This window comes from Metopolophium dirhodum, chromosome 5, assembly GCF_019925205.1.
Source record: "Metopolophium dirhodum isolate CAU chromosome 5, ASM1992520v1, whole genome shotgun sequence".
Taxonomy (NCBI): Eukaryota; Metazoa; Arthropoda; class Insecta; order Hemiptera; family Aphididae; genus Metopolophium; species Metopolophium dirhodum.
The window spans coordinates 9,287,669-9,576,026 of NC_083564.1; the positions used below are offsets into that span (position 1 = coordinate 9,287,669).

General features: G+C 29.5%; 6 protein-coding genes, 1 non-coding gene and 1 pseudogene across 19 annotated transcripts in view; 5 read left to right on the forward strand and 3 right to left on the reverse strand.

Moving 5' to 3' along the window:
• The first annotated feature begins 797 nt into the window (after positions 1 to 797).
• LOC132944173 (uncharacterized) lies at positions 798 to 4,309 on the forward strand. The gene is made up of 3 exons (XM_061013391.1): positions 798 to 919; positions 2,157 to 2,195; positions 3,136 to 4,309. The coding sequence occupies exons 1-3, from the start codon at positions 875 to 877 to the stop codon at positions 3,925 to 3,927; spliced, it is 876 nt and encodes a 291-aa protein (XP_060869374.1). The 5' UTR covers positions 798 to 874; the 3' UTR covers positions 3,928 to 4,309.
• Positions 4,310 to 4,433: 124 nt separating this feature from the next.
• LOC132944170 (tetratricopeptide repeat protein 21B-like) lies at positions 4,434 to 14,425 on the reverse strand. 6 transcript variants are annotated; one of them, XM_061013388.1, is made up of 18 exons: positions 13,935 to 14,425; positions 13,727 to 13,839; positions 11,319 to 11,818; positions 10,990 to 11,241; positions 10,702 to 10,920; positions 10,225 to 10,587; positions 9,745 to 10,158; positions 9,485 to 9,650; positions 9,166 to 9,413; positions 8,773 to 8,913; positions 8,389 to 8,524; positions 8,191 to 8,306; positions 6,524 to 6,763; positions 5,964 to 6,018; positions 5,575 to 5,900; positions 5,377 to 5,513; positions 5,030 to 5,307; positions 4,434 to 4,965 (listed from the first exon to the last, which is right to left on the reverse strand). In XM_061013388.1, the coding sequence occupies exons 3-18, from the start codon at positions 11,559 to 11,561 to the stop codon at positions 4,754 to 4,756; spliced, it is 3,546 nt and encodes a 1,181-aa protein (XP_060869371.1). In that variant the 5' UTR covers positions 11,562 to 11,818; positions 13,727 to 13,839; positions 13,935 to 14,425; the 3' UTR covers positions 4,434 to 4,753. The 6 variants fall into 6 exon arrangements, with proteins under 6 accessions (XP_060869371.1, XP_060869368.1, XP_060869369.1 ...); XM_061013385.1 differs by having other exon boundaries at positions 4,435 to 4,965; positions 5,575 to 6,018; positions 13,935 to 14,061; positions 14,164 to 14,424; XM_061013386.1 differs by having other exon boundaries at positions 4,435 to 4,965; positions 5,575 to 6,018; positions 11,319 to 11,589; positions 11,649 to 11,818; positions 13,935 to 14,424.
• Positions 14,426 to 14,524: 99 nt separating this feature from the next.
• LOC132944172 (multiple inositol polyphosphate phosphatase 1-like) lies at positions 14,525 to 20,269 on the forward strand. Its single transcript, XM_061013390.1, has 9 exons — positions 14,525 to 15,044; positions 15,186 to 15,314; positions 17,028 to 17,197; positions 17,262 to 17,387; positions 18,186 to 18,336; positions 18,406 to 18,506; positions 19,378 to 19,487; positions 19,557 to 19,754; positions 19,837 to 20,269. Exons 1-9 carry the CDS (start codon positions 14,885 to 14,887, stop codon positions 19,994 to 19,996), a joined length of 1,305 nt encoding a protein of 434 aa, XP_060869373.1. The 5' UTR covers positions 14,525 to 14,884; the 3' UTR covers positions 19,997 to 20,269.
• Positions 20,270 to 46,033: 25,764 nt separating this feature from the next.
• Positions 46,034 to 176,598, forward strand: LOC132944469 (lachesin-like). Of its 2 annotated transcripts, XM_061013831.1 has the most exons (8): positions 46,034 to 46,171; positions 74,377 to 74,486; positions 112,493 to 112,700; positions 117,820 to 117,981; positions 123,810 to 123,938; positions 128,935 to 129,225; positions 134,089 to 134,154; positions 176,246 to 176,598. In XM_061013831.1, exons 1-8 carry the CDS (start codon positions 46,099 to 46,101, stop codon positions 176,311 to 176,313), a joined length of 1,107 nt encoding a protein of 368 aa, XP_060869814.1. In that variant the 5' UTR covers positions 46,034 to 46,098; the 3' UTR covers positions 176,314 to 176,598. The 2 variants fall into 2 exon arrangements, with proteins under 2 accessions (XP_060869814.1, XP_060869815.1); XM_061013832.1 differs by lacking the exons at positions 46,034 to 46,171; positions 74,377 to 74,486 and adding an exon at positions 90,743 to 90,885.
• A 13-nt stretch (positions 176,599 to 176,611) lies between these two features.
• Positions 176,612 to 228,466, reverse strand: LOC132944468 (cyclin-dependent kinase 14). Of its 2 annotated transcripts, none has more exons than XM_061013829.1 (11): positions 228,124 to 228,466; positions 217,409 to 217,495; positions 195,407 to 195,559; positions 184,465 to 184,661; positions 183,981 to 184,072; positions 181,357 to 181,531; positions 180,048 to 180,234; positions 179,727 to 179,941; positions 179,497 to 179,664; positions 178,650 to 178,740; positions 176,612 to 178,585 (listed from the first exon to the last, which is right to left on the reverse strand). In XM_061013829.1, exons 1-11 carry the CDS (start codon positions 228,170 to 228,172, stop codon positions 178,518 to 178,520), a joined length of 1,482 nt encoding a protein of 493 aa, XP_060869812.1. In that variant the 5' UTR covers positions 228,173 to 228,466; the 3' UTR covers positions 176,612 to 178,517. The 2 variants fall into 2 exon arrangements, with proteins under 2 accessions (XP_060869812.1, XP_060869813.1); XM_061013830.1 differs by lacking the exon at positions 228,124 to 228,466 and adding an exon at positions 217,738 to 218,012 and having other exon boundaries at positions 176,613 to 178,585.
• An 11,581-nt stretch (positions 228,467 to 240,047) lies between these two features.
• LOC132944805 (uncharacterized) lies at positions 240,048 to 240,759 on the forward strand (annotated as a pseudogene).
• A 22,197-nt stretch (positions 240,760 to 262,956) lies between these two features.
• Positions 262,957 to 288,358, reverse strand: part of LOC132944692 (collagen alpha-1(XVIII) chain) — a 246,168-nt gene continuing 220,766 nt past the window's right edge. For 5 of the 6 annotated variants that reach the window (XM_061014166.1, XM_061014170.1, XM_061014168.1 and 2 more), the window contains 23 exons: positions 284,291 to 284,446; positions 281,632 to 281,677; positions 280,075 to 280,137; positions 279,838 to 279,926; positions 279,667 to 279,696; positions 279,400 to 279,487; positions 278,046 to 278,116; positions 274,711 to 274,747; positions 273,767 to 273,847; positions 273,339 to 273,407; positions 272,625 to 272,725; positions 271,833 to 271,938; positions 271,260 to 271,295; positions 271,096 to 271,148; positions 270,156 to 270,215; positions 269,986 to 270,072; positions 269,828 to 269,903; positions 269,679 to 269,746; positions 269,442 to 269,534; positions 269,234 to 269,353; positions 268,401 to 268,415; positions 267,780 to 268,090; positions 262,957 to 263,415 (listed from right to left, as the gene is read on the reverse strand). In XM_061014166.1, coding sequence (XP_060870149.1) covers positions 263,085 to 263,415; positions 267,780 to 268,090; positions 268,401 to 268,415; positions 269,234 to 269,353; positions 269,442 to 269,534; positions 269,679 to 269,746; positions 269,828 to 269,903; positions 269,986 to 270,072; positions 270,156 to 270,215; positions 271,096 to 271,148; positions 271,260 to 271,295; positions 271,833 to 271,938; positions 272,625 to 272,725; positions 273,339 to 273,407; positions 273,767 to 273,847; positions 274,711 to 274,747; positions 278,046 to 278,116; positions 279,400 to 279,487; positions 279,667 to 279,696; positions 279,838 to 279,926; positions 280,075 to 280,137; positions 281,632 to 281,677; positions 284,291 to 284,446 — 2,187 coding nt within the window. In that variant the 3' untranslated portion in view covers positions 262,957 to 263,084. The remainder of the gene's footprint in view (positions 263,416 to 267,779; positions 268,091 to 268,400; positions 268,416 to 269,233; positions 269,354 to 269,441; positions 269,535 to 269,678; positions 269,747 to 269,827; positions 269,904 to 269,985; positions 270,073 to 270,155; positions 270,216 to 271,095; positions 271,149 to 271,259; positions 271,296 to 271,832; positions 271,939 to 272,624; positions 272,726 to 273,338; positions 273,408 to 273,766; positions 273,848 to 274,710; positions 274,748 to 278,045; positions 278,117 to 279,399; positions 279,488 to 279,666; positions 279,697 to 279,837; positions 279,927 to 280,074; positions 280,138 to 281,631; positions 281,678 to 284,290; positions 284,447 to 288,358) is intronic. The other variant, XM_061014167.1, reaches the window with a different exon arrangement.
• Trnaf-gaa (transfer RNA phenylalanine (anticodon GAA)) lies at positions 276,324 to 276,396 on the forward strand. Its single transcript has one exon. It is a non-coding gene; the product is annotated as a tRNA-Phe (tRNA).

The window sequence follows — 288,358 nt, forward strand, 5'->3', positions numbered from 1 at the left end:
CCCATTATTTTTATAAAATGAAACCGGTTTATTTCACTTGTGGTATCTCCCTATACTTAAGCCAATGTTTTTAAATAAAGTCTATTTGTTGACGTTCTGGAGCCAGTTGTAATGATAGATACCACTTACGTGACTAAAACATAATATTACTTCGTATTAATCACTAACCACTATTTCACAATAATTATTAATAATATTATTATACTAGGTAGGTATATTGTATAATTATCGTTGAACAAAAATGAAGTTCTGATCGGTCAAATATTATTTTATCGCGGGGCGACGACCAGCAACGCCGTAGAATGTAAAATATTTAATATACCCATCCAAATATCGAAATATATAATTATCGATGGTGTGTGAATTTATAGATATTATGAATTATTTGTTTCCATTTGTGCATATTGCATACATTTATAATAATAATGATGATAGTTTACATATATTCCTATTTATATTATACACACCTATCACAATGGTCGAAACTCATAAATTGAGAGGTGCTCTGCATGATACTAACATTTTTCGTGGGGTACCTAATAGGTAAAATTTACGAAAATTGATCCCCCCTTACAAACATGGCCAAATAACGCCACTTTAATTAGGTATGTGAAACAAATATTACACATTTTTCATTATATTTTACAATAGGTTATTTGTTGTTATTGTGTATGTGTAAGCTATAGTGTGCAATTATGTAAACTACAACAAAACAATTTAGCAGACTTCAATTACGATAAACACGTGCTCTGTTGTATAATAGCGATAACTTTATGTTTTAGACATGATATATAAAGGACACACAAAGAATAAAATAGGTAGGTAAACAATTTATTTAGGAAACATAGGTAGTTTTTAGTTTTCCTGGTTAAAAATGAAAACTTTATTCCTACTATGCACGGCTGTAACAATTTTACAGGTTTGTTATTATTTAGAATTATTTTTTTAAGATACATAATACTAGATATGTTAATAATTGTTAACTACATACAATTACATTTTTTTTTTTTTTTACTATTATTATTATTTAGGTACTAATACCTAATTTAATGACAAATTATTTTTAATTATTTATTTACAATAAGGTTTGTAATTAGGACATTTTTACTAGTTTAGTATTTCACTATTACTTTTCTGTACAATAGGTATCTATCTCATTATTTTTTTTTCACACATTTAAGAATACCGAACAATTATAAGGTCGTATCTTTTGATTCTGAGTGGAGCGATAAATTTATTAGTTTAACAATATGTTTGATTTTATTAGTTTTACACTTTCAAACGGTTTTTTGGGAGAAAATTAGATCTAGTTGTTACTAAGAGAGAGTCGCAATGGTACAATATTCTTAGTACTTTTCAGTTTTTTTGAGAAAAACAAAAAAATAATTCGGGAAAGTGGGAATTTTTAATCAAAAATAGTTTTAGTTGATTTTATTTATGTTGCAATAGTAATTCAAAAATGAATAGCAGTAATTATTTTAATTTATAACCAAATATTCTCATAGGTACACATTTTCTAGACATTAAACATTTTTTTTAATGTTTTGGTTCTTTTTTGCTATTTATGAATATTTGAATTTTTCAAATTTTAGTAGTTTATTTTAGCGCATACAAAACCTGAAAAATTAATACCTACCTACCTACAAAGTTCTAAATACGGTGGTTAGTGAAACCTAAAAATCTAAAAACTTCATAAGTATGCACAATTGGTTATAGGTACCTCGTACACATTTCAAGTTCAAATAATTTTGACGAGGTTGGACATTTTTAATTATTTTTTTATTTCGAAAATCCTATACAATATTTTTGTAATATGAGGTAGGTACTTACAATGACTTTAAGCGATGCAAATTTTCAGAGTGAAATGTTTTATGATGTTTAAATTCTGTCTCAAGTCTACTGTCGCCTGAGAATTTAAATTTATTTCCAATGATATAATATACCTAGCGTATTATTTCTTGTAATTGATGAAACAACTGACATGTGTGACTGCACAGAGTCCATAACAAGTACACCGAACTATTGTAATATATGCTTATTTCGAAAACAATAATTATTTATCTGATATTATAAATTAAAAAATATTTATAATATTATAATAATCATGCATAATATATTGTAATAAATACTAAACTAAATAAATAAATATGTTTCAGGTTTTAGATGTATCCATCACGGGAGTTACAGCAGCCGGGGTAATTATAAATTATAAAAATAAAATTGCTAAGACTGAAGACATCATTGTGTTCACTTAATAAACAATTTTAAAATGTAGGTACCAGCTATTATAGTTTATTTGGTTGAGCAATTTTATCCAATACGCCATATTAGGTATTTATTATAGTCTATAGAAGAAAGAAGAAAAATCGTGAGTTAGTGCAAACAGTTTTAAGTTGAAGGAAGGAGAACTCATAAATAAATATGTTTCACTTTGTAATTTTATTAGGACTTCAATAATTACCACCTATACAAATTGAGCAAGGATAAACATAAAGTTGGTCTTGCCGATAATAACATGATTCAACTTCATATTTTGTAGTTCATAATTCACATATCTTTATCCGGAATTTCATCACAAATATCTGAAGGAAATGTAGGTACCAATACCTGCTAAAACCAATAATCAACCTACCTATGTCTCTAAAATGCAACCACTGGCAATTTCTCTTAAATATCTATATTTGTGTTCATTAAGTAAAACCCATAAAATGTCTTTATTTTTAATTTATTTTATAAAATTAATTTTTGGTATACCTACTAACTCGAATGCTTATTAAGTGCTAGGTAACAAATAACAATATTATAATGTTATAGGTGAGTTAGTAGGTAGATACCAAAGACTATGTTATTATCGTAATGCAGATAACACATATTTTATCACAGAAATATGTGGGTGTTTTGGCGTTTTTGTACGACACGGTTTATGTTTTGCTTAGGTACTTACCTGTCTTATTTTGGTGCTTATGTCTTCCACCGCTCATTTTGAGATGCTTTCTGTTAGAAAGATATGATAATAGTATAATATAATATTTCAATGTGTAATAAATTGAGTAATATTATTGTGTTATTGTCATTAAGTAAATGAACTAGAATTAATAGGTATAATATTACCGTTATTTTTTTTTTTTAATTTAGACCCCAAATCCATTAAAAACGCCAGACGGAGCTAATAATCCAAATGCAGGGAAATTAAGGATGACGATTAGAGGATTAAAAAAACCAGATCCGACTCCAAATAATACTAAACCCGCAGATGTTCCAGTCGATAACGATCCTGGAACAAATCCGAACGACGATGATTCGGCGGAAGCTGAGCCACCAAAGACCTTCAGAGAATCGGGTAAAAGAGTTGTAAACACTTTGAAGAAGATGGCCACCAATAGGGGAGTCGGTTTCTTAAACGGTTTCACTGGATTTCTGAAAAGAACCGGCGGCGCATTCAACTTTTTTGGAAATTTTTTACGAGACCGGGCAAAGAATGTGAAGGACGTGGCTAAGGAAAATTTAGAGATGGTATCGAGTTTCAGTGACAGTACAACAAGAGGAGCTAAACATTTACTCAACAGTGGTAGAGTTATCGGTACACAGGTAGGAAAAGAAATGTATTCCTCGTTGCAAAAATCGACAAGGTTGGGTATAAATGTAACGAAATTAGGAGGAGCTGCTGCGGGCACACCGCTGTCTATTGCCGGAGACGTAGTGGACACCACCAAACGGATTGTCAAAATTCCAAGTAGAGTATCGAAAATAGTTACCGGCGTAATAAACCCGGCTTTAAATTTTGTGGGACCGGACAGCGGTGAAGAACAACCCGAAGAAGAAGAAGAAGAAGAAGAAGAAAAAAAAGAAGATCCACCCAAAGCCCCGGTTAAAACACCACCGACCCCATCAAAACTAACAGTTAAAAAACCATCAAGATCATCATAACGGTTAAGTTTATGAGTTGATACATAATAATTGTATTGATATTTGTAAAAATGATATGGATATGATATATAAAAGTACATACCGTCTAATTGGACGGCGAGCAGGTTAAAAGGGAATAGGTAACTCAAAATCGCTAACTACTTTTTAGGAGACGAAAAAAATTTCTCATTTTTATACTATTGTCGATTGCATTGACTGGAAAGACTTACATTTTTGATTTAAAATAAGAAAATTCCAAAAACCAAATATTTTGATTATAAAATCTACGTAGAACATTTTATTCTACGAGATACAGTAACAATCTAAATTTACTTATTCCCTTTTACACGCTCACTGTTCAATAATAATTTTGTAGTGTTAAAATAAATTCATAATATAATTATGTAATGACTTATAAATTATTTGAAACATAGGTAATAAACTACCTATAATACTTAACTATTCTATAACTCTCCGTCACGGCTATAAATCTATAGCCATGTTGTCTAGACTCTTGAGACTATTAAGTCTTAACAGTTCTATATTTTTAATTGGGTCAACAAAATAAATAAAATATTTTAAGTTTGTAATTAATGATTTGCATTGTGCAATATCAAGTTATCAACATGTTTTTCTGTCAATGTGTGTTTGTATAATTCGTACAAGATCAATACATGAAAATCAAATAAGAAAAGGTGACAAAAACATATAATTTATCAAAGATACAGTTATTTTGAAAATTACTACATTTCTATTATACAATTTGGTGATTTTTTTAAATTAATTTGATTTGAGTGAAAAATTAACATAGTAAAATAGATTAACTTTTAAGTTTTAACACAATTACTTATCGTGATCTTAATGATAGTCTTGCTTTGTCCATTATATCTTTTTTCAACTTAACTTGGTCTGGACTTGAAGGGTTTAAATCAAAGCATATTTCAACAGATTTTGTGAATAGTTTTAATTTATACAAATTTACAGCTAGCTTGTATCCAATTTTAAAATACTTTTGTCCACTTAATGCCCAAGCACGTTCATAATAATCCACAGCATCGTCTACATTTGAGTAAAATGTTTTGGAAATTAAATGTGCTTATAATTACAAAATATATTAATATACCATATTTCTGTTCCTTTTCTGCCACAGCACTTAAAAGTTCTAGACCTTTGATTGAGGATTTATTATAGACGAGAACTTTATTAACCAATTCCACACATATGTTGGTCTTGCCGGACTGAAAATATAATTCTGCCATAAGTAACCAACTGCGTTCCAAATACTCAGCCTCTTCAAATTGCCAGGTAGCTTTCAATGCAATTCTTTTTAAAATTGTCTTAGCTCTTTGTGCTTGTTTTTGATAAACAAAAGCCATTGCCAACCCTAACGAAGCAGAAATTCTGCAAATGCAAAAACATTTTGTGAAAACAGTTTCAGGGGATAAAATAATAAATAGCACAATGTATTACTTGCACGATTCTTGTGACAATTCATTAAAAACATTTATTGCTTTTTCTACAGATTGTTTTTCTTTGGACTCTAATAATACATAAGTGGACAACAGCGTATAATTTTTTTGTTCTTCTGGTGTATTAGGTTTCATCTCCTGGAAATAAATATGACATATTAATATTGCATAACTACTCATATTATATTTTTGTTCATACTGTTATCAACTTATTGGCCAGGTTTAAATTTAATGTCGCTTCATCTAAACAAATCTGAACCATGTTGTGCAGTGCTTGCTGTCCCCATTCAGCATCGTTTTTGGCCAAATTGAAATGCTTCATTGCATCATTGATGTTTGATGCGTACCAGTAATACAAACCACAACAGAAATGATACCCAGCTTGGGCAGTATTATTGTGTGCGACTGCCATAGATGTTTTTACTTCTTCCAAACAATCAGTTCTACGACAAACTTCTATCAGCCGAGCTAATGCTGCCCAATTGGTAGGTTGCTTTTCCAAAAGTTTATAAAAATGTTTTTTAGCTGTTACAAAATCACATCGTCTAAATGACAAATCGGCTACGATCAACAGTGCTAAATCGTTACTTGTATCTTTAAGCAGTGAAGAACATATCATTTCACATGAATTCCAATCATTCATCTGCAGATTAAAATTTAATCAAACATAATTTTTTTTAGATAAATAGATACTACTTTAGAAATAACTATGATTTCTTAGATCTATTTCTAAAATATTATAATCAATAATGTATACAAGACAGATTTTTGTATTTTGTAAGTCTATTCAAATATTTTTGATAACTTGGGTTTGAAATGCACCTGTCTTGTAATATATTACTTTACATTTTATTATATAATTATTTTAGATAAAGCTAATTAAGAGAACACCATACCCGCATGCGTTGTCTACGTCTTACAAATGAACAACATAGCAAAAACTGTTTTGCGCGGGAAAGAACCGAGAAGGCTACAATCATAACTAAGAAACGAGATTTTCACCACATAAAAAGGAGAACTTTGGCTGTGCAACATTGTTTTTATTTTTTTTAAAACAGTAAAAACTGTTTTCATGTAAGACGGAGACAACACATGCGGGTGTAGCATCCTCTTAATACATAAATGATATATTTTTAATTTAAACTTACTTGCATGTACAACTTGGCTAAACTTATCTTTAATGAACTTGCCTCATCACTGTCTACAATTACATGCACAAGTGCTTGTTTGTACAAAGAAACAGCAAGATCATTTCGATTTAACTTATGAGCAATCTCACCACTATGTCTCAATATTTTTAATCTGGTGCTCAACTCTTGGTTTTCTAAGTAAGAACACTGTTTTAACAAATCAAGTGCTTCATCTAATTTACCTTTTTTTTCCAAAGCCTGTAAATACACACAATATTATACATAATTAAAAAATATAATATGTACATTGTACATTGTACAACATCAAAAACCAGTAGGCATATAATAAAATCTCAATTAACACACTACTTGAAAAATTATAGTTCTTTGAACACTGAAATTTAATTAAAAAGATGGATTTATAATAGATACCCAATGTTTGACTTTTTCAATTTGGACACCAACTACATTCCTCAATGTTTTTAATAAATATTAGGCAATTATAAAGTAATAAAAATATAAAAATAATTATTACAGTGAGTACCGCTTAATGTGATCACATTGGTTCAGGCCATTTTGATTATATTAACCAGTTGACTCAATAAAGCATCTTTCTCCAATGTAATATTTGGTTTGGAATTTTTATTTTTAATTCCAATAAATGGTTGATTCTATAAACCAGTGATCACATTAAAGTTTTTTATTTCATAATTCATGAATAAAGAATAATTTATAAAATATTAAAACATAATTTTTCTTTATAGTTTGATGAATTGGTAAACAGTCTATAATCAACCTAACACATTGTCTGCCACTAAGAGATTTCACTGTGTTTTAAGAGGGCGGCCTACCCGCATGTGTTGTCTCCGTCTTACCTCTTACGTATGACATACAGTGTAACAGAAAAAAAAAATGATGCTATTTAAACGTTTGACAACATTTGTTAAAATTATATGATAAGTAAATAATTTAAGAAATACACTCATCTTAGCAAATTCCCAAAAATAATATTTTAAAAAATTCTAAAAAATAAACTAATTGACTTGGATAAATGTTTTTTCCATCAAAATTATTCTTATAATCAGATACAACATTTGGCTATTTTGAATTTATCCAAAAAAATTTAAATTATGATTTAAATTTTTTAAATTTTTTTATACATGTAACGCAAGTGAGTATAAATACTATACATTATATGTATATATAAAAAAAACATTTTAATATTGATTAGATCATAGTTATTTATAAGTTGTTTCATCTGTCGGGTCTTCCTGTTACACTCTGTATGCAATTTTTATTCACCAGTTTCAATAGTGTGCTGTTAGTTTCTATATTTGAGTGAATTGACCTATTATCAAACTTTTAGGTAAGAACATTATCTGTGTTCTTGGTTAGGTATTCTACAATATTTTACCTTTTAAGTGTGTTTTGAGTATGTAAAATATTAATATTTGAAAATTCTCACAATTCACTTAAAAATTAAAATATCAGAAAATACCTATGCGAGAATACAGAAAACGTTCTTACCTAAAAGTTTGATAATAGGTCAATTCACTCTTATATCAAAACTAACAGCATATTATTGAAACTAGTGAACAAAAATTGTCAATGTTGTACGTATGTAGAAGGAGACAACACAAGCGGGTACAACATCATCTTAATAATAATAGTTAAAAAAAACATACATTTGCCATGGGAATAACTTTAACTTCTAATGGGAGCGGATTTAAAACTTTAATTGCCATATCACACTGATTCAATTTGATCAAAAGATTTGCCATCTCCAATGCACCATCATTACCTATGAAAACCAAAACATAAATATTTTGAATGCATACTTAAATAAGTTAATTCAATTTATAATATCTTTGAGTTTAAAGTACCTGATTTATTGTAGTATTTGATGGCTTCATCATATTGATGTGCTGCAACTAATACTTGGGCAACTTTTAAGAACATTGATGGTTCATTCTTTAAACTCAATGCATTCTTGATTACTCTAATAGCCTCATCGGGTTCCTATTATAGTAATTTTTATTTTTATAATTAAAACAAACGAAACAATAGGATAAATATTAATACGACACTACATCTGCATGCATTGTCTCCATCTTACAAACGTATAACATAGCAAAATGTATATTCTAAATAATCTTTTTAACTCTGTTATATTTAATATCAGAAGGAATTACATAACACATAAGACAACAAATTCAGGTAATCCCCAATCATAAATAAAATATAGTAAAAATTATCTTTATAATTACCTGGATTTTTAAATATGCATTTGCTAGTTCAATCATATTATCAACAGTAGGAAATGAATCAACTAAATTTTTAAAGCATTCGGCATACTCAAATGGATCTTGATTTGTCTTCATAACAATATCGGCTTTCATTTTTTGGGCCTAATATTTAAATAATTTAATTAAAGAAAGGCTTACTTAAATAAAATGTACTATAAGTAAACGGACTAGGCTTTTTGGATATAAATACAAGGGAACACACAATTTGGTACATAATACATACTGTATAGTATAGTATATTACCAAATATATAGAGATAAATTGTATATACTGATACTATACAGCGCCATTTATAACTACAATTAATCTAGTTTCATTAATATAATATACTTGAATATAAATTTAAAAACATACTTTGATAAAGACTTCTTGATCAGATTTTATAGAATTTAATATTTTTAAAGCACTTTTAGTATCATTTTTGTAAATGAAAATTTTTGCTTCAGATATTTTAATTTCTCCTTCATAATTTGTATCTTTTAAATATTCATATGCATTATTCACAATTTTTATTGCTTTATCGATTTTGTTTTCAATACAATAGCATTCACTTAGTGTAATAAACAAAGAAGCTAAATTGTTGTGTCCAAGTTCATGTCCATCTAAAATATAAAACAATTTACTGTTGATTTTATTTATCATCTTAGTTCTTGGGCCCAATAAAATATATTACTCGACAAGTTATTCAAAGAATTTTCTAAAGCTTGAATGCAATCATTATTCCTTTCAAAATGTTTATGAACAAGTCCATTTAATAGATTATATAAAGGCCACTTGCTAATCGATAAGTTATAGCTAAGACCTAAATCTAAGCTTTTAGAAGCATTTGCAAAATGACCCTTAGAAAAATAATATAATTTAACAATTAATTTTTGAATACACACACACACACAAATATAATAGTAATAAAAATAACCAAAAATAACAATTTACCTGCTTTATCAAGAGATTAGCAATCATAAGATGTGCTTCTGAATTTGTAGGATCTAGTTCTAATACTTTTTCTAGTGACTTATGAGCTTTTTTTATGTTTTGAATATTTCCAAGCATTAACCAACAATTGATAAGTCCAGGGCAAACATTTAAAATCTTTTCTAAGGTAATTTCTTTATAAATACGATCAGACAAGTGTTTCAAAAAAGTCATTATCATATTTGGATTAAGTTTTATCAAGTATTCTGGGCCAAATGACAAGTGAGTGATAGAATCAAATTGCTTCTCAACTGCTAATTTTATTAAAGTTGATTTCACTTCATTATTTTCTGCAAAATATGCATTTATGAAAATAAGTTCACTTGATTTTAATTCTCCTCTAATTTCGTTTAACAATTCAATTTGTTTTTCAACCTAAAAATAACATAAATTATTTGTTTTAACTATGATAAACTGTTATACAACATAGAAAACATTTACTTGAACATTTATGTCGTTCATTTCAATCTGACATAAAATTATCCCTTCTATTGCTTTAGGAATAGGTTCTGCATTAGATAAATCACTATATAGTTGTATTGCTTCCTTATATTGTCCAGATAAATATATTTGATATGCAAGTTCTAGCTTATTATTGACACTTGGTTCCAAATCAATAGTAATTTGCATAGCACGAATACACTCGTTGATAATGGTTTTATGTTGACCACAAGTTCGAGATAAAGCTGAAGACCACTGGACAAATAAATTTGGGCTTGGTTCTGATTTTTCAATAGTTTTGAAAAACTCGTTAGGTATTTCTTCATATTTCCCAGAAACAGCTATGTTATATAAAATTTTCGCCTAAAAATAATTAAAAGTAGTTATATTAACTATATAAGTATCATTACAAATAAAATAATAGGTATAAAGTTGTATTATATTGTTGCTAAAGTGTGTTAAAATATTTTAACTAACCATTATAGCTAATGGACAGTCTGAATTTATGCCTAATATACGATCAGCAGTTTCAACAACATCAGACCATTTTGGTACACTCATGTAAAGATTTAACTTCTCAATAAAAGATGGTAGAAAGTCAGGTAGTTTAACAATGAGTTGATTTAACATCTGAATAGCTTCAGTAATTTCTAAAGTTGCAGCTTCACCAAGATACGCTCCAATCGAATCATTGTTCTAAAATATTTAAATATTTATATTGATAAATAAATATTAAATATAACTTGCATTTAAAAAACAACTCACCTGTGATTGAACAGCTTTAAAGCAGTTTCTAGCGCTTTTAAGATTGTTGCCTTTAAGTTCCAACCAACCTTTAATTAAATATCCATCAACTGAACTTGGAAACTTGGCTAAAAGCTGGGCAACATAAGTTTTGGATTTTTCTAGACAATCACAGAGCATCATCACATTTGCAGCATGAAACAGTATAGCTTCTGAAGGACTGTATTCTATGACAGTAAGTTCTAAAATATTTATTGTGTTGGTATCAGGATCCTGTAGTATCAAAAAATATGTAACAAAACTAATATAGTTAGTAATTTAAATATAAAGTAATTTAAAAAAATAAATACTTCAAATTGTTTATGGGCATAGATCATAACCAGCGTAGAAGCTAATCCAATATCAACACTTTTGACTAAGGCATCAAGTATGGTCAGTCCTTTTGACAGTTTATTTTGAAGCACAAATGATAGACCATAGTAAAGTTGATAAACTGAACTATTTAGATTAATTTGTATAGCTTTGGATCCAGATAGTTGTGCACTATAGTAATATTTTGTTCTAAGGTAATACTGTATGAGTTCAAAATCCATTTTAGTTTATTTTGGACACATTGGATACCTGTTTTAGTATACAAACTACCAAATAAACAATACTTGATACATCTACGACTATAGTACTTTAATTATAATGGAATATATTAATATTTTTAAAATGTTAGTTTGTCAATTTTAGGTAACTTCTTAATGATATTCATTTTTCCATTTGGATATAGTTTCAGACTTTTTATCAAGAAAGGACAGTATATAGCAGTTTGTATATTATGTTTGATCAAGTAATCAATAACTTCCTAAAAAAAAAAAATAAAGAGCATTAGAAAAATAAGTTTTGGACACGGTTGTCGGTTATTATTATTTGGCAGTAAGTACATCATAACAATATTTAATACCTAAAAATATTATATTTAGTTTTAATCAAACTAACACCTAGTATCCAGTGTATAAAATGTTTTATTTATTAATATAAAAATGATTGTATGCACTTTATTTTGTCTATAATATTTTTACTATAGGTACATTAAGTACAGTATCAGTATAACTTTGATGTTTCTTTTTTAAAACCTGGCATTGTAACAAAACCATTTAAAGGTTGAAAAATAAAATATTTGTAATATTTTTCTTTTTAACTATTATATCATTACTACATGGTCAGCACTGTAGGCGGAAAAAAGCCCAGAAATATAAATATAAATGTGAACATATGTATACTCTACTCCTAATTAGTAATTACCATGTACCTATAACAAAATATAATTACTAATTAGGAGTAGAGTATACACGTGTTCATATTTATATTTATATTTCTGTGATTTTTTTCCGTGGGCTTTTTTTCCGCGATTTGGCCAGCATAAAACCCCTTTTTATCAGGAGACAAAACAGTGTGCTAAAATAAAAGGACAAAATCGAAAAATACCAATACATGAAGATAGAATTGTAAATACGAGGCTTAAGTCTCAAAAACCGTTCTTCCTAAGAGCTCGGATCATCACCGAGGCGAGGGAAAAAACCCCAGATGCGTGGCTGGCTAAATGGCAGAGAGAGAGACCCGGAGGCATCCAAGTAGATAATGTGCACACTCAAGTTTTAAGCACAGACTTCTCTAGGAAAATCTGGGTTAGACTCAACAAAATATGCACAAGACAATGTAGATACAATAAATGTATGCATAAATGGAAGTTCAGAGAGAGTCCAGAATGCGACTGTGGTGCAAGCAGTCAATGTAACATCTAATTCTGGATCGCCAATTAAGAAGATACGATGGTGATCTGGAGAACTTCATCAAAGTGAACGCCAAAGGAAGTGGCCTGGTTAGATTCTTTGGATGTAGTTATCTAAACTAATTTAATTTAACTTAATTTAATGTGATACTTATTGATATTTGTTCTGTTTTGCTTTGCTTATAATATATCTTAAAATGTTTATCTATATTAGTTATAATAATAATAACAATAATTAAATTTAACCTGTAATCTAATAAGAAAATATTTTAGTGCCACCACCCATTGTAAAGTCATGCGAATAAATAAATAAATTACTACATTGGTACTACATATTATTATACACAATTCCTTTTTAACTTTTCTCCTAAACTTAACCCATTGCACAAGTCAAATTAACTATACATTTATAATCTGTTAATCCAGTGACATAGCCAGGAAGGGGTTAAAAGTACTGCCTACCCCCAAAATTACAGGAAAATTAAAAAATGTTTTCAGTGTCTTGTGAACGTATTACATAAGATGTAACTATGAATTAAAATTGTAATTTGTAAGGTTGCTGCAAGTCTAAAATGTTGTATATTTACGGGCAATGAAACCAGAGTACCAAACTTATGAAGGATCCTAGTTAAGCTTCTACTATATAACATATTGTCATCCCCCTCCAGAAAAATCCAGGACACACCACTGTGTTAAGCCTATTTACAGTTATTATGTTCAGTCTGTCCTCTATAATCAATATCCTCGTCTATATCAATGTAAAACAAATAAGAAGTAACAACAATTTACTAAGGTTAAAATTATTATGTGCCATAACCTAATCTGCCTATGCTTCCAATATATTATTTTCCAATAAATCAGATATATCCATGGTAATATGATATAATACATACTTAATACTTATAGTCTAAAGTTATTACTTTCAGTTTTACCAGAAAAAAATAATAAACCAGATGCCAACAATACATTGTGTATACATACTTGAAAAATTAAAAATCCAAGTTGATGACCTCTATGTTCTAAAGGTACTTCAGTATGATATAAAACAAATAAACCATCAATTATTTTGTATTGGATTTTTATAACAAAATTTCCTGTAAAATGGAAAATATACATAGGTATATAGGTATTGGAAAATGCAGGCTTAACTATGTAATACTATGTTTAAGACAAACATTAATCACGTTACCTTTGGCATGCACAATTTCGTGCTTGAAAGTCGTATTTTTTACATCATGTAAAAGTTTACTTTTCATAGCATATTGAGAACTTTTGAAAACAAAGCGATTCATGATAATAAGTGCATGTTTTCAAGTCTAGGTGCAAAATGCAAATAAATTTGTGAAATGTTGATGTGTGGCCCATCAATCTTTTACTAGGTAACAATTAATGATTGTCAAGTTAATTAACATACGTACGTGATAAAATGGCATAGACCTATAAAGACCTTCTTTTATAGATCTATGTAAAAAGGGAATAACCCTGGGGCAAAACTAGTCTTTGGTTTTTAATTATTGAATCAAACCCTAAAAAATAAAAATATAAATTATTTTAAAAGTAGTAACTAATAATTATTATCCAAAACCGAAGTCAGCTTTATACTTTTAAAGTCGTATTTTAATACTTTTAAAGTATTTAAAAATCACAGTACACACAACATAATCTAAAGCCGTGATCGCGATCACGAAGGTCGTTGTTATCACATCTTATCATCAATATTTATTATTATTTATTTTTTTTTTACATATAAAATATAAATATTACATGATTACACGATTTAAGATATTATTTAAGATAGTGGTAAACTAGTAAATACTAAATAGTAAATAATATGTTATATTATGACATTATGTAGCAGTTGTAGTAGAGCGGTCTTCTTCTGTAACTTTTTCATTTGACTCCTATAATAAGTATAACAGTATACTATAAAAAATATAAAAATCTTACATTTAGTTACAGCGTATAGAGTACATCAATAAAAAGTGTAGGTGATCTATCTTTCAAAATATATTTTACATAATATAATATTGGTTTTGTATATGCTATATATATATATATATAGTTGTATATGGTTATACTATAATTGTTTTATCCATTATTTACTCTTAAGACTAGACACCTGTGGATATTGTTCACATAATGTTAGTTCTAGTCACAGCAATATTGTGCAGTTGTATTGGCCATATACATAGTGAAGATCAGTGTAATGGTTTGTACAGTGATTATTCTCATCATTTATCATCAAAAACTCCGTATAGATATGTAGCCAACCATAATACAGAACCGGTCAACTTCGAAGGTGAGTATTTTACTTGTGCAATAATTATATCTAATATATAAGCATTTTATTGCAGTTTGTCATGCAACAAACATATCATATATTTAATGCAAGTGTTATGTTTCTCTATGTTTTGTTTAATTTTATTTTTACTACTTTTAGGTTGTAAGGCATGGAAAATTTGGCTTGTTCAAAGACATGGTACAAGGACACCTGGCAAAGAATTAGATCAGTTTGTCAAAAACAGATTACCAGAAATTCAAAAAGACATTGTAAACAATTTGATTGAGTGTAGGTATATAATTATAATAATATATTTAGTACCGAGGTAGGAGTGCTTTGATTTCAACATATATTATCTTATCTTTTAGCAAATTGGATCAAGATGGTACTTTAGAAAGGTCATTTTTTGATTTTTTCAATAGTTTTTTAACGCCACGGAAAAATCCACCAAAATACCCTATTGCTAAGCTTATTACGGCTCTATATATATATATATCACAATAGAAACTATAAAATTTTAAAATAAACGCTAAAAACGGGATTTTATCAATATCGCGTATCGTTATTTTCCGTAATTTTGAAAAAGTTCATCAAGGATTTAAAAAAAAACAAGGTTCCATGTAAATAGGTAAATAAATTACTTTATTCTCAATAATATTATCAATTATATATCATAGGCTGAGTGACCGTCTTCGCTCAGAATCGTTTTTCTTATACAATGATATCATATTATTGAATTCAAATTTAACACCATCCGTTACAGTAACCCACTTATAACCAGTGCTCGAATTGGAGGGGTGTGCAGGGGGACAGAGCTCCCCTACTATTTTTTTTTACTTGGACGGGGGGACGGTACAAACTCATGTCCGAGATTATTTTTATTAAAATGTAGATTTCAATTGATGTAAATTATATAACAAGTTTTACTATTGTTCATAACAAAATTATTTTTTATATTAGTTTATTAATTAATTATATCTAATATCACCCTGTGTTGTGTCTATATAGTCAGTAGTTCACAGATCATAGATCATATACAACAGTCAACAATACAAGTATATTATCTAAGGCACATATACTGATGTGTGCTAGTATACCATCTTAAATTGTGTTCCGAATGAAATGTTATCAGTTATGGTTATCATTAATCAATGTTTAACCCCCACGGGTCTGTGTTGAGTAATTGTGCCCTTGGAACGCAGTTTTTAAATCGTTGGATTGAGCTCCTCTACTTAATTTTTCCCAATATGAGTACTGTTTATAACCCTCTGTACAGCAGAGCAACACCCACCTTTTTTATATTTTGATTTATTAGCAAGTTACGAGTTACAATTTTAAAATGGTCATAACTTGCTTCAAAATTAAAATATCCAAAAAAAACCTACGCTACACCCTTAAGAATATTCTTATCATTAAATTTAAAATCAATTCACTTGAATATTAAAAATAACAGAGTAAAATGAATTTTTCTTAACATAAAATATAATATGTTATGTGTTAGTAAGACAGAATTGACATATGTGAGTACAATGTCGTCTTAATATAGGTAACTCTTTACTATCAATATTTTATACTTGCATTTTCATTAATTTATCAAAACGTAGTCCAAACTTAAGTGCTTATGATGAAATAACCATTTTTATTTTTATGTTTATCTTTATTCAGAATCTACAAATTAGTGCAACATGATTGAATACATACTTTATTTTTCCTGTGTAAACTGTGTTTCTATAATATGTCATAAAAGTCAAAGTATAATGTACTAAACATACTAATGTCTACATAATTTATGAATTAATCTTTATTCTTTGGTTACATAACATAATGCATGTATCTATAAGTATATATTTAAACTAAAAGATTAGATTATTCTATAGTTTGTACATAGCATAGCCTTAATATAAAATGACTTGACTTGATAAATGATGATCATGGAGTTTAGTATAAATGTAAGTAATATGTATATTGTATATAGTACACTTGAATTGTGATTTTATTCAGGCAAATTATGCAATGAAGATGAAATAAAATTATGGACGTCTCATGAAGAAATAGATGATCAAAAACGATTAACCAGAGAAGGAGAAGACGAACTTTTAGCGCTTGCTGAACGTATGCAACTTAGATTTCCTAATTTATTAAATCAACCATATGAAAGTACAAACTTTTTGGTAAAGTATTGCTATTATATGACTATTTTTTATTTTAGAACTTTAAATTAACTTTTTAGTATAGTTTAGATTTACTGATACTCAAAGGACTAGAGTAAGTGCTAAACAATTTGCAACAGGATTGTTTGGACGAAATGACGTTAAGAAAGTATTATTTGATGAACCATTAGCTAAAGATCCATTATTAAGGGTAAGTAAATTATAAAATTATTTTCTACATCCTTTTAAACTTAAAATATAATATAATGTATTATCTAATAGGTATTTTAATTGATATTGAAATTCATTAATATTTAGAGATACAATCGATAATTACTATTTTTATAATATTAACTCATATTTTATCATTAGAATATTATGAATTTATCATTTTTAAATAATCTTAATCTTAATTAAGTATTATTATTTTCATATTTATATTGTTTAAAAACAATTTGTTCGACTATTGAACATTAGGTACGTAACAATTATATTGGGGTAAAAAAATTGAATTACCCAATGTGTGTGACGATTTAATAAGAAAAGCTACTTAAAAATATTGAATCAATTTAAACTATTACGGTCATTCTTTGCTCAGAATTGTTTTTCAAATTAAAATATTTATTATCATTGTATCTTTATTTTAAATCATAAGTTAAGATACCTATATAAATTATGAAATATAATATTGTATTTAATAATATTAACTATAACAGCAATCAAAATACCTCGTCAAAATGTGTAGTTATAACTTAAGGTAACCTAACCAGGTATCTAAGGTATATTTGAGTTTAATGTATGAATCATAACATAATAACATACCAACTAAAGTGCCCAACCAATTTCTTATTTAAATATGCCTTAAGTTATAACTAGATATTTTGACTATTTTTTTTGATTGCTGTTATAGTTAATATTATTTTATACAATATTATATTATTATTGTGTTAGTAAAAATTTATTTTTTTAAAAATAAACACTAAAAATATATCTATTTAATTATTTTTAGTTCTATAAAGTTTGCCAAAAATGGAGAAAAGACGTTAAAAAATCCTCTTCGGCATCAGCTGAATACCAACAACTTGTTGAATCTCAATTAACTAATGTTACATTAAAAAGTTTATCTTCAAGACTTGGACTTGGTTACACGTTAACATTTAGTTAGTATATTATATACTCATTAGTTCCATAGTTTATGGAAATAAAATAAACGTAATTATTTATTTAAGAGGATGCCAAGAATATATATACTTACTGTGCTTTTGAAACTGCTTGGGAGAAAAATAAAGTTTCACCATGGTGTTCAATTTTTAATAAATCTGATTTTATGGTAACTAATTTTAAATATATAAATTTAATTAGTTTTTGTTTCAATAGTATACACTAGGGGTGTTCAACCTGAGGCCTACATTTGGCCCGCGGTACATTTTAATGTGGCCCTCATGTAAATTGCTAATTTATATTATGAGAAAATAATGAACTAAAACATATTAAACCTTGAATTAATATGTAGTGAAACTTCCATTTAACGAAATTTTAAATTTTAAATGAAGTTGATAAAGGAGTTAAAAAAAAAGATGTTGCCGAAAAATATGGTATTCCGACAAGTTCGCTTTTGACCATATTTAAAAATCGCAAAAACATAGTTTTTAATATTTGTTAATAATTCTTTTAAAAAATGAATATACCAAGAGTGAGAATTGGTTAAACATTTCAGACAAACACCTTGAAAGTTGCTTAAGGATTGCCACAACTTCGATCCGGATATTGATTCACTACTTTTACAGAAAAGCAATTTCTAATTTCACATCAGTTTTATTATTATTTAAAAATGTTTTTCGTCTTTTAATTGTGAATAAAATAAATATATTTCTTTCTCTTGTTATTATAAATAAAATGTAATATTGTAAAAACATATGTTGCCAATGACAACTTCTACACGCTCAATATGGCCTAGCATTCCCAAAAGGTTGGACACTCCTATTTAGTATAGGTACTGAATGATTATTTTAACAGTAAATGGTAATCAAATAATGAAAAGTATTAGCTTTTTAGAACATCTAAGATACACCTAACTTTAAATTATAAACTATAAATTATAATTAAACTTACTTTAACCTAACTAATAAGTTAATACTTTTCAAAATATATATTATTTTCTGTTAAAAGATTATCCATGTAATGATAGTTGTAATTTTTAGCTTTTCGAGTATAGTGAAGATTTGAAGCATTATTTGATAGATGGTTATGCTTATGAGTTATCATACAAACAAGCTTGTGTCTTATTAAAAAATGCAATTGAATATTTTGAGTAAGCAATTTTTACAGCTAGTAATAATTAAAATATGTGTACTCTAATTCATTTAATTTGTATTTATAGTGATCAAGATCTAAATAGCAAAAATGGTATTTTCTATTTCACCCATTCAGGAACAATTTTGAAAATGCTCGGATTGTTAGGTCTTTATAAAGACGAACATAAGTTAAAACATGACAACTATTTTGAAATGGAGAATCGGCTGTGGAGAACTTCGAAAATTGATCCTTTTGGTTCAAACATTGCATTTGTTTTATATAAGTACTGGATTTATTCATTTATTGAATTTATAATTAGTGAACATATTATGTTTAATATACCACTGTATTTTTGTTATTTTTAGGTGTAATAATAATGATACTAAGATACTAACATTACACCAAGAACGAATTGTCCATATTAATGGTTGCAAAGATAACCTTTGCTCATATGAACAATTTAAACAACTGTTTGCTACGGAACTTCAAAACTGTAATTTTGAGGAAATGTGTAATATTGACTAGATTGTTTAATATTTAAGCATACATAAAATTATTTTATATATGTAAAAATTATTTTTTTTAGTTGCCATAGGTTATTTTTATATTATTAACTATATCACAACAAAATAATACTACCAATTATTTTGTTGGGATACAAAGATTTGAAGAAAAATGTTTACAATTTTATTTTTGTATTTATTTTCTGAATTATTATATTATATTATTGTATTCTGTTTTAATTAAAATTTAAATGTAATGAAAATATATCATAATTATTTTAAATTACAATACAAATTATTTCTCAGTAATAGCATACCTTTAACAACAAATCCACAATGCTGAGTCAAAATTTTATATTTTAAATGCTTAAGAAATGTGTTATAAAAAGTGGTATGAAAAGTTGTGTCTAAAGTATGTACTGAGTATACTCAAGTCAATAATGGAGTTTTATTAGATAGGTAGACCGTAGACGACTAGGTTTGGTGCTCCTCAGCGTAGTTATACATTGCTTTATGCCTTTATCTATTGTACTCTTTTGAACGGTGATTCTGTAATCTGGTGTATGTTGTTAGGGGCGTACACAGATATTTTCAATGATAAGGATTACATTAAAAATATTATAAAAATATTTTTCAAATTGTTTTAATTTTTAAATTTCTATACCTTATAGAAATTAAATTACCAATGGGTTGATCACCCAGGGGGCCTATCGATTCCGCCAATGTAGCATCGATTCCGCCAGTATCGACTCCACCAGTTCAGGTAGTCTAAAAACAACCTATCGATTCCGCCACCTACCAATTTTTACCTCAACCTGGCAACTGCTGCTGTCAACCTATTTCTATTATAAAAATAATAATATATCTAAAAAATAATTCGATAATTCATTTAAATATTAAGAATAAATTAATAATCAGTATAATAATTAATACAATACAATATATTATATAAAAAATAATACAATACAGTTAAATAAATAAAATGTTATGATAATAATAATATAGGTATCTACAAAATAATTCAATAATTCATTTAAATATAAATTAATTTAGTCAAATATAGTTTTAAGTTACACTTTTTATTAACACATTTCCACTTATACGCACATAAATATTTCACAAAGTTTGTTTTAAAAAATTTTTCATTTTGATAAATAACTAAGTTATTTTCCCGTTCACCAGCTACGATTTCGAAATTCATTATTATGAAGTATAATGACACGAGGATAAATCGAGACTAACCAGATTAGTGTTGGACAATACTATTAGAGTCGTTTTTCGCATCATTACGCGTATACAAGTCATCAATTAGCGATAACATTTTTATACAGGTATTTCATATAATATTTATAATATAGCTAAATAAATTAAATTAAACTAAAATTTTTGTTCGGGAAGATTATTTTTTCTCTGGCGGAATCGATAGGTTGTTTTTAGACTACCTGCATTGGCGGAATCGATGTTGGCGGAATCGATAAACCTTATCCCCAAGTATAAAAAGGTCTGGCGGAATCGATGAAACCCCGATCACCCAAATATCGTTTCAATGTTACTCAATGCTAATGGGTAGGTAGTTATTACATGGTATCACAATTACACAGGTAATGTAAAATAAAGACCTGACAGTGTGTCTTACTGTCTTCCTAGTTTGGTTATAAATGTTATAATAATGTCCAATGTATAACCTGCAGAGAAGCTCTAACCGTCAAACACGGTTACAAAATGTCATATAGTATCATATAATGTAATATTAATATTGTAAGCAGCGTAAGCCAATAACCTTAGTTGTTAAGCCTTTAAAGAAATAAAAAAAAAAAATGCAGAACCGTTTGTTGCAGTCAATTCAGATAGATACATAATAGTAGGTACCTGGTACCTATAAAACTACAACGGGCTATACTTATGTTACTACCCACTCAAAGTTTCAGCCTAAGGGGTTTGTCCCTAACTACACGAGTCATTTAGACATGGCGTTAGAAATTAAATAAAACATTCACGAAAGCAGAAGGAATTAGTAGCCATCGCCCACCTAGTTAGTCACTCATCTTTGTAAATAATTGTCCACTGATGCATCTTGACCTGGGTTATTTATTCCTTTGACATTTCGTAAAGTTTTGAATTTCTCGCGTGCGGACCTTAAAGCAGACCCGTCAACTTCTGTCCTTTAATTACACACGAAAATGGGGTTGTGACGAATTCATGGTCGGAATTGGGTAGGTACTTAATAAAAGACATACAATATGGGTCGGAGCACGCCGTTTGGATATTTCAACATTGTATTATATTGTACTCTTCAATTAAATATTGTTATTTAATTTTAAACGACAATATACGTATAAGATATAGAAATTAAGTTATCGGTATACCTACGTGGTACCTCCTATATTGTGTAAATATCTAGTTCATTTTCGAATACATGTGTAATTAAAATTGAGTTATTAAGACGTGTCTTATATTTAAATATTTTACACTGCGATCTTCTCTATACATATGGTGTTCTACACGCTAGGACGAAAAATTTGTTGGAATTTTACGATAATCATAAAATTAGGTACCTATACTTAGTTGATAGCAACGATATATACCTATTAGGTACCTATTATTCCATAGGCATTAGGTGTAAGGTGGGTTAGGGGCATGGACCAATATTGCGCTTCATATATTATGTTAGGGCCAGTGTAGTTATTACGCCTCTTATATCTTCGGTTAGTGTACCAATATTGCGCTGTGTTCAATTTGCTTACCTTCAAATATGAAAATATTGTTTTTCGACTAATTCCATAAACATCAGCATAAACAATCTACACGCTAAAATGCTTGAAAATTAAAAACGTATTTATTGATTACTGGTTATAATATATTTTATAACAGTATCGGGAATTTTATGAATTTAGAATGTTTAAAATCAGCATGTTATTATTATTGTAAAAAAGTTTAAACTTATTATTGTAAATAGGTTATAATATATAAATTACTTTATTCACAATAATATCATCAAATATACTTGGTGATATCATAGGCTGACTGACCGTTTTCGCTCAGAATCGTTTTCTTATACAATGATATTATATCATTGAATTCAAATTTAACACCATCCATTACAGTGACCCACTTGTAACCTACTGTACAGCAGAACGACATCCACTTACCCACTTTTTTTATATTCACTTACCGATCACATTAAAAGATAAAATTTAAATAAAAAATTATACATATCATCGTCCGAAAACAAAATAAACAACCAATCACGGGTGGAGCTGTGACGGGTCGGCTGGTACTATATATAATCGATATTCGATATTATGATACAAATAACAAATTACAATGATGAATGATTATTTTTTTTTTTTTATGTTTTAATATAATAAACAATAATAAGTATGTATTTATCGAGAAAACGTTGGATTTTTAAACGTACCACTTATACGTCCACAACCCAAACGGATATAGTTAAATAGAAATATATCTGATCATGTCAAAATATTGATGTGAAAACTCAGTTTTACTTTTACAGTAAAGATTCATAAACTAGATTAATGTGTACTACAGTAATTTGTAATTCAGTACAGCGGTAATATTTTAAGAGGCATTAGGGAATACTAGCGTCTTTCAGTATTTTTTTTCGTGTTTAGTAAATTGATTATTTATGTTCCAGAAAAAACGAAGCTGTGTTTATTTTTCCTCTGTCTTTATTATTTATTTTTTTTTTGTTAATTAAATGAAAATAAATCAAGTACAATAATCTCAAGTATCACTAGTCTCGGACCTCAGTACAATAATAGGTAGGTATTAAAAAATGTTTATGATTTTATTAGAATAAAAATTATTATGTACCTACTTTGATAATATGCCTTATATACAGGGTAATTTTTTAAACATGCTCACCCTCATTTTATCCCTCGGGGGGATCGGCGGCGGACAGTTTTTAAGGAGTTCGAATTGAGCAATTTTTTAATTGCATGCATGCGGTTCTTGTAAATTAATGCGTAGTAAGTGTCAAGTGATCATTATAGAGTGTGTGACTATTGTAAAAGAAATATAGCGGAGCGTTCCCGCGAGCGTATGTACAAGTCACCGTCTCGGTGTTGCGCGTGAACGGTAAACAATTTATGCTCATATTTTTAATGTATTTTGTTTCATTTCGTGGGCTCAGAATCAAAAGGTGCTATAAAAAAATATCAAATTGTTCAGGAGAATCAAAATGTGCTGTTTAGATTACTATCAAATAACTAATGTGTACATTTGATCGATTTAGCACCTTTAGGTTCTGGATAACTCTTAAAATAATGGACCTACATGGTTGGACGTGAGCTTGGATTATAGAGCATTGGTCTTTAAGCCTCTTTGTATCAAAAAGTGGATTTTCAGAAAAATCGATTTAGCCCCTTGTGGTTCTGAGCCCACGTCATTCTACCGATCGACCTAATGATGCGATTATTTTCCAAAAAACTTATATGAACTCGTTATGATGTCTTCTTAAGATAGGCCAGTCCACATATTAAGATTTCTGATTTAAATATTCCAAATAATAAACGTTTGATAATATTCTGAAATTTCAAAATATTCAAGCTAAATGTATAGATGTTGGGGGGGGGGAGGAAATTAAGAAAAAACGAGAAAACCAGGAAATTGTACGAGAAATCAGCTGTTTTTGAAGAAAATAATTTTGTTTTTTTTGTCTTCAATTTTCACATAATATTCATATTAGCGTTTTAAATACAAGACATGTTCAACATATTTTCGCTCTTTTTTGGGTTATTTATAGATATTTTCAATTTTTTAGTTTATTTTCGATTCATATGTACTTAGGTACCTTAAAAAATTGAAACTTTAATAGGTACAAAATTTCTCTTAAGAAGTTTTTCATACCCAAATTGAAAAATATCAAAAATAAAAACTCACAATTTTAGATTCTGAGCGAAGCGATGAATGTATTGATTTTACAGTGATGTGTATTTTTTTTTTTATTTTTTTTTTATTTTTGTGTCTGTCATCACCTTTTAGGACAGTAAAAGTGCTTGGATTTTCTTCAACAGTAACTTTTCTGACAGGTAAGTGAATTTAGTTGGTACTTTGGGGGGTCAGTGGTTTCTCAGTAGTTTTTAAAAGCGACGTGAAAAACAAAAGAAAAATTAAGGAAAAACGGGAATTTTTACGCAAAATCTGTTTTCGAGAAAATCGATTTTGGTTTTTGGTGTAACTCTAAAACAAATGACCGTAGGTACATGCAATTTTGACTGAATGTTTATATTAGCATTTTCTATACACCATAAAATTTTGAAAATATTTTGACTCTTTTTGAGCTGTTTACGGACATTGTCAGTTTTCAATTTTTTTAGTTTTTTTTTCTATAAATATCAATAAAATTTTATTTGTTGGGTAAAAAAGCGTGAAAATTTAATATAAGGCTCCTGATATATCGTTCTAATAGCAGTTGAAAAATATTAAAAATACATAGGCACAGTTTTTTTTTATAAGCATTTAAAGTTCAAATTTTGACAAAATTTATCAACTTTATAATTTAATAATTATTTTGTAGTTAAAAATTGAAAACAACGTAAATACTAAATAGGTTATATTATATAAATTACTGAATTCACAATAATATCATCAAATATACTTGGTGATATCATAGGCTGACTGATCGTTTTCGCTCAGAATCGTTTTTCTTATACAATGATATTATATCATTGAATTCAAATTTAACACCATCCATTACAGTGACCCACTTGTAACCTACTGTACAGCAGAGCGACATCCACTTATCCACCTTTTTTCTTATACGTATTACAATATTTATAATTTTTGTAGAAATTCATCAAAATCAAGAAAATTTGTAAATTATACATTTATTTTCAATTCAACATTTTGGTAAAATCGCAGGATTATTAACAAGAAAAATCATTTCAGTTCTTATTTTGTTGTAATTCAAAAAACCTTATTCGTAAGGTCTTGAAAATTGTCACCGTTACGTACTCAGGTATATTATTATTTAGTTCACACATTGACATTTCAAAAGTAATTAGATAATTTTGTAATTATTTATACCTACGCTGGTCGCATCAACCACGGTACACCTACCACCGTCTACGGTACCTATGTCAATATAGACTATTATAAGGAAATAACAGCTAGTAATATTATATGAAATAACATTAAAATAATTATTATATAGTACATACTAATTACTAGGTACCTAAATGCTGTGTTCTGCTGTCTTGAACCAACCGCATAGTAATAGAGAAATAAATTACTAATATCAATATAGGCAGGTAATGTCTTTTAAACGTCTTTGAAACGTCTTTTAAATTTATTTTCCATATTAATTATTATAATATTAAACTGCAAAATAATTACTTGCTTATATTAATTATTTTAAGAGAAATATTGGAATAATGTTATGGAACGCCGTTACTCATTATTCGGTGTGATTATATAAATTAGAAATAATATATATAAAAAATTGTTTCTTTTAACTTAACATACCTGCCTATTATAGTTATACTTTTTTGAGAAACAACGAGATTTAGTTTATTAATGGTACACAATTAAATTGGTATTATATATTTTGGTAAAAAAATTAATAATGCCTACCTACCTATAATGAGGTATATATAATACCATTGTATTTTATTACAACTATGGTATAACAATCTCTGCAGGGCTCTGATTTAAAAAATAATTTTTTTAAATTTAATTTTAGCATACCTGTAAGTATAAATTATTGTTTGTAAACACACACATAGTACATTTATAACTTGGACATGGGTAATACACTAATATATAATTAGGATAATAAGCAAAATAGTATGTGATATTGCTATTCAAGACAGAAGAGGGAAGATAGTTAAATTATATATTTGTATCTATATTCTATATAATTATCAGTCATACATCATTTTAGATTCTGAGCGGAGCGATGAATGTATTGATTTTACAATAATGTGTGTTTTTTTTTTTATTTTTGTGTCTGAGAACACCTTTTAAAGCAGTAAAAATGCTTCGATTTTCTTCAACAGTACCTTTTCTGGTAGGAAAGTAAATCTAGATGGTACTTTGGGAGGTCAAAAGTAAAAATTTCCCAATAGTTTTCACGAGCGACAAGATAAACAAAAGAAAAATTAAGGAAAAGCGGGAATTTTTACACAAAATTTATTTTTCACAAAATTGAATTTGGTTTTTGGGGTAACTTTAAAACAAATGACCGTAGATACTTGAAATTTTCACTGGTTGTTTATATTTGCATTTTCTATACACTATAACATTTTCAAAATATTTTGATTTATTTTGAACTGTTTAGGGACATTTTCATATTCCATTTTTTTTTAGTTTTTTTTCTAAAGACTTCAATAAAATTTTATTTGTTGGCTAAAAAAGCTTGAAAATTTAATAGAAAGCTCCTAGTACATTGTTTCAAAGGCAGATGAAAAATATTTAAAATCCTTAGTCACAGTTTTTTTTTCTAAGCATTCAAACTTCATAAATTGACAAACTATGGAAAAATCATGAAAATTAGCAAATTATTTTGAGTTAAAAATTTGTAAAAATTTTTCTTTTTAAATCTAAGATTTTAAAATGTAATACAAGATTCTTCATAAGTTTTTCTACCTTTATCAAAAAAAAAATGTCTATAAGAAAGTCAAATTAAATTTTTATGAGCGTTTGAAATTCAAATGTTTACAACATTGGATATTCACTCGATTTCTCATGTAGCGATTTCCTTATTTTGTTGTAATTCAAAAACGAACAAATTTAGATACTTGAAAATTTCACTGAATGTTTATATTAGCATTTTCTATACACCATACAATTTTGAAAATATTTTGAATCATTTTGAGCTGTTAACAGACATTTTCAGTTTTTAATTTTTTTAGTTTTTTTTTCAATAAATATCAATAAAGTTTTATCTGTTGGGCCAAAAAGTGTAAAAATTTAATACAAGGCTCCTGATATATTAATACAATATCAGTTGAAAAATATTAAAAATACATGGGCACACATTTTTTTTATAAGCATTTAAACTTTTTAAAGATCGAATTTTGACAACATTTATCAAATTTATAATTTAATAATTATTTTGTAGTTAAAAATTTATAAAATGTTCAACTTTTATAGCTAAAGATTGTTAATTGAACACAAGGCTCTTAGGCTCCACGTAAATAGGTTATATATAAATTACTTTATTCACAATAATATCATTAAATATACTTGGTAATATCATAGGCTGACTGACGGTTTTCGCTCAGAATCGTTTTTCTCATACAATAATATTATATCATTGAATTCAAATTTAACATCATCCATTACAGTAATCCACTTGTAACCTACTGTACAGCAAAGCGACATCCACTTCCCCACCTTTTTTATGTTTTACTTTTACACTTTTACAGTTCATAATATAGTTTGTGGTAATATAGTGTAATATAATTTGAACCGTCGTATACTCGTATGTTGTTAAAATCCCAGCAAACAGTTTTAATGAAATTCATTAACACGTTATCAACAATAGACTATTGTAACTATTCAAGATAGGAGAGTAGACGTTAATTAAATAATAAATTATACCTATATATTATTAGTCATAAGTAGCTACATGCCATTTTCGTGTCTTAGGTTTTAACTTATACAGTTATAATAATTAAGACTTATAAATATTCTGTATAATAATAATGTTGTGTAATGTATAATTTGAATCGTCGTATGTTGTTCAAATCCAAGCATAGAATTTAAATGAATTTCGTTAACACGATATTATTATCTGAAATTTATAGTGTCTAAATAAATTATTACCTTTTTGTTTTTCGTGGTATCGAGGACCGCGTAGAAGGAACCAAGTTTGCCAATACTTCTCCTCCGGCCCAAAATAAATTATTACTTAGCTATTACAATATGATTGAACGTTTAGTAATGGTCTTAGAAACAGGCAAGGTTTTTTGTTTTTTTAACATTTGTTTTTATGTCAACAAATAACAATTCGTATCTAAGTTGAACAGTTTTATGTGAATAATATCGTTGTAAATGGCTCAGCGGGAGCGTGAATTTTGTACAATATACTTACGTACACGGCAAACAAGGTGATATTAGTACGATAGCTGATATGATATCATTAGGCGAATGTAGTCAATATTGTTAGAATATCTAAGAGTTTATAAAAACGCATGATCTACATCGTATTATAATATTATTATTGATGATCTATGTCAAATGGCAATAATCATCCAGGTATACTTCAATGGTAAACTTTTATTACCTATTAATTATTATTATTATTTTTTTTGTATTTTTTTTTTATATTTACAATCTGTAGTAATAAATACAATAAGTAGTAATTGTTGAGCTGTAATAGTTTTAAAATTGAAGCTATTAAGTAAAAAAAAAAAAAATACAATAAGTAAATGTGATCACGGTGAGAGAAAAAACTGTCAAGAAGAACGTTAGCAGAGGAAATATCCAGTGACATTAACTTGAAAAAAAGAAATAAGCCAAATGATTAAAAGACAATAAGTCCTAACGCAGATTCTATGGCCAGGAATCAGGTCATTACCTGATCAGGACATCGTGGAACGTTTAATAAGTAGGAACAAAATTAATATATTATTATATTATTAATTATTATACGCTAAGTATAAGTCCACAACTATTGGTAGGCATGGCTATATTGTCTTTCGTTATTTCTTCAGTATACCATACATTTTCATTTTAATATATTTAATTGGCTACAGAATGTATTAACCCATAACTTAACATTTTTTTTTTGATCACAACGTCCTATGACATCAGACGAGTTTTCTTTCACAATGGACCGTTTCACTTTACACAAGTTTCGGCTAGTGGCGGACATATTTTTTTAAAAACTCAATTTAACTATTTTTGTATTTTTTTTAATGCAATCATGATATAAATAATAAATCCTTGCACAAATTATTGAAATAAAAATTATGTTATATTAGGTTAAATATTTGTATTTAGATGAATTGTTTATAATATATATTTATTCTGTTTTTATTGATCCCAAAAACATGAGCATATAATAATTATAAGGAGATTAATCATTAGTTAAAAGTTGTATTTGAAATTTAAATTAATTTTAAGCTAAATAGATTAAGTTTCAAATGCTATAAATTGAATTCGACACATAACAGTAAACAAATATATAGATAGGTACTTAAGATCCCATAACATGTTAAAACCTAAATATTAACTTATTAATTCTTTATAAGCTATTATGCAATGTGTTTAAATTCGTTAAACAAAATAGAACTCAATAAATAAATAAATTTTCAAATGTATTTTAAACTTAAAAATTAAAGTTACGATTGTTAAATAAACACAAACTTAAATGCAAACAAACGGATTCAATTTTAAATCTGTCACATCAGTACTTCCTACAATATAGTGAAAACTGTCTAAGGCCGACGTATCGTATTGGTTTTTATTTTATTTTTTTTGAAGATAATATGTAAAACTTTGGTATTTAATTTAAAAAAAAAATCGATCGATATAACTATTGAATAACTCTACCTATTATTTATCTGTAATACGTATATAACACAACTTGAACGTCATATAATTGATATAATATGCAAATTAAAACATAAATAATAAATGATTATTAGTTAGGTATACCTAACGTGACCATACGTCCCGCTTTGGGCGGGACAGTCCCGCTTTCGAGCTAAGTGTCCCGCTGTCCCCAAAGAACCTAAAAATGTCCCGCTTTAAGAAAAGTTGACTTGTGGTAAGTATTTATTGAACACAAATCACAATCATACATTATTTATACATTTATAAATGTTTCAGCTATTAAAAAATTATTTTCTGAGCATTGATAAATGCCCGAATATACTGAAAGAATTTTTTGAAAATCCCAGCTCTGAATTATGGTTGTATTTTATGCACGCACAATCAGCTACTTTTCATCAAGCTGTATTAAAGATCGAGGGCCAAAACGTGTCTGCAATAGATGCCGCAAATGAAATTAATCAACTTCAAAATAATTTAGATCAAAAACAAAATTCATGCTATCTTCCCCACGCCACCCGTAATATAATTGTAAAATTACAAGAAACTGGTGATATAAATAAAGAAAACGTAAAAACTGCAGCGTCTAATTTTTATAAAACAAGCAAAGAATATTTGGAGCAGTGGTGTCAGTTCAACGAAGAAGTAAAACAATTTGAATGGGCAAATCTGAGAAAGGTTCCCTCGTGGGAAGATGTACAAAAAGTGATGGACTTACTTATTGAACAGAAATTTATTAGTAGCAGTCAAGACACAGGAGTGTTTGACGAGTTTTCACTAATTTCTAAGTACATAACAGCTCAAAAAATATACGACTAGAACACCGGGAATATACTTACTGAAAATCGTTGGGTGGAAGTATTTACGCACTTTAATGCTAATGATCTCTCACACGTGAATTTGTCTATAATTGTTAAATACATTTTGTGTCTGCCAGGCAGTAACGCTCCAGTTGAAAGAGTGTTCTCTCTTATGAATAAAATATGGAGCAGTCAAAAAACTCAGTTGGGAGTCGGTATATTAAAAGCCATTCATAACAAAGGGTAACATCAAAAAATCATGTCAAGAGTTCCATTCTTACATAAAAACCAAACAGGCTACTTTGAAGCAGATTTGTGGATCCGACAAATATAAACCAGCCGAATAATATACCCTATTATTTATTTTTACATTATTATTATTATTATACTTATTAATATATTAGTTCCGTTTTTCTGTTGCCATTTTTTATACAAATAGTTTATGTTTTTTTCCAATAAAAAAATTGTTATTTTTTGCAAAATGATGTTGTTTTCTTATTTAAATGTACAGGTGTCCCGCTTTGAAGAAAAAAAAATATGGTCACGTTAGGTATACCGTATAATGTATAATCATTTTCAGCTATGATTTTGATTACTGAACAAATCGATAATATTCCAACAACTGTCTACGTAATTTAATAGAAACCCATCATTGTCAACGAAATACATTTATTATTTACACTTAAAAGTTAAAACTTTTTGGTTGTACGGTATTTTTTTAATAATGAATGTATGAAGGTAGGTAGCTATTATTAAAAAGTTTATATAATTGTATGTGATATTTAAAAGGTCTAATCTGACGTTTATTTAATCGATAAATCATAATAATTTAATTCAACATTTTATACTTTGTAATCACTTATGATCTGCTTTTAAAAATAATAAATTAACTACAAAGGTTTTGTTAACAATGAAACATATTATGATCCTCCATTTTTAATATACCTACTCAAATTATTATTTTCTAACTTTAAATTTTAAAATTTACATTGTGTGTGATATTAATATTACATAAAATCATCCATGGAATATCAAACGCGTATTAAAACGCACTTCTCTTGAAATGCCGTTCTTCATTGTCATGTAGAATATTAGTTCTCACAGTGAAAATCCTTTGATAAAAGGCCCCCAGACATTTGGTTTCTGATTAACTTGCATAGCTACCACAAAGACTTTAGGTACATGGTTTTAATTATCATATACAAATAAACCGATACACCGCTTTGATAAAAACAAAAAAAAAACAGTGTTCACATTTTGCATTTTAATTATAAACAAAATAGGCGTATGATTATATTTGATGGAATTCTATAATGTTAATTATTTTATAAATTCGTTACTATAAATATATGGTTCGAAAATCAGATGGATATTCTGATTTCCCCAATTTTTTATACCTAGGCACGCAGAATACAATTTTAACTTAAAAATACGATTATATGTATATATTTTTAAGTTCAATAAAGAAAAAAATAAAAAAAAAAATAAACAATAATAAAATTATATTAATTTAAAAAAATTAGGTTTGGTATATCATATTGATTTTGATTTTTGAATCTTCTGATATTTTTGATACCCAAGCATTAAGTTAAATTATATATAAATACCCTCTAAAACTTAATTATAAGTAAATAAACTACGTTATTACTATCATCTCTTGTCTGATATTTAATTTATCAACCATAAGTCTATATAATATAAACGACAATGTTTGTATAAAATTCATTGTTTGTTCAATAAAAATTAAATTTGTTTTGTTTTAAATTTATTTAATTGAGTTTATGTTATAATATTTAGAATTGAGTAAATGATTATTGTGCATTAATGAACTACCTATTAATAAAAATATACATATTTATTGTTTTTGAAATATAATAATATGCACACTAATTTAGGTAATGAAGAATTATAATTTTAATCTATTAAAAATCTAATTTTTTAAACACATACCTAACTTGTTTGATTGCAAAATTAAAATTGCTTAATACACTTAAAATATTAAGGGACCTATTAAATATTTTTTTTAATAATGCCCCAATTGTTAAGGGGCGTCAGTAAAACGTCCCGTGTCGTGAAATAATTTGTATGTTTTATGGTAATTACGTTCCTGTATTCTTATTTAACTTTAATATAATATTTACATGAATAGGGTTAAGTAAAGCGTTGAGTTGTTCCGATCAGACTTAAGTAAGTGGACCGGAACAGTCGGTGATGCTTAAGTGTAGTCGGGCCGAGGCCGGACTCTAATTACAAGTTGTGGGGCATAATAGACGATGCGTACAATCGAGGGATCAGAGATTGACCGTCGCCGGTACAAGTTTAATTAAGCGGTACTCCGGCGGCGAGTCGAATCCGGTCCCGGTCAACTTGAATAAGTGCCGTGGGTACAGTGAGTTCGCGAAAAAAGGTAATCTTGAATGACGGCAGCGTCGGTATGATTATCGTTCTCGGGGTTCGGCCTGCAGTCGTCAGAATTGAGCCCTTGAGTCTCTGTTAGTCCGAGCGGTTGATGGGCGGTGAGTTGGTCGCCGGGGAGTTCCGCCGGTCGGTGATGACCCGTGTCACGCCGGACAGACGATCGGTCGCTTTCTCGGGGCTCCGGTCATCGGTGGCTGCGCTTCCGCGGTCTGTCGTTCGCTGGTCTCCAGCCGTCCAATCTGGGGTGATTCGTCGGTCGGGAACTGCGGGTGTCGCACCGTATAGATACGTAAGTCACCGAACACTCAGAAGAGAGCGCCGTATGGTCTTCGGTGTAGGCAATCCTCCGTCACTGCAATAACAGTAGTAAGCCGGGTGAGTCCGAGTTCGTTGTCGGCGGCGTCGTCTGCCGTTCGGTGCTGCTGGTAGCTGTAATCGTAACGGCGGCGTCGCTTCGTCGATTTTCGTTGCTTGCTATTTCTTCAGGTTTCTTCCTTTTCACCTTTCAATTCGGTCCGTTGTGTATGGATGATTGAAGTCTGAATGAGTGTGAAAGTGTTGAGAAGAAAAAGGTTGATTTATCGGCTTTGCTTTTTTGCTTTGCTTTGGGAGGGGTGGCTATGCCGTTTACTATTCCAGGCTTGTGCCTCTACTAGTGGATGGATTTTGGGGTTGATTGGTAGGTTCAGTTATGTTAGTCAGTCCAATTTAATGGGTATGGTTTGAGTAAACGTTTGGTGGTTGGAGGGGAGTGGGTTTTACCTAAGAGGCGGATATGATCGTATTCGGAAAAAGAGTTTTTGTAGAACATTGTTTTTGATTGAGAGCAAATGGAATTTTGAATAGATTTGAAGTTGGCTGATTTTAAAAGGGCCGAGTTTCTAACGATAGTGGGCATACCAGTTATCGTGCGTATGCCGATGTTTTGGACGGATTCAATACGTCTCCAATGGGAGGGGCCGATAAAGGGTGCCCAGGAAGAGCCAGCATATGTAAGTATAGGGGTCACGTAGAGTTTAAGTATGTTAAGTTTTGTTTTCAGCGGAACGGGACTAGTACGGTTAAGTAAGGGGTAAAGCATACCACGGACGCGGGTAGCTTTTTTGGTTACGTCTTGAATGTGTTGGTTGAATGTAAGTTTACGTCCAATCGTGACGCCTAAGTATTTGGCCTGTTTTGACCAGTTAACGGGTTGGTTATCGATGGTTAGAGGTGGAATGTGGGTTGTATTAGAACGCCCGAAGAGGACTCCTACTGTTTTGGTCGGGTTTATTTTGATTCGCCACCTGTGGAACCAGTTGGACGCGAGGTTGAGTTGGTGTTGTAGTTGTATGGTTGCACGTTTGGGGTTTTTGTTACTAGTAAAGAACATCGTGTCGTCAGCGAAGAGTGAGAGGTTGGCTTTAGGGGTCGTTGGAATGTCGTTAATGTACGTCAAGTATAGCGTCGGTGAGAGACAGGAGCCCTGAGGGACTCCTGCGAGTACGTGTCTGGTAGTAGAGAAGGAGTGTTCGATTTTAGTGGTAAAAGTACGGTCGGTGAGAAAGGATTGGATGATTTTTACGATTTCTAACGAGATGTTGAGTTTGGAGAGTTTGTAGAGTAGGCCTTCGTGCCAGACGCGGTCGAAGGCTTTCTCCACGTCGAGGAAGACGGAAGCAGTGTTTAAGTCGTTGTTAAAGTTTTCGCTCAGTTGGTGGGTGAGTTTGGTCAGTTGTAGTGTGGTCGAGTGTTCGGGTCTGAAGGCGAACTGTTCGGGACGGATTTTGTTTTTGAGTTTGTCTTGTAGGTGGGTGAGGATGAGTCGTTCGTAAATTTTGGACAGGGAGGAGAGGAGGGCGATTGGTCTATAGTTTTCGGGTTGTTTATGGTCTTTGCCAGGTTTGGGAATGGAGATGATGACTGCTTTTTTCCAGGCAAGGGGAAAGTAGCAGATTCTGAAGGCGCTGTTGATGATCCGAGTAAGGGACAGTATAACGTTGTTCGGTAGGAATTTAAGAGCCGTGTTGGTGATGAGGTCGTCACCTGGGGCTTTCTTTTTGCGAAGGTTGCGAATTATGTCTTGTATCTGGCCGGGAGTGGTAAAGAGGTTAGATCGGGTGATGTCAAGGCCTTGTAGGTACTGGGAGTGAGCGTTTACGTCTGGTAAGTCGGGGCCGGGGTTTGTTTGAAATTGACGTTCGAGCGAGTCGGCTATCAGCTCTGCTCGTTCGTTGGCCGGAAAAACTAGGCCGTCGGGGCCGGTTAGTGGGTGAGATGCTGGACGTTTGTGTAAGAGACATTTGTTGAGTTTGTATATTGAACCGTCTTGGTGGTCTAGTGAGTTAAGAAAGATGTCCCATTGGTCAGTATTGTGCGTTGCGAGTAAGGTACGTATGAGAGATATTTTGGCGTTTAATTGTCGTTTAATTGTCGGGTCGCGGTTTATTTGCCATTCGCGGCGTATACGGTTTTTGTCTTGTATTTCCAGTTTAATGTAGTCTGGTACTACAGTGGACGGGTGTTTGCGTGTCGGTACGTATACGCTGGATTCAACCGCTTGTTGGATATGTTTTGTGAGGTTTTCGATTGCCAGGTCGATAGACTCGCGGTCGTTGGTCGGTTGAGTGGTTGAGTTCGGTAAGTTCGTGAGAGTTGTCGTGTATTTTTTCCAGTTAATAAACCGATTCGTAACCGGTGGAGAAGAAGAGATCGGAGTGCAGAGTGTATCTAGAAGAATGGGGTTGTGGTCGGAAGATAGTTCGTTGAGGTTAGTGATTTGGGTTTGATAGGGTAGTCGTACGAGGGCGATGTCGAGTATGTCAGGTCTGTATCGTGTGCATGTCGGGAAATGTGTGGGAGAAGAGGGAGCAGTTACAGAGTAGTCCGATTGTTGTGCGTGGTCAAAGAGGACACGGCCGGCAGCGTTAGTCGTGTGGCTATACCACAGCGGATGTTTGGCGTTGAAATCGCCTGCCGAAATTTGCCATTCGGCACTCTTTGTCAAAAGGTCGAGGTCGTTTGTCGTTAGTAGGGTTCCGGGTGGTTTGTATACGGCTGAAATAAGTACTTCGTGGCCGTTGAGTTGTACGAGGATGGAAGAGGTTTGGATGGTTGTGTTTAGAGTAACTGGTTGGTGAACGATACGTCGGTTGACGAGAACGGCCGTGCCTCCGTGGGCGGGCGAGCCCCGCACGGGCGGCAGGTCGTTCCTGTACGTAAAAAAGTTGGGAATGTGAAGTCTGGCCGAGGGTTTTAGGTGGGTTTCGTTAAGTAGGATTATGTCGGTTTTCAGTTTTAGTGCTAAAGAGCGCAGTTCGTCAAGTTTGTGGTTAATGCCGTTTGAGTTCCAAAATAGAATTTTTAAGTTATCCATTTTGGGGGGATAGTATGGTTAAGAATGATTGTATTGCTGTTTGTATCAGGGTTTTGGGGTCCTGGTTGTTTACTATGGCTGTTAAGAGGTTGGTCAGGAGGTTTAAAATGAGGGACAGGTTAATTTGTGGGGCTTCGGGACTGGTCGGTTTTGGTGGTGGTGGGGGCGCTTGGCCGGTGGTGGCTGCAGCGTACGAGCGGGTTTGGGGTTTTATTGTAGTTGTTTGTGGGGGCGGGGGTGGTGTAAAAGATTGAGTTGTCGGTGGCAGGGTTTGAGGTTTGGTTGTTGGTGGTGCGATTTTGGGTTTTATCGTCAAGAGATGTGGGCATCCGCGGAAATTAGCCGTATGAGGCCCGCCGCAATTGCAGCATGTCGGGGTTTGGTCGGGAGTTTTTTGGCATTCAGATGCCAAGTGATTTCCTGCGCACTTGACGCATCTGGGTGGGTGGCCACAGTTACGGGAACCGTGTCCAAAACGTTGGCACGAAAAACATTGTGCCGGGCCGGAAGGTTTAAGGGCTTCTACCGAAATCGTAAGATAAAATAGGGAGTTGAGAAGGAAGATATCCTTGGCGTTCGGGGTTGCCGCAATGTGTACGAGGCACATGGGCATCGGTTTTTCGGGAGTACCGAAACGGCGGATGTATTTTGTTTGGAAGTTTAGGGTTTCTAGTTCGGATTTTAGATCGTCAGTGGTGATGTCGATCGGTATGCCCTTTAGAACGACCTTAAGGGAACGATCTTCAGGGAGGCTGAAGGTATGGAATTCAGTTTTGCTGTCAACTAGGACTTTCTGAATTTGTCGGAAGTGGGTGGGGTCGGTAGTTTGGACGGTTATTTGTCCATTGGATGTGGTTTTGGCTGTAATTGCCGATGGAGTGAAGTTCGGAAGTTTGTAAATGGTTGGTGCGATTTTTCGCCAGGACGCAGAGTTTAAGATTAAGGGGGGTGGCCTGATTTGCTTGGGTTTGGCTGATGTCGGGGTTTGTTGTTCGGATGTTTTGGCTGGTGGAGGTTTAGTAGTCGGGGCGGAGTGTTGGGCGGATTTGTTTGATTCGGTGTCGGAAGAGGAGCAGTTTGACGACATTGATATTGATGAGTCGGTCGACGGAGTCGGAGAGGGTGGGGAATCCCTCTGTGGACCTTTTAGGAAGGTGGACGGTGGGGATGGTGAGGCACGTGGACGTCCCTTCTTGGAACTCCCGGGTGTTTGCGCGGGGCCCTTCCGCTTGTTAGCTGTTTTGCCCATGGCAAGACCGTAACAAACTCAGGGTTTAACACTGTAGCTCTGAAAAGAGCGATTTTCTGGTGGTGTGACGGGTGGGTTTTAGGGGGGTTTGGTTTGGTCAGGGATGGGATTCTGCGGCAATGAGAGGGCGCGGCCCCTCGACAGATAAACGGTGGGAGGTGGATACCCGTCGCTTTCGCGACGGCTTACCTTGGGCGCTGGTGCCCTGTCGGAGTAGCGGTGAAAACGGCTGTTTTGAGTTGAAGGTTCGTGGTGTGAACCGTGGGCGCTGGAGCCCTGTTGAAGCAGTAAGAACGGCTGTTTTGTGGTTGAAGGTTCGTGGTGTGAACCGTGGGCGCTGTTGCCCTGTTGAAGCGTTGAGAACGGCTGGCTGTAGAGTAGTTGGCAGAGGACGTCTTGCTCGGATGTGAACTGAACGTTGACTGTTGATTTATCGCTTTGCTTTGCTTTGCTTTGAAAGGGATGGCTATGCCGTTTACTATTCCAGGCTTGTGCCTCTACTAGTGGATGGAAATTAAGAAGAAATGGTTAGATTTATTGGTCTGCCCAAGAGAGTGGGTAGGGTTTCAATTTACGTTTAGTATTTGGGGGAGGGTGTGTTTTACCTAGAAGTCGGATGTAAGTATGATTCGAGAAAGAATTTTTGTAGAACATTGATTTGGTTTGGGAACGAATGGAGTTTTGAATAGATTTGAAATTTGTCGATTTTAGAAGGACCGAATTTTTAACGATGGTGGGTAAACCCGTTATCGTGCGAATGCCGATGTTTTGAACAGATTCGATACGTCTCCAATGTGAGGGACCGATGAAAGGAGCCCAAGAGGGGCCAGCATATGAAAGAATTGGAGAGACGTAGAGTTTTAGAATATTGAGCTTTGAAGATTTTGGGACAGGGCTAGAACGGTTGAGAATGGGGTAAAGAATTCCGCGGACGCGAGTGGCTTTTTTGGTGATGTCTTGAACGTGTTTGTCGAAGGTGAGTTTGCGTCCTATTGTAACGCCGAGGTATTTGGCATGATTGGACCAAGTCACTGGATGGTTGTCGAGTAGTAGTGGTGGGATGTGAGTAGTATTGGAACGTCCGAAAAGAATACCTATTGTTTTGGTAGGGTTTATTTTGATTTTCCAGCGATGAAACCATGTGGTAGCTAGGTTGAGTTGGTGTTGTAATTGTATGGCTGCGCGTTTCGGGTTTTTGTCGAAAGTAAAGAACATAGTGTCGTCAGCGAATAGTGAGAGGTGAGCTTTAGGAGTTGTTGGTATGTCGTTAATGTAAGTCAAGTAGAGAGTAGGTGAAAGGCAGGATCCTTGAGGGACGCCTGCGAGTATGTGTCTGGTGGACGAGAATGAGTCTTCGATTTTTGTGACAAAAGTGCGGTCAGTGAGAAAGGATTCGATGATTTTAACGATTTCAGTCGAGATGTTGAGTTGGGACAGTTTGTAGAGGAGGCCGACGTGCCAGACCCGGTCGAAGGCTTTTTCCACGTCAAGGAAAATGGAGGCGGTGTTAACGTTTTTGTTAAAGTTCTGACTAAGTTGGTGAGTAAGTTTGGTCAGTTGTAGAGTGGTAGAGTGTTCAGGTCTGAAAGCAAATTGTTCTGGGCGGATTTTGTCTCGAAGATTGGTTTGAAGGTGAGAGAGGATGATTCGTTCGTAAATTTTTGATATTGAGGAGAGTAGAGCGATGGGTCGGTAATTTTCGGGAAGTTTGTGATCTTTACCCGGCTTAGGGATGGAAATTATTACTGCTTTTTTCCAAGCACGTGGAAAGTAGCAAATTCTGAGGGAGCAATTTATAACTTGTGTTAAGGAAAGTAGAATGTTATTCGGTAGAAATTTAAGAGCAGTGTTGGTGATGAGATCGACACCAGGGGCTTTCTTTTTGCGGAGGTTGTTTATGATTTTTTGGATTGTGCCAGGGGTGGTGAATAAATTAGATTTGGTGATACTTATGTTTCGAAGTAAGTTGGAGTGGGCAGAAACTTCTGGAAGGTCGGGACCAGGGTTTGGTTGGAATTGGAGTTCGAGAGAGTCAGCTATCAGCTCGGCTCGATCGATGGCCGGAAAAACTAGACCGTTGGGGCCGGTGAGAGGGTGGGATGCAGGACGTTTGTGGAGGAGACATTTGTTTAGTTTGTATATAGAGCCGTCCTGATGGTCAAGAGAATTAAGAAAAATGTCCCACTGGTCAGTTTTGTGAGTTTCGAGTAAAGTTCTGATTAGTGAGATTTTGGCGTTAAGTTGACGTTTGGTAGTCGGGTCACGGTTTCTTTGCCATTGACGGCGTAATTGGTTTTTTTCCGTTATTTCAAGTTTTATGTAGTCAGGTAGTAAAAAGGAAGAGTTTTTGTGTTTAGGGGTAAATACGCTAGCTTCGATCGCGTGTTGAATGTTTTTGGTGAGAGTATCAATTGCCAAGTCGATCGACTCACTGTTGATGGTCGGTCGTTCAGTTGGGTTTGGTAAGTTGGATAGGATTGTCTTGTATTTTGTCCAGTTAATGAAGCGGATAGTCGTTGGAGGGGACGATGATACCGGAGTACACAAGGTCTCCAGAAGGATAGGGTTGTGGTCAGAAGATAGCTCGTTGAGGTTGTCGATTTGAGTAGGATAAGGTAGTCGAACGAGTGCTATGTCAAGTATGTCAGGTCTGTATCTAGCGTTTGTCGGGAAGTGTGTGGGGGATGAGGGAGCAGTAATGGTATAGTCCGATTGTTGAACGTGGTCGAAAAGTACGCGACCGGCAGCGTTTGTCGAGTGGCTATACCAGAGAGGGTGTTTGGCGTTGTAGTCACCTGCAGAGATTTGCCATTCGGCACTTTGGGTCAACAAGTCCAAGTCGTGAGACGTGAGTGTTGCACCTGGTGGTTTGTATACCGCTGATACAAGGACTTCGTGGCCGTTTAGTTGGATGAGGACAGAAGAGGTTTGAATGAGTGTGTTAAGAGTTATAGGTTGGTGAATGATGCGTCGGTGGATTAGAACAGCCGTGCCGCCGTGAGCAGGCGAGCCGCGGACGGGCGGCAGGTCATTCCTGTATGTGAAGAAATTTGGAATGTGAAGTTGGGTAGAAGGAGATAGACGGGTTTCGTTTAGTAGGATTATGTCAGTTTTCAGTAGGAGAGCGAGGGAGCGTAGTTCGTTGAGTTTGTTTTTGATACCGTTGGAGTTCCAAAATAGGATTTTTAAGTTATTCATTTTGGGGTGAGAGAATGGACAGGAATGTTTTAATTGTAGTTTCTATGAGTGATTTTGGATCTTGATTGTTAGATAGTGCAGTCAGTAGGTTGGTGAGCAGGTTGAGAATAATTGGTAAGTTAAATTGTGGGACTGGAGAAACTAGAGAAGTGTTCGCTGATTTAGAAGTTGCTGCAGAGTAAGTGATTGTAGAGTTTTGCTGGTGGGGAGGTGGTGGTGGAGGAGAGGTCGGGATTGGCTGTGAGACTTGTTGTTGGGCGGACTTTTGGTTCGGTGGTGGAGATACTTGCTGTTTTTGGGCCAAGAAGTGGGGGCAGCCTCGAAAGTTTGCCGTGTGCGGACCGCCACAGTTGCAGCAAGTCGGAGCAAGTTCAGGGGTTTTGGGGCAGACGTTGGCAGCGTGGTTACCAGCGCATTTAACACACCGTGGCGGGTGACCACAGTTACGGGAACCATGGCCAAAGCGTTGGCACGAGAAGCACTGGGCTGGGCCGGAGGGTTTAAGGGGTTCGACCGAGATTTCTAAGTAGAACAAGTTAGTGAGGAGAAATATATCCTTGGCAGTCGGGTTGGCAGCGATATGCACGAGACATATAGGCATTGGTTTGTCTGGGGTTCCAAAGCGGCGGACGAATTTAACGGAAAAACCCAGGGACTCAAGTTCGTCCTTGAGTTCATCAGAGGTTATGTCATTGGGTATTCCCTTCAGAACTACCTTAAGGGATCGTTCTTCGGGGAGTGAAAAGGTGTGGAATTCGATACTAAGTTTCAGTAGGGTTTTTTGGATTAGCCGGAAAAGGGTCGCATCGGCGGCCTTTAAGGTCACCCGTTCGCCGGAGGCCTTGGCCGACAGAGAGCTTGGTTGCAAGTTGGGGAGTGCGTAAATGGTGGGCGCGACCTTACGCCAGGAAACGGAGCTCAGGATTATGGGAGGTGGTCTGGGGATTGTTGGAGATTTGTACGGTGATTGGGTTGTTGGGACGGGGTTGGTTGATGCAGGAAGTAATGTATCTGTAGATAGTACGGAGTTTAGTGAGGAATGAGAGTGTTGAGTCGAGATGCTTGAGTCAGAAAAGGAGTCTAGAGTTTCGGAGCCAGAAGTTCCTGACGGAGTTGGAGAGGGGGGAGCAGAACGTTGACGTGATATTTTAAGTAAGTGGTTGGTAGGAGGGTTTCCCCCTTTGCGTTTTTTGCCCATGTTTGATAGGCGTGGGTGTGTGTGTTAAAGGGAGGGGATGGGATGCTGTGGCTATGTGAGGGCGCGGCCCCACGACAGCTAAAACGGAGGGACGTCGCTTCCGCGACGGCTTACTTGTGGGCGCTGGTGCCCTGTTGGAGAGCGGTGAAAACGGCTGTTTGAGTTGAAGGTTCGTGGTGTGAACCGTGGGCGCTGGAGCCCTGTTGAAGCAGTGAGAACGGCTGTTTTGAGGTTGTAGGTTCGTGGTGTGAACCGTGGGCGCTGTTGCCCTGTTGAAGCGGTGTGAACGGCTGGCTGTAGAGTAGTTGGCAGAGGACGTCTTGCTCGGATGTGAACTGAACGTTGAATGATGCTGTAATGATAGTGATGATGTTGATTTATCGGTGGCGGGACACCGGTATATAATCACGTCACCGTACCGACTAGTAAACCTCCTGTTTTGGTTGGTTCGGTCGGCGTCCGTTTGTGCTCTTATATCCGGTGATATCTCCCCTTCTCCTGTTCCGATCCGATCGCGGGTGGTGCCTATGGATAGGTATTTATCTCCCCTATTCGATGTTGCCACCTCCGACCATGTCTTCTTCTCGTTCTTCCCCTCTTTCCCTTTCGGCTGTACTGACTCCCTTACCCTCTCGATTGCGTCGCCTCTACTTTCCCTGGTGGGTTTGGTGGTATCCCTGGATAGGTTTTCTCCTTCCCTATCCATTTATACCACCCTTGTTGCCGTATGCCATGATTTTAAGTGTATTTTATTCGTTTGACCAATCTCAGCCTGTGATTGGTCGAAACTGTTTTATCTTGGTTGTTGGTCCTGAAAAGAACCGTTTTCGTGTTGTGTGTGGCAAAGTTCCGTAACACAATAAAAAAAATTTTTATAAATAATAATTATAATAATATTAAATTATAATAACTCCAAAATACACGGTAAAAAAAACAGTAGTCGACTATAATACTGGGTTACTGTTCATATTATTATGATAATTATTATTATTTACCTGATAATTAATTAGTATAAAAAAGTCAATACATTTTCATAATTTACTATTGGCAACAAAACAATAATATGTATAATAAATAAAAGAATAAGTATAATAATATAAATTGTTTTTTTTTTTTATTAGTCTACATTCTACAGCATCGGAAACTGGCTATTAGAATTTTGTGGGAAGATTAAGGACTTTGTGGGGAGGGGGTACAGTTGGTTTTGTACAATACATGTGCACGTGGGGCGAGGATTCGTCTTTAAAAACCCAGGTGGTCACCCATCCTGGAGGTAGTGACACCTGTCAATACTTGACCACAGCACAGATTAGCAACTGCAGCCAACCACCACGCCACACCAGGCCCCAATAATATTATTATTGTTCATGATTGGGCGTCTTGAATAGGCAAAAGTGGTGCATGTCTGTGTAGGTGAATACAATTATTAAATACTAGACAAGTATTATAAAATGATTAATAATTAAATATTTTTTAAATCGTATTAAAACTGTATAACATGTTCTCGCGTATAATTTTACTGCAGGTAAAATATTAGAAGAAAATATATAAGATATGTCTGATAATTATCTTCCAGCATATTAAATTGGTTTTACTTATTCGTTTTTATTCAAATTTCAACAAGTTGAATAATGAAGTTTGACACTTGTAAAATTGTCGAATATTTAACGACATTAACATCTGTGTTGATTTTGGGAAAATAAAATAATTATTTACTCGTAATGTCCAATAATTACTATTTAGTATAAAATAACTATATTTATTTTGTTTTTCAATATATTTAAAATTATTAAAATCTATTTATTTAAATAATTCGTAATTTTTCGAACACTAGGTCAAATGAAATACTTGTTACTTGTTAGATAATACTTTCCTATTTTATTCGTTAAATATACATACATTTAATATTCACATCTAAATGTGTTTTTCTAGAAAAAAATGGGAAAACTGCTGGCCTTTTTTTTTATTTCTAATGAGAGTACTGTCTGGGTCTTGATCTTACTGCGATATCAAGTTAAACCTGTAAAAATAAGACCAACTTTGGTCATCACAAAAAAAATCATAAAATCAGTAAAATTATTGACGTTAGCCTAGATAGTATCTTTCTGCAACATACCGTATAATGTAAATATATAAGTACTTATTTAATATGTTGTAATATAATTACATCGTATATACACTTAAAATAGTACATAACGTCATAAAAAAGTATCAATTTAAAAATTGGTTCAAATATTAACATAATAATATAATATAATACATTTATAAAATGATTTGGAGGAGGATAAAAAACGAGAACTTGTTAACACATCGCGCTCGTTAAATACTTTATAGTCAGCGTCGGTGTCATTTTATACAGATCGATTGCGAATTCCGGTGATTCTAACAATTCATCTTAGAGCGATCGCATTCGTCGTGTCATTCGCATATAATAACTACAGGCAATACCAGACTTTATTTAACTTGTATAGTTGTATGTGACAACTAACGATGAATACTTTTGAAGAAATAAGATCGATCGTTTTTTATTTAAAAATTAATATCTAAAATTAAAAATACATTATATGTATAACAATTTACACAATTTACAATATATGCTTAACAATTTTCTGTAAAAGGAATATTCTCATCTGAAAAACAGAAGTTTGTATAGTCACAGACACTACTTAAGTACCTAATTGAGAATATGGTATTTGGTATCTACCAACCTATAAATAACAATTCCTAAAATCGGATTTCGAAGGAATCCTTAGGTAATTAAAGAAATTATAGGGGTAATCATGCATGGTAAACCATTATTATATACAACTTATTGATAAAAACAAATTTTATTTAAAAGTGGAAAGTTATTTATACAGGTCGTAATTTGAAAAGGGGGATGCAAAAGTTTAAAAAAAAAAATGTGCGTATACCCAAATTTTAAAAGTCTTATTGATTATTACGACATTGTAATAATTAGGAGGGGCACTCATAGATATTTTTTTAAAAGAAAAAAAACTCCTCCCCTAGTATACCATAAATTCAACCGATGAATTGCATAATACATGACATAATATTCTTCTTCTTCGTCGTCGATATAACAATAATAATAAAAATAAAGAAATGTCGACTTGGGAAATCGCACGCGGCGTCTCGCTCGTATAAATATTACCTACCTACGCCGAACGGGACCGTCATCCGGACGGACGGACGTCTCTCGCACGCCGACCGCGGTGGGCGTGTCCCGACACGTTTTCGGTCCGCAGACGTTCGACTGCGGCGCGCCGGCCGAAACCCGTGTCCGCGCGCGTGCGCACAGCGACCGTCTGTCTTACCTGTAAACGCCACAGCCGCCGCCGCCGCCGGTGTCAGCACGCGGTTGACGACAGTGTCGCGCGCGCCGACCATGCCGTACCACCGAATCGCGTGCATCGCGTTCGTAGCCGCCGCCGTCGCGATCGTCTCGCAAATGTCATCAGGTACGTCCGCTGCACCAAAGTCGTTGGGCACCTCCCCCCCAAACTTTATAAATGAAACATTTTTTTTTCAAGCTATTACATAGGTATGCGTTTAACGGTCCACGTATCAGCGGGCGGGCGGGCGGTGTGGGGATTTTTGGAATTTATCTTTTGAGTTTTCCGTTGGACGCGTACCTATTATTATAGTTTTGTGTATATTTATATTATTATTATATTACGTATTATAGATACTCGTCGAGCGCTAAGCCAACAATTATTATTTTTTCATCGGGTATAAAATTATAATAATAATTAATAATATGATGAATACAACTGGAGTAAGTTTATTATGATAGTGTTATATTATGAGATCGTACGGAAAAAACACGTTTGTGAAAACGAACTATTCGAGGAGTAAAAATAAAATAACAATAATAAACAAATACAATATTTTGTTATTATATAGTAATATATTTATATATACGCGCACGACAATTGACAATTTCGTCATCGCGTTGTATACGCCGTTTTGTACGTTTCGTTTGTCGTATACCATACTTATATTATTAATTATACCAACTTACCTATATAATAGTAATATGTGGTCCTCATGTAATATAAACCAATCTGGCAAACGTTTTATAATAAATATACCATTAAAATACTAATGTAATATACTCGCGTATATCGTATATTATTATAAAAAAACTGAACCCGTCAGCTGCGTTTTGTTTTTTCAGTAAATGACATCGTATATTCTGTCGAAAACAACAGCAAATCTTTCTGAAAAAAACAAAATAAAAAATAAAAAAAATTAAAGAAGTGTATTTATGTATTTAATTGAAAATGTCTTTGCCGGTAGAAAAGTTCTTACATAGAAAATAGTATATACGGCGATATATGTTTAAACTTCTCCTCCCAAACTATTACTCTGTTTTGGAGAACTAACATTTTTCATTGTTCAGAGAAAACGGTTCAGTGTCAAGAAAGTAAACCGACAAGTGACTTATTAAAGTACATAAATTTTAGTTATTATGTTTTGCCATAATAATTAACGTTAGTTTCATAAATCTTATTTTAAAAGTTGGACAATCTTAGAATATATTATATTATTAAAGTAAGGCTTAATCACTATCATTTTAAAATCTTTGGAAGCATCCACACAAACAATATGATATACAATTTAGAATTAAATATTATAATCATTCATCTAATTATTATTACTATTTTATAATAGTATTCAACTGTATGACCGTTATACTTTTAAGTCTAAAACATTAATTAAATTTAGTTATAAGAATAATATACAACATTATACATATACAAATTAATTAAGTAGGCATATAATCTAAATCACATTATTAAGCATATTTTTCTACAATATGTTTTGAAAGGCTTTTTATTTTGTCATGGTAATATAATTTTTAAATATAAATCTTCTTTATGTAGAATATTATAATAAGTTAAAACAAATTTCATCTCAAGGATAATAAGTTTGATTTTCTTATGGGTACTTGCTTAAAATACGTACAGTTGATTCATAGTTAAAATCAAACAATGTTTGTTTTTTTTTAAATTTAAGCCTAATTCCAGGATTTATTTTTCGATTCTTTATATGATTTAAAACGATTAACTAATTATTCGACCATTAGATATCGTAAGATTAGTCACATGATATTGTAGCTTAAGGCGCTCGGTGCCGATGCAGTTTTATCCTCAAAAATACACTCTGCGGGAATAATGATACTGCCTTGTAGAATTAACCAAATTTCAAAATTTTTATTTTTATTGCTAGATAGAAATATTCTACAGCCCTCATCAATCTCTGTTTTCAATATTTTATTCTCAAACTTTATAATATGTCTAAAAAAAAATACAAGATAAAAAGCATTTTTTTACAAATTTTTAATACAATTATTTGAAATTAAATACAAAATCAGATATCGATGCGGGCTGTAGGAAGTCTTCTTCTCTCAGATAAAAAAATAGTCATTAAATTCCGACAATTCTACAAAGCTTGAGAGTTATTCCCGTAAAGTCATTTTTTTCGATATAATACCCCCTATCAACCCCCTAAATAGGTATTGGTTAGTAGATTAGTGGAAAAGTCTTATAATTGAGGTGGCAACTAAAATATAAAATTTAATTTTCAAATTTTATAGAATTGTGGAAAATTTGAAAACCAGGCACCGGGACCCTTAAGTAATATATAAATATAAATAAAAATATATTTGGTTAATATAAATCTTTTTTAAATGACTTATTTTTTAAACACTATATTTTACGAGTAAATATATGAAATTGTTTGCGCTTATTTAAATGTATGTACTACAGACTGAAATATAACTGTAATATTTTGGATTTCTTGAAAAAAAATTCAAAGATTCTTTTAATTTAATAATAACAGTACATAGGTACCAGTTAAAAATAAATATCGTATTTTTTTTATTAATGAAACATAAAAATACTTTGTACATTTTTAGTAGGTAACACATTATATTTTTTCATATACCTAGCTTTATAACTTATTTATAATCTTTTAAAAATTCATTTAATCATTGTAGATTTAGATCATTTTTTAGATTTTAATTTATGAAGTTTCGAGATCAAAATAATGATGACAATCTAACGTTAACTAAATCTATGATTCATTCATTGTTTTTTTAATATTATTGTGTCATATAATATAATTATGTCACGGCAACTTTTTAATTTGAAAAATTGTGCAATAAAATTGAGCATATTTATGTAGGATATTTAAAAATTTAATGGTATGATACTCAACAGTTAAAATTAAACTATAATTATTAAAGTATAGTAGTATAATATTAAAAGAATATAACATCAAAAGATTCAACTGAAATATGTAAATTGTCAATATAAATTAAAACTATTTTAAAATAGAATGGCAATTAGGTATAATTAAATACATTATAACTTATAACAGTTTTTTTAAAAATTTTTTTCTGAAATAAGTGTAATCTATTCGTGTAAACCAAAAATATGCTGAAATAGTATTTACTCGAATACACTATAGTATAGGTAACTTAATATATTATATTATATAACTGTATTATATAGGCTGGTGGTAACTTTTTAGTTTTTGTTAACTAAAAATTTCATAAAACGTCGTAAATGCACAACATATTTATTACTAATTGTTTGAAATAAATCAGTTTTATGCGATTGATGTTAAGAGTATTGTGTATAACGGTCACCATTAAGTGTTGGTTAAATACAAATGCGTATATTTAAATGTGCATAATTTCATTATTATAAATGTGTACGATTAAAATCTGGGTGATTGTAAAAATTAAATGTAATAAATTATTTTTAATAAACAGTTTTTTACACATAAAAATAATAATACAATTACATTACTCTACCATACACAGAATTCCTAGTGTAGAATTAATTAGGTATTCAAACATATTATTAACGCTTGAGGTGTTGAGGATAACTTAAGTTTAAATACCAACAGATTTCAGTAGGTACAACTTTTTTCCTTTAGCTGGCCAAAATAGCCTTTGTGTAGTATTGTATTTATGGAGATATAATATAGTAGAGAATAAAATATTATATTAGTTATCGTTATATTAATATTAAAGTGTACTAAATGCATGTAGGTACGTTTTTTAGTTAAAAAATAAATAGGTATGAATTCAGTTATTCGTATTGTGAATAAAAATCAATCAGTATTAGAGTTTTTTCTGCGAGTAAGTACCAATTTAATTAATTCAAAAATATTTATTGAGTTATTCAAAAACCAATTGTCTGGGTTTTTGTTATATTTGATTATTAACATAATTATAATAATAATAATAATATTTCAAACAAGTAAAACGTTCATTACAGTATATATTGTATAATTTAAGCAAGCAAATTATGTATTTTTTTTATTCTGCGCTATTTGGATACCAGACCAATTGTACCAATCAAGCTCTCAACGACGAGATTAAAGCATGAAAAAAGTGTTATTTTTATTAAATGCTCGATACAAATGTTTGTGTGTGTATTATACGCCTGTTGACGGTGTGTCAGTGTGTATGTATGGCGTATGCATTAAGTATCTCATGCACGTATAGGTTAATATATGGTGACAGAAGCGCATAAAAATGGCAATTTCAGAGTGCGGTCGTAGACGCAGGCAATAACCGGCCTATTATAGGTAGTGTAGCTCAAGTCGTTAAAATATTAGCATTTTATCTTCCGCACACGCATAATTGTTTTTGACCTACGACTGTAACAATTGGTAAAAAACAAAACCATTTTCAACGTGTCTCTCACGCCGCCCTCGCGCTTATGCGCCGACGATGCGACGGCGGGGATACGATCGAAAAAGAACCAACCCGTAAAAAAAAAAACCGAACGCCAACGAAAAAACATTAAAAGTTCACTTTAACGGTCGACACTTACTGCAGCGGTATTATATGGGCCATTTTGTAACCAGGCGAGCTCGACCAAACTGACAAGCATTGACTAGAAAAAAATAATATAAAAAATGATACGACTATAATGAGAGGTTTTCAGTTTTGATATTTTGGCTGTGTGATTTACTGACCATACAAGATTATTGTCTTTTATTATGAAATTGTTATATTATATCTCGCAGTTAAAATATTATTATTTTTTTTTTCAATTAATCGAGAAACCGTCTTATAAATGTTATGTATATACACGAGGTTATAGTAATTGTACAAGAAATATTATTTTAGTACATTTTAATACACGACAAATTGTAAATTCCTAATAATGATGACAAGATAATAAAATGATAAAAGGTGTTATTATTATCGGATGGAAATAGTGGACAGTGAAAGATTATTTAATTACGTAGTTAAGAGGTTAGAGGACGTCACACCCGCATGTGTTGTCTCCACATTACAAGTGGGTAACATAGCAGCATAGTTTGGCTCCGTTAATTTTAAATTTGAGTGATTCGTCCTATTATGAAAATTGATGGTAAGAACATTATTATATGTGTTCGTATGTTGTTTTTTTTGCGATAGTTCAATTTTTTACCAAGTTATGCGTTAATAATATAGTGTAAATTAAAAATGCTCATAACTCACTTAAAAACTGAATAATCGTAAAAAACCAACATACGAACACAGCTGATAGTGTTCCTACCATCAAGTTTCATATAATAGATCTAATTTTTAAACTAACGGAGCTAAGCGTGATCTGCTGTAAATTTGCTATGTAACGCAGTTGTAAGACGGAGACAACACACGCGGGTGTGGGGCGTCCTCTTACTAAGAGTAGGCTAATGATGGACATAACGACTTCACCTAACCTAGTTTTTCGAGAACTTCAGAGTTTGTATTTTCAGGTTGAACTGCGATGGGTGATGCATTGTAATGTTGTGATATCGGCGTATGATTGTTTATATTTTTGATTAGTGCTCGGAGCGGAGAGTCATTTTGTGGCATTACTGCGAACGTACGGGTTGAACGAATGTTGTATTTGATCGCTTCATGTCTTATGCTAGTTGAGATGAGGTTTTTGTAAAAAAAAAGGCATCCATTACACGAGGCTGCATACAGCCCCACAAATATACAGCGCACTTGGCGGGATCCGATGGCTGTTTTGTGCAATCGCTTGAGAAATGACCCTCCTCGCGCATTTAACCCAACGCGGGAAACAACGACAGTAATTCTTGGTGAGATAGTAATAAGCCTGGCAATCAATGCACTTTGAAGGAAAGCGTTTTTACTTCGGCAGTTCAATTTTTATTTTCATGTGGAGCAGTAGATTTAAATTAAGAATGTCATCGTCATTTAAATAATATTTTGAACATTAAAAAAAATATTTACAATAATATTATGTATCTATATGATATTGAAAGTTGGCTGTAATTATTATTATCAACCTCTAAGAGCCAATTAGTGTATACGTTTTTATCCCCTATAATTAGTTTATTTTGCACTTTTCAGTTACCTATACATTATTATAATATAAAAATTAAATTACACAGGTGTTATAATAATATCAGTATAGCACGAATCGTTTATAATGTAGGTATCTAAACTTGTATTTTAAATTATCCGCAGTGGCGCAACTAGGGCTGAAATGTTGGGGGGGGGGGGGCTGTAGCCCCCACCTGAAATTACATGAAAAGTAACCCGTATACACCCCCATTATGTTCGCTTAAAAATATAAGAAATCATACAAACAAAATCAATTATTTATTTACTCAAGTATTTAATTATACCTTATTTTTTAATATTTATATTATAATTTTCAAACATTAACAATAATATTTTTTGCTTAATACCTTTATATTATAATATATTATAATATATCCCCGAAAAAAAATATTACGTTTTCTAATAATATTTTAACGATATGTAAATAATAATAATTATTAATAGAAGTAGATTTTACAAGTTTTATTTAATATTGATAGATACAACATTTAAAAGATTATAAAATAAAAATATTTCGAATGATCGATACATCAAATAAAATAAATTATTATTAAACAAATAGTTAATGAATATAGGTACCTAATCAGTAATATTTTAAAAGAACTATTAACATAATATGTTGTTTCACATCGTGATATAAAACAAAACAATATTATTGTTCATTTTTTAATATTATTTATTATATAGTAATTTTTTTGATGAAAAGTATACCTATATTATATAAGTATAATAATATATTTGTAATTAAATATTAATAATGTAATAATTACACTAATTACTTTTTAAAAATGCCATGTGGTTGTCAGTAATATTGTAGTCTGGGGGTTATTTTTCCTAGGGTCGGAAATTTTTTCAGGGGATTTTTATTCCGCCATTACCTATCTCTATGTTATAGTTCAGTGCATAGGTATTCTGTAAAATTATGTGTAATAATCTTACCAAATATAAAATAATTTATATCATACCGACATAAATTGTTTCCATAAAACGAATACAAGCATACAGCTTATGATATTTACCATATATATCATAGGCAACATAAATAAAAATAGTTTAAATTAAAATTAAAAAAATTAAATAATTACATTTTTTCCAAAAAAAAAATAAGAAATAGGTACGGTTTAATTTTTAAAGATTTGTTTATATTTTATGAAAGAATTAAATAATTTATTTTGAGGGGGCTATTACAAGTTTTGGGGGGAGCTAAACCCAGCTAAACCATCTACATATCAATTTTAATATGCCCTGAAATTTTTATCGAAATCGGTTTGGTGGATCTTGAGTTATAGAATTTATTCAAAATGTACACGTCTTATTTTTTTATATAATATAGATTATAGATGTACCGTTCCTACTTTATGCATACGGTTTTTCGCAAACTACCTATCTACGAAATATTTCTATAGTATAAATATTTATTCACTTTGTTGGATCGTAATATAGTATGACAGACTACAATTAAAATAGAGTTATGTACGTGTGGAGGAGGATGACATAAAAAAAACATTATTTTTGTATTTTTTTTTATTCAAGGTTTAACACTTATGTTTTATAAGTAGGTATTGGTTAAAATAAAAGCTTTTTGGATATTAGCTCAAGAAGTTAGTTTTCATAAAAGAATATACGTTTTACTTATAATTTTTTTTTTCTATAGTATATAAGACTTAAAACAGCTTTTAAATATTTTAATTCCGGGTATTTAGTAAATAAGTATTATGGAGTAACCGTGTTTCAAATACTCGTAATTCTACTACTGCTCGGTTGGAATGGCCGTTAAGTAAAACATTCTAACCGTGTACTATTACGTGCTGCCAGCACGGCTGGTATGTTGACAAACATCTTGAAACTTTTGTCAAGAGGGTTAAAAGGGCGGTCATTTATATTTACCTTTTACACTACTATTTGACTGTACAATTACATCGTCGGACATCTAAGGCCTTGATTACGCTATTTATAAAACACATTCAATTGTTTTAACAATATTTTACAAATATATTTTTAAATTGGCATTAACGTGTGTGGTAAATATCGAATATCAGACATTGTAATAATTAATCAAAGTGACTTTTATGTTATTATACTATTTATATTACAATAATTATTTACGATATTTTTGAATTATCAACTTGGATAATTATGATAACATTTACCATTTAATGATAAAAATAAAAGTAACAACAATAGTAATTATGATAATCATGATTTTATATATTATATTATAACTTACCTGTCAAGTAAAATGTAGTAAAAAGCATATGCACATTACGTACCTTTTTCAAAGTAGAAAAATTCTACAATAGTATAAAAAAATGTTTTAATATTCATACAACTGTAGTCTGGTGCACTTATGACATACAATTTTGGACACCTATTTTTTATTTTTATTTTTAATTATGTTAATGGTTTTAGGAATAAAAGTACTTCTACGAGCTGCTTGGTCTTAATTTTTTGTATTATTGCAAAGAAAGGATTTGGATTTTAGTTAAAAGACAAAGCTATCCTACAAATATTTTATTAAATTTAATTTTTAAAAAAGGAATATTTTAAATTCTAGCTTTGGACGATTTGCTTTAATTAATAAGGAAACAACATACCTAATTAAAAAGTGTTAGCATTTAAGAATGCAGATTGTCTATTTAATAATATATTATGTAAATGAGTGTCATAAAATAGTTTGTAAATAAATCAATTTAAAAAACAATATAACATTCAATTTTATTTAAATGCTAATTAAAATAAATATAATATGATACATTACCGACTAATATATTATAAGTTCAGATTTTTAATTAAAAATGTATTTTTAATTAAGGTGATTCAAAGAAAGCTGGATGAGTAATTGAGTTAAGATGACTAAATTAAATTTTAAGATCCTTTGATGAATATGGTTATAATTTTCATAACTTCCAAATGAATAAAAATACGAGAAATACTGCAAAAAAGCCAGTCTGTAAGACAAAAAAAGTTTTTAAAATACTTATAAAACTTCAAAGGATAAATATATTTTTTTACATGGGTCAATATTAATCATCGATATAATAAAGGAGTCTTTTAAATTTTTTAAACGGAAAAAAAAAATTGTTAAAGATAGTTTCTTCATCAATATAGGCACTTAATTACTTTTGCTGTAAATTAAACGCCTAATTAAAACCCGTCGACATAAAACCGGTGTCAAATTAAAAAAGAACAATTATTTTTAAATTTGTTTTAATTTATTATAATATACATACATAATAAATATTTCATAATATTATTTTTAGTACTAAAAAGCTAATAAGAATTCCAAATACCTAATTAAAAGTAAAAAAAAACTGAATTGTAATAGAGCAAAATATAGATGATACCTATTTATGTAATAATTATGTAACTGAACGATTTATTAATATATTTTTACTAGCTTCTAACCAAATTTAATGGTACCTAATTCAGTTATATATTATATAGTAACTATTTTCTTAATTATAAACTATAACAATGTCATTAAACAAAATAAAACATGGTTTAAAATATCCTTTTCAATATAATTATTTGATTAATCTGTTTCTGTCAAATTATATTTGATTGTTTAACTATTAGCATTGAACAACTAAACACCCACGTGTTTTTTAGTTTTAGGATAAAATATTAAACTGGTAAATTAATTTTTTAACACACTATTTGCATAATATTTTTGTGAAGTTTATTTATGCAAAATACACAGTTTATTAAGAAATCTTAACTATGTTTGATATTTTGATTATTCTTATCTTATAAAACTAAATAATATACATTTTACCGGTTTCAGTTTAAAACCATTTTATTTTTGTAAACACATACATATCAAATTGTATTTTTATAGTGTTTTTAAAAAGATAATCGATACATTTTCTAATTAAGCAGCGACGCGTTGGTGTTACAAACAATTTACTGCTTTTGCATTTAGCTATACAAGGGAAACCATGGAAAAGTCTAATGTGTAAAACATACACCTTAAGTCAAATCATATTATGTGATTCCAGTTATTTTAGACAGATTTTAAACCAAATTGTTATTTCCTGCACACGGTTTAATTAAATTTGATATTTGTAGAAAGAAAATAATCGAACAATTTTTATTATTTAGGTAAATTGATTAAAAACTGTCAAGTAGGAAACCGCTCTGCTGTATAGTTGTAGGTTTTTAATGTCGTACTCATCGAGTATAGGTCACTGCAATGGATGTATAATTCAATGATAGATCATTGTCTACGATGAAAAACGTTTCTATGCGCAGACGATAATAATAATAATTTATTGGTAACCATGGTTACCAAACGTTTACATTAAAAATAATATTAAAATTTAAACAAATTATAATTACAGACTGTTTTAAAAAGCAATAGAATTTTTTTTTAATTTTGATCTCTCAGAGCTCAAACTAGACCAGAAAAAACTTCCAAAGTGAAAACGAATTCTATAAAAAGTGCCTTCAGACGTACACAAAAAAAAACGCATTGTATGATCAATGCATTCATTGCTTCTCTCAGAATAATAAAATACCTAATAATATAATATATTATTGTATTTTCTTTTTTTAAATATATACCATTTCCGGTTTTTTTTTTATAGCAGCTACATATTAATAACAATGCATTCACCAATCATGTACAAATAATTATTCATTACAGTAAATAGGTATTATATTTAAACCACAATGTGTATTGTATCTTATTTAAGAAGAATCCAACCTAACCCAGACATAGAATATTTGTCTTTTATGCAAATGGATACATATAATCATTTAACATTGTATAATGTACAAATTGTACAATATTCATTTAGGTAGTATATTATTCTTCTGTAATGCTCATCCATTATCATTCAAAACTAATTGATAGATAATACCTACTTTATAATATAACTTAAACGCATATGAGTATTTATTATTTTTTGTTCGCTGTTGATCTTGAGTTATGATACAAAAGAAAATTGAACAAACTAATTATGAAACGTGTCTAACCTATAAAATGTAAATACGTAATAGGTTAGGTGTACCTAAGTACCTAACTAATATTAACAATGTTTTAGTAAGTAGCAACAGTGCAACACATTTACATTTTATTTTGCAAGGATAAACTACATCGAGTTTTATAAGTTATAACAACCATGGATAGTAACATTTTTTTTATTTTTAAATTATATTAACTGTACTATCTGTGCTAGATTACCTCAAAAAACAAATATGATATTTATCTAATATATACAACAATACTAACGAATAATATGAGGAGCGAAGCTATCCAGTGATACTACCCAGAGTGTTTTTATATATTATTTTAGTTTGAAATTATTTTGACATAGTATGTTCAAATACACTTATTTAAACATTTAATTGGTCAACCTATAAAATAATAAACATAAATAAAATAAATAATAAACAGATAAAGTCATAAGATAGTCAAAGTTTTTGTCACATCATATACATAAAACTCGTATATTATATAGGTCTTGGGAAAAAAAAAACACCAAATTTTAACATTTTATTCATTCGTGTGTATTGTTATTTGTCCAGATAAGTTCTATTCCTACATAGATAACGAAACGAAAACTATACATTACTTGTGACTTTTAGACCGAACAAGATTGCTAGTGGATCGAACCCTTAACAAGGCCGCAATAAAAATAAATCCATATAGGTAGATAGGCGAATAGAAGAATAAAACAAAAAAAAAACATTCAGAAAAATAAAGACACAGTTTATAACGATAAGGACAAGTCTCCTGGGATGCGTAAAACTATAGTATCGCAGCTTATATAAAAAATTTCAGCAATATCAATCCGGTGAAAATTCACTACTCACCAAATTAAATCGTCTTGTTATTTAATAAATGGTTATGCAAATCAAGTCAAATTTTAAAATTTTTTTTTTTAAACTTATTTAACAAAGTGTAAATAATAATAATACATAGGTAGGTAATATAATAATATCAAATCTAAATCTAAACTCATTTAACAACATAAATATTATTCAAATTTTCTTATAGGTAGGTATAATGCTGTTTTCATTATAGTACACACCTACATAACTATTATTACTATTACCTATATTATAAGTTATTTTGGGTTAATGTGTCGGGCATGTGCTTAATCATCTTAATATTTGCTTGTACATTTTGCGGTTTTGAAAAATATATATTTATTTGATAGTAATTCATTTTTCTAGATGCGACGTAATCAATCTTCTCTTAATTTTATTTTGTTTGACGGTTTCCAACTATGACAAAATTAATCTCCGTCTACAATTCCATACTCTCGTACCTAATCCTCAAATATGTTTATTTTTATTTTTGATCTGTAACTTAACTAGTGTTACGAAAATTTGTATATTAAAAAATGTATGTTTCGAATTGACTGAGAATTATAATTATAATTCTTAAACACGTTAATTATTGTTATTATTATTATTACTAGGTATGGATTTTTTTTGGATAGTTTATATTATCTTTCATGTAACTACCCTATAGACATGGTCACCAGACATACTTATTTTATAAGGACAGTACTTTTTTTTGAAGACATGTCCTATTGTCCTAAATAAATTGCTGAAATACACCAAAAAGTACTTATTTTAAATGATGTAACAATCCAAATAGAATTTTTTTTTTTTTTTTTTTTTTTTTTTTTTTTTTTTTTTTTAAATAAGCCAATTATTAAATTCATAACATTTTTGACACCTTTGATTTGTATAGGAAAAATAAAATGCATCCTTATCAATGTTTTACAAAAACGTGTGATCGTCAGAGTGGAGGCACTGTTATAACAACGCTGCGGCATGATATTATTTATTATCTATGGCGGCAAGGCTTTCTTGTTATCTTGATTTACGGTAATGCTTATTGCTTATAATGATTACAATTAATCAAATAAAATATTAAAATGAAGTAAAATTATTTTTCGAAATGGCTGTGTATGGTAGGAAGTGTAATTTTAATAGTGATCTACAAACATAATAAGTCAACTTCAAATTCAACTAGCATTGTTTATTGTGAAATATGTAAATGTGAAATCAATAGATCGAATAGCGATCGCAGTAATATTAATACATGGGGGACGAGGTGGCCGAGTGGTCTAACGCGACGGATTCGGCACAGCCGGTCCGAGTTCGATCCTCGACCACTGGGCGGCATTTTTCTCCGTGCAAGTCACGGTGTCCGGAGAACAAGTGCCGCCATCCCCCCACCCCGGGGCACGGCAGAAACCTACGGGTGCCCCATTAGAAATTCTGCCAAACACAACACACACGTGTACCAACCTACCCAATATAAAACCTACCAAACCTACCCAATATAAAACCTACAGTGCCCTCCCCACACCCAATGGCCTATGTTGCCGCGGGTTACCCAATAAAAAAAAAAAAAAAAAAAAAATATTAATACACATTTAACAAAAAAAAAAAATATATTGGCTCTAAAGGCTGCTTCATCGATTGGAAAGGTAATTAACGACTTTAAATATAATACTTATTAGTTATTCTTCAGACAATTTACTTATTACAAAAAATAAATATGTAATAATATGTAAAAAATACTTAAGTTTTTGAATTTTTTTTTATGACGAAATGTGTTATGGAGTGTTTAATAAGTTGTTATGTACTAATAATACTGTATAATAAGTTTAAATGAACTTAAAGAAATGCATAGATCTCAAAATTGTTTTGTTATGAAAGTCACACGGTTTAAGTCAAATAATAAATAGGAAATTTTTTTAATTAATAGTAAGATTACAAATTTATGTTATGCTATGTCAGTTATGTTTCAAAATGAATAAAGGTAGTTTAATTTGTATTGTATTTTATAATCTATATAATATAATATAATAATAATATGTTATATTGTAAAACCTTTGGGCTTTGTACTTTTTTTTTTTTTAAATATCTGGTCACTATACCTAAATATATTTTATATTAGGCGAGTTGTACGACACAGACGACTATCACATGTTAACTATCATTATAGTTATAAGTATATTATATAAAAAAAAACTGACGACTATTAAGAATGACAATGGTTTTTCCAAGTAGGTGCATAGTTAGCGAAGTGTGTTTCATTACCTAATGTACGGCGTTGGAAGTGACTCTGTCAGAAATTTTCTGGTTTTAAACCATAATAAGTTTAAACAGTTTTTTTTTTAAGACCTGTTGTCTCAATTATTTACTGTACGATTTTCTAACACACGAATTCGTTGTGCAAACCATTGAGTGTCTTGATCTTTTATTTTTCTTTCTAAGAACGATTAATAACTTATACATTTAAAACTATTTTATGTGTGCTTTCTTTTGGAATCTAAAATAATAAATAACGGCGTTAATAATCGAACTTGTAGGTTTCTCGAACGTTTTCCTAGTTGGTCTCGGAAAATCGAAAATACCCAGAAACGCAGTAACCGGCCAGCTGCTAGTCGCAGGTCATACACTTTGATTTCACTAGTTTGCTGGAATACCATTGTAGTGGAAACGTTCGTTATCACTTTTTATTATCAGGTTGTAAATAGCTAGCGCGAAATGGTCTAGAGGTTACTAATGCAGTCGTTTTATTTACTTTTCCATTTCTTGGACCGCCTTCAATTTACCATTTCATACTCTCTTATTTTTCACGTCTGCGAAATTAATACGTTTTTTTCCTTATCTTTGTCGTTACAAAAATCGACGGGGCGTATGTGCGACAATGAAATGGTCTTAATCCAATATAAGGAGAGAACGATTGGGGGGGGGGGAGGGGGGGGGGGGAGACTGGGAGAGACAATAAGGGGAACAGGCGCAGAGGTATTATCGGGTATACCTATCGGAAAACTGAGCTCGTTATTTAATACGATTGAAAACGGTCCGGGAAAGGCAGCAGGCGAGAATAGACTGCCTAAAAGATAATCGAAAAACGAATGGTCAACATTCGTTAAGCGACCCGGGGGATTTCGTAATTCGGTGTGATGTTATATGGTTGTCATATTTTACCGATGTTTGTTTCCTATCACTCGATTATCGATTATAATGTTTTTTGCATCATATAAAATGCGATCGTTTGAATATTACGATAGTCGAAAACCAATTCAATTTTTTCATCAGTTATTCCATCTAGTTCATGGTAGGTAAAAAGATTATATTATAAGTTTGGAAACGTTTAAGTTTGAAGTAAGTACATACTCTATTCATCTATACGAAAATGGCTAAATAACTTAAAGCTTTTATAATACAATATGTTTTGTGGTAAGTACGACATATATTGTATTATAAATTTTAATAGTATACATAACAACTTAGAGGAAATATAACTCACTCAAATAAGTATTTATATTTTTTTTATGTAAATGTTAAATAAGTTTCAAAATGAACATAACTTTTATAGCACCAGACTAATTTTTAGAGTAACACGTTTTTAATATAGACAAAATTATTAATCAAAATTTATATGACATCATGTAAAATAGAATTTGTTTAAATGTTAAAAGATAAAAAAATACTTTAACTTTAATAGTATGCAGGAAGAAATTTAAAACTAAAAACATAGCAATAAATCAACTTAAAAATAAAATATTATTGTAAGGAATATCAGTATTACACAACGGTACACTACATCATAGTTATTATTGTTAATTAAAGAATACGTCAAAAGAAAATGTATTCAAAATGTAAAAATAAAAACATATCTTTTACCGTCCAATATATTTTTTTGTTTGGACATAAGCTACTAATAATTCATATTGACGCAGTGTTTAACACAGTCCAGTATTTATGACGATAAAATAAATGTGTTCACTTAATACTTATCATAATAAACTTTGAATAATCTCTAAAAACTGGTGCTTACCTAAATCATTAATCCATAAAATATATTAAAATTAAACAAATTTTAAATGTAAACTAAATGCTACTAAAGAACAAAATATTTAGGTTGTACAATAGTTTACATGTATTATAAAATTTTATTAACAATGAAATACTACTAACGATATACATTTTATTTTATTTAATTTTTATGTTGGTACCTAGGTATTGTTTTTTAGCTACAATGAACTCATTTTAATGATGAAACTATTGACTTTATATTACTTTTAATTACGTGAGCTGTAAAACTTAGTTACATTTGTTAACATGTATGAATATAACTAGTTAAATAATTAAAAATAAGAACTTTTTAAACTTGACCACTGATCTGAAATAATAATATAACTTTTAACAAAAAAAAAAGAAGATATAATTAATATGTTTTATGAAAAAATCTTCCCCTCTTTTTATGACGTACTCATCTAGTTAGTAGGAGGTACCTATTACAATTTGTTTGTTCATAATTTCTTGAGCCAACAATGAAGGTCAATCATAGTCATTCGCAGATTTTCGTTATATTCGTAATTCTTTGCATTTCTAAAGTTTTCAAAACATTGGTAAATCTCTAATAGTATGAAGATAATTATTGTCAAAATTTACTATGATAGTTGATTCTATTGGATGTTTTATACTATCGAATCAGATTTGAAAACTCGAAGAAAGTCCAACATTTCAAAATTCAAGAGATATTAGGACAATAGACAATATGGTTATGATTATTTATTTGTTTCAGGTGGGAATATTTTGTTTGTTTAAACAAATATAAAGAATATTTTTTTAAGGATTTACTGTTTGTTTCTTATAAGTTTATAACCAATGAACATGGATGTAAACCTTTGTTTGGATTATTGTATATGTATATTAGGTACTTAAGTAGCGTTATTGGTTAATAATAATATGGCTTTGGTTCAATAAAATGAGTTATAAAACAAATGTGAAAATAACTAAAAAACATGTTTATAATAATTATTATACTGTAGCCATTTTATAAACCATTATAATAATACCAATCAATTCGGTTATGATTGAATAAGACGTGCGATTAAAAATGGATTCGTCTCCTAACCTATAACCTAACCTTTTACGATAATTATTGTCTTTATGTCAACGGATTTCCAGATGCCGCCGTCGCAGCAGAAAGGCGCGTCGTGGGGACGTTGGCTCTGTGACAAAGGCTATAAAGTATTAATTCTGCGTTAGTAGTGACCACACAGAGGGCAGTTTGGTATTACTATAAACACAATTTTCGTCGATTAATAATCACTTGGACACAAAACGATAGATGACAGGAATCCGCCGATGACGCCGCCTATCTGAGCGTCAAAACGTTGTTAACGGTACAATAACCATAGTGATGAGCTATAATAATAACAACATTATGAAGGCCTCGTGCACGCAAAACCGATCTACGGATTATACTACTCTCTCGTTGCCGCCGTAAACCCTTTTCATTATTGGGTTTCGTATCGTTTCACATCGATTGCGGACTGGCCACCCGACAAGCATACAAACACGGTCCATTGTGATTGAAACCTTTGTTTCTATTTTGTCAGCGCATGTTTTAAAACTCCATTCCCCACTAGTATTTACCTAGCTATTATCGGTACCCACTCATATATTATATTATATTATTATAAGCCTTCCAATCAAAGGACGCGACTCGAAAAACCGTAGACGGGTTTATTTCAATAAAGGTAACCTACCACCTAACGCCATAAAAATAAAAATAGTAATAAATAAAACGGTAACCGACTATTTTGTTATAAACGACATAGGTATTATAATATAGGTATATATAGGTATCACGCATATGATATTATTAAAATTAAAAAAAAAAATTCGGGTATCTCGTATATAATAATTAATAATGATCATTAATTTGATTTTTTTTTATTATTATTCAGAGTGATTAATATTGTAATACTATACTCGTACCACAAAATGTATTTTAATCGATTCACTTAAGTATATAATATATTATGTATAACGCGTTTGTAAAATTCGAATTTCGGTTTACCATTCGCGTAGATCATTCATAGTATAATTTCAGACTATAATATTCATTTACAGTAGACCGTACATTGTATGTACGTACTATAAGATATGTCTACTTGTCTGCAAACGCATGGTGTAATTTTCCAGTTTAGGAATCTTTAGGTCTCCTCATCGAATGTTTCAAGACACGAAATGATTTCATAATTGATTGTTTAGTTATTATATAATTTTGTAATTAAAAGTGTACACGACAAGAATTATTATATGGAAACTCTAAATTAATAAAATAATAAATTAAAAAGTGGGTGAGATGGGTTAAGCTGAGGGAACTGTCTGTTGAATATCTGTCCTGTTTTAAATATTATGATGCGCCGATCCATGCAATATCGAAAGAAGTTATTTAAAGTACAAAGTGTGCTATAAGATGAATTTAAAATCATAGATACATTTTTTGTAAAACTTCAGGCATGAATATATAATTATTTTTACAAAATACTATTAATACTAGGTATTGACAATTATTGAAAAATTATGTTTTTTTTTAAATGTATGCATGTGGAATTGCAAATTTTACGTTTTTTTCTACGTAATATATAAATCCGGGATCTAGGTTAATAATATATTTAATGTTGAAATTAATAATAATCTATGTCAGAGTTAATTGTTTTTTTCTAAATATAGAAAGTAAATCACTGAAATTGATTATGGCATTTTATTACAATTACTATAGTTATAGTTGAGAAATTAATAAAAAAAATAATATTTTTTATGATATTTCAATACAGTAATACACATTGTATGTACTGCAGTTATAATATTCAATCAAATTGAAATTCTAACACATATTTTTGTTCAATTGGAAATAATAACAATAAAATATGATTTAACTAAAACTGCTTAAAATTGAAATGGTTGATGTTATTATTTAATACAACGTTTACTCGCTCATACCAATGTTTTAATGACAAATAAACATATTACCATTGATATCCATTAATTAATTATTGAGTTGATGTCAATACAATATGATAATTTGCATACCCTTAATTAAAATAATATATAGGTAAGTATAGTGTACATCGTAATAATTCCATTCATTCATACATTCGTGAATAATTTACACATAATATTAATGTATACATAAAAGGGGCTCTAATAAAATTAGGAATTTTTTGTGAAAGATATTTTTATATAGGTTCCAACCACATAATTATGGTTTTTTATTTTACAGATAGTTATAAAAATGTATAATTAATATCATAATTATGTATTATAATAATACAAATATTTATTATATTTGTGTGCTTTTTTTTTTTTTTGAAAATAAAGGTTTTACCAGATATGCCATTAGCATAAAGTAAAATATATTATACTATTCTAAAAATCACGTGTCTTAGGATACGTTTTGTACTTCTATAATATTTTAACTCGGTGTTATTCATTACAAGGCCCATTTTACAAGTTAAGTGTGACCCCCACACTAAAACTAAATTGTATATTCTAAAGTGTGGAAATAAACGTTCATCAACGTCAAAATATCATCAAATAAAATAAAATAAATATACAATTATATAATAAGAATATTGTTATTATATTACATTATTAAATGTAATGATTTTTATAAATAATTGTACAGTTATTGTGTAATTTTTTTTTATTATTATTATATACCAGCAAGTACCTAGTTTAAAAAAATAATAATATTTGGCCCTATCCGAAATCATAGCGAGGACCGCTAATCGTCCAATACATGGAAACATCATATAATCTGTATGAGTCTTGTGTTGTTTCAACTCTGACAAAACATTTTCTCTATCCTTTATCGAGTCACTAACATAAAATTTTCTTTCCTTAGTACTTTCGTTTTTTTTATTGTTTTTTATTTCCTTTTGCTTTTACCTTCCTGTTTTTTTTTTTTATCAAAGTTACACCTTAAAGTATAAATTTCTAACAAACAAGTCTATCTTTCAATTTCATTTTGCAATCCAAATATTTTGCGAACGATAAACGTTTTTATATACCAAATTTAACGTATTATTATATTTATATACGAATAATAAATGTGATAATTTTGCAATATTATATTATAAATCATTTATTATATAATGACTGATCAATAACTTATTATTTAGATTGATTAAATGTTTAAATGTGTGATTAATGTTAAATGATTGAATCGCTTATATGTTGTTATTTTTTTGGTTGCTTATAATTCAAAGTATGCGAAATGTAGAGCTGTAGTTTTTTTTATCACAGGATTAGTAATTAATAATGTTACGAATTTTATCTTGATATGGAACGTTTATGATTATGATGTTATGAATCACTTATTATGTGGCGGTTGAAGAATATTTTACATATTCGTTAGGATTCATCATGTCTGTAGTTAGGTTTAAGTTTAATAAAAAAAATATAAAAGATGACTTAATTTAAAAATTTTATTTATTTATATCAATGCAACAATATATTTAATATTATAATATACTTCTAAGACGTGTGTAAACTAAACCTATCTTCAAATAATATTTATAAAAAGTTCAACTATGGACTTTTGCTTTCTATCAATATTTGTCAATGTGATAGACATTTACAACAATCATGTAAGTAATATTAAATACGAAGTACGAAAAATATTAAAATGGTAGGTAGTGTTTGAATATTTTATAACATATTATACCATTTTTATTATTATTATTGTGAATTATGTATTTTTGATCTATATATTATTCATTATACTAATATAACACAGTAAGTAAAGGCGTAGCCAAATAACATTCTTTTTTTTTGAGAGGGGGGAGGGGTACAGTTTTTAATATTTGATGTAAATGTTAGAGTTATTAAAATAGAAATTATTTGCGTTTTTTGTTTATTATCAATACTTTTGTCTGAAAATATATTATCATAATATCTATCGACTTTATTAATAATACCAATAATATTTCTAAGAGAGGTTTAACCCATTTCCCTACAATCAAAACAAATAAAACGTCATTGACAGTAAGGCATTTGATGATATGAACTAATTGACAAATAATGAATTCATGACACATTAAAGCGTCCCCACTTATACCTAATACATAAATATTGTGACAAAATTGGACTCAATATATTAGTTTATAAGTTGATCCCGTAGGGTTGTACAATAAATACCTACTAAGATTATATTAATTGATGTCTCTACTGCTACTCGACTATACATAAGCAAAAAATCGTTAAAATATTTTACTCATTTTGTAAAGTTCCGTCTTGCGCATCACCTGTTACAATATTTTAGATTGAAAACCTATCGTTTCGTTGTTAATTTTATTTTGGAAACTCAAACAGAAGATGTTCCTTCAGAAAATTAGTATCTACTAAACCATTCTAGTGGAACATCCATTTGAAATTATAGATATTGTAAACTTCAAACCGTTTGATTTATAATTAAGAGCATTCTAATCATAGTTGAGTCTGAAAGTATGGAAGGTGGTATGAGTTAGTTTACTATAATTAATAATACATACTCCACGAATATCGATCTACAGGGTGATTCACCAAGCATGTTCACCCCAATTTTTTCTTTTGATATTGAACTTTCAATTTCTTGAAAATTGTTGTACTATTTAAAAAGTGTCTTGTGGCGATACAAGCTTCTGGTTTTCAAATTAGAATCATCATTTTTACTGTAAATTATTTAGTGAATAATTGTTTTGAAGATTTTGATGTATCCAATTCACAATTCCAACGATTCTCAATTATTAAAATATTTGTTCTATGGAAAATAGTCCTTAAAAATGGTTTTACAAAAATATAAAATAGATGTTGTATTAGATCTAGTATTTTTTCTACTTGAACCATTTTTACAAATTATTAATGGTGATGGATAAATCATTGATCACATTTTGAAATCACTATAGTCCCCATATCTTAGAGGCCCATTAGGGCATATAATTGTCCTTAATACACAAAGTTAAATAACTCAAAAACTACTAATACGAATTTAAAAAAAATACTCTTTAAAAACTATAATATCTATATTAAATATAGGTAATAGGTAGTAAATCATTCTAGTAATATTATAGTATTCTGGTAGTAAACATAAGGATGCTAGACACTTATATTTATTAAAGTCATTATATTATGTGGTCAAAACCATTAATAATATTGATTAATTGACTGATTGCAATATATTTTTTGATTATTTGATATTTTGATATTTCAAACGAAATTGAATGTAAAATAATATTATTATACGGTTTGATAAATATTTTATTTAAATCTGTATTGGTACCGATAATACTAAAGGCCCTATTTTTACGTACGCATCAATATACGCGAATCTTCAGTTATATCAATATTAGTTTCATATTAATTATTCATTCTTACATCATTATTATTTTGAATGCTAATAAATACCTGCATTTTCAATGTGTGTATTTTTTTTTTTTAATTAATCATATAACCTTGTACTTTTTTTTCATTTTATGTACTTGTGTTACATTTTTTTACTTTTTCTAAAAATTTCCCTTGCACTATAATTCTTGGAAATTAAAAATAATATTGCTATAGTAAGCCGAAAAGCTACTTACTAGAACAAAGAAACAATTTTTACTTTCAACTGGATGAATTCATGAAAAAATTTTTTATACCTACTCATAAGTTATGTTACAAGTTTCTGCTATGTTTAATTATTAATTTTTATATATAACGAGTCTGAATAAAATAATTTATAATTATATACCTATACGATGAAAAAACGTGAGACTTATATTATGTCATTTGTTTAATTTCCGTATTAAACATAACTATTTAATAATATAATATAACAGTATAATATTATTTTGAAAAAAAGTTGTAAAACGTATCGATACTTTTGTGACGTCATATAGAATTAATTTATTTGTGGTTTAAATAAATAATATACTAAAATCGTTTAAAAAATCATAAGTCTTATTTAATTAATATTAATTTCTTTATTTTATTGTTGCTCTGTACGCAAATAATAATAACATGATAGTTTAAATAAAACATTCGTCGTTATTCTTTTCAAATAAAAGTTAAGTCTTACTATTCTTACTGTAATTTTAAGGGCTTCCACAAAGATTGCCGAAAATAATTCATTAAATAAAGAATTTATAGATGTATTGATGTTTACACTCTCTGTGTAAGATTGAAATTATTTAAACATTTTTGTGTCCAGGTGAGGAATACATTTCATTGGCGTTGAATATTGGATCGACATTTTATAGAACAAACAGCATCGTATAAAATATGTGCTCCGAATGTATAAATTGTTGAATAATAAAATTTATTGTACCAAAATCTTGAACAAAATATTGCTTTTAATGTTTTATGTTTCTCGTTGTATGTACCCATGATCTAGTTTATTTTTATGTTCAATCTCGCAAACAAAATTATAGTTTTAATGTTCTCGTAAATAATTTCATTGTTATCTTGCAATAACTCATGTGTTATTGACTTATACATGCTTAACTGCATTATTTACGTATTACTAGCTAATTGGAATATATTATTCGTTGTCACATTATCAGTAATTAAATTTAACAAAGAAACATAATGTGCATAACAATTTATTATTGACATTACCAATAACATGCACTTACATGTGTTATAACTTTAATTATTATTTATAACAGTCAAACTTGTAAAAGCCTTTTAAAAAACATAAAATGGGTATTATTATTTCTTTTAAAGTAATATATTATAACTTTATGATCATATTTTAACAGTTTTGAAAGACGGAAGTTTTAAAAATAAAATTACAAATTCCTTTACTATAACAGGATGTTGGTTCGTGGTAAACCTAATTTCAACTTAAAACTAACTTCAACCTAACTCAACTAGCTGGAAATATGGTACACGAAAATGTAAAGTATAACTAATAAACCAGAGCAAATCAACGCATGTTACAAACATTTTTAAGCAGATTGACTATCCTTAAATTATCTCATTTTTGATATTTTAACATTTTGATTAATGTTTAAAAAAAAAAACCAAAACTTAACCTTGGTATTCACTTTGATCTATTTCTCAATCCATCACGATCATATTACCCTTATAACCCTTATACAAATAAGTAATTAGACAACAATTTCACTTAATAATTTAATTCCAGTTCAAAAATTATTAGCGTGGACACAACTTACACAGTATAAACCGCCAAATCTAAAATCCGTTAAAGTTTAAATTTAAGTAAAAGTCCAAAACAATAATCTAGGTACACCACTAAAGCTATATTTATCGATTTTATAGCCACTATACTTATTTTTATAAAAAAAATCTTTAAATTAAAAGAAACGAATTTGTATTATGTTTGTTTGGTTAGTACAGTATTTATGGTTTGAAAATATTAAAATAGTTTTTAATTTATTTGTAGATAATAATATAGTTACTAGGTTATATATCTGGAATTTAATATTTATGCTAGGTATATCATTATAATATAGGTAGATAAGATAGTAATAATTTCGGTCGATAGGTATATATTTAAATAATTGTACGTAACGAATAAAATTAGAAGAATTTTGTTTTATTTTTGGCACAATAAATTAATCGTTAAAAAACTAATCACAATAATATATAGTTAGTTAGAAAATTATTTAAGATAAAGTTTAAATTGTATGCGTATAGTAAATAGAATATTCCCAACTGTAAATATTTAGTTTAGCCAATGAGTATCGAATGAAATATTTCAATCATTATAGTTCTACATTCAAGTTGTAATGTAAACAAAGGGGTCTAAAAATGATGATATTATACACGGTTGAGTTTTTCAAGTACAATATCATAATAAAAACTGCGTTTACACAGCACCTAAATTGCACGTTAATTTCTATTAAATTTTGTTTGTAAACAATGGTCTAAATTATATTCCATGAACCTACTAGTTTGATAAATCGTTTTAGCTTAAACCTACTAATGTACCATTGGAAGAAATAATAAATTATCGAAATTATAATGTTCTATAATAGGTATGTAATAGAATAATAGATTGTCAATTTCTCGGTTTACCGTATCAATTACAATATTTCTGTACAGTGAAACCGTTTTTAACGGACACCCATTAATAGCGGACACGTTTTAATATCCCTATGGTGATCGCTATAGAGAGGTTTCACTGTACACTCATACGTACCTACATAATATATATTTAAAACAATACCTACCTATATAATATATTTTTTCGAGTAACATAAATGTTAAATTATATTCTTTAATATCAGTTCAATTTGCTTTAGTTAGAACACAATTTAATATACCTACTATAAACTGTACAGGGAAATTAATTAGTTTAAAACTTGATAACACGATTCACGGGGAAACCCTAATGCGACTACGGGAAAGTTTAAACTTTTGCAGTAATTATTTTCGTCACAGTATAATTTTTATATATTTTAATAAAATTGAAATATTAACGTGCATTATTTTTAACAGACATGAGTTTTTTTTTCGGTTGTCAGCGAGACGGTACGATGTGCGGCACTGTGGCCGGCCGTGAGGGTGTGTGACTGCATCCCCATGGTCACAAATTACTGATGGAAACGAGACTTATTTCGAGGTGTAAAAAAGTCGTGATCGCAGTTATGGTCGTCTCAACGTTTATCGTCGTGGCTTCTGCCACGCGAGCTATTACCGCACGATGTTTTTGAGGAAATAAGGAAGTAAAAGCAAGAAAAGAGCATCCAGTGGAACCAGATGGTTTTTATACGTCAGATCGTTTATTCTCATTACAAGCGGCCATTTCGTTGATCAACCGTCTCTCCCTCTATCTTTATCTACATCTCACCCGACTCACCCTCTGAAGTTCTCCACATCCCCACTTCGCGGGGTACGCCATCTGTATTTCCCCCGGTATCGCCGCCCGTCTTCCTCCCCGTCTCACCCTCTCTCTTTCTTACTATCCCTCTCCCTCTCTCTCTCTTTTGTACCACCGGTGTCTGTACTTACCGAATTCCCGTGCACACATCCATCGGTGGGCGGTGAAGGGAACCCGGTCCCGTTAACCCGGTGGAACGTCGGTAGCCAAAAAACAGGTGGGCGGCGAAACGGGTGAAGTCATATCGTCCCGCCTGCAGTTCCGAATAATAGTCATATAGAAACTTATTTACGGGCCCATAAAAACTGCATTAACCAAAGAGCTATGAGCCGACGGCGGCGGTTGTGGCGTTAAGCCCAGAACGAACTACATAGAAGATCGACTGCAGAACTGTTTGCTGATATATCATTTAATATACATAGACTACCACCGATAATCGTAAACACGTCGTTTCGTAACTCATAATTGTTTTTACTGTGCACGGCGAATACTATTGTAATCATGTTCAGCGTGTTAATCCTGTCATGTACTCATTGTGTGTGTATGGGCGGTAGAGTGTTTGAAGCCGTCACCGATCTACGTGTATGAACGCGTTTCCAAACCAGCCTCATCGATATTATAAGTAAAGGTGTTTTGAACCTAAAAACATCCCTTGAGAAATCCAAATAGAGTGAAACGCTGTTTCACGATTGAATGCTGGTATATAGATCTTTGTGACATTTTCCCCTCCGAGGTTACATTAAAACGGTTTTTGATTTTTCGTTTGAATAACAAAATTGAAGAGTTGAGTTGACATATACCTTATACGTTTTCTGATAGTCGTGGAACAACTTTTAGATACTTCTGATATTTAATTTAATTCGTTTCATGTTTAAATATTTAAATAAGAAAAAAAATAGTCTGTATTGGTATTAAAAACTCAAAAGTTTTCAACTTAATATTTTATTTAGACGTTCAATATTAAAATGTCTAGTTCTAATGTCTAACGTGTATAATTATTATATTTATTACGTTGTCCAACAAAATAAATTAGTTATGACGAGTCAAACTATTTATAGACAATTGAACTTAACATAAAAAATCAATACATCATTTGGAAACTGAAATCAGAAATCTAGTGGAGCACATTAAAATATATTTCTGCACATTCGAGTCACGGTCGGGGTAAACTTACTCCGGAATCATAATGCTTACTGTACATATTAATCCGTTAGAAGATATTACAATAATTAGGTACCCATTGTGCCTAATTCGTTTCTTCTTTCGGCTCGATATAATATTATTTACTACCTAGCTGGTCCGTCGGGTATTTGTGTTTCAAAGCAGTTTTTGTCCGTCGTTACCCGTCTGTTTGTTGATTCGTTGGCGTAATTTATAGAGGAGAGTTGGCGGAGTGAACGGTAATTTGGAATATTTATCTGGTGGGCGGCGTTTAAAACAGCACTGTGCGTGTCTAGAATTAAACGACAGCGAGTGCATCTACATCCCGCATACTTGACAATTAAGTTATACAACTGGATATCGTGCATAATATTATAACGTGGATAATATACGAGTACGGTCTTCATCATCATCGAGCGCGATGAGGTTATTATTCTACGTGTATATGTGTTTAAAATATAATTTCATGGTACATTTCTGATAAACTATATATTATAATAATCTGTAGTGATTTGGACAGATTTGATGTGATTCAAGTTACACACGAGGTCTGACAAAAAATATATTTTTTTCGTATCATTTTGTACGCATAATATTCGATTGATTAATCAAATTTCAATTCATCGGGTAAAAGTTGTATGTAAAAGCGCATACATTTGAATAATTTTCATCTCCGGTTTAGTAAAGAATAGCAAATTGTTCTGTGACTTGTGTACTTTGTACGGTGTAAATATTTGAAAATAATTGAAAATAATTGTTTTATACACTCAAAAGACAGAGTTTACCTTGTTTTGAACAGACGTGTCATTGTTTTTTAATGTAATTAAATTATATAATATAGGAATCGTCTAGATTTATTTTATAGTTTTTAATTCAAACATAAAATAAATCATTATCATTGTGAAAGACGTGTTACAGGTACTTATTTGTTAATTAAAATATAACGAATTTTGTGACCGATTTAGTGAAGAGTATAATAATATAATATTATTATTATGTATGTTTTATTGTTCATTATATAATAAAACATAGTTATGTAACACAGTTAATTTATAAACATATCTTGGAAAATGTTTAACCAACATTGACGTAATCTGGCATGAAAATGTGATGATTTTCATTTAAACGAATGTATTTTCATTATAAAAATAAAATAATATACTCAAGTTATAAACCGATTTAGTTTTATTTAGCATTAAATAGGTTTAATTAAAAATAATAAACCAACATAACAACATTTTGGATTACTAAAATGTAATACTCGAACGTCATGTATTCTACTCGAAATCGATTTCGAAACCATAGGGAAGATACGTAGGTAATTTATTAAAAATTGATAGATTTAAAAAAAAAATAAACATCTGTCTGTTGCATTTTTTTTGTTATTTATGGTCAATTACTTATTTACAATTGTTGCGCAAATAAATTACTACCGCATTACGTATGTGTGCGAATAAATATATAATTTTTTATATTTTTTTATGTTACAGTTTTATCGGTGTTGGAACCCGAGTTCGCAGAGCCTATTCCAAACGCTACGATACCCGTGGGAAGGGACGTCTCGCTGCCTTGTGTCGTCAGCAATTTGGGAAATTACAAAGTATTTGAATCTTATTTACAATTGATTTTCGTTCTTTGTACTTTTGTTTCGTTCGCTTTTCATCTGACATGATAGCAACAGCTTTAACTGCTGGTGTTTAGTTTAGTTTTTAACAAGTAAAAGGAGAGCCATAGTTTTTATGTGTTGGCTCAAGTATCACGAGAGGTACTGACACAAAAAATATGAAAAAATAAAAGTAGTATAAAATACAATTTTTGTGGCGTGAAATGCGATCCGGAGGTCTTTACTCCTCTTTAATTCACATCTGGATGAATGTCACTGAAGGCTTACGTTTAAATCCAATAAACCGAAAATAAGATAGTTCAACAGCTTATTCGAAGGATAAAAAATATACAATGTCAGTTGTTACACTATATGTTATAATCGATAACATTATAATACAATATAATAATATATTATTATTTTAAAATAACTTGATGTTAAATGTATAATAACTATTGTACTGCGATATAAGCTCAACTCTCATTAGTCATCACTCATTAATTATGTATATAATAATTTTAACTTTTGTCGGTTGATTCTAAGAATTTTAATAACAATATTTCAGTTATTATATAAACTATATATTTTGTTACGCTTTACGACATTAATAAAATTGTACTGTATTTCTCAGTATGTGGACGAGTGTATATAGTTATATTTTTACATTAAAGTATATGTACTTATATAAAATTCAAATTAACAGTCGTATTTTCAAAATATATTATGTTCAACATAATACAAACTTATATTTTGATTTGTCATAATTATTTTCGTTAATATTACAAAGTGAAACAATCAATATCGCTAAAGGACATAATATTATTATATTTTTGTATTCCTTGTACAAAAGAAAAAGTATGTATGCATCTAAGTAAATTGGACTGCCAACAAACTACCTATTCCCAAAGACGACAGACTACAAAATATAATTATTTGTATTGCGTAGCGTATACCATCTTGTAAGTTAAGACAGATGTCGGGTCTGCGATTCTTTTATATTATTATAGAACTCTTAATTCGCAATGCTTTCCTGAGTGTGTATAAAATGTTGAAAGTGAGCACTTTCCGGAACCTTTGTCTGGCTTCTTGAGACATCATAGTTTAGCGATATCCTTTATAAATAGAATAAGAAAAGCGATGTAAATAATAATAACATATCATTTCTATAAACCTGCCGATATAACGATGAATGAAAACGCAAAATTAACTTTGCCCTTATAATATCATCAGTGAAACCAGAGTTCAACCCATGTTTTTTCTCATTTATACATAATAATATTAAATACTAATATTATATAATATTATTAATCTTAGGCGTGTGTGGCTTGGCAATTAAATGAATGAACAATAGTTGAACCCAGGCATTTAATCGATGAACGATAGTCGGTATAGTCAATATACTACACATAATGTTATTTGTGCTTAAAATGACTAAGGAATTACTTCTTAATTATCTTCCAATGGATAGAATACTGATTTATTGATATTTGCCTTGTCTATAGGTACCTAACCTAGCATAAATTAGTCGAACGATCCCAAAAGTGCCCTCGGGGTTCTTTAGTCAAAAGTGAACATAAATTGACCATCACCGCTGTGGTCCCGATCCTCATTCGTATAAAATCATTCACTCATATATTTGGAAATATCAATGGGTAGGATAAACGGATAAACGATTTATTTCCCTCGAATTGGTTTAATAAAATATAACTAAATAATTGCTAACAAAAATAACTAGATATCCTTACGTTGTAAAATACAAAAACGAATTTATTTACCTAAGTTATGCATATTATACATTTTTTCTATACTTATTATTTTATTTTATAACAAATGAGAATTTTATAAACTAATATTTAATTTACTAATCATTAAATTATCAAATTTTGAAATATTTCATTTGAAACGTAATATTAAATTTAAATTTTAAATTATATACCTAATACCATTCTATTAAATAATTACAAAAAAAAAATAAATATAAATTCAACAATATTAGTAAAAATATTTTGTATTGATAAATACAAATATAAATATATTTATTGATGAATTTAAAAAAAAAATTGTAATATTAATGCATTTATTTAAAAAAAAATAATTATATGGTTCTAAAAGTTTGATTTTATTTGAAATTTATATATCATAATATTCTATAATTACAAAAATATATTTTATGTGTGTGTTTTTGACATCATGTTAATAGTAGCGAGTAGAAACTAGAAACTAGAGTGATAATAATTTGAATCCATAACTAAATGTGGCATATTCCGCAGTCGCTTTTCAAACGTAACTGTTGGCCAAACCTTTGAATGATGCTCATAATAATAATTCTAATTATTGAATAATGGCTTTTACGTCCCTGTCTAATGGAAGTTTGACAATCAGTATTATAAGCCTCTGTTATCGAAATAATTGATTTAAGGTCAGTAAAATTATATTCTAGAGTAATTAACAGACAGTATATATTCTAACATGGACAAAACAAGATAATTATTTAATTCAATTCAATTAAGGTGTAAAATATACCTATGAATAAATTAATTTAAAAGGACTTGTTGATAATTAATTACTCATATGTATAATATTATTAAAATAAATAACTTTTTTATAATTTTTCCAATTTTTAGTAAAAGAAAATTTAATATATATGCTCTATGCGTATTTCAATTATATTATTATATTTAAGAGCCAAAGGGAACGTTGTATATACTGACGATTTTATGCCATTTTGTGTTTAATAAGACATATTATATGGTGTAGGTACCCATACCTATACGTTTTTCAATATATTGCAACACAAAACGCAAATGACATTTTCAACTTAAATTGTTATAAATTATTATTTTACACCGCGCAATACACATTGTATACACAAATTTTACAAATGGGTTTTTCGTATTGTAGACATTCAGCTGACATTTACCATCTATTTTGCAATAGATAGATAGATAACTATCTAATTATATGAGTGCCTGCACGTGTTCTAATTTATATTTACGAGTGCTAAGAACCGTAGAAATACGTAGAAACTTTGTCTTTGAATGTTTCAATTCAATTTTTAAAATTACAATTTGTAATACAATGTGTTACCTTCAATAGAGTTACCGAAATAGTGTTAGCATTACTTTGCACACTGATTTGGATAAACAGGATTTATAATTATTTTTTTGTTTATGAGTTTCCATCTTTTTTACGTCAAAATTGTACACAGTGTGAAGAATTTTTCAATCTCAACCGATCAACTGTGTACATTTTTTGAGTTTCCAAACCGATAACGGATGGAATTTATATTTCTCGCTGCCTGTCACTAACAATGTTATTAATAATATATTTTATTGGGTAAAATTTTATTATATAATAGATGTAACTATTTTTCAACCAACGCACATTGGCTTAGAGAGCGGCACTGTCGATATTTCAGTTGTTAGATATTATACAAAATCGGTTCATTATATACCTACACGAATCATTTTGAACATTTTGAATGGCTAATTCAAGTATGTATATTAGACAAATTAAAATTCTGAAAATATTTTACGTATTTTTAAGATTGTATAATTATCTACGTGGTAAAACAGATTTAAACACTTACTATCGCAAAAACCCTTAAGTGTCTCCAATGGGAGGCTTCTTATCTCCTGTTCACTCAAGCCATGTATCCTCCATCACATACGCTTATTGTAAAATAATAATTACAGATCATGTATTTAATAATAAATGTTAAAAAAAAAATCTATCGCAAAAAAACATTGCTTATAGTTCAGACACCCATCATGTACAATACAACACGTTTTTAAATTACTAAACTGTTATTGTTGAAAATATTCCAAAGTAATTTTTGCTAGTTGGCAGTCACTCTCAAAACTGGACATTTTGGATCGAGTATTACACTTGTCAATTCATTGATATTTTATTCATCGAAAATGGTTTTCTACTTAAAACGAAAGACGGACCGAGTTTGGTTACTTGAACTTCAGTGGAAACTAGTTTGACCCAATTTCTCTGCATGAATACCATTTACCAAAGTCAATGTCAATAATATTCTAGAATACTTCAAAGAGCATAATATACTGATATAACGTAACTATAATGCAAACAATACATACCGATTTGTAGTTCATCATACTATTATTTTTACAGTAAGTTTATTGTTTAAAGATTTTTATATATTGTGTACTCGTAAAAAAAGATAAAATAAGTTTATGTTTAGCATTTGAACGATTGATATGAAACTTTGGTTAAATAATAAATATTCTAATACTTTTAATACTAACCTCAATATGCATGTTTGCATGATTAAAATCATTTTCCTCTAATAGATAAAAGTTAACTTAGAACTATTAATAACGAATTGAAAATTTCTTAGTTTTACACAGTACTTAATTCGTTTATTACCTGAATTAATATAATACTCGTTAAGAGGGCCGTAAATTAAGTTATCATTTTTTTTTCAATTATCATTAATTGTTATAAGAAGTCAAGTCGAGTCCCTCTTATTTTTAAACTAACGGAGCTAAATGTGATCTGCTGAACGTATAATTTGGTATGTTATGCGTTTGTAAGACAGTGAGAACGCATGTGGGTGTAGTGCCCTTTTAATAGTAGTAAGTAGGTAGTTTATCACATTGGTCAACCATGTACAATGTAAGAATGTACATTATATAATATAATAATATACTAACAATATGAAGTAAAGGTTTCATATCGTATCCAATATGAAAGTTGATAGAAACACAGTTAATTTATAGTCATTGTTATTATAATATAATAAAAAGTTGTTGACACCGTTGGTTACACTTTATGAAGTGTTGTCACTTTTAAATTCATATATTTTATAATGTTTCACTTTATATACGTATATTAATTAGTTTAATTTACATTTTAATGATTGATGCCATTTCCAAGCTACTTACCTATTTGGTTTATTAAATATTTAATTATCAAGGAAGATTTAATTTTGATCAATTACTCTTTTATTAATTTTGTAGAACAAACAAAATAACTATTATATGTATAATAGTATAATATATTATATTATGTATTGTCATATTTGAATGAATTATTATTAAGCCGAGTCACTGTAAATCGTGGATTCGAGTAAACAAAAAACGTAGTTGTTATAATAAAGAGGCCAATGTTTTTGTTATAAAAATTAAGTTGCCGAAAAATGTCTTTAGTTCAGGGTCAACTTTGTACGTTTATAGGTATAATACTTCAGCATAGAAGTAGTCCTATTCTAATTATAAATGTATATTAAATAATATTATTTGTTATGTATATTCGCAGTGATCATGACCTCATAATTTTATAGTATAGTCTATAATTTATTATACAGTTACGATTAAAAATCATACGAAAATAGAATGTAGTAGGTGCATTTTTTACATTTTAGACTCGGGAAATGTTTCCTAAAACAACATGTAAGTCATAACTATGGATTTCTTATTCAAGCGAAATATAAATAATAATGAGAAAAATTCACACTTCAAACAATAATAATGCGTACAGAAACAATGAATGTAATACGTATTATTATATAGTAGTGAGCATTGTATAAAAAGTGAATATTTGAACGTTTCCATATTTATGTATGTTATGGACATTTTGTCACGATTTAAGCTGAAAATTTGTTTAAATCTGTTAGGATACAAAAATAGAGAACTAAAATCACATTAGCTTTGACAAAACATGAGAAAGCCATTAGTCGTGCACCAGCGCCACACACGCATTTAGTGTAAGTAGGTACACAGCATTGTGCATGTACAATGTTATATGCAATTTCTCTTGCCTCGCTTATTTCCATCGTCAATCCACATCATTTCGTTTTATAATTGCAACGTACCTAAGAGTCGGTAAGTTATTGTATTTATAGGACAAAACAGTATTTATGCGAAACGACGGAAGAACTTGCTTACTTACGGAGAGAGCCGTCTTGCATTTAATATTTTCGTTGTAAAATGTTAAGCTAAATAGGCAGCTTATGCGTCCATACTTTATTATAGTTGTCCATTTGTACCCGTTTGTACGTATGGTTTGCACAGGATTAAAATATATATACTCTTTGAATAAGTCCACTACGTACTTGTGACCCTGTGGATATTATAAAATTCTGTTTGATTGGATGAACTAAGGATTTTATTTTGTGAAAACGTTTCTTTTACGTTTCGAGGAGCTAATAACCTGTTTTGTTCGATACGCACGATGTTTCTGAGCCCTAGACAATATCTACCTGCACACGATTTATCCTTAATATATATTATATATTATGGCTGGTCAGACGCATTACTTGATTTTTAGTACATCAGCGTCGTGTTCTTCGTTAAGTTTTATAATAAATAATGTAAATTGAAAACCAATTTTAAATGTTTTTAAATTAGCGCGAATACCTAACCGCATAATTTTTTTTAAATGGAAACTTCAGTAATATTGCGGAGCATGTGATTCACGTTCGACTATTGAGTGCTGTTGACATATTTCAAGTTATTTATAATATTCCAGGAAATTCGTAGTAAACTGTTATAGCAGTTTAACTGTAAACAACAATTTGTGTTTATATTTTTTGTTTTATGCTAATAGTTACATTGAAATGTATAGTACGATCGTACTAAGTACCTCACTAAATAGAAAATTTAATTAAATTAACTTTTAAAATAATTTATTATATTTTTTTTTATATGTGCGTACCCACTGTATAAAGAAAAACATACTATTAATTAATTAATTCTTCAATAAAAATGAAAAACGCTAGAATATAATATTATTATTTATTTTCGAAGTACTTTTTGACGTGCTCGTTTAATAACTAATATACTGTATTTTTCAATCATATATTACGAATAAAGATATTTATGATATTTATGATAGTTACAATCAATACAAATATAATGCATGTAGATAATTTAAAATTTGAATAATCAATATATGGGACCCCGAAATCATTAGTTACTATTGTATTCCAAGTATCCATGTAATAATATAATATTATAGTCACAAAGCAATTACAAAATATTATAAGTTCATAAGATTTAACTTGCACACAGGGTTGAGTAAAAAAATGTCCACATCGTAGTAACCACCGTTACCTCTATAGAAACGTAGAGCTATTATAATTTTCCCTGTAGATAATATACAATCTGTAGGTGTAGAATAAGTAAATAAGTTACGACTGTTGTGAGTTATAATATAGTAGTACCTACCTATTATACATATTATTATAATATCAGCGTGAACGGTTTGAGTAAGAAGCCATCCATTGTAGAGCGACACTTGGTTGTGATACCTATTGTAAGTTTGAAATTGAAATACCAACCTACGTTAAAAGTTAAGGTAAATATTACGCACTGAAAATTGTATATTATTAATCGTTATAACGTTTTAAATTTATAGGTATAGACCGTGTGATTTATTTTTCATAAAAATATCATAATATAATCATTCATATATTTTGTCTTGTATTTCGGATCATAATTTTTTTTTATAATTATTATTATTATTATTATTATTGTTAAATAAGGCCTTGAAGACTGTGGCCATTAGCTGTATTGGATTAACACGAACTGAATTAATACGTTCACATTTTATCCTATAATATATTACGTTGTGTACATAATATAGAGATTACAATCGGTTAATGAAATTAACCTTAACAAAAGGTTATCGTTCATTTTACGTTGTCCGGATGAAGGGCTTCTGACAGGATGTCAGATATTCCAGATCGAAGCATATTGGATAACAGTGTTTAATGAATAGCTGACATTTATTGAAGTCTGATCATTCCTATTATAATCATTAATAATCAATTATTATGCCTATAGTAGATACGATATTATGAACCATATTGCCGACTCGATATCGATGTCATTAATTGTCTCGCGACTTTCCTTTCTGAAAGATTCAGATCGAACGAATATCAAGTCATTTCTGACGTCAACACCTACCTACTCGTGTTAATTATACACGTACCATGTGACATTATGCCGGAGCTCTAAAACGAGTTTAGGAGCACTCATATCATCTACTCTTTGGGGGTTTAAAGGTAAAAGAAAATACGTTTAACTTGCTAAAACCAAATTAATATTATATGTGATATTATACACACCCTTGGGAATAATCGTCGAAAGATATCGATGTGTATATTTTATGTCGACTATCCACAGCGTCCAGACAGAGAACTGGACGACAGAGCCTCTCCGCAATATCCAAGAAACCGCAATATTATATAAGTATCCACTATCCACCGACCTATTCCGATTAGGAAATATTGAAATATTATAATTCGCGTTTGACGTATTGGAGTAATTATACCGGTGTGCATTGTTTTTCCACACACGTGTATACCTGGTATACAGTCGTATAGTTTATGTTATGCACGTCATATGGGCGATATTACTGCGGTATATACCAGCTATACCTAGCTACATAGGCAATAATATACTCGTTCGCGGACGGGACGACGCCGCCGCCGCGACGTCTGCCGCGCGTTAACGTCGTCGCGAGTGCAAACCAACAATAATATAATATATTTCTGAGTGCTCGTTTGACGGGCCCGGGACTGCGGTTACGGTTCAGCAGTTAACAAACGTTTTGTTCTCGGTATATAGTACAAACCGTATTTCTATCGTGTTTTGCCGTACGGAATTACACAGCACACGGACGTTTCCACCGTGTCCGTCCGTGTCCGTGACCGAGCCGCCGCCACTGCAGATAATGTAACGGTGATAAATCGTCGTCGGATAATATATTTAACGTGTTTGTGTGTGTGTGTGTGTGTGCATAATATATATATATATATGTTTATCCACGCGCATGTGTGTGGGTCCGGGTGGGTGCGGGTGTATGTGCGGGTGTTTTTCGCGAGTCAAATTATCGAGTTCCCCGTTGTACGGGTGTGTGTGTGTGTACCTAAACGTGTAACTGCAGTACACGTGTAAACGGGATCACAATATACGCTTGTATACACGAATGTGGGTGAGCGCATGTGTACCTATATACATATATGTGTGTGTGTGTGAGTTAGTTTCCGGTGGGATGATAATAATAATGTATAGGGGTGACTGGGCGCGGTGTGGGTGGTGGCGAGTGGGCTGGAGTGGAGCTCACGCAAGGTGTTTCAACGGGTTAATGAGTATTTATGGATTATCGTCCGAATTAACCGCGCGCCGTGCAGTTTATGTTTTGCACAAATGTGCGCCTCCCCCCCAATGTCCGATAATCCCCGCGTACAAGGGTCACGGCGCGACACGGACTTGCGGAGCCGATGTCGGAATTACACGCGCGGTCGCAAGTGTCCAGGGACGAACCGCGGTTTTTATACCACGGTCGACCGGCGTGTATTACACGCAGCTGTATTGCACGACCGCCGCGCAAGAAACGCTCGTCGTCGTGCGGCCGTATCGGGTACACGCGCGATACTATATAATAAAATTATTATTATTATTATTATTACAATAACAGTATTATTATTGTTGTTGTTGTTGTTGTTGGAGCGGATCTGCAGGTCACCGTCAACAGAATAATAATAATATGCATAAAGAGGTACTCGTATCATGCGAGTCGTATGGTATTATAATATTATAGGACGACAATAGTCGAAGTTAATTGAACTTAACTTGGCACAGTTCATTATTTTCTTTGACTTGTCCACCTTTGACCTAGCGTGTCTTTTTTAAAACATTTCCAACAGTAATCATATGTATATTATAATATAATAATGTGTGTTATGCTATAACAGTGACAACCGTGAAGTCTATTAACAATACATTATCGCATGGTAGTTTCGATGACTGATTATTTATTCAAGGCGCAAAACCCTTTCGAAAATCGGGAAATTCAATAAAGTTTTGAGCACTGTTTAAGGGACTAAGTCATATCATTATGGGTATTTATTTGTAATTATGATAATGTACAGAATATGTCATAACAAAATCTGTGAACCATCAATTTAAAATAACTTAAGTAGTATGTGGTTACTGTGATTATAGTCTATGGAAAATAATCCAACAATGTAATATTATGAATAATTTAATATTGGACCAAAATACGAACAAAATATAAATGGTATTAATTATTGGCCTGCAATAGTCGTAAATAAATAAATGGCTTGCCACGTGAAAGGGATTCGTATCGTTGTTACCATCTTAATAATTAATAGCGGCGAATGAAATTTAAAATACATATTATTTTCTTAACGATTCTCATTATTTGTGTAATGAACTGAGAAATCGTTATCAAAAATATGATCGTATTATTGCTCAACTGCAGTATTGTACCCAATAAATTATTTTTAAAAAAACCAAAATACTGTAATAGTTATACAGTATGGACGACACTTATAATATGACTCACGGATTCAGTCGTTTGTAAGACACAAAATCTACCGGAACGAATAGTATCTATATAAATTAATTGTTTCGTATATTTCTTTTTTTATTGGTCTTACGACGCGATTAAAATGCTGACACAAAGTATAGTTGGGTGTTGAAAATATATTTTTTTTTTTTTTTGTATAAATCGTTAATATATTATTATACGGTATCAATTGTAATTAATATGCACGTTTCGTAATAATAACAACAACAACAATAATTACAAAACGTGTTTTAGTACGGTACATAACGCGACAGATGATTTATTTTAGCCGTATTATAATAGGTAGGTCAAGTCGTTTTTGCGCACCTTCCGACATCATATTCCGTCGGAATATATTATATTACTCGATCACTGATAAACGTGGTGAAAAATGGACAATATTATGAATTTTCGGGTTAAGCCACCGGACGCTTTACACTACAGTTTCTGACAAGATTATCATGATCATCATAATCATGATGATGATCATCATCATCATTATTAGGCATTACGCGCGTGGTCGGCAATATTATTAGTCAAACGCCACCGCCACCGCCACCACGACAGACGTCAGACGTCGAAACGGGTTGATTATAATATGATAGTAATAATATGGAAGCGGGGGGCGAATGGGTGTAGAGTGGTCTGAACGGCCATCACCCAACCGAAATGTTTATTGCGCGGTGGGTAACCCATATCGCGTGATTGTAAGCTTACCATGGTCCCCTCGATCGCCCACGGCACGACAACGCCTCGCCGACTTTTGGCGTACCTACATCATATTATTATCACGAGCTCTTGATGACTGAGTTGGGGTCACGTATTAAATTATTGTTTTCTGTCTCGAGAAAATCGTCTCTTACTGGCTGGCTATACCATCTCATACCGGCTATATCACACTTATCACCGAATTGGCCACAAGTGCAACGTCTCCATATTATTATTTATAGCATTCGGTCTGCAGATGTGCAACCGACGTCGTCGATTGGTCGTGGCAACCAGTGGATACGAGAGCGATGTTGCCGTCGTTTTTATCGTTAGTAATACAATATGTAGTTATTATTATATTTGATCAAAGTCAAAAATAGCATTGTTTAACATTTTATTATGCGTCAAACCAACAAATTATTTATCAACACTTTTTTTTAATGTTATAATATCAGTTAATATCAAGTATGTTATCATTACCAATCAATTATCAACATTAATTAATAATTTATTCAACCATAGAAGATTTCGGAATGATTAATATTATCCTCTAAAAAAACACATTGTTGTTAATATACCTATTAAAATATACAAACGTAATTAAGAAGTGCGATCTCCTATCTCACACTGTGAAACAAAATATGGTTTAAAACCATAGAATGTGTACATCAAGAAATTAATTAGTGAGATGGTGCCGTAAAAAGAAACATCAAAACACTTTAAGAAGCTTATTAATAATCATATGTGTTTAAATATTACTGCGCTCTAAGTGAACATCGTTGAGTACACAAAAACGAAAATCATACGAGGAAATTGTATAAGATCCTTAAATAAAATTACCAGATTAGCAAATTAAGTTTATGGATATTATAAACACCATAGAACATTATGAACTAATGTGTATTTAGTTTATATTAATTATGTATATAATTCTCATAATATTCGTATCATGCAATATTTTAAACAGAAAAAGATATCTAAAAAATACAAATCTAAACAGGACACAATATCTTTGATTGTGATAATATTATATTGTTGCTTTTAGATCGATAGGTATATTATTTAAGTTTGTGAATAAATAAGCTATTAACTGTTAAGCTATTATGTTTTTGTACACAACTAATCAACGAGTACCTACTAAATGTTAACATAATATTTATAAATGGTATTTTATTAGAATTTAAAGGTATAAAAAATACATTATGTGGTTTTTCAATACCTAGTGATAATAAAGATTCCGTCGTTACTTATACCAGCTGTAATATTTAAAATCTATCATGGATAATATCACACATTCGAAGAAATGTAATTAACCGTAATATGAACCAATGAAAAAAAAAATTACATTCAATTTTATAACACGGCGCATTGTGTATGCAATATTAATGCATAACGGTCGTGTAACAAAAAATTATGAACGCATTTTTTCTTTGTAACGCTTCTCACTTTCTTGATTGAAAATTTATTATTATTATGAACACGCCATTTTTTTTTCTCAAACTTTTTACAATTGGTGATTTTCATTTGGGAATACATGCAAAAGTCGTAGAACTAATCGGAAACTTTCTTTATAATATGTAAAATCAATTCAATAAGTTCGGAACGATTCTTCACTGATTTCACCTTTTGGTTTTTCGATGTTTACGTCCATATCGTACCATAATGGGACTTGAGATTTCTCGAAGACAAAACGGAACGAATTATTTTCCACTTGGACGCCCATTTATGTGCCGGTTGCTGTCTCTCATAATGTGCTTTGGTTTAACTATTGAGTAGGTTATTGACGTGTACCTAACCATATTATACATTATGCTCGGAATGCGTACTTTCGACTAACGAACAGAATTGTGTTCTGCGCTGCATATACATTGTTCTTCAAGTATTCCTACAAAAAAACTAATAGTCAGCTGCGTCTGAGCTCAAAGCACGGTAGCTTAGTGAATTTTTTTTCTGTACTTAAAACAAATAACTGCTACCTGCGGTTCCTACGAAAATGAATTACTTTTCTTTTTTTTATTATTTTTAAAACTGTTTTAGTTTTGAGTAGCATATTATATTATTATTATTTTTGGTATCCGTTACATTATTATGATCATTATGCTATATTCGTATATTATATTATTTCCACGAAAACAGTGTTTACAAGCTGACTCAACTACTGCATTTCACACTGTTGAAATATCAAATACAAAATATTAATCAATTTTGTGTCATAAATTTATTAACGAAATATTTTATTTTATATGTTATGGTCCATGATGTAGTTTTATAATTATGCTGTAGGTATACTTTGCAACCGAATGAATCGTAATTAGCGTGTTATTCATTAAAATTTATGATACACAATATCAAACATTAATTTAACGATAAATCAAAACGTACAATTTATTATTTGTGGACTAAGAGGTAAAGCAATAAGTTATAATTATACCTAAAGCACACATCAAATAAATTTTAAAATTAAATATTGCCTCATTGACGTTATACCTCATATTGCACCATAATTTTACCTACAACAGTCATATTATAATGTTTTTTCATATTTAGCATATCAATAATATAAATTATGAGTGATTCTAATATTATGTCCAAACCACAACTTACTTACTTTCATAACTATCATCTATAAATTTGCTTGTAATTTTTAGTTTTAGATTTTGAGAATGTATTGATTTTACAATGATGTGTGTTTTTTATTTTTTATTTTTGTGTCTGTCACCACCGTTTGGGGCAGTAAAATTGATTTTCTTCAACAGGATATTGTTCGATGGTAAATTGGTGTGTTCGGTGTGTAATTGGTGCATTCGGGAGGTCAAATTTTAAAATTTCCAATAGTTTTCAAATACGCCACTCACATTTGCACTCTCTATTTTTTACCATTATCATTTTTTATGTAGTATACTCTTTTAAATAAATTACAACATGCATTTTTAATTTAATATTCTCTAACGTAATATTATTGAATTATTCTAAGTATTCGATTCATAAAAATCTAATTTTGGACAAGTAGCTTATTACCTTGTTCCTAAAACTTATAAATATTTTAATTTTTTAAAAAATGTTGTCTTTAATGACTTAAAATGGTGTAAAAAAAACGTTCAAAGTTTATGAAATAATTAGTGTCTTACGTTATACTCGTATTGAATCCGTTACAAATATTTTATTTATATTGATATTACCCTCTATAGTGGGATCTATCCAATAATATAATATATATGTATAATATACATCATAATATATTTTTTAGCTAATATTATTATAGAATATACATAATACTGATAATAATACAATCGGAATGAGCGCCACTGAGTGAGATTGACAAGGATTCTAAATGACAAAACTATATTCTAAAATAGAACATTCTAGAGAAAAATATAAAATTACTAAGTAAATTGGAAAAATCCAAATCCACGGAAAGCTTTATTACACATCATTTTTCTCGGAAAATCGCAGTGTTTTTGGTTTTTTCGATGTACTTTGTTGATAAAGTTTTTTGTTCATTGATCAAAAAGCTTAAAAATTCAATAATATCAAATAAAAATCAAATAAATTACATAAAAATAATAACGTTTATTAGTGTAAATACTAAATGTACACAAGCTTACGGCAATATAGCCATATTTATAATTTATAGGTTTCATCTTTTTACATAAACATTTCTTTTGGTTCAGGGTTAGAATTCTGACCACAGTAACTTCAGCTCATCTCAAGCGATTAAAAGGAGTTAAGCGGAGGGCAAAGTAACTGCAGACCACGACGTGGTGCAAAACACGGCGAAGAGCCAAAGGCAGCACGGTGCACGAAACAGCTGTAAACAAGTGGACGCAAAATGGCTGACGGGGGAACGCCAAAAACGGTTAACAAAACAGCGTCCAGCCGGACACAAAAGAGCAAACTCGGGACAAATGAGCACGGTAGCGTATTACACAGGCGCAATAGAGGCGAGAGGGGAGATGGCAAAAGGATGCAGTGACGTTTAAAAGCCACTGCCCAAACGCCTCTCACAAAACGTTACATAATTTATACTTGGTGGTCTATGTCGGGAACACCGCGACAAAACATTCGACGGTTACTGTCGTGTCCGTTGCTGCAGCATCTCCACATCCGCCTCGGGTAACCATGTCCAGCAGTTTTATCGATCCATTTTCTGACTCGGCATAACCGATTAACTGCGTTGTCGTGTTTGGTATCGAACTTAACTGCTGGAATCGACCGGCTGAACTGGTGGCAAAGTCGACGAGACGGGTAACAGCGACTCGATGTTGCTAGCTCCTACAGCGACAGGTGTCTTTAATTCGCTGTTAGTCGATTCGGCCGACGGTGAATCCTTCAAAACTTGCATTTCCGTGGAAGCGACGGACAGAATCGCTTCTGGTGTATCGCACACGGAATTTGTTTCGAATGCCATGTTAGGTATCGATTTGTATGGACTTTGCGCTTTCAAACTCTTGATATCGTTGCATTTCACAGCTATTGGACGATTTCCCCGGAGATCACCAAATACTTGCGCTATTAAAACGGTTGTGGACTGAGGGGCCTCGCCAGCGGAAATTGACAGCAACCACATGTTAGGCAACGATATTTGTATTGTCTGTGTAGCTTCAAACTGGTAAGAACACTCTCTTCCAACTCTTTAGGCCGATTTTTCCCGGAGGTCTTCTAAAACGCCTGAATCATGATTTTTGTTGCGGACTGTATATTAACATCGGACGAACTCCTCACGGCTTCGATAATCGACATAAAGTTGATCTGATATAGAATAGAAGCACGGTCAATATATTATACACAAATTAGGTACGTAATAATTTTTTCATTCTATTATAATTAATTATAAGTAATGTTCGTTGTAACAAATATGAAATACTGAAAACAGACTGATATGCAAATACGAATTATAATAGTATATTGTGTGGCAAGGGTGGGAAGTGAGCTATTTCGCCGTATTTCGCCCAAGACTGAAATTGCCTTCCCGCACGAGCCACACATACTATTTTTTGTCACGCCTCTACATTCATTGATAACGGCAAAGGTAATGCAGGGTTCTATGCAACAACTAAACTATAATTCTACGACAAAAGAAACGATTTAGTTTTATTTATTTTAAGCGTCGCTCATGGAGGTTATAATATGATTATAAGATGTAACCAAAAGTTTATGTTTTGTAAGGACCGTGGTATAGATTTCAGTTTCTGTTTGTGCAGGGTATACTCGTGTGAAGTGTACGTGCAGCACTTTTGGGGATTTCCACTTTACCACCCTGCACTATTAAGGTTTCCCACTTAACCGCCCGTTGGATGGAAAAAGGACGCTTTCCAACGCTATCGAAAACCAATCTTTCGGTTAGGTTAGTAATTTTTAGTAATTTTTTTTATTGTTTTAATTTTAATTTTTAATTTTTAAATTTTTTTTTAATAATTAATTTTTTAATTTTCAAAGCAACAAGATTATTATAGTTTTTTTGAAAAATGTTTAGTGGGAACTATTATATTTTTAAAAGAATAAATAAAAAAAAATTATTTTGTGTTACAAGTATGCGCGGGGGAAGTGAAACTACTTTCCCTGTTGATCGTATGAGTTGTGTGTAATAAAACCTTAAACGGCATATTAATTGTACTTATTCGGTGTGTGTATACCATTTTTTCCATAAATAATAACCATCAGTAATATAGTGACACACATATAACCTACTGTACAGCAGAGCGCCATCCACTTACCAAACTTTTTATTATTTATTCTTTGATTGAATTTGTTCTACTTGTTTACAACTTTAAAAGTTTGCAAATAAAACATTAAAGTTATAAGTACATTATGAAGCAATAATAACACTGACAATACATATCAACTGTTAAATATTTAAATCGCATGACATTGAGTATTATTATTGATAATAATTGTTATTATTATTGATTATTGATAATATTTGAAGTATTTTTTTTAAATTGTAATAAGTACTTAAATTAATGAAATTTAAGAAATTATAATATTGTTCTCAAGATTAATAATAAATATCATTAAAGTATAGTACATTTTTATTTGACTTAATTAATGACTATATGTTTAATTTAAGTCGTTTTCAATTTTACAGAGCCATCGAATTGTTCATTTTTTGCACATTCATATAGAAAAACTGTTACATAACTTATTTTTTTTTAATTTTGTCGAAGCTCAAGTTGTTTTATTCTTATTTATTTTTTTATATGTTCAAAGTAATTCTATATGGACGAATTAAATGAGGTATGAATAAGTCAACACACTTATAAAATTAATTATAATTTTTTCTCTGTATCAATAAAATGTGTACCTATATAATAGTACTCTTGAATCTGCATTCAAATAACACTGAAAGAATCTCAATTTCAGTTAAACCTTTGGATCATAATAATATCTATCTGACAATAAATCTGAAATCGTACTTTAATTTATTTGAAAATTACATGTATCGTAGTCTTGGTACCAACTTATCCATCTATTATTACTATTCAATATTCTACATAGATTCTGATGCATTCAATTTAAAACTTTAATAATTATTTTAATACCTTCCTAATGGAAATAACTCAAAATTAAGCATTTAAAACTTACACAACTAATATCAAATTTGTATAAAACAAGAAAACGAAAAACGTTATTAATTACACGATATTATAATACTAGTACCTATAATAATATACAATAAATAATAATTGTGTCTGTGGTATACATATTTTAATTATAATTACTATTGCATATTTTGAATGATATTTATTAGTCAACTTAATCAGTTGGAGATAAAAACAGCAATACCTCTACTGTGCATAATATTTGTACATCATAATTTATTTAGATTGATAGATTTTATTAACATATAATTTATCACTTGATAACCAATTATTGCCCATTTAAAAAATAGCTTTACCGTTATTATTAAAAACGACGCATGAAACTTTCAAAACTGATAACAAATTATATTGTTTACTATGGTTACTATATTTTATTCTACAGCCAAACCGATATAATTATATGTATATTGTGAAACAAAATATGTAGAACAACTTTAAAATTTGAAACAAAATAAATACTTTGGAAAGTTTTAAAATAGTGAAAATTAAAAAGTATTAATAAACTTGAATTATTCTCAAAATATATTAAGATACATTAAATATTCAACATTTTACTAGTAATACTAAATTTGATATCATCTATAACAAATAAGTAGTTTTTAATTATTGAAAAAAAAATGTATTTATTTATTAATTTATTAGTTTATTTATATTTATCGGTGTTTATATTATTCGATTAGGTTCTACTTGAATTTTAAATTAAAAATCATTAATATTATGTGTGTTTTATCTTTTAATAGTTAGTTTTAGTACCTGTTATTTTAAGTTGAAATTAATATTACTCAATGCGTATATTCTTCTATTTTAAAATACACGATGTAACAGAACGCCCTGAAAAATGAAAATGGAAAATTGAGAATAGTTCAACTTAAAAAAAAAATAAATATGAAAATTGTATGAATACTAAAAAGTTTAAGATTAACTTATTTCTAAAAATTGTCTTAAATAACATTTTGAAAAAAGTCTCTATTTGTTACATTTCAAATTAATTTACACCAAAAAAGTATTCATATTTTAAAAAATTTCATGAAATACATTTTTACAATAAAATTGTACAAAAAATTTGATTTTTAAATTGGCCATTTTTGTTTTTTCTTAAAGTTCTTAAAAATGTGCAGTATTAAAAAATTAAAATTAAAACTATTATAAAGTACTTGTAGCGCAAGCGTCTATAACTTATATATATACAGGATGATTTTTTTAAACATTATCACCCCTATGTTTAATAGTACATTAATTAAAATACTTATTTTTAGAGTTTTTAAATATACATAAAGACCTTATTATCAAGTTCCTGATATTTTTTATACTACTTAAGGAATGTTTTTTTTTTTTATTGGGTAACCCGCGGCAACATAGGCCATTGGGTGTGGGGGAGGGCACTCTAGGTTTTTAAATTGGGTAGGTTGGTACACGTGTGTGTTGTGTTTTGGCAGAATTTCTAATGGGGCACCCGTAGGTTTCTGCCATGCCCCGGGTGAGGGGATGGCGGCACTTGTTCTCCGGACACCGTGACTGCCCGAAGAAAAATGCCGCCCACGTCCGAGGTATCGAACTCGGGTCGGCTGCGTCGCAGCCGAAGCCTTAGACCGCTCGGCCACTCCGTCCCCCCTACTTAAGGAGTGTCCCGTGGCGACGCAAACGTCTATTTTTCAAATTAGAACCCACTTTTTTTACTGATAATTATTTAGCGGGTAATTTTCTTGAAAATTATGATGTATTTAAATTAAAATTCTAATAGTAGATTCTGAGTTATAAAAATGTTTGCAATAAGGATAATAAACCTTAAATATGGTTTTACAAAAATATAAGCTTTATGCAATATTTGATGTAGTATTCATTATACTTGATCGTTTTTACAAACTGTCTATATTAATAGATCAGTAGTAATAACTAAAATTCTAAAATCATCTAAGCACCCAAATCTACTTTACCCATTTTACTATAGACATATAATATTATCCTTAATATATAAAGTTATACAACTCAAAAACTACTAGTTTGAATTTTGATTTAGATTCGACATAATTCTCAAAAAAAATATCTGCTGAATAATTAAAAGTGAAAGAGGGGCGTTCCTATTTGAAAAAAACAGAAGTTTGTATTGTCACTGGATCATATTTAAGTGGTACAAAAAATCTCAAGCATTCAAAAATATAGTCTTCGAGTTTATTTAAAAATTCCAAAAAATCATAATTTGAATATGTGTATAATTTAAGCATACAAATAAGCTGAACGTGCTTAAAAAATCACCATGCACCTATAAAAAAAAATATTTAGAAATATGAATAATGATTAGAACAAAAGTTATTTCATTCGTCAGGTCATTGTGTTACACCTTGTTTATTCCAAAAATCTAAACACACTCCATCCATTTTGGAAGAAATTAATAGTGAATTTAATTTAAGTGCAACGTTTTTAAAATTCCTAGATCCTGACGTATTTTGCAAAACAATGTCATGAATGATAATTTGGTAGGTTTGGTGTATACTATTATGTGCTGTTTGTCGTCAAAGTTCGTTAAACTCCGGCGGGTTCTCATACAACCCCTATTGAGATTATTTAATTTGAATTTAATTTTTATTTCTCTAGGTACTCATTCTCTTCGACCTGTATAATTAACTAAGTTTATGAACTTTGGTCGACTACCGTTATCTGGGAGTCGCATTTACTTTGCCAATAAAATGTCTCGCGGCGTGTAATTTCATCGTCTTATCTCAAACCATGCACTATTTAACCGAGAGCACCGAGAAATCAGATAAAAGTTATCCCTTGATTTTTTTTTTTATAAATACCTTAAGACTTAACTGTTTTATATGGTTTCTGTTAATTGTTAGATGTGAATTATAGGTGTCACTAAAATAAAATATAATATTAAATAATATCTGATAAGAAATTGTTATCAAATTACTGTATGAATAGAAAAAAAAACAAAATCTTAATAATTTATCAATATAATATTATTAAAGCAATAACCATCTGTCAATAGAAATATTTTAATTTTTAATAATAATATGTGATATAAAAAGTTATAATATTACGTTTAAACGATCACAATTTGTATTTAAACCAAATGTATTATTCGTTTAAAATGTATAAACAGAACTGAACATTTTTGTAATGAGTATTTCAGCATTATCTTCCTGTTATGAAAATCATATAATATTGGATTACTTTATAGTTGAATGTTGATATGCAGATAAGAGAATAAGACTTAATCTATTGGACCTTGAGCCAATTTAATATCAAATGTGTCATAAATTTACGGAACTCATCTGCGTTGTTCATTTTACTTTTGGAGTGTAACCAACAAAAAAAAAATGTTAGTTTCATAAGAAAATATAATTTTTATATTTTATAATTGGATATATTTTTTGTAATAGAGAAGTGATCTATAAGTTTCTATACTCATCATGGATGCTATCAATAAAATATACTTCCAACGACAATATATTTGGATACGACGGAAACATAAGAATGGTATAAATTATGATTGATTGGTATAGGTAATCAATCATAATATTTATAACATTATTATTTTATTATTTTATTAATAACATCCGATCAATATATAATTTCAAATTGTACTTGTTTAATACTTCAAATGCAGTTTCCAAGTTTATTCGATCATTATAAATGTACAATAAAAATGCATAGTTGTTTTATAGTTAAATAGTTAACACTTTCATTTTTCAAACTGTTTTAAAAGTTTAATTATTTATACACATAAACGTTGAACTCTCGATTATCCACGGAATAGGGTTGCACGGTATGCATTGATAAGTGGATTCTCACGTTGGAATGTAAAAGCTTGACAAAAAATTGTTCGCCTTCCGATTTCAAAACCCCTGTGCGGGACGGGGCATTATCGTCGACAATACAACTTTCTGGAGTAAGGTAACTTTGTATCTCCGTAGGATACTCCTCAAGTTTGACTAAGAAATCTCAAGAATTTGGTCTTAAAATATATTTAAAAATTCCATAAATCCAATTTTGAATAACTGCATTATTGAAAAATCAAATGAGGACGACCGTGCACGATGAATCATCCTGTATACATAATTTTTAAAGTTCAGTTAAATATCACGAATCACTTTATGAAAAAAATTTAAGTTTAGTCTACAGTTTTGTGTATTGTAGACACATAAATACTGCCAAATTGTTATATTGTAACTATGTGCATTATTGCTCAAAATTACATAAAATTATCATTTGGCACAAAACATATTAAATAATTACACATTTTAAAATCAACACATGGACATTCTGATAAATCATAAATATAATTGATTGCATCAATAATGTAATTATTACAATTTATAAAACATAAATAATATTATGTAAAAAATAACAACAGTTTTATGAAAAAACATTGCCTGACATATACTGTTCGGTTTTAATTTTTAAACATGGATCCAATTATGTCTGGACTTAGGGTACCTAACTTATTCATTTTTGAATCCTTACTTAAGAAACTCTGTTGGTATGACAGTACACCTTTTATGAAACTGCGTTCATTTTTCGTGAAGTCTACAAGGATATTGATATTGCCGATTGTGTTAAATATAAAAAAAAAAATAAAAATACTAAACCATAGAATGTGACACTTTTATAGTTTTATAACTTGATAGAGTTAAGAGGTGATCGATATTAAAGTTATGAAACTTTAACAATTACGTCATATAAAAAATCCATTCAGGAGACACGATTACATCATAACCAATAAAAGGTTTCAAATTATAGACAAACATATTTTATTTAACTCACACCTATTTTTTATCGTCTGCTGTAAAGTGAAACATTTCCTAAAAACAAAAATAAATTTATGTTTTTTAATAATCGTTTTGATGTTATAATCAGACGTATCAAACATGGAAATAGTAGGTACTTACTATATGCAATTTAAAAAAATGCAAATACTAGGTATATAACCTTACGTTTTTAAACATCAGTGCCGCCGGTCACAAGGACGTACGTACGTGACTGTATAATCGTTTTAATTATTTTCCATTGGCCGATACGAGCAGGCGATCCGTTATCTCGATACGCGGATCCACATCGAGACGGATGATGATGAATCGCTTTTCATGTCAACGTGACGACGGACGGACGGACTCGGGTGACCGCGGTATGATATAGGTACACGTCCTATATATTATCATCGTTATCGGCGACGATGGTGGTGAGGTGTGCTGCGTCCGTGTATAGTGCGTTATCGCGGTGGACTTTCCGGTGATTAATTGCAGTTCCGCCCGAGCACCGGAGGGACGGCAAAAACGAGCGGTCGTGTTTGTCAGAAGGAAATCTACTCGAACAAGTGGTTTTTTCCTGCCGGCCGCGGGGGTCCTAGTCCGCGACCGCCGCGGTTTACCCGCCCGGAATGATGATATGCAACAGTTGGCGGGCGCGGGGAAAACCGCCGCCCGGCGACGCTATCACAACTGTAGCTACTGCTGCCGAAACCCACCTCCAACGAGCGCAATAAATATCGTTACGCTGATCGATTCGCTGTCGCTGAACCGTTTGCATCGATAATATTATGACATTGCCGGCGGGGGGGTGGTCGACTGAACGGGTCAAAGGCTCGCTCGCGAAGATCTCGGCCCGGACGCTTGAATACGTCGACCTACAGTTCTTCAGACCATGTGTGACGACGGTACCATTTACCGTGTGTCCTTAAAAATAGGATGCACTCACTACACTCGCAATAATGTATGCTCTGTCCAGGATAAAAATACCCAAATTCGTGCACGCATACTAATTACTGAGCCGCTGTCATTTAACTTTATTCCACGGTAATGGTATGAACTATGAGCGAAATATACTGTTTATATTATACAGTATTTGCTGATCTTATACCTAAGTTAAGTGCCGAGTGGCTCGGTTGTCGGTATTTATCCGCGAATTATCCTGAATAGAGTATAGTTCATAATATATTATTACTCGGTAACCTATACATATATTTTTTGAATTCTGTTTGAGGGACATGAAATTATTATAAGGATAGACTATATGGACTGTTGGATCATACATTTATATAACTTACAATTGTGTTAAGCTCTTGTACTTTGCGCAAGCGCAACGGCTTTTTTCGTGTAGGTACCCTGTTTTTGCGGACACGTGGTATAGGTATTACGTAAGTTTTTTTTTTAATTTGATTACATCATTCTGTAAACACATATAATTGAGTGGGTAATACATATTAATAATAACATGAAAAGCTGTCACCTATAATTGGCGGTGATAACTGCCGAGGTCCTCGAAATCGTTATTATTATTTCACGACGTCTCAGTCGTATTTTTAGATTACGTATTTTGTTACCACCTCATCTTCTACAAATTCCATTCCAAAGTAGGTATATCATTATAATTTTTTTTTTTTTGTCAATGTAAACCACATATTCCCAACTTTCCTCTCGAAACGCCGCTGTTATAAATACATAACAATATGTACGCGGCTTGTGTTGGGTTTCGAGCGCGGTCGCGACTCGTCTGAATTATTTCTGACCGCGTTTTGTACGCCGTCGTGACTTTGGTCTTTTCGACGGTAAATGGGCCGAACTCGCGTCGACGGCGGCGACGACGACGACGACGACGACGACGTCGGTTGTTATTAATTACGATCGAACGGCTGTGGCATCGGCGGTGGCAGCGGTGGCGGTGGCGGGGACGACGGGTGGCGGACGCGCGAGCAGGGGCGTGGTTAATTTGCGACGGAAAACTCCGTGTAATTAACAACCGCAACCACGCTCGTTAATTCACATTACCGGAACAATCGCATAAAATTTATGCCCAACGATCGACGGTTAGCGACCGACCCTTGCCGACGACCCGTTTTCACTTCCGCCACATTAAGACGGAACGCGCATAATTTCCAAGCTCCACACATTATTATTGCGATTATAATTATAATTACGTTCGCATGTGCGTGCGTGTGTGTGTGTGTGTGTGCGTGTGCGTGTGTGTGTATGTGTGCGCGCGTTGCCATCTAAAACGGTCGCCGCCGCAGCGGTGCACGAATAATAATAATAATAATAATAATATATATAGTAGGTGCGTCGAAAAGCCCATGGCGCCGTGCGACCCTGCCGTGGGTGTCATTGTTACACCGCTCTTTCCGAGTTAATTCGCGGAAGTGCATTCGACTGGGTCGCAATAATAATAATTCACTCGGCAGTCCCGGAAGAAAGCTGCAGACGCGAATGCATTTGTCCTGCACCCTCCACAGCCCGTCATCCACATAACGCCCCGCTGCTGCTGCTGCACCTTGTACGCAGTGTTGCACGGTTCCGCGAAATGGATCGACTGCGATGTATAGGTACGTTGCGCCGAGCCACTGACTTTTCCGCCGCTTTTACCGGTCCGTCGTATAGAATATTATAATATGAAATATTTCCTCAAAACTCTACTCAGTGGCAGATCGACTGACGACGTAACGTGGCAGGGGGAACGACCGGTTTAATATAATATAAAGACATCCAGAGAGAGTCGTTGGACCCTATAGTTATAATAATTACTGTAGCCGGCAGGGGTTGATATTATGTTGGTATCAGAATCTTAAGTATATTTAAATAACTAGGAGTCCATTTCAATTATGGTCAAGTCTTATTGTCTACTAAACACTTCTAAATAATAATACTCACAAATATGTTATAAATATTACGTTCTATCATACTATGTCACTGCATCGTAGTCGTACGGATTTCGATATTTGTAGTGTATTGAGGTCTAGCTAAGGCGCACATAATAATACACAGTTCTTATTATATACTTCGGTGTTAGGTAACATATTTATATTTATAATTGTTACAATGACTCGGCGGTAAATTTGTTCGGTGAAAACCGTTTATTGCACAAACAACGATTTATTAATAGTATTATTATTATTACGAGACGGTAGGAGATTATCGTTCGTGATGCGATGCTAATATGCCGTAAGGTTCGTGTGAACAGTCCCGATATATCTAACTTGACCTAACCTTTATCCGTACCCTGCAAGTAATCACGAAAATATACTGATTAAACCTGTCATATTATTGTACTTAGTATTTTACCTCAGTTTTTCGTCACAATAATATAATATTTCATTTGGCGCAGGTACATAATAATATTATAGTGTTTATCAACAAATTGCGCATTCGATTATTTGATTACACTCGAGTTTTCCGCACTCGTTTATTTATTAGGCCTTAGGATAGTTCACAGTTCCGGCTGCTGATCGCATTAGAAACGAGGGGAAATGTCGCCGTTAAATTATCACGGGCTGGCCTATGTGCGGCATGATCATTGATCACTTTATACAATTATGGCCGTGTGCATAGAAAGTGCACAATATTATACTAGCAGTCGGTGGAGGCGTCGTGAAAAGCTATTTTCCGAAGCGACCGCTTCAAGTAAAAGTGGGGCGGGTATGTTGACGAAAGACTGGCTTATAATTACACGAATAATTTATGCACTTTTATGAACTGCGTTCGGTGGTGGGGTTGATGTGGGGTTGGTTAGCCATCAACATTAATACCGTGGTAACAATAATTGGCGGGCGATGGGTATATACTTATTTAAAATAGTCGCTTCGTAGGAAAAAAAGAAAAGTCCACGCCACCACTTCAGTTGTACTTTGCAGTGTGCGATGCCGATTTCGACAAACAATACACACAAGTTTCGCATCCCAATGGCTGGCACCAAGTCCAGAACCTGCAGCCTCTAAGTCCAGATCGCTGGGACGTGTTGTCGTCACCGTGTGATTCGTCCACCTTACGAAGTCGATATATAATCACGAGGCAGGCGAACCCCTGTAGTTGCGATACTGTGTATTCCTCTGTTAAAAAATTACAAACCTAAAATACGTTCTACATATTTTGGTCGGGGATGGCAGACATCAAATAAAAGATGTTATTTATCATCGGTATATTATAATACAAACAATGACAGATATCCGTGTTAAAAAAACACAAAAATAAATCATTGATTTAAAATAAACATGGTTGTACATGATTTGAGACTGAGAAAATTGTACTATACTTTTAAAATGACTTAACATTGATATAAAATAAATAAAATAATATGACATTCTACTTAATGCGTTTATAAAATGATATATTATATATTATATTGTACAAAATCTATAAACTAATGTGTATAGCTATCCAAGATAACGTTGTTCATAACAATTGTTTTTGTGTATAGGTACCAAACGTGTTAATGACAATTTTCTTTATATTACGTTTATAATTATTATACTTTGGTGTCCTGATCTCCGATTCCTATGTCTACTAAGATCGATACATATTACAAAACAACAATAGATATTATGTGAACAACATTTTAAAGGAAAAAACTTTGTATTTGGTATATGGCCGTCATTACTACCGATCAACTTTCCCTGACTTTTTCAAACGATGTTACCTACAGCGATTTAAAGCTACGACTTTGAAAATAAATGATGGAAAAGTAAAATTTGATCTTCAATAAGTAAATGGTTTCAAATAAATTTGAAAAATAGGTGTTAAATAATAAATATAATAAATACGATTTATAACATTTAAGTTTGAACATAAGATAATTTACTGTATATTATAAGTATATGTAAATCTATATATAAGTAGTACTATAATATAAGTATTAGATACATCAAATTAACTTTTTTCCCTAAATTTATATTTTCTAATCTACATTGATTTTCTATTATAATAATATAAATTCTAGTGAAATAGAAGTAAATTATTATAATTTATAATAATAATATACAAATTCAATTTATCTGATGTAAGCAATGCTTAAGATTTTTTTTGAATTTGTACAATTTGCTCATCAAAATAAATCAAACTTTATTTTAGATTATCAAACTATTCGGTTATACATTTTATGTATTTGGTTCACAGTTAAATCCGAATTGGAACTATATGTCTATATCAACACTAGTGTTCATTAATGAACGCCACACACTTGTTGAAAGGGTGAACCCATCCCACCAACATAATGTTAAACATGATCAGTGGTGGTCAAATTATTTTGTCGTTGGAGGGGGGGGGGAAGGGTGGATGCAGCTGATTTTCAACATGCTCTATTTGATTAATAAAAATATAATTCAAGGTTATAAGATCTTAGACATTGAAAAATAGGTCATAGGGGGACCTATTGGGGGCTTTAAACGGGGAGTTTGGCCACCACTGAACATGATATTGCAAAGGTCTACACGATATTCAAAATGTAACTAAATATTTTTTAATTAAAAACCATTATGGTTACTTTTATGACAGTAATACCACACTCTAAAAAGAAAATGTTTCTATTTATCTATTAAATGACTTTTTTTAATGGCAGACTTATTTCGCACAGGGCTAGACACATGATACTACACAAGAATAGTCAATATGAATGTAACGCGGCCCCGATGATTGAATGCTGGTTGATCGTGGCCCGGTCGTAGTGTAGGTTTGGATTGAGGTGATAAAAAACACAACACAAACACTTTACGTATGTCACTATAAGTATTACATTATAATATCACAACTAAATAATACATTGGTGCCGCTCGGGTGATTAGTTTTGCGTCGGACAGATGTGCTATCGGTCCGACGGTCCGATGAAAAATGTCCGACCGTACGTCTTACGCGACACCGTTCCCCGTCCCACCTTGCCATGACCGTGTCGTTGGGTTACCATGGTCGTGCCTGTGAGAGAGTCGACCGGGTCGCGCTAGTCGCGTAGTGGTGGTTGGATATAAGGTAGACAGGCCGCTATAGTGCTTGTACTAGTTGTACATTGTGTACTTGCTACAGATGCGAACCGCGTCCAATGCAGTCTCAACTCCATTGCTATTTGTTTATTGGTTTGATTTACCCATTTTTAATAACATGTACCAACTTTTAACTCAGAACAAAAAAAAATGTATTGATGATAAGTAGCTGATAATAATTATAATAATTTTTTATTGCCTAGTTGTATAGCTTTGAATAATTTAAAACAATTCGAATCTAATTAATATAAAAATAAGACATTAATAATTCAAATATTTATAGAGTAAAATCTAAAAAAAAATAAGATTGATTTAATTGCTGTACGTAGGACATATTATACATACTAAAGTGAAAAGTGTGCATTGATGCATGCACCTAACGTGAAGTTTTTGCATATCGTGCACATTTATCGTGCCGGGCATCTTTATGAATGACAAAGTAAAATTGTTGAGCAGACGTTAGTTACACTGTAAATGTGTTTCGAAATACTAGTCCAATACATTTAATCGTTTTTCATACTACTGACAATGTCATCCAGTTCATTATTATTCATTTAAACAGTCATGGTTGTCAAAACGTACTCTTAATGACACAGTTCAATATATAGATGGTAGCTATTTTATACTTTATAATAAAAATACTTACGAATCAATCGATGCCATCTATACATAATATTATACACCATCAATATCGTTCAAAATTCAAATGATTTCCTACGTTTTCATTAAATTCGTAACAATATTATGGTAATAAATATTGTTGTTGTATTTTTATTTTTTTCCGTGGTTAGCAGAACAAAAAAAAAGTAGCTACCGTGAATTTATGAAAATATAACTATTAGGATTATAATATGATGATCAATGATCATTGAGTCATCAATTTATTCGAATATCGTTTACCATTTTGAAATGTTTACACTCCAATAGTGCAAAATTTGTGTGCGTTATACGTCAATGTTCATTTTACGTTTGTTTTTTAAATTTTTTGTGACTTACTATTTTAACATATTATAACGATAATTTTTAAATTTTGGAAATTTAGAAATTAGTTTATTTTAACAACATTGTCTGCATAACCTCAGTTTTGATTTGTAAGAAAAGTAAGTATATACAATATTAGTATGTTAGCTATCTGGTAAATTAGTCTGAATGGTCCTAACTATTAAGCGTTGTCGTGAAATGATTTTTATAATTCCATAATGAAGAATCTTATGAAAGCAAAGTAACAGAGCCAAAAACCGTCATCGCGGTTTTTACTCTGTACAAAATTGATCTTAATTTATTTGTTTAGTTATAATATTACGTATAATAGAAATCTCCTGATCTTAAAACTCCATTTATTACCTACATTGAATTATTTTGGAATTAAAACCAAAATTTTCCAGATGACGTGTGATGTGACTTGATTTATGAAATAAATGTATTTTAAATATATTATGTAGTATTCAAAAATAAATAACATTTAAGTTTGAACATAAGATAATTTACTGTATATTATAAGTATATGTAAATCTATATATAAGTAGTACTATAATATAAGTATTAGATACATCAAATTAACTTTTTTCCCTAAATTTATATTTTCTAATCTACATTGATTTTCTATTATAATAATATAAATTCTAGTGAAATAGAAGTAAATTATTATAATTTATAATAATAATATACAAATTCAATTTATCTGATGTAAGCAATGCTTAAGATTTTTTTTGAATTTGTACAATTTGCTCATCAAAATAAATCAAACTTTATTTTAGATTATCAAACTATTCGGTTATACATTTTATGTATTTGGTTCACAGTTAAATCCGAATTGGAACTATATGTCTATATCAACACTAGTGTTCATTAATGAACGCCACACACTTGTTGAAAGGGTGAACCCATCCCACCAACATAATGTTAAACATGATCAGTGGTGGTCAAATTATTTTGTCGTTGGAGGGGGGGGGGGAAGGGTGGATGCAGCTGATTTTCAACATGCTCTATTTGATTAATAAAAATATAATTCAAGGTTATAAGATCTTAGACATTGAAAAATAGGTCATAGGGGGACCTATTGGGGGCTTTAAACGGGGAGTTTGGCCACCACTGAACATGATATTGCAAAGGTCTACACGATATTCAAAATGTAACTAAATATTTTTTAATTAAAAACCATTATGGTTACTTTTATGACAGTAATACCACACTCTAAAAAGAAAATGTTTCTATTTATCTATTAAATGACTTTTTTTAATGGCAGACTTATTTCGCACAGGGCTAGACACATGATACTACACAAGAATAGTCAATATGAATGTAACGCGGCCCCGATGATTGAATGCTGGTTGATCGTGGCCCGGTCGTAGTGTAGGTTTGGATTGAGGTGATAAAAAACACAACACAAACACTTTACGTATGTCACTATAAGTATTACATTATAATATCACAACTAAATAATACATTGGTGCCGCTCGGGTGATTAGTTTTGCGTCGGACAGATGTGCTATCGGTCCGACGGTCCGATGAAAAATGTCCGACCGTACGTCTTACGCGACACCGTTCCCCGTCCCACCTTGCCATGACCGTGTCGTTGGGTTACCATGGTCGTGCCTGTGAGAGAGTCGACCGGGTCGCGCTAGTCGCGTAGTGGTGGTTGGATATAAGGTAGACAGGCCGCTATAGTGCTTGTACTAGTTGTACATTGTGTACTTGCTACAGATGCGAACCGCGTCCAATGCAGTCTCAACTCCATTGCTATTTGTTTATTGGTTTGATTTACCCATTTTTAATAACATGTACCAACTTTTAACTCAGAACAAAAAAAAATGTATTGATGATAAGTAGCTGATAATAATTATAATAATTTTTTATTGCCTAGTTGTATAGCTTTGAATAATTTAAAACAATTCGAATCTAATTAATATAAAAATAAGACATTAATAATTCAAATATTTATAGAGTAAAATCTAAAAAAAAATAAGATTGATTTAATTGCTGTACGTAGGACATATTATACATACTAAAGTGAAAAGTGTGCATTGATGCATGCACCTAACGTGAAGTTTTTGCATATCGTGCACATTTATCGTGCACATTTATCGTGCCGGGCATCTTTATGAATGACAAAGTAAAATTGTTGAGCAGACGTTAGTTACACTGTAAATGTGTTTCGAAATACTAGTCCAATACATTTAATCGTTTTTCATACTACTGACAATGTCATCCAGTTCATTATTATTCATTTAAACAGTCATGGTTGTCAAAACGTACTCTTAATGACACAGTTCAATATATAGATGGTAGCTATTTTATACTTTATAATAAAAATACTTACGAATCAATCGATGCCATCTATACATAATATTATACACCATCAATATCGTTCAAAATTCAAATGATTTCCTACGTTTTCATTAAATTCGTAACAATATTATGGTAATAAATATTGTTGTTGTATTTTTATTTTTTTCCGTGGTTAGCAGAACAAAAAAAAAGTAGCTACCGTGAATTTATGAAAATATAACTATTAGGATTATAATATGATGATCAATGATCATTGAGTCATCAATTTATTCGAATATCGTTTACCATTTTGAAATGTTTACACTCCAATAGTGCAAAATTTGTGTGCGTTATACGTCAATGTTCATTTTACGTTTGTTTTTTAAATTTTTTGTGACTTACTATTTTAACATATTATAACGATAATTTTTAAATTTTGGAAATTTAGAAATTAGTTTATTTTAACAACATTGTCTGCATAACCTCAGTTTTGATTTGTAAGAAAAGTAAGTATATACAATATTAGTATGTTAGCTATCTGGTAAATTAGTCTGAATGGTCCTAACTATTAAGCGTTGTCGTGAAATGATTTTTATAATTCCATAATGAAGAATCTTATGAAAGCAAAGTAACAGAGCCAAAAACCGTCATCGCGGTTTTTACTCTGTACAAAATTGATCTTAATTTATTTGTTTAGTTATAATATTACGTATAATAGAAATCTCCTGATCTTAAAACTCCATTTATTACCTACATTGAATTATTTTGGAATTAAAACCAAAATTTTCCAGATGACGTGTGATGTGACTTGATTTATGAAATAAATGTATTTTAAATATATTATGTAGTATTCAAAAATAAATAAATATCAGCTAATACAAGTATCAACGTATAATAGGTAAACAGAACAGTTCAACACGTCATATGAATTAAATATATTATGCAAAGTATCGTGAAAGGTGCAATGACAAATCGGAAATTTATGACTAAAGTATACCTTTAATTGATGAAATATATTTCTTTATAGATTAGCAGTTAATAATACTCGTGCCCAGGATTTGAGAAAACCAAACGTTTATCAAATTTTTTTAAAGTTTAAAAAATGAAAACGAAAAATAATTACTTCCAATGGTAGGAAAGTTTTATTTGTTTTATAAAATGTCTGTACCTTTGAGCGATTTTTCACTAGTAGTTTATTACAAAAAAGATTTATTTTAACTGGAAATAGAGGATTGTTTTTGTAAATTATAGAACATAGCTCTCATATAGTGTTATTCTTTATTTTAAACATTTAAATTAAGCTAAAAAAATGATTGTTTGAACAACATTTTCATCATATCATTGATTAATTCTATTAGGTTATGATTACATTTTTACTAAATTTTTTTTTTAATTCTATAGGCAGCTCATTTATTAAAATAAATATACGAATATAAAAAATGTAAATATTTTAAGAATAAATGTCAATAAATACTGAATGTATATAAATATTTACAATAACTAATATTATTGCTCCGAGCAGTTTTTATTTATTTCATTTTATTTAATTTTAATCTATTTTTTTTCTCGATAAAACGGAATATAGGTACCTATGCGTTTGCTATATTATAATTGCGTGTAATATTTATTTCAACATTTTTTCATTCTTATTTAAAAGTGCACGATAAGCGATTTCAATGGATTGCACCGCAGTGTACCAAATCCAAAAATATAAACAGCAGCTGATATCATAATATAAACCATGTCTAGGTTATTCTATTTTCCGTGGACATTGAAAAAAAAATAAAAACGAAAGACGTTTTCTGCGTTACAGGCGAACACAGGTAACTTGGCATGAGTCTAAGAGTTCTCATCCCGAATAGGTTTTGACTTGTGTGTGTGTGAAATATGCCATGAACGATTCCTATTATACTTCTGGGTATGACCGGGTTTGCAGGCTTAAGGTTGGTTAAGCGTGAATTGGAGGCTCCGATAGCAAAACGAAGGGGAATTACCGACCCGAGCAGGAGGAGTGATAGAGGGTCGGGTGCTTTTGTCCGGGGCCAAATTAATTTAAGACACATTTCTGGATTATTCACTTGCAGAAAACCATCGACCTCGCGTCCTGCGCTGGCTGCTGCGAATCGCTTCAGATTGGATTGGACAACAGACGAGCCTAATGGACACTTAAAAGTGGAAAAGCTTATCTGCAACACACCACTCGTGACTTCCCTGAATCCTGTTGGCCCAACGTATCGCGTTTAATTAACGTACATTTTCATAACTCGTTCAAATGTAAATTTATTTTCTAAGACGATGCACACCAATAAGTATTAACGATATCACGGGCACCGTGATTGTCACAGGTATATTATATTATGCACTCCATGCTCAGCGACTCCGTGTTGGACAGTAAAAATATACGACATTGTCAGTTAATTCAAAGATTTCCCGGATTTCATTTTATTCTTCTGCGATTTCCATTGAAATTAACTGTAATATTATATTATAAACGAATTTCCGATTCGTATTAAACGCGATTACATCTAGACATTTACGTTTTAAATGATAGTAATAATAATAATAATATAATGTTGGTAACTATTCGTATTTTTTATTAACGTTATAGTCAAGACGTTATCCACACTATACGTTAATTTTTTATTCAAAGAAACTTATTTCAATATTATTATAGCTCATAATAGGAAGGCAATTATTCCAGGACAGAATAATTTAATAAAGTTTATCCCATGATATAGTTTATACACTATTACCGAGTTCGTGGACAATTGTATGGAAAAGCGCAACAGTAGTCATTTAAATGATTCTCCATTGTAACAATTCAATTTTATCAGATTAGTGATTACACGACCGTAAAGCAAATTTAATGGTCAGATATTTCATCATTGAAAAGTAACATAATTCATTATCATAACAAAATCTGAAAGTTATGATAATCAACTACAATCTAATTGTTTGCATATCTAATATTATGTTTAATGAAAAGCATACTATACCGGTTAACTAAACAAAACAATATTTTATGCTACGGTGCATTATAATATTGTACTGTGGACTGAGGACTTTCAACAATAGGTGTAATTAAAAATATTTTATGTACCTATTTAATTATTAATAAGTAGTCTTATGTAAAAATTTATAAGTACTAAAAGGCTACAACGTATATCATGCTGGTACGCATTTGACACATACATTATAAACTTCTTGAAGCTTGAAGTTGTTATAATTAATGTAAAATAGCTATTACTTGGAAGAAAATAATGCGTTGATTATTGATGTTGCATCATAAATGTATAAAGCAGTAATATTCGGGGCATAAGCGAGTTAAAAATCATCATCGACTCTAATGTCTACGTAGGTTACCTATAGGTTAGGTTAATGCTATCGACTATATAGTTATAATTTAAATCACTAGGTATAATGCTATGAAGTATTAAAGTGAGGGAATTTTTATTTTTTAAACCGTTCGCCGATAGGTAATACACTTAAACGTCGTTTTAATTTCTTTCTATTTTCTAATGACGTCAGCGAAATGATTTCGAGGCGGTCAGAGTTATATTAAAACCCACCGACCGACCGGCCGGAGACGTCGACTTCCGGTAGAATTTCAATTGTTGAGCACGACAGCAGACGTAGGTATATGTCAATGTAATTTCAATCACATGCAACGTTCAAATCGTTCAATAACCTATATATATATATATTTTGTCCAGAACGAACTACCTGCAGCAGTTTATTGGTAATAGACTAGATAGACTTGAGTATTACACTGTTGTACCTACCCAAATAGTGTATACACTGACGGTCGGACTGTTATTTAAAAACTTACGATGGCCCGTGGAAAATTAAATGAGGTTTCTCGGTGGTCGTATACGGAAAAGTATTTCCCGATCGTTCACATATTATTATGTTTCGTTGTACACTTGTACCTTGTACGTATTCTTTCATCCTCACATTGTTATTATACTCGAATAGAATATAACCGCGTGTTTGAGACCAATTTATTATTCGAAATTATACGATATCATTGAATATATATTTTTGCATGTACAATATTCGAAGACGAGAAAATATTTTTTTTTTTTATCAAATTTATATTTAATCACGATATCCATATATCACATTATATATCGTTTATTCCATAAACATACATTTCTATTCATTTCCATAATGAGATTCAATGTTCGTATAATATTACCGCGGAATATGTCAATGTGAACTCACAGTACCTATACATGGAAATATATTGAATAATAATGAATTTGGGTCCGAAGCTCTACAGAAATTATTCATTATAAAAGGTTGAGTCCTGTGTAAATAAAGTTCTATAATCTAACTTAACATCGGTGTTAAACTTAAATTTTGAAAATTTTTACAATCGTATTATTACATGCCGTTATCGTGAAATTGTTTTAATTTTAAATATAGGTCTTACCTGCTATTCACTTCCAGCAGCTATCCATGGTGTATGCTCGATGTGTTTTTTGTAAATCTGTTTGCGTGTAAGAATTTTGAAAAGCATTGGCAACTAATTTATCATTTTAGTATCTAATATTGTAATTTTTATACGCATTTTCAAGTTTTTTTTTAAAAATGTTCTATAATCTTATATAATAATTGATGTTTTTTTTTATGGAACAACATTTCATAGGACTTAAATTTATAAGACTTGGTTTCTTTTGTAACTTGATGTATTAAATAAATAGATTTTATATAGGACTCGAAACATTACCAAGATTAATAATGATAATAGGTATAGAATGTGCGTCTGGACATTATGCACATTTGGATACAGTGGATTCGAGGTAAAGTGCGATTGATAATAATTAACTGATCTTTACCATATAATATTTTGTGCCACGAGGTGTGGGCATAATTGTTCCGAGGTTGGAATTCGGTCTGAAAATTGGTGCGTTCATTTGTGTTCTATACAGTTTCAATTAAAACTATTATCCTTAGGTACTATTGTGTTTCATGAAAAAAATTACAATACATTAAGATTATAACGTCTAAGAAAATATGTTGACCCAGTATAAATATTTAAAATAACCCATCATTTTAACCAACAGATTTTTTATTTTTTTTATTATTTCTTATTTTTAATAAAAAATGTTTTAAAAAAAGTGGGAAATGGTTTTTTCCACTGAAGGTCTTCGCTTCGTTAATAAAAGTAATTATCCAACATCCTTTTGCTCTTTTACTTCGCTATTAGTACCCGTGAACATAATCAATTAAAAGATAGAGAAACATTTTTTTTTTTTGGGAGAGTATAGAAAGGGGAAGGTGTGCAAATTAAATTGCCGCAGGCAGGAGGTTTCTGCATAGCCTGTAATAATAATAATAAGAAAAAAAACAACAGCAACATTTCGGCAAGAAACAAATTATCTCTAAGGTATACTTAAAATTAAATTTTATTTATTACAAAGAGTTGTGCCTTTGTATAAGATTATAAGCATCTGGAAATTAAAAAAAATATATATATATATATTAATAAGCAAACACTTTTTGTGCACCCAAAATGAACATCCTCTGGTTTTAATACTTGAGTTCAAAAAGTGTAAAATAACATGGTAGATTTTAGTATTGATATATTATGTTTTTACTATTTACGAAAAATATTATTAAAACAGATTTTCCAAAAATGAAAAATCTCGAGAAAATTAATTTTACCGACGTTGTTTCTAAAAGCAGTAAATTGAATACCTATGTAACATCTTCCTCTGCTTTTATAATAGTTGCGTTGTTGTATCACAGGTACGCTTTGAAGAGCCGATGGGATTTAGAATCCTTCAAATCCTATAATAAAATACAAATGATACTATGTCCAATGTATGGAATAAGTAATATAATATTATATTGATAAACTAAATCGCATTGTACACGGATACATTGCAATTGCTGCTGTACTTGCCCTAACTATATAGTTATGGAAACGTTATTTATTTCATTGAGTATCTACAACGTATACAATCAACCTATTCCGTGGGTTAATAGGATATTATGTTTAGGATAAAATTGACCATGATATTATTATATTATTATATATTTTGTATGTAAACGAAATTTAATATCATAGTTTATTGTACTTTGAATAACGATTACTAAAAGTAACTCTCGATAAATAAATACACGTTTTTCAGTTGAATCAGCTGATCACATAATATATAAATAATTTTATAGAATTACAGAAAATTAAAAAAAAAACGATTACCAGGCCTCTTAACATAATTTTTTATACCTCCTACTTTACTTTCGGTATATTGGTATAATACGCATGATACCAGTGTAGACTTATTTACACAACTACCTCCATCTTACGTCGTGATACATATTATGATGACTTACAGGTCGCCTGGATCCACATCGATCGGAAGATGATACTCGCAGTGCACAAACATGTCATCGCCCGAATACCCAGATTCAGCATGTCTCATGATGGCCAGAAGACGTGGATGCTGAACATCAACGGCGTGAGAGCGTCGGACAAGGGTATTTACATGTGCCAAGTTAACACCGACCCCATGATCAGTCAAGTCGGTTATCTTCAGGTGGTCGGTGAGTGCGGATATACGTAAATAATAATATTATAGTGGCGTAGGAATACCGAACAATTATTTTTTATTCGTTAAAATGTCACGGTTCTATACCTAACAATTATAATAATATTATCTGTCCGGGAGCAAAAAAAAAAAATCGACGGCCAGTATAATCATATTTTACTTTATTTTTCCACCTTACCGATCATGGTCAACTTTTCGTCAAGCCAATATTATTATTAATGCACATCGGATATTTGATTATTATTTTTTTATTATTATTATTGTTATACTTTAATCCCTAAGAAAAACATTCTAATTTTTTAACAGCCGAGTGGCCTAAGAGATTCGCTTAACAGCGATACTAAACCTGAATATTTTGTTTTGTATTCACGGGAGACCATCGATTGCATTTAAAAAAAATCATCATCATATCAGAACTCATAACAATATAACCGTGCCCGCAAGTTTAGGCTATATTGCCTACTACGCGCATATACATAATTTAATATACTTTTGGTAATGAGGATTGCGGGGGAATGGAGATAAAATTTAATTAAAAAAATCCCCAGAACTGGCTTAAAATTCCGGTCTAATTTTTTCCCACCTGCACCGGACTGTCCGGCAAAGCCGATTATAATATTTTAGAACAGCAAATCCCATTTTTTTCTCTTATATAGTTTTCACTATATCATTCAGCGGCGTTTGAACGAAAATAGTTTTAAAAAAACTCAACTAAAAATACACGAGCTCTTTGGATGGATTATGCACTTCAATGTAATCCAATGACTCCACTTTATTTCTCTATAATACTAAAAAAAAGTTAAACAAGTTTTTTATCCTCAGATTTATTTACGAATAAACGTTATAATATCTTGAACCGTAATAGTAAAGATTAGCTATATAATATCTTTGTTGATATCGCCTAAAAGCAAAAATAAAAACTCAAATACAATAAATTATTTGAGTATAGAACTATATATAATGTTGTTAAAGCTAGAATCATAGATGGTTCTAAGATATTCGACAAGAAAAAATAAAACTTACCGGTAAACATGAATTGTTATAATGAATTAACTATATCTAATTTAAAAATAACAGGATTAAAAATGTTCATTAGTCATTACTATTATCCGCACGAAAATATTTTGTTTCAATTTCTAAAATATTTAAAAAGAAGAATGCGTAAAATCTGTTAAAAATATTTAAATATACATTTATTTTTGAGTTTGAAATAGGGTTATCTCAATTTGTTAGACATGACAAAGCCGATGATTAAAGTGGGCTAGACACGTGTGGTGATGCGAGAAACAAATTTTGCGCATAATTATTGTGCACTTATGGTACCTATAGTTCCAAGCATAAAACAATTGGTTTAACAATTGAGTAAAAAAAAAATACTGATAAGAAATTTGAGTTTACTAATTTTTAAAATGCACGAATAAGCGTTGTATTCATATTTATTCAACCAAATATTTATCACGATCGCGTATTCAAATTATACATATAAAACAATAAAACATAATTTATTTTTAATACAGTTAACTTTTAACGCAATATGATTTTAATGTACTAACTATAAAAGCCTACCTACTTGAAGTTATAATATTTTTATTTAATTGTATTGAATATAAAATATTTTACTTTTAAAATAAACCACAAATATGTGTAGTTGAATTATAAGACATGAAAAAGTGATAAATGCTTCAGAAAAACATAATAAAGATTGACTTGTTGTGCAATAAAGGTAATTGAGTTAATTATAAAACAAAAGATAAATATTTCAAACCAATTAAACTTTAGACGCTAAACAAGTAAGCCAAGCAACTTAAAATGTATGTAATTAATTTTAATAAACTGTTTACGTTTCTTTATTTAATTTATTTTAATAAGAACACAAAAAAATAGTTGATTAACCAGCTGTTAAACCAAAAAACAATATGAAATTTATCAAAACTACTTAATTTTAATATAATTTTTAGTTATGCATTATACTGGTATCTATATAGAAAAATATATACCCATAATAATTAAAATACAAGTGAGTTTAGACTTTGGATTTCACGTTATTCAATGTCTGATTACACATTTTGTATTCCTTCGAACGTTTTGTAGTTTCTTATTCTTTAATAACAATGAATTGATAATTCACAATACTTATAATCGGCTATAGTTATTATAAATTCGACTAAAAATGTATTTGCATCTATTTTTGGATTATCTGAAACGATGCTTCCATGCTGCAAATTCCACAATATTTATAATTAAAAACAAATAATCTCATTTATTACTAGTCAAGTGTTTTTTTTTTTTTATGTTATTATTTTCAACTTAAATATATCACATTTATTTCATTGAAAATATGGAACTTTTGTTATTATTGACCAAAATATCGTTATAAAAGCTTCAAATTCCACTGCAAAATGTTTGGCCGTTAAATGTCAAAACTATCTCGAAAACATATCGACTTTATTTAGACGAAAAATAACTTTAGCGAACAGAATGATAATATTTATTATTACATTCTATTCTTATAAAACTGACATTTCTAAGAGAAGATTATATACGCTCTTCTCGATTCTCCTCTGACATTGTTATTCGTTCGTATGGCATTCTAAAAAATCACAATAAATGCTACATTTCGTGCATTATTTAAATGTACCTACCCAAAATTCTTTGAAATCTATGCTAGTTATGCGAAATCAACTGCGCCGTGGTCCTTTGTCTATATGATATTAAAGACAATTATTTCTTTATGGAATTTAAATTATCAAAATCCGCACAAGCTTTGATGTTTGAATCGTCTCTGTTCATAATTATTTAAATTTAAACCTATCCGTGCGTTTGTTATATTTTGATCACTACAGTTTTCATATTGGTACCTACCTAATCAAAACAATGATAGTATACATTTAAATTATCATCAAACAAATTATTATTAATATTCATGTCATTAACTACTCATTATAAAACGTGTCTGTAATAATTTATATTATACGGAACATTATTACCGTTAAATATTGTAATAAATATAACATAATAAAATGTATAGTTTTTATATAAGCTCCATATATGAGAAGTTTTTAAATCGATGGAAGAAAATAACGATTACGTCTGTACTGAATATTATTATAAATGTTTTACTCGGTCACAGATGATTTTTCATGTTCAACACTTTCAACAAAAAAAAAAAAAAGCCATCCGAAATGTTTATAATTTGTTTCGTATGATAATAATGTTCTATACTTATCCTTATTTTTTTTCAAACTTTATAATTTGGTATTTCACATTAATTGCATTATAAACTACATTGCAAAAATACTTTTTGAAAATATCTTACATATTTCTATAAAACGCAATGCATTTTAGATATATTACGCAAAATTTCGTTATTTAGAGAAAAAAATATTATAAGTTGGATGATACATAACTTAAAAATATATGTTGTATAAGAAATATGACATATTATACTCATTCAAATATAATATTTTAAATGGGTAAAAAAAAGCTGTTAGTGTACCTATTAATTTTAAAAAGAAAATAAAAAACTGCAAAATAGTTCTCAAGTTTAAAAAATGTTCAGTATACTAATATTATAAAAATCTATATAAAATATGTAAAATAATATATATGCTGAGAAATATTATATTATCTTGAAATAATTTTGTAGCTTCCTCCATCTAAACTTACCACAAATATTCGAAACCATTAAGTTTCATGCTCTAATAATTATAAACAATAAAAGTTTGAACTTGGGAATATTCGAAATTTCAAATAATTTGAGTACCCATAATCTTAATAACCCGAACAATCGTATATCCCGATTTATGAATCCAGATAAATTGAATAAATTTTATAAAAATTGAATACTGTTGCCGTATCACACTAGTCTTAACCACAGTCCACAAGTAATAAATAATGAAAAACCGCATATTGGATTTCATATAAACTTTTACCGACATAAATAATGATTTTACTACAATACTGGACGTTTCAATAAAGGAGCATAAATGTATTATTGACTTACGTTTTCTAGACTGTCAAATACCTGACATAAGCCTATTGTTTATGATTTGTGACTTTCTTTGCTACGAAGCGTCCAATATATTTCTTATTTAAAACCGTGCGTGATTTTTCATCCTTTCTATTTAAACAAAAAAACAAATGGATTTATTTAAATGACATGTTTCAAAACTAAACCGTAAATGCATGCCCATAGGTAGGTGGGCATAACGTTTCTAACTTCGGTAAGTCCTATAATATTACACATTGGATAGTAATATAATGATTGGAATATGTGTCACACAATTTAAACAAGTTTCAGTAGTTTGATAACTCCCATAGTTTTTTGTTCAAAGTATGTTATAAACAGTTGTATTTGTTTAGGATAAAAATATTATTTATTTTATGCTCGGTTTTAAGGACAACAAAAATCCAAAAATACAAAGAACGGTTAAAAATACAAAATCAATATTGGCGGACGTTTAGGGATTATTTTTTAACGTAACAAAAAGTCATAGGACAAATTAAATTATGAATTGTTAACTTCAATTAACTAAATAATATAACTAAACTTATAGAATGTGTGATATTTGATGGCATTTATTTGTTGTTAAAACTGAGGATTTATAAGCTATTGTTTAATTCTAAATTAATATTAGAGAATATATGAATCTACTCTTTTTTATTCTTTTAATATTTTATCATAAAATAATAAGATCTTCGTTAGAATTTTGTAATACGTGGATACATGATATTTTGAAGAAAAAAAACGACGCAATTTATAAAGACAAGTAAAGTGTATATAATATAATTATGATGTATTTAGGTACTATAATTTCGATAAGCGGAAAATACTTCGTTTGATCCTTCTTAAATATTAATACGAGAAATTATAAATAATATCTATTTAATATTATATTATAAATAATCGGTTAGTCAGGTGGTTTTCTGTTTTGTTTTTTTCATTTTACCTCTTGTGCACTATAACATACGCGTTACTATACTATTCAGCGCCCGAAGCGCGAGTAATGTGAGAAGAGTTCCTATACTCCTATAATTGTATATACTGTGCAAATTTTTTTCCAATCATATTGATAAGAATTAATAGAGCAAGTTAATCAATTACATGTTGACAGTGCCACCAAACATTGTGGATGATGAAAGTTCCACTTCATCCGTAGCTGTGAGAGAAGGTCTCAATATATCACTTACGTGCAAAGCAAAAGGTAATCCGGAACCAAGAATTGTGTGGAAAAGAGAAAATGGATTCAACATAACAGTGGACAGAAGGAAAAAAGGTAAGAAGAAAAAAAACAGTACACATATTTAGATAGTATAATTTTCACGATTTAAACGTTGACTTCTGTAAATAAAAACTATTATTTATTTAATATTTACACATCGATAATTTGTATTAATTATTTATTTATATTTATTATTTGACTCCGCCATTGTTTGATCGAATTCGTCTAAAAGGTTTCTGTTGTTGACACTTTGCCTCCTCACATATTGCCTAAACACAAAGTCAACACATAGTTAAATAGTGTAAGGGTGAGTTTACTAAGTAATTAATTAAATATAATATAGGTTGATCCATTTACAGTTGTAAGGCACTCATTATTTTCAAAAACAATTCAATTTTTTCAAAATATTTTCTTTTCCATAGTTTATAAGTCGTTTAAAAACAACGGTATTCTAAAAAAATATATATTTTTTCTCTATTTTATTCATTAATATTAATACAATTGTTTAATTTTATTTAACGATAACATGATTGTTTAATTCCATATTTTAAAGAAAATTATTTTTTGAAGTAGGTATTTTGATATTTATATACATTGTATATGAATTATAAGTAAATATTTATAGTTCTGATAAACGGAGTGGAGTGGTACAGAGATTTCACTTGGTCCACTACTCCGCTCGTCTATATAAATGTAAATAATGTAACTAATAAACTACTTTCTGAAATTTGATTTTTCCCGATCGACATTTGAAACAGCAACTAGCACACCCTTATTAATATAATATTTTATTATTATAATATTCTATATACAAGCATGTGTATCTTTATGCATAAGACACAATATTGTAGTATTTATGTGACATTACAATACGTTACATAACATAGTATTTGAGACAGAAACTGGAACCGTATAGAAATTGACCGGTTTTGGACCGAAACCTTTTGAAAATCTTGGGACCGAAAACGGACCGGAACCCTAAAATACATTTTTTAAGAACCGAAACCTATATTTTGATATAAAGGTTAATTTGGTTTTTTTTCGGTTCCAAAATCAAATAGATATTTTATCTATAGTATCTAAAGTTAGTTACCTAACACTACTTATTAGTAATAACATATAATTATAAGATCATAGATCTATAAAAGTTTATCAATGCTAAGAAATAAGAATATTATTATGTGTACAACATGAATTGTCATAAAACAAATTCCAAAAATCCAAATTCTAATTTCCATGTAATATATAACAAGCCCGGTACCTACCTGCGTTCAATTATTTTTGAATCGCAAATCGTAATACGCAATAACTAATGTAGAATTTCTAAAAATAATAACAATTTGTACGTTTATAAGTGTTTCAGAGTAAGTTGTCCTATAATTGTTCCCTAAATAATATGCCTGCATGGCTGCAGTTATAATATTAAATACCTAATGTGGGCATCGTCTATTAGTTAAAAATTTGAATATTGTTAACTAATAAAATAGATAGGTATAGTGGATACCTAGTTATGTTTTAAATAAATATAGTTTAAATATAGTTTAATTATAGTTTAGGTTTTGCTAGTCGTATACAATATACGTATTATATGCCAGTAATGTTTTTTTTTAAATCTTACATTGTTTAGAATTCAATGGTATTCCGTAAACAGTCAGTAAATTATTGAATATAATAGTATATCTTTTATAGTTTTAGTGTTAATGGTATTATATTAACTAAACTCTGGAATGGGTACACTTAATTACAAATAATACCTTCCGGCTGCCATTAAATAGAGGTATGTTAATTTTTTTCTACATCACTTAATTGATAAAAAGCAAAAGTCAAACATAAAGAGTTAAAACCGGTATTAATCAAAACCAAAACCGAAACCGAAATTTTATATTTTTGAAAACCAAAACCAGAATCGAAACAGAAATTTTGGATTTTTGAGAACCAAAACCTAAACCCAAACCGATAAAATCATTATGGTTCCAGCCCCTAACTTGAGAAATAATTAATATGTTTACTTCGAGCTGTTTTTAATATGTGAAGTTTCCGTCTTATACTTCGGTATTTGCTGATTACATTCGCCATACCCTGTATCATTATTTCGTCTTGACGAAGTGAATCTTGACTGGTCAGTATTTTCAGAATTATTTGATATTTCTATGAGTTCTTCTTTTGGCATGTTTAGTAATACTAATATGTACCGTAAAAGTTGAACATCTACTTGAGTTTTTTTCAACGATATGTTGTCCATTGTTGATGGTGGAGCTTTTAAAACTTTTCAATGAACCTGCTCTACATGAACAACGATATTTGGTTAAATCGTATTTGACGTACCAATATCGATGTCAAAATAATTTAAAACTATTAAAAATAATGTTATATATACTATAACTTATTACCTACAGTAAGGAATACGTCATATTTTATCAACAATATGTTATACATCGTTCAGATCACTTAGATACGTTATATCTTTGTTTTAAAATACATGGATATTACCATTGATTATGAATACTAAATAATATCAGTATTCATAATCAATGATATTATTGCCTATGTCATGTTACATTTATAAATATTATTATGTGTAGTTACTATATGCATAATATAGATTAAGTTATAAAAATTAATAAAGCAAATAACCAAAGGTCCACAAATATTTTGATGCTGTTAAAAATGATGAGCGATCCTTTACTTGTAGGTACTTCTCCAAATACTAAAACAGTAATGATGTGGTCATTTTTATTTGCACATTTATTTTTATATTCTAATAAATTTGTTTCAGTAGGTATTAAGTATGACGTGATAGTTTATAATATTTATTTTGACGTTTTTGACATTATTTTTGTATAATAGCTTTTTAATTTACACACCACGCGTCATAATATTATTATTTTACTTTTAACGAAAATTGTAGCGAAATTGCATACACAAAGCGCCGTCTTAAAATATTATTATATTAAGATGATAATTTCAGCTCACTACTTGTGTACCAACTCATACGAAATATAGGACATTTTCGTTCACCAGAACCAATCATGTGTTGCAAGTTTTAATACAAGAGTGGATTTTAGTAGCTATAAACTTGGAGTTGGGGACACTAGCAGTGTTTTCATAATATTTTGATTCAATATCTAAGTTATGTGTGTGGAAGTTATTCTAAAAAAGCTCATATTTCGCAGAAAAATAAAAATATCTCAAAAAATATAAAGTTCAAACAAATATATTGTTCTTAAATTTAAGTCTGATGACAGATTAATTCACATTAATGTCCAAGGTAACAACATATGACTGGTTCTTATGAACGCAAATTTGATATGCTGCACGGGCCATGTCCAGAGAGAGAAAGCAAATAGTGTGCCGAGATGATCGCTTTAATATTATTGAAACAACAACTTGGTTCTCACTTTTCAATATTCCAAAGAAATAGATAAGTATTGACAGAAATCTTCTTTTGGATTTATTTTCAAACACCGTTTCATTTGGTGTCTGCGTTGATGGGTTTTTGTGGTTGGCTAGGTTCTTCAACTATGCCAATGATTAGGTGTCTATCAATGTTGTGTGTATCTTTCGTTCAACTCGTACATTATGTTGGTATACAAAATTGTATTTTGATTGTTTGAGTAAACACTATTTATAACAACTAAGCAACACAAAGTTATTTAATGCTAAGTACTCTAAATGCTTACGATTAATTATTAATTTACCAAAGAACGTCACAATTTAATGTATTGTATTTTATTGTCGAACTCCCGTTGAATAGAGGTTTTACTTCTAAAACGTCGTCCCTAATCGACGATTATTTACCTTTAGTGTCACTCCAGGGCAGTTGGTTAGGCATTCATTTTTCCGTGTCGTTTCTTAGTAAAGTCTTTTATGTGAAAAATTATATTATACTCCAAGGAATGCAAAAAAAAAGAGAGTCTCCGTCGAAAGTGAGATTTTACGATGAAAGTTTATCAACGTATTTTTTTTTCTGTATATTTTGCTAATGGACGCTGAAAAAGTTAAGTTTTGCGATGCGGTTAATCGCTGATATACTCGGTTTGTATATACATACACGCACATAGTAGTATATATAATACAATAACAACAAATCATAAAAAAAATAACTACAAAGTTTAAGTCATGTGATGTAACATTAAGTGTTCCCTGAAGGTAAAGTTTATGGGATTAGTTTACAAGTAGGTTGATGTAAAATAAGTGCAAGGGATACGCGGTTGTGCGGTTTTCCTACATATAAAATTAGATTACGAATCCGTAGAATTGAATTGTCTCCGACAGTTTCAATCGGCGTGACAGCTTCGTGATTGGTTTGGATGTTAGAAAGATAAATCAATTTTTTGGATGCACTTCATTGGCCCCACACGTAGCACCGATGAATTAATGAGATCAACAGAGTAAGGTTTCTGCCGAAATACCCGTTTAACAATTTCATTCTTGTTAACTGTCAAGACAAAATAAATTGACATGTTATCGATACAATATTTACAAACAAACATCACACGCGTACGCACTACGTAAGTTATTTTCAATATTATGCTCGTAAATGTTCAACTGAACAATTAAAGGTCGAAAAACCGTCATATTTTCATAGCTAACACAAAATTATTCCATTTACAAGCTGCGTGTCTTAAGGTTAAGACTATTAGAAGTACTTACAGTATTTACATTTTTTTTTTGTATATTATTATACCAACTCTTCTATATCCGATGATATAATTTTCTTTTTCTTTCTCATTTAAAAAAAAACCATTCGGTAAAACAAGCGTAAGAAATAAAACTAATAAAATTGTTTGTTTATATTATTTCCCTCCATAATTCGGTTAATTCGAGAGTGTTCATTTAGATAAGTAGTGCATCGCGTAGCCAAAATGTAAATTAAAGTCGTCATACTAACATAATTTGGATTAGTTATTTCATTTCTACTTCAAATATTTTACACAGTCACTTTATTCAAAGACATTATATTTAAATGAATATAATGTTTGGTCGAATGAAGTAGTTCACTTGACTTATATAATATAGCTTTGACCTACAATGACACACTTAGAAAATTATATTTTCATTAGACTTATTACTTATTTGTTACTAATAACAAAGCATTCCACATAAAGTTTTTAAACAACAACACTATTATCTGTTTGATTTCTTCCTTGCTTTTAAAAATAGTATTTAATTATAATATAATATTATATGTTACGAAAATCTTATGAACTAAAAATGTTTCACTGCTGTCTCATAAGTATTATATATGGTCGTTTTTAGTTTTAAAATAAGAGCTGCTATTTGTTAAACCATTAATATAATAATTCTGATTGATATATTTTGATGTACGTACATTATAGTATAAAAATCTTTAACTTTTATACAACTCAAAACGTCGTTATAATATCCATGCATCAAGTATTTTTTGAAAGTATTTGCACGTATTTTATGTGAGTAAAAAAACATAATATTATAGGTATCACTGTATCAGAGATAATAATTAAAGTTAACACTTTAGAATGTTAGACGCAAATGTATATACATATTTTATGGCGGGTTTTATAGTGCAACAGTTTATACTTGCGGGTCCTAATAATATAGTAATAGTAATAATAATAATAATAGTTATGACATAATAGGCGTCCTCTTTGTATTGTATAGTACACACATGATACTATATTTTACAAGACTGAAGCAATATTATTTATTAAAACCACTATCTTCCGGGACAATAATGCCTGCGTCTGGTGCAGGGGTACGCAGCCCACAGAAATTACATTTAGATAATTGAACACATAAATATTTAGAAACGACACTCTTAACTTTTGCTCTTATCGTAATAATCATGTTTTGTGATAATATTAATAACATTTTTTTACCGTTTACGCATATTTTTTTTACAGTCGAAAAGCAGCACGGCAATGTCCTGAACCTGACCAAAGTCAGCAGAGCTGACATGGGATCTTATTTGTGCATCGCATCTAATGGCATTCCTCCGTCGGTCAGCAAAAGAATCGTTCTCGACATTGAATGTAAGCGCGTGTTCAGACGACTTTCGTAATTATTTTTTAAACTTTGTAACAGTTATTGTAATATTATTGAAAACTGTAGATAATTAGTTATTTTATTAATTCAGTCCATCGAGGTTTCGTCTTGGTGCGCTCTGTTATAAAATATTATCGTTTGGATTATTGTACTGTTGGACATGAGGCCCTTTAAATAATTAATATACATTTAATCAAATAAGTAAATTAGTATCCGAGTATCAAAATTATGATAAATTACGACAAAACTGGTCGGTATAATGCAACACTTGTAATAATTATATAAATAATAATTATTCCGTCGATAAAAATCTGGTTCAATATTGATGTTCCGTTTTTAATTTTGAAATGGCATCGCCGTGGCGTCCGAATAGAACACTGGATTGATTATTAATTATATTTTAATATAATGGAATGCATTAATAAGTTGGTACCTACGTTGAATATTATTAAAATATGTTTGTTATTAATAATAACTCAAAAGATTGTATCAATACCTCCTAATCACCAATCAAAGGTAGAATTTTGTATTATTTATTTTCTTAACAATATACACTTCTGTACATATTTTATACAATATAATGCAAAATTAATACCAGTAATATAAGAGCGCATACCAGTAGAAATTAATTTCGAAGACGAGAAACATGCAAGACTTGATGGGTTTGTAATTTATTAAATATAACGCACACGAGCGCGCGTAAAATATATTATAACGTCCTTGACTGTTCAAAATATTATTCAATACTTTGTGAACAAAACTAATAGTATCTTTGCGTTTTATTTTCACATCCAAGGTGAACAACAAAAAGATTTTATAATATTATCCTAAAAAAAATCCCACTCCAGAATACTGTTTTTCGTTTTTCTTTTTTTTTTATATAGGCAATAAACTGAATATTTCACGAGTATTCCGATTTAAGCTTTCCACGAAACCAATTTTTTTTCTTACTTTTTCGTAAGATATCATAACACTGTACGCATATACCTGACCTATCTAATATTCAGCAGTTAAATAATTAATTAAAATAGAACTTTGAACATTTTCCCGGTGAACGGTTTCATTAGTTATTGCGCATTTGCGCGTTTATCTTGGTTTTTATTATCAATGATAAAAACGCTACTTGAAAACAATATTAATACGTTAGAGGCTGAACGATTAACGAAGCGTGTCGTGCAAACAAATTAATAATATTCGTATAATAATATTATTAATACAATATTATCATTTATTATTGGGTAGCACACGCGTGCGACCCGAGAGCTACACATTCGATTGGTTTTGCCGACCGTAGAATATCAGCTATTATTTTAATAATAATAATATATAGTATCCAAACACCGAATCCGAAATAATTCTCGCCGATCGCGGTTACACAATGTCGGTGGCTGTCGAACAATGGCAGTGGGAAAAAAAGACAATAATAATACGCTGCAAGTCGACAAGCCGGAAGCAATAACGACATCATCGGTGTCTTTGTGTCTCGCCAACGCACGAGACTGCAGACGGGGCGCCGAGGGGGTAGGGGGATGAAAATATCTACACGGACTCTTTCGGGCAAAACGTGGTCCGCCATTGTTGTATCCGACGAGAGCGAATCTCGTCATCGGGAGCTGCCAAATCGGGGACGGGGACGTGTAATAATAACGATAACAATAATCATTGCAACACTATACATTATGGAGCCTGTTATTATTATTATTATTATTATTATTGTTTTTATTTTGTTCGCCGCGCCGCCGGTTTGCCTCCCGCGCGTGCCTCGTAGTGTGTATAGTCGTAACAACGACGAATTCGGACCGCGAGAAAATTGAAACCCTCTCCGGGAAAACTTTTAGCTTGTCCGTGTAACCTCAATTAAAACGCACACATCGGCTCCGTATATTATACACGTGTGTGCGACGCCGGTTTTAATGAACTGCCTGTCTGTCTGGTGGGTGCGAAGTCACGCGAACGTTAGACGGGTGTAATAATAAACATCTTGTACACATTGTGTGTGTGTGTGTGTGTGTGTATGTGTGTGTGTGTGTGTGTGTGTGTAGGTGGGTGTATCACACCATCGTTGTTGCGTACGCACAGACCCCATGTATATAAACGATTGCACGCGACTAATGGTGATGTGTTTCCAACGAGTATTGGCATAAATTTGTTTTGCAAAAATTCCACCGCCGTTTGTCTGGTGGGTACCGAACGACGTCGAAATACATCCATTTCGCAAATCACTCCAAAAAGGATATTTCACAACGAGCGAATATTATGTTATTTAAATTTCTGACCATTTTTACAATGATTTCGAAACAATATATGAAATTGAAATCAACACGTATTATTACTATATGGTTGAAACAAACTCTATTACTATAGTTTTGAATAGTAAATAATGTAAAACTACAGTCAAGTCAATAAACCGAGAGCGACAACTGTTGATTGTTTATGTTTCTTTTTAATTATTATTATTATTTAAGTCATTTATTGTATAATAACCTACATTATAGTTACAAATAAAATACCGATGGAAAATAAATATGTTGTCAACAATAAATTATGAGTATTATAATTTTGTTTAATAATCTCGTAAAAATAATATTAAATTCTACGTGGTACCTAACAGTTAACAGTTAGAAAAGTGGTAATTTTTAATTAAACTAATAAACTAATTAATCAATTTAAAATAAATGTATACAAACTTACAAATACATGGTAAGACTATAAACTCAAAAGTTAAAACAGTTTTGTGGAATACAACTCTTACGAATTCAATACTTCATTATTTAATTTGCAACATCGAAAAAAAATACCTACCAATGTTATTTTTTCTAGAACTGTAGAATATTATTTTTAAAACTTATTAATTTGGTGTAAATTCACAGTACGTTGTTAAATTATGATAAATATAAAAATGAAGAATTCACTTTAAAAACTTTTCTTGTTTCCAACAAAAAATAAAAATATAACAAAAAAAAAAAAAAATGGAAAATTTAAGGCGTGACACAGTTTGGCATAAATGCATAAATATATCATAATGTTCGGAAGTTTCACAGTGATAATATTTTACAATACCTAACAAATGATAGAAAGTATACACCGTATTATAATTGATGGTAATAATTTTCGAAAGATGAAAAATAAATCAATACCTAGAAAAAAAAATAATATGAAAGTGGTTTTATTAGTTATTTTGCATCGTTACAAATAATTACAATATTATAATAATTTTGACATATTATTATATTATTAGATTAAGATCCAGTTTGATCCAGGAATAATAGAAAATGTATAAAATATATATTTTCTATAAAATTAAATTCCAAAACTGATGTTGTCCAAGTGTTGAGCTAAACCCACCTGTGTCTCGTTAATTCGTGAATCTATAGCTATTTTTTGGAACTTGACAACTTTTCTCTGCGAAGCGATTTTAAATTTGAATATTTTGTTGATTCCAAAGTATGTTTGCATTTTATCTCTTTATTACTTCTAACTAGATTATTCATTGTAATTGCCTTCAGCCTTGTATATTTTGATACAAACGAAAAATCAATAAATTAAATTTCAATTGTATGTGATCAACTCGATATTTATAACCCTTCGTTTTAGTAATTAAAAAATTCGGATTCGTAACGACTTATATCAAAGGTGTTATAGGTACCTATCATAATTTATTATGCAGTATTTAAAATAATCTTAATCGAATTTTACCGAATATTATATAATATTATTGAACAACATCAACCGGTGAGCTACAAATTATATGCCACACCCATAATTTAATACCAATTAACTTCCATAAACGCAACACTTGCAAATGGCACGAAATTAGTCATAGGTCACGTGAAAACTTTTAGTTCACGCATTTGATTATTATTCCCCAAGTTTCGAAAATTAATTTTACACGCTTTTAAGAAAATATTCGTTTTTGATTTAAATATTAAACGACGAAGAGTTAACCGAATTCTAGTGACAATTTAATTATCAATGAAGAGATAATATGCATATCATATTAAGATCGTTAAAAAATGAAATAATTATTGTACCTGTAAATAACTTATGCTAAGGGTACCTAGTTGGCTTTATCAACTAAGAAAGTAATTTTGTGCAATCTATATTATTATAATAAAAAAGGAAATAAGAATAAATATTTTTTTCGATTTAAATGAATCTCATGATCATAATATTGTATAATTATAATACAATATGAGTTTGATTTAAACGAATAAATACAATGATATCTTTATTTTAATTATACTGTGGTTTTTGTATAATTGTACCCTGTGGTTTATATAATATGTATTATATAATATTATATTGGACTGAATTAACTTTATAACTAATTAATAACCAATGCTAAAGTGATTTACAGAAGATGACGTCTGGCGTTTTGTTCGTCATCATTTTGACTTTTGGGTTTACATTTAGCTACTACACCATATGAACTTTTCAATTTTTGAAATACCTCGTCTCAAGGGGACTAAACTATACGATCAACGTTAATGTATTTATTTGGGTTGGTTTTGCTTTTATTATATTCATTGAAGAAGTTTACTGACCACTTTGTGAAATTGCTGCAGTATTTTTTGACGACTATTGGAATTTATTGACGTATATAGGGTGATTTGCCAAGCGTGCTCACGACCGTGTTTTCATTTAATAATTTATTTATTCTAATTCTAAGTCTTCCCTCTCGCTCCTCTAAACTTTCTATGAATGACTCTCCACAGCAACTCAGCGAAATGTGAAACCTTATCAAACCTAAACCCCGTATCCTCATTAAATACATCAAATTTTCACCACAGCACGCCTACCTGTTGTCCCCTTTTAACTCTTCAAACATTCTCTTCCATGCTCAACGTATTTTCTCCAAAACATTATTTTCCCTATTTTATCCTTCCTTGGCCAATATATTATAACTTTATCAGGATGAACTTTGTACTCTCTTTTTTTCACACGAAATCGTACTTTTATTTCATTTTACTAATATATTTTCAGTTTCTCCAACGTTGGTGGTGCCAAATCAATTAGTCGGGGCCCCGTTGGGCACTGACGTAACCATCGACTGTCTGACTGAAGCATATCCTCGACCAATAAGCTTTTGGTCCTTCCAAGAATCCAGAAATATGATATTTTCTGGGTCAAAGTATCACATAGTAACCAACGAAAATGGGTACAAGGCACACATGAAGCTAACTATACGATCTCTGAGTCCAGAAGATTATGGAAGTTATAGATGTGTCACAAAAAACTCGTTGGGTGAAGCCGAAGGATCCATGCGAATTTATGGTAAGATTATTTTTGTGTATATCTTCATAAATAGTCATAATAATATATTAGTATAGGTATTTTGTATGCTTTTTAAATGTACCTAATGTATTATCGTTTTATACTTGTGTACTTACAAAAAAAAAAAACACACACACACACACATCAGTACAATAGATTTATGAACCTAATACTTATTATAGTTTTTATGGTAGATCTGCATAAAATAATACTATAGAAGTTCGTATCTTATTTTAAGCACAATTCCTCAAACATAAATTACTTAAATCGATCAATACATCATTTCGACTACACATGACAACTGCTGCACAACAAAGTGAAATATATTGAAAAAAAAATTACGGTCAAATCAAACGTACCTAGCTATACTAAAACGTCCATGAACTACGTTTCGTATTTATAAACTAGATTAGTAAGATTATAAACTTAATTATTTTGTTTCTGTCGTAAATTACGTAGTTAAAAACATTAATATTGTAGAATTTTTTTAAAAATTTTAAATGTTAAATTTTTTTATTACCTACCTACTTGTATTGACTTTTATTCAGATTGAGATAATTTATTATCATTTATTATCTTACAGTCAAATGTTCAATTTTATTTATTACATCAGTCGATCCTTTTTCTTCTTGGAATTCAAGTCTTGTGGTTATTGCATTGTTCGCAATTGAAATATTTATCCTGGAAATAACAATTTTTATTGAGCCGTTGAAGATGAAACCATAAATAATTATTATTCCGTGTAACTGTTTTCCATTTGCCTGCCGTGAGCCGATGAACTACATTTATAGTTGATACGAGAAAATCTATATTAAAATTATTGTATTGTTTGTATTTATTTGAATGTTATTGCAGTTTTTTAATTTCTCTCTCGTTGTTCAATATTATTATTTTCAATATCTAATATTATCATATTTTTAAACATCTAATATTTTGCTGTTTTTCTTCGTCTTTTTACTCGATTAACCATTATGATATTGGATTGCGTTTTTTTGGAAAAATAAAAAAAGCGTTCGCTGAATGTGGTCGTTATACAGTTGTAAACAATAATTACTTAGTCGCCCATGCTCCAAAATAAACAACGCATACATTGAATCAAATACTATATGACTTGTATGACTAATCACAAATCGAAAGACCAAATTAAACAACTTGGACTACAATCGATTACCACTCGACTACATTACGTTTACATTTGGGTAAAAAACGTTTACGCTTTTCCGTTGATTCGTGTCAAATATTATGCCACAGACCTCGTTTGAAAACTACGTGAATGGCCTACTGGGAATGTTCGATTGCGATACGATTCACCAAATAATATATATAGGTACCTACATAAATATTATCATCTATTTGGCATCGTTTGACTGTGTGAGACTAGATTTACGGTGTCCTGGGTAATTGCTAATTCGTTACAAGTTCATTGAAGTTATCGTCGAGTTACCGATTTTATATCGTATTGTAATTTTGAACAATGTGAAAGGTATAATAATATTATAGTGTAGTGAAAATAAAATTAAGAGTTAAATCCCTTTGAAGTATTGAAACTTCATAACTTATACCTACACATATACCACAAATACTGTATTAATCATAGTGAGATATGCGAATAATTAAACCATGGTTATAATTATAGTTACATGGAATAGTCTAACATTATGTAGCTTTAAAATGTATTATAAAGGTATAATACATAATATAATATTATATGCCGGGTCACATAAAAAAAATGTATTAAATAAATGGTTCACTAAAATGTAATGGACCAACCGCGAACCACTAAATCATATACAAGTGACAAAGTGGCACACTAAATTGATTCATCAAAATATGTCTAGCGATATTCCTCATACGACCCGGCATAAGTGTGTTATTATAATTTTAAAACAACACGCATGTCATAAAAAAATCACATAAAAATTCACTATTATTTTTATACACAATGCGTATAATACAAACTTAAACCTAAAAGAAACCGACAAAAAAAAAATAAAATGTTATAAAACATACATGATGTTTTTGAAGTGATATAAAAACACAGTGCGATTCACATTCGTATTCAACAAAGAGCACATCAATTTTTAAACTTTCTATATCAGTTTCGAACTACAAAAGAAACATTTATATATTGTATAAATATAGTATCTAAGAGTTTATGACATAAGTTCTAATAAATTTTGTACCCTCATGCATTTAAATGACAGTCTTCGTAGAATTTCAAACTTGGGATGAGTAAAAAAATATCAATTTCAGATTAAAATCTATCGTTTCTAGAAGTTAATTCAAAATGTCTCATTACTTAAAAGACGTCAACAGTAATATGTTAAAAATAATTGTACGGATTGGCAACATTAAATATTATGGTATAAAAAATTACCAAGTCAGGAGCGTTGTACGAACTTCACAATTGTAAAAAAATAACTGTGAAATACCCATCAGTGTAATATTTATATTTTACAACTTAAGAAAATAATGAATAAAAACTTGTAAAAATCCAAAACACACTTCACAATTTAAAATTATTTGTACACAATTTAATTGATTTTGAAAATAAAATAAATATAAGCCAAACACCAATAAAATTCTCAGAAGTTTTTGTTTGAATAAATTGTTTTTATATTGGTGTTTGGTGAATCATAAGTAAAAAGTCAATATAGTATATATTGAAAGTTTTAACGCTTAAATAGATTACAAACTTTTTGTAAATATAATTGAAAAATATAATTTTTAATAAATGTTAAAATAGCAAATTAATAAGATTTTGTGATTTTTTTTAAACATATTATACTCATTTAAATTTTTTATTATGAATTATAAATATTATTTTGTGTTATTTGTATAATCATGCCTATATTATTATAAAGCATATTATGTTTATTCTAACAATATTGAAGTAAATATATTTAAAAATTCGTTTTCTCCTTACAATATTAGATTATTTTAATATACCTACCTGTGAACTTCTGCGATTATTCTCAAAATTAAAATTTAATGGATTATCAAAAAACAATTTATGTTTACTTTTTGACCAACATTTCAAAAGGCCTCTCTTCGCATTAAAACTTCTTCGAATGATAAAGTTTCAAAATACAATTATTAATTTTTAATTGGGTCTAAAAACGGTGATTTCCATCTGAATATCGTCGGCAATTAAATTAATATTAATATAACTTACCTCTTAATTGAGTAGGTAATTTACAGGAAAAATTTGGCGATCTTCGTAAACTTTATCGACGTGGTCTGAATTTATTTTATCATTCTTAATACCGTTTTTATTCAATTGGAGGTAAGCTATTGGTTTTTATTGGGATTTCCGTGAACTGAATATGATTATTTCTTATTTTACTTTCGATTAGTTAAAAGTTCGTAATTTTCTAATTGGTGTAAATCGTCCCGTTTATCTAGGCCCCCATCTGACGTCACAGGTAATGGGTTACCAAAATATATTTAAAAATCAGCGGGACCACTCGCAACAATATATTAATATGAAAATAACCAATTTTTAGCTATAAATGCTACTATTAATTAGCAAATAATAAATATCATGATGAAATAACCAATACATTTAATGTTGATTTGCCATGATAAAATATATCTTCTACGCTGGAGTTAAAATGTTTAAATCATATTTCATAATAACATTTAAGTTTGTATTCCATTACAATTAAACAGGATCGTTTATTCAATACAATATAGTGTTCGGACCCCTAATTTTGTGAAATCGTAACGGTTGCCGATGGCCAAGATGGACAAGTTATAAACGTTGAGTATAACTGATCATTAATAGAAGAAGTACGACTACGTTTATTCATATTTATGTTTATAGCTATGGTCTTCTTTAGTTGTTTTATAGACAAACAATAATTATTATATTATCGTATATGAAAATAACGTTAGGTAAATGTATTGCACTTTTATTATGTTTATGTCAATTGATAATTATTACCTGCATTGTACAACTACGTCGCGTCATGTAGATAAATTTCAGTTGTTTTATGCTTATTTTAAAATTACTGCAAAATATATTTATACATTTTTCAGAGACCCCAGAGAAACAACAACACATCTCCATATTTTGGAGAAAATTAGTTTTTGGTTGCATATTATTATTAAGGAAAAAAACTGCGCTGTTTGGTGCGACAACCTAACAAATTCGATTGTTAAATACAAAGATATCATAAAAAGGAGATGTCTGGTTTTTATTTCATAGAACTCGGAGATGTCTTCTTGTTGCACTAAAATAATTTATTCAGTACAAGTATGGAGTAAAATAAAGTATATAATATATATATTATGTACTGCATAATAATTTCTTAGTGCAACAACAAGTCATCTGCAAATTTTATTTTCGGATTTTGAGATCATACAAATTTAATTTTGACAATTCGTCACTGGCTACTACTTATACAAATCATTGCAAATAGATATATGTAATATCTAAATATCATATTTGATGTTAGTTTTTAAAATATTTTTAAGTACTTCATTAAAAATTGTATTAATTGGAGATGTCTTGTTGTTGCTCTCTGGTCTTGATTTATTATACTATATTAAATAATATATATTTTATAATTTCTACATTTATTTTAATATTAATATTATAATATACCTACGTCCTGTAAATACGTATATTCTGACCTTGTGATGATGTTCAATAAATAAACCCAATAAACATTTCAAAACAAATATTTAGTAGGTATCGCTAATCATAATATGTATACTTGATTAAAAAATTATATTAATACATCTTAAAAAATATCACAATTTTGAATTTACATCAATTATTATTGCTCATTAAATTTGAAAATCGTTAATTATTATTTTCGTAACTATAATATCGTTCTGTATAATTATTGTTTTCAGAAATTCCTAGACCATTTCAAAATCCAAAAAGTACGTCAGGATTACTGAACGGAGCAGCACATATCGGTAAGCCATTTCATTGAAATAATAAATTCTTTTGAATTTTTTTTTACACTCGGTTGAATTAGTTATTAAGGAGTTTATAGCCATTTTTATAGTTTTTAACGCTTCGACCTGAAGAGGTATATAAACAACCAAACGCGGAAAATATCTGCAGTTATCGTGCTAAGTGTGTACACGGTTTTTGAACGTGTAGAAAACTGCAGCAATTATTATATAATTTATGATGTATATTGTATACTGCGTCATTATGAACCACTTTGTTTAAAATATATATTTATTGGGCGTTGAAGCAATCATAGTTCTATAATATATTTTGTGTAGATCTCTGCGCCCGTACCCTGTTCAAACGTGTTTGATTGCTTTTAATATTGCCATATTTAACGACATAAATTGGAAAAATATGTACAATATATGCTTACACAATAATATACTATTTTTATATATATTATGTATTATACTATATATTATAAATATTATAATGTGCCTACTGATTCCAGTGCATTGCGAATCGGGTAGGCACTATAAATTATTCTAAACTCGGGAAATCTGCGACGACCTGTGCACTGTTAACTGCTTCTCACAAATTTGAATGGCCGAAATAGTATTATTACATGTGTCCAAGTGTATAGAGCCACTACAACACATCCATTTAACCATACATCAGAGAATCGCATTAATAATCGTACGGTTAACGTAGGTAATGGCGTAATGGCAATCCCCCCCCCCCCCCCCCACCCAAATGGTCTATTACAATAATAATAATAATATGAGTTAAGAGATTTTGTAGGCGTCGTCCTTTCCTCTCGAGAATTACATTATTATCGACATTAATCAATTCGATAATAAGCTGCTGTGTTTGATTAATTGATTAGTTTTGTATAGTATATTATATAGTTCTATCGATGCACTTACTAAATAAACTGACCTACTGCCGTAGACATACCTGCTGATTTTTACTTGTTCTTACATCAGTGAGTCATATAAAATAAATATATAATGTAAAACTAATTATTTTGATAAACTTCTACTGACAGTGGTGCGAATTATAAACATAAAATTTACGACGGGATAACGCCAATGAGTTTGAGTACACTGATTCAAAGTTCGAATCGATCAACACCGTGCTTGGTTAAATAGGTTTTATCTTCGTTTATAATTATTTGCTTAACTGTTGTTTTTCCCGTGATGTACTTGCAGTTGTTACGTGGTTATGCAAAAAGCTGAACAATTCAAAACACAACCTATCCTGGGTGCCGGCATCAGCCTTTGACCAATAAAATATATGGTTCGAGGCCCTAAACGTGCACTCAAAAGAATATATTATTATAAAAAATCAGACCATCGCCGTTGTTTCGCTTGTAATAATATATTAATACGGATATTATTAAACATACATTTTTATGGTGAAATCCGTCTTGGCTCTATAGTGTTCTAAAGGCACTGGAAATATACAAGTTAATATTAAATTTTATCAAGTTAAAATCATTCACATTTATATAGACATATTTTATTTTTTTATCGACGGCTCTAGGAAATAGCTTTTTACGATTGTAAATAGTTTTTAACTTTAACCGTTTTTAAAACGTGATCAATAATATAATATTATGTTTGGAAAAAAGAAACAATATTTATCGTAAAATGTACCCAATGAAATACCTACATACTTTCCGTATGATCACTTCAACATTATATTCATTATAATATGAGCATATTTTAAATACTGAGCGGAGTGAGGAATGTAATCGTCTCGCAATGATGTGTGCATTTTTTTTTTTTGTGAATGTCTGGTGTAACGAGGAAAAATTTACTTCTGTCTTCAACGTTGAGGCTGATCTCTGGTAGTCTGGTAACGAATTTTTATATCCTGTTTGGTACTTTTGGGAGTGGAGGTTCAAGGGTAGGTAAGAAATGCGCACGCAATACTTTTCTCAATAACTGGAGGAAAAAACAACAAAAAATAGTGGGTAAACCGGAATATCTGCAATACACCCGTTTTCGAAGAAACCGTCTTTTTAAAAAAAATTTTTTTTCAATATTTTAAAGGGAGTTAGAAGCTTGAAACTTCCACCAATAATTATTTTATATTTTTTGTTTTTATTGATACGATATTTTTGGCTATCAGTCAATAAGTTTTAAAACAAAATAAAATGTTGCCCATCGGTTGTTTATTATAGCGACTAAAAAAAAAATATCGAAAAATATAAATAAGTTAATATATTATTTTATTTTATTTCGTAGGCCTTTGAAATTGAAATTACCAAAAATGTACAAGCTATGAAATTCGTAGTTAAAAATTTATAACATTTTCGGTTTCAATAGCTCAAAAGCTTGAAAAGCTTTTAGAATAAATGTTGCATATTATATTTCCAAAACTTTCATAACATTATTTCGATTTTTACCATAATTTCACGACGTAATCTGTAGGTTGTTTTCATATAGTACGCATATGTTGCGTCTTGCAAGTAAGTGTTTCAGACGTCAGTATAATATTATGTGTAATTGCTCAAAATCGTCTTCGGACAACTTACAACTTAACATTGATGGTGTTTCTTAAAAAAAAAAACACACAAAAAACGTCCTTATTGCTGTATGACACGCGTGTTTTATCTGAAGAGACAGGATCACGTGTAGTTTTATTTGGAATTTACGGACACAAAAATAATGGCTGAGTTCCGTGTAAAATTTAAATGTGATTTATACCCGTGTGTAAAGTGTGCACCACATTTCACTGTTATTCGAAACAAGAGCTAGTCGCATATAATGTGTTCATCTCGATGTAATAGAATGTCGACGTTATCATACATAAAATACCTTTTACAAATTGATGGATCAAAAATTTATGTGACATTATACATGCTAAAAAAAAATTATAATTAAAAAAAGAGGTACCTAGGCAATTGAAAAAAAAACCATTTTAAACACATACTAATGGATTAATCAATAAATTCATTCCAATCAATAGTAAATTGTGAATGATTTCATCAGTATATTATATTTATTTTAAATATTAAAAATATTAATGATACAAATAATATTACATAATATATAACTATATCGATAGGAAAAAAATGAAAAAAAAAAGATTAGACTAACAAAATACTAATACAATTGTTCAAATATAACAATTTTTTATAACGATAGTAATTATTCTTTTACATAAATAACTGTTCTGTTGCGTAACCACTTGTATTTATATAAATAATTCGATTTCAATATTACTTCATTTGATTGAAAATAAAAATTGAATAAAAATATTGCATTATTATTATTGTAATAATTTAAAAAAATATTTTCCACCGCTGAGATAACTACAGAAATTAATTTAAAACCTAGTACCTACAAGTAAACGCCGTAGTATTGTGTTAAATAATAATAATAAAGTAAACCCGAGAGATGATACGTAAACAGTATAATATACGATCGATTTCTTCGAAGAAAAACCAGTGAAAGATGTGATGTATTTTTCTGAATTTGAAGAACAACCTCGAAATGGAATAAATTACACGATGAGACTGATATCGTATCGAGAGAGATGAAGAAAAAAATCTCTTTTGGTTGTGGATTTCGATATAAATACACAGCGCACAATACACCCATTATACAGGGTGATTCATCAATTCATCATACATGCTTACGAACCCCATATTTTCCTTTAATAATTAATTCAAATTCTGAATTTTGCAATTGTTTTGTATGTATTCTAAAGAAAACATATTTTTGATTATTTCGATTTTTTACTTACTTATACATTAAAAAGTGTCCTGAAACGACACAAACTTCTTTATTTTAAAATATAAATAATCATTTGTTACGTAAATTGTTGAGCAGATGAATATTTTGAACATTTGGATGTGTGTAAATCTAAATTCGAACGAGACGTTTTCGAGTTATTACTTTTTAAAATGTATATACCAAGGATAATTTATAATATACCTTAAAAATGGTTGTATACAAACAAAATACCAACGTTTTTAAATTATCATGGCCCCCTAATCTTCTAATCATACAATAATTGAACTATTACCTAGGGACATCCTTCTTACCTAAAGACATTAAATACGGAACTCAAAAACTAGTCGTTCGAATTTCATTTTAGAAAATTCAAAGTATTCGAAATAGCTGTGTCATCTGTTTAAACATTTTTCCGGAAAAAATGGTGTTTCTTATTTCCAAAAAACATGTCAGTATCACCATAAGAAACTCTTTTCAAATCATACTCGCCAACGGTACAATAAACCAAGTATTTTAAAATACGGCCTTTGAGTGTAATTAAAAATTCAAAAAATCGGAATTTGATTAAATTAAATAAAAAAATGGCGGGGGCACAAGCTTAGCGAATCGCCTCGTGTAATACACCGTACAACTACCTGCCAAATACCTACTTGGTATCACTATAATATTATTATACGCGTACTCACATCCGTGTTATTACATAACCGAAGCGTTTCTAAAACACAACACACTTTTATTATGTATTGTGTACGTCACCGATCTCGTTTAAGTGATTTTTTCGGTCCTAGCTGGCTGGGAGCAGGCAACGATTTTATTTTCAGACTTCCCGGGAAAGGTGTACGTAACTTAACTCGTAATATAATAGGTTTAGAGGAAAAATTTGGCTGCGCCGCCGTTTTCCCGTACCCGAAGAACTATACAACGGTGAGACGCGACTTGTCGGCCGACATCTAATGCACCGCTCCCGACCAAAGTCGGTCCGTCCGACCCTCACGAACAGCTTTATCTCGTTTTCGCCACCGACCATGTCAAAGAAAAAACCACTGACAATCGCATATTTCATTACATAGTATATATTATAGTATGACATCGCCCGTGATGTACCTGCACCGCGATAGTTTTTGTCCATAAATCATATATTCGTATTTATCGTAGGTACCTATACTTTTATTAATTTAACCGAACTTTGATAATAATAAATTATTTTATTACGGCACAACGCTGATTGATTTATTTATCCGTCTCCCGTGTATACTCCCGAGACTTAAAATCGATCTAGGCTCGATTTTTGAAAAAAAAAAATATTGCCAACTCGACGTGAGCGCATTAAAGCAGAATTGCGAATAACTTTCAAGCTTTAAGAGGAAGCTTTACTCGCACGTGTCGTATTTTGCAGTAACCGCGTATTACATTGACGCACGACATAGCAAATTTGCGTTTGTTTTGTTTTGTTGTTTTCAATTTATTATAAAGTTGAAAGTTGAGAATATCGTCTTGGGAACCTATATCGTGAGCTATTAACGATTTATTAATTTTAAAGAGAGTTATAATAATTTATAAGTCATAATTATATGTAAAATATTACAGTTTTAAAATGCTCGTGTGATTAAATTTTAAAACAGAGAAATTCACCCTTGCGTTAAAATGAATGGCACAAAACGAATTCTGCTGAACGTAAATTTTGTTGGTGAAGAAGCAGCGGATACCTTCAGAAGTAAAAAAAAGCAATCCAATGATATTATTATGTACATACAGTTTTTAAAAACAAATCTGAAATATTTTAACAATGCCATCACGTATAACTCATTATATTTTTTTCAAAGCAAATATAAACTTTCAAAGTAATTCCGTCCAAACTAGTTATGAACATTTTGACGGGAATATCAAGTATCATGTAGCATCGTAATTAAAAAAAAAAAAATAGGTAGACCAAGCCAATATCAAGTACGTATCATGGGGTCGCGGTCTTTTTCGAGGAAGGCAGATGAATAATTTTTGCCTGTTTTTGATGAGAGACGGACAAAATGGGGCTCTTTGCGGTTATGTACAAACCATTGAAAATAATGGGCCCCATATTCTCAAAAGCTTATCTCTAAATTTCCGTTCGATAATCGTTGATGTTCTATCCATTCCTTTATTATCTATATCGTTCATATGATATAATGTGATCAGAATAATATTATATTCATAAATATATGACAATATTAATATCAATCGCGTAAATCACTTATATTTTAAATTTTCTGACAGAAAAACCACGCACAGCTATTTCCATATTATTGTTCATTTCTACTTGTACTATTATATAATTATATAATATTGTACGTGTTTTTATCATATTTACATCATAATATATTACGTCTGTCTTTCTCTCTGTCTGTCTGTCTGTCTGTCTCTCTCTCTCTCTCTCTCTCTCTCGAAAAAAACGATAAAATATCATCTATAATATGCAAACCATAGACTCGAAAACTGGCGGCCGCCCGCGGACTTGCGTGGGTATACATTGTATAATATGGCATCGTATATTGTGCACAACAATAATAATATGGCGCGCCGCTGATTTGCATAAGTCACGCGTTTGCTAGTCGCTGTCGCGGAGACTACCGCTGTGTGACATCATCCTGTATACGGCTGCGGGATAATATTATACGCTTGCGATGTGCTCGATGTCGACGTGATATTAATATATAATGTGTCAGTGAAATGTATACACCTATATTGCAATATATCGTACATATAGGTACCGCAAACACCGGGACGATCGGTGCGGTGCATCTGACGGCGATGTTTCCGGCAAAGGGCTGAAGATTGCGTTTTATCGCGACGCACACGCGACAGCAGCAAAATGGAGATGGACCCGACGATATAATATGTCAATACACCACCCGTACGGCATACTCATTCGTGTGTGTGTGTGTGTGTGTGTGCGTGTGTGTGTGAAAAGCAGGTATTTAAGTATATTATTACGATCGATGGTTGGTTACGGTCGATGATATAGTGATACTATAATACACGAATAGTGGCCACTATATATGTTATTATCGTGTGATGGCAATAATAATAATAATAATAATAATAATAATGACGAGCGCACACTTATATATTGCGATATTCTATAGTGTCGGCGACGGCTAGAACTATTGTGCGCAATTGCGCATCGAGACGATTACAAGATATTATCATTAAAGCGATAGTAACTCTGCGGCCGTTTCCCGCCGCAACGGTGAATAACGGCTTTCCGTTAAAGTGTTTTTTAACTTAACTCGCGTTAAAAGCGGCTATGTAGCAGCATATATATATACATGCATATATATATAATATATTATGTACAAACCGATAAACTGCACTAACCCTTTTAACGTAAGGGCATTAAAGGTCGAGTACAAAACTAAAAAAATCTACTACACACATTTCACTGAGCTGTCCTCTGCACCTCGTACAACACGCGATAGGTGTGTGAGCGTGTGACATATTGTGCTCGGAAACGTTCTAATTTTAAGACGATATCAATCAATATTCCGATATCTACCTATCCCTAAGCCGCGACTCGATTTGTTTGCTTTGCCTTAGGAAATACGCGTCTGTGTATGTATTTTCGTATCTCCGAAAACCCACTTTGTTCATTACCAATAAAAAGTTGTTTGTTTATCATAGTGTTTTATATGGTTTTAACACAGTCCGATGAATGGTCCGGGAACACGTTATAGATTCTTGATAGTTGATTAAACGTTAACTATAATTTATAATATGTTATTGAGTCGATTTACACTAAACCGTCGTACCTATAACACGTCATAGATTATCGATATTATGTTGATTATAATATTATGTGTTGAAAGTTGAACCGATTTACACTAAACCGTTGCACCGTTGCCTTATGAAAATACAAAACTATTCGATTTGATTTTAAAGTAACTAGTCGCAGTTTCACGTCATTACAAAATACGTGTTACTCAAAGTATTCGTCTGAAAACCAATATCGATTAATCATTATAATATTGTAATAGGTAATAGACTAAAATATAAACCAATATTCGTGAGTTTTGTATTGGCGTTGTCGCTTTACACAGTGAAACGAATAAAATAGTTTTAAATCAATGATATACCAGCGTATAAGATCAATAATTTTCTATTTCGGTTAATACCGCGGTGTTAATATTCGATATAATATTCGTTTTAAATTTCAATGATTTGAACCGCGTTTTAATTTTTTTTATGAACGCGCAAAAAATATTATTATTTTTACGGCGTACAATCATAATAATATAGCGGCTGACGAACAGGTTGTGATTAGCGAAATAAAACAGTTAGATTTAGGCATAATAATATTATAGTAGGTACCTACGTCAGTTTACACCAGGCGAAAAAATAACGATTAATCGTAATTAAACGCGTAACCGAATGATAAATTAATACATTTAAATCAACGATCTGTACAATTAATAATAATAATAATAATAATAATAATCATTACCGGCTATTAGCGGGGTAAAAAACATGTAGGTATATATAATACAAACATATTTTATTATAATCGTGTATTCTCGCGGGAGAACATTAGCGAAACAAATTCTTCTTTTCCGGCTCGTTCGCACACCATTAAGGCCCATCACCGCAAAAACAACACGAGGACGACCATTTACTTCCTCCTCCGCTCGTTATTAATTTCTTCGCCGGTCTCGCGCCGCCCGACAATCTGAGGTCCGCCGTCGTTGTTTTGGTTTTCTTAATGGCACTCCGAGAGGAGCAGTCCCAGTAAAACGCCTCCCTAATTAAACGATTTTGCACCCGCCAAATGTGCTCTGCCCCCGCCCAGCCGACCCGCCGTCATATTTAGGGGCGCGACGCCGTCCCAGCTGGGCTTTGCTCTTTGCGAGCGCACACGTAGGATCGGAAGGAATCGAATGTCGACCGTAACAAGACGATATAGCAACGTAATAATATTATGTGTAATATATCTCGCCCCCCGACAGTAGAAAATTATTGCGAACAATACGTTAATATTTTCTCGTTACGGACTCACCCACATTAATAATTGACAACAAGCCCATCAATCGCTGCGAGTAAAGTTTTCAAAATTCTATTTTTAATTTTTTTTTTTTTCTGTCTACAAAATGGCAATATTTTTTGACGAACGACCGACATGGTTTAAGACTTCGTACGAAGGTTAGGAAGGTTAGACCAACCTTCCGTACGTATACCGGACATCGTACGGGTCCGGTTTGATAACGACGGAAAACGTTGCGAGACAAATGACGCAGAGATTAACCCTTGCAGGTGTTTTAGGACTCGGGTGTAGGAAGGATTTATACTTGAAGAGTTCAGACTGCAATTTAAATACCTATCTACTCGATTTGTTCGTACTTGACCATCAAATATTTATGTTTTTTTTCGTACACATGCTTATAATATGTATACTGTTTTTAATATTTAGTCAAATATTTTAAAGCCATAGAAAAATGAAAAATGTAACGGTTTTAAATACACCGTAAAAAATAAATACTTAAAACCTTTAAACTTACCCAATAACCGGCTGGAAAAAGGATTTCATTGAACAAAGTCTTCGTTCATAAAAAAGCTTTTAAGCCTCCAAGCCAATACTGTATTTTCACATATATATATAACGTGTGTATTTGAAGTGTATATGGTTATCCGTGATGTCTTTATTTTTTTTTAAATAACGATGATAACTTACTGTATTTTTTATAAGCATGATTCTCTAATAATAAAGACTGTGCTAGAAAATCATGATGGATGTATTGTTCAGTATATTAATTTTAATCAATAGCTATTAAATATTGTATTAATTTTAATTTTAAGCATTTATGATACCCAATAATATTACTATTAAATATTTGATTTTCATTAAAATCATTAATAGTTCAGTAATTAGAATTTTACTAAATAGACAAGGCAATAAGATTGCGATACCCGCGAGATGTGATATAGCTTATTACTGTAAAAATTACTATCATAATGATAATAATTAATAATTTGTACATTTGATTATGTACCTATAACTCGGGTATAGACTATAAATATTGATCATTAAAATCATAAAATGGTGACGAAAATTCATAAATAGGTATTTATTAATTCATAACTGTTATAACATGACTATAATATATATAAAATGCTGTACAATGTATTGAATAAATATCAAATATTTACGCAGATAAATTATTTTCAATGCAAATCAAGTTAATAATAATAATAGGTAGGCGAACCAATGATTGTTTAATACCCTTTGAAATGATTGAAAAAACACTAAATAACAATATCATTCAATCCATAACGTTTAATATTTAAAAGATACATTTTTTTTTATTTGTGTATTCCAAGGTGTATTCAAATTTACAAAAAAAATCAGATTATTAATCAAACATTACATTTTATGTATGTCAAGTGGCCTAAGAGTTCCTTTCTACGAAATCGGAACGAAAAGCAATTCACTTACCGTTATTTCTAGTATCACTATCTATAATATTATTGTTGACATAGTTACTGTGGTGGGAAATGTTATTAAAATCGATTATGCACAATAAGTAATAGTGACATATTATTATTAATTTTTTTTTGATTTTTGACATGTTTTCATAAAAGTGAAAACTTTATTTATTTTATTGCACACTTTTCTACATAAATTAGGCACAATATTATTCAATTTTTATTCAAGCTACACTTTACATAAAACTGAATATATTTTATAAATAAGAAAACAAAACAAAATAAAAGTAACTTTGTTTTTTTATTACTTTATGTTATTCATAAATAGCGAAAAAAAATAATATTACAAGCACACAGTGTTAATATTCCAATAAAATTTTATTTTTTGTGTATACCTAACTCAATTAACAAACGCGTTATACGTGAATTATATTGATAAAAACAGATACCTAGAAATACATAGATTTTACCTCAAGGACCTATTGGAATTTTCTATACAACGTATATTTTTCTTTATAATAATTACATAATATATGTACATATATATATTATTTTCTTCGTAATATTATTTTGATCTTATAAATTCTTTCTATAAATTAAAATATCGACCATACAATGACGGAAAAAGAGCAATCGATGCCAATACGATATAGATTATAATATATACTATTAATCGTAAAATTATAGTGCTGTCGACAATTCAAAATCTTTGACGAGATATTATAACGTTTCCTAGTTTTACTGTATGTTCATAGTATGAATAATTATGCGTGCGTTATTATAATATTATCTCTCTGAATTTTGGTTATTTTTTTTTTTTTTATCGTCAATAAGTTTTGTGAAGTGTCGTCATTCACGACCGTTTATTTTGTACTTTAACACTGTATCTAATATATATAAATGTAAATAAACAAACCAATACAAACAATTAAATTCCCGCGTAAAATCATTACAAACAATAATAGACGTATATTAGCGTATGTATACAGTAGTACACATATGTCATATATTATATATTTTGTACATAATTATATGTCGTAAAGAGGACGCCACACCCGCGTGTGTTGTCTCCGTCTTACAAGTGCGTGACGTGGTAAATTTACGTACAGATCACGTTTATCTCTTTTAGTTTAAGAATTATTAGAGTGAATCAACCTAATATCGAATTTAATAGTAAGAACATTTTCCATGTTTGTATGTTGGATTTTCACGATTATTCAGTTTTTGAATGAGTTATGAGCATTTTTAATTTCCGTTATATACGCATTACTTGCGAAAAAATTTAACGTATCTACTATTATTGCACATGAATAAGCAATACACGTGTAACAAGCAATTATAATTGGTACCTACCTTTTTTGTTGGTAAATCAATAACTTTCCGAATTTATTTCCATGTACCGTGAATGTAACCATGCTGTTGATATAAATTTGGAGAAAACTACGCACTGATAAATATTGAGCCTTGGATCACATAATATTATACAGTTCATAAATATTTACATACATATTCGATGTTTGCTTTTGTATTTGCTTGTAGGGTTTTCAAAACAAATTAACATTTTAAAATAGGTGTTTGGCTGTATTTTCTGAATCAGTCTACAAAATTTTAAAAAAACTTAAGCTAAAATGTTAAAACCGTAGGTGCATTATCGCAGACACTGTGTGATGGGGACTCGTCTCACTTCGCTAAACTCGGTGCAAGATGAGTAGATGGTGAATAATAATTTATTATCATTTGTACAGCAATGATAGATATTCGGACCAAATGACATCTGCACCCTTACTAAAAACTTTACCAAGTGAGATTTCTTGAGAATTATTTGATCATCGTTGTCGGGAGTTTATCCTTACGCTGAAAAATCAAAACGATTTACTTTGAAAACTGGACTTCTTATGGATGCAGTCAAAAGTAATTTCATCATAATGTACTCACATATTTGGAGCACAGAATAATGTCCATTGAAAATCATTTTTTTCGCGGCGATTACGGTAATGTATTAATTTACTGACTTAGTGGTTTCAACCGGAATTCAAAAATTATATATCTACTTAAAGCATCGGTGTCGACAAACCGGTGTGGACGTACATTTTATGGGCGGTAATATTATCGAGATTTCTTGGTTATTCGATAATTTAAAGCTTTCAGTGGACGCTTTATAGATGACCATTGTCGGGAAACGCGTTTCTCGGTATAATATTATATTTTCAACGCTTTTTTGCCTGCGCCGACCGCCGACGTACTATTATCGGTGCAAATAAAAACGATCTGCGACGAATAATTTTAACAGAAAGGAAATTGATGTTAAGAAATTAATTGAAATAAAAAAAACACGCATACACACACACACACACAAAGCCTGCGCATTTACCAGGAAATTTACTTCTGGTAACTTTTCAACCCCATCGACCGATTTATTTTTTTATTTAAATAATTCAAAGCAAGCCTTTATCTAAACCCGCAGTACGATAAATCACGGGTTTTTTTTTCTTTACACACATAGAGGTACCTACACACATTATATATAAATATATATATAGGTATAGTAGGTACGCGTGTGTGTATATAAATATACATATTATGCATATCCTTATCGACCTGTCATCGCGGAATCCTTTCGCCGTCCCGGATCAATATATATCTGTGATAATATATTATTATATACGGCCGCGATTGATTTGCAACGGACGAATGCGCTTTCGTGTCTTCGGCGTTGGCACCGGGTTTGTTCGAGTCCGATGCCGGCAATCATTTAGCGCCACTAAGGATGTCGACTGCGATCCTGGCAAACCGGCGGCGGCAGCGGCGGCGTGGCACATAATTGCGCAGCGTGTTGCGTCCTGCGTCCTGTTACCGATAATTATTATTACTATCATTATTATTATTATTATTATCATCTTTATACAAAGGCAGAGATAGCTATAGCTATATTACAATAGGTAATATGTGTATTATATTATTATTATTGTATACGGTGTTAATATTATAATAATATCATCATCGGCTCCTGTGTGGGGGCGCCTTCCCCCGGGCTCGCGACGATCTAATGATTCGCGCTGTCAATTACAATTATTATTAAACACTATACTGTGGGTACCATAATGCCTATATATAGTAATATTATTGTATCGTATTATGATTATTATAGCCCGCAACCGCGAAATGTTTGAAACAACGCTGCAGATATACGGCTGCTGATAGACACATACTTCGTATAAATTATGATAATATAATAATAGTCGTTATCGACATCAAACGAACATTATATTATTGACAACGCGCCACCGTCGATGACATGGCCGCCATAGCTGTTACAACACTACAATAACAACAATATTATCATATATTATTTGTTTGATTTCGTAATAAAACGTCACGACGATGATAATAATAATAATAATAATGTTATACCTACCCCCATAATACTTTATGACCAACCCGCGTGAATGTGCGTGAGGTATCATGTGAACCACTCGAACTGTAACTAATAAGTTGGTTTATCATAATATTTATAAAACGTAATATATCGTTATTTTCATTGTTAGGATATTATTATTATAAAAACCCTATTGGAAATCTAACGTTTACGTTTCATCCATTCCAGCTCTCAAAATGTAAAAAATATTTCATAGCCGCCATTCTAGATATTTGCCGAGGTTTGGACGCGCGTGTGATACCGGGTGTATATTATATATTTAATTAATTCGATCCTGCCTCTTTCGTATTATTTAATCATCAACTGATCTATGATCTATGTAACCCGGATAGGTTACTAACAATCTATACCTAACTAAACGCACTTCTATACCTCACGTATCATTGTCACACGCAGCTCCAAGCTCTAAGCTGGTGACTGAGGTACCTCAAGGGGCGATCACGGCTCTTTTAGTTTCTACTCCTCTAGTCCTCTGATTATGCAACTTTTAATAAAAATTAGGACTTCTGCCAAAATATGATTTTCAATAATTTAATCAAAAACCCTTTGTCTAATCATACGCCCCTTTATTATGTCACGAATCATAATATCCACGCTTATGTGTATTGCTAACTGTAAACAAGAGACAGCCATCCATTTATATCGCTCCACACTCCTAAAATCCAAATCCAATTGGAGCGAGATGTATATGTTAGCTAGCTAGAACTACGACCCTCATATGCATGATAAACCTCCTAGTTTTCCGAAAATAAAATAGTGCTGCGACTTATTAATAAACGACTCTTTTTTTTTATGTAAAAAAAATGTAAAAAAATTACAAAAAGTAAGTTATTGTAAGTTGTAATAATAACGTAGAAATAAGATAAATGTATGGCGACTCCTGTCGATAGTTATATTAATATAGTAAAATTAGAGTGGTAAAATTACGCTATTACCTTCCTCCAGGTGTTCGGGGGGCTCTCGAGATCGTGTATTCGAGAATTAGATCAAATACACCGTACAATATAATTTTATGGAAAAAGGCACATAGAATGTATTAACTGCAATCAACATAAAATATTATATTATATGCCTTACCTGATTCGCAGTTGTTTGTAGATAATATCGTAGGGGTTTGAGGTTTTAGATGAAACAAAGTAATACTCCAAATACACAAATTGAATTAAAGAACGCACTGATTATTGCTCGCATAAGGAGTCGCTATATAATAATAGTTGTCGCTCGTTGAAATCGGTTTTTTTTGAGACTTGAGAGGTTGTTACTCTGGTGGTTGGTGCTCATGCACTGGTTTAAGGGACGACGCGAGGATGCTGACCAGAGAGTGGTGGGCGGCTTTATCAAAAAGTTATCGTGAGCCTGGGAACTAGATTATTCTTTGGCCTCAGCATAAAATAAAGTCACACACATCCTACGTAATACCGTTATAAGTTCGTGCCGACATCTTAATTGTCGTTGTTAATGGTTTTATTTGATGCGACCGATTTCTACAAACTACAGTCTGGCCGTTGTTTATTATTCTGTAAAATTTTAGTTTATTATAATGGTGTGTGAGCATATCATTACAAAGTACAAACAAAATTTTTTATTTGTTATTGCGTTAAAAGAAAAAGTTTACGGGATGGCAAGATTTATTAGTATTGATATTCTTCGACAGTCATTCTCGTCGTAGTTTTAATAACCGTACTCGGTTATAGTTCAAACACGTGATAGTCATATTGTTATCGTCGGGGGTATATCATAGAGTAATATTACTCTACGGGGTATATAATAGGCAAATGTTTTTTGTGATGATTTCTAGTTGGAATATCTACACGAACAATGGTTTGAGAAGTCTTTGCCGGTCTCTAAACAGTTCTATATCAGTAGATGGTGTTATATTGTAAAATGGTGAAAAATATTTTTAATTAAGTACCTACGTCACTGCAGGTACCATTCATTGCCTTGCCTCGCTTGAAAATCTCGTCTTTTGTGTGCATATCCTTTTAATATCAGATTTTATCTGAAAACTTTTTTTTTATTTATCTCACTTACTTAATTTATATTTGGTCACTGTGGGTGTTGTACTGTTGTGTCTTAAATAAGTTATGTTGCTTCATTATATTATTATACGAGACTCTTTATCGACAAGCTTATATACTATGAAATAACCAATAACACAACTGCAGTTACAATACAAAAAACTAATAATAATAAAATACTTAATACTTTATATTTTAGTCCGCTACGATGTGACACCTCATTCGATTGTATTGTAATTACACACGTCATATTATTTGCCAAAACCCCGCTAATTCTTCGACATTGACAAATATTGAATTTCAAGCTTTCTGCGTCACGTGACTTCGTTATTCACTGTTTGGACCTTATATCCTGTTACACAAATGATGAGCTCACGATTTGACCTGGATATAAGTTATTAGATGTCAGTCCCAATCAGAGATTAATTCCATATATTAAGATATTGTAATTTGGGTCTTGTTACTAAAATGTACTTTCAAACTGAACCTAAAACCATAATAATACTATAATATTGGCTCAATAATGTGTAGAAACCCAGTAATCTGTACAGTACCTACTATAGCGCTTACAAGTTACAACACTGCCATCAAAATATATCTGATCAATCATCATCGAAATTCAGGACATAAAAACGAAAGTATGAAATGGACTCCCTTGTATATAGCGGACACCTCTCTCGAATGGGCAGTACCTATTGTTAAAATGTCCGGACAAAAAGATAAGTATTCCAATTTAGTACCTAGGCACAGTGGTGGATCCAGGGCTTAATTTTGAGAGGAGCATGGGGGGCGGGGCCAAAGTACAAAAAGTTCCAAAATAGGCTACAAAATTGGCTAAACATAGTTTAAAACAAAGGAAAACTACGGTGATTGGGGGGGGGGGCAAATGCTCCTTTTGCCCTCCCGCTGGATTCACCACTGTCTTGGTAGAAGCCTGTCTATAACGGACACTTTTGGTGGTCACGTGACTGTTTCTTATAATATACCGGTTTCACGCTGTACCTAATACGTCAATATTACGAACCGATAAAATATTCCTGCAGTTGATTATAATTTTATAATTTAAAAATGTAATTAATTTACAATTAATAAGTCGGTTCACTCTAATATAAAAATCTATAGAGTAAAATGGGTTCTCCTGCTCTTAAAACTAATTGGTTTTATTATTGATCATAAAAATGGATTTATATTTTTAAATCAACGGTCATATACGTTTGAAACTCGTAGACGGGTTGGGCTGTATTATTTAGGTTATGTATTACGGTATTATACGTCATTTGAGTTAGCCACCAGCTGACTATACGGCCATAATATTATGTAAACAATAAACATACGTCACGATACATAATATTATATTGCAATGTTCACCGAAATATCACGGTGCGCTAGATTTACGATCGTACTCGCGCTGCGATCTCCTCAAATCGTTCCTGGGAATAATGATTATAATACGGTAATCCGTATGTTGAGCTTAGTTTCCGATGATTAACAGCTGGCCGACCGATAAATAAATAAAACACCATTAGGATTTAACGGTTCCATGCGCCGGTATAATGTATAGCACTGTGCCCCGAAACGGAATTCCCGCGGGGCTAAAAGAACGCGACTTGTACCGACAAACGTCCAAAATCCAAGTCACCGCATCTCGTGATTGTATTTCTTCCTCTCCAATAACCGTTTCTTTTCGGGCCCAATCCGAATGACTCCGATTTATTACGACCGACCGGCCACGGCCACACCGCGACGCCAGTGTTATCGAGTTTATAATAGGTATAGGTACACGGCCACAATAAGGAATATTCAAGAAGTTTTATATTTTGAAATTTTTACGAGTAAGCGAAGTCATTGCACACTCTGTACAATAATATTTAGGCATCAAAAAATGATTTGGTTTTCGTTGTTTTTGTTGTTAATGTTCGATAGGACGTCCATGGGTGGATTGAGGGACTATTCCCACAAAAACAGACGGTATTTTATTTGTGTGGGGTCGAATCCCCCACGGCTCACACTGATGTTAAAAATATTAAACCTCCCCTTCCCCTGAAATGTAATGGGTTTTGACCATGCCATCACAAAGAAGATTTTTTTGTCTCTGTCCGTCGTACGCACAACACACTGCAGCTGGAATCGTATTTCTCGCATAATACTAAGGCCGTGGTCAAAGAGCCAATTAAAATATCTAAACATAAAATCATCAATCAATGCTAAACTGAGTCGACGCCTTGTCACTGTGTCGATTGGTTTTTCTATATTTTAACTTTACGATAAGTTTAAAGGTAGACTGTATTATAGTGAGGTTTATTTTTAATTTGTATACTTACGGGTTAAAAGTATCGGTACGTAGGCAATTAAAAAAAATATGAACATGACGCTGTGGATTCTAAGTATCAAAAAGAGCTAATGCTCGACCCAGCTGATTATAATATTATTATGTGCTAAATTTATTGAACATCGATACATTTGATATCATGTTAATTCAATCTGACCCAGAAACCACAGTGTTCAAAAGTAAAATAAATTCGATTTATAACACGAATACTATTATAGCTATAATATGGAAATAAAGGTAGGAAACTATGTAATTAAATCGGAAACAATATTTTAACGAAAAAATATTGTACGTACAACTTTAGTTATACACGTGGTATAAGGCAAAAAAAAATCATTAATTAAACTTCACCACGACCACGAATCACGACTTTCAATCGTTAATACCGCGACTGTGTTATTATTTCATTGGCCCCACGATGGTATATTACTTGAGAAGTCGCTGTTCTGCCGAAGTACTCGCCTCGATAATTAAACGTTATACAGGTGGATTCACAAAGGTCACATGATTTGCAAATTATAATAATAAGTATTTATTTATCGACATTTTATAGTTTTAAAAAACTGTTGAAGTATAATATCTAATTTATAACAAATACCTTCTACTTTAAAGACTAAGTATTTCGCGTGTATTTTATATATCTCATGTAGAACTATTCCCCCCCCCCCCCATATATTATATCCAATGCCTATAGGTGTAAATTTACCAGAGGTTCTGAAACTTTGGTACGCATACCTCCCACTGGTGGTAATCAGAAGTCTACGTAACGGCACGGGAAATAATGTAAATTTTAATGTGCTCACATAATTCCGCCGTCAAACGACGAAAAGAAAAATATTAATTTTTTGTTAAATTCATAACCGTTAGAACCTGTATCCAATAGATAGGCACAGACGTATATTAAACATTATTATAATATTTCACTGATATTGTTTTATCATTATAGTTTTGGTCTACGTCGTTAGTGGTACGCCATTTATCCATAATAGACATATTATGTGGTATTGAGGTCCTAAATAATTTATTATGTGAAAAAAAATTCTGTAGTCTATTCATTTGTAATTTCAATTCATATAGTTTAATAACTCAGAAATCAGAATGCACTCGTCCAAATTACGATTTTGAAACATCGATTCGTTCAAAAAAAAAAAAAAATCATTTATTTAACAACAGTTTAATTCACAGTGAAAATAAACGGTTATCGTTGGAAAACTAACTCGCGTGTCATCAGGGGACGTTGTGGCGTTAAAAAAAATCTAAGTATCCAAAAATCATAATTTAAATAAGATCATAATTAAAGGACGACACGAGGGCGAGCATGTGCTCGGCGAATCATATTTCGGGATTAATGATCCACTCGCAGTTGTTATTGCAACGTGACCGTCCGCCAGTCACGTACCAAAATAATAATATAATATACCTACAACAGCAGCACCATAACGAAACGTCCGACGTAAACACACGACTTCAAATAATATATATATTTGTGTTAAAACGATTAAAAACTCTTTGGCCATTAGAGCGTCGAGTGGCACGCAATAATTATTAAGTGGTTTGCACAACAATAACGGGGCTTGCATAAAAAGAAAGATTATTGTCGACCACTAAAAATAAAAAAACCGTTGTTTTGCGCGCGAACGAGGATTTTTTTTTTCACCATCACGTACGTATCATTATCCAACAACGAAATCACTCGCCGTCTTCAAAAGACTTTGTCAGGTAGGTATTTGCGTCTGTTTTTTTTTTTTATGTTTTCCTTTGTTTGTAAAGGACCAAAATGTTTGTTGGGTGGGCAGAATAATAAAAGATCAAAACGCAGGAAGGTTTTCAGTTAAAATCGGGAAAAACGGGATTTTTGGACTTTTTTCCCAGTGCGATCCAAAAAATATGGAAAAATTAGAGAATTCCAAAACAATTAATTTCCAATAAAACGTGGAAGTTTCAGAAAATTAATAAAATGGACCTGAGAAAATTAAAAAGTTTTATTCACGCTCAAACGAGTTTAAAAGTATGAAAAAACACAATTAAAAAAATTATACTTGTATACCTAACGAATATACAATAAATTCCTACAACTCGTCAGCGCCCTTTCCAATTTTTTAACCTGAAAATCGACGACTCGCTTGCGCACAACGAGACATTCACACACAAGTATATATCGTCACGGACTGCAGTACCTACAAATTATGAAATATTTGATTGCAATATTATATATTATCATCATTTTGGATTTTCCGTACCTAACTACTTTTAGTACAGTTTCAGTAGTTATGGTTTAGTACAGTGAAGTACTAGTGTTTTGACGATGTAAACTCTTTAATATGGACGTAGACATTTCTAATATTTTTGAAATTTGGCAAGGAAAACAATGTTTTAATATCGATAGTTATAAATTTAGTGAATATCGTGTTATAATGAGAGGATATTAAAATTTTAGACTATATTTATATTTACTATATACTGTAACGATATCATGACGATTTATGTAATATCCACACACTCACACATTTATAATCATGCCCGTTAATCATGCCCGTAATAGTCCTCAGCCTGTTGAAGTGAGAAGGAAAATGTGTGCGCAAACGAGTTCTGATACTAGGGATATCGTCACAGGTAGCCAAAATATTTGTGCGCAATCGAATTGTGCTTTTTTGCGCCAACGAGCTGTAAAAAAGGTAAATGTGCGCAAACGAGATGTACCTCTATAAATTATGCAGTTTTCTAATACAATTAAAAGCGCGTATACATTAACAAATTGAACATTACGACTACGCATTCTTATCACACCTAGTTATTTTTTAGGTTCCAAACCATTTTTCATAGACTCCTATTTTCAATTTCATCTTCTAAACATAATGCAAAATATTCTTTTTTTTTCAAATCCATATAGTTATAGCAATGGAACACGCAGCCACCAGCAAAGAAATCCTCGCAAATTATAGCGCTATACTTCGCGCGCATCAACTCTTGAAATATAATTTTAACACCGCTAACCATTAAACAAAATATATACCACTTCCAATTTGCAACCAACTCTAAAAGCACGAAGTACGTTTTCTGATCATCGAATAGCGGACGTCAAAGTGTTTTTTTTTAAGCAATTCGTATTAATTAGCATCCGATTGAAGTGTAAATATAATGCATCTCACAGCGGTCTGTTGTATAGTAAACTAGAAAGTGGTTCGGTGATATTTTGTTATCTCCATCGACATTTGCAAAATGTGAAACGCGAAATCAATAATACTAAGAACAAAGAAACACACTTTATTCGTTATTAATCATAGGTATAGGTATAGCTGCAATAGTATTGTGGTGCTTATAAAATGCTTGTACAAGGCTTATTAACGTTTTTTTTTTTTTTAAAATGATCTAAGTAAACAAGTGTTAGTATAGGTATTATGTAAATCAAGTTTTGGCAACTAAAATGCATGTCTTAAAATGGTTTTCAAAAAAATGTTGTATTCATTTATTTATCATCAATTCCTACGAAACATATAATATTAATTAGTGCTATATAATATGCTATTGATCATTGGACATTAATAACGATTTTATTCAAAATTTTAATACAACAATATAATTTTAAAACTTACAAAATTACAATGAAACCAGTTTTTTCTTTTTTTAAGGTAATTTACACAGTTTAAGGTACCCGTAGATGTACAACTTTCATCCAATCGATCCACTTGTGTGGGAAATATTGATATAATAATATGTTTACAATGGATCGGTACCACCATATTATAAAATATTCGTATAGATACCTACACCCATGTCGTTTTCACGATTTTTCGTGTAAATTAAAATGCAAATCATTACTTCTCGCAGAAGCGAGACGTGAAATATAGACATAGTCATGACACAATTCTGTTGATTATATTTTATATATAATATAATATTGTATACACTATATAGCATTGCTGTTGTTAAACGACTAAATAGTTTTACCGTGACTTTCATAATGGTTGTGCGCTATGGTGGGTGGATTAATGCAAAGTTTCACAGACTGTCAAAGTAAATGTATAAATATCTAAGTTAGAGACGGATTATTAAAACTGTCCGTCGAAGTTCAGAATAGCGATCTCAAATTTCATCACCGGAAATAGTCTACCGGAATATTTTTAGTTTTTAATTGAAAGTTTGTGATGAAGATACGCGCGTTTACCATAACCGTTTGGGTGTTTGCTGGCCAAATTTATCGTTATACACTGATATTATAGTGTCATACATTAAAGTATTAAACGTGCACTTGAAACGGTTGATACATTTACGCGGAAACGTTGCGATTTCAGATTTTTGATTGCCATCACAATATTATTAGATTGAAAATACAACGTACGATAAAAAGTATTGTATTATCATAATATTATTTTATATGAAATATGACAGTAATCGAAAGCAAGACGTATATAACGATATCGCTTGCTGTATTTTCTATCTGGGGTTGATGGGCCCGTCGGGATTCCCACGGTTTCCTATTACGGGCAATTCCTTCCCGAATGCGTATAATAATAATATATTCGATTACAATATTATTATACAATGATGTTAATAATTTTGAGAATTTCTCGGAGTATTTGTTTTTGAGCATCGTAATTCAGTCGTTTCCATAATAATAATAATAACGGCAGTAGAATGTGAACCTGCATACAAATTCACAATATTATGTTAAAATATCAAACTGTTCTGTGCGCTATTTTTATCCTTTTGAAACCGAGTGGGTCATATGTTTAACAGCCCGTGTATGTGTGTGCGCCATCGTAACCCAATAGAGCGAAACGGCCGGACCGAGTTTAGTGAAACAAACGTCGAACGATACCTCTTAATCCCTCAGTCCGGAGGGGGGGGGGGGGGGGGGGGTGACACTCTCCGCGGGTACGATGACACGCGAATACCCGGAAAACCCGGAAGTATAGGTGCGATTTGATGGCGTGCGAAATGATTTTTTATCGGAGTAATCCACATAAACAATTGAAAAGTCGCAACTATAATAAAAATACCTATTCCGCCGAGTGGAGAAAAAACCACAAGTAATTCGGTGAAAATCCGAGGGAAGTTTTTATTTTGAATTACCTATTCAATTATGACTGAAAAAACGGCTACTACGAAGCGTATATTGTACATAATAATATTTTAATATTATAATATTAGAGTCATCGGTCATCGGCACTAACGCGTTAATCATTGCAGCTTGGTAAACGTAGCAAACGACCGTATATACGAAATATTTAAAAAATTTCAATTATTAAACTGTTAAATTAAATTTAAAAATATTCATAAAGTGTGCTTCAACATTTAAACATCAAAATAATCCTACGTGGATTCTTGATTCCTGAATAATATTCTTACTCATAAATATAGTTATTTTTGATAATAGATCAATATTCGCATTAAATATTAATACCAAAAACAAAACGGGGTAAAACGGATTCTTCTGTACTTAAAATGTGCTGTGTTATGTATAGTGTACACATACAGGTACGACTACCTCGTACTATAGTAATATTATTAATAACAGCTAAACAATGATAAAAATATTTTAATACGATTATGAAGTACTTAAGTTACAGAATTTAATGTTTGAAAACACCACGAATAATATGTCGTTTATAGACGAATATATCAGTAGTATACTTATCCCGTCATTGAAATTCTGTGCTCGATTCCGAAATTGTTGATTCTATATAAGCAGGACCGGATTGGTTAGGCGAGCTACTGAGAAAATCTCGGTGGGTTGCTTAAAGTTTGGGCCAGTTGTGTGAGTGTGAGTGAAAATAAATTCATGTTCAAAATACGATTGGCCACTTATAAGCTCGTAATAATTATAGACGTAATTATGATCCACTGAATATGTAAAAGGGCCGCTTAGAAGTGAAAATCTCGATGGGCCGATACATACCAATATGGCCCTGTATATAAGCATGATTTAATTTATTCGTTTACCAAACTCAATAAGTAGGTACCCAGCAATCGGAAATGATTTAAAATAATAATCTGTAATCGGGACTCGATTCTGTAGAATTTTTTTTTTTGTTTAATACTTTAATAAAGTACCTAAGTACAGTAATTAATGCTCTCGCGTAAAATTTAGATAATATTATGTAGTAAATTTGCCCACTTGGAGTTTGGTTTAATTTATATATTATGATATATTAGAAAATAAAATTAATATACATTCTGTAAAAGGAGAGAGAGAGAGTAAGAGAGAGAGAGAGATAGAGAGAGAGAATTTAGTTAATAAATATATTTCAGAACAATGCGCTATTAAAGTCATTCGTTATTTGAACTTTGTTACAACACTCAATACATATATTTTTTTAGTTATATTAGTGAAACTATAAAATTTAAAAAAAACAGTTTTGATTGTTATTAATTTGCATTTTCCAACAATGATTGGAAAAAAAAACACAAATCCAAAATAATAAGTAAAGGTCGTGGAACAATTATTATAATGTTTATTTGCGCAGTGAAGTGTTAATTTTGATTTTAGATCAATATTTATTTTTATTGTGTTTTTAGTATGTTATTATTGTTTTAGAACTGCGATCCGTCACATTGAATGGCAAATATTGAAACAATAATATCGCAGCTTACCTAACTGTACAGTAGTTTTTGAAGCTTATATATTATATAGCCGCTTTAGTAGTAATTTTTAATCGTGTTATTACAACTGATAAAATAAATATGATGTTGTTTTAGGATTCACTGTAGGGAACCTAATGGATAATTTAACGCCGTCGGAATATTATTCTCTCCACGGTCGGTTCGAATATTATCGTCAACGATGTCTTAATGAGTTATAAATTGGTGCTCAATTCCACAACAGATCCGTCGATATAATTTAATATCTTGTTAGTCGTTATATACTTATACCTATATGGCTATAGGTAGTTTACCGTCTCGTCGCTGTTACACAACTTACATTATCATACGGTATTGCAGCAAACCAACCGTGATGGGATTTCAAAACTTCTCTAAATTATCTTCCGGAGGACTTAACGGAGCGTCCAAAGTTGCGGTGCTCCTTTCGTATTCGTTTATGGCGTTTACGCACCGAAATCCACGAGCATAGTTGTTGTTTCAATACGAAAATCGCACGAGTAAACAATAATATATACCACCCACCTGCGGCCTGCAATCGCGTATTTTATATTTGATACCTGCCTGCAGCTATCCTCGTCCATCATAATATATTTTCACGTTTTATATACCTTCTAAACATTATGGTAAAATCGTAATATCGATATCATTCTGTTTTATATTTTGATATATTATATTGCCACGCGCGAGTCTAAAAACAAACATCGCATCGCGATAAAAAATAATTTGTAATGCCATTATTGTGTTTACAAAACATTATACATAGTTTGGTGTTTGGATACAGCGAGGGCATGGGGCGCGAACTGCGAATCTCTCGTCGTGCTGCAACGCGTCGATTTGATTCGCAATTACAAGTTTTGACTTTTGTTCATAACTCAATGTCAAACATATATACGGAATAGGTACTCAAAGTAAAACTTAAAATTTCATTCTACGCGTATCGATCGAAAATTCCACATCCCACACAAACACTATATATATTGCACATCACAATAATAATGTTATATTATAATACATTATATGATTTTGTAAAAAAAAAGTAGCTTTTTCAACGTTTCGCCGAAGACCGTTTACTTTCTGAGGATTTAATAAAAATGTTGACTTTACAAACGGTGTAGTTTTGGTGAAATGGTTATTAAAAACAATTTGTATTTTTAAAAAACAAAAAAAAACACCAACGATAATATAATTACGAACTGGTAGATTTCAAAGGTTCGAAATCGCGACACGACGAGCCTTCCACATATTTTTTCGCATTTCTATTTAATGCCTAACCTGCATCAACAATAATAACTACAACTTAACTGCGGAAATGTCGCGTGTAAACAATAGCGAAAACGTTTCCTATTTTTATTTTTTAAATCACTTAAACCCTGGAAAACTTTCTTCGCGAACGCAGGACAATTATTTATATTACGTTCTGTATTCCGTGAAAGTGGTATAGTAAATTCGAATTATACGAATTTCGTATCAAACATTCAAAGTTCAAACTTGCACAGTCGTACGGCGCGAAAAGCTATGATTAATATCTTTTACATTATCGTGATATCGAGTTTAAAATACCGAGAGCTATTATAATATGCGATACCCACCTATATTATATAATATGGGTGCTGCCCACATAATATTATGTACATAGTAATTTATACGTAGACTGTCAAAATATATGTTTTTGATTCTATTTCCATACCAATTTGAAAATAATATAATCGTTCCGATACGGTAAAGAAAAATAAAACTCACAATAGGTTCAGAACGCGCGTCATGTACACCGTCAGCAGTCGTAAATATGATATCATTATTATGTGCCACTGTAGCTCGTAAATTTTTAAAAGCGATCGAACGGATTAAATATTAAATTTGAACACATCGTGTCGTCAATAATATTGAACGTAATGTTGTAATTTATTATGTGATGAGATTTCAAATAAACGAAAAAAAAATGTCAAAAGAGAGAAATAATAATTATTATTACGACCCCGACGGCTATAAGTTCCTGCGAGTAGATCTCTCTTGTTTTTGCGTGTTTCGGCTAAATACATTAGATACCTACCAAGTTATATAAATTATTTTTTACAGCTTACGGAATGACCAATTTGAAACGCCAACTATACACTTACATTCTTGTAATTCGTTTTTAAAATAAACGGCTTACCTCAAAGTGCTTATTATGTCCTGTTTTGTCGCACAAACATAATATTCTATACCAGTGTTACCCTACTCTCATAGTTGTTATATCGTGCAGACTATAGTTTTTTCTCTTCGTGATCGCCATGTTCGGTCCTGTAAAAAATCATAAGAAATACACTCCATAATATAGTCTTGTCGGCTACTATCAATGGCGCAACTATAGGGGGTGCAAAACGGTCTTTAGCACCCTCAAGTTATAATTTAGCACCCCTTGTTTTTTAACTTCCAACTATCATTATTATATTGAAATTTGAAATGCCAAACATTTTACGTTTTTAAAATACTATAGCACCCCACGTCTACTAGAGGTCTAGTTGCGCCCATGGCTACTATATTATAATATTATCGAGTGCATATGTGAGCCCGCAGAGCACAGTATTACCACTGATTTTATAATAGGCTATAATGCATTTGAATCGTACCGGATCAAGAGCACAGCGCCGCTGCCGAGTGTGCGAACAGTAGTTATACGCGGGGCCTTTGCCGGGGAATATCGGATCGCAAAAAAGGAAAAACGAATAAAAAAAAATAAATAAATAAAACTTAAACGACTAAGCAGTTTTTATTTTACGCTTTCGAGTATCCACGGCTTTTTTTGTCGCTGCTCGAAAAACTCGACTGTAACTCTCTGCGCGTGTGTTTATGTAATGACACATCATACAACATACCTGCAGCATATATTTTGTGTATATATATATTATGTAACATATATATTATATATATATATGAATTATATTATATATAACGCGAGTTTGCGCTCCATTATAATGACGTCATTTTCCTAATGTTTTTGTCGTTTGAAACTGTGCGCACGATTTCGGAAACTTATGGCAATGCACAACACCTGATGTACCCTCTGGAAATGGGTTTCCGAGACCGATCGAACGAACATAAATGTGAAAAACATACTGATTTATGTGAAACGCACTTATTGAAAATAATATAATACAAACATTGTTTTCATACTTACCGCGAGTAAACACGGTTACGCCATCTTATTTCCAATTCGGTTCGAGACTGCGGCAGCGTTTTTTTTATACGCGCGCGTGTATGTAATATTATTGTCGTGTCGTGTTATTTTGTGCAGACAAATTAATTTAAATTCGCGCGACGTAAACCGATATTGTTATTATTGTTCTATCGTGATCCGAATTTCTATCCGTATAATATAGCGCGTAAAAATATATGACAACCAATTATTATGTAACAATACGATAATACGCGCAGCAGCACGGTCTTATTAAATACAATATATATTATCATGTTTTTATAACGACAGAATTCCGTTAATAATATACTGTAAGGACGGGGTGGGTATAATATATACTACGGCGTATTGAAATATCATGTTCGTAAAAAAAAAAAAAAACACAAAAGATATGCGTACGAACATATTATAATATCATAATAATTCTATGGATACGGATTTTAATAATAGGCACCTACGGTGAACAATATGTGTTCGTCGTACATACGTATAATAATTCATATACGGAACGGGAAACAGAGTTTTACAACTCGGAGCAGCTATATGTGCTCGGGCGTGTAAGGTACCTACCTAAAGGTTTTATTACTCAATTTAGTAGCCATTATTTTCAATTTGATTTAAACATACGGGCAGAGGAGTGAAAAGTTTTAGCCTCTAACCTCGAGGATTTACTCGGGAGACTAATTCGAGTGGAGACCGGCTGTGCTAAATTATGGGGTACTTAGACGTTCTAATATCGTATTGTGTACATGCACACACGTCCAAAATTAAACTCCACATTAAAACATAATATCGCGTATTTAAATTATGACGCACGGTGCAGGGTGGCGATGTTTATCATCGAGCCAGCCAGTTATCGCGAGATTAAAACCGATTTCCCGTTGTATCGTGCGTTATTATTATTATAGTGTTATATTATTATTATTATTATTATTATTATTATTTTGTAATACGCTTTCGAACCTTTATCATGTGTAAGCGCGTATGAAACACCACACTTAAAATATATATATATATGGTAGCCGACCGTGATTTAAGTGCTTCGCCCTAAGTATATTATATAATACGTTATTACGCATGTATATAATGCAGGCCAGGAACTTGTATATTATAATATTATAACGCGTAACGGCGTCGTTGACATTCGATTTTTGAATGTGATAGACCGTTCCGAGAAACTCGAATTACCACCCTGCAGTGGGTGCAGTTTACAAAGACTCTTTGTGAGGTCCCCGTTCAAAAAAACAACGTACAGTTTTATAATAATACGCCTGTACGGTATATGCCCCGCATAGTTCGTATAATATGTACGAAACGAGGCTCCCGTACGAGCTACCTCTGTACAGGTACTGACTCCGTCCAATACATATTAATAATGTAAGCCTATGAAAAAATAATTTTACATCAAACGATCGGCGTCCATTCCGATTACCGACTTCTTCGGTCGGTTAAAAGAAAACGGCAACAGCAACAGCTCTTCAAAATCAGTGGTGCTAACCCTCGATGACGCGTCTGAAATCATTAGTTTAAAGAAAGAAGGAATTTAAAAAAAAAAAAAATCATATCTACACACACTTTATTGATTTAAATGATATTGTTATATGAATCGTATACGAGATTATATGGTAAATTCCGTGCACAATCATATAATATCATGCGCCCGCACTTGGTAAAAATGAAAATACATTTTTTTATGAATTATTTCTCATCTTTCCCCCCACAAATATAGGTCTAAGAACGCCACGGGATAACTATATTGTCCGATATCTATTATACCTGCAACGATCATTGATGGTTATTATTTTTGTTTAAAATTCGTAGTCTACAGGGTCACGGGAATGGCTGCAATGTAATATTATAACTGAGATTAAAAATGTGATCGTTTTTAGTCATTGTAAAACACGTGTAAACACGATACAAGATATTATGTCATTTGTACGCACAAAAATGGTTCTATAAAAACAAAAAGAATAATAAAATATGTTTCAGAAATAATAATTTATTATAACAATACATAATATCATACGTCCAAATGCTTAAATACACTTAAGTCGCAGGGATCACTTAGTAAGAAAAAAAAATTTGTATTTCAAGAAAATGAATTCTCTCCCATTATGATTATAATTTATAATGTTCTACACCAACAATACATTCAATTAAATTTATGAACCTATAGACACAAAACACGGTTGGTGCGTCATAATTTATTCTGCAAGATAAACATGGCCATTTAATTTTGTTCGATGAACCACGCGTAAAAATGAATACCCTTTTTATGTTTTAGTTTTTAACGAAGTAGGTGCACAAGTTATGTTTGGAAAGTTTTCGTCAAAATGTTGAAAAGTTCGAACTCGGAAGGTTGAATTGAAAAGCAATTAAAAAATAATAATAATAATATATAAAAAAAAAATGGAAAAAATAAATACATCGTTACTAGTGGACGTAGGCTGCGGGTACAACTTTTAAAGTTAAATAAATTCAAAAACGCGTGTCTTGTACAACTCTTATTGTTCCGTGATTTTTTCCATACCGGAATTCTAATATAATTCACCGTAGGTACGTTCCCGTCTAAAATAATAATATTATTAGGTATAGTATTACATATTATAATAATGTACATTACTTTTGATTGTTTTTTATATTATTTTTTTTCCAAAAAAAGACACATTTATTTATTTTTCACGCCTGCGTTGATTGAAATATAAATAAGGCATTAAAAAAAAAAAAAAATGGTTACGTTTTGCCGCCTTTTCTTATTTAATAAACTATAATGGCGATATTCTTTTCAAATATAATTTTACGTATACACAAACTCAGTTGCCCAGAATGATTGCTAATTCAAGCGTATTATTATTTCTTTTTTCTCTCTCTCTCTCGCCTCACCACCACGTACAATTGTGTACGGAAAAAACCAATTTACTGCAGCACAAAATACGCGCAAAACTCTTTTTGATTTTGTTGTTTATATATTCTATTCTATACTGCAGTGAGAATTCTATCGATTGGCAAATTATAATAATTTTACTGTATTTTTATGCGCGCGGTATATCATGTACCTTTGTTTTTGCGTATGTAAACTCAATCGTTACTCAAAACAATAAATCCTGAATTTTAAAAAAAAAATAAAACGAAGAGAGAGAGAAACGGAACGCGTGTGCAGTTTGAAAAACGACTTTGTAAACGAGTACCTACGTCATGCGTCGTAAATACAAATATATGTCAACATTTTGATGTGCCACAGAACTCCGATGTAATCGGTAGATGGGTTTATGTATTATAAGTGCATGCGATAATATGACATTAATGCATTTTTACAACTAATATATTATTCTGTTTATTTCCCTGGATAAAAGGTAAAACAATAATTACTTAATAATGAAGATTGATGTATAGCTTTAATTGTATAAGTACATAGATTGTTTAATTCCAATCGTCATCTTAAAACGATGGTATTATATAGTATTAAAAAAATATGATCATATTTTTTAGGTTAGGTTAGGTTTTTTATACCCGTATACAATATTATTTGGTGACTTTGTCATTTTTTTCTGCGGCCTTAAGAAAGTTAGTTGAAAACAAAATGTGTAGGTGTTATATTTATTTTTATCGTGAATTTGGTAAGCTATAAATTCTATTTCTAAAACTTTTGTGAAATATTATTTTTACTATGAATTTATTTTAGATTGCATTTGAATGGGAACGGTTTTAACTTTTAACTGTAATGTAGAGTATTTGAAATTTTATTTTTGAATAACTGATAGATTTCCTGACATAAATATGGTATTTGGCAAATAAGAAAAAAAAACCGTTCGATTTATTTGTCCGACAACTATATTATAAGGTTACTTATAATGATACTTTATGGAAATAGTAAACTATATACAATAAATCCAATAACAGCTAGTTTAATGGCGGAGTAATGAATTATTATTTTCGTGATATAAATCAAACATTATTAAAATATTTCAAAGCCAGTTAAACCTCGAAAACGTTAAACTGAATCATACAATTTGCAAAAAGTCCTTTGCGGCCTTCAATAATAATTATCATGCTCTCGGCGAGAAGATCTTTTCTGCCGAATAGGGCGCATAGAATAAAATCTATCCAGAGGGTGGGGCGAGAAGTGAAAAAAGGTTAGAAACCATTCATGATATACAATATAATACGTATAAACTATGCAGAGGTCTAAAAGCAGATATTATATCGACGGTCGACGACTAAACGTATTTTACGTAGTTATACGCATCATTGTCGTTGCATACAATCAATCGTTAAAATTTAACACATTTAACGAGTAGGTACCTATCCGAAACCACTACAGCGCACAGAGTCACCGTAGCGTTAAGCATAGCCAATTAAATTATGGTCCACAAAAATATAGTTTGACGAATCGATATTAGCGTATTGTACGTGCCTGTATGATGCAATCGTTTAGTTTCTTGATTTAAAAAAAAATTATACAATACCATCACATAATATATTATGCACCCATGCAGTGCCGAGCACATTGTAATTTCTTCGTAAAAGCCGCTATAGTTCATCGCCATTATCGTTAAATTGATTCGGAAAAAAGTATATGGATTTAAAACGTCAGATACTCAAGTATTTATTTATAGCCAAATAACGAGAACTTGTTTTTGTTTTCTAAATGCTAATTATTATATTATCGGGTCGTTGTCGTCCTCATCACATTGCGTATTCTCAAACGTAAATGGTAAAAATATTTAAAAAGTGTGATTAAGTGATTCCACGTGATCGTTTGGAAAAAAATTGTAACAAGAAAATAAATGAGACTTTGTATACCTGCCGTACCTACGTGTATGACATACCCAATATCATAATAATACTGACTAATCGTTGATTGCCTACACCAATTTTTCGAGGTTTTTATAGTAATTGCAGTCTATTGGACAATAAAATATAAATAAATATTATGTCTGTAGTTTTATAAAACATAAAAATAATATTGTCAATTTCGAATAAAACACATCGCTATATAATTATGTACATTTCTACAGTCGTAATGATGCCAATAATTATTGGTTATGTTAATTTTTCAATTTTAACTGTAAATAGCTCATTGTTATATCGACGAGCGCCGAACGAAAAATCTACCGATGTCAGTTGTAGTAAGTTGTCCGCTCGGAATCGTTTCAGAATCCGATAGCTTCTATCACATCGGTTGAAAATGTAGTCCGCTACATGCTATCCTGCACTATTATCAGCACTACCTGCCCTGCGCTGATACGATGGGATCGGACGAGTCAGCCGGACACATTAAACCGAATATTATATTCCGAGTCGAGTCGTTCTTTTTGGACCATAAGCTAACCTCGCCGTTGCATCAATGCAGATCGTCGTGCGACTTGCAAAATCGCCCACGGTCCACGTCCCCCGTTATACATATGACATATGGGACGTAACTATTCGGTAATGGACGCCTTTGTCCGTCGACTTCGTTTTTGATACGACCCCTTATGTCTAGTATATTATGAATTATATATTATATCATAATATGCATATACATAACGCAATTTTCGACCGAACGTTTTCGCATACGCTAGGAGCGCAGCGTACAATATATTATTATACTCACCTGCCTAGCCCTATATAATATATATCCATAAACACATACTATCGTGTGTAAAATATGACATATATATATATAGAAACAAATGTTCGCATACAAGTCATATTAATGTATACACCTCTCGCCTTGTATCGCTGTTCGCTGCTCCATTATCTGCTGCTGCGTATACATTTCATAATTCGTATACTGTGCGCCGTGTGTATGGTTCCAGTGCAGGTTCCACCGTCGACCGTATATATTATGATACATAATTGGTCCATAATATAATATCTAATGGTATACCATTATGCAATTACCGCGGGTCATTGTGACGTACAACGCAGTAAATTATATAATAGGTGACATATTGTTATTATTATTATTATTATTATTATTATGTTAATACGATTTTAATACGCCTCGAGGTCGGTGTTTTAATATAATAGTATAACGTTGACATAGGTACCTATTATAGCTGTGCCGGGTAAGTCATTCGTACGGCGTATACAGTGTGAAACGCGATTCTGGTGTGTATATTGTTACACCGGCTGATTCACCGAGCACGCTCATTCCCTTTTATCCTCTGGTAGGTACACCGGTCCTTATCACCTGTGGTCTGCAGCCCCCCCGAGGGTCCGCGACACTCATGTCGGGGGTCCGCGGAACCCTGGACGCATGACAGACGTCGATAAATGACACGAGTGCGTCACTACAATACTGTTGGATTACTACTATTTTTTCATGTACACATAATAATAATATATCTCATTATATAAGAGATATACCTATATTTTATCTTTGCCATACCGATGACGAGATAATATCATAATGAAATTCGATACAGTTAAGTATTTACAGTGTTGGATACCAGGTGTAGATTCTACACCAAATAATTTTATTATTAATATTAAAAACTAATAAATACATTTTATTTATTAGTATTTTCCTTGTTCATACGAAATTTACAAGCGTACAGCGCTGTAAGCGGCAGTCGTATATTTACTGCCACTTAGTGCAGTTGATCGTACTCAATTATACTTGTATACTACATTTTTATAAAAAATCAAGTGTAATAAAAATAATCATAAATGTGTATGTTTTGTTATGTCTACTTGTGTAATTTTTTAATATAAAATAATTATTATAATTTTGGTTATGATAACATGAAATGTCTTGAAAAAAAGGTACCTATTCGAAAAAAATTGAAAGGATGGTCCGTGATTTCTAAAAATCTTTCATCGTGATCTACAAAAGGTTAAGAACCGCTCCTCTAGTATATGTATACTTAAACATTTCAAAAATCAGAATTTACATGATTGCGTTATTAAATACCATATTTTCAAATACCTACTTAATTGTTATATAATATTACAGAGTCTAATATCTTGTTATTATTAATTTATTAAAATTGTATTATTTGTAAAAACCATCTGAATATAATAAGAACTCTAAACTAGTAAAATATAACTATTAAACTTTATAATAAAATATTATCCAATTATCCTTAGTACAAAATGTTTAATACTCGGAAACTAATCGTTTAGATTTCGATTTAGATTCATCGACGTTTTCAAAACATTCATATGATATACAGTATTAAAGTGAAAAAGGTGGTTCCCATTAAACAAAAAAAAGTTTGTGTTAGGCATCTAATACAGGACACTCCTTAAACGGTAAATATAATATATAAAAGTATTTGAAAATATGGTATTTCTGTACACATTTACTTAAAAATTCTAAATATTAGAATTTAAATAAACGCATTTTAATTATTAAAGGATAAATGCGACGGCGAACAATAGCTTCATGAGACATCCTATAAAATATAATATATACGTAGGAACCTAGCTATTGCGATTATACTATCGGCCACCCGATTTCGGTGCAAGAATGTTCATTCCGTAGGTACAATACACCTGCAGCTCAGCGAGCAGAAAGTCGGTTGACAAGTAAACATTTTTGAATCCCGCTAAGCCGCATTACTCACGGGACTGATGGAAAAAAGGTCACCGTTTTGTCGACCGTCGTTTTTAATTAATTTTTACACCCGGGCGGCGTGCGCCTTTTAATTTACAAAAATAAATTCAGCACGCGCATCTCTTAATTGTTATTATGATAATTTAAAAAGTGCAATTCTATATTTGAAGAGAATAGGTCACTAAATAATATATTATACCTAACCTACCTATACTGTAGTGAGTATGCCGACTGGATCCTCCTCGCCGAGTGGCCTGTGTCTGATGGCTGTCAGGGCATTACTATACAGGTATCAGATAGATATGTAAGTCGAAATTGAAATATCTACACCTGGAAATGTTAAATCATAGTTGGTAGTTGTGTACAGTATTATTGATATAATGTTATTTTTTTCACCATTTACGATACTATAGAAATAAAAGTATAAATTACTTTATTCCTAGTTGCATATATAAGATCTCCTAAACCAGCTAAAAGGTCGAGTGTGCTAAAACTGTATATGATCAGAGGTGGGAAAGTTAATGAAAATAATCAACTGTTGGCAAGTTAAGTTATTCAAGTTAAAAGTTAACAAAAAAAATTAACTAGATAAGTTGAAAGTTAAAATAAAAAATAAAATTGACCTAACTCAGTTAAAAAAAAAACAATTAGATTATTGTAATATATAATTATGAAATAAATTACCAAAATCGAAAAAGAGTCAACAAATCAGTATTGTCTAGTCGTCTAGTTGGTTCCACGCGACACGTAAAGAAAATTAACTCAACTGCTCGAAAATGATACAAGTATTATAATAAATTGTAAAATGTTAAGTTACAACAATACAAATGTTAACTGAATAAGTTAATAAGTTAAAAATAAAAATAATTAACTTCTTAAGTTAAAAAGTTAAAAAAAATTAAAAACTAACTTTAAGTTTTTAACAAGTTGATGCCCACCTATGTATGATTTATATGATATATTACCAAGTTTTACTTGTATTATATTATACGTTTATGCACAGTTACACTGTTACTGCGCACGCTTAATTTTTTGCACCTACACATTTTTTTTTTATTATTAAATAAAACTGTTAATTCTCTACAATGACATCCAACTTCGCGGCATATGAACACGATTTGCACTTTTTTTTCGTTCTGTTATTGACACTATTATAATATTATACTGATTGGTAATTATTAATTATTGTTGACGTTTATCAAAGAATTATTATTAAAAAATAAAATAAATTATATGTCGTTGTAAAGAACATTTTACAACAAATGACTGTAGAGGCTTGAAATTGTCACAAAATGTTCATATTAGAGTTTACTAGACACGGTATATATTTTGAAAACATATTCAAAATTTTATTTTATAAGCGTTTTAAGTCCAAATACTGACTATTACTACTGACTTTTAAATAAAAAGTAATGGTTTTAGTTATTTCATTATAATTTTAAAAATATTAATCGCAACGACTCGACACTTTTTACTCCCCTACTATTTTTATTTTTTTTTCCGTACTTCTACTATTTTTTTTACTTGGACGGGGGAACGGTACAAACTAATGTTTGAAATAATTTTTAAAAAATGTAGATTTCAATTGATGTCAATTATATAACATACAATATTATAATTATAAATTATATAACAACTTTTACTATTTTTTATCATTTATCGGTGTTTTTGAATTTTTAAATTTTAAATTTTTTCTATACTTATCAAAATACGTGGTTTCTTTTGAACCAAAAACAATATTTATTAATTTTGTTATCTATTAAGTATATTGAATAAACAGGTAGATTATTATAAATTTTTTTCTGCTGTAACAATGTAAGATGTAGATATTGCTGTCAAAATATATTATACCTATTTTGAATTATTCAAAATGTATGTAAGGCAGAAGCGTGAGGGGGTGTGACAAGGCCCCCCACGGGTCTGTGTTGAGTAATTGCGCCCTTGGAACGCAGTTTTTAAATCGTTGGATTGAGCTCCTCTACTTAATTTTTCCCAATTCAAGCACTGGTTGCAGATTGTTCTCTCAATCTCTGCAAGCATAAAAAAAAATGTACGTTTCATTTAAGTATATTTTAATAATAATATTTGAGTCGAGTTTTGAATTATGTGGATCGGATTATTTTTTCATTACGTATAGCCGTAGGTAAAACTTATACGTTTGTAGGATTCATTGCAGGTAAACGCGAACCCTTTCAGACTATTTTGCATAAAAAAAAATGTATTAGATACCTACGACCACGGGATTAGCGCTGATTAATGCCGACGAACGTTCGAGATGTTCGACCGGACTACCGTTAGTAAAATGTAGTTAAAAATTAAAAATTCCAGTCCTACTTTTCATAGTTATTGGGGGAAAAAAATATATAAATAGGGAGAAACGGAAATTTTTATGCTAAATTAGTTTCCGACTACATAAATATACTTATTTTGTCGTAATTCAAACACTTATAACTGTGGGTGTATAGATACTTGACATTTTAAACAAATGTTTATATTATGAACGTTTTTTGTACATACATGGTATGATTTTCAAAATATGACTCTTTATAACTATTTTTTAGTTTTTTTTTGTTTTTAAATAAATGTTGATAAAAAAAAAACGAATAACCATAGCGATAGGTACTTAGGTATTTTTCACCAAATGTTTGTATAGCTTGTAATATTTCTATACATCGGGGCGGTCGGGTAATTTGAAAAATATTTTTACTCATTTTGAGCCAATTTGAAGTTTTTGATTTATTTTTTGTAAATATTGATAAAAAAAACGTCTGTCAGCCAAAAAGCTTGGAAATTGAATACAAGGTTCCTCACAAGTCGTTTAAAAATATTAATGATAGGCACATATAGTGACTTCCTCAGTTACGAGGTAATTGGGTTATGACCTATCTACTTTCACAGTTTATATTTTATTGAAAATAGATATATACTCCTTACAAAATAGTATACTTAAAAGTTATAATATTATTATAGAGCTCAAAATCGTGCAAGAACATTTTTTCGTATACGTTAATAGTTTTTGAAATACCTACATAATGATAATGATTTGCCTACATTAGATTAATGGTGCACATGCAGGCATAATGCTCACAAGTCCATATCGTATATTGTGCGCAGTGTTATAAGACTTGCGTATTGGAAATTGGGCATTGCGAGAATTTATTCATATAATATTATTTATAATGATTATGCCCATACAATATATAATATATCATGTAGGTATATCATATTATTCATATAACATTCACAATACGTTTTGTTTTTATACACTCCCGTGACATGTATTTAAATATATATATATACATATACATAGGTATTGTTTCCGTTATTGAAAATTACCATATACCATGGAATAAATAAAAACACCAGCCAATTTATTATGTGTAGCTGCTGCAGGTACCTATTTATGGCTGTATGTATATATTTTATTGGGCGCGATATAAAAAGCCCATGATATGATTATAATAATTAAATGAAAACCAAACGATGAGTAAATATAAAAGGTTAAAAAAAATCGTTTTATTGGAAAACGCTTTATTTGATTTCACCCGTTTAATTACCTTTCATTAATTATTATTGTATTTGCATAAATTTATTTACGTTTTTTTTTTATTTTTGTTCTGGCGGCCTGACAAATAGGTAGTGAACGACAACAGGTTTTGATTGAATTCTCTAAATTTACAAATGATAATTAGTCGGTTCGATATAATATAAACCCACCACCATTAAAGTTATAAATTTATGACGTCAATGATATTATATAAATTCATACAGGGCTAACGTTTAAACTTAAAATGGCGATCATAAAAATGTTGCCTGATATGTATTTTTAAAATTTTTAAATTGTTATAAAAACAACTTATGAGGATAGATGAACTTTGAAATCAATCGTCAATATTTTTTAAGCAAGAAACAAAAATGGTATCAAAACAAATTTCAACAATGTAAAATGTTTATTACATCGCTTAAAAGAACAAATATATCATTAAAATTATAGTCAGATGATAATAATATATAATGTAACATAATATTAGGTATATATGTTATTAGGTATCCATACGGTCTCAACTATTCATAAATCCGTTTTAAACCAAAAATAAAAATACCTATACAATTATTATAACAATAAATAATTCAGTTGTTATTTTATTTTTGTATTTCCTAGGTATTTGAGGATATTGCTATGATATTACTTATGAATTATCTTGTACAATGTAACTATAACCTAACTAGGTATAGGTGATCATTATTGACTTTAAAAAAAAGTAGCCATATTTCAAGAGCCTCCCCCCCACACCATTACCACCAAAATTAAGTTTTAAAAAGTTATAGGTGTGTCTACTGTAAACTGCAGTGTCAATTTTAGAAACACTCATAAAGCCATAAAGGTATAATTGTTTATTATGATAGCCGATAGATATACCAATTACCTACAGGTATATCTATAGCCTATATAGATACATTGATTCTATAGCAGCAGGAAAGTACCTTACAATAAATTATTCGATATGGAAAAAAAGATTATGATGAAAACAATCCAATATTATCAAAAATAAAATGGTAACTATCTATATGATTTATGAGGATTATAAAACATTTACCTATACTTTTTTTTATAGGAAAAAAGAAAAACAATCTACACACACATGTTCAATCAGTTATTATTATTATATCAAAATACATGCACAAAAAATGTGGATAGCTTTAGCTTGATAGGGGAAGTCACCCATTGATGGTACTTATACTCCGCGTATACCTAAGTACTAGTTTAGAGCATATAATCAAGATGTAGAGGAGGGAATATAATTTTGTGTTTATTTTGCCAGAGTAATAATTCACGGTTTCAGTTTTCTTTTAATCTGGGCACATCTAGGATAATATAGGGCCGGATTGGTGTGTATCGGCCCATTGAGATTTGCACTTCTAAGCGACCCATTTACGTATTCACTGGTAAATTACATCTAAAATTGTTAAACGCTTATAGGTGGCTAATCGTATTTTAAATATAAATTTATTTTCACCCACATTCACATGACCGGCCCAAACTTTAGGCCCACCGAGATTTTCTTAGTAGCATTGGACGAACGTCTTAGTTTAGCCGAGCCCCAGATTTGAATACCTACCGTAAGATCAGAGTAACGTGACTGTTGTGTTGAAATGCTTTCATTTATTTTGATCAATACCAGCTTTTGCACAAAGATTAAATGAGGCTTACGTGATATTGCAAATTCTGTGTGAAGCTGTAGTATTAACTTTGTGTGTGGATAATATGACTACAGTCATAACAACTGTAGCTAATAATGTTTCAGGAGTTCGAGGTATGTCTGATGTTGTAAAGAATGGGTGCTGGATCACAACCTTGAGGGGGCGCAGCAGCGATGTGTAGGGGTGCAGAGGAAGATTTGCTTTTTTTAACAGTATATCTTCTATTTTCTAAGAATGCTTTTAGAATTACAAATAATTGAGCAGACATGATTTTTTTAAATTTTAAATACCTACATCATTGTTAAAAATAAAACCGGTAAGAAATAGGATACAAGGTAAATATTTGTATATACAAATATATTTTTACTTTAGTATCATAGGTCCTTACCTAACAATATTATAAATATTACAATTTATTATCTTTTACTTTCATATTATGTTACATTGAATTAGCATTTTATACAATAATTGAAACTATTACATTTTTGTAAATCTATTACTAAATATTGACATTAGGATTTAAAGTGTAAGCGGGTATTAAAATAATATACATTTACCTAATTATTTTTTAATAATATCATATTATTGACTGTTAGAATGGCGCAATTCGCAAATTTAAACTATATTTCAAATAATTTTTCTTATGAATTTGTAGAGTACCTACCTAATAGCTACCTACTTAAAATACTTTGAAATTAAATTGTTGGTGTACCTACTATAACGAACTCTATACCATAATAATATAATATATAGGAAAAGTAATCGTAATATGCGCAGCAATGCAATGTAAATAATATTAAGTATAGGTATTATTAGCTTTTTATTTGTGGAGCCACAATATTGTAACATTATTATTTTATTGTAATCACAAAAAGACTTAGGTAGTACCTAGGTACATTATATGTTATAATGGTAATATACAGACAATTGTATTATACATTGTAACGACAAACTAATGCCAAGTAACTTTTATATAACTTTGAGATAAGCTTCTGGTGATGGCCGGACACTATCAATGTGCCCTAGTATATAATATAAGGGTAATACCTACCCTTATATATATATGATATATATATAAAGTCCCTTGCATAGTCTGGCCTCTGGAGTCGATTATTTGGTATCCATGTCTCTTCACGCGTCATTCCAGTTCTGAGTGGAGCGATGAATGTATTTTTTTTTTATTAGATAAGTTTCAATGAGCCCATAAGGAGATGCACTATCATTAAAAAAAAAAGCTATACCAAGCTATAAACTCCGAGCAAAACCACATTCTTAGGAATCGATCCATAATGACTAAATATTTTTGGTTATACTTATACCTAAAATATCTAATTAGTAATAACTAACATTCCGGTCATAGGCTTAGTCTAGGGTAAATTCTTGGGAGGGGGGGGCAAACTAGGGTAAAACCATAAATCTATAAGGTAAAATGACGCTTTTGCCCACACAGTTAAATATCTGAGGGGGCTGTTGACCCTTCTTGCCCCCCACCCACAGATTACGCTTATGATTCCGGTGTTTAAAATCACAAAAAAACTATTGACGTGACTATGTAATAACTAATAACCAAGATTTAAATTGCTATTCTTATTATTATTTGTTACAGAACTGAACAAAAAACATTTGTTCTTACTGCTGTTCGCATACATATTGACTTCTTGGCCATTTACATGATTCCGGCGAGCTGTCAGTGGCAACATGGATCTCCAACTCATATGACGTGTGATGAATTACCATTTGTACATATAAAGTGGCACAATTAGTTTTACTTGTGTGTTAGGCGTTTAATAAAATACAAATGTTTAGCAAGTAGTAAATAAAAGAAAACTTGATATTTGTTTTAAGAAATTTGTTGTTTTTATAATTTATAATTTAATTCTTTTTTTTTACACTTAATGAGTCGTTCTACAATATAAAGTCTTTAAACAAATATAATATATAAACAAACTATATAAATGACAAAGTTAAGATAATAATTCTATTTACACCCGTTTTTTTTTTAACAGTCCTAAAATAAATAAATAATAATAATAAAAATCATCATAATATAATAATAATAATAATAATAATAATTGTCACATAGAATCGCAATATTACATTAATAATAATAAATATAATATTATTATTATGACAATACATTCAAATATAGACAAAACAGTAGTTCAATGGGCGGGAGAATGATACGGGAAGGACATTATAAACATTTTTTTTTTTGTTATTTTTTTTTTTTTTGGAAATAAAATACACAAATTTTACTAAACTGTTACAATTGTTAACATATAACACAATGATTTACAATCACAGTTGAAATCCACATAATATATTGCCTTAAATGTTTCACAAAAGAATACTGCGTACAAAATATGTTTTATAGAAAAAAAATACTAAAATACGCGACTTTATCATTCACAATAAGTTAATTGACTTCATTAGTGACAAAAATTGGTTATCTCACTAGCGTGTGCAAAATTTGGGACACAGTGAAATATCTATTATATAAAGGTGTTATCATTTATAATCTATTAATTCGTTAATATAATATTTAGCCGCTAATATATTTGCTACCTATTAAGAGAGACAATGAAATTAGATTGAAAAAAAATATATTTATATAATTTATTGTATGAACTAAGAATTACTATGTACCTAAGAAGGTTGAGTTACAGAATTTTAAATTAAAAAATTAAAAATGTTGAGTGTACCACCATAAGAAAAATAAAAATGTTATGATTTTTAAAACTATAAAAAAAATTACAATAAAATATAATTGTACATCAATATATTTTGATTAAATCAACATTTTGATTTAATTCTAGTATTTCTTAACTCAACCTTTGTATACATTTTACTTGAATACAAAATAAATATTAAAAAAAAAGAAAAAAAAGAAAAGAGTCATATTATAATATACACGTAAGTAGGTATATATGTATAAATATATGTAAAATGCATAAAGTTAATACAATGTGCTTATAAACACAACCATTAATATAAATGAACGTACACGGATTGGTACCTATTATTAAATAGTTTAACAATAACATAAAATCTGATGTCAATAATCAGTCATCTTGGAAATTTTGTTTATAGTAATCGGCTAAATAAAGTGTGTTTAGAGGAATATTTTGCTTTGACGGACCCATTGGACGGCAAGCGACAAATGTAAAATAAACTATCCAAAAACAAATATAATCGTATAGGAAAATTTTATAATTGGCGCAACTTTAGGAATGTTTTTCAAACACAATAATATCATATTTACTGGACGTTCAAGGGACGGCAAAGCGAATGTGGGGAGAGTATTTAAGTTATTTTGTTCAGTTTAAATTTAATATTTAATATTATAGATACAAATATATGTATGTGTAAGTATACATAATATATGTAACTAGATTGTTATACAGTTGACCCCCACTTTGTTGAGCAATTTCATTTGCCTTAAATACTAATATTTTAGTAGTGAAAACTGCATAAGTAGTAAACACAGAAGAATTATTACCACCCTAAAAATATATATCTTATATTATATTATTTCATCTTTGTTCTGTTTTTTTTTTCATATTTTTAATAAGTTTATAATTGTAATATAACCGATTGTATTTTTTTTTTAGTTTTTTTTTTTTTTTTAATATTTAAATATTTTCATTCTAGAAGCCCTTTACAACACTGATATACTAACATTTATAAGTATGAATATAGGAAATATAAAATAATCATCATCACAGCAAAATGGCTCAATAGCCGAGACGCGTAGAGCCCCGATTGGGCCGCACAACTCAATGTTTCTGGTAAACAACTATACTTATATATAATATTATTATTTTAATTTTATTGAGCTAATAATTAGTAATAACTTCATAATTACTAAAAAAAAACACTTAACACTTGAACGTAGTTCTTGATTCATGACTCAGATGAACGCCCTTCACACTGAAAATAGACACCTCTGAAAATACCAAAATACCATTAGTCAAAATTAATATTTAAAATCTCCTCAATATTTTACTTACCATCTGGAAGATCATATATGGCTTTGGGAAGTGATTGAAAATATTTATGCCTAAGACCAGATGGAGCATTGATACGTAAATCTGGATTAAGCTGAAAAAAATAATATATTTTTATAAGCATTAAATTTAATATATATTAAATAAAAAAAAAAAAAAAAATTATGGTATATGTGTACTTCAACACTATTAGTAACAATTCAAACTAAATGCATATTAAATATCTTTAATTAATATAATTAGTTATAATATTAATTATATCAAAATTTAATAATAGCAATTGTGTATATACAATATGCTTAAAATTTACATAGAATAAAAAAATATTTGATGTTTATAAAATTATTTATAAAAATCATTAAAACAAACATTAAATTTGATGCACAAAAATTGAAATAAATATTAACATTTATCAAATTTTTAATATTGGGATAAGTACTTTTTATAAGAAAATTAAATTAGTTATTTGAGTATGTATTTGGATGTATATTTTAATTCAATTAGTATATTATGAAAAAAAAAAAATGTTTATATAAAAATTATGTTTGATATTTTTAATTGTATGTATGTACTTATTCATTAAAAGTTACCAAATTAAAATAATTTTTCATTGTAAATTAATTTAAAAATTTGTGTGAAGATAATATTATGTAATATGACATTTTCAATTGATTTACTTGTAATAAATAATGATGAAAAAACAAAATTTCTTTTGCTACTTATATAATATAAATATAATGCAGTTATATATTTACATATAATATAAATTTATTAAATATATTGTCTATTGATAAACTATACATAAATGTACAATACAGATATAAGATTAATATTCAGTATGAATTAGTACTTGAAGTAATGACGTAGCCAAGTTCTCGCCTTCGGCAATGTCATACAACCTAGGAAACACATGACCAAGCTTTTGATGTGGATACATAAATATTTTTCCTCTTCCTTCTTTGTAACCTTTTAGATGTGTGCAACCTTCCCAATGTTCTTCTGTAGGCGTGCCCAAAATCTATGAAACATAGTTAAAACCGTTAAAAGTTAATAAGCATACATCAATAATTGTATACTAACCTTAAATATTTTATCCAATTGATCATATGTATCTCGTACTCCAGGGAATGTGGGCACACCAGTAATCATCTCAATGAATATACATCCAACACCCCACATATCTAAGGACGTTGAATAGTCAGTAGACCCAAGCAAGACATCAGGTGGTCTATACCACAATGTCACTACTTCATGTGAGTATGTATGACTTGGTACTGATTTAGCACGAGCCAATCCTAAACAAAAACAACAACAACAACATTAATAATACACATTTTTTACATAATCAGAAGTGTATAGTATAATTATTATTATTACGTAATTAATTATTACTACTCATACCAAAATCAGCTAATTTAAGTTCTCCTATCTCGCTGATGAGCAAATTCTGAGGCTTGACATCTCTGTGGAGCACACGGCGTTGATGTATATATGCTAAGCCTCTGAATAATTGAAACATGAATAGTCGTACATTTGAATAGTCAAGACCTCCTGAATGTCTTTCCATGTATTGTGACAAATCGGTATGCTAAAATAATAAACACAAATTTAATGAGTTTCATTATTGTATCTAATTTTTCACTGTTTCTGTTTTGTCCATTCATCATATTATACTCAGATATTATTTAGAAATAATTAAGATTTATTATAAAATGTCTTAATATTATTTGTATTGTTTAAATTTTTAAGTTAAAAATGAGGGTGTAAAATTTTTTTTTTATTAAAACTTTAGTCATACAAATGTTGTATTAACTATGATCACAAAATGCCTGGATTTAAAATACAACTTAATCTAGACTATGGTATTAAAATGTGATAAATTCTGCATTTAAATAATTGATTATGAAATATATTTTCAAGATATAAATAAGACATACGAATAATAAATAATAATGTATTTGAATAACTCTATAATTGTATGGTGTCATTAAAAATAATACATGTTGTAGAAAAATTAAATATTAAATACAAATCATAATTCATTGTTTTACATTGAAGGCAAGGTTTATGACTCATAAGCATCTATAGTATAATGAATGCATTACGAGCTATCAGCTGAATGTAATCAAATTAAATGAACATTTATTATAGAAGGAATTTTATTTATTTTTTTAGCTCCAGAGCCTGTTATAGACATCATTTAATAGTAATTAAGCATATTATAAATAGAATGCTATTATTTTCGAAATGTTCACATGCATAGAATGTAAAATGTTAACTTCTGCTACCATAGATGTTTAAGTTATTTCTATTCACATAAATCATAAATATTAACAGTAGGATACTTGGTTTGAAATATAAACAAACAACCTAATATTTTTTTTTTATGTGTAAATACTATTTAGGGTATAAATACAATTTTATCACCAATATGTTCTGAATACATTACTGTACTTAAGTTTAAAGATATTATAATATCTATATTATATTAGTATTAAAATATTATTAAGTGATTAATCAAAATAATAAGGATAAAGGATAATAATATAATAAGGACAAGTCAGTGTTAAAAGAAACGAGTTTTTTGAAATATTATCTAATATAAAATAATAATAGTATTAAATAACAGATTGTTACTATAAAAATATAGGTTTAGATTACCTAAAATCAAATATGTGTATTGTAAAAATATAATATGCGGAAGACTTACCACGTATTCAAAAACGAATGTAAGTGTTTCGCGTGTATGCACAATGTCATGTAAAGTGACCACGTTGTTGTGCTTCAGTTCTTTCAACAACGAAGCTTCACGAATTGCCGTGAAAGGTGCACCTTCCTCTTCCTGTAGTCTTATCTCTTTTAAAGCAACAACTTGATTGGTCAAACTAGAGAAAAACAATTTAAAGGATCAGTTATGAATTATTGTTGTCAAGACAGTGGAACAATATAGAATAACAATATAGAATAACAACATAAGTAAGTAATGAACAAACACATACAACATACCTACTAGTATTATTATACATATTATATTTATTGCATCCTAATAAGTAGATATGTAATAACAAATTCCATAAGATTGGAACATGAACGTTTGTCTATTTCTTAAATTTTCATCAAAGCGCAAAAACCAGGTACACAATATTTCTTTGAGGGTAAAAAAATGTGATACCAAATAACTCCGTAGACTTATTTTAATTATTTTAACTCTTGGTAACCTCTATTTACAAAATTGGTAAGACGTAAAGGCTATATTAAGAACCATAAGAATGTTCTGTGAATGTTTCTTCAAATATTACTCATGAACCTTTAATATTCGTACACAATATACATATGTATTCAATCACGGAAAAGACCATTTGTTTACAAACTACCTGCCATTATAACTTTTTAAACATGATTTAAAATTTGAAGTATACTGACTAAATATAGTTTTGCTAAATACCGTACCTTTAATAGTTATTTTATTATGTTAAAGCTGTTGAAAGCTGGTCATTTTTTCGTGCATTTAGACGGGGTTAGGTGAATTGGCTCCACGATAATTTGGGTACATTTTGAAAGCAGTATGTTGAGTCCCAGATAAAAAAAAGTAATAGGTAAGTTCAGCCCCAGCTATAAACCTACTAACCTACCTGTTTGGCCAGATCATTCAAGTTTTTTCCAAGAACATAATATTATAATAACCACATAATATATTTTAATTTATACCATTTATTCAATGTATACCTAGAACATAATATTTTATACCATATATTTATTTAGAACATAATATTATGTAATATAAAATAATATAATATAACTATAAAATTTTACTTCAAATAAATATGATTAGATATTAAAAAAAATGGAATGAACATACTAACATTTTATTTTCGGGACTCAATTGACCTAGTACCTTTTTTTTCCGGGACTCAATTCACTTATAACCTTTTTTTACCGAAACACAATTTACCGAGATAAGGTCATTTGGGACCCAATATACCAATCCCGATTTAGACCAATAGGATGATAAAAATTCACCCAATACCAAAAGTCCGATTTTAATTTTGAAAACATATTTGAATTTCTTATCCTCTTTTCTAGGTTATGTAGGAAATAGATTTTCGATTTTTCTTTTCAGTAACATTAAAGTAAAGGTGAATTTTGTAACATATAATTCATTTAGTACTATACTAATTAAACAATACAAACAATTGAAAATCCATTTCGTACATAACCTAGTAAATAGAATGGGAAATTCAAATGTTTTCAAAATTAAAATCGGGCTTTTGGTACTGGGTGAATATTTTGGTGACTTTCATGTTGAAACTTTTTTGATTGCAAAATGTAGTGACGTGTGACTGCGCGTTTGTCCGTTACTAATTTCCAAGAATTATAGCTGTAACTTATCTTTAATTACATAAAGCGTTTGGGGAACTCACGCATACTAATGATCAGTCACTACCACAATTTGTTTTTTCTTAGATACTATCTTAAATCGTGGTCACTACACACACAGTCACACATAACTCACGATGTATATAAAATATTGCCTAAATACGACCCCTTAAAAATGGTTCGCTTTCAACAGCCTTAATATAATAAATCTAAAAATGTTTGATGAGTAATTTTCAGTATCTGATAGGTAAACAATTACATTTCATTCAAATTATAAACTATAAAAAACAACATGTTTTACGGTTTAAAGAAGTTGTAAAATACATTAATACCTTAAAAACAATAACTTAAATTATGTTATTATCATAAATATTATAAGTACCAATATTATTGAACTAATTAATAATTATAATATCTATTTGCAAAAGTAAATATTTAAAAATGTGTGAATATTATTTAATCATTTTATCATAAAAATTATAAAATTTATACCTACACATAGGGATGTAAGCTTGAAAATTTTCATTTAAAATTTTTTTTTTCACTGAAATTTTCAAATTTTGATTTCTATGTTTATTTTAAAAATAATTTATTTTGTAATAAGTAATTATAATGAAAATTAAATTAAGTAGACTAATGTTATTTGTACCCTTAAATTGTCTAAAGCCTACAGAGGTACTGAGGTACCTAATATAAAATGTTAGGCTTGATGTTATAAACTTACTTGGCAGCCATTAATTATAAAATTTTCAAAATTTTCAACTTTTTGATAATTTTCATGAAAATTTACATCACTCTTACACATAATTAATTCTAAACAACGATATTTGATGCACAAAACCATTTTTAATTCTTCTCAAACGTACAATAAAGTTTTTAGTTTTTACTGAATAAAAATAAATCTATAAATATATTTACTATAAAGGTACCATTATTTAGTTCATTTGTTGTACTTACTTACTGTACCCCTTAAACACGGTAGCATAGGAACCTTCACCAAGCGGGTCTAATTTTATGTACGCCTCTGATTTTCCAAATGGAGAATCTCCCTGTATAAAAAAAAAACAAAAGTTAAAAAATTCAAGATACTTTGCATGAAAAACAATATACTATACATTTTATGGGGGAGGTTACGTCTGAAAGCGATTTTAATAATATTTCTCGGGTATAGTGAAAGTCAAAGTTACGTGTCATATTTTAAAGAGAAAAAAGAAAACAAGATTCAATAGGGGAAAATAACGAGGTATAAAAAGGTTTAACATTTCTTGGCCGCTTAAAGCTATATTATAATGAATGGAGTTATAAATGTCATTAGTGTTTAAAACAAAACTGGATTTCATTTTATTTTTTTACTAAGGGTGGAGGATGGATTAAAGTACTTTACTTTCAACACGCATAAATATATATATACCTATTAAGTCAAAGTTAAGTAAATACTAACCCCAAATGCCGAATACCGTTTGGTTCGTCTGTGGTTGGGTTGGTTTAGGAACACTTCAGATTTAGGCCTAGGAGGTTTCTTAGGTCTTAGTATGACACGTGTCTCCTCGCATATAGCTTCGTCCAACAGCTTTGAATCAGACGACACGGATAACTGTCGTTTAACTCGTTCTTGATCACCAAGACCAGAACTCCAGTCTAAAAATATAAATATTAAATTAATAATAATCGTTCCTGACTTTTTATTTTGTAATGAAATTACATTAATTTAGTATTTACTTAACATTTCACTACCTATATTATACTTCATTTGTCTAATCACTCTAATATATTATATTATAATGACTATATGATTATTTTTTATTTAATAAAATATACTAGTTACGGTGACTTCCCTTACAGTAAAACATGTTATATAACCGAATGTCTTAGATACGACTATACGAGAAGGAAGACAGGAAGCTTTTAACCTAGATCACACAATAACTGATCATCTTCCTTAGGCATAACATTTAAAAACTAAATATATTATTGTAAACCATGTATAGACTATAGGTTTATTATATATATGGGCGAATAAAAGTTCCTACACGAGAGTAGTAGGTAAACAATTATATACGTTAGATCCTACACGATGGAAAAAGGTACATATGTAAGTTACACGGTAAAAACCAGGTACGTATGTTAGTTCATACACGGCGGAAAAGGTTTAATATATATATATATATATATATATAGAATTAAATATGTATATACGAATTTAAAAAATAAATATATGATATAAAATATAATAAAAATCGTTATAATGCATTTTCACAAATAAATATAATATAATAGGTATGATGATTATATTTATTTGTGACAATGCGCTATAACGATTTTTATTATATTTTTTAATCATTATATATTTTTTTTAAATTCGTTTATACATATTTAACCTTTTCTGCCGTGTAGGAACTTAGTATTCCCCATATATATATAAACAAAATAATATAAGATAATTATTAATAATTTACATACGCTGTTTTATTTCTGATGTATGTAATAATAACATATCTTAAATTAAACACTTACATAATTACATAACAAATTAAAAGTTATGATAATTTGAATAATAAATAATTTTAAATTTGGGTAAATACTAAATACTATACTTTAAAACATATATTATAATTATTAAAAAGATCAATATCTATACAAGTTTAAAAGTAAGAACTGAGTAAGTATAATAAATCGAATGTTGAATATTTTTCGATAGAAATTGAGAAGTTTCCATGAAACTTTCATTATAAATATCGATGATTTGTTGATTGTTCGTGTATAACAAAAAGTTTTAGTAAATATTGTTATTGACATTTTCAGAATAAAAGAGAAAAGCTAATATTTTTTGCTAAACATTTTAGTGCAAGTTCAAAAATAAATTTGAAGCTTTATAAGTCAAAAAGTTCATAGACAAATTGTTAAAATTGTTATCACAGAATTTTGATTTTCGTAAACTAACTAATAAAATATTGTCGTAGTAATCGGTAGGTTTATAATATTAGCTATATACTGAAAGTTATAAATTATGTCATTTGAACACGCGTTATCACGGAATACGGATGTCAAATGCCATCCGGACCGGACGAATGACTATAAATTAGGACACCCTACATAGTATAATATGATAATATATTAAAGCAAACAGGTCAAAGAATTTCCCCTCCTGCTAAAAAAAAACAAATCAAAAACCCAAACTAGAAAAATGGTATTATTGATATTTTCAACAATTTTGTACAACCACTACGTCACGCTGGGGAAACAAAAACGAAATAAAAGTAACCTAATATTGATACTTACATAACATAGTTTATATTCATAACACATTTTAACACACCCCATTTGTATCGACGTATTTTTTACAATGTAATATAAACATAATATATTGTATTGTATACGAAAGTAGAAATACAAATAAACAATTCAAAACCACGCATCTTAATATGACTATAGACTATAGTATTAATAATAGAAGAAAATACTATCCCAAGTACGGGATTTTTGAACAGCGTATAATTTTAAACACAAAATGAAAAAACAATTTCATACCTATAGTTGACACTTGACAGCGGAATACACTTTTCATTCACAAATCATCACATATATGAGGGGAGGGAATACTGAAGTATATACCTATATTGCACATACAGTGACAGCTCGTAGTGTTTTAAGAGACATAAATAAAAAAATCATTAACAGCGCAACCAATGCAAATGACGTCGGAATGATATTATTAGTAGGAATTAACGCAGAGGGCACATCCGGCAACTGGCTTTGATGGGCGTTTGTCATCCAAACGTCTAAATTGCACTCCATGTACGCTTTTGTCATGTTGCCAAAGTCGAGTAAATGAATCCCTCACCTCTCCTCTCATTCGGTTTTAAACACACACGCACACCCATACAAATGCAATACCCGGAGCTAGGGGACAAATTACTTCACCTGATGAAATCTGTTCGTTGACCCTTTTATAGATTACACGACGTTCAGGAAATTAAAATCCCCCGTGTATACAACCGAACCGAACCGAACCAAACAGTTTATAACTAGATCTTTTTTCACTATATATTATATAATAATAATTTTTTTTCTACATAAACTGCTCTAACAAGTAACCATCCATAAAGTAACTTACCTATTCATAACGCCGGGAACGTCAAAGTTAATATAAAATATAACGAAAAATCATCCTTGTTTGTGAGAATAATTTCTTTTGAAATCCTCTCTCTGTAAAAACAATGATTTTGTACACTTACGGTTTGTTTTGTTTTTTAGTTAAGTGCAAAGAGGGGTTCGGAGGTGTATTGCGTATGATAATAGCCTGGCAAGTGCTCTGAAGATGACAGGCCGGAACTATTATTCAAGAGAACGTTTTTATTTGTAAAGCACGACAGAACGGTGGTGGAGGGTTGAGGGTCTTTAATAAGAGAAAATGTCCAAGGGAAACTCTGCCACACGAAATATGACGCGAGGTTTATATTATTTATAACAGGAGAGATTTAGAAACAAATGCCAGCATAAACGACTAGATGGGTTTATTCTGTTTTAAGAAATTCAGAAACAATAGCTTTCAGTATATCATATTATATTTACACAAAATACAAATTCAAAATCCATAAATCGAGTTGTTAGTATAATAAAAAAATATAGTAAGTGTCTAACTAATTAATTTTAGGTAATTTTATACTTAAGTAAATAGTTATAATTATTTATTTTAAGTATCCTTTTTTTAAACGATACATTTAATTAACAAGCTAACTATATTATATGATGTAAACTATTACCCGTTGTATTACCTAAGAGTTTTACATTTTTTTTTCACAACCCAGTCACTTGATATTTCATACACATCTCAAATTTTAACGATGTCTATTAACATTGTTTATAATTAAAGGTTATGTGTAATACACTATTAAAATGTCTATACTTAATCATTTGTTTTCCTTAAAAATATTTTAATAATATTAAACAATGTATAAATGCCAACAACGTATAGTTCGATTTATACAATTACTAATAAAGGTTTTTAATTAAAACAAATTAAGTATTGTATGAACTGAACTTTTAGTACGAAGTTCATTTTTGTTTTCGTGACAATAAAGGAGATAATAAATAAATTAACTTGATTTTGTACAGTTTGATTTTATGTTAATTATATACTTTAAATTGGATATATGATTAAAACTATTCAAAATATAGGTACGTTGTAAATCGTCAATAAAAGTTAACCGTTATACCTAGTGTCCTAGTTAAATGTATTTTTAATTATATGAAAAAAATATAAAAACAATTTAAGTGTACGAATGAACATTGCTATCAAGATTTAGAAATTTAAACCATCAAAAATAATTATTGTAGTTTAGTTTGATAAAAATGTAGTATTCCTCGATCAAAGAAAACAATTTTAGTTATATTAATGATTTAAAAACAAAAAATCCTCTATACAAGCCACCTGCATTAGGTTTAACCTTTATTAGCATTTTAGATATACATAACTTATAGCAATAAAAATAAAACTTTGGATCTTTTTCTACCTACCAAAAAGGGTGCGACCAAATAAAAGATCAACCCCTTAGGGAAATCTTTGTTGGTTACATTAAAAAAAAAGATAGAATATGTTTTTATAAGACATTTTTTTGATATCAATCGCTATAATATAAAACTTTTTTTATAATACTTTTTGCTACAGAAGTATTTTTTTCAAAAATCTTTCGACAATAAATTAATAAATAATTTAAGATATAACATAAATCACAAGGAGAGATTCTTTAACATATTAAAAATTATAAATCGCAGCTCAAGCAATAACTGTGACGATAAATTGATGATATAATAATGTATGCACTATGCACAATACCTATACAAACAAATTAATTTTTTGATCGAATGAATTACCACAAGTTCACACTGTATTGTAATGCTAAAAATTCTCAAATGTATAGAATAATCTCAACGAAATAGTTACCATAGTAATTTCTTTTACACAAATATTAATAACCAAAATATACATACACGAATAACAATTAAATACAAGGAATTTAAAAAAAAATATAGATCACAAACGGTTTTAAATGATTAAAAGATTAAGGGTATTATAATTAGTTAAATATAGGTACATTATAATTATTACATTATCATATTTTTTTTTTTATAATAATTTTAATGTATTTTTTAGTAGTTAATATGTATAGGTATTAGGTATACATATTTTTTAATGCACGAAATATCATTTATTAAATAATTTTTATAATAGAGCACTATTATAATGTGTAAAGAGTTCATTTGCATTAAATTCTATTTTTTTGCATGTAATGAATGAATTAGAATTAATGCATAATATAATAACTATAAATAAATAAATATATGATTTATTAATATTGTATTGTAATGTTAAAATTAATTAATTAATTAACCATACAATATGCAATACTTGGTATTAAATACATTTTTTGTTGCCAAAATATAGAATAACCTAATCTAAAGTTTCATTTTAATTGTAAAAAAATTAAAATATTTTAGAATAATAGATACTGTACTGAGCACCATATCCATTTGACGACAACACAGATAATAATCAAATAATGAACTTTCGTATTAAAAGACTAATTATGTTAAGGGTGGAAACTTGATTCAAACAAGTTTAGTAAAATTTGAATTTAAATTAAAACGAGTATAACAAGAACTGTAATTAAGCTAAGAAGAAAAGGCTCACTTATGTAAAATTATATGTTCCTAAAATTCTGACGACAGATTTTATGCTTATATACTCTAAAATGTTAATATCACTACAAATGATTTTGTATAAATAATAACTATACTTAAGTTAGTCACTACAAAATCAAATCAAAAAAAAAAATTCATTTGTATATAAAAAAAAAAAGATTAAAAGCAGATTTCCAACATAATAATTGATAACATATTAAAGTAATATTATTTTAATATTTAAATGATTATACAAAATCGTCATAACTTGTACAAACGCTTAAATGTATTGTTAAAGAGTAAAAAAAAGATTAAATATTACTTCAGTCGGTGGATTAAACAAAATACTGTTAATTTAATTAAAAGTTATGGTCACCTTAAATGTTGAACACACATAGTGCAGAGCTATTGATTTAAATATAATTTTCATCAGCTTTGCGTTTTGCTCTTTTTAAACAGTGAGAGGGGTTCTTCCATTATGTTCATAATATACGAGCCAGACGTGGTGGAATATATATGTATAATACATATATGCATGTAAATATGCACTTTATTTACAGTGAACGCTATAATGCACAGGCTAACCCCTTTATGGTTATATGCTTTCTGATTAAGCTGCTTGTTTAATTGTATGAAAATATTTTTTTCCTGGCTGTTTTTGCTGATATCTTTTTCATAATAAATTGGATAAAATATTATACAATACAAATTTTAAGAAGCACTAGATCTTCGTTACTACGTGGATTCGGGATTTTATTTAACGAATGTGTATTTTTTTTTAGTACAACCATTTTACTTATAGTCAGGGGAAAACTGTGGAAAATGTACTAGCCCATAAATAAGTGCTCGTTAGAACCTGTATTTTGCAACAGTATACATTGAACACTGAACTTTAGTAGGAATTGTAAGCGGCGCGCGGCGTGTGTAAATGAACAATAGAACGTGACGTACATATAACATTTAGAGTCGAGGTTCACGTAGTCCTAATTTAAAAATATATGGATATACAATTGGCAGATTTTTATTTTTTTCAAAATGACTTGTTAACTTTTATTATGACAAGAATTTCGTATTTTAAACCTACAATAACAAGTTGGTGTTAACATAATGTTATGTTCACTAATCTACTTTTATAAAGTAAGTCTTGACTTCTAAGATCCAATTATATATATATTTAACGACTATGGCATACACACACAAATAAACAAAAATATGTATATCACACTTAGCACACAGAGTCAACACTTGAAAACTCGAGCACTCTTTTGGCCTTTGCATTTGTTTCTGGATTTACGAAGTTCGTTTAGGAGATAATTATATCCTTGGAAAGTTCTTAGAAATGAAGAATAATTATTAACATCATCAAATTACTTATAATATGGTTTAAGGGGATTTGATACCGTGATTTTCTGTTTTTGTCTAACACACGCCGACATAGTATTTTAGACGTGTTTTTTGCCAAACATTCCAATTGATCTATTGAAGCGATAAGAATTCTGAAAACAGATTTGAATTCGTCGTCAAGTCTACTTGAAATCGACTTTCCCACATTTTTGATAATATCCCCCAAATTCCAAAAAACGTAATATTAAAAAGAGTATTTAAACATTTTTCTATTTCAATTTTTGGAGAAGCTAAAATCAAAAAATCAAAATTATGGGAAAGTCGATTTCAAGTAGACTTGACGACAAAATTCAAATCTGTTTTCAGAATTCTCATCTCACTTTTTTAATCCCACCAAAAAAAATTAATAAAATACTTTGTAAGTAGGTATATATATATATACATATGTTTACTAGTTAAAAAATATCGTAGTAAATATTTAGGTTATACGGAAATTAAAAATTAAATAATGCAAACCTAACTAAAATGGTTTTTTTAATTTAGATTTTTGATAAAAAAAAAAACCCCCAGTAAGTTATATGTATAAAACATGACGCTGTTGGGGTTTACATTTTAGGGTTGGTGTATATAGAAATGGCGCACTGTCTCTTTTACTAATAACGAGATGAAAAGAGGTAGCTTAAACACTTTTTAAAAAACCCTACATACCGCAGAAGATTCAACCAATTGGATGATGTAAACGGTTTCATTTTTGTCCCAGTCACCAATCAAAAGTGAAACGTTATCACACATAGATGAGACCTGCAGGGACAGAAGCACTAAAGGTTGTGACATAACCGCTTAACGAGGTTGACATGCATACGGCCCCGGGTATTTGACAAACGACCGTAATGGGATTTTGATGGGTTCACCTTTTAAACTTATGACAAATTAAATTGAGCTAATGCTGCAAGTAAAAGCCTAAGTAAACTGTAAGTATAATAAAATGGTTCTCACCACAATAGTATAAAGCTTTTTTTTCATTAATAGAAAATTTAATTTTCTACTAGTATAAATTACAAGTATAAACAGTTAACGAAACAAATCGATTATTAAAATCCTGTATAAGAAGAACCTATATTTAAGTCAATACTTATAATTTCTTAGCGGACAATTTATTTTTGTATATCGGACTTAAATAAACACGGGTAGGTAATCATTAATAATTAAAAAATTAAGAATTATAATTTAAATATTAATACTAATCTAAAACGTAATTTAAGTAGAACATAATAATACCTGAAGTATTTTAATTAATCTAAGACAATAGAAATGTGTTTCATATATAAAAAAGTACATAAAAATAGAAAATAAATAATGTATCTACTATAATGTAATCAAAGTAGGTATAAACTAATATAAAAAGAGCTACTCAAGGGATAGGTTAAGTTGTAATTAAAAATTTAATTTTAAATTTTTTAAATGTTAATTTTATGATAAAAAACCTTAAATGATCGTTTTATATTGTTTAAAAATAAACGTCAAAACTGTAAACCCCAACAGAAAAATTATTAAATAAAAAATTTGTAAAAATAACGATTAATTGCCTAAAAAAAAAAATCTTAATGAAACCGAAGTATAATCGTTAGTTAAAAATGAATCGGTCGATGTATAATGTGTAATATATAATGTATATGTTTATAAATAAAAAAAATTAATTTCAACAGAAATATAAATTAATAAAATAGCGGAAACAAGCACATAAAACAACACGTCATCATGCGGGGTAAGTAGAAGTGCTCATCTCTCATTGTCAATACAAAAATACAAAAATGTGTTTACGTTTTTATATCGATATTTCATACGGAGTGAACTTGATTGATGGATTATTATAAGGTAAAATAAAAATATTTAGAAAATTTGATTGAACATTTTGGATTAGCTGGTACCTCTCAAAATGTCTAGGGTTTTGTTAGGTCAGGTTTAATAAATATATGATAAGAAAAATAAATTATTACATGGAAACCTAGATAAACTATAATTTACTAATAATTAATAAACCTAATTAAATTGAGTTATTATGTAATATATTTTATAGATATTACTATAGGTATTTATATATTTTATACGCATTTATTGATTATTCATGATATTATACTACACACAAGCATGTTTATGGTTTGTAATGACTTAGTCCGTGATAGATTTTTTTACATTACATATTTTAAACAGTCAAATTAATAATAACGAATCAAAACAAAAACTATTTTACGGGAATTAGTTAATAGAACCACGTTTCAGTTTCTTACCATTTTCATGGTTGGTGTTTACTCATGCGTATTATTCATTTAAGTAATTATGTATTGACAGCTCAAAAAATAGAAAAAAAGCTTTTAAGGTAAAATCATTAAGCTTTATAGTAGCCAAGCATGATGTACTTCAACCGCATGATCAAATTTGTATTAAAAACAAGGTGTTACCCAAAATTCACCTAGAATTCAGCGTTTATAGAATTTTCATTATAACGAAAGAAGATGCATTCAATTTTAGTTTTAAATTTTTTTGCAAAATAATAATACTAACTATTTTAGAAACCTTAATGTTTTACAAACAGTTTAAAGTCACAATAAAAATAAAACACATTTCCTATAATGCATTATTCTTTAATACTCTACTGTCCACATTGAAGAAATTATAAATGGAAAAAAAATCATTTCAAGGTTAAATCATTAAGAATTAAATAATATATTAATATAATAATACTAAATATTAGTTACACTAACTAATGAAATATGAATATTATGTCTGAATTAATCTCGGATAATTTATAATTGAACAGTTTCGTAAATAAACCCGTATTAAGCGTGGGATTTGATTGTGTTGGATTATTTAAGCTCAGGATATGACGTAATTTCTTAAATCAAACCAATAGAAGCAACGATCACTATAAAGTTCTTATACTGTGACTTAAAAAAATGTTTATGAAGTTTACCTAGTTTAATTTATTAAAAGCTAACAAAATAAATATCATATAAATATAAACCTATCTATATATTATGTATTAACTTTCATAATATTACTCAATTGAAATCAATTCTATCAAGTCTAAACACATTATAATATATTATAGCCTATACAAACTTTACACATACAGAAGCAATATAAAAATAATTTAAAGACAAATATTTAAAAAATAAATTTATCACAGATATAAAAAATCTATCGATATTACTTTTATTTATGTTCAATTATTGTATATATAACTTCAAGCAAGATCGTGTGGAGTTCGAAGAATTTGCATGTTACAGTTACGAGAAAACCATTATAAATATAATAATAATCTTCATTCACTGTAAATTTGAGCCTTTTTTTGTAATAAAATAAAACAAAATAAAATAAAATAGCTATTGTCAATAAAATACAAAGGGAAAAAATCAATAAACTGCGCAAATACCTATAAGGTTATTACATTTCTTATCCATTGTCTTTGAAACTAAACAAAAATACTAACTTAAGAATCATAATTTAAAGTATTGTATATTATCAGGATATAAAACATTTAAGTAAATATAAAATACCTTTGTCTTTGAGTAAATTAAGAAGTATTAAGATATTATTGTAGATCGACTAACGTAAATATTGATTTTAATAGAAGTTGTTTAGGGTTTAAAAATACATTCCTATATGAACAGATGAAAGAAGAGATTTCTATTTTCAACGTATTTGCCCTTTTTTCTTTAATGATGAGCTTTTACGCGTTACAGAATAATAATACTCTTTTACCCTCTTGTCCTTCAATATCTTTCTAAGGAAGAACCTTTTTTTTCTACATTTTCATATTGACTGAAGTTAAGAAATATAAACTGTTGAAAACTGCAATATTTGCAGAGATGTAATATAATGCAACGAACAATATAATATTTAATAACGTTAATAACTATTACATCAATTTTCAAACAACGTAAAACATAGTTAATCTTAAAAACCAAACACATATCAGATAAATTATAGGTATTCAATTAAAAAAAAATTAATTGTTTAAGACATTGGGTAAGAATAAAATTACTAATTTTACAATAATAAATGTATCACGATGTTGACAAATATAATATAATAATAATAAAAGTAATATCGCTAATATACATCACATTATTATACCAAAAAATAATTATTTTCAACGTTTTTTTAACTTTTAAGACAACATGTATCAATTGATGCAAAATATTTTCTTAACACCGCTTAGTGTATAGGTGTTAGGTGGTTATATTTCACTACAAGATGGACATCTCACATCAAAAATCGTTTTTTTATTTATTTTTTTTTTTATGTAATTTATAAATATGTTTAATTTGTACGCACTCATGTTAAGTATCACTTACCGTATCTGGACAAGTGTTCATCATTGGCACAAGGTATGTTTCCGTTTGGTTCAATTCGATCTAGGTACTCCTCAGAATAACCATTGAATTGCAATTTACTCGGCAGTGCATCCCGAGATGTTCTATTACGATCAGGATCTTCTTTAGAAATAGCTGGAAAAAAATATAAAATTAATATAAATGTTATGAAACATGATGCAAAATATTTTTAAACCATATACGGTATAAAACTTTTTCATTTTAAAATATCATAAATATCATAAATATATTTTATAGTGTATACTAAAAATGTATTTTCTAGTAAAAAATATTTTTCTATATTGCCATTTGAAGAAGATTTACATATTTCCTTCAATGTGTATAGCTTTTTTTTTTTTATTAAATATCATACTATTGAGGTGAACAAATATATTCAGTAAATCTGTGTCAAACATTATATATTTTCAAAATTTCAGTTAAAAGTTTATTCATCGAAATCTATTTGATGAAATAATATCCTCTCCGAGAAATGTTAAAATATTAATAGGTTCATAGCATTAACAAATCCCAATTTAGTAAAATACTTTGTAACTTGCTATACAACCGATTAAAACGACATTAAATAGATTATTATTGTATTTAAAAGTCCCACGAGTTACGGAAATGAGAAGACCTAGATGGCCGGATTACATATAAATGCAAATATTTAGTTAGCACAACATAAACTTTAATAATATAACGTTTTATCATTTAAAAATATATGAACCTAATTCCAAAATATACACTTTTGTTAATTGTCGATTTTGAATAATATAGGTATTTTTATAAATATATTTTATACTGTTTGAAGAAATTAATAATTATCCAGTACTTATTATAGTTAATAGTTTAACATTTTATAATGTATATTATATTGGAATGCAATATATTATCAAAACGATACGTGTCGTCTTAATATTTTACCATTTCACTATTATAGTATAGAACTATGGACACCTAATTTATAAAATATTATAGATACATATCAAATATTTTATTTTCCTCATTTATATTGTATTAAATTATGTATAAAAAAAGTTTAATTTATACTTAAAAGTTTAATAAAATACATTAAAAGACCAAATATGAAAATCATAATAACATTTTAAATGCACACGCTGATTAATATCACTATAGAGTATAGATTATGTCGAACATTTTTTTTTGTCGGTTTTATGACGTTAAGCAGAACTATAACACAGTTTGTTTTATAGTAAATTAAAATAAATAATATATTTTTTTAATAAATTTATTTTAAGTTTAATTTAGTAATTTTAAATGGTATAAGTACATTGAATAAATACAATAAATATAATAAATACAGATAAATAAAAATTTAAATAGACAAAGAATAATTAAATGCAGAAACGCTTAAAAATCAAAATGAAATGAGAATTGTTACGTTTATAGAAAACGTCCCAAATAAAAATACAAAAAACATATAAAAATGTATGTATATAATTCTTAGGGAACTATACAATAATGAATGGTTATTTATTTTTTTTTAATTAAATTTGACTTGAATAAATACACTTCAGTACGTTTTGTACAGTTAAACAATTTGTAAAATTTAATAAACGATATTTAATATACAGGCGAGATCTCCAACTATGAAGACCCTTTGACTTCGTAATCAAAATGTAAATCGTATTATAATTCAAAGTTGAAAACTATTTTGTTGAAACAAAAAAATTCTATATTATAAAATTATTTTGCCAATGCGTATTTCCTTTGATAGTCATCCACATAATTCGTTAATTAAAAATATTTGTGGTTTTAAATGCACTGCGAATTAATTAACATATATAAAACATAAATATCTTATTCCAGTTTCAGTTAAGGTAAATCAATTAAAATTAAATTGATGAAAAATGAAAAATAATACAAAATAAAAATATGAGTGATTCGATCTGCTGTATGTATAATGTATATGTTTTAAGCATCACTATATGCCGTAAGCTTATTAATACATTTAACTAGGTAAGACTTTATAGTATAATAACAATACACGAATTAATATCATTACTGTAAATAGTGGGTGATATTTATTATTTATTACTTTTTTAAGGGGCCGTTATAGTGACATATTTTGTTGTCTCCGTCTTACAAGTGTGTAACATAGGACATTTTACGCTCAACAGAACACGTTTATCTTCGTTGATTTAAAAATTAGAGCGAATTAACCTCATATACAATTTAAAGCTAAAATTATTATCTAGGAATGACATAGGCTTTTTATAATATTTTAATTTTAATGCGAGTCATGAGTATTTTAAGATGTACAAAAAGTTTACAGTTATAAAATACACATAACTCGCTTTAAAATTAAAATATAATAAAAAGCTGTATTATGTTATTGTATAAATAATATAATATGTTTTATCGACCTTTAAATTTTATAAGAGCTCAATTCGCTCTAATATATAAACTAACGGAGATAAATGTGTTCTGCTGAGCGTAAAAGTTGCTATGTTACGCACTTGTAAGACAGAGACAACAAATGTCACTGTAACGTTCTCCCCTTAAGTACAGCACGTATTTTTAATCTCATATTTCGAAGCAGAATATTTTTCTAAGAATTTTGATACATACAAATCGAGTTTTGAACGATTATTTAAATATCCAGTATTAAGTTATAAGTATCTAAAGTTAAAATAAGCAAATAGGTACATCAACATTTTTCAACGGACCCCGGTTAGGTTAGGTTATCTGTATAAGCTTAAATAAATTATATACCTGTGAGAAACTAATTACTTCGTCCAAAATTGGATTTTGTTTGGGATATAAAATTTAAATGTTGCCATTCAAAAAAGTAATAAAGGATAAATAAATATTAAAAAAGATGGTAAGTGGGTGTCACTCTGCTGTACAGTAGGTTATAAGTAGGTCACGTAGATGGTATTAAATTTTAATTCAATGATATCATTGTATAAGAAAAACGATTCAGAGCGAAGACATTCAGTCAGCCTAATTAATATGATACTACTAAGTATATTTGATATATTATTGTGAATAAAGTAATTTATACATCACCTATTTATGGAACCTTGTTTTAAATGTTCAATCCTTAACTATAAAAGTTGAACATTTTATACAAAATAATTATTACATTTTAAATTTGATAAATTTTGTCAAAATTCGAACTTTAAACGCTTATAAAAAAAATTATGCCTATGTATTTTTTAATATTTTTCAACTGATGATGTAACAATATATCAGGAGTCTTGTATTAAACTTTCACGCTTTTTTACCCAACAAATAAAATTTTATTGACAGTTATAAAGAAAAACTAAAAAAAATTAAAAACTGAAAATGTCCGTAAACAGCTCAAAAAGAGTCAAAATATTTTCAAAATTTATGGTATATAGAAAATGAAAATATAAACATTCAGTAAAACGTTCATGTATAGCTATTCGTTTTTGTTACAACAAAATAACAAAATCTCTACATGATAAATCGAATGAATATCAAATCTTTTAAAAATATGAACTTCAAACGCTCATAAAATTTAATTTGATTTGCTTGTAAACATTTTTTTTTTTGATAAAGGTAGACAAACTTATGAGGAATCTATTATTACATTTTCAAATCTTAGATTTAAAAAGAGAAATTTTAATAAATTCTTAGCTCAAAATAATTTGCTAATTTTCGTGATTTTTTCCGCATTTTGTCAAGAATTGAACTTTAAATATGCTTATAAAAAAAACTGTGACTAAGGATTTTCCACATTTTTCAAATTTTATTGAAACATCATAGTAGGAGCCTTGTATTAAATTTTCAAGATTTTTTACACAACAAATACAATTTATTAACATTCATAGAAAAAAAATTAATAAAATTGGAAACTCAAAATGTTTCTAAATAGTTCAAAACATATCAAAATAATTTGAAAATGTTATCGTGTATAGAAAACCAGTGAAAATTGCATGTATAAACGTTAATTTGTTTTTGAGTTACACCAAAAACCGAAATCAATTTTGCGTAAAAATGCTCGTTTTTTCTTAATTTTTATTTTGTTTTTCTCTGCGCTTTTGAAAACTACTGAGAATTTGACTTCCCGAATGCACCAACTAGATTCACTTTCCAATCGGACACGATACCTACTGTTGAAGAAAATCGAAGCAGTTTTACTACCCCAAACCGTGATGCCAGTGACACAAAAATATAAAAACAAAAAACACACATCATTGTAAAATCAATACTGCTCTGTTCAGAATCTAAAATATAATTTTTTTAAATTTTTTTTATTTTGTAATAAATTGAAAATATGTTAAAAACTATATTCAAGATAATGAGTGCACTTGTTTTTATTAAAATAATAACTCCGAATATATATAAACTATAATTAATTAACAACTAATAAGTGAGTATAAAATATAGTTAATCATGTTAATTGTTCGTAACAATATATAATATATCATTACCTATAGGTACTTATTACATTTAAAAAATATTAGAACAACTTAAAATTAAATTACACGTTAAATTAAAAAAAATACACTTTAAATGATAAAATAAATAGTTTCATTTTTCTGACCAAAACACATCATTACAAAATTAATGATATTTTGTTCATTGAACTATATAAAGCAAATCGTTTTTTTTACTAAAGTAATTTTTCAAAAGGTTTAGGTGGGTCATTAGGGGTTTACCTCATAGACATCCATCTTTTCAGTTTATAGAATGACTTTTAGTTTAAGGAAGTAATAGTTTTTTATTTTTTTTTCTGAAAACCCTCTTTTTGCATTAATTTTCTGTGATGATTACATACATACTTGAAGTGGTTTTAAATATGTATATAATTCAAAATATACAATACAAAAATGCATTGTAAAGGTTTAGGTACCTATATTCAAATTATAACTTACTGAGTTTGATTTATATTTTCGAAGTTTATTAAGGACAATACAACTAAACAATAGGTATCAAATATTAAAACATAGTAGTAGAAAACCTACAGATTATTACGTATGTACGTAAGTAATGTAGTATATAGTAATACCTACAGAATATTAAATCATTACAAACAGTAATAATATAGGTTAGGTTAAGTTAATATAGGTACAGTCATACTACAGTATTGTTGTACACCCAAACTTTCACTCACGAATTATTTGGTCAAATAAGTTTGCTGGATTATAGTATTTCAAACGTGCAATATATTTTTGGCAGAAAAAACTGCTGCTGATCGACAAGAGATCTGAAATCACGAACCGTAATGTGTTCTGACAAATGCGCCAAACTTATTGATTTGTGGATTCGAGGAGATTACAATCGTTACCGATTTGTCTGGATTTACGAATTTGGGTGTGTATGGTTGAGAGTTATCCGAGTCTTAAATCCCGAGGGGACGCAAGTTATCAAGGGACGCCACACCCGATGCGGTATATTATGGTACATCTCATTTGCTCGTTCGAGCAGTATAGGTGACATGCATGTGTTTCCTTCTCCTTTAGGCATTTTTATTCCAATGAAATGAAATAAAAACGATATTTTAATCGAAAACACAAGCTTGATTGAATAACACGGCTTTCAAGAGAACTAATTGAAACGGGCTAATAAGTAAGGCAATTGATTTATTTTTGGCGCATAAGCAATTAAATTTCTCGGTTCATTAATCAGCCAACCCTCATTTGATATTTTTTTAATGACTCTTGGAGAATATTTAATTATGTAGACATCTTATTTAAGCGACAAAATATTAAAGTTGGAAAATTACTAGTTGTAATTGAAAAGCACTAAAATTAAACAAGAATAACACGGATGTAGAAAGTTAAGGCTAAAAGTGAAAAACGCTTCATTGAACCAGTAGATGTACCCGAGGTGTACCTATATCCTATTTCGTGAATAAAATAAATAATACATAAGTAGTTTTACGTAAAATATTATAGAGATTTGGCTATGTTCCATATCGTTTGGTGCTACCATACCGTATAAAAGGTTCCAGTCCATAAATCCGTAAAATGTAACACAATTTCTAGAAGCACAAACGTGTTCCAAATGATTAGAACACAGGTTATATAGGTAGACATACATTAAACACATAGATTGCATATTATCATAACTAAGATAATGCTAATCCAAAATAAGTTATATCTATGAAATTAATATAAAACAAAGTTGAATACATAGGTATACGAAAATACAATTATTATCAAGCAAAACATTTCATGTTCCACTCTGAACCTAAAAAATAAAATGTAGGTACATAATATACATACGAGTATATATTTTGTTGAAAACATATGTAAATTGTAAATATAAGTTATAAATACATCAAGAAACGAATACTGGTTTTTTATTACGTTTATTCAGTTGTTAATATTAAAAGTTATAAAGTAACTTACCTATAATATTCAAACAGACTATATACCAAAATACTAGTTAAAATTCATATTTTACCCAAAAATATCTAAAATCAAAAACATCAAAATACTAAAATAAATATGAAATTTATGAATATAGACATATTTTGAAAATAACTTTTCAAACCTAGTTTAAATTTATCACCAACCCAGAATACGTACGTACCGTACTATAATAAAATAGGTAGTATGTAAGTATGTAACAATGTTTTAGCCTTAATGTAAAAAAGCAATACAACTAATGTGTATAATTACCGCGATTTATAATGATTTATGTTATAGCGATGTCAAAGTGTGTGTATTTAAGTATATTAAGCTACAAAATTTAGTTAAAAATTTAAAATCAAATTCATTCTATGTTTACAATTAACAATTTCATCAATCCTACTGGTGTGTTTAAAAATAATAAATATACATATTGTAATGTAATTTGTAATAGTACTTTACCTACCCGAGTATTTTATCCAAGGACATATATATAGTTGATAAAAATATGATCACACACAGCATTTTTATAGGAAATTCTAAATTTCATGAGAATTAAATTCATATCGAAATAACTTATTTATCATACAGAAACTGCCTACGTCTAAAGCTGCGGTAGAGTCTTGCGTAACAATGAAGCCGGGTAGCCCATGTCTAAAAACTTTACACAAAGTAACAATATATCCAAGCCATTAATATATCAAAACCATTATACTGTTACTGAGCTGTTAGGGGTCTTTTGAATTTCCTATTATTGTTACCTAAAACAACAACCAGGCAAATCACTGGACGATTTCATATTTTAATTAATGCATCTACCAGACGACGCCTATGCAGTTGAGTTATTACATTATTTTTTTATCTTTCCATTCATAATATATATTTAATATACAAATTAACTGAGGTTTTTTTCATACGCACAATGATTATATTGTTTTTAAATGATTGAAATACGTTTAGTATTCTATTAAAGGGCATTTGATGTTTGTCAAAAGATTATTCTAAAGCTAAATTATTACATATTATATGGTAGGATACTATTAATTATTAGGTACATGAATTAATATAAGAGGCCATTAAAACGGTACCTACAATGTTGACATCGATGATGGATTTGATTATTTGTTTCTATAACATTACATTATTTTAGTCAAGTTTTACATAAATTTTACATTTATAAAAAAAATCCTATTAATTGGTTACACTCGATCATAATACCAAATACTATACATTGTTATAAATTGTAAATTTTAAATAGGACGTATGTAATCTGATGCTTTATCACCTAATCACAACAAATAATACTTCAGCATAAAGGTGTTCTAACAGTTGATCGGCTATCTTTATTGTTATTATAATATTACATATGAGATAGATTTTAGTAATAACGGTAATATACAAAAAAACATAAAGTCTGTCAGTAGATGTGACAAGGTAGAAACCTCAGTTTCACAAAAGAGAATTTTTTCAATAATTCTATATCAGTGTACCTATGCATAATAAATTATCAAACAACTTATTTTAAGAACAAAATAAAAAAAGGTGGGTAAGTGGATGTCACTCTGCTACAGAGTAGGTTACAAGTGGGTCACTGTAATGGATGGTGTTAAATTTGAATTCAATGATATAATATCATTGTATAAGAAAAACGATTCTGAGCGAAAACGGTCAGTCAGCCTATGATATTACCAAGTATATTTGATGATATTATTGTGAATAAAGTAATTTATGTATAACCTATTTACCTGGAGCCTTGTTTTAAATTTTCAATCCTTAGCCATAAAATTTAAACATTTTATACATTTTTAACTACAAAATAATTAATAAATTATAAATTTGATAAATGTTGTCAAAATTTGAACTTTAAATGCTTATAAAAAAAATCGTGCTTATGTATTTTTAATATTTTTCAACTGCTATTAGAACGATATATCAGGAGCCTTATATTAAATATTCACGCTTTTTTACCCAAAAAATAAAATTTTATTGATATTTATAGAAAAAAAAACTAAAAAAAAATGGAAAATTAAAATGTCCGTAAACAGCTCAAAATAAGTCAAAAGATTTGGAAAATGTTATGGTGTATAGAAAATGCTAATATAAATATTCAGTCAAAATTTCATGTACCTACGGTCATTTGTTTTAGAGTTGCACCAAAAACCAAAATCGATTTTCTCGTAAACATATTTTGTGTACAAATTCCCGTTTTTCCTTAATTTTTCTTGTTTTTTACGCTGCTTTTGAAAACTACTGGGAAATGATTACTTTTGACCCCCCCAAAGTACCAACTAGATTCACTTTCCTATCAGAAAAGTTACTGTTGAAGAAAATCCAAGCATTTTTACTGTCCTAAAAGGTGATGACAGACACAAAAAAAAAAAAAATAATAAAATAATAATAAAAAAAACACACATCATTATAAAATCAATACATTCATCGCTTCGCTCAGAATCTAAAATTATTACGTATGGAATTACAGTATAATGATATATCCTTGGATTTTTTTGTAAAATCAGCTTTAAAAAAATAGAAAAGGACTTGCGTATACGAGATTAAAGCTGTCGCCGAAAATGATTGATGTTAACAGCTACTATTATTACCATAGTTTATACTGTGTACATAAAATCATATTACAAAATTACTGTGTAGGTAATTGAAAAATAAAATCCAACATGGACAAGTTTCAAAGGATACCTATTATAAGAGGATTCTTACTTCCTTCCATACATATGACAAATTGCATTTAGACATTTGGTTTATGATTAAAACAAACAATCAAATACAATATGAAAACATTTAAAATTAATTTTTTAAATAAATTAATGCGATGATTATAGTAAAAACAATGGAAACAACATTAAAGTTCATTAAGTCCAATCGAAAAAGATGAAAATTATTTTTTAAATTATATTTGTAACTTTTCCACTTAAATTAGTTATAAAATTCCAATCACAAAAGTTTAAATTGTCTTCCAACCATCAGAAGTATAACACCAACAATAAATATAAAAACATTAATCCAAAAATATATTTTTTAAATGATTGAAATAAAAATGAAAAAGTTTAAACGACAAACTCAGAGAAATTATTGTTAGTTTTGTATATCTTTCAGCCTAACCCAGTTTTCCCTGGAGAAGATCATGAAGGTTGTATGTCGAATTTATTGCATTGCGATTGGGAACTTTTTTCACCGCTTCCAGCACAAAAGCATATAAACAAAACTATTCCAGATGAAAAACGTTATTTATAGTACCAAGAAAAAATACGAGTAATATTTTTCAGTCCATTTAAACGAATGGTTTACATGGAAAAATAATAAACAAATCACAATGCATTATATCTACTGAAAAAAATGGAAAGATGTTTAAGAACAATTTATGCACTAAATCATAACAGCAGGAGTAAGGTATTTAAAATATTAATTTTTATTTCTCGTGTATAATGTAAATAGAGTACCCATCCAGACATCCAGCAAAATTATTAAATTATATAAAAAGAAAACGGATTAATAGGATTAACGGATTAACGGATCTATACAAAATAGATATTCGACTAAATAATATAGAAGTTTTAAATAATAGGTAGGTATACACATATTAATTCTTAATAATATACCTATTATACAATATTATGTGGGTGATTATAATTACCTACACAAATAAAATCCATAAATAATTGAAGTTATAACTCATAATAACATATGTAATATTAAAGCTTAGGTTCAAATAATTTTAACAAAAAATTGAGTACACGCATAATCAAACCATATTTTGAATTAAATTATCACAGAAATGACGAAATATACACTCTTTATATAATTTGTATCATTATCTTTATATCAGTAAAACCGTAATTGAACTATAAAGACACAAATTAAGCATAAATAAATAATATAAACTTTAATACAATTCAATCAAATGTAAATAAAATAAAATAAATTCAATAGCGACGTTATAATGGGAAATTAATTAACATTTTAATAAAATAGTATATACATATAGTATAATATGTATAATAATAGCCTATGAAAAGTATTTTGTATGTTATAATATTTTGTTTGTAAAAATAAGTAAAACATTTTCTTTGTAAATACAATAAATGTTACCAATGAATATTATTGGTAACATTTATATTTTTGACAATATTCATATATTTCTACGAGAAACCATTACTTAAAAACAGACTTTATCCCCGGAAGAAAAAATTATGAACACCAGTATAGGGACACAATATCACGCTCAGCAGTCATAAGTAAGTCAAAACATTCGTATGAGTATAAAAATGAAAAACTGTAAAATAATGTATGAGTAGTTTGTTATTCCTTGAGAATAATGGTAATGGTAGAAAATGAAAAATTGCTCAAACAAAAGAAAAAGAGAAAATAATACCGCAGTATTGAAAAATAACAAATATTATATTATAAGCTGCGGAAATAAAGACGCCTGATAATAAATTACTGTTATTTATAAATTACATTATAGCTGTTCTAATAGAGGGTTATTCAAGAAACCGAAAATAAGTTTCATCATCTAATGTTTTATGTACCAATCATTTCCAGTTAATTATATATTTTAGTAGTACTTATATCTACTTACTTTTATTTTCAAATAATTAATTAGAAAACAAAATATGATAATTCATTTTAAAATCAAAAAGAATATCAAAAACGATAGGACATTCGTTTAGCATCTCTTACCTCTCAGTAGTAATATACAATAGCTAATCCACGGCTCAGGATTTCAGCGATAAAAAACTAAAACGTAAACGTATTTTGTAAACAATTTAGGGAATATTGTAAATAATTAAATAAATGTTTTAGTTATTTCAAATCACTAAATCTAAACCATTACATAATTTATTAAAAAAAAACACTTAAATGAATTTCATCAACTAAAAAATATATTAACTCTATATTTTTCTATTTTATATAGATATACTTCGGAAATCTTCTACCTTATGATATCACTATAAAATAAAACAAGCAATTTCATCCAATGTTGGTAATGTAGGAAAAACAACCAAAATACTATTGAATGCATAATTTCAGCACATAAAATTAAAGGTTGTCAAATCAATTTATTTTAATTTTCGGGAAAATTACGGTTTACCATTTAACGTGCATATATAAAGATTTGTTTTATAGATAGGTATTGCTAAATGTTTACAAGAAAAAAAATGTTTGTATATATTATTTTTATTCCAATTTTTCAATATTGCATTCTATGTTTAATAAAAATGTTAATACAATACAGTTAGGTATAACTATGGTATGCCATATTTGGAAAATGCATTAAATGGAAAATCCACAGTTTTTTTTTACAACCTTAATGTAAATATAAATATAAATAAATAACAATGAGACAAAAGGATAATTTACAAAAATCTACAAAGTAGGTATATATTATGTGTACAAATATTATCTATATATAACTTCAAGTAACAAAATATATTATTATTAATGAATACTAACATTGATTTCAAGTTGAAGTAATCACCGATAACTGAATAGTATGCAAAAAGCAAAATAGTTGTTTGGAAAAATATTAACATATCTAAGTCAACAATAAGAGATGTCAAAAATATTTGATAGTTAATATATTTGAATTTAAAATTATTTTTTTAGTGAGGGGTGTTCAATTTAATTGCAACACGGAACCCATTAGTTTCGCGTTTTAGCTACGTCATGTGCGTGTATCGCTAGTTAATTTCATGGCAAATAATGCGAAATGAGATATTATGGGGGATTAAATGGTCCTTTTTTGTCCCTATTTTGAATCCTTTATACTAAAAAGTATCCAAACGTTTCCATTTAGTTGTCCGTAAATAATATGATGCACGATAAAAAATAATAATGGGTTCATATACACCATGTTGAATATAAAAAAAAAGTAAAAACAAATGTGAAAACAATAGTGTATCATTACGTATGCAAAAAATGTATATCTAAAGAACAGCAGAAGATAACATTCAATTTCTTCCATGATATACAAAATAAGACGAGAGTAATACATTATTGTGTGTTCATTATTTTGAAGCCGTAAGGGAATTTGAGAGCTGATACGAGGATTTTGATTTCGGAAGGTAATAAAAGAGAGGAAAATAAAAACGTCAAAAGGGTCAACATCCAAATGGATGATAACATTTGTTCGAACATAAATAATAATGGCTATGCAATTCCACGGAGGAATAAACCATAGTCTTCATTATAGGATAAATAAAATCAGAAACGATTTCATAGTAAGGTACATAAATATACAATTTGTACCTAAGGTCCATCGTGTATAATAGTACAATTTAAAATTAATTAAAAAGTATAGTATCTATTATATAGTTCGTTGTTATATCAATCATGGTTTATTTAACTTTAAATTATAGTTATTTATGATTTTTATAAAATAAAGCATAAAATTAGTGGTACTTATATCATAAATCTATACAGTATATTGAGTTGAATTCCAAAATAAAAGCGTCTTAGTTTGAAAAAGAAAAGTTATAACAACGTACAGAATTTTAATTTTCAATCACAGTTTTATAAAATGTTAATAATATAGTATGTAGCATAGGCGGACGTGCCCAGTCTTGCGAGAATCGAGTGCCTACCTAATGAGTACCTATAACCACCAACGTCGTAGCGTATAGGTTCACAAAATATATTGATAATTAATATTATTAAACCTATTTCCTTAAAAATTATACTTAGGTACTTTAGGTTCATATATTTTATATTGGTTTAAATACAATTTGTATTACTAATCATATTTTTTGAATACGTGAATTATCCATCCTTGCAAGAATAAAAAAATATCTACATGTTATTTACATTAGCAGTAAAGTTTATTATTTAATACTACCTATATATACTGTACTTATAATGTAATTAATGATTTATTTCTACAGTCATGCAATGAATTTATTGTTGTACAAGTTATGTGTTGTGGTAAAAACATTAATATTCTTCAATAATTTTAAAAAAAGGACATTTTTGAAATTTAAACTTATGATAACCAAATACCAATACAAATATTGAAAAATATAGTTACAATTGTACAAATATAATATTGTAAATATAAAAACAGTTGCATTTTTAAATACGGTACGTATTTCTTTTTTTTCTTTCAATCAAATTTAAAAAAATGTATATAGATAAATAATAATTTTAGAGATAATCATATTAATTAATATGATTAATCTAAATTAACAATATTAAACGTGTTTCATGTAGTATAAAAAAGTGTAAAGAAAACACAATACATGTATAAAACCATACAGTGTTAAGTACTAAGTAGTCATTTACGAGTCTATAATAATTATTCCATTAAACTATAAAATTAAATCCTGTCACCACAAACATAAATGCGATAATTAATTATCCTTGATAAGCTCAATGTAAAACAGTGTGGGAACAAATTGTTAACAAAGGGGCTCGAATGTGTCGTGTATGAATAGGCAAATAGCCATTGAATAAAGATAAATTTATTTTTATGCAGATACACAGATGATTAAAGCTAACACCCAAGGAATATCACATTCAAAGTAGCTATACTCAAAAATTGTTCAAAACTATAAAAATATTCGTTTGATACGTTAATACGAACAAAATAAATAAAACTATTAGATGGATAATATTTACCACTTTATACTATTCGATTTAAATATTGAATGACTAAATCTCTGACTAATCATATATTTTATCAATATGCACATCAATCTTTCGTTCACCAAAAATTAACGAAATAAATTAAATTAATATGTGCACCGGTGACATTTTATGAAATATTATAGGTACTAGAATATCCAAACTAATAAATAATGTAAATTAAAAACGCGCTTATAATATACGCCGTGTATGGTACACGCGAGAGTGCAATGTGTACAGGAAATAAAAATCAAATTATATGGATATATATTATATTAAATATTAATATTTCAGATTTTTACTTCGAATTACTTTGTATTACTGTCAAGAATTAGGTTAAATGCGTGAATTTGGTTTTATAAACTTTTTTTAGTTTCTAAATCATACTTACAAAGAAACCCAAATATACTGTCATGTTTGAGTTTACAAGTCCAATACTAAAATAAGTTTTAAGGAAATGGAATGTGTTTACCTTTTATAACAACTATAAGCACTTTAAAATGTTGAAACTGTTGAGTTCTTAAATATGCAAATAATTTAACAGATAATCATATATATATTACCTGATAAAGCATGTAAAAGATGATTTACAAGAATATTTAAAATATTTATCAAAGAAATACTTATAAAATAGTGTATACGACTATTATTAAGTCTTCAATAATACAAGTTTAAAATACAAATCAATTGAATTAAAAAAAAAACGTGACTATTATCTAAATAATTGTAATCATAATAATCACTAATGAATGTTAAATTATAGTATTATAAAATTAGATAAATGGGTTGATATATGGGTTATAGTTAAAAAAATATATAATAAAAACAATAAAAATTAATAAACTATAAGATATTGTATTTAAATTTACAAATTGTCGCAGTATACCGGTACGACAGAAACGACATTATCCACCGATATTTTACGATGACCTCCATCCAGGACGGCAGGACGTGATTAATAAGTTTGCCCAAAAACACGGGATAAGGCTAGGTCAACACACCAATCCAGCAGAAATTCAACTACTTTATATCTCTAAGACACAAATAAGGCGTCACAAACACCAAAGACCATAATATTATATGACTTAGTTTAAAGTATTAAGCTAAGATCATGGCCTCAACACTGGGAGTGATAACCCAAACATGTTTTTGTATATATTTATCAAAATATTTATTCATTAATATTTAATATTTATGTACAACTTTGAAATATATTGTTAAAGATCATTGATCGTTAAATCATTAAAAGCCTTAAAAGCGGTTTATAAAAAAAAATGTACAAATAGGCAACATACCTATTATACACTGTTTTATTTTATTATTTTATTTTGATAATTAATCAATTTAATAATGAAAAAATACAAAAATTAGAATCACTGCCTATGTAGATCAGATTAAATCTATCTGTTACTTTTTTTTAAACTCAGGAAATAGGTACTAAATTATACATATAATTATTTCACTTATAAAAAGTACAAGCTCTGTAAAATTTCTAATTCAAAATAAGGGTTTCTTGATCAAATATAAACTAAACATTTCCGGGTAAAATAATACAATTAGGCGTGTTTAAAATATTGTTCGTTATTTAACCCTTTACTACTCTACAGTAGTATAGTCTATAGATGTAATAATTAATATACTTACATAATGTTTACTTACAATTAAATGTTGTGTTATTGTAAAAATAAATACATATTGAATTTATGACTTCATTAGAAACATATGGATAATTCGATCGATACATAATAATATAATATCATAATTATAATATATAGGTACATTATATACGGATGTGAGATGTTGTTGATAGTGTCCGTATAACCACCTGGGTTACAGCTGTGACACATATGCACAATAAACACAATGCACACAACAATAATGGTTTACAATCACATATAGTTTGAAATTATTCATTTTATTAAGTATCTATTGTGCAAGTTGTGATTTTTAGCCATTATTATCTAGTCAGATTTAAAATTTATGTTATTTCTATCATATTAATGAAAGCCCTTATAACAACAAAAAAATACATTAAAAAAATATTTAATATACAAAATATAGTTGGTTAAATCTATAAGCACATTAATATAGGAATAAATTATATTATATCATATTTTCATATTTAAATATTATATATATGTTATATATTACTCACGTATTTTGTACAGTTAACTATTATATTATGTATTATACATGTTTTGTACTGTACCTATTAATAAATTATACCTAATGTCATTTAAATAAAGAAGCCTTTGGACAATTTAAAAAATAATGTAATATACTTATCATATTTTTAGTTCTGAACGGAATGAAGAAGCTATACATATTTGAATTTACAAAAATGTGCTGTTTAAATTTGTCAGTAATCGATAATTTTGATGAAAATTTAATATATTTATAATGTTATCTTTAATGATTATAAATTGATATTAGACGTTGATATTATAAATTTAAAAAAATGATTGAAATGTGTGAAGAGTTTTTCAAAAATATTCAAGAACCAAACAAAAATAAAAATGTTGTGAACATTTAAGTGTTTTTATTACACAATCTGTTCGCGATGATGAACTGATGACAAAGAGAAGGAAAAAAGGATATGAATCACAGAGTTGGAGGCACTTGGACCTGGTAGTATAATCGTTATATTTACATGTTATTATATAACTATTTAATATATCAAAATGGGTAGGTACTAGTGGACTAGTATAAGAAAGCAGGTCACGGAAACACCAACTTTTTTGTTGTTAATTATTGTTCCGATTTTGTCAAAAACTTGTTTTGCGTAAAAATGTTCGTTTTCCTAAAATTTTTTTTCATAGGTAGTTATTTTGAAAATTACTAGGAATTATTTACTAAAAGTACTAACTAGATTCAGTTCATCAACAGAAACCAGCCTCAAAGTTGGAATTCGAAGCATATTTATTGCTCAAAATGTTGGAGGTAGACATAAAAAATAAAAAACATATCATGTAAAATAGATATACGTTCATTGCTCCGCTCAGAATCCAAATATAAGTATAGGTATATTATAAATATGGCAGCTGATTTAAAATGTCGAAAAATCAAACGAAATGTAAAAATCAAAACATAATAAATTGTATATGACATTATAAGGTCAATATCACAGTACAATGAAATGTCGGAATATATAATATTGTTATTGATTCAAAATATAGGACATAGCTAAGAATATCCTTGTTTGATATATAGACATTTGTAATGTACAGTGCAAAAGGATAATCCTTGTGTTTACTTATGCCTCTATGGCCCTATTGTTATTTTCATTTCTGTAGAAATTCACCATAAATCATTGAACATAACAACAAAAGCTTATATACGATAGATGTTCTGCATATATGTCACCCGATAATCTCACCTTTACAAATGGCTTATGCCTATACCAATGATTCGAATATTATTTTTAAATTGAAGCTTTCAGACAACTGCATTTGGTAATACTTATTAATTTAGATATGTCTAAAAGAAATGATTTACATAAAATATAACATAAATTACGCTATTTTAATAAAAATAAAACGTATTTGATAGAAAGCATGAAAGTCCAAGAATTTTATAATTTATTTGTAAAAAAAAAATGATACACACTTTACTTGAAATATTTTCTTTATGATATATCGTAAATTGGAGGTACATAGTGTACCTTAAATATTGTTAATTTTTACCTATATACAACTATATTTAAAATCAATTAACATTCGAAGAAAATTATTTATCATAAAACAGTTGTATTATATTACCTATTTCTGTATGTTTGTAGATCAGTTTAAAACAATAAAAAACACGAAGAAAATTAAATATTTCATAACATTCTTGAAACCAGAATAAATGTCATCACTCGTCACCTACATGCTGAAAGTCTCAAAATCCATACAATATGAATAAATATCATAAAATATATTTGATTCCTGTAATCTCTTCGTCGTATTATTAAGATCAAAAACGAAATAGTATACCTAAACACTAAAATATGAAAATAAACGTATTTATTTTTGAACACGATAATACTTTTATGCTCCGAGCATTAATAATATTATTGAACCATGAAATGTATGCAAAATATATTATACTAAAAATCTAAATAATATTTAATTGATAATTATTTATACTTTAAAATATTTCCATGATATATGTGAAATAACCTACGAAACAGGTGTTAAGAAGGAACGAATTCACATAAGATCTTTAGGATGAATACATCCCCTCTGAAAGATTTTAAGCGACAAGTTTATCTCCCTCGGCAAACGGGGTTAACTTATTCAAAGACAAATACCAAAGCTCTTAAAGTCAGCATACTTGACAGTTGAAAACACGGGTTTAACGAAATAAATATAATGGTTCAATTTACGTTTTTTTTGAAAATCTAATAATATACCATACATTATATGCATATAACATATCATATATATTTTATATAGTGGTCTATACTAAATATTTATAATGGTTGACGATTGTTTTCCGTGTCCCACAATATAAAAAAAAATCATCTGACTATTGATTTTTGATTAGATAATGAACACAAAAAATAAATATCATAGTTCAAAAGATATATAAGGTACGTTTTATTTAAGAAAAGAGTACGTGATTTAATGCGGTGTGAACATTGAGACTTGCGGCGTATTATTGGTTTGGTTTTTATGATATACACATGCGCAGGGTACAATAAGCATGCGCGTCGAATGACAATTAGGGTTTAAACTGTTTTCCGGAACTCAATGCACGTATAACTACCGATTTTTATATTTACTCTTATTCATCTTTTCATTCGGCTTCCTATGTTTTAACTTGCAGGCTTATTCGTAAAAACTATAAAGCGACTAACGTATATTATGACTCGATTTATAATACTGAATATATATTCCGTTAAACACTATATTTTGAACAACAGAATCATTATATTATAATCAGTACAGTAAGTTTACTTGATAGTTAATATCCAAAGATACATTAGATAGGTATCATTTTGATGAGACAACAGCAAGCTCGGATCAAACCTCCACTTGAAAATGTTTTTATCAAATACGATGACCTGATATAAATGATAGTTAATTTAGCAGACTACTATCCTACTCCAAAACAAGTAAAGTAAGACTTCTTAACATATAGTATGTGTAACAAGTCCTGGTTTTATCATGATTAGGCTTAGGCACCTACTTATTAACTTGAAAATTGGAACATAAAATGCTGTTAACTTAATAGGTATATTAAAAATAGCTATAAATGTATGACCGAATTATTAATTTAAGTTATTTAAACTTGAATACTCATCATCAATTAGAATCCAAACATTAATTTAAACTATACAATTTAACACGCGTTAATCTTTAATTATTTAATGCACCATGAATATAAAATGTACATATACTATTGCACATGTTTAGCACCCCTGCCTATGCACTAAAATGAATCATCAGCCAGACGCCCAACAGCCAAGGCAAACATGAGACGAGTGGGCCTCGAGGCAATAATAATTGTCATACCGATAAAACATTTATTTAATTTCAGCGAAAACTATAATATTATAGTTTTGTGATTGTAACGTATAACATTTTCATTTAGATAAATATTTAAATAAACATATTTAAGTTTATATATTATGTGTAATAATAAAATTACTCAATATAACACACTATTTTTGTTATTATTGATATTTACATACATACCTATATCTATATAATTGATAAAGTAAACCAGAAGATCAGAGAGATAATGATAACCCCCCGATTCAATACAATTCGTCTTAACAATATTCTGTAATGTTCATGTGTGTGTGCGTGTGTGTGTGTTGTGTATATTACTACACCGTAATCTATAAGGAAGTTTTGAATGAGTCATGACAAAAGAATTATGAAGATTATATTATTATTATTATTATTTTATTTAAAACGATATCACTTCAAATAAAAATATAAATATTATATGATTTCTAAAACGTAAAATTTCGGTAAAACTCTATAAGGACGGAGTAACCTTAATCCTACTAATGGAAAATACCCCTTATGGATTCGGTGGTCTTTTCCAACTACATGGAGGATTAATAGACCCTCGAATTAATTAAAAACAAAACTGTAGAAAATTAATCGCTGTAATACTTCATTAATTCTATAAGACAACATAAAAAAATAACTATACAATTTTAATTCAATATTTTGAACACAAATGTGAAACTGTAAATATTTTCATAATTTGGTTGCTTATCAATTTCATAATATAAAATTATCCCCATTTATGGTTAAAAACCTATACCCTTACTTGTTTATAAGTTATGACTAAATAGAACTTAACAGTACCTAATTCTTGAACTTTATAATAATACCTATATATGGTTTATAATTAAAATAGTTTAAACTTCATGAACAGAGAGATGCATAAGAACGGCAGCTGACCACAAGTTACATACCTAGTAATAACTAACTTATTTATCATCGGATTTAATTAATACATAATATATCAGTGTTAAGAGGCGTATTACTGGAGTATTACTATAATACGTTACTAGGTATTCCATTGCCCACTTGCTTAACCATATTATTATTGTAAGACCGGTGTTGTATAACACATTTTATCATAATATGATACAAAAGAAAAATAATAACTGGATTGTGGTGTAAAACATTACAAACCTACGCTTTAGTGCTTTACTATAACGTATTTTACAACCATCTACAATAGAAAACATAATACTTTATAATATGATACTACAAGATATAGGAAGGTACCTATAGTAAACGAAATACGTTCATAAGAACAAATGTTAATGATACAGAAAATAGGTAAATAAAATTCTATTTTTTTTTTAATATTCACAATTAAAATTTAATTTAATCTGTAATGTCTCTAAATTACCATTTTCAGATATGTTGGGAACATTATTAAAATAAAGTTTTAAATCGGAAACAATGAGTGATAAATTAATTTTAAATAGCTGATTTATTCGGATTAGTATAGTAGAAATATAAATACATAGAATACTGTTTATATCAGACTTATTACCTAGTGTATTTTGCACATACTAGTAACATAAAAAATGCCAGGAACAAAATATTAATACAACAGAATTAAAATAACATTTAAAATGAAAATAATATTACCTATAGGTAAAAAAATTTACGCACAAAATGTACAAGTGTAGGTACACTATATCTATTATAGGCTATAAGTAATTCATATACTAAAATATCCTTAATTTCCACATATAATTCAATTTTCTGGCAGTACCAAATGCATTATCTAACAGGCCAGTAACAGATAATGATAAAAAATATGTATTAAAATGAATAACGCAAATAAAGTTTAAATACTGATTTAAATATTAGGTGAACACCCCCACACTGGAAACTATAATTAATAAATAAGACGTCTAAGATAAATAAACTAATAATAGTAATATTATACTGCAATAATGGATTATTTTATTTTAAAAACCGTTATAATTTTAAAATCTTTTTTAGTTGTATACCTAAGTTTATTTTTACGTGTTATAACACAAGATTCAAATTTAGAGACTAAATCCGTAAGAAACGCAAAATAAAAATTACTACCAATTAAAGTCTAATTAAAGTAGTATAATAGATATTAGATAACACTAATTTTTAAATACTGCAGCAATGAAAATTATAAATTAGGTAGCACTTTAAATGTATGATATTTTTTATCATTTTATTTTACGCTAAGAAAGGAAACACCACGTCAGAAGTTCGCAGAATCCGTAGGCTGACGGATCGCGTAGGCATTCCACAAAGATAGAAATACAACTCCGTTCTAACACAGCACAGGTAACAGAAGTAGGTACTAAAAACAATCAACATCCCCTCTTAACCATTCAAATGTCATTACATCAATATTGGTCGATATTCTATTCCAATGTAGGTACATGTCATTAATTAACATGTCAACGATTAATATTAATCTCAACAATGTATTTCTTTTAGCCTAGGCTTAAACAACAAGAAAGTAATGATACAAAATAATTAGTACTTACAAAGTCGGCCAAAACTATGGCTCAGGCGTTTTTTAATTTTTTGAACTTTGCTTAAAGCACCACTCTTCTTTTCTCTCATGGTAACTCCTGAAACAATATAATAAGTAATTATTAAACAAATTTTAAATAATACCAATTTTTAATTCTAAAGAACTATAGGACATATATATATAATTTAATTTAATATATTTTTTGTAATTTTACAAGGCAAATTTGTAATTATCTTTCTATCTACCACAAGAAAACCAAAAAATTACCAATTTATAATGATAACAATAAATTAAAACATCAGAACTAAAAACATCAATCTTCAATTATAAAATGATTACCTGATTTCGGTGGTTTTTCAAAAACACCAAAATAAACTACAGGAGTATCAATTTTATATAATCATTATTCACTCGGTACAAATAACATATTTTATAAATAAATTTTAAATACGAATAATTAAAATCCAAAATATATGTATTTACATATATGATAAGAAATATAAAAATATAACATACAAATAATTAAATGTCAAATATATACTTAAAAATTGTATGTTTTAATTTACAATTCACACAGTAAAGCGCACACGGAGCAAAACCATCGGCGAACGGGTCACGAGAACCACTACTAAAAGCAGTAGCAACTGGCAAGCAATGTCAGCTAGTGCCCGTCAGTGTCGCCGTTCACAGGAGTACAATATTATTGTTCAGCCGCAGAAATGATTACCAGCATATTATCATATTTTGCAAATGAAAGCAAATTAATAAAAACTGACGTATTCATAATAATACATTTTCGAACCAAAAGTATTTTTATAATATTGCTTAGATTAATATGTAGTTATAACATACTATAATAAATTTAATTAATAACCAAAAAATAAATTCTTAACAGAATTTTATCATTAATAAAATAATTCAACTATAATTTAAATTACCTTATGTAAAATAATGATATTATTATTAGACAATTGATAAAAAACTGATAATTATCTGAAATTTTAATTTTACAAGATACTTACTTAAATATTGTAATATACCTATGTTTAAAACTATTATTTAAAACTAAGATTTGTCGTTATATACATTTATTTCTATATTATTTAAAAAGCGAATATTCACTTAAGTTAAATAAATTGTATAATTTAAATATAAAACTAAATTGTAATATACTCACAAACAATACGAATGAATACAATATTTATACAAATGTTTTATTTTCTACTAGGTAAAAATTAATTTTAGTTCAACATTTTTCAATAGTTAAAAAAAATTATATATATATTATATTAACTATGGGTATGGACTTCAATGAAAAATAGATACTAAGTTTTGTCTTGAGTATTTCTTTTTGCGTGTAACCAAATAAAAAAGGATATATAATATAAAAGTTTCCCCTCAGCACATAAATCTGGATTCCGATCTTACGTTAACCATGCTTGACAGCAAAATCCTTGTCAAAATCAAAAAGGGGATATGGATAGGGGTCTTTCCTTCACCCACTCTCACTCGCTACACCCGAAACAATATTCGCCATCTGGCACATAAAGGGTCATTGCAACATCAACTACTACATTTCCACGTCCCATCCGCTACATCCAAAGTGGTCATAATTAATTGTAATAATTATTATTATAAGGGCCCACACACCGAACAAAACATTCCCTTTTCTACTGGACAATAATATAATATAAGTCTCTCGCCTGAACCTTATATATTTTTATAAATATATATAGATACCGAAGTCTTTTATATTATGGAATAAGTCGGACAATATAAAATCGACGTGACTATGTATTACTGAACTAATATAATATGATACGATTGATTGATAATCAAACCGTTGTTCCAATTGTAACTAGTTCGTGACAATTATAAAAACTGTAATGGCCTTTACAATGATTTACAAATATACCTATGCTATATCATATACATTAAATTATAAAATATTTTTGAAAAATGTTATAGTATTATACGAGCTATAGTTCAATATTGTTTCCTATTACACATTTTTCAATATAACTTTAAAATAGCTGAATTCATAAAAATTTAAACATAATTTTGATTTTATATTATATAACGGCGCGATTTATGTATCAGTCTTACAATGATATGTTTATTTTATTTACATTTTTTTGAGTGTCTGGCATCACCTTTAAAACCAGTGAAAAATTGTTAATCTATTCCACTTAGAGATGGTATTTTGGCTGATTTGGCGAAATTGAAGTTCAAATCTTTTCAAATTTTTAAACTATAATGTAGTTAAAACTTATCAAATTTTCGCATTTTAATAGCTAAGATTGAAAACGTAATACAAGATTATCATATTATGTTCTTCTTAAAGCAACATAAAAACCCTATGTATACATAACATGGAATTGGATAAAAACAAAATATAACGATTTTAGTTATTATATTGTCTTTTAGTAGGTAAATCTACAGCAAAGCAATTTTCTCGGTTTTTTTTATCACACAGAATAATGCAAAACTGCCATAAATAATAATAGTTTCAATAATTAAACAAATCCCAATCTGACGTATGCAAAATCTACTGACTATACATCCAAAATATTATAATAATGAAAATAATGTCAAACAAATTACATAAGAAAATAAATACGAATAATATATACCTAATAGTTAGTACATTTTAGTTGTAGCTAAAAAAATCTTTATTCAATAATCCTAATCATTTTTAAGAAAGTGAAATGTTAACTCAATAAAATAGGTACGTTTATATATATGTAAGTAATATATGTTTATTTTATGCTATGTGTATATAGGTACATGTTAAAGACCCAACCTATTAAGTAAATGGTTTAGATTCATAACGTATAAAATAACATAAAGTGCCCGTTACTCGCTTTCGTGTATATTCCAACTTTGCATCCCTTAATAAATATGACCTACATAAAAGGTTACACAGAATCCTAGAATAGTTTTTATTCGCTCTCCAACATTAATTTCTAATTTAAATTCTGGCGGGCACTATTCCCTGGCAGAATAAAAACAGTCGAAGATGGGCGCACAGGATCAATTTTCCACCGGAAGAAACCACACACAAGGGACCTCAGACGCAGTATTTCCCTAACCGTGTGACGTCAAAATATTAATTATTCAGAACATTCAACAATAAAACAAACGAGCCAATCACATAGTAATGTTTAATTTGAATTGAAAAGTTTTATTCTTAACAATGAACTTATAACAAACGAATTTTATTAGCACGTCCAACTTTTGTTGTCTCTCAAAGTACTACACTTTTTGTTTCTCTACTCAAGTCCTTCTATACAAAAACAATTACACCACAAATTCAAGAGAAAACGAATGGAGAGATTAAGTTACCTAGAAAAACGTCCCAACACGTTATTGTCCACCCTTAGTTGTAGGGCTGTGCGAAATTCAATTACAAGGTTGTCCGGAATGGTCACGGACAAATTGCAACACGAAGATCTACCCTTGATGTTAGAATTTAATACACTGTATATGATTCAGGGTTCTCAGAATAGGATATGAAATGTTACGCCTTTCGACATTAACCAGTTTAAACCATAACGATATTGTGGTAAGTATATATTATATATTATAGGTACCTATATAATAGATATTATCTAGAAATGACTATCTCCATGATTGGTTTAAAAATTTGTTAATCGTATTTTAATATTATGATGATCATAATCATTATACAAGGTAGGTATTATAACAAAAAAAATCAAATTATTTAAATAACAATTATTAAAGTAAGTTGTTTAGAATTGAAGTAGTCAATTTTTTTAAGACTAAAACCATTGATTAAATATAGGTACTATATTATATTATATTATATTATATTATATTATTTTAATATTTTTTATTATATTTTTATTATATATTTAAGCGATGCTAAAATTACATTTTTCATATCAAACAAATTAGTTGAACTCCAAGCTGGACGACAATAAGTATAGTCTCTAACTATTTCAGTTACCAAAAATAATCAGTTATTGACTATCTATTATAAAGATAGCTATAACAGCTATCACCAACCCCCCCCCCCCCAAAAAAAAAAAAAAACAACTGTTAAGATACATTCAAAACCAAGTTAGCAATGTACCATGTGTCATTGTCACCAATTCGCCTGTGTACTATGTAATACACGTGATTAAATAACATGAGTTAACAGTTTATACAGTACATTAAACGAAACGCTGGTTAGCCAAGCCTAATTCAATTTCCTACCAAAAGAGGAAATTGCATGACACGAGATGGCTGCAGCTAGTGTATTATATGCGGTTATTACAACTAAGGTTAATTAAAACTGACTAATATTTACATAATCAAATAGACAACAGTTCGTGTTGCCGTGTACCTGTACTGTATGTATATTGTAAATGGTTGAATAAAACATTTAATATAAAATACTTAGAATAAATTTAATATGTGGTCTAAAAACTAAACCATAAATCTGACAGTTTGTAAAAATTTAAAAGTTCGAATTTATTTGATAGAATATAATATATTTACCTTAAAAATGTAACAATATTTAAACTTAATGTCTTATCCTCTAACAATCTCGTAAAATATTTTAGGTAATTAAACTGTAATTTTCATAGTTAATGCTAACACTCAAATATTCAATATAATATCTTAAATCTAGTACCTATATGAATATGTTTAATATATATTTTTTTTTAAATAATTACCTTCAAAATTAGTTACATTTATAATACTTTTAAGTATATTTTGGTTGACCTAAACTCAAAATAAAAAAATTAAATTGTTTTTATGTATAATATTAAATATAGTAATCTGAGATAGCCCATCCTATGGGGATAATTTATGTTAATATTTTACAACTGCAATTATTAATATCCATTATGTATTCATATAGAGTGATATAAGTTCTAAACTATAGGCAGGAGGCAAGTATAGGAAAGGAATGTATGAGGACTAACATGGTAAGATATCCTGTATGTAGTATATAACCTTTTTCAATTATTTTTAATAATCTAAATAATTTATTATTTCATTAGTTTTGATTGTTATTAACAAAATTCTGACACAAAAAGTGGGTAAGTCATTAAAATATCATTGCACATTATATACACGATTCTGTCAGCTCGTCTTCTACAAAAACGTTTGTTTATAATAAACATTTTTACTATTTTAGATTCTTAACGAACTAATGAATATATAGGATTTACAGTGACGTGATTATTTTGTTTGTGTCTGACTGCTATCATTACTTTTAGGAGCATATTATTACGATATTTATTGAAAACTAAAGCTACACATATTTGATAGAATACATTGGCATAAATATAGACCATACACACGTAGGTACAATGTGCATGTATAATATATATAAATATTATGTCTATAGAGGTACGTAGATTTTATTTACAATTAAATATTTCAACGCGACTCAACTACAAAAATTAACATAATCCCTCTCTCATATTTACTTAATAATAAATATATGATCAGTGATAACTGGCCAACATCAAAGATAACATTATTTCAATCCACAAGAAATTAAATAGAATTTCATTAAGTAATGAAAGTTAAAATTATTTTAGGCATTTCAAGCAAATTATAATGATATAATATATTGTTATAATGTGCATTATGTATAATAATTTTAGTTTCCGAGCGGAACGATGAATGTATTATAAGTTTTACCATAATTTGTGTTTTTTTTTTCATTATTATTTATTTGTGTGTTCTGTGTGTGACTGTCATCACGTTTTGGAGCTGATAAATCAACTTCGATAGTAGCAATTTGAATCAAGTTAGTACTTTGGGGAGTCGTAAATAAAAATAGTCCACGTACTTTATAAAATAATCAGAAAAAAAAATTACGGACAAAGGGAATACTTATTAACGGAACATCCGTTTTTGGCAAATAGATTTTATTTTTTTTATGTAGTAATTCTGTATTTAATAATCGTACTTGAAATATTTACAAAATTATACGAATATTAATTAGGCATTTATCGATATAATACATTTTAAAAGAATTTTAGCACTTTTTGATCGATTTATAGATATGAAGATATTTTTAAGATTTTTAACTAAACCAAAAAGCTTGAAAGTTCAATACGAGGTTTCTTATTAGTTCTAGCAGTCATTAAAAATACATAGGAACAATGTTTTTTTTATAAGCGTTGAAGTACAAATTTCGACGAAATATTATGTAAGTAATTAAAAATTCATAATAATTTTCAATTTCAATAGCTTTGGATCTCAAGCTTCAAGGTTCTTAATACAAACATTTTTACTCCAGCATTCTAAAAATATTAAAAACACAACCATTAGTTTTTACTTTTTTATATAGATATTTAAGACATTGTCCAGCGAAGAATCTGGACAAAATTGAATATTTAAACGAAAAAAAAATTTGTATTCATATGCTGTAATTCAAAAAATATTTAAGGACTAGAAACTATTTGTCATTAGTTACAACGTACATTATTATTTTCTATACTCAATAAAATTTAAAATATATTAATACCTACTAATTTTAAGCTATTAATAAACCTATCACGAAACAATTCACACCGTTCTACTATACGTGTTATAAGTTAATTACAATAATAATATTTAGTATAAAAACAATAATATATGAGATGTATTTGGCAAAAATTATAGTTCAACATATTATAATTTTACTATATTTTCAGAAAAATAAATTACTTATGGCAACATACATAAAAAATATTATATAAAATGCCCTTAGAAATAGAGGCTGATTTATCATTATTTTAAAAACATAGCACATTTTTGTTTCCCAGATTTTATTTTGTAAGCTTAATTTTAATATAATTAAAATTTTAATATTTTACAGACATAAAATTGATTTTTCTGAACGCAAATTCTGCGCTATGTTGTATACGTTTGTGAAACAGGGCCAACACGTGTGGGTGTTGTATCATGTAGTGTTCTCATAACTTTTTTGAAAATAGTTTTATTTGTGTAATTTGACGTCTTTACGGACAATATGTTTTACTATTTGTATCATTATCAGTTTTATTTTTTTGAATGAAAACATAAATTTTTCATTTTGTTTTACAAAGTAGATTATTTATTAGAATTCGATTCATAAATGTCGATTTTTGAATTAAATGTAGTTAATTTGTTTTAACTTTTAAGTTTATAACATTTAAGTCAACATCTTACGGGACACTAAAAATAAAAACTTAGTTCTGCTATAATATAGTATAGGTATCGAGGGTCTCTTCATTGAGTAGGTTACTGCAGTAATGGATTTATTGAATTTGAATGCAATAAATACGAAAACGATCCTGAGTGAGTGGTGATGATCCATTAGCATAAGTACTTCTAAGGATATTTTATAATAAATGTATATTGCTATAAGTACTTGCTATAACTTAATAAATATATCTTACTTAATTTAATACATCAAAACATAAAGAATTGTCTTCTTTTGTACATTTTTATTTCGATTACCTTTATTTTATATAAAAAAACAATTTTTCGTCTAAATTATTATACGTAATAATTTCAGCAGCCCTAGGCAATAAAATCCAATATTACGATACCTTAGGTCATTGTTATACGACTATGATAGGAGGTATTTCATTTGATGTTTGGAATATAGCAGCATAGTGTAAGGAAACAATATTCCATCCGCAAAACCTCAGTAAAAGGGGAGAAACTCCAGAAATAAAAAGGGCGCAATAAATTACTGTTCACACCCTTGAGAGGCAATCGACCATAATGTATGCGTTTATCCAGAAGCTCAGCAGGAGACCCTCAGACGTGTAATAATTATTTTAGAACATAAATTATTATCTGGGGCCTCTAGAATGATCTCCATCTGAAAACTACAGTTCATTTGGGATGGAAATATTCAAACTAAACTAATGAGTAATGACACACAAATGTTCACTTGATGTTATGTTTTTATACTTAAAAGGTTTCAATAATGATTTTAGTAAAGCCTTTTAACATTGTATGCAATACAATACTAATTGGATATTAATCCGAACGTTGATGAAAGTTTATTGACCCAGTTTATACGAAAAAAAGGGTGGCTGTGCAGCATAGTCTAATGAGGATAGAGTTAAGGAATACAAGTTTTGTCTAGAATTGCTATTATATACTTAAAAATATTATTAATAATTAACACAACAAAAAAGAAAAAATCATACGTTATCTCTTCATTAATTAAAGCTTTAAGTATCTGAATTATAACTCAAACAGTTAAAATATATTAATGATTAGGTGCTTAATTATTTTTATTTATACCAATTAAATTTTTTTTTTATTTATTTAATCATTAGTATCTATTTTATATAGATACATACAACTAAATTACCTTGCTATCTACATAACTGCAGGTATACATTTCACAAAAGTTGTACACAGATACAAATAAGCTCAGAATTTACACACTGCATTTCTGAAGTAATCTTAATTGCATAACCTAATCATTATTTTAGTTAAGTATATGTATGATACTAAATTACTAATTAAATAAATAACAAAAATAACATTACATACTTATAAATATAGCAGATTTTTTAAACAATACAATTTATATATTACTGAATTAAATATTTACTATGTTACTGAAAATTTGAAATTAAAATAAATGTTAACTAATTTAAGTACAATATTTTTATTTTTTTTTCTATTTTAACTAGTACTAACATGTATAATAATATACTAATATTATGAAAATATGATTAAAAAACATACAATTATACAAATAGTGTTTAAAGTTAAAAATGAATTATTTTTAAATAAGAACTGTGTTTTATAATTATGGGTTAGTGTAAAAATATATGAATTCTAGAACCACTAGTAAAATTAATATGAAACATCTATTTGGTACCAACATATTTTAAATGTATGCATGCATTCAAAGAAAAGTAAAAATAAGATTTCTGAAAATTGCTAAGTTAATTAAAAAATAAATAAATATTTATTATATACCTGTTTAATGCTTTATTGAACAAATATTTGATAGATATTCTCAATATTTATACCAAATTTTTAAAAAGTAGGTAATACCAGATAATTAATGGTTGGTATATAAAACAACTTAATAGTCAAAAAATTAACAATACATGTATTAGTATTTAGTTAATTAAGTTCTAATAATTAAAATTGTTTAAGTACAGATCAGATAATCAGATTATTTAACAAGTTTAAAAATATAACAGACCAAACTTGATAATATAAACACTATTGTGTATTAATAAAATCAAAAGTTAAACCCACAAAATTAAGGGTTTGAATCAATCTGAACAAAAGCATCTATAAATTACATTCCTAAATCAAATACTACCTACTTACTCGGGTAATATCGACTTCAAATTCTATGTAAGTTGTAAAGTCAGAGTTCAGCACCGCAATAGCCGTTAATTGACAAGCATGAAAACTGAGGATTCTTTTTTAGGAATAATAATAATAATAGGTACTATAAAGTATAAAATTGACTTCAGAATTAACTACTTTATTTTTCATTTCCAAAAAAAGCTAAAATATCAAAAAAAAAAAAAAAAATTCTTCACAAAATGTATAACAAAATATAATATTGTAGTGACCTGGAAATAATAACAACCTTAACTAAATATTTGATTACCTGTATACTTATATTTATATCAAAATGTTCTTATAAACTTAATATAAATTTTAATAATACCTAATTAGGTGAGTATATTTATGGTATACAATATCGACAAGTACTTATTATGCAAATAAATGCAATAGCATAATTTAAGTACCTAGATAAATAAATGAGATTTATAAATTAATATAAGAAAACATTATATAAACAATTTTGTAGTAATGAATAAAAAAAAGGTTGTAGTTATAAGTGCTTCTTACATAAGTACCTAGGTACCCTGGTAGGTATATCATGTTAATTTTATCTTTGAGAATACATAATATAATATAGGAAACGTATAAGATAAACGTAGGTACATAATGGGTATGTCAACCAAATGTTAGATAATTAATTAGAAAAAACATCTGTAGTTGAAATACTTTATACTATACAAGTAACAATGTAAAATATGAATCAGTTATGAAATTACTATTCTACAACTCAGGTAATATTAAACATAATATCAAGGTATACATACTACAGTGAGTTCCGCGTAATGTGATCACAGGTTTATAGATCCAACCGTTTATTGGAATCAAAAATGAAAACCCCAAACCAAATATTATACTGAAAACAATATGCTTTATGGAATCAACTGGCTAATAGAATCAAAATGACCTGGACCAATGTGATCACATTAAGCGATACTCACTGTTTATGCCGAGGTATATACTAAAATAGTCAAATGTCTGGTATCAAAATGATCAACAATGTATTACTACCATTTAAAACTATATATTAAATTTAATAAAAAGAATCTTATTTTCAACCCAACCAGCTCATCATTGGGAATTTTGTATTATGACTAAAATATCTGGAATTGTATGTGAATATTATACACATTAAAATACTTGATAAAATATACACAATTTTTATAGAGTTTACATTCCTTATAAATATTATTAAATTGGCTTGGTGACAAAACCAAAATCCATGTTTTTACAAATTTCAAGCTTTAACCTACATATATTGTGACCACATTCATCCAATTTGTGTTGGAACCCTGTGATTTAAAATACCCAATATTCGAATTGTAATTCAAAGATAAATGCAATAATAACGTTAGAAGACTCTGACCAAAACGTATTAATGTAGTATCTACATACCATCTTTCAATTTGGACGTAGAGTTGTTGCAGTTTGGCTGGCAGTACATGCTGTGTCATTTGTAAATCAAAAAAACGGGAGAAAAAAAAACAAAAATATATAATATTAAAGATTACCGACGGATCGAATTTCAACACTTAAACTAAAAGGACGTTATCAGACATTTCGTTTTGTACATGATTTATTATTTTTATTATTAAAGCATTATTATTGTTATTATTGTTACAATTTTTTTTTTTTACTTAACAATATTACACATAGCCGTTCTTGTTGCGCGTGTAATAACTAATAATGAACGGACGTGTTATCTCATTTAGTCATTTGTTGTTTTTCGTAACTCAGTTTTATCCCTTTATCTGCGTGGGTGACCGTCTGTTTTGCAGACCGCGCGCAGTGCGACCAACCGGCGCCGACCGGAATGTCCCCGGCGAGCGCCGTCCGGAATGTCCTCGACGCCGACGCACGCCGAACAGTTGTTGGAGTTGTAGTCGTGAGTCTGTTGTACAGCGCTAGCTTGCTCACCGCGGCAGGCTGCTTACCCGTCGAAAATATAATAACGCGATTGGCGATTGCCCCGACGACGACGCCGGGACGATTTAATCACTATATTATTATTATTATTATTGAACTACTCTTTGCTAACACAAACTCTGAAACTCAACACTGCCCCGGCGCCGGGTGTTTATCCATAAAAGAATAATTATAATATTTTTCCATTGCTAAAATATTATAATGTATTTTTTTTCATTTTCTCGATCGGCATTGAATATTATTTTTTTATCGTCCGGCCCGGGACACACTGCTCCCTTACTCCCCTCTCGATTTCACACGTCGTCTCGCGTGCGCGCGTTTGACCAATTCGCCTCCGCGGCTGTAATAATTGTATACAAACACTCGATTTGCGAGCCGTAGAGTTTTTACCCACACTCGAATTATACGGCTGTTGTGCCTACGTACTATGTCGCGGCGCGGAGGGAGTAAACGAGTCAACTGACCTACCGTTTTTTTTTTTTTTTTTTATAATATCCAAGACTATCTTTATTATTATTATTATTATTATTATTATTATTATTATTTTTTCATACACGTCACAATACACGAACGGGTACGAAACACTCGTGAAGTCGTGACCTTAATAATCATCAGACTTTTAAACGTTACGAAAAAATGGGAATGATTATTACGAAGATACAATCCTTGACTATAATAAATATTTTATTAAATTCTGAAGTAATCAGTTGCATACATAACCGAAAACAAAAAGTAGGTACCTCCTATCATAAATTGATTTGAATAAATATAATATTAATTGTGCCTATGCCTACCTACTCCACCTTTAACCTACCTAAAAAAAAAAACTATCATAATTTTGTTAATGAGACCATTTTTTTTCTTTTGTTATATCTTGGAACACGCTATTGATCATAAAAGCATAATTATAATATTTTTCCATTGCTAAAATATTATAATGTATTTTTTTCATTTTCTCGATCGGCATTGAATATTATATAAATGTAATTGATACTCCAACGAATAAGCACTGAACGACTATTTACTTATATTATATTAATATGATTTGATCAAATATTGTTATAATAATATGATACCTACATGTTATTAATAATTCATTAAAATGTTAACTGTGCTACGGTCTACTGTTGATCGGGTTACGGCGACAAAATAAAATCATTACATAACCTATAGATGGGGTGGACTGGGAGGCGGTCCAGCATTATTCAACGATAAGTAATAATGTATAATACAAATTGTCAAATGTTCAGCAGCCCCACTGCCCACTGGCCAAATATTGAACCAGCCCGGTGTGCTACAATTTACAACACACCGAACTGGCCAATCCGCCCCTATGTAGTTGTACTAAGTATAATATAATATATTAATATATAAGGGTATAATAATAATTATGTATACCTCGACCTCATATTGTATACTTTGAAATTACATTATATAAAATATATGTGCGGCATATTTTATACCACTATAATATTGTGTCTATACTTTATTCCCTCTAATATAGTCGAGTATAGTTTATATTATTAATTTTTGTATTATGACCTTTGTAGTTCGTACTATCTCACTGATATTATACAGTGGTATTCAGTTCGAAATAACATTATTTAATCACTAAAAGCCTAATACTATGAAATAAATGACATAATATTATTATGGCTCAGCAGTCAGTACTAATGACTTTAATCTAGAACATGTTATATTAATGCAGCAATTAGGTACCTACTACCTATATACCTACCAATAATTTATAAAAAAAAAGATATTTACATTCCTTTCAAAAACAAGACTAATGGTACCTACTTACAAAATAACAAAATATTATAGTTTCGTGTTTTTTTGTAATAATAATATGTAGGTACCATATACCCATAATCCATTTAATAGAAATAAGTTTCGTTCTTATAAATTTAATATTATAAGTTTCCTACTGAAATATTAGTACAAATACATATTGTTGAGGTCACAGATGTAAATTTTACTTCCAAAAAATTACTAAATGTTGATCAACGACTCATTTTAAGTGCAATTCAATGTATAGATAGGTAATATCGGCGGAACCCGATTGACCATGGTCCATATTTTCAACAATCCGATTGTAGCCAGTAGTATACTATTAAATAAGACGTATACTCTTGTACTCTACGTAGGTACATCATACATAATATAATTACTCTACAAGTGTAATAATTATTTATTTATTTATAATAGGTATATCCTAATCCTTATGGATAATACTAGATAAACGAGAATACTTGGCATTAGAAACATTGTAAAGGTTCGAATTGGTCGAACCTTCTTCGGGGGTTTTTTATTCTTCGTGCATATAAAAAAATGTATAAATGTAAAATTCAGAGTAATAAAGACAATATAGGTTAAACTCTTAGGTCAACTTTGAGATAACAATATTCGAGTTAGGAACCAAACGTTTATATTTAATTTCTAAACATTACAATAAATACAATTTAGTAGGAATACCTACATAGTTAGAAGATTAAAATAATAATGAAAAAACTCAATACCTGCAATAATGCAGAATAAATAATATAACTTATATACCTAGTATAATAACCAGTTTAATGAACATTGATTAGGTACATATACTGATATACCTAATACATATGTTCAAAACTATATCAATTTAATAAAAAACAAATTGTGTAATTACTTAATAATATTAATAATAATGATTTCATTTAAATTAATTTTTTGAGTAAAAATAACTAAACTTAAAATTGGTATTATTGCATTAATAAATGTTATCAATTTATCCATCCGCACTTCCGCAGTAACCTATCTCAAACATGTAATGGAATCTACAAAATGAACGAAAACATTGTCTTGCTTTTAATTTTAATTAAAAATAAAATATAAATATAATAATATATGTAATGGCAAGAGGTAGAAAGATGGATAGCAAAGAGTAGAATGTTTGAACTTTTGAAGTATTATTTCTTATCTTTAACTAAAAAAAATATATAAATAACTCAAATTGAATAAGAATTCCTTTCGTGATCAAAGCTCATAAAGTGAATAGTGAATACCTACTTATAGAATTTAATAAGCAGGACATTATTATATAAAAAAAAATGAAATGAAATGGATAGGTGGTATTAAAAATTCAAAATCATTATATTATCATTTTTATACTAGGTATACATCTATATAATATAGAGATATAAGAATAAGGTGGCTATAAAATAATATAATATAGGTAGGTTACGTAGATAGAAACGTATTATTATACGTTTCTATCATGGATATTATTATTATATATTCGCAAATAAACGTACATATAGACTTAACCAATGGCGTGGGCGATATTTTGGATATAAGAAATAACAATGGATCACTAATATAATATGCTGGTTATAAACTTCCTTATCATTTTTCGGACAACTGCCCCCGACCCACACCTCGTATAAACAAAAGTCTCTTCCTATAGGATTAAAATATATGACCTGTATATTTTTTAGAATTTTAATGAAATATGTACCTACATATAGACTCTATAGTATAGAGTATAAGCTATATTAAGTTGAACTAAATTGACTTGCAATAAAGAAAAAAATTTAGTATTGACATTTTTTTTTTACTTATTGGCATGTTATGTTTATTTTAAACAGTTATATAGGTATCTAGTGTTTGTTCACTTTTTGTTGTAAAAATATACATTATTATCCTTTTTAACACTTTTCTTAAGTTTGGTTTCACGTCTGTCTGTGATCAAATCTTGCGCGCTCGATTTGAGGCACTTTTTGAAGATGAAAAATTCTGAAAATTGGTATAGACCTTGGTCTTGGATGACAATACAATAATCCGTTGTCATTTTGGGACATGGACCAAAAAAAAAAAAAAGGATTGTCCCCACGACGTCGCCGTAATATCTCTCGCAGATATTGAACTTTCTCTCTTCCCCAAAAAAAACCGCAACCTCTTACGAAGCAAGTATAGGCGTGTCCTATCCATTATTATAATATCTATGGTAACAACGGTAATTATTACCAAATAACATTATACCGGTATTCTGATATAGGTACCGAAAACACCGGATAACATATTTCTTAAACGTTTAATAAAAATATTTACTTTCAACTAAAAAGTAGAAAATAAAAAATAAAAAAAAAAATTTTAAAAACACACTTTTCCATAAAAACATTTAAAAAAAAATTTTAAAAATTGCACTAAAAAGACAAAAATAATTCTCTGTACTTAAAAATAATGAAAAATTTATTGATGAAAAATTTAAAAGTGTGTGGTGCATCATACAAAACATTAAAAGCCGAGCTAAGTCTCACATACACTTCTTTGTTCAATCCTGTTTATAAGATAGTGACTGGCAGTATATGTCAAGTATAAGAGCAAAATAATGAAAAATTTACTGATGAAAAATTTAAAAGCCAAGGAAAGTCTCACATACACTTCTTTGTTCAATCATGTTTATAAGATAGTGACTGGGAATATATGTCAAGTGTATGAGCACCACACACTTTTAAATTTTTCATCAATAAATTTTTCATTATTTTTAAGTACAGAGAATTATTTTTGTCTTTTTAGTGCAATTTTTAAAATTTTTTTTTAAATGTTTTTATGGAAAAGTGTGTTTTTAAAATTTTTTTTTTTATTTTTTATTTTATAATAAGTTTGCCTCATGTTATAGTCACAAAAGTTTCCCGTCGAGTGGACACCTGACATTATACAATACATAATATAAATTAATTTCCTACGAATAATAATTTATACCATGTATTATAAATATATATTATATAATTGAAGAAAGTAACTGTGTAAAATTGAATATAAAGTTCAGAACTTTTTTTAATTCGCAAGGTTATTTTGATAAATAATATAGCAACAATATCGAAGTCAGCACATTCATTATGATTGTATAATAATATTAATATATTATATTATACTATCATGTATATAAATACTAAAAATAAAACACTATTCTAAATAATTTTCTAAATTTATCATATTATTATGATTTCGTATTCTGTTATTTATTGAAATAATTATTTAGGTAAATTATGAGACCATAGTTAAAACAAATAAGGGTTTTAAAGCTATAGTTAATAATATATACCTTGCTAATCTAGCACTAATCTAGCATAAGATTCATAAGAATGGCTTTGATTTTTCTAGAAAAAAAATAATAACAAAATATTAGAATAGTGTTAAAAAATTACTAGGTATTTATAATATATAAGTATAGATCAGTCATTCTCAAAGTGGGCGATAGCGCCCCCTAATGGGCGTTGGTGGTCTTCAGGGGGGCGGTAGGATGCCCGAAGGAATTTTGGGGGCGTTGAGTTAGGTTTAGGGGGCGATACAAAAAATTATATATATAAATATTATAATTATATTATATTAAAAAAAGTCTCATTTATATATTTATACATATATTAATACAAAATGTAATATAGTAAATCTATATTTATTAAAACAAAATCCTTTTTCAATTTATAAATTTTATATTTTGAATTCATAACTTTTTTAGCATGATTTTAATAAAAATAATTTTAATGTGAATAATTTTAATTATAAATGTTTCGTTTTAATAAAAATACTTTTAAGTATGAAAAAGTATGCGTTTAAATTGCTGTCATCCAAAAAGCTAATTTAAAATGTATGTTAGAACTCAGAAATTAGATATAGCATATTTATATATTATAAATTGTAATATATATTTTTAAAAGACATAACAGATGCTAAGTTAATTTTTTTTTGGGGGGGGGGGTGGTGGTGGGGGGGGGGGCGCTAGAAAATTTTTGATTCTCAAAGTGGGCGTTGGATGATATAAGTTTGAGAACCTATGGTATAGATAGTATACTTAGCGACCTAATTTAATTAATTCATATGCAACGTTAGGTATCTATTATATTATAATATGTCTTCATCTTGTGTAGCTTTAGGTTTACGAGTGATGTTAAAAAATACCCCTCACATTCCAATTTTATTTTTTTCTATTATTTACAACTTAGACATAACAATTATGTTCTATTCAGTTATTTAAATACTAAGAATATCATTATGCAAACACGAAATTTATGGCATCTCACTAATTATCTCACCATCGGTTAAGATACCCGACACCCGGTGCTATAATGTAATTTTGTTCTTAAAAATACACTCAACGGGAATAATGATCCTGTCCTAAATAATAAACCAAATTTGATTTTTTTTTAATTCATAGACGAAAATATTACACAGTCTACATTTAAATCCGTTTATCAATATTTTAATCTCAAACTTTATAAAATGTCTTTTTAAGCTTTTATCTATTATTGTATACCATTATTTGAAATAAAATAAAAATATAAAGTTAGTAAAAACTAAAAAGTCATATTTTTTCGGATTAACAAAAAAGCGGTTGCCAAATCCAACAATTTTACGAGGCCTTAGGTTTTTCCTGTGAAAAATAATTTATGTTAATATAATACACCGTACCAATCCTTCCTCCCCTAAAATATATATCAAGCATTAGATTAGTGGAAAAATACTATAGTTAACGAGACAACTAAAATAAAAATATAATTATAGAATAATTGCGGAAAATTTGGAAAACCGTCACCGGTCCCCTAACGCGGTTTGGAAATAAACACCTGCTTATTGGGTATTGACGTTCCTTTTGTTAATAAATAAATTATCAGACTTTTAGATGGAACAACATAATAGTTCAAAATATATTCCAAAACTTTAAAAACTGCAAAATATTACAATAGTAGGTTAACAACCTACTTAAAAACATTGACAAAGCTCGTTGCCAGTAAGTACAAAATTTAAAATGAAGATAGTGTTAATATGTATTTTTACTACTTTATAATATTGATAAATGGAATGGTAGTCATAACTTATAAATGTCTAATTTACTCTTATGTATTAAAAATATCGCATGTAACTTGGACATATCCATTTAAAGTATAGCACTCTGCAATTCGTGCAAAAATGTTATTTATGCAAGTGATTTGGATAGACCAACATTGTGTTATTCAATAGGTAGCCAGCCAATATTATAATGAAAAAAGGTTATTTTAGGTTCTATTACATTTTAACCAAAGTAATTACATTTTGTATAAGTTTTCTTTTTTATTTATGTGAATTGCGTTTTTAAGTTTTATAATACCTAGTTAATATTACAAATTATAATGCATGATTGGGATTCTGGATTGTAGATAATATATTCGATTGTTAAGAGTCTCTTTGTCTTCTTCAAACCCATAACATTGCAAATTGTACGATTAGCTCTGTTAGTTTAAAAATTAGAGTGAATTGACCTCCTATAAAATTTAAAGGTATGATTATTATATAGTGAACCTCATAGGTTTTTTTTTATATTTTAATTTTAAAGCAAGTTATGAGTATTTTAAACTAACAGAGGTAAGCGTGATCTGCTGAGTGTACAATTTGCAATGTTATGGCCGTTATGGGTTTATAGAGAGAGATAACACATGCGGGTGTAGCGCCCTAATATTTCTTATTTACCTATATAGTAATTTAGTAATTTAGTAGTTTAAATCATGATATGATAAATAATTTATGTATTTAATACTCTCAAAATAATTATTGTAACAATTTTAGTTTAATCAAAAATACTTTTTAAGTGAACAATACAATTTTTAATAATTTGGCTGGAAGTTATAATTTACAGCATATTATTATAATATATGAGTGCATAATATATTGTCTGAGAAGTGAAGTTCTTAGTGAAGTTTCTCAGATATTTTCATCCGTAAAGTTAGTTAGTTAGACAATTTTTACTTTATGGTTTCATAATTATATTAAAAGAATTAAACAACAAGTTTAACAGGTAATTCAGTAATTGTATTCCATCAAGTTCAGTGTTCACACTAACTATATAGCTAGCTGTATATAATATAATATTTATATTTAGAGAAAGACCTAATGATATAAAGTAAAGGAAAGGAAAAAGTGAGCATTCAACTTTTTGAAACGTGAATATTGTGACAAAAGCGTCGATCGTTCCGGTGTACGCAATTTGGGTAGTAAAAGTTTCAGACTTCGAGTAGTGTGCGTCGAACATGCACCGTTGTGTTGTACAAAAAAAAAGTACGTGCACGAGATAATGTATCGGCGGAACAAAAGTCTGAGATTGTTATTATTAATTATTTTTTCGACTCATTATGCAACATAATACGGTTTGAGTATAATTATTAGTTTCTGTTCTTCGAGTGCCATTAAAACAGGATTTTCAAAGTTTAACGGATATACCTCCTATAGTTGTATAACTTATGTGCGCCGTGCCATTGCCGGCGTCGTCGTCGTTGTGTGTTTTGCTTCTCATCCAAACTACCAAGTACGATAATTATTTATCGGTATATATATTATTATAATAATATATATTTCCGACGGGCGACGGCCAGCAATTATTTGTTGCCAAAACCGCGTGATAATAATAATATTATTATATGATAATGACAATAAATAACCTGACCCCGCAGGGTCGTTCCGGCCGATAAATCGGACTACGACATTATTTTCAGCCGTACGATTGCGGCGAGTGACGTGTCAGCTCCTCCACTATACGGCGCTACAACTCCATTACTCGGCATTATAATATATTTTATACGGCCGACAGTTGTTGCGTGTATTGTGTACATGTGGAACGAAATGGTACTCATCATCGTAACGACAACGGTGCGCAGCGTTCGACGCGATGACGTCACGTGGCGATAACGGTGACTAATATTGTAGTATGGAATTTATGGTGACGAAACTTTATCATCTAGATATAAATGTTTAATCATTTTTGGTCTTATCTAGATCAATTATAAGTTATAAGTTATGATGATATGTATTTTAAAATAATCATAATATGACCATCAAACGTTTGTATTGTATAGTTTGGCGGACGCACAATAAAAATCCGTTGTCTTACACACTTAGGTACAGGTAGATAATTTATTCCCAAGTAAAACTGATGTAGTGACGACATACTTCACTCACAACGTATAGTTGAAACCGCAAGGCTGTTATACCTATCATTTCAATCGATCATCGATGACTCGAATGGATATTTTACATATAATATTGTCTATTGAGGATACAATTATCCGTGTTTTGACGGTAACTGTTTTTTAATAGGTAATTCGAATTTGAATATAAAATAAATAAGTTGTTAGGTGATATTATACAAATTACGAAAAATAACAATTTATCAACAATTATTTCTTATTAAGAAACAAATATGTAGTAGGTACTTATACTTACCTTAATTTTAATCACGTAAGGCGCAGTGACAAACGACGATATTATGTAGTGAATTAAGTATGACTGCAGGTTTACGCCATATTACCCCTATTATGTTTATAAGATTAGCCGAGATAATATTATATAATATTGTTATCATCTTAAATAATAACTCGTATTATTTCACTTCCTTATCTAGATAAATGTACTAGTCGTATTTTGAATTTGTCATAATATTTATCTACATAATGTGCCAGTAGCTATATGTAAATATTATATCTTGGATATCAAATTATTGACTTATTATATTATATAATATATATATATACATATTTTTAATTTTCAATTGTTTTTCTAAGTTTCCGACAAAACTTTTATTTGTAGTATTGTATTGTATTATAATCTTATTATTAATTTTATAATTACCCAATTAATCATAATAATAATAGTAATAATAATAATAATTATAATAGTACCTATATAGTATATAGGCGTGTTATAGGTATTGATTTTATTAAGACATAAAATGTTTATATTCACATTATATAATGCGAAAAAAAATGCTAATCTTGATTCGCTGTACGAGATAAATGATAGTATTTCGATTATATTGTGGAGCATGCGGCGTTTCAATGTTAATATTATATTATATATTATGTCGGGGGCGCAAATCCGTCGGGGTTTAAGAAGGTCTAAGCGCCGCCGTGCCGCCACAGTCGACGCCACTGCGACCGCCGACCGCCGACGCGACCACTATCACTCTCACAGACCTTTTAAAAGGAATACGCGCTTATTACGAGCCAGCTCTTCCGACCTACTGTTACTGTGACTTCATAAAATATTTATGCGTTTTTGTGGATGTAAAAAAACCCGCCCTCGTCGTTTTATATGCCACTATGTTGTATAATAGTAGTGGCACTCTTGTTCCACGCCAGCTTAAAATCATTTCAAGGAGAGTGTGACCGATTTATTTTTCACGTTTCTATTAAAAACACTTTTAAACATTAAAACGCACGGGATACGTTGTTATTGAGTACCTGCGTTAATGTAATATATTCGTGGCTTAACATATTTTTCAAATTTTCTTTTTTTTTTGTTTCCTGTATATATATATTAGGTTATATTAGTGATGATAGGCATTTATTATACCCACCAGCTATCGTTAACTAATCAGTGGTTTTCATTAATAAATATTTTATATTTTTTTTTATAACCTATGATTATAGGTGCAATTAGTAATTATTTCTCAATAACTTTATATTTAATATTGTATAATAATATTGTTATTTATTTTTATTTAAATAAATCCGCTGAAACAGAGGCCAATTGAGTGATATTCGCACTATTAAATTACATAATAAAAAAATACATAAAACTAGATGACACGTTGGGTTAGAGTTATTGGCGGCGATGATGAATTTGATTGAGTCGGAACTAGAGTATAATCTTATTTAGTCAGCTACTCAGCTAGGAATTCATAAAAATGATTTATTGCTATACTTGTCATTACACAATTCAAAGTTATTTAATCTATATTATGGTGTATAATATATTATATAAATGAGAAACTATAGCCTACGATATTAAAATAAATTATGCAAAAAAAAGTAAAGGTCAGAAATGTATGGATTATCTAGGACCTAAAGCGTTAAATTCCCTTTAGGCTTTACTTACTTTAAATCTTAATAACAAAAAATATCTAAGAACTAATTCTATAAGAAATGTAAATATATATCTTAATAAAATACTATTGTGAGCAATGAACTATTTATATTTATATTGTATTTATATATATGTATTTTTGTATTTATGTTTACTTTGTATAGAACCTATCTCTTTTGTTTTTCATGTGATCTTTTCCTTATGTTTGTATCTATAATCAATAATATTTTATATATTTATATGTTTTTTATTTAATAAGTGTTTAATTGCTATTTTAGAAATTAAATTATACAATCTAAGATTCTCCACATATGCACTACTATAACTCTCAACTTCCAACACAAGCCTTATTGTGAGCACAGGAGGTTGATAAACCATATAATTACTATTATTGTTAAATTGTTAAAATGTCTAAATTTCTAATTTATATAAATGGTATATTATATACAAATACATCGTATAATATACGATTCAAAATACAATTATGAAAATCGTACGTAATATATGTCTGACTACAAAAAACGTTTAATGGTTCACATAAATGTTTGACAAAAATTCAACAACTAAGACATAAACTCAATAAAACGTATCAAATTGAACAAATCGAACTCAATAATGCAATCTCATGGCTTGAAAAATCTACAACTACTCGTGGTAAGTATATTGCCCGGTGTCTCGTGACGAAAATAAAATTGAGAGTCACGATATTAATGACGTAAAGGAAGTTATTCAACGATTAATTACACATAAACCATCCAACAATCAAGATACACTGCAGACAATTCTATGAGCATCAATAACATAGCAAAAGTTGATAATGAAACTGACGTCAACGATAAAGATAACATAGGGTACATCCCAAATCCTAAAAGCAATTATCAAAACGGAAATAATCAAAATTCCAGACTAAGGAAATATATTAGAGGTAATTAGGCAAACGTATGCTCGTTTAATCGATTTTTGCCGGTTGTGAAAATGTGGTCCCTAAAACTGTTTAGGGATATTATGTTGGAGACGATTAAAATGGTGTACTTACGTGATATTTATGGTTATTCGTTGTTCCAGGACAATTGGAAAAATACAATATATCGAGCAGTATTCAAACTGTTGAAGAAATCGATTTTCGTCCAGATTAAAGTAAACAATGAAGACGGCGAAACGTCTATAGATTTATTATTATTTCGTCGTTCTGGCTATGGACGCAATTCACGTTGTGTTTCTTCAATATGCACCTGATCCTGGTGGCCATTGGTTTGATCGCCAGCAATTTTTCGAACCTCTGTGCGGCGAACTACAAGACGTGCTTGTGTTCTTTGACACCGTCAATGTAGGGGTGGTATTGGCGTGCATATCCTTTGTCTATTACATCCTTAACATATGTGCACCTGCAGGGACCCAGAATAAATTGCTGTTTGAAATCGGTCCTTGGACGATGGACGCAATTGAGGTTTTATCAGTCACATACAAACGGCACAATATGTGATATGGCTGACAATTTTACTTTTGCAATGTAAATTATGTGTGTATTCTTATCTTAATTATTTTAAGTTTTTTTAATTCACAGTGGTCTGATGAGGTCGCTGCACACGGCCACCATGGTGATGTCAAGCAGCACTTGCACAGAAGCGTCTTAAAGAAACAAACGTGAATGGTGACCGCGGTATAACTAGAACGACAAAATAATAATAAATCTGTAGACGTTACGCCGTCTTTGTTGTTTGGACGAAAATCAATTTCTTCGACTGTTTGGATACTGCTGGGTATGCCGGGTATGGGTTTATTGTATTTCCCGTATATTCTGGTTTAATATCGGACAAAGAATAACCATAAATATAATTTTAACCGTCTCCAACATTGTATTATTAAAGAGTTTTAGGGACCAAATTTTCACAACAGGCAAAAATCAATTAAACTTACCCCTCTAATCGTTTTTTTTTTAATTTACGCCCGGAATTTCGATTATTTCTGTTTCAATTTCCATCGGGCTTTGGGATGTATAATGTTATCTTTATCACTCACGTTGGTTTCATAGTCCACTTTCGCAATTTTATTGATATCTGGAGAATTTGCTGCAGTTTCTCTTGATACATTGTTGGATGGTTTATTTGTAATTAATTTTCGAATAACTTCATTTATGGCTTTACGTCATTAATATCGTGACTCTCAATTTTGTCTTCGTCACAAGCGCGAAGTACCAGCCGCATCTTTTTTTATTGTTGTATATAATGTGGTACATAATATTTGTAATGAATTACAATTACTTATATTATACGTAGAAATAAACGCGATTTTCAACTGTAGTAAGTATATTATAATTTTTATTGTACCTATTTTTGTTTACCAAGCCACATATAGGTAGGTACATCGCTCCACTAAAAATCTAAAATTTACCTACCTTTATACTATAAGTACTTATTTTGAGTTTTATAAATATCAAACATTTTACAAATGAATGAACTATTAAACTAAGTATTAATAAAATATAATATACTTTTTTCAAATTTTTATACAAGGATTTTTCACAAAATAAACTCAGGTAAATTGATTTTTTATTTGTTTTCTTTTAATCAAAACTTTAAAAGTTTCGTTTTTTGCAGAGAAAATAATATCTATTTTAAAATACGGCTTTAACATTTAAAAGTCAGATTTATTTAAATGAAAATATAATGAAATTTATATAAGCATGATGGATACACACAATATTTCAAAAATATTTCAGTTGTAAAGTTTTCATATTTAAAATTTAAATTACAATAATATATTATGTATGTATTATATACATATATAATATGTTTGTTTGTATGTAAGTATTATTTTTTAGTATTTATTTTAAGTTATGATATTTTGGAGTTAACATAATACCTCGGAGCAATTATTTACGCATTGTTTGTTTAGGTTCACGATTAACGTTTAAAATAAAATGCCCATAATTCCCACAACAATGGTGGACGTTGACTTCGCCTACCATCGCAAGTTAGCAAACTAGTTTATTATTTATATCTGTGTTTCCTAATGGGAAACGGTTAGGTCACCGACCATGATTTTCTCACCGTCTGCAGGTATTACGCTGTCCAAGTCATTGCACCAACGTTTCTCGATCAAACCGTTTACGCGTCGAACGCGTTTCAGTGCATATCGCGCATAAATTAGGCGTTGTGCAGTGCAACGACGTTCCAGCAAATTGATTCTGGCGTTACGTACGTATATAATATTATATAATATTTGCAATCTTATAATCACTTCCAGACCAACAAACATGTCGACTGTTTCGTCTGTTTCCCGAAGATTACGAGTCAAGGGTGGTGCGTCAAGACTCAATAGGTAATAGACATCAATTATATACGTATATATAATATTATGTATTATTCCTGTTGCAGAAAACACCACTACATCTCACGAACTTTATTCAAACTTGATTTCAGTTGAAAATAATGCAATGCGTGTATATATTATAGACATATTATATAGGCTTGTAAAATCTGTAAGAATAATGATAACATAGACAGACGCTTGATCGCCAAGTCCTTAAGTGCCGTAAAAATTGTATCGTATAAATAATTATTGGTCCCGATAGAATTGAAATTATATACTTAAAAGTTCCAAAAACAAGAATTTAAAAAAGCATAATATAAACTTAAAACACATAGCTTCAACAATCACCCTGTATACCTGAAAGGAGAGGGGCGGTCACACTGGGTGGCACTTTCATAATATTATACAGTCATATTTGCGTTTATAATTAATTCTTATAATAAATAATGTAATGTTTTAGGAAAACTTTTTTTTTATTTATCTGGGTTAGTGTTATGCACCAACCATGTTATAACAAACTGAAAAGGTGTAGTGCGTCCTGATAGGCTCCGATCGTGTTCCTTGCTGATAATTAAATGTTTTTATCTTTCTTTGTTAATTTGTTTTTCTAATTAACTTTATTATAATATTTAAAGGTATATATTGTAATGTATTTTTAATGTAAAAATTGAGATTTATAACAAATCAAAAAAAATATCACTGAAGGCCATCGAAAATTCAGAATACCTACATAATATATTTTCTGTCCTCTGTGTATAGGAAAAATTAAAAATAAAAATCAACTATACAAAATTATAATATTATGTGATAATTAATGAGTATAAAAAATTAAAAAGAAATATTTTATCTTGAAAATATAGTAGGTATAAATGCTCACTAATCATTAATTAACCATCGGAAAAAAATATAATATCCATAATTTTTTTTTTCATTTTCTAAGTAGAATCTGTTTTTGTAATTTTTCACTTGTTTAGGTAGCTAACATAACAATAAATGTCATGATACTATAATTTATATTATGTATAACATAATAATAAATATTCCTCGTAAATATATTTATTGCTTTGCTACAACCAAACAAATAACCGATTGGCCAGGCAATGTTATGTAAATACGTGATAAATCAATTTTTGTTTACAATAACAATCTTATATTTTTTCAATAGGTATAATGCTATAAATTATAATTTATTTCATTTTATATACAGATAAATTTAGTGTTTTTTGGTTTTAACATATTTTGTTTTTAGTAACATAATATTATCCATAAATATATTTTATAATTTTATATTGTATTCTATGTAGGTATCTTATTTTGGAATAAAACGTTAATTTAATTTTTCATCCCGGATAACTTGTTAACAAAACAAAGTCGACCGAATATTTTAGTGATAATGGGATATTAATTTGTTTATACGGGTCGGAAACCCTTTTAAAAATATTACAACAATTATTATTACCTGCATACGGGTCATATGTAGTATACACAAGTATATTATTATATTTTAATTTATATAACATAATAACAATAATAAATTATAAACTTGTGTACATTTAAGTAACGTATCAGCAGTGGTAAATAATCAATAGAAAAACATAACAGACGCAAATACCAAAAACTAACACAAACTACAAAGTCCACATAATTTGTTTAAAAGATATTTTATGAAATAAATATTTGCATAACATGTTTTATTTTATAATTTATATCTTATTATTATGATAATGATTTTATTGGTATTGACATTATAATATTATATACATTGAATGTATCGCCAATACTGCATATTGTAAATATTATTATATGCCACTCTGCAGCTGCTAATCATGATTCATGGTAAAGGCGATTGTGACACATTTATGGAAAAATAATATGTAAAAATGCTTGATTATAATCGCACACATATTGATAACTATTTTAATGAGTTTAATTTCCGTAAAGGCTTATAAATTATATTTATACCATAAAGGTACACGCACACTACATTACAACATATCATTTTCCGATGGGCTGTCTCGAAGGAATCGTTGAGAAGTAGAGGTAGGGCCACCGATTTCCTTTGAGACTGGAAAACTGAAAATATTTCGGTTACCGGATCTCGAGTAGCGTAAAGGCGGTATTATTATTTATTTCTACTAACTCCGTGTATGGTGTGGTTACGCATGGTTAGATTTTTCGGTGTAACCGCACAACGCTATTATTACAGAACCGAATCTTAGTAATTTAAGGCAGGTTTCAATTATATACGTGTGCCGTGTACACGAAAAATGTTCAGCATGTACAACAAGTAACAACACGGTAATGTGGTTAATCGTGTGGTAACCTAACCTAAGTTACCTAAGTAACCAATTACAGGAAAGGATTTACACGAACATGTATGGTGGAAATGGAGTAAATAAATATAAACGGTTTGCGTGTAATCTATATATATAGAATACCAGTATACCACAATTTATACAAGTTAGTAGGTAAGAGGTAACCATTTAATTACCACACGGTGACAAGATGAACATATTGTTACTGTTTAGTAAATAATATTAAATTGGTATTTATTACTATTGTAATATTAGTATTTAGTACCCATTACTATAACTGAATATACGTCATCATATTATAATCTTCGAATTATGTTGTCCAATAAATATATATTTCTATTATTATTTATTAACGCTATAGGTTAGGTCGTTAGAAATCAAAATAAAAATAATATCAAAATACAATGTGCTAATTCCTCGAAAATCTAACCTGTAATATTCTCAAAACTGGGATTTATTGGTAACATTTAAATTTTTAAACATATTATTCATATTACAATGTTTGAATATATTTTAATTTAACTTATATAGTCACAACAATATTATATGGTAATTGAAGACTTTTGGTGATTCCAAAAATATTTGACACACAATATGAACACTTGAGCGACATTCGTCAGTGTAAAGATTGGATTTCAAATTGATGTAAAATAAAATTCAGTTTTTCCAGTAGGTGCTCAATAGATTGCTGACATGCTAATGCTGTCTTATTCGTTCAAATTATTATTTTTTTTTTTGAAGGAATATAATCCAATAGGTGGAGGGATATTTTCGAAATACTCTGGGAAAGTTCCTTGAGGGTTATTTTTATTGACACATCCATTGACGAGGTTTGAGGGGTGCAGGCAACAGTGGGTGAAATGTACAGGGGCTTCAAGGGCTTCAAGGCCTCAGGCAGGTTGATGTCCTATGTTTTCTAACTTTGTAAAGTGTTAAATTATTAAGAAAATTGAATATTGGTTAAGAACAAAAAGTATTTTAAGAAATGACTCGCACTCGTTTATTTTAAACTGTTATGGGCTCAGGTTTATCTCTATTTATTATTCGATTGAATAAGGAACACGTCATGATCCATGAGGTATCTAGATATACATGGGTAGCTAGTATTAAAATGTCTTGTTTTTAAATACCGCTTACACTTTAATCAAATAACAAAAAAAATAAAAACTATGTCAATAGTGTTATTTATATTGTATAACTATACGTTGATATTATTATTAATTGATTAATATATTCAAATGACGTCTTATAAATAATAATTTTGTTTACGCCCCCCCCCCCTAATATCAGTATTTACACCCCTGGACATTTGAGACTTAGATCCGGCATTAGGTGTCTGGGCACATCGTTGTAATATAACGATATTATTATTTATCATGCTCGCGGAGTTTCCAGTAGCCATAATAGTAGGTAGGTAACTTCCAAAATTGTATTGCAATCGATGTTGTCGCCATCGGCCGCAGTACCGCGCTGGTCGTTACGCTTACAAAAAAAAACGTCTGCGGGATAGGTATAACACGAGGATCCGGTACCGAACATCGATTTCAAACAATTATTATGCAGCGCCCTCGCCAAAAGCGGCTGTCGTAACACTATACCTAGGTATAATAATAATAATAATAATAATAATAATATCGTTATACGTGAAAGGTATAACAGCGAGCGGTGGGTAGCATCGCGAGCGAACCAAAGTGTACCGTTTACGACACATATTATATTATTATAATATCGCGTCAAAACTTTTCCTCTATTCGTTTCGACCAAGTCAACGCACATACGGTATAATAAATTATATTGGATGGAAAGGGCGGTTAAATTATTCTGCCGTGAAACGTATTCGTATTGAAAATAATTTTCACCTGACGGGTATAATATTATAATAATAATTAAATAATATAACGGTACTCGTAAAATATGACGTAGGTACCTATATATACGTACTATATACTAATAGGTAATATGATTAGTTTGTTAATTGTTGGGAACGATATTATGATGGGTACCTATTTCGGGAACATACAATTTGACTAAAACGTCGTTATTGAATATTATTATTATTATGTTGTATTTTTTTTTTTACTTCGTGTATGACGCAGTATCAAAGGCCTAGGTAAATTAATCTGAGAAATGCATCATACATAATAATATGATAATATTATTACGAGTTTTAGTGCGTGGTGCATTGGACTATTTGAAACCATAGTGTTATTAGCTTTAATAATTTCATTACTAAACAGATGTTTACCATGAATATTATTACTGATATTCCTTTCTTCACAAAATGTATTATAATAAACACAATGACCATCTGTAAATAATACTACGATCATGCATAGTATTGAAGTTTGTGGATACAAAAAAAGGACACGCGATGTCTGTAGTATTCACTTTCTTGAAGGCCGTAGGATAGTGGATTTCAATTGAAACCATTTATACTGCAAGGGCATTGGGTGCCATTCAATAAAATGACAAAAAAAAAATGGGTGCTGAAAAATGAGACCTTTTATTTCTTACAATACGAAAAAATCATTATACAGTGGTTATACTCGTATACTATTTATCACGAACAATGTAGGTACACACATTTCTCGCTAGAGAATTATATTTCATCATTTATATACATGGTTTCATCAAGTAATTAATGAAAATTAAATATAAATACAATACAATATAAATATGTATAATATATGTAAGTGCTTTAATTTAAATGAAATGTTTTAGTTCAATCGAAAATGTAATGTGCTTGTCTTATTTGAAAATGCTTACCATAATAATAATTATGAACTCACTGCATACTTAATAATTACGTGTCTGAATAATTTCAAATTGGACTTAAATAAAATATGTGATTCATTCATTGAGCTATAAGCATAGTAATTAGTGTTATTATCTTATAAGTAATAAAACTAAGTACCTATTTTAATTTTATAATAATATATTCTAATATCTACGTTATTAATAAGTATCGTACTTCAAACTGATTGTAATTTATACTTTAAAAAAAAAAAACAATAAATAAAAACCTTAAGTTACCTGCATAGTTTTCTTATAATATATTTTAAATGATAATATTATTATTGAATTATACATGAGGTCTGCATTATTCATTTAGTTTTGGAATACCTTAAGTAGCCATTTTGAAAAATATAATGACGATTTAAATTAATTTAAATTTTTAATGTTTGACAGGAAATGTAGTGGGGAGTGCTGCTGTATAAAATGTTGTCTGGTACAAAATACATAGGTACTAGTACCTACCTATGGCTATTATAACCATAGTCTAAATTGTAAATATTTTATTAAAATATTTAAATTTGACTGTAAATACTACCCATATTATTATAATATCATTTTTACCCATTGTAGTCATTTTTTAAAATTTTAATGATTTTATTAGATTTAAATATTACATATTAGCATATTACAACTTACGAGTATACGAAAACGACCATCGTCATATTCTTAAAGCTATCAAAATGTTGTGTAAATTCTCAAATAAATTGAAACAACCTAAATATTATTGTATACTTATGAATTTATATAATCAGGTTGGTTAAACGCTGAAGGGAAATTAGTTCATACAATATTCAGTGACTCATATTAAGAAGTATGACATATTTCAATATTATGTATGAACCAAATGACTTTTCGAATGTGTGGGCTGGGTGAAGGAATTACGAATCAATTAAATAAACAATGTCTCATTCATAATATATAGGTAACCTAACCTACCTGATATTTGAAGTACATTTAAAAAAACAAATATTCAATAACCAACATGGACAAATATATATTTATTTAGTAATATATTAATTATGTAATAGCCATAAATTCTATATTTTGAAACATCAAAATATAATGAACTAATAACTGAAAGTACATATTATATTGAAGATTTCAAAGTGTAAAATTAGATACTCACTACAAAGATTTGTAAATGTGATTTCTAATTAAAAATATATTATACTTTTAGTAAATAGTAATTATTAATGAATTAATATTATGAGTATTATTTTTATTAAAAAGAAAATAAAAACGTTTTTTTTTTTCATTAAAGTCAGAAATTAATATGACTCAAAAATATAAATACATGTTTTCAGTTTATTAAATTAAGCCAATATCTTGATTCAGTTAAAAGGTTCACTGAAATGTGATTAAAAATATACTTTGAAAACGGTTTGTATTATTTAAAATAATAAGATTAAAAATGTGCATAATAATTATTGTTTTTTTTTATTATTGAACTAATTACTACATTGGTTAGTGCTAATAACCATTAATTACACTTTTAATTAACATTTTTTTATACAAATAAAATAACTTTTAAAAAAAATGAATTACTTTAAATGTATATTCATATTATTATTATGAATTTATGAATTTGATGATATGATTTTAAAAATTAAAATATTATTTTTTTTTTTAACATTTATTAGAAGATATACAATCTGTAATATTATTTACAATGACCATACGAGTGGAATTTACAATGACTGTGACAGCGTGAGAGGAGTAGCTACCCAGCAGTAACACTCGACGTGAAGAAAATATTATAATAAGTTTTATATTATATTAATTTGTCTTGATGACTTATTATTTTGTTGTGCCTAACTACGCACCTAGGAGCAATGGGGCATAATGACAGTGCTACAACAGTCTTAAACTTTCAAGATTTTAGCAAATGATAGCAAATTTGCCGTTGTTGGTACTTAAGTGAGTCAAAAACAATTTCCAGTACTACTTAAAATAATTGGGAAAAATAAAAAAAACAAAATTATAGAAACACTTAATTATTATTTTTAATATAAATCAATAAAGATAGAGCTTTAAATGTTCAACAAATATATTAATAATATTATAATTTTTCGGACATAATTTAATATAAAATATTTTAATACAATGTTTTTACAGTAATTAAAAAATATCAAGTACAGTCATTATTTTTTTTTTTTATAGAAGTTGGAAGTCCATAATATTTCAAAATTGGATATTTGAACAAAAATAAAAATCTTTCCTTTAACGGTTTCAGTTATTTTGCTGTAATTTAATTCATATCAAAGGAACTTAATTTTTTTAATTGTTCACCAATACGTATGTCTTATACCGCGGTATACCTACTAACCTACCTATACATATTATACAATTTTCAAAATATTTTAAGTTTTGACTAATTATTTATACTATTTATACTATGAACCTATATATACACTGTACAGTTACATTTAATGCACTGTACGCGTTGCAGTTATTGACGTATAATATATTAAGAGACTAATATATATTAGTCCGTCTTGGAGTAAAAATTTAATATAGGTACCTATTATAAAATTGAATTGTGACAATATTTCTGAGGGCATGTCGTTGTGCGTTGCGATTTTCCATTATATCAAATATAACGTGCATTATATTGTTTAGAAATTGAATAAAACTTCAAAATTTTAAAAATAACCTTAACTTTTCAAAATTTAAATTTTTAAAAAAAAACGTAATGACTTGCTCTTAGAAATATTGTCAAAATTCAATTTGATAATAAGTATTTTTACTCAAGAACCAAAATTTAGCGAGTTCAACTTAGACTGCGTAAACGCGTTTTGTCTATATGCGGGGGTGTGACGTCCTCTTAATAAAAATAATAATATTAAAGTGTATATAGCAATTTCTATAATGTCATCATGATATAATATTGTAATAAGTATTATATTATAAAACATGCGATTATAAATAAGACAATGCTATACATAATATAGATATGTACCTATATCATAATATATATGTAGGTAATCAATTTAATCGCTGGCTAATAGCCACGTAATTCAATAATTTATTTTCGTAGTACATATCATATTATTTTAACCAGAAAAAAAGTACATTTGATGTTATTGACAAAATATAGTTCACCTTTAATCTTATAGAGTAATATATATGTAAATATAAAAATTATAAAATACCTTTAGACGATGATCATTGATCACCCACCGTCTTCGCTCAGAATAATTTCGTGTGGTGTATACGGCGACTGATGGTTAATTATTAATACAGTGACCTATTCAATTCCGATACCATACGGCAGGGCGACTTCCCCAGTTATAAAACATAAAACACGTATTTATTGACTAAAATTAATAGTTATATATACTTAAACATATAGGTTTATATTCTAAATAGTATAAGATGTAAGCCTTTCCTGTTCAATTTATAAATTTATAAATTATATGAATTATATAATATTTCTATTATATATATGAGGTTACCTGTACAGGGCTAAAGTGGTAAAACGTGAATTGAACGCTTTGTTGCTGTCCATTGTGATAATCCGGCGTACTGAAAAATCAGAAAAAATGGTTCAAGTTCTTTCCATACATAATATATAATATAAAAATACGACATGAGCACTTTGTAGTCTTAAAATATCGGTGTCTCCTTTAACGTAATATTTTTTTGACGTAAAAACTGTTCAGACATTCGTTGTATATGGCTATACATTCCCTCTCGTTTGTCTTTTAAATTTATTTATTGAAGTAATGAACATCAAATGGATAACTCTACTGAACACATTTCGAGAAAGCCGTTCAAACACCCAAAACCACAAAGGAATAAGAAAATGTAAAATAACGATCGCGTTTTAAAAGGGTTCCAGGCGTTGTGACGCGTGCGACTATATATATACATATGAATCGTGTGGTCGATTCCGTTTTTAAAAATAAAATACTTCACTTCACTACAAAATATATAGAATTGTATGCAACTACAGCACATTGAACCTTTTTGATTTGCCATCTCGACCGGAGATAACCACCCGATTTCACCTCTCTGCACAATTCAGTTAACTGCGACGTTGCAAAAACCCACTCGTTTCGCACGCAAATTACATTTTTAGGATTTACTTAAACGATTGCTTCGACATGGAAAATAATTATTGCCATTTACATTTTGTATTACTACTAAAATGCCTTTTTTACATGGGTACCGACAAGATATCGAGTACCTGCTAAACCTGCCGTTGAAGCGTTATCGTCATGCGCACAAAATGAAGAAATTTCTGTGAAACACTCGTTTTTATTACGTATTTACTACGGGTCGAATACCGGTACACATCTGTTCTTCGGAAAAAGTAATGTTATATATATTATTTTACTCCGTTTACGTCAAGTTGTTATTTTCAAGTTATATTCATAATACCGTATTGTACTATATATGTTATTATAATAATATGTTGTTGTCTGTCGGAACGTAACATCCTGCGCAGGTATTATATAGTTGTAGACGTACACTGTCAATTTTATTGTTCCGTCACCTCCGTGCCGACCCGATGAATAGTAAACAATTCGTCCGTGAGACTTGTCTAAGATTTTTTTGAACTCTCTGAAAGCGATCGCAACGAACGAACGAACGAACAATAATACCCATATTATGACGTGTATTGTCTTTATTGAAACAAATAACTTGTACAGTATGCATGGCGTCAGGTACACAGCCATATAGGTATACAATCGTCGAAAACAAACCGGCCGTTTTTAAGACATTATTTCCAGTCCCGTACCTACTATCCAGTCGTACGATAGGATTTTGTAGAACACATTTTTTTTGAAATAGTGCATAATATTAGCTGTCTAGTTACGATTTATGTGGCATTATTATTATGATGGTGCCGTTATGGCACGCGAATATTCAAGACACCCGTATAATAGCCATGACGACATTTTATTATTAATTTTTCTCAGTGGTATATAATATTATACCCCGTAGTTCGTTCGTACGAAAACAATATTTTCGTGAACACGAGAGAAGTATTTAATTATATTATATTTGTATATTATGTACATTATTATATAACGTTTTTTGTTCTACTTTAAAAGACGTATTGTGTGTATACCTGCGTCATAACGTCATATTGACTATTTCAAATTGATACAATTTTGTTAGACGTTATTATAATTTAATTTAAAATATGACGACTATTATAATATGATCGTTATGTATTATTATTGTTATTACCATTGAGTATTGACTCATTAGACATTTATAATATGTAATATTTATATATATATATATATCGTATCAAGGCCGTAGTTGTAACAAACTATTATTTTATAATAATGCATCTTAATAAGGGTTAACATGCAATACATGTGCGATAAATGTATACGATTTTAAATTAAATATTAAAGTTTAAGTAAGTACTATAAAGTATAAAGTCCAGCAGTATTTTTTTCTTTTGTGAAACAATTGATCACGTCATCTGGATTGATTTCGATTTGTCTATGTACTCTCAAAAGAGCTGGACTAGACCTGTAACTATCAGTCCAGGAATTTGGTTGATCTATGGATCATAATTATTTATAACAGTTGTTGGTCTCTATATTCTGACGTCTGAAAGTCTTGTAGAAAAAAAATTCTACACTGACAAGTTCTAATAATAAAAGTATAGAACCTCTCTTAATTGAGTACTTACTTATAATGATTATAGGTACGATTACATTTTGACCATAAACGACTGCACTACAAAAAACAGACATTAAACGAGTACAGTATGTGTCTTTTTTTAATCATAAATTCTTCGTTGTTTTACTATGCAATACGACACAGACACGCCCGTCGTGCCTACCTACAGCACAATAAAATTATTAATGGCTGCATACGAATTGCATTTCGATGATATTAAGAAAAAAAACTTACATTAATTGCGTCCCGGAGTAAGAACAATGTTATTGTCCTTCCCGTTCTGCACAGACTTAGGACTGAAATATACTGAATAACAATGATCATTATGTAAATCGAGTACTTAAATTACTCGGGGGAAGTTCGGGAATTACAGCTGATGACAATTATATCGTAGTGGTACCTTTATGCAAGTAGCGTTTAGGATTAATAAGTTCGTGAATGCATTTTGATGATTCCTCATGAATTACTGAATAACACTTGACGCAGTTTATAATGCAGTGCAGTTATTTTATCGCTGCTGTTTTAAATAATATTACTTACTATATTTTATTGCCTATACCTATATTTAAGAGTTCAGTTGAAATTTTATAGTATAAAAACGATGATTACGGAAATAATTTAAATTGAAAAACGTATAAATAAATTAATAACAATAAAAGATACGGCTGCAGCCAAAAAAAAAAAAAATAAAAAACTATATAGCAAACCGCGAACACGAGAAAAATAAAGGTTAACCATTGTTTGTCGTTTTATAGTATACTTTTGGTCTCTTCTTTGATGTTTAATGTTACAACGGTCTGCTGGGGGTGTCATATTGTTATTTTTTTTCTCTAGAGTTTAGATGATGTACTCTATTTCATGATACCACCAACGTATAACGACTCTCTTGACCAAACAAACCCTTATAAATATTCTATTATACTGCATCTTATGTTAGAGTACTATCATCAAGTTATTATGTTTGTAGAAGCATTTTCTCGAGGCGATTCAAAACAATTTCTGTTTAGTTTGCGTTTCGCATCTAAACCATTACAATAATATGACAAATGTAGGTACCTCCTATATAAATAAACAATTCTGAATTGATCCAAATATCACAATATATATACAATATACATATTACATAGGTATGTAATAACTAATAACTAAAAATAAAAAACTCATTTTTGAAATTTAATGTTTCTATGTGATTTTGTAAGCTTAACATATTGTTATACCGTAGGTAAATTTATTGAAACGTCCAATTGACCTTCGATATACTATTTCACTATGTCTTATTTCTTATAAAATAGATATATAATATACCATTATTTTTTAATACCCCTACACATTGTATCATAATTAATAATTATTGCATAATATTTTATTCAGTATTAAAACATAATCAACTGTTTTAAATAATCTTAGATGATAGACCAATGTTTGTTTCTAATATTTTACTATAGTCAGTTTCAATAAAACTGCATAGCAATAGTATACAATTTACCTACTTTACCTAGCCATATTAATAGGTGGAGGAACGAATCTTAAAAAACATTTTACTTTATAATAATTTAGTATATTTTAAATATTGTAGTATACATTTTTTTGTTAATCTATATATATTCGGTTTTGACGTTGATTTATTACCACTTTTATTGTAAAAGTTATGTAGATAAACGATCCTAATTCTTAGAAAATACAAAAAAAAATTGCAAGCATAATACGATGGAATAATATAATTAATATTACTTAAAATGTATAATACAATATTACAGTATAATATTATATATAAATATATCGGAAACACTTTGGAACACTTTGTGTATTTTTTTACTTAACAGTTTTTCACAGTTTGCAGTTTACAAAGTGTTTTTGTTATGATATAATTTTTTTTCTGCGACACGCGTCGCTTGTGTCACGGTTGGTGTCAGCTCTGACCCGTGGGTGATGGGTGTAGAAGAGCAGTGGTGGTGTGCCACTCCGTTCTTGTTTCCTCGTCGAACGGTTATTATTATTGTTTACCGATATTTCATTTCCGTTATAAATAAATTGGGGCCTTTTAAGTATCGCCATGGCTGCATAGGCTATAACTAAGTCCGTATGTTGTCTTAGTCGGATCGCATAATTAAAAAAATAAGTCACGTGAGTGCGCGTGACCTACTGCTTATGGTAGTATAATAGACAATAGTATAGGTACCTACATGTTACTATTTTAGACTACCACGCATACAACTCAATTGAATTATCCAGCGCACATCGGTGGTCTTGTGTTTAGGTACAATAATAATATTATTATTTATTGGAAATCGAAGTACATAATATCCGCAAGTTACAGCGATCTGCAGAGGACATCGTACCCGCATGTGTTGTTTCCATTTTACTAACGCGTAATGTACCTAACCAAAATCATGTACGTCCGGCAGTTCCGATGTTGTGTTGTTGGCTCAAATAGTTCAATATTAATGCTTGAAGAGTTAATTGACCTTGTATCAAACTTAAATGTAAGAACATATAATATATATATTATGTGTGTTCTCTCGTTAGTTTTTTACGATATTTTAATATTTTGAAACGACTTATGAGTAGGTACTTTTGTAAAATATTAATATTTAAAAATGCTCATAACTCCCTCGGAAATCAAAATATCGTAAAAAGCCAAAGAGAGAACGCAGGTCATGTTCTTACTTTTGAATTCGATAACAGGTCAACAATGTCAGTTTCACACTAATATACTAAGCTAACAGCAAAATATTGGAAATGCTGGACGTACATTTTCATAGTATATTATGCGTTAGTAAGACGGAGAAAACACATGGGGGCACGACGTCCTCTTAAAGGCTTTAATATAGCTGTAAACGAACGTGACAGTGGCGCATCATCATCGTTTGTGTCATTGTGCTTATGAGCGTAGTGTTGTTCAGACGTTATTTTTGTTTGTTTCTATTTAGATTGCGTCACTGCAAACCTTAATGGAATTGGAGTGTTAGATATTATTTTATAAATAGACGCGATACAATGAAAAAAAATAACATAATTAAACATTAAAACACAAGACTGGCAGAGTACTACAGAAACCGTTGGGCACTCATCAGGCTTCGCCCACCTGCACGGCGGCTTTGGATAGTGTAATCATCATTATAAAACTTATTTTAATGATAAACATAATTTATCATAATGTTTACTGTACAGGGCAATCAATTATAAGGAGATCTGAAAAGTTCACGCTCTTACTTTTCTGTTAGGTAAGGTTAGTTTAGGAATATCGCGAGTGTTCTGAGTTAAAAATATATCGTATCACTATGTACACGTGACAGCAAAAACAATACCGCATAACAACATGGTTGTGTACTTCCAAGCAGCATTTGCTTACCAAATTGATTCACAGTAAAAACACTTACTAGAACAATAATTATTGTAGAGGACAATTTTATCTGGAATCGTATACAGAGCGCGATTATTTAAATTTTTTTATTAATCAAATAGCACGAGTAGACACTAAATCGTTTCAATTTCATACTTGTATTTTATGGAAATTTGAGGTTTCCTTATGGAAAATCGAATAATAATTTTTAATGCTTAGCGTATCTGTAATGACGTTTGATGAGTTTGTTTTGGCAGTAATTCAAACCGTACGTAGGTATTAGTTTCAGTAATTATTTTTAACCACAAAATAGATTTAAAAACATTAAAATAAATATCAAAGTGAATGTTAAAATTAGTTTTACCTAATTACATATTAGCATTTTTCTATTAAATTTTATATAATATATACCTACCTATTTATATATTAAAAAAAAATTAAATGTCATATACTAAGATAAAGGGATGAGAGAAAGAGTTAATTTTCAATTTATATTTGAAATAAATATAATATTTTGCAGGGAAATACTGAAATACATGTATTTTTGTTATGTACAAAACGCAAATAAATTGTACAAAATAACTTTATTAGATTTTGCAAGTAACGACAATCACATTAAAAATTAAACTTAAGATAAACTTGTACGACAACATATTTTTATTTTATTGCTGTGCAAGCAACATTTCAAATACATATATTTGCTGTTCTTGCTAGCACTTATGACATTATATTGTATGTGAACGTGAACTTGTAGTTTTTTTTTAATTTACTATATTGGACAGATAAAGTTTCTTTTGAAAATATTCCACTGCACTAACCTTCATACGTACTCTGAAGAACGGTAAATACATTTAGTGAATGTGATTCATTAATAAATAATCAAATTTTTTCTTAATAACTATGTTTTTCGATATTGCCATATTATAGCTATCGCCCGTAATAGGTATTACGTTGTACCTATTAGTTCCAATATTAAAATTGTTAATTCAAAATTGTAAACATTCTTATAATAGTTATGATACTCTGCTCTGTAATTAGTAATATACCAATTACATACACTGTAAAATACAGTCTTGAACAAGTCACTTTTTAGAAAATGAGGTTCTTAATAATATATTCAAGAAAATGTTAAGGCGAGGCAAAATAATTATACAACCGTAACCCACATAATAGGTATTATCATTGGTATTTTTGAGCGAAATATCATATTCTAAAATATAACTGTGGCCATCTATCTAAGTACCTACCCATTTAATATAATATAAGAATTTCAAGAATTTAATTAAAAATATTATTTTAATGTCTAGTTAATTGGTACAAGTCATGCAATTAAAAATGCTGTGTTCATCAATGTTTTAAATTAGTTAGTTCATATTATTTCGTATTTTTCGTTTTTATGCCTATCTAACCTATCTATATGTAAACTATGGAACTATACGATAATTTAAATAATAGGTAGGTTTAAAGGTTAATGAAATAATATATAACATCAAAACACTTTAATCATAGAAAATTAGTATTAGCACATGACTATCTACTGTAATGATTATAATAATTATAATACCTGATTATAATTATTGTTGATTACTTGGCACGACGACAATAACATACTATTTCTCTTTTAGTCTATAACAATAATATTAATATTATAATCACGTGCATGGTTTGAACGGCAAATGATGTGGTGCCGCCATCTACTGTCGATATTCGTTTTTAAATTGTAAAGTTGAATCGTTTTACACTAGAAAGCGTGAACTGTCTCTTGGAATGTAATATTTTTTTCACAGATTCGAATTGAACGCGGAACACAATATGACATTATTTCACCAAACAAAAATCTATGAGTGGCCTGGTGGGGCTCGGCGATTGGCCTCCGTCACTAACGTGTTCTGAGGTCAAGCATCGGCGTCGCTAGTTCGCGGATGGGTGACCGGTGATCACCCGGGTTTTTAGTGACGAATCCTCGCCCCGCATACATGTGTTCCTCGATCAACCGTAACTCCACTACAAAAATGCTAAGATCGATAGGGAAATATCTATGAATTTTCACAAGATAAGTTTACAATGCACCCTATTGGGTGTGATCAGAGAGTCACGTAGGTAAAAACGTTTTTAATACGACCGTGACAGTTATAATCATAATAGCCATGACTTACGAAAAAGAGTTTTCAGTTGTTTTTAGTGAGTATACCTATTTTCTTTTTCAATAGTTACAGCCAGCGGTAATTTTTTTAATAATATATTAAGTATTTATTTATAATTGTTACAACTTACAAGTAATAGACAACGATAATTTATCTATATATTGACGCGCAAGTATATTTTTTCGTACAAATAACTTTGCCGATATTCGTAGAAGGGGGGGGGGGGAGGGGGATGGATTGGTTAGGAAAGATCTCGCTCTGCGTGCTTGCTGAATTCCCGATTTCTAACTGTGTTTTAATACAACGGAAAAAACCACAATTCCATAGCATACAATATGCATTAGGTAAGACAGTAACTATGGACAGTAAATACAATATCTTAATATATTATCAACATCGTTAATCAAAAAGCAGTAACCTAACCAATTTATATAATAAGTAAAAGATAGTAATAAATTAAGGTTTGTTAATCAAATGTACAAGCTAAAAGGCATTACATAGGTGGCACTTGGCTCTAACTGTTTGTCCCCTCTGGAGGGGGGTGACCCCTCGTGATCCTCCCGCCAAATTCAGCCTACGAGGCAATGCCCGTCTGTTTGTAGACACGAAACTAAAACACGAAATACCCGTTTTCCCGGCGCGCTTAAAACGTTCAAAGAGATAAAAGGAGAAGTAACCCAAAAGCCGATACCGAACTGTGTGATAAGAATCTATGAAATACTCTAGGACTTGTTGATTTTACAATACTAAAACTGTTTTTATGGTCTAATTTCGACCAATGGACGATACTAGTTATTAGTATTACCTAGTCTACGCCTATTTTCCAGTTAATATATTATTTTGAACCATTCGTATCTTTCTTAGGTGTTATGCCTTTGACAATTATCATCTATAACACATACAACACGATTCGAGTTGTTAGAATAACTAATTCAATCGTCCAATACTCATTATGTTTCATACTTTTAGAACATTAGAACACGTCTAACAAATGCAATGTGTTATATTATTATTACTCTGACATAATGTATCTGGAAATAATAATGGTGTTGTATTATGTATATTTCTTCAGGTATACAGTAAAGCATGATAATGAGCAAGTAACGAGGAGCAAAGATTTTTTTTCTTATAATACATTATAATATTGTATAGTTTTAACTGTGAACTGTGTATTGATAAAGAGCTGTTCCTTGTTTTAAGCAAATGTACATAAATTGCCTACAGATAACGCCGTGTTACAAATTACATTAATCAATATAATAATTTCACTGATATATTAACAATACATAATATTATTATGATGGATGGAAACAGAAACAGTGTGAGGAACTCATCTGTAACTCATCTCCTGGATGAATTTGAGGTTTATTCTTGTTATAAAAATCAAAACAAAAATAATGAGTACTCCATTGAATCAAAAAAATGCACTTGCTAGATCTTGGTAAACTGGTGGTTTTTTGGTGAATTGAATATTTTTTTTTAATTTACTACGCTCAGTTATAGGATTGGGAAGTACGATATGTACAATTTAATATATTAAAAACTTGGATTTAATTAATTGTTACGATATTTTAATAATTGCAATTTTTTTTTATTGTTTACACATTTAATAATATTATAGTAGCTAATACAGTAATACAGAATGATCTAATTTATTAAACACTTAACTTAACATATACTTAGATACAATAACGAACTTATAGGCTGGTAAAAGTTATATAAAATACAGAATAATTATATTTTAGTGAAATATTGAATTTATTGAATTGGCTGAAATTGTAACCGCCTAAAGTTGTAATGGTTCTGTAAATTACATGTAGTTTTATTACAAATTGTATTTATATTTTAAAACAAAAATGCAGTAATACAATTTAATTAGATAGGTATAAAAGTTAACTACAATAAAAATGTATTTTTTAATTAACAATATTAATTATCATTATTTTATTGTTATTGTTTATTCTAAAACTATACTAAAAACAAACTTTTTATGTAAATTAATAAAATCATATACCTATTACATATTATATTTTCAGTGAATGTTTAAAATTATAGTCTTTGACTAAGATATTAAACATCTCGCTTTATTTAGTTTTACCTTATTGTATAAGTTCCTTAGATAATGTAATTGAAATAAATTTAAAAAATACTCTTATTTTATCTTATAAGTTATAACCAAAGTAAAATAATGTCTTCCAAATCATATTTATTTATTTGTGCTTGAACTAATAAATAAATAATATTGAAAACATTTTGTAATAATTATGTTACATATTTTAACTTAAAAAAAGTAATTTTTATCAAATTAACTCTATCTTTGGATAAATATATAAAGGATTTTCATGTCTTCTACAGTCACGAGATATTAAATAATACATTACAATATCCTATAATATATTCTATGACTATTAGAAAAAAAAAATGTTCATCGATTAAATATATATATTTATAGAAATATTGAACACACTTCAAATTAATTCTTAATTAAATTGTTTATGTATTACAATATAACAATGTATATTATTCATCAATCATCATCATACATAATCATATCATTATTTTTTCTATCATTCGTACTCTGAACTTGGTTTGATTATCAAAATAATAAATATTTTATGTATGAATTAAAATTATTTTTACACAAACCAATTTTTAATTTTTTGTTGATATTTTAATCGATGACACTGGTTTAGGTTTCAAACTAATTTTTATAATTTTTAATAGGTTATACTCATGCTATCATTACACAAACTAATGCTTTAGATGTTAAGTTTTTACATATAAAATTAGTTGATTTATAACTATATATATAATGTACAAAATGTACAAAATGTTTTATAAAATCAATGTTTTTATATGTTGTAGTATAAACGATTATGCTTTAAACAGACCTCAATACATTTATGTATAGTATAAAATGATTTAATAATATTTAAAATAAATATACAATATTATTACTTGAACACATAAATGTAAAACAATATCAAATATAATATACTAAATGTTCAAAACAATAATTTTATTTTCATGTAAATGCAAATGGTTATTTATGACATGGAATTAGAAATTTAACTCAAAATCGACATTATCTCCGTCGATTATACGATTGACGCTTTGATGTTGTATACATTTGTTGATTGCAAAAAATATGATGGTAAAATAAAAATAAGGTATTTTTGAAAACTATTAAAATAGTGTTACTGTTTTCTATTAGGTATTTCTGAAAAACTATCAAATTCTGATTCGAATTGAGAATTGAAAATTCATTAGGAATACAATATCATTAACTTAGTTAATACTATTTACTACGTATAAACAAATAAAAACTAAACATACATAATATTATGTTTTGAACCGATGAAAATATTGAGATAAATTTCAAAAAAAAATAGTTCAAAAGATCCACAACATACAAGTCAGATAACGAGATATGTGTAAGTTTGATAATGATAATGTTAAGGGTGAGCTGACTACAGTGAAATATTATCATAATATGAAGTGTGATAATAACAATTATTTTTTAAGCAATCCACTGCAGTTGTGGTTTCGGAAATCTCGAAACTATAACATAGTAAGTACAATAATAATAATAATAATAATAATATTTTAGAGTCAGATATGGCGAGAGTAGTATGAATGATATGCGATTGTTAAAATATGTTTTTGTATTTTATAACGAAAAGTAACGAGGAATGAAGGACATATCCTAACCAACGGTATAATCGATAGTATAATGACAATAATTATAATTATGTCGTATATTATGTCATATTATTACGTCGCTTCGCTTAAATTATAGGTATTGTATGGATTGCAGCAAAGTGGTGTCTTAAAAAAAAAAAAAAAATTGGAAAATGAAATTGGACAAGAAGCGTGGTGTCGACGCCGCCGTACACACTAAAAAGAATACGAAGTCGAAATGATAACGTAATATTATTTTGTAATAATCGAATAGGTACAGCCGGCGAGGCGGATGCGTTTTCGGGCCTGTATATCGTATAGTGCTTAAGCTCCGATGTCTTCGATGAGCTTCTCGTACTCTTGGCGGCTCATCGGTGGCTGAGGTTCGTCGTGCAACCCTCCTCCGCCACTGCGCCGTTTCCTCGAAAACATCGCCCCTGAGTGCGGTGTGATTTCCACGCAAAGGACGACGAAAAAGTTGCGGCAGTCGAACGCCGAGTCCTGGTCCAGGAGCTTTGCCTGCCGGTCGGACTTTGGCGTCAACGACGAGCCCAGTCCCCGTTTGTCGGAGCTCTCTGAGTTCCAAGCGTCGCAGTTTCCGTCCACGGCACTGTCGCCGGACATGTCCGATCCGTGCCAGATGGTCTTCTGAGGCCTAAACAACGATGGATACAATAATATAATAATTATGATAATAATCAAAATGTATTAATCCACCATTATAGCGATATATTTTGCAATAATATATTTTACAAGATGTAGGTATACAGATTCATAATAATTATTGTTGGGATCACCTCCAAAAGGCTGTGCTGGAGGTATCATAAACATCGTAGTAGGTACGTGATGTTATATAATATATAATAATATATCATTGCCACGTTCCCGTTGTGACAGGTAAGTAAGCTCTATGTGTACGGCAACTACTAATTTTTTTTTGGGTTTACCGACTTTTGTTTATTTTTCATTATTATTAGCGAAAACGAATCGTGTGTGTTATTTTATATATATTATAGAATCATCTTGCAGGGTCTAGTACCTTGACGGTTTCATAAGTTCCGTTCAATATTGGTAATAACGTATAACTACCGGTCATTCAAACCTTCCTTTGTTAAGACTAATACAAAATGTGTTACGTTTAAAATATATTTAACATTTTAATACCCTCTCCTCAAATCAAAAATTTTATTTTTAAATCAATAATAAGTATAAAAAAGGTGGACACGTGGTTACCACTCTGCTGTACAGTAGATGTCGAGCATATCGTTGTAAAGGATGTGTTATATTATAATTCAATGATAAAACGAAAGAACGATACTGAGCGGAGAGGTTGTGTCCTCCTAGCATACTTAAATAAATAATCAAATTGAATAGTTACAAAAAAAAATTAATAAAAATCAAAAATATCTCATAGCTATAAATAGCATAACTATCTGATAGAGGTAGAAACACTTGTTGAGAATCTTCTATACAAATTTCTAATGAATGGCACTAACTTGTTTATAGATATACCTATGTCGTAAAGTGTATACTGTGTAGTAGGCAATTGCATGCAATTTATAATATTATATATTCTACTCTATTTAAAATATACCTGGACTGAGTACTAAGTCCACGATGAGGAGATTTTACTTTTTAGGTACCTATTTCTAAATCAAGGATCATTTTTTTTTTTTTTTTACGATATACAGTATATTTACTATTTAGTTTTTAGCACAATAAGTGTTTGTGGTGACAGAACAAATACATTGGAAATTTGAATAAGAAGTCACCCATTAGTGGCACTTGACTGGGATTTGTAATGCGTAAATTTAAACATTAATAGATAATATGCTCTACGTATTCTAACAAATTTGACGATTTATGCTCCGAGGCTGCCAACCATCGAAATTCTCACACAGATCGTATTGCCGAAAATTGTTCACAGTTAATCACAACGCTAAGCTCATTAATCAATTGTCTATTCCCCTTCTTTCTTCACTTCTAAAAGTACTCATCGACAAAACCGTTTTCAGCTCTTCTTCGCCTACTCACGTCCAACACTCAATAATAATCTTCTGATAATTTATATTATATAATAAGTTAACACCTAATAATATTATATATCTCTATAGTCTATATATTATGTATGTATAGAGGTGTTAGGATAGGTTGGGTTAGTGAATACTTCAACAATACCTAATAAACCATTCCACGAAAGTTCCAAAAAATCGATAATTAATATTATTAACTGTTAAATATTTTACAATAGGTATAATAATATGTTACAGGCAACATATTATTATTATTATATTTTCATGTCATTGTTTTGGCCGGAATCGGAGTAAATCACGCATAATATACTCTATCAATTTATTTTACTAAACAAATTGTCAATATAATACATTTTGGTTAAAATGTATTGTGATAAAAAAAAAGTAAAAATTGAAAGTATTTAGTTTTCGTGTATGTATTAATTCAAACGATCATAGCAATTATAGAATTCGTGAACCACTGCTTTTTTTTTTTTAATGGATTATAATAATATTGTAATATTTGTATTGATCGAAAATCAGATACCGACCTACGTGCAAATTTTAGTCGCATATCCGGCTAACAACGGAAATTATACATAAAAAATGTAACCCACAGTTAAGGCGAGGTTTCAAATATTTGGAATTATTATTTTTAAAAACATTCGAAGTTGAACGTTTAAATACCTAATAATATTATATTGTTTAATGGCCTGGCAGACCTAAATGCCTATTATAAGTTATTGTCTCCATCAGGTCTTTGAGTATTTTATACCTGCAGCTGATTGCAAGCAAATCGCTTTCCCCCAAAAACTATCATAATATTATATTACACTGAAACGACCGATATTTGGTGTGGTGGCCGCGGACGCAAGCGACGTCCCTGCGCGAGGTTGCAATCAGCTGGACGCCGAAACGCACGAACACGGGTGTTCCACGGTCTGGTGCACTACGTGTCGTACTTCGCACGCGTAAAGGAGGGTTTCCGCACCATACACGTTCTCATAAATCCTTTCCCGTGATTGGTCGGTCGGGTTAGGTTACCACGCGTTTAACCACGACACCGTGTTGTTGGACATGGCTTAACATTTTTAGTGTACAGTGGATACCCGCTTTAATGTTGGAGGAACACCCAAAGTTGGACATCGTCACTCCCGCAGATGTGTACAAACAGTGAAGGTTAGGTTATTAAATTACCATTTATTACAATCATCAGCTATAGGTACATCACTAGCCGCGTATGCTGAAGATTATTAAAAATACTTTAATTTATAGAATCGGACTTCAGTCAACGCTCGCGGCGAACTGCCGAAAATAAAAGAACCAGACGCACATATTATAACAATAGTTCACTTAATCCCCGAGATACGACGCGTTTTTTTTTAAATTTTTAAATCACTGTCTTTTGCACCTTTGCCGTTTTCTTTCTCATTCGTTTTCTCATTTTTTTTTACTCGCAATTCGTTTCTTATAATTTACTATAATGTATAACTCTTAGCTGACGCTGTGAAAGAGCGCTTTTCCGCGAAATATTTTTTAATCATGTTTTTGAACAGAATTCGCGTATATTATAAGCGAAAACCGCCACCGCCGCCGCTACCCTATAATAGTACACACAGCTATAATAGGTAGGTACCGGTGACGAAAAGACAATGGCTTCTCGGTTTTTTTATTCTCAAAGGCACACCGCGAAAGTGAAAAATTACTACAATGGAATCGCTCATTTAAAACGAATTGTTATTGTTATATAGAATGGCTTTTAATATGCTGTGCCCGAATGCTTTCGCGGCATTAAAAATACCGTAATACGATACGTGCAACGGGAGAAAATATAAAGTAAAAGGTTCTGACGTGACGGCCGCGAGTTCGACGAGACCGTGGTAGCTAATATCTCGTATTATTTAAACAAGCAGTTTTACGGGAATTTTTTATTTTAGGAAACAATAATATTTTTAATAATTCGACAAATCATTCCTCAAAAAGTTAGGGGAAAATAAAGAGACGTTCACTTTAGAACGACGCTGCACTGCTTACAGTGCTTACACTAATATAATATTATACTATTGTAATATTTATTATTTATATTTTTTTTATGTTTATTCAACATTTCCAATATACCTAATAAAATACATTTTGATGTATTACTTTTTTTTATTAGACCAGAGTTACGTTAAACATTATTGATCACAAACATATTATTATTGTTATGACGTATTACTACATGCAGGCGCGAATACAAGGGGGGGGGGCTATGTAGTATGAAGCCCCCTCCCTCTTTGGGCCTAAGGTAATTTAAAATATTTCACTCTAACCTACGTAATTATATGCAATAAAGGTAACTTTGTTATTATTATTATTTTATGATATGCATGTATGATGAATATTTTATTCAGTATAAAAACATAGACTTAATAATGCCTAGGTGCGCTTTTATGTACTTAAAGTAGGTAAAATTTTTCGTTTAGCCCCTCCCTTTTTCCATTTCTAAATCCGCGGCAGACTAGATGGAATAAATAAAAAATCGTTATTAGTAATGATTACTATAGTTCATACGCATTATAAATGTACACAATATACATGTTATATATTTAGGGTTTATGGGAAAATATCCTATGTACTTATAAACAATATGTCAATACACGTACCGTTACATGAACACTTTATTAGAAAATTCACTACTTTGGAATCCAGTAACGTTCGGAATTCTCATAAACTGTATATAGTTTCAAGTCATTAAATAACATAATACATAAGAATTATATACTTACGGGTTTCCTATAAAATACAATACGGTACAAATATCTTACCCTTAGCGGTTACTACACCCGTATATATTGCTATTCGACTATTATAATAACAATATAATATAACAACGTAAACATTATAATAATAATAATAATCAATTCCCAAACTATTATTTCACCTGTAATTATTATTATTATTATTATTATAGGCAGTCGTCGTTTTATGGTCGTATAATAAGTTAATAACAATAAATTGCCCCTACCACGTGAAATCGGTGAGCACATTTTTGCCACTAAAACTGTATATCCTGGGCTGTTGCGATATAAACGCGCCGTTCTCGCTGAATATGTCTTTCCAGGAGTTGAACAGGACGTCTCCTTTGATGTTGACGACGGGCAAATCTCTGTCGGATTCGTGGACGATCGTTTTCAAATTGTTAAGCCGCGACGACAGGAACGCTTTGAACGCCCCGTGAAGCCCCGCTCGCTGAGACTGCCGATAACACGAATAGTCCACACTCTGAACTCCGTGCATGTTGCCCGTGTATGGCTCGTTCAACGCTGCTATTCGTAACTATACACATCACACGATGGTATCATTATTATTATTATTATTATTATTATTATTGTTATTATTATTATAACCACAGACTATATATTATTATTATTTTCATTTAGTCTGTGTTATAGCTGTTGCGTTATAGTTTGTAAGCCACAGCGATATAGTTCTGTTGTATCGCGTGAATACGGCGTGATACGGCCTTATATAATATTTTATTAACGACAATATCGTGTTATACGTTATATAGTCGGATATAATATAGTCGTAATCAAACGCAACGAGCCCCCGCGAGATTCCCGTAATATTAATATTGTATACTCACCATTTTGGGATGCCACTGAAACGGAACAAGACATCACGCGTACATTAGCATCGAGAAAAAAAAACGACATAATATTAACGAGTATTTTTCCATTAGAACATTTCTACATTGAGTCATACATGTAATATTATGGTACAGCAGTTATACCCCGAAATCCGTTAAACCTAGTTTGACTAGACGATAAAATAATAATTGGTCTAGTTTTCAAAACCGATTTCGTCTAGTTAAAACTAAAATATTAGACCTCGAGTTTAAATGTTTAAATGGAAAACAATTTTGTATTTGAAATGTAAGTGTTAAAAATAAAACCCAAAAAGTGCGCGACCGTATGCAGAATTAGAACTAATTACTAAAGATGAAATTCTAGACAAACATTATTGCAAATTTGCAAGTACCTATGTTCATTATCACCTTCTATTCCACCGAATAAAATAAATTATAATATTAGTCTTTAGGTAGTTATATCAGTAAAAATTGGTTTAGCTCTGAGTTTATTTCTTTTACGGAAGTGTTCATTACATCGAAACCGGTCAATAATATTTTTTCCTTCCGCGCAGCCGCAACAAAAACATCAACGTGGTCAGGACAAGACTTTGTGCGGTACACTTGCAAAAAACCATGTGAAATAAATCAAAGCTTAACAAAAAAAATCAAAATATATTGTGTAACTTTATAGATGCCATGATAGTTTTCCCTGCCGGAAACATGTTAAATAATATTATGTAGAAATAGGAAAAATAATAATTATTAATGATAATATTATAATAAATTGGATAAGTATAATATATAAGTACTGAAAAATAATTATATTTTTTTTGAAACGTGTGCCTTACCATTGTGTTATCTTTTACTGGATGGTTATGTACTAAATTCGATGATTCCAACGGCACTCTTGTCGGAATCGGAACGCTCGTCGGGACCGGATCGATTCCAGTTGTGACCAATGAACCAAGCTGTACAAAGCAAACATTAATGACCGATGTTACCGATATGATTAAATCCATGTCTTTATTTATTATAATTTATAATAATGTGACTCACGGAAATGTACTGCCAGCCACGCGTGACACGTACTAAAAGGGCTTCCTCTTCGATGATGAATGCAATGGTACCCATCTGAGTTCTGTCTGTTACCTAAACGTGTATACGAATACAATATATATTATACAATTCAATTATTTCGATACAATACGTGCACAATTATCAGCGATGCATGACGGATTGTGGTAAAATATAATATTTTATGAATATAATATTAGGTATGCATTTCATATTTACGTTTATCATCGATTTCTTGTTCGGGAACGTCATAGCGCCTGGTACGATGACGGGTTCGTTTATTTCACCTGAAAAATAATATTCAAATAGAAACAATACTGACATGAAGACAACATTTAAAATGAAAAATCTTAGCCCGTTATCATTACTTCGGAGTGGCGATGAAGAAAATCCTGGATCACCAGGTTCGCCTTTTTGACCTTCGATCGCAACACCGGGAATTCCCTGGTGAAATTTACATGATTTGTTAATATTGTCAGTTAACGTGAACACGAATAAATGAAGTGCCAAAAAAATAAATACTTACCGGCGGGCCTGGCGGTCCTGGAACAGGCACGTATGTTCCTCCAGCACCTGGTATTCCGTCTTTTCCCGGATCTCCTTTATCCCCTTTCTAAAATCACAATAATTGTATTTTAAACGTTTAAAAATATGAAAGTATCAATACAAAATATATTTTAATAATAATTTACTCACCACAGATTCTCCCGGATCTCCCTTGTCCCCTTTAAGACCTCCCGGTTTGCCCGGTGAACCCTAAAGGCATACAATCGTGGAATCATGATATATTATTTATACGTTTAAGTAATTTAAGATGTATTAATAGAAAACAGGTTGAATAATAGTGTAAATAATCGAAGAATAAATACAATATCGTCTGTTCAGTAAACTACACCAGTACGGGCGTCGGGCGTCGGGTCTTTTAGTATAAAATCATGTCATACAGGAAAAACTCTCACGACCTGTAGAATAGTGGGATTTTGTTAATTTTTTTTTATTTAAAATAAGAGAACATTTTGCAGGTCGGATTAAAGCCCGATTTTCAAAATTTATTACAATTATAGAAGCTAAAATATGCACTTGAATAATCCACAATATTTATTCTTATTCAAACGTATTTTTCTACCAGTATTTAAAGTAAAATGAAAATTCAGCCTTTGATCCGACCTAAAAAATGTTGTCTTCTTTCAAACAAACAAAATAAAAATTAACGAAATCCGATTATTCTACAGGGTTTGAGAGTTTTTTCTGTAAAGTCATTTTCGTTGATAAAATACACTATATCGACCCCCCCCCCCCCCTAAATAGGTATCGAGCTGTAGATTAGTGGAAAAGTAATATAATTAAGGTAGTAACTAAAATATAAAATAGAATAATCAAATTGTATAGAATTTCAGAAAATTGGAAAAACCAGCACCGACACCCTTAACAGTAGTTTTTAAATAATAGTATTGGTGTTTGTTAATTTATTTTGTGTTTAACTACTGCCCGATACTGTGCTATTTTAAAAACAAAACTTACGTCGTCCTTAATTTTTGATTAGCGTATTAATAACATACATAATATATGATTAGTTATCTCGTTTAATACATAATAATATATTGGAAATCTACAAACATATTATTTTTTAACTTACTCGTAAGCCAGGTAAACCAATCTCTCCGGGCGGACCAGGTGGACCAGTAGGACCTATAAATCAATAGTTTAATTAATTATATAATTAAAAAAAACCTATTTTACAAGACTTTTGAACTGAAAACCTGTGAGTTAATTAAACACAAACTTAATGGTATATTTTACCTGGTTTTCCGCGTCTACCTCGTCTTCCCATTTCACCTAAATACACACAATATTAAAATATACATTATAATTGAAATGTCAGTAATAACACAAAGTATTTTACTCCATGTTGTTATAAATGTACTTTTACTTAAAAATATGATCTCTTATATAGTTAAAATATTAAATTAAAATGGAATAATTATTAAATACAATTTTGCTTTTGACTGCGTCATGGGTCAAAAAAAATAAAAATATTTCTTGATATCAGTATAATTTGTAACTAGTAATGACTAGATGCAATGTAAAATGTAATAAATAATAATATTACGTAATGTTGTAACCAGTTTATAACACTTTTTTATGTATTTTGCAAAAATGGACAAGTGCTATATACCTATAAGAATAATCATTATTGTATTGAAAAACTATAAGATAGAAAATAAACCTATAGTAGTCAACCGTCAATATTGCACTATTATGTCTGTACCTACTGAAATCAGACTAAAACCATAGTCTGCTTTTTAAAGGTAACTTAGCTTCTACTTTTAGCTCGGAATTTCAGTATAAACGAATCCACGTATTCGTTCCTACCTTTATCTCCTTTGATGCTCATTCCTAGATCGGTTGTGGATAACGAGGGTGCTGGTAAACCGGGCTCTCCTCGTTCACCTTTGGGACCCGTCAAACCAGGTGGACCCTAAAACCACAGGCAAAACATTAATACATAGGTAATTAATTAATATATATTTATTCATATATACGTATACACCATCATAATTTCATTCACCAAAAGAAATATTATTTTGGTTTATTTTTGTATAAATCAAATATAACATTATGAAAAAAACCTATACACAATAGGTATATACACTGTATAGTAGTACTATTATATTACTGTAATATGTCTACCACTTAGGTATCTCTCTTACTGAGAGACGTTAATAATTTTAATATCGATGAATAATTTATTGGTTAATTCATTTTTGGATTTCATATTATTTGTGCTGGGCTTATTAACTATTGCCTATTAATCGAATAAGTATAATATGTTAATAGTTAACAAAAATATTATAAAGTAAACATTTTATCGCATACAATTTTAGTTAGTATGAAAGTATATTGTTTTGATGTAATAAAGTTCATATACAATATATACAACTATATGGTACATAGCCACATAGGTATAGGTACCATGTATAATTATTATATTTCATAATTGAACGACTCGACAATTCTTCCCTCGTATAATTCTATGTAATGGAGAAATGTTTCCACTTTTGTCATGATTTAATAACTAAAATAAACTTATCAAGTACCTACCTTTTATTTTTGTAATGTGTGCATTTTAGTCCAAATAAAGAATATATAATAAATTATACTTACAGGGTTTCCTCCTGGGCCCAGATTACCAACGGATCCTTTTTCCCCATGATCTCCTTTTGTGCCTTTATCACCTTTGACTGTTTTCACAACTGCTGTATCCGCTAATTTAATGAAATATTATCAGTAAATATTATTGTAGTAGGTAGTACACATTATAAAAAAAGACATTATAAAAAAAGACTAACTGTACATTAGTAAATCGACATCACTCGTTATTAAAAGTACAATAATATACTAAAATTAGTATTTGATTGTATTGAATTGCATTGATATGCTTATACTCACATAAATTGTCATATTATATAAATGTAAATTTGTTTTACAAAAACTATGATGGATTTTAATCTTGGAGTAATAAAAAATATCTTTGTAAACTCCAATCGTTTTTATTTTAGTTAATTAGATATCATAAGTTTTGACAACAAAAAAAAAAAAAACGTTTATCAGATGGTATTAAATAGATAGATAGCCTTTTATTTATGTAACGCGAGGTATTCGCTGTTGAATATAGTGTAAGAGATGCTGTTGAGCGATTTTTTTTGTGCACTCCGATAACGAAAATAGTATTAGCACAAAAGGCACAATATCGATCGATTGGATAAGTGAAGTAGTCATTTCAGTACGCTTCAACGCTTTATAATATTATTAATACGGTATTTACAATTAATACATTTATATAAAACCTATAATAAATATTTAACAGTTCATGCTTACTTTTATCAATTTTCACTCCAGGCAGCGCTGGTCCAGGTGGACCCGGTGGTCCGGGTGTCCCACTGTCACCTACAACAACAATATCATAATATTAATATCATATTTTATAGATAGGTACTTTTTGTTTCGAGTTATGGATAATTTTGTTTTTGATACAGAAAATATAACGAATATGTGCCTTGGTACTTTTAGTAGGTAGGCGTGGACAAAACATAAATCATAAAACGCTAAACGCCGATACACTTTACGCAGAGCTTATGTATTATACACATGGACGCAGATTGCATGGCGTCCGTCCGTACGTCTAATCATTAAAAATGTAAAATGCATAATAGGCACATTTATTATTAAAACTAAACGGTTTTTTTTTTCTTAAACGATTTAGTATGTACTGAACATACGCAGTGCACATATTTTACGAAGTTTACCTTTTTCGCCTTTGGGCGCTGGGCGAGAATTTTCTCCTGGCATTCCTGGAGTTCCGTCAAATCCGCGTATTCCTCGTTCCCCTACAATATGCATTGGTCAAATATTTATAATAAATTAATAACTTATGAGTAATAAATTAAAATTAGGATTAAATTTGTGTACGATAAACAAACATGTATTATAGGTAGGAACATAATAATAAATAATAATATGTGATCCATAATGTTGGATTTTTAATATGGAGTATTTAAATATTTCCCGGTGAAAAAACTCGATTAATCATTTATTGGAAGTGCACCTACATATCGATAAATTATGTAATGCGGGTTTTGAAATGAATACCTACATTTATAAAACTGCCTACTACAATGGTATTATAGGATAAGGTTAGGCATTGTTGAAAAGCTTTGATTAGGACTTATATCTTATAGGAGACCTATACATAGAATACTAGATAGAATAACAAAGTAAATGTTTAAAAAGTATTTATTATATTATCGAGTTAAATTGAATGGAAAATAAAATGACAGGATAAAGGGAAACTCCATTGAAAATTAAAATTGCCTTAAAATGTGTTTTAAATTATATTTTTGTAAATATATTAATGATTATGAGATATTTTCAATAAAGGTTAAAAGCTGTATATCGAATATTTCATTAGAATAATTTATTAATTACGGTGTTCTTTTTGCTATTGATTGCGTATATATTTTGTATAAAAACAAGTATTAGCCATCAGGTATTGGTACATATATTATGTTCCTATAATTTAGGCTTTAATTTAGCTTTTTGAACATACATAAATTGCACCAAAGTATCGCATTTAAGGTTGACAGTAACAGACATTATATTTTAAAAACATATAGGAATTATTGTTTAAGAATACATTATGTAAGCATTAGTAAAATATCACGAGGTGGAGTAAATGTTTTAATTTATTTACCTTTAAAACCTTGTGGTCCTGTAGATCCAGCATGCCCCTGTACAATCAAATAATAATCAAAATCAAATTATTATTGGTGGAACTTCTTAAAATTTCTAATACAGTAGATTCATATTATGTCAATCGTCATTATTTTTCGTAATCTTGAACTCAATTTAAATCCTCTTAAAATAACTACCATTATAATTAAACTCGATAACTCGAACTTTTTTCTGTACGTCTTGTGTTTCGACATAACGAGAGTTTACTGTAATATTATAATATTTTACCAAAAATCTGCAGTAACATAATATATAAAATCTATAATATAGGTCATACCTATTTTGCCATGAATTATTTAAAAGCACTGCTGCAAGTGACGTATACATGGTACATCGTCTCTACTCTAAAATCTCACACAGGAAAATGTATGACCTCCCAAAAGTACCCTTTAAGCTACGATTAAAAAATAAAATTCATGGCTAAACGTAAAACGCTTGTAAAATAATTATAGTTAATAATATAGGTACTAAGTTGGGTCCTATAAAAATAATGTATATTATATTAGGTACCTATAGTTTATAATTCACCAATCAAAAATGTCTTAATTAATTAAGATTTATTATTTCTGTACTTATAGTTGGATTAAATCTTAACTTAGTAATAATTATTTTTTTACAATAAAAGTAAAAATTGAATCATTTTGTGTGGTGACATAGCTAGGGTACACAACTATTATTTTTTGTATGTTACACATGAAAAAAGCTGTCCAACAAAATGTATTTTATTTTTTATGTTACCTAATTTAGAAAAATGTGTAGTAAATAACAAAAATATGTATCAATACCTAAATATGTTTAAACCATTTAGAGGCAACTGCAGTTAATTAATGGGTAACGATTAAATACATTCAATTAAACAGCTAGTTATCAAACCAAATATAATTTATTGTGTTACGGATGCTAGTATAATATATTATAAATACAATATTGTTAATAATAAAAATTCATAAACTACTCAATACTCATCCTAAATTCGATTTTTGTGAATCGAAATACTTTGAAAAATCAAAAATGTTCTGCTTTAGTGCTTTCGAAGATGAAATTAAAACGATATATTGTTATTCAAAAAAGTAAAAAAAATAAGACATTATAAGAATAAAATAATATTTAAAAATATCATACAAACGTTGTTTTGTGATGACTTGAAACTATATAAAAAAAAAATAATATTTTTAAGAACATAAATACTTTTTTGAATAGTTAGTGTCTTACGTTAAATTAATCAACCGTATCTAATGTTACTGATGAAACTTAGTAATAAAGTTCTAATAATATTTAGGTTGAAAAAATTGTCATATAGGTATGAAAATATAGATTATAGGTAATGATTAAAGATTAAATCTATAAAATATAATAAATACTTAGTTTATTATCTGCAATAGGTACTTAATATAGTATAGTGAAACCTCTAAATACAGGACACTTTCGGTCACTTAAATTGAGTTCGCAATTTGAAGGTGTTTGGTATTTAGAGGTGTCCGTTAGAGGAGGTTTCATTATATTTCATTGATTGGATGTTCTTAAACATCGAGTTTGGCTTAAATAGGTATGAAAAACACCTTTCATATATCTGCCGAAATAGCTCAGTTGGGAGAGCGTTAGACTGAAGATCTAAAGGTCCCTGGTTCGATCCCTGGTTTCGGCAATATCTTTTTTGCGTTTTTTTTCATCAAAATCAATTTTGTTTTTACTACTTCAAATCTATTATACAATTATTGTATATTTTTGTATAGTTCAAATACTTATATTTTAACATTATTTCTGAGTTTCAGGCCTAAATTTATTTGACAATAATATAATATGTCATACAATATAATATTAGGTATTATATAGGTATTATAATATTATTACTAATTTTTTTATTGTTGTAGGTAACTTGATTCGTAACTAGTAATGAATTGTTATAATGCTAGTGTGATTGAAAATAATATAATAATATGACAGGTAATTGTGTTGGATTAGAATTCAACATTTTTACGTATAAATAAACCTACTTAAATTACTAAATATATTTTAATTTCCAATAATTGTCTTTCAAATCGTCAAAATCCTAATATTTCACACGATATGGACATTGGTTGGCACTCGACGTGTACACATTGGCCTGGCTGCAGTTGTAGAGATATCCACATGTAATACTAATTATTATATAACGATCAATTTTTAACACACATTTTAATCTTCAATAGTTTTATCAGCAATATAGACGCTGATCTCATCAAATGTATGCAAATTCCCATTTTATATAATTTACCAGTGTAAATGTTTGGACCCAGTGAAGTTGATTAAAACTTATTATATTATAATAGGTACTATTATTATTACCAAGCTTAATTTACATAATATTATATTATACTAATGTATATAACATCCAAACATATTGTAAGATAACATCATATAAACGCGAAATAAAAACTGTTAAACTGATGAACGGAAGGTGCAGATGACTGATGAGTACTTTATATTTTATGTATCGTAATAATAATATATCATTGAAATAGCAAATGTTATATTTTTATTGTGATTGTTATAATTGCAATCAGGCGCAATTAGCAAGTTACTATAGTAAGTGTGGTCTTGACGATAACTCGCCTGCAGTACCTATTTTTGTCTAAAAATTAACACTATCCGGCTTATCTTTAAATCGGATTAAAATTCACGGTTTAATGAAAGTCGAAATAAAATATGAACACGCTGTGGTTATTATCAAAACAAAAAGCGGAGGCACTAAGTATTATGACATATCATATTAATATATTACATTTTAATGAACGTACTAAATATTTAAAGAGATGAAAGTAATAAATCGACTACAGTGGTGAATGCATAAATCCACCGTTGTTAAGTGAATCCTATACTGAATAATATAACCTTATTTAGGTGGTTTGAAACAATCATAATAACTGTTACTGTCGAAGGGTTTTACATTTTTAATCCAATCACACAACCTGTCCAACTGCACATTTCAGAATGTTTTGTTTATATTTTGTACGGCTGACACATCTGTCTCTCCAGTTGTCAATTTGCACGTTGGGACTTGGGGTTTATTGTTCTGTTATTTTTAACAGCGTATGTAAGCTCAATAGTGTGGCACCTCAGGGCGAAAAAGTTTGCCCTCCTCCAACATAATATTAAGTCACGAAAAATGTATACTTTCGATTCCTTTATAAGATGAGCTGTCCTTAAAGTAGTGCCCCGGTAGTTTGAAATACACCACCATTCATTAGTCACATACGTCATACTTATAAGTTATATTATATTAATATATTAATTACTGTGTTAGTAAAATATCACCTTGTCGCCTTTGACTCCTTTGCTTCCAAGCTCGCCGCGAACGCCTTTATTGCCTTGGATTCCTTTTGCACCTACACATTTTTAAGGCTGAATTATTGAATTATATACCTATAAGTAATTGTTGCTCACTACTATATTACTCTAAAGTAGTATAATAGTGTATAAAGATAAATATTATATCGATTTTTTTTTTTTGAACTTGTTTGCGCGCGTTGCTCGAATATTGAAAATACCGTATAAGGATAGTCAATAACTTAGATATTTATTATTTAATATTATAAATTTCTTTGGGGGAATAAGTAGATATTGTTATGGAAGGATAATCTAATTTATTATAGAAATAAATGGAGTGGCCGAGTGGATACTGGATATAAAGTGGAAGCGCCAACAAGGACCGTCACCGATTCGAACCCAGCCAAGGGTGACTTCCATTCTCTGTGCATTCACACAGATAATGCTAAAAAATGATTAAGTTGTTTTTTTCACGTTCAATTTGTACTCAGATCCCGAAAATTAATAAATTATATCGTATTTAAAATTTTAAAAGTTAAAACTTCATTAAATTGTCAATTGAAATGCCCAAGGTTTGAAAATATGACACATTGTCTCCTTTTGAAGTTGTTTTATTAACAGCAATTTAAAAATATCGAAAAGATAAATAAATTAGGCACAATTTTATTTAATACGCGTTTTAAACTAAAATTGTCCGTCTTCTTCGCTCAGATCTACCTTTTCGTATACCTACAGTGGTTTATTGAATTTATGGAATTCAAATGGATTATGCAACAGAGGTGAGCTATCCGTTTTTTATAATTTATATTTAAAACAATAAAGATCGGTTTCCGTTCACAAGGAACTTCAAAAGAATTTTTTTCTGTCAAAATATTTACCAATATTAGGTACCTACTAAATAATTATTATTCTGTATGCCATGGACATTTTGGACAGTATTAATTATAAAGGAAACCTTTATTACAATAATTTTTTTTTGTTTTTAGGGGCTTGACAGGGTCTTGATGTGGCTAAGCCCACCAAGCTTCTCACCAAATGTCCGGTAATTACGCTATCCCGCGATTGTACTCTGCGCATTATAATATGTTAACATTTTATTGGTGATCATACAAGCCTAAAAATAGTCGTATAACTAAAAACGGAAATGCATTTTTCATAAGATTACAATTTGGTATTGCACGTGAGCATAAAAAGCATGAGATTACTAATGTATGACTAAAATAAAAATAAAAATATATTATGTACGCTATTATTTAAATTTTTTCTTCATACCATCATGTTGGGGTTTATTTAAAAAGATTCTAACCATAGGTTATCATAATAGTAATACGCTTTGAAGTACCTTTTAAGCCCGGAGCGCCGTCAACACCCGGGTCGCCTTTAGGACCCGGGGGACCGGGCCTCCCAACGTTTGATTCAAACCCAATATCCTGAAAATAATATAAATAATATTTATTTTTTTAAATTAAATTTTAAACCAAATCTAAATTAAAAGTCCAAACTATGGTAGTAAGTACTAAAATAAAATAAGATCATTTGTCTTGTACAAATATTCAACTACTCAAAAAATAAATAATTATAATTCATTCGTTAACAATCAACAATTTACCTTGTAAATCGGTCTTGGTTTCCAACTTGGCTATAAATATTAAATACAGTATTATAATTTATAATTTTCAATATTATAATTAGCACAACGACGAATTAAAGATTACTATTTAAGTGTCCATTTGTTATTTATTGTTATTAAATATAATTGTTATTAATTTCATAAACTCACATCATTGTTTGAAAAGTCTGATCCCCCAGGAGGACCTGGTGGACCCGGAGGTCCTTGTAAACCACGTTCCCCGTCAATTCCAGAATCGCCTGTAAGTAACAATACAATGGAAATTAGTATAAACTATTCGCTTACTATGACGTGATGAATCAATAACATTATTGTGCTTTGGTTTTTTAAATAATCGGAATAATGCAGACTTTATTATTCGTGTCATGATTAAATTTGTATATTTACCTTTAGGGCCTTGAATGCCTTCGTTCCCTCGTTGTCCGACATCTCCTCTATCACCTTTGTCCCCTGAATTATAAATATCAAATACGATTATTAATTATTATTTCATAATTTTAGAATAATATTTTACCATATATTTTCCAGACAATAAACGTCGACGGATGTTAATAATTTTCAAAATAATGAGGGTCATTTCAAAACAGGCATCTTATACCATAATAATATTATGGTATTTTATGTTTATTAAAATATGTAGGACGTAGGTAGGTAATCAATAAATATTGTTATGGAATATTAAAAATCAATATTATTTATTATTAATAAGGTATTATAATAGAAAACAGTTTGTTTGAAATGCTATAATGTACATAATATTATAATGTATAGTATAAATATCTCAAAAGTATAAATATAAATAAATATATTAGGATGTAAGAAATGTAATAATACTCTTATGTTTTCTGAAATATTTATAAAATAAAACATACAATAACTTTTGATTCAAATAGTAATATCATTAGACCTAGTTTAAAATTAATAAAATATTAAGTGACAAGTAAAATTTGTTTTAATTTTCTTCGACGTCTAACAACCTAAAATAAATTAGCTATAAAATTCGGTTTATAGTTGGCTAAATTTAAGTTTTTTACGCACACAATACACTCTGATATTAATATAAAAGTTTATTATTTATATAAAAAATAAATGTTTTAGAATTTAAAATAAACACAGTTATTTCAATATTGTTGATCTGTTTTTTTTATATTTAAAAAAACTTTCGTATTGTATTTGTATAGTTTTGTAATGGTGTTAATTAACGTGAACGTGAATCCACAAATCCAAAATCGACTGTTAAAATCGTAAACACAACAAAAACAGTATGGTCTCTCTGATAATGAATATTATGTCAATGTAGTAATGAATATGTTCAATTTTAATTAGATGATAAATTATTTGTATGCAAAAAACGGTTCTAAGCGGATACCTTAGCCTATGTTTCTAAGGATATTTCATTATATCATATTTACATTGCTATTAGTAAATAGTAATTAATAGTTCCACGAGCAATAATATAGTAGGCTGAATTAATTTTTTTCGAACGCAAATTATTATGTAATAATAATTATAATACATATTATTACAAGCTCTTATTAACTTATAAGTAAATAATACCAACGTATCGTACAATGTAATGAATTTTCGGTTCGCGGTAAAATTAGATGAAAATCTATCGAGATAATATTATTTTGAACATTTCATTATGTTTGGTAAATAGTTATAATAAAATTATGCGTAATGGAAAGTTTCAAACTCCAATTGGATTATAAAAAAATAACAAAAATCGCAATTTTTTGTAAAAATTATTCATTTTTGTCAAAATTTGAACTTTATAATCCATGTACCTTCCTAGTAAGATAATATGTGCACATAGTACGCTACCGTTTATAATAATTACCTCACACTTTTGTTAATTACATTTTTTTTAATAAAACAAATTGATTTAGTTCTAAGTTCTATTCAAATGATTGTTGTTCATAATAATAACAAAACTTGTTTTACCTTTTATGCCTTCTAGTCCTCGATCTCCTGGCAATCCTACGGCACCCTGGAAAAAAAATAATGATTAGGTATTGGTACTCCATAATATTAATCATGTACCTATTACATAATTTATTATTATTCCATCATTGATTAAACATAATTTACCTATATTTACTTTATTATTTTTGAAAAGTTGATCTATTTATGTATTACTTACTGAATAATGTTGTATAACTTAATTTTATTATTGGTTTTGGGTTAGAAATAGGAAATCAGAGGCATATTTGGGAATTGTATGACCCCCCATGTAATATACCCCCTCCCCATAGATATGCCATTGTAAATAAAGCATATTATTATGTAAATAGATACAATAAATTGTATTGCAAGTTGCAAAACCTATTGGAAACACATGGATAATATAATTTCAAATTTCTAACAGTAAAAAAAAACTTTTTTTTTTAAATGCGTCATTATATTTTGTAACTATTATGTAGTAGACCTACTGGTCAGTATACGATAAATTATTTTTAAGCCCATACTATTGTATGCATTTAAAATGACCTTTTCGGTACCTACTTTTACACTCATCCTTACCTATTTATTCTGGGGATTTAAACGGGTTATTCTAATACATTTTTTCCCACCAAACGACTATATACTGGTGCAATACCAAAACCAAAATTTCATTATTATTTTACATTAGAGTACCATTCACGATTTCCCAAGTGATCACTTTATTGACTTTAATCCCAATAGTGCTAGGTATCCAACCCTTGTACGCACACTTATTATACAGCCTTGTTACTGGCGATTTACCAAACTGAATTTTTTATTAATACCTAACAATATTATATACGTAATGCCTACCGTTACATATTTTACCAATAAAAATACATTATGCGAGGCATACGACTTATATTAAATTCCAATGCTCATCTGGTGATATACATAACATAATAATTTCTGAAATACCAAAATATTGTGTATGGAATAAAATAACCCCGACATTGTGTTAAGTAAAACAAAATGACAAGATCATAATAAAATAATACAAAAGAATAATATTTAAAACCATTTTTTTGTAACTTTCAGTACCTATCTTTAAGGCTTTAAAATAATTTATAATCATGTGATTTATTAATGATAATTTCGGTATAATAATATTATATTCATTATTCATAATACCTATTTTCTTCTATATGTTTTGAAAAAGACTTTTCCCGACATTTAAAAGTCAGAAATTCTCTGAAAAAATACAATTTTTCCCACAAAATATTTTATGAATTTAACTTTAGGAACCTATATTTCTTTAGAGGACGCTTAAAAGTAAATTATAGTTTGGTAGGTATTTGTATATTTTAATTAATTTGTTAATAGTTTTTCATGAATTTATAATTTAAAAACGTATTTGTTTTGAAACTTTTATGTCAGATTCTTTTAACAATAAACAATTCAATAACAATTAAAAACTATATTCAAATTTTGAGAATTTTCAAAAGCTTCGTTTTATTTATTTAAGTTATTAAGTATTGATATAAACTAAAAAGTAAATTCACATTTTATAATTATATTTTACTGAAAGCTTTTAAAGCTTTTAAAGAATATTTGTTTCCAATATAGTTAAATAAATTATAAATGTATACAACTTTTTAGGTGAAACCGAGAAAGACAATACGATGAAAATATTTCAAACGACTTTAGTTGATAAATATGATAAGTACGGATTTCTTTTATATTAACTAAAAGCATTTCGAAACACACACATTTCTTGTGTGAAACTATACACAATACATAATCATTTGTTTCAAAAGTAGGTAGGTACGTTACAGACTTATAGTATATATAAATGTATCTATATAAAATGTCAAAAAAAGCAATTTTCCAACATTAAGTAAAACTTTAAATGCATTATGTAATTTTTAGAATATACATATTATATTCATACTTATTATTATATGCACAGAAATGTTTAAATTATATTATATTTTACATTTAATTTCATGATAGGTACTTTTGTTAAAATGCTCAAACTTGGAAAATATGAAATCGTACAGCTATGATTTATACAATCGTTATAGACTATTCTTTTTCAACCCGTTTATATTAATCTGTTGCATTAAAAAATTTAAACAGTATTTAGGTCCTTGTTGGCTTGGATGCAGTAGTTATTCGGTATAAGTACGACATTTGAATATCCATCCCTTTTCTATGCACCGTAGATATTGAGTGGGTTGTAAATGGCGGCGAATAGTAAGCTTAAGGGTTACGCTCAAGGAGTCTGGTTAAAGCTATATATAGGGTATAATATGTAGATTTTGCTTGTACGTTAAATTCAATAAGACGTGTCCATACACGTATTAATAATTGTTTGTAGGTATTTATTTATTTAAACAAGCAACTATGTTAATGTTATTACTATCAACGATATTATTCTATTATGACTGTGAATTCAACTAGATAGCTCCTGGAATTATTGGAGTGTACGGTACGTCAACAACATTTGACGTTGAATTCAGATTTATATCTCAACTATTGTGTTTCATTAAATTAACATTAAAGAGTGCGGTGACTCAAAAACTAAAAGAAAAATGCGAAAGTCCGCTTTTCAAACTATCTATGCGGTGAAACATTACATCGGCGGAAATTAGTACCGGGGACGTGTAGGTATACCAACCGGGAGTCCTGTCAATCCCATTTTGCCATCGATGCCTGGATTGCCCGGCGGTCCTTGTATTAATTCCGGTATGTTACCGGGTGCAAATAACGTGGTGAGGTTACAGCTACATATGCCCGGCGGACCCCTCGGTCCAGATACTCCAGACTTGACGAGCTAAAACAACATCGATGATATCATTATTATATTCACTATATAATCATTGATTAAATACAGTCGATGCTGGTATAATATTATAACAACGCTCAGGGTACATGTTTTAAATTATATTATCCGCGCATCGTTATTATTATTGTTGTTGATTATTGTCCGACCCTTTTGGAAACCACGAATAGCATTGCACAACATTAGACATTTGCGCAGCACGTGATTCCAAAGCGGATTAGTACATAACACTTTGTGGCTGCGCTGGCACGACTTTGGTCAACTTTGATAATAACGCCTCAAATATATATTATACATAATACATATATACATTCGTACGCGCATGTACGCACACACACACACACACACACACACACACACACACAAACGCGCACACATATGTATAGAATGAGAAACGCTTGTCGAAACTTTGCCAATTTAAATAAGACGCCGATGAGGAGGGTACAAGATCGTGGGATGTGGTCAGTGTTATGATTCGAATTTCGTGGATATCACGCGACGGTCAAATTCAATATTATACATATGGACCGAGGACAAAATCCTCGGATATAATATTGTATATAGAATTATGATTGTTTTAAAGTGATTAAAGTAAAAAAAATCTTGGAAAACCGATTTATCAATTAAAAAAAAAAAAAAGGTGGATAAGTGGATGTCGCTCTGCTGTACAGTAGGTTACAAGTGGGTCACTGTAATGGATGGTGTTAAATTTGAATTCAATGATATAATATCATTGTATAAGAAAAACGATTCTGAGCGAAAACGGTCAGTCAGCCTATGATATTACCAAGTATATTTGATGATATTATTGTGAATAAAGTAATTTATACATAACCTATTTACGTGGAGCCTTGTTTTAAATTTTCAATCCTTAGCCATAAAAGTTAAACATTTTATACATTTTTAACCACAAAATAATTAATAAATTATAAATTTGATAAATGTTGTCAAAATTTGAACTTTAAATGCTTATAAAAAAAAATTGTGCCTATGTATTTTAAATATTTTTCAACTGCTATTAGAACGATATATCAGGAGCCTTATATTAAATATTCACGCTTTTTTACCCAACAAATAAAATTTTATTGATATTTATAGAAAAAAAAACTAAAAAAATTGAAAACTGACAATGTCCGTAAACAGCTTAAAAAGAGTCAAAATATTTTTTAAATTTTATGGTGTATAGAAAATGCTAATATAAACATTCAGTGAAATTTTCAAGTATCTACAGTCATTCGTTTTTTAATTACAATAAAATAAGAAAATTGTTACATGAGAAATCAAGTAAATATCAAATGTTGTAAAAATATAAATTTCAGACGCTCATAAAAATTTAATTTAAGTTTCTTCTAGACATTTTTTTTTTGATAAAGGTAGACAAACTTATGAGTAATCTTATATTACATTTTCAAATCTTAGATTTAAAAAGAAAAATTTTTATGAATTCTCAACTCAAAATAGTTTGCTAATTTTCGTGATTTTTCTGTATTTTGTCAAAATTTGAACTTTAAATGCTTATAAATAAAAACTGTGACTAAGGATTTTTAATTTTTTTCATCTGCCTTTGAAACAATAATCTAGGAGCCTTCTATTAAATTTTCAAGCTTTTTTACTCAACAGATAAAATTTTATTGATATTTATAGAAAAAAAAACTAAAAAAATTGAAAACTGACAATGGCCGTAAACAGCTCAAAAAGAGTCAAAATATTTTGTAAATTTTATGGTGTATAGAAAATGCTAATATAAACATTCAGTCAAAATGTCATGTCCCTACAATCTTTGTTTTAGAGTTACACCAAAAACCAAAATTTTCTCGAAAACAGATTTTGCGTAAAAATTCCCGTTTTTCCTTAATTTTTCTTTTGTTTTTCACGTCGCTAGTGAAAACTACTGGGAAATTTTTACTTTTGACACCCCAAAGTATCAACTAGATTCACTTTCCTACCAGAAAAGTAGAAGAAAATCCAAGCACTTTTACTGTCCTAAAAGGTGATGACAGACACAAAAATAAAAAAAAATAAAAAAAAAACACACATCATTGTAGAATCAATACATTCATCGCTTCGCTCAGAATCTAAAACAGATTTAATACATTTTAAACAATGTTCAGATATAGTTTATAGTTAATTAATACATATATTATAATAATACACTTAAACAAATAAATATTAAATCCTTGAATGAAAATAATGATTAAAATAAATTATGGTAAATTTCCACTGAAAAATAATTAAAATCAACCGAAAACAAAACAAATATTGTTAAATGCCTAATAATAGGTAACACACAATACTTTAAATTGAATAATACAATTTTTTAGATTTTAATTAAAAACATTTTGTAATATATTATTTCTTAAGAGTCAAGCTCTGTAACAATTATAAGACCGCTGTGACAAAAACTACTACAACGCACATACATTTTATTATACTATTTGTACAATTTTTTTAAGGGAGTACTGTTTTTAGATAAAATAAGTAGTAGGATGGAAAATTAAAACTAAAAAGTGGAGGAATTGTTGTACAATAATTGTTTGTAGATTTTATGTTTTATTCATGTTTAACTCTTAAATATGAAAGTAATGATGAATTTTTTCATTCATAAGAGCTTGGTTTATTATAATATTATGTAAGTAACCAATATAATATTATGGCTTTTAAAATGTTGAGTGATCATTAAAAAGTTATTAAAAAATATTTTGAAAACGAGTTCAAAACATTGTCTAATTTTATTAAATTAAATACATTTTAATGGAATATTGTTGTTCTATGTTTTGAAGAACGGTTGTAGACGGTAGTTGACTAATAATTATCTCTCATAAACTCACTGTATCAGATTAAAATCCAAGGAATATATCTGTGTTATAAATAAACTTAATTTAAGTAAATTAAAAATTAACTTAAAAACTCTTGAGATTTTATCAAGAACAAAGTGCCATGACTTTAGTACCCTTAACTAATACCTACATATTTATGAAAAACTTTGTTTACTAAGTTTATAATTAAAACCAAATCGTATTTCTATCATTTGTTTAATCTAATTTGAAAAAAAGAATTACGCTTACAGGCAAATGAGTATAGACATGATAAAACATCAAATGAGGACAAATTGACATCATAGTATTTTAATGGCATTATTTGATATATTCACAAGTCATTGAAAATTAATAGTTTTTAACTTTACATATTAAATTATATCTCAACGAAAAAACTTTTCCTTTACAATTTTTATAATGATTAAAAGGTTTTGTAAGTATTTTTTTTGAATTCATATCAAAGATTTTAGGACATCAGTAAAAGATTTATTATTATCTACCTATCTTTTTTTTTATAGGCTGTAGAAATGGTAAATACTATGGCAAAATATGTAATATTCAATTTCATAATTGGGTACATAAATAATTGTTTAATTTTAAGTATCATTGTGCATATTCATTAGTTTTAAAAACTTGGCTGACTTCAGCAAGTCGTACTTTAATTATGTGTCTAGGATATTATAATAATTACGATATCATAATATTTTTGATAACGGCACTCTGCTGTAGTTATTAATTTGAGGTTCATTATGCAGATACGACATTTATTTTATCTGATAGTTAAATACGTATCTAAATTGTGAGTTATATTTTCTAAAAGAGTATGATTTTTAATCTATGATTACATATTTTATTTTTAAATATGTATTAATTTTTATTCCACCGTTATGTGCTCCTTAATTTGTCTAGAACATGTATTTATTTGTTTGATTATAGTATACATTAAATATGTTAGATTCGGTTAAATAGTAAGTTTCATTCATAGACTTAGGGTGCCTAATATAATAATATAATAATATGTTCACTTTATCTAAAATAAATAGAAAAATGATAAAAATTTGGTTTTATTAGTAATTCATTAGAACTT

Coding starts and splice junctions, on each gene's coding strand:
- LOC132944173 (XM_061013391.1), top strand. CDS start 875: ATGAAAACTTTATTCCTACTATGCACGGCTGTAACAATTTTACAG. Junction 920..2,156: donor CGGCTGTAACAATTTTACAG/GTTTGTTATTAT, acceptor AATATGTTTCAG/GTTTTAGATGTATCCATCAC. Junction 2,196..3,135: donor CGGGAGTTACAGCAGCCGGG/GTAATTATAAAT, acceptor TTTTTAATTTAG/ACCCCAAATCCATTAAAAAC.
- LOC132944170 (XM_061013387.1), bottom strand. CDS start 11,561: ATGGATTTTGAACTCATACAGTATTACCTTAGAACAAAATATTACTAT. Junction 11,242..11,318: donor ATGCCCATAAACAATTTGAA/GTATTTATTTTT, acceptor TTGATACTACAG/GATCCTGATACCAACACAAT. Junction 8,914..9,165: donor ATCAAGAAGTCTTTATCAAA/GTATGTTTTTAA, acceptor TTTAAATATTAG/GCCCAAAAAATGAAAGCCGA.
- LOC132944172 (XM_061013390.1), top strand. CDS start 14,885: ATGTTAGTTCTAGTCACAGCAATATTGTGCAGTTGTATTGGCCATATA. Junction 15,045..15,185: donor AGAACCGGTCAACTTCGAAG/GTGAGTATTTTA, acceptor TACTACTTTTAG/GTTGTAAGGCATGGAAAATT. Junction 17,198..17,261: donor ATGAAAGTACAAACTTTTTG/GTAAAGTATTGC, acceptor TTTTTAGTATAG/TTTAGATTTACTGATACTCA.
- LOC132944469 (XM_061013831.1), top strand. CDS start 46,099: ATGCCGTACCACCGAATCGCGTGCATCGCGTTCGTAGCCGCCGCCGTC. Junction 74,487..112,492: donor GCAATTTGGGAAATTACAAA/GTATTTGAATCT, acceptor GATGACTTACAG/GTCGCCTGGATCCACATCGA. Junction 123,939..128,934: donor AATCGTTCTCGACATTGAAT/GTAAGCGCGTGT, acceptor ATATATTTTCAG/TTTCTCCAACGTTGGTGGTG.
- LOC132944468 (XM_061013829.1), bottom strand. CDS start 228,172: ATGTACTGCCAGCCAAACTGCAACAACTCTACGTCCAAATTGAAAGAT. Junction 179,942..180,047: donor ACTTAAATTAGCTGATTTTG/GTATGAGTAGTA, acceptor GTTTTTGTTTAG/GATTGGCTCGTGCTAAATCA. Junction 178,586..178,649: donor CATATATGATCTTCCAGATG/GTAAGTAAAATA, acceptor TGGTATTTTCAG/AGGTGTCTATTTTCAGTGTG.